This window comes from Xiphophorus maculatus, chromosome 18 (assembly GCF_002775205.1).
Source record: "Xiphophorus maculatus strain JP 163 A chromosome 18, X_maculatus-5.0-male, whole genome shotgun sequence".
Classification (NCBI taxonomy): domain Eukaryota; kingdom Metazoa; phylum Chordata; class Actinopteri; order Cyprinodontiformes; family Poeciliidae; genus Xiphophorus; species Xiphophorus maculatus.
The window spans coordinates 19,800,042-20,088,399 of NC_036460.1; the positions used below are offsets into that span (position 1 = coordinate 19,800,042).

Genomic DNA, 288,358 nt, shown 5'->3' on the forward strand with positions numbered 1-288,358 from the left:
ACAGATGCCTGCCCAAACAGACTTGGATTTTTGCATGGAATTAGTCTTTTTACCTCCAAGCCTGGACTGAATGTAATAGCTGATAAATGAACAGGTACTTACCTTAATGAGACACAGAAAGCTTGCATGTTGATGATAAGTAAACATAGAGTCTCCAGAAGTCACACAGTCTCTCTTGGGAATGGTTTGTCGGTTCTCTTCCTCTTGGGAATGATTATGACAAAAACAGCGAAAACAGTCTCAGGAGTGCAGAGGAGCAAACAAACAGGGAACGTTAGGCATGCCTCAATAGTTGATCAGATTGCACGGCACCATGACTGATCTTGTTGATAGCAGAGTTTCACACATCTCACTTGTTCTCTTTCATTATTTACTTTCCTGACATGCAATTGAGGTGTTTGGTTTTAAAGATCATCTTGACTTCACAGAACATCCTGTTATGTCCTAACTTATTGCCCCAATGTATTGAAGAGGAGAGAGATAATATGTATATCAGTAGACATTATGTATTCTGTGTTTTGCACGGATCTATTTGCTTAAGTCCCTAAATGACAAACGTCATCAAGGACAGAGAAATTTCCACCCAAAAGTCCAAGAAAAACATTCCAAGGCGGTTAAACTTATCAGAACATTTAGCAAATGAGAAACATCATAGTAAACATAATCAAAATGAAATAAAGAACAGCATATTCATTTAGGAATGTAACACAAAACTTATTTAACCAGCATTATGGAATTACCTACAAAGGTCTTTCTAGGGTTAGTTTAGCAAGAAAATCCAGAAACTACCTGGATTTGCTTTGAGGAGTTTTAGCTGAAATCTATGATTACATGTCCCTAGTAATTATGTTTGATCAGATATATTAACATCATCTAGGAGAAATTCTTACACCAAGTCCCAAAAAGGAATGAAATGTTTGATTTTCTTAGAAATGCATATTGTTCCATTTTTAATTTCCCCCTCTAGTACTTCTGTGCTACACTGCCTTCAGCTTTTCCATATAACAGCTAAAGAGTGTTTTTTTTTTTTTTTTGCTCAAATACCCTCACTACTTTACATTTCATAAATGAGACATGCCAACAAAAAGACTAAGATATAAGATATATTTCATGACTGGAATATGTATGTTATTTATGGATAATCAAAAGAGTATTTTAATGAAAAGAATAAAATACTTATTTTGCTATCAGTATTTTAAGGACTGGCACTGTCTATTAAATAACAGATGTGCAAAACCAGTTAATCTCTTAGCATACTAATGTATCATGTTTTATCTAGAATACAGTATATTAAAGCTTACATCAGAGAAAACTGCATATAAAATGGTACAAAATTTTTGCTCAACAATAATGCTTTACACCAGAGTCAGAAACAGAGTCATCTTTCTAAAGTCATATAAAACTGGAAGTCAGCACAGATATTTATAACTAATATTATGACAATTTCAGGGCCATGAAGCAGTAAAAGAAGACAATATCTGGGTTCTTTTTGGGCATCTCCACATACACACACACACACACACACAGGCTTATTTAAAATATAACGAACATCAATTTTGCTGAGCTATCCCATAAAATGTAGCATTTTGAATAATTACAGAGAAAATTAATTTTGCATATCTGTAAAATCAGGCTGGCTATAGATAACCTGAGGCATACATCTGAATAAGTGACCAGTATTACCACAGACTGACTGCATCACATGTAAAACACTTGAGATTAATTGATTTATTGATAGCATGTTGAAACAATGTTGAAACACCTTCAGTTTGTTCCCCTTAGATAAATGTATATGAAATTTGGCTTTACTAATGTCCTGAGTTTTGAACACCAGCAGGTTGTTGTAAATCCGTTTTGGATTCATTTTCATTATTTAAATATGTTTTACTTACATAATCATGAAGTTCACTAGTCAAAAGAAAGCAAGAAAATGTACACAGTTGCATCTAAATTTTGAAAATGAGACATCTTGACATTTCTCGTAGTATTATCATGAAGGTGATTTCCGAGAACGGACTTGTTTTGATCAGAGAGAACCAATGAAGTGATGAAAAATGTGAGACCTTCATGCCTGCTCTGATTAGAGAATACTGTTCACTAAATCTCAGCTTCCCACTGGATGTAACAAAAGATTATAAAAGAAATGTGACTTATAATGAATGGAAGGAATAATAAAATATGGTCTTATTAGATGTTTATTTTCTTCAGTCTAGTATATGACTTGGCTCATCAGAACAGGAAAGGGTAAATAAGCCCATATATTAGCAGTTTCAAATGTCTGTATTATTGAACTGTGCCAAGGTTACAGCTAAGGTAATGAAAAAATAAGCTTTTGATTACTGTGCCCACATAGTTTTACTTGTTCAGAAAGGTGAAACTCTAATGATAAGAAATCAGTATATTTTACGAAATCATTGTTGTTATCCTTATTGGCAATGCTGCTGTTAATACTTTGCTGAACCAGCTTTGCCAGTAAAATAGCATGTAGTTTTCAACTACACAATTTAACAAAGTTGGAAAATTTTGTCGATTTATGCTGCAAAATCAGTAAATAAGCACATAGCTGGTTGAAATATGTTGGTTCGTTTGCAATAAAGTGCAATAAGTCAGTATTTTGACAAAATTTTGTATTTTTTAAACAGATTGGTTTCTGCATGTAAAAATAAAATGTGAGGTAATCTAGTCTGTAGGCTGAGCTGAGATGTGTTGATAAATTAATTAATGTAACATTCCCACAAGATATAAATTAATGTTGTGTAATTTGTTTGGCTTTCTTTAATGTGCTTGTGCGCCCAAGGCCACTGCCATGTTTCTTTGGCAGTGGCCTTGTATAAATATATAGATAAATATTATGTCTTATTCTGGAAATTTGCCACATTTCATCTGTGATTGATAAAGTTTCACTATAAGTTTATGTTCAGGTTGTTGAACAAAAGTAAGAAAGAACATGTTTTGTTTAATCTGTCTCACTGAAATTGAAATACTGCACATTAAGAACCCCAGTTATTGTGTCCTGCAAAGCTAAGTTACTTTCAGCAGCTGCCGACGACAGCCCCTGCAACCTCAACTTAAAAATGACACCCAGGGAGAGCCAAACATGGTAAAGGCAGAATTTCCTCTGCTCCATTCTGTCTGACCAACTCTTCCCCACAGTTTGGGTGGTGGGGGACCTCCTGCATTTTAATCACAGCTCTCTGCTCCGCACCACCTGGTGGGACTTGCTCTGACAGTTTCACTGTGCCATGCTGCGACTCCAAATGTTTTTTCAAATTTTATGTAGTATTCGTCGTTATTCTGTCTCCCGTTTTCAAGGTGTAACAATAGCACTTTGTCACCAGAACAGAAGGGACAGCGAAATTGATATTGTCCTGTTTAGCTGGCATGAACTCTAAATAGTGCCTGTTTTTACCAGCTAGAAAATGCACATCTCTCTCCTTTCCCCATTGTTTATCAAGCATAGGCATAACGTCCTGATGGACTGGTGTGGACATGTCCCCACCAACTCTGGCAGGAAGGGGACAGTCCCCACCAATATTTCCTGCACCTTTTTTTCTTTATGTGGCTTCATCTATGTAACTCGGCATAAATGCCGCAGTACTCTGATGTTGTTTTGTTACTCATTCTGCTGCAAGTTATTACTTAAATTATTATTCTTTGGTGCAAACAGCTGCTAGTTTGTATATTTTTCCAACACACCTAAGAAGCAGTGGAGGTGAATACTTTTAGTGGCTCTGTAAATAGAATTGTTAAAGATCAGGATTTTAAAATAAACAATATGTTTTTGCATATTACCATAGTTGTCTTTTTTTCTGTCTGTTCTAAAAGAAATATTTATTTTAAAGACAGTCAAACACTGAGCAAAAGTCAAAGTGTCAAAGTCAGTAAAGGCAAAAAAAATACATCGTGGATGGCAGAGACACCATGAAACATCATAAATTGATAAAAAAAAACACAAGGATTAATCTTTTTAAGTCTTCAAGCTATGATGTGTTGTCTGTGCGCTGGCCAAGTTTGCCCACTCACCCAAATGACACACAAATTATCTTAGTTTGTGTGTCACATGTAATTCAGACTGCTTCCCTGCAGCGATAGATTTCATAAAAGTTGTAAAACAGAAAAATATCAGCCCTTAAACTACTGGTTGAAAATTTTCCACAAGCATCTTGCGGTCAAAATTATGCCTCGCCACACTAAAGAAACAGTGCTCCTCCTTTTGGTATCAAACTGAGGGAAAGGGAAAATTTACTACAATTGGCCAATGACAGATGAGAGTTAGATTTTCATCTCTCCGGAATTGATTCTTAACATCACCCCTTATTTAGAAACTGGGAATGTCTTCACATATGGAAAATGACTAAGACACGTCCTCTTTGGAAAGGAGCTTTAACAGCAAATGGGATCAGGCAGTGTTGTTTCTGAGGCTTAGCTTGTAAAGATTTACCATTTATCCCTCAGCAGTGCTACATTTGTGTGCTATTTGTTTGTCTTGTTTGTGTTGCGAGCAACATGCAAAAACTACCTGCCCTACTTCAATGAATCTTGCAGAAGAGGAGAAGCAGAGGCAAAGAATAACCTCATAAAACTTTAATATGAGTGTGGCTCATTCGCCTAAAAATTGTGAGGAAAGGCAATGGCCTTTTGAGTTCTGTGTCAGTTAGACACATTTACTTAGCCAATGGGGTAAGGAATGTTAGAAATGCACACATATCTATGTACATCTATTACAGATGTATTAGTGGAAATTAATAAAACCGGGAAAAGTGGAATACAACATGTTCTCCTAAAACAAACAAACAAAAAAATTGTGCAACCCCAGTTCTAATAAAAAATGAAAAGTTGTTAACAGAACATCATATGACGCGTGGATTAAAGTACTTGGGATATTATCCTCCCTTCTATCCTTGATTCTTCTTTCATATTCTCCTTTCTGCACAGTAAAAGGTTCAGACTAACAATAAAAGGGAACTTAATTTCCATATGAATTCAAATCATATCAATTTGCTCTGCAGTAATAAACATCTATTGATCAATTATTGCAAAAAAAAAAAAAAAAAAAATCTCCTGTGAGCACATCGGCTCATAATTTCACCACAATACATTTTACAACAGCTTTGAATATCTTTTTTCTACACAGCAAAAATGAGAAATCCCCTCCGGATGGCATTTATGTGAGATTTACATGAAAAGGAGACATGCCCACTCAATGATACGTGTGAAGAAAATGAAGCGTGAGAAGAAAAGACTATTTTTTCCTTCAATCCAGAAGCTGAGAAAGAAAGACATCCTAATGTGATATGAAAGGATGGGGCACTGCTAAGAAAACAACACTTAGATTTAGTCACTGGAGACTGAGTAAAGCACAAGTCACAGGGAAACATCCACATGAATGATATGAATTCGTTTGACCTGAGACAGTTCGACACGTTAAGCTTCACTGAAAGAAACCGAGAAATAAAAAGCTCTCTGAGTTCTATTTTTTTCTTAGCCTGGCCATTGCCTTCTGACGCAATTCCACTCGTTTCTCAGCTCCCTCTAGTGCTTCGTCTGGGATTTCTACCATTGAACTCAATTTCTTCGATTCAATTTCCACTGGCACGATCAGCGAAGAGAAGGTAAGGTTTTGAAGGATGACCTCAATTTTGGTGCTTTTTTATAAGTTGCAGTAGAGGAGGTGACCAAAGCAAATTTATGAAACAATTGAGATACACCTTCATTTTATTTATTGTTCATTTTATCTGTCAATGCATGGCAAAAACACTTGACCATTTTACTTGCAAACTAATTTAGCCTTTCTTTGCATTGAAATGGTCTTATGTAATGTTCTAATTTTAAAATAAACTGAGTTTGGAGTTTTTGTTAGATGTAAGATGTGATTATCAAAATGTGCAAAAAGAAACACTTGAAATAGATCACTCTGTGTGTAATGATTCTATGGACTGATTTCATTTTTTTAAAGTAAAAATTTAATTTTCTAATTTACTGGGATGCACAAGTATTTTGAACTTTATTTTCATATGGAGGTTTTTCGTTAGTTATTTATTACTTTGTGTTATTTGTCCTTTGAATCTACATCAACGATATCTCCTGTGTTTGATTTTTTTTTTCTTTGAAATTAGCATTTGTTATGTCATCTACACTGTTAAATTAAAAAATATCTTCTATCACGTATCTCGCTGTCTACTCTATGAATGCATTAAAATACTTTTGGATGAATGCTTGCAATGCTGGCTGTAAAAATGGGAGAAACACAAATGTTTGGACAGATTTATAGAACATCCTGCCAAGAACAGGAGAAGGAGCATCCATGGTTAGACACACAGTGTGATGTCCCTGTGCATCCATATATGACTTTTTGCCCATTTTCCAAAGACTATTTTGAATTCAAGGGATTTTTTTTCATCACTTTACACATAGAATTGTATTTATTTTGATTCTGCAGCAATAAATATTTTGCAAATAAGTAAACTCTAAATCTTTCATATGTTTTGAACACCACATGAGTTTTTTGAGTGGGGGTTTATGCTAACTGTTAAATCTCTTGCCACTGCCATTTTTTATGTGGTTTTATTTCAATGAAACTGTAAAATTTGGGCTTGGTCAAACAGATGTTGATCTGATGCCTCTTGTGTGTAATACCAGCTAGTTGGTGGTGTGAAGAAGTTAGAATTTAATTGGTTCCTAGCTTATTGCAGAGTTAATACAGATAAATCAAACAACAGTGCACACAAACACTGAAACATATGGTCAGACCAGAGTTACCAGACAAACTCACACTCACGGTTAACACTGAAGAGTCATCAATTGATTCACATAGTGAGGTTGAAAGCAACAGTGCTAAGCTCCTTCCCATGTTAAGCCTTATATTGTTCAGTAGATAAAACTAGACACCCGCAGTCACAACTTAACATCAACTGCCTTCTAGCCTGTTGCATTTTCAAAGTGGACTACAGAGATCATACTAATGTCTTACTTAATTTAGTTACAAGTCAGTCTTCTGCTAAATTATTATCCAAAATCTACAGAAATCCCTTTTGTTGGCTTGCGTAAGTCCTAGTTATTTGGTTTGTTTGCATAGTTTGGTATTTGTCACAGTTTGATATTTCATAACGTATTTTTAACTTTAGGTGTAGAAGAAGATCTACGGGTGCAGTGGTGGCACAGAGGTAAAGTGTGCGACCCATGTACAGAGGCCTCAGGCCTCTACACATGGCAGTCACAGGTTCCTGTCCCGGCCCATTGACCTTTGCCAATGGGCAAACATTGCCGTATGTCTTCCCCCTCTTTCACAACCCACTTTCCTGTCGACTGACTGTCAAATAAAGGCCACTAGAAAAAAAAAAATCAATTTCAAAAAAAGAAAAAGGCAACATCCAAAAACACTTTCTTTTATTGTTTATTTTATTTATTTCAAGCCATATGAAAAGAATTAAAATGCATGCTGTACCCCTTACTGGGTAAAAAGGGAACTAACAATGGAAATACCTCCCTCTCCATATTCACATGATTACAATTTAATTGTGTGGCTGCCACTGTAATCTCAGATGTGGTCATTCGTGTCTTATATCTACATATGTTACAATATATGCAATATGTTTATGCATAGGTATCACAATACTTTTAAGAAGGTCAAGGTATTTATTGTATCCTATTAGTAGCTTTTTGTGTGGTTACTTTTCATGTCTCTGTATTTTCTACGAAAACGGCGGTTTATAAATTTATTGTTCAGAGCTACGAATGCCACTTCATGTCACTTTGAGAAAATGTCACTAGGGGGCACTTAATGGTGAAAAGGTCAGTGGTTTGAAGAGTGCTGCATTAGGAGAAAGGATTACAATCTAAAAGATTTACTTCTGAGAGGCTTTGTTTAGTTTTAAAGGTTAGTCAATGCTCATAATCAACCGCATTCAGCATTTGAGGTTTTCCCTTTTACTCCACTTTGCTAGATTGAGACACTACACAAAAACAATGGTCTGTCAGATGAACAGATGAACCAGCTGCAGTTTGAAGAGGGATGACATTACGACATACTTCATGCATTGCACCAGTCAATTTAAGTAAGTCACAACCCTGACCCGGAAAGAATGTGGAAAGTGGACATTTCTGGGGAAAAGAGGATGTTTGGTCACCCAACTATATTCATTAACTTGGAATGTTATGGAAATGTTCATAAATTTTAGTAATGCTGTTCACTTCATAAAACATATTGATTACACACAGGTTAATGCTTTCAATTCTTTGATTTAGTTTTTTTTTTATATAATTTTGATGGGTTTTTTGTGTAGAGACAATGAAAACACAATATATACAATTAGAACATTATTTCAGACCAATAAAATAAAACATTTTAATAAAAAAATGTGGACTTATGTTTAATAGCTGCATTGGTAATTGTCATGCAGCTATTAAACATTTATGAACTTATGTTTAATAGTTGCCTTTGGAACATATATTCAAATGTTTTACATATTACTTTATTACCTCGAACTTTATGGATATGTGCCATGCTTTTTATGATTGTTTTTAATGATTAAAATAAATAACCACAAATTATGTATGTATCTATTTTAGGTTTAAGAGCAAAGAAAGAATTGACACAGAAATCTATCACTTAAGAGAGCTGTATAGCCCACTTTTCCCTCTTCATTTTATTCCTAAACCTCTTCCTTCCCATTCTGATATCGTTTTTATTGTATAGTGTATAAATTTTCTCCCAATAAGAGCAAGAACTATGATAAAAGAGAGATGAGCGGGGGAAAAAAGAAAGGTAATGCAGAATAGTACACCTTCAAGCGTATGGTAATAGAGAGTGAGTAGATGTCGAGCAATTTGATTTGAGTAAGTGAGCCGTATTAGAGCACAAGGCATAAAAAGAGTACAGAACTTTTCCTCCTATCACGTCACAGAAGCTGTGACAAACAAAGCTATGAAGGACGGCGGTTCACATACAGCGTAGTGTGGTGCGGCACATTAGAGTCTAGTTTGACAACGCTTTTAAGATGCTAAGATGTAAGCGTTGGAGCCTGGAGCACAATTACAGCTGCAGCTTATCCTGGTTATCCTGTGTGACTTTTACATATAAGGGTTCCCCCTGTATCCCTAAATTTAGCCCTGCATTCCAAGATTAAGCTTTAATGATCTGTATTGAAATTGGGTCACTGCTGAAGCACCAAGGGGAGAGTAAACTGTGCTGCCTATCAAACCACAACACTACTATCATTGAAAAAGCTTAAAATATATTCAGATTATTTTTAAGCATCCTTTCTCTAAATCTGTCGTGTGTGTGTGTGTGTGTGTGTGTGTGTGTGTGTGTGTGTGTGTGTGTGTGCGTGTGTGTGTGTGTGCGTGTGTGTGTGCGTGCGTGTGCGTGTGTGTGTGTGTGTGTGTGTGTGTGTGTGTGTGTGTGGGTGTGTGTGTGTGTGTGTGTGCAACTTATGTACACACATATTTGACAAATTTAATGGGCCTCATTTCTTAAATTAAAACATTAATTACCCATGAATGTTCTTTTTTCTTGTAAAACAACTTAAAACACTGATTTCAAAATGACCCACATCTAGTTGAACATGTTGGCCGAAATATGTTGTGATTTACCTATTAACCTACGCTGTGCTGTGGGAGGGGAGTCACTCAGAAACAACAGTAGAAGATTTCTCATGAATACCTAATAAGGGGTGCCAAACTTTCTAAAATCTATTTCCAGAACCTTGGACAGTAAATGCAATCTTTTCTAAGTCTAGAATATTCCTCCTTACACAAAGGTTCAACAATCAGTCAAAGTCACCTTGCTGCGAGGTCTTCCAGGGATACTGTGAAGTGGAATCCCTTGATATTTGGAACGTTCTCTTTGGTCCCCTTTTCTTAAAAACTCTCAACCTGCCCATTCCACTGGCGTTGTCCCATTCCTCCATGAGAGATTAAAGAGACATGTCACCCATGGCAACCAACAATGCCCTGAGCCTTCAGCATCACAAAACCAAACTTTTCCTCTCCTGGCATCCTGCAACTGGGGAGCTTTTCAACTACAACCACCACCTCTGCCAAGTTAATAGAATTGCATTCCTTTAAGTCCTCAGATTCTTAACCCTCCACAGGGAACATGGTCGCTGCATTATGAACAACCTCAAACCTTTCTTTTGTAAAGGCATTCCTGAAAAGTCTATTTGGAAGCCCCGATAGCTGTAACGCTTCACCTCTCCACCACAAAATGTTATGAGCATCTGCAGCTCTTGCTAGGCAAAAACTTTTACATCTTAGAAATTTCTTTAAGTGTTTAAAAAAAATTTCAGCTATGGCTATAGTAAAAAATTCAGCTATAGTGATGAATGTATCACTATAGCTGAATAGTGATACATTCAGCTATAGTGAGTGTATCACTATTCACTATAGCTGAATAGATATAACATTTGAATTCTGTTCCTGTGTGGAATAAGTAGATTTGCCTGAAGTGTACCCAATAACAGATGTCTGGGCTGTTCCCCCACTTACTCTGCCCATGTGGATTTGCATGTGTGGATGTTTCTGTCTGCGTAAGCACCCAAAAGACGCCTGCTGCTTCTCCATGGCTCCTGGTGGCACTCGGCCTGGCCTCATTGGGTAAGCACTGGATTGCCTGCCTGCATTCCTGTTAAAGCATGTGTGACGAAGAGAAAATTTTAAAGACCACCACCAAGAGATGCTGTGTGCATCTTCCATCCATCTGTTCCTCTCTGCTTATGTCTTTCAATGAGCCTGTTTCCCGCTTTCCTGTTTACCTGCTCTGTCTCCATGTTTGCACATCTCTGAGTTTGTCTGCCAAAGCCTCTGCTGACACATTTTGCACATCCAGTTTATGATTTCAACAATATTCCGGCTTCTTCAACATCTGCTTACTCTGTGGTGTTCATACGGCTTGAGTTTTTTTTTTTAAATCACCAATTTTGTCATGTTACAAACACAAACTTTTGGGTTTTATTTTAGAGCAACACAAGCACATAATTGTGAAGTAGAAGAAAAATAACTGACTTTTAGCTTCTCCAACCCCTCAGAGAGCATGTAGAAAACTGTAACCTGATTTTAATTTTTGTTCTGTTAATAGAATTTAATATTTGACATTGGAAAAGTTTTTAGCTGTTCTTTGTTTCTGTTTAAGCCTACTTAAGTTGAACAGAGAGTTTGGTGCCACGTCCTTCTTTCCCTACTAATTTTAAAGTCTGTGTTTCTTTTGTTTAGCGTTTTGTTGTTTTGACTGCACATTTATTACCAGTGCCTTAACAGCTTAAATTTTGCGTCTAATCTCCCGTCTTCCATCAGTCCATTCATTCTTTATTTTCTGCATACTTTCTTTCTTCTTAATTCTGCCTGCTCAGCTGTTATTTGTGATATGCTTTTTTTGCTCTCTCAGGGTGATTTCTCTCTATATACACTGGCAGAAGCAGGGTGAATGACAAAGCTGAATAGAAGTAGCTTCTAATCAGCTCACATGGGAGGAGAGAATAGTAGGAAGGTAGGAGCTAAGTACAGCAAGCTCTTAATTTGGAAAGTTTCACCTGAAATATGCTGTGAGGAAAGAAATGAGACAGACAGGGAGGGCCAGGGAGAAAAGTTAGACACCAGAGGGTGGGGGCTGGGCTAAGTGGATTAGAATAGAGGACAGAAGTGAAGAGAGGAAGACAGAAACATCAAAGCTGTTGGGTGATAGGAGAGAGAAGGGAAAGAGAGAGACAGAGGGAGGCTAAAAAAGAAATGCGAGTTCTGTTGCTTATCAACATGCTGACAGCTAGCTTAGGGTAGCTGTCTGACAGAACCTACCTGGAGACTTGAACCTAGCATCCACCTGTTCTATGAAGAACTTCAAGTCACAATATGCCCTGCAATCACTTAGTTCCTTAACAAAATCTAAGCTTTTTCCATCACAATCTGACTTTAAAAAACATTCTGCATTTGACGCACAATGTTTCAATGTTCAGTGCCCTTTACAATATCAGAAGAGGTATATGCAGCGGTTCTTATTCCAAGAAATATTTCCAAACATTTTACAAAATAAAGTCCAGGAGGTCATAATTGATAACTCGTGGCTTTCAAGATGCAAAAAGAATGTGTCATTAAAGAAAAAACTGCTCTCCACACGCGCATTGCATCATTTGCACAGAAATGATGCAATAGTGTTGTACTAGGAGTTTAGACTTGGCTCTTAATTACTACAAATAATTGCTTAAGTCAATTTTAATAAAGCTAGCAATTTAGATCAAAATTACCAATAGGGGGCACCACTGGATTATCAGGAAAATAATAGACAAATATATCAGTCTTAGTTATTGTTTATAACTGTCTACCTAAGGCTTAGATTTTGAAATAACAGATGAAAGCATAATAGCACTGATGTTCGAACAGCAAAATACTACACATGTATGGAATAAATACAATTTCTTTCCACTGTAATCAACAAACCCTCTAAACCAGTAACAATCAACTGATGCTACCAGTAGTAAAAATTTTAAAAATCTAAAAATAAAACCAGTAAAATGGTACAATAATGTCACGGTCAAGTATGAAGTACATTTGAAATGCTAAGGCAGCGACTCAAATAAACACAAGAATTGGGGTTGCAGGCTTTGTCGTCGATATCGTCCTCACTAACAATGGTTGCAAGAGGAGATTCTTTTCTGATACAACAATGCTGCGAAGAGAACAAATTTTGTCTTAGTCCTGGGTTGTAAGGTCCCATGATGTTACAGATTCTCCTTCCTGAAACTCCTCTTTCTCCTGAAGCTGAAAGCAGGTTAATTGAAGTGCATTATGGAATCAGGTTGTCAGGTTGTTGTCCAGCTGTAGTTTCTCAATGATTTTCACCAGAACAAATTATCGGCCATTATTTTTTTTCCACAATTTAAAATGAAAAAGCATCACCAAATATATTATGCAGATTGAATGCTTTGCATTGCGTATATAATTAGTTCATATTTACCGTCATCCAAGCTATGTTGACATTGCAGACACTGAAATACAGATAATAGTGAAATAGTTTGTGCAGTCCCTGTCAGTTTCTATCAAATGTGGTCCAAGGAAGAAACATTGGTGAACAGTTTTCAGGGTTATGGACAGTCAAGACTTATGCATGTGGGGTGCAGAGGCAGGTTTGTGTGGTCTGATCCAATAGAAATGTCAGAATACACAGTGGATCACACCTTGTTGCATATAGGGCTGCAAGGCTGCCCTATATGCAACAAGTCTAGACAGGATACCCATGCAGATCCAATTCCACGGCTGAGAGAGCCAAGAATAAACATGTGAACATCAGAAATGGACCATAGAGCAATGAAAAGGTGCGATAGCCTGATTAATATTTTTTTTTACATCACATTGATGATGTGTGTGCATTAATTACCTGGGGAGTGCAAGACACAATTTTACATAAAATTAAGAAGACAATTTGGCAACTGCAGTGAGAGGATACTGTTCTGCTTTGAGTCCTGCCAGCCATGTGGATATTACTAATGTACCACCTACCCAAGTGTTACTGCTCATGGAAGTGGCATTCCCTGATGCTTGTGGACTCCTTCAGAAAAATGAGCCTTAACATAAAGTAAGTAGCCTTTCAGGAATGGTTTGAGAAGTGCAACAACTTTGATATGTTGACTTACACCCCAAATTGAGCCAGTCTCCTTCCAGTCTAGCATCTTCAGGATGTGCTTAACAACAAGTCAGATCTATGGAGGCTCCAAATCACGTAGATATATAGGATCAGCTGCTAAAATGTCAGAGCCAGATACCACAGCACCTCTTCAAAGGGCTTAGTGAAGTCCATGTGTTGAAGGAATCAGGATTAGGGCAGGACTGTTACGCCCCCAAGGTCTAGGGGTTTAGGGGCGGTAACATAAAAATGTGTCCAGAGAAAATAAGTGGAATGCAAAATGATTTATTACAAAAAAGATGGTTTCACAAAACCAAAACACAATACAATTTAACCCAATTAACACAAAACAGGGGTCTAACAAACTGAAGAAGGTTAAGTGCAAAATGTCCAAACAAGTCTAAGGTAAACTTAAATAACCCAAAAGGGAAAGAAAAACAAAAAAGAATACGCAAAGGGAGCACCAAGCCTCCCAAACATGAGCTTCTAGAGCAGACACAAACTGCTTAACTGGACAAGCAGAAACAAAATAGTTCAAAATTGCCCAAAGCAGTTGTAAACACCATAGGTGAGGGACAGCTGAACAAAACCTCTTCCTACAAGCTACCCCCACTGGAGGAATGATTTCAGGTGCATTTTATAGGGAGCAGGTGAGACTCATCAACGTCTGATTGGCATTGCAATTCTCTGCTGGTCCAATGGGGTGGCTGGTCGCCTGCAGCCTCCAGGCAGCCAATCAGGAAGGTGTGTCCTCACAGCTGAACCTGCATAACAAAAAGAAGCCTGCACAGCCTCAAGAGGCCAGAGGCCGTAACAAGGACCAACACAGTATACCAGCAGTGTCATCAGATGGAATAACTTATACGAAGTAAGAAGATATTTTTTTAAGCTTGTAATTTTGATGCATATGTTCCTTTCAGCTATACCAAGGGTTTGGCAAATTTCCCATAAAACCCGCAAAATAAATGTCTGTCTGAAGTGTGGGTGGCCTGCCAAAGTGAGTAGCACTGAGACTATAGCCTGTGGCCTCATTAGCTGTGCAGATATAGACACCCATGACCTTGGGTGGGTGAAGTGAATTTCTAAATCCCTTTTTGGATCCTCAAAGTGTTCTCATCATTAGCAGAACAATTCAGTGTAATGGCTCTCTTTGTCCTTCCTTTCAGGAGAAAAACTGGCCATAGTGAGATTTCCATATGGTAAAATTTCTGTGAAGCATCTCTGACACATGGTGGTTGTTCTAGCAAAGCAAATGATTCATTTTTATTTTGGCGGCTGAAATCATTAGCTCTGTAATTGAAATACATTTTTAAAATCTCCACAGTTGTACATTTTGGAATGAGATACTTACAGTATCAGCCTGGAAATCTTTGCTAAAGATTTGAAGTGATTACTGAAACTGAAGGTGAAAAAGGATGGCTTTTATTTTTCAAAGGCTATTTTCACTCATTGGGTCAGGTGCAAGAGCCAAAAAAAAAATCACTAATGGTCATTCCTTCCACTTTGTCCCATCTTACAACTTCTATTTTGGTAATTAAAACTTGATAACTGATTATGTTCCCTTGTTATGTCATTCAGACATCTTTTTTTGTAATTTAAGCTGCAAGCCATCCCTACAAACATACAAATTTGCGATCAAGAAGCTTTTTCTCACATCTCTTCATTTGGGCAGCTTGCACACCCTCCAGAATGACTTTGTGTGGGCACTCAGTGTTGCCTATGGGAAAACGCTGGCAGCCCCAGTCAGCCATAACTAAATCCACCACAGACACTGGCTCCTGTCTTTGTTTTCTCTTTGTTAACTGTTCTGACAGTTGCAAGCATTTGTGACAGAATGCATTTTAAGACAAAGGAAACGATGCCTAATCAACTTTAATGGCCTGTCTGTGCTCAAGTGACCCATTTCCTCTATGTAGCTCATTTGGAAGGATAGAAAAGTACACTTTTGGAGGCGCATCCTGCCATTAACTGTGTTTCCTCCTGTGCATGAACCCATCTGTGGTAATCACCCAGAACATGCCTACATTTCCTGACTGGATTCCAGTTCACACATACATTCTTTCCGTTATGCATATAGAATGTGACAGGTTTAAAATGTGACTTTTACAGATCCTATTACTGAGTAAAATAGGACTTACATATTGAAGAAGGCTCATTTCTGGAAAATAAATATATGTTTTTAAGTCAGCAGTGTCATAATGCACTTCACTTGTGCCAGTGTCATAACATTACATATAATGCCTTGGAAAAGAATTCATACCCCTTTAAAATTTTAAAGGGGTATGGTTTACAACCACAAAATTCAGTGCATTTTTGATTGTATGAAAAAGACAAGGGTTCAGCATCCTCTATAATTCAGATTCTCTTGCAGCATTTCCTCTATGAAATACAATTTGTCGAGGCCCATAGCACCTTCTTGATATCTCTAAAAGAGATGACTATTCAAGTTTCATAATTATGTTTTGTATAAAATGTGCTCCAGGTACATGTACTCCTCACAGTTGCAAGATGATGTTCAGTAGTCAGTATTTTGAATTCTAGTAATCAATATTCCCAGCACTAAAAGCTCTGAGTTCAGTCATTTGTTTCTTTGTCCACAAAGTGAATCGGAATGCTCAGGTCCACAAGGTTACACTTTATACTTATTTTTTTTCTTATTTCCAAAAGATTTTTTAAAATGCTGTAATTTCCTTCAACTTCACACACACATACACAAATGTGCATATCAGCTATGCTGTTGGTTTTCCACATTTAGTTTGTAACAAAGAATTGTCTTACAGCATATGCAAAATTTTTCAGGGTCAGAAAAATTAAAGATGACAAAATGAAAGAATCTGTTTTTTGAGTGAGCTGAAACAATTTAACTATTCTCCTCTTACCAACGAGTTTTAATCAATCTCACATTTCGATTCTGCTGGTTTGATGAGGATTAGTCTACGTGCAGTTGAGACATTGCCATCCTCTGTCGGTGTGTGTTTAGCTACCAGGAGACTCTTGCTGTCTGATTGCGGTTCAACAGGGAGGCCGAGGCTCAGACCTAATCAAAAAGATCTATCGCAAAAAAAAGCAGTGATTGGCACCGTCTTCAGTCACAAGTGATATTTTTCTGTTATTTCAGGTCTTTCGGTGATTATGAGAAAGGACAGAGACATTTTGGTATTGTGCGATGAAAAGAGATGATTCAGTGTCTGATCTGTCAAAATTAAAAGGCAAACATAAAACTTCAGTTCATGTTTTTTAAGTAACAAGACAGAGCCGTGCAACAATCACCACAAGGACAGACAGCCAGAACAAAACAACAACAAAAAACCATACTGAGACCTTATTTTATATACCAAGTTACATACATTGTGTCTATACATTCTTGAGTTCTCAGCTGTGATTAGTCATTATGACCAAGGGGAAAAATCAAAGTAATATGCTATTCGACTTTTACTTGCATTTAAGTTGAATATAAAAGTATTTCCTTTCAAGGTTGTGAAAGGGAACTGAACCTTTTATTTCTAAAAAGCATGCACACATTTGGTTAGATTTATGGGAAGCAGTTGCTTTATTCCATCACAAAATCCATACATCTATAATTATTTACCAACTGTTTAAGAAGGTGGCCAGAGGCCTTGTCAGAAATCTGATCTAAAGCCAGATTTATGACTCTTTAATCAATGCTTATTGATTCTCAAATAAAGATCCACATTTTACTTTGTGCACCTCACTGCTCACTTTTGTTGTGATCGCTCACAGTCACTGGCCCAAATGATTATCAGAATCATAACAAGTGGAAATGGTGTGTAATATGAAATCTTCAAAAATAAGACATACCAATAAAATAAATTAAGGTGTGAAGTGCATATTTTATTATTATCTTAACAAATAAACAAAAATAAATAGCCACTGTGCACTGGTTAAGGTTGTGGGACTCCATTGAATGTTTATTGTTTGAACCTATTTGAAAAAAACCCGAACCACAATTAGCCTCAAACAATAATGTAACACATAAAAAAACAGGGAAGAAATTCTTAAGTTAAATTTAGGACCTTTTTTAAAATCAACACAATATTTTTTATTACCAACATAACTTTGAGCTGCAAGTGTAGTAGCAACCTCTTGAACTTCAGTTTCAGGTAACTAATTACTACAATGTCAGTGGAGTTTTTTATTCTAGACTACTGGACTCAGTTCTTAATCAAATCCAAATAAGTCAAATTCAAAGTGTCATGGAGTCACTTTTATTAACTTCAAACTTCACGACGTTAACATGGACATCAAAAAATTGAAACAGTAAGGATAACAATTTGAAGAAGTTGCTGTTACTGTCTGAAAAATTTATTTTTTTCTCAGTAACAGAGTTGGGCTCAATAAACCTATGGTCGCTTAGCAATCTTACCTTATATTTGAAATAAAAAAATCCTGAATATTTATTTCCTTTATATTTAGAACCCAACAAGACAGGCTGAGGCAAGTAAAAAGGATTCATCACACCAAAGTGAATTATGGGTGAAGACTCAGCACACTAAGGAGTGTCTTCCTTTGAGAGGGGAGTTTGATCTAAGAGAGAAAACATTGTGGTTAACCAGGGCTTGAAGATGTTGAATAATGTTGCGACTTGTACAAAGAACATTGTCTTACTTGTGTTTCGCTTCAGCAGAGCACCGGGGAGTAGCATGATCCCAGATGTGAAGATGAGCAAGAGCCAGAGGGAGTGAGCTAGTTTCACTCTGACTATTCACATTTTATTTTAAGATTCCTGGGGTGGAGGAGGTTGGTCAGAAAGGTGAGGCTAGAACATGTCAGACATGAGTTTGACCAAGCAGAGGAAATCCTACATAAGTAAAGGTTATCAGAAGAATGGAGGAATTTGTTAAGTGGAGTTCTGATGGAGCCTTTGGGTTTAGGAGGGAAGTATCTTGAGGAGCAACCCATCAGTGCAGATCTACAAAGTAACGGTCATTAACATTTTGTCACCACAACCACAGATGAACAACTTGCACCTGAATGTGATGTGCTGCACCTCTTATGAGAGTTACAAAAAACACTTGCAACCTGAGATCATGACACTGGTTGAATATTTTAAAATGTACTGTATGCAGTAGATAGAAAAAAGTCTTTGTGAAGTCTAGTCTGAGTTTAATTTATGTCAAAACTGAATCCAAGTTTCCTTAGATATAAGATTTTCCAGATCCCAAATATCAACCTCTCTTCTCTGAACCAGGATTTTATGCTATTCAATCTGTTCTGTTAGACTGAAAATTTTCCAACACTTCAGTTTATAAGTCAGAGAAACGTTTATGTTGTCAACATAGCAGCAAGGTGAGATGTAACTACATGATCTCAAAAAAGATACTATAGATAAAGCAAACTAAACATATGTAAAATACAGCCAAGAACAAAACCTTGTTGAACTCTATTCTTAAAAGCATCCAACGATGATGTAAAATAAATACTTCTTAGTGACCAATAATAAAGCATCCCGAGTTGCCCCAGATGCCAGTAGAGTGGTTTGCCCAGGGTGCCAGACTAGAACCGCCTCTGCTCACAAATAGTGCAAATTCTCCTTCAGTTCAACACAAGATGCCATTGAACACTTTGAGAACAGTTGTTTCAGTAGAATGGACTCTGCACAAACCTTTGCGTAGGATGTTAAGGTTATTGAGGAAGTCTAAAATTGTTGCAGCAAATTTTGCTGGATTAAATATTTGGAAGTGAAGCGTGTGTTCCCAACAGATTTGAGGAAGCAAATGAACAAACAAGCAATTGTGATCTGAAAACAAAGAATGCTGTTTATTCTAAAACTGTAGTTATAAGAAATGGCCTCTGGTAAGAAAAAAAGACAAGGGAAAAACATGAAACAAAAAGATGTAAGGAGAAAAGAAAGGAGATGTGGGAACAGCCTCCTACATGAAGCAGTCTAGGTTTTTCTTCCATCTAGGCTCCAGGGAGAAAGTGACGCATGTCTGGTTCTAAGGATATACCTGTTTCCTGGCCCGAGCAAGGCCAACAGCCTTTTAAACAACACAAAATGCTGAACATCTTCACCTTGTATCACCTCTGAATGCTAATTCCAGTCAGCTCAAAACATGTCTTTTTTTTTTCAAAATTAAACCCTGTGACTATGTTCCCAACACAGCATGAATTTACATATAGAGAAAAAAACTATTATCTTTCAAATTCTGTTGATTTATATTTACACATGGTAATCTCATTGCATAAAATGTTATTTTTTTGTTATTATTCTTTTCTGTTTCAAGACTTCCAATTTGGTTATTATTTACCAAAAAGCAGCAACAGCAAATCACCATAACATATCCACTTATCAGATTTGACTGGAACTGTCAAAATGTTTCTTTATCTTTTCAATAATCTGGGTGTTGGAATGTAGCCACGAGGAGCTGTGTAAGAGACAACATAAGACACAATGAGGCTAAATGAAAAGATGAGCCAGATCTTTATGTTCCCTAAAATCTGTGGCCTCTTTTCGATCCTCTGAACTACATTTAGGGTTGCGTAAGACAAGGTTTGAAGTTTATCTTTTCTAAGTGATGAAAAAGCAGACTCTCTTTGCCTTTCTCACTCAAGAGAGAAAGGTGGGGAAAAAAATCTTTGGCCAATTTATATAAAGGCTCCCTGGTCAACCTTTTATAGACACTGCCAGGCCACAAAAACGTTGCCACCTTGATTTAACAAAACAAATAAGTATGAGCTTCCTATTGGTTAATTATTGCATGGGAAATTCACTTTCAACTAGTGGCAAGTTATTTAGCTTCAACTGATGCAATGAATAGCTTCTCATTTCTTAAACAACCATTTTGAAAGGCAACTTCTGTGGTTGTGAAAAAGATGCCAGTTTGTTCAAGAGGTGACATGAAGCATAAAAGAAAAATATGTAATGAGGTTGGGTTTGGGGTTAAGAACTGTCCCACGCATTACTTAAACCTGAAGGCGACTGGAGAACCAGAGTCTTCAATGGAGAAATGTGATCATAAAAACAATCCTAAATCGCTGTGATCACTTAAATATTTGGTGCAATCAAATTGAACAAAAACAATAGTAGAACTTTAATAGTAAAAGTTAGAGCATTTTCACACTCACAATGTGTCCCACATGTCACCCAATTTCTCTGCTCCAAGACTGACAAACTACTGCAGACTCTGGTCACACAACTGTCAGCCATTTGCAATATTAGCAAATTCTGCTCACTGTTTTTTTATTTTTCTTTCATTGCAAAAGAGTCATTTGTTGCACTGTGCAGCCCAGATTTTATTTTACCAGCAATATACTTAGGAGGTTAGAGGAGATCAAAGTGTACGATGAGTTTAAGTTTATCGTTAAAAAATATTGCATTTATGTCAGCAATTTCTGACTGTCTCAAGTTATTTTGCAAACAACTGAGTTCACAGCATTGTCACAAAATAAACATGGCTTTATCCTTTTCTGAGTCTTCTTTCTTAACATTTGTCTTCTTTTAAGTGTTTTTTCTGCAATTTCAGTCTACTCTGTCATTTACAAGTGTGAGCGCTGAGGGGGAAAACTTCAACTGAGCCAGACGGTTCACACTCCAAACCCAGACAGTCACTTTTTCTCTTGTCACACTGGCTGTGTTTCTCCTTCACAAAACTCACAAACTGCATTAGACATCTTCATTGCACCTGCTTCAAAACTGTCAAAAAGGTTTGCAAAAACTCCACACGTTTTCCTTCTGGGAACAGACAAGGTCTGCAAAGTTACATAGGTCAAGTCGTATTGCTTGCAGTACTTACTCAGAATTTAGGAAAAAGTTGTTTTTACAAGTTTGATAACAAAAAGTAGCATTTTTATTGCTTAATTAAACATTTAAAAAACAACAATCATGTATCATCTCAGACAAACACAAATGTCTTCTAAAAAGGGTTTTAAATTTTAACCACAACCTGACAGTGCTTTGCCGAAGCATTTATACGTTTTGAACTTGTTTTTCACTTTTTGTCTCTTTTCCAATAAAAAATCATTATTTTCTAAGGATTTGGGATGAACCAAGATAGCACATGTCTACTGTCGTCTTGACATCTGTCAAGTCAGCAGTCTTCCCCATGATTGTGTAGTCTGCTGACTTAGAGACCGTTTAAAGGCTCACAAAACCTTTGCAGGTGTTCTAAGTTAATTAGCTGATTAAGGCATTACACCATGAGTTTCCTATCTTTTTCATTGTATCCTAATATTCTGACACACTGAATTTTGAGTCATTTATAGTGAAAAACTATAAGAAACAACAGCACAAAAGCCCGTCCCACATTTGCCACATGCATTTTGATGGTTCAAAAGACATCTGAGAAAATATTCCGTGGAAATTTTCTCTCAAGGTGTGTGTAAAACTAACTGCATTTCAGAAAACGAACATGATACCATACGCAAAACACGGTGGTGATAATGTGATGGTCAGGATTGGTTTGCTGCCTCAGCTCCTTGATAAATTACTGAATTGAAGAAACTATCAATTCTGCTCAGTAGCAGAAAATCCCAGAGGGTTATAATCAGTTAAGCTCAAGCAACATGTTAAGCTCAAGCAACATCTCACCATTACAGGAAAATTGTTAATCTGCCCTCACAGATGGCTATGCTAACTCTGCTTTCGGAAAGAAGCTGAAGTGTAGCAGACAGGGCGACAGGGTGAGCAGTCTCTGTAAGCTTGACAGAGCTAAGAACCTCCTCCTGGTTCTGTTGTTTCTGTCTGATAAATTTCTGCAGTTAACTCTGGAAGCACAGAGAGAGCGCAATGGAACTTCATTCTTTTTCTTTCTTTTTTTTTTGACAGATAACCTGTCTCATAGTGACAGTTTCAACAAATACGTAAACATTTTTTAAAATAAAAGCTACATAGTGAAGCTTTAAATTGTGCGGCATTGCATCTGTGTGAGCTTCCCCTTTTGCCTCTACCCCCTCTGCATCAGTCGGTTGTAAGTATCAGCAGTTGAGGTTATCTCAGAGAGATTTACAGAGAGCCAGAGAGAGGGAACCAGACATGGAGCATTTCATGTTACTACAGTAGCTGTAATAAGTCTGCTATGAGAGCCAATGTCTACTTGTATGCATGAGTGTGTGTGTGTGTGTGGGGGGGGGGGGGTGCTGGATGGGCACACTCCCCAAAGTAATAAGCCTGTTGGTGTGTCCAGTTCATTTATATTGCTTCATTCAGAGTGACCTTGAGCGATACAGCCGGCACTCAGATATTCTTCACTCTTTCCCCTCGCTTTCTCCCTCTTCACATACACATACTGAAAAACTATCACACAGATACAAAAAACAAATTACAGAAAATCATACTTTTAGAGTCTAATGTTGAGTAATAATAGGTTTGGTTTGGCTATTAATAACTATAAATAATTTCTTAGGGAAACTATTAATAAAACTAGTAATTTAGAGGTCGGAGCGTCACCTGATGATCAGAAAAATAATAGCCAAATAGTTCAGTCTCACTTCATAGCTATAAAAACCTTCCTGATAAGGCGTGGGTTTTAAACTAACAATAAATGAAATCATAAATCTAGCACTGTAGCAAGACCCTACATATGTAGGGAATAAATACAGACAACATCTTTCCAATATACAAGAGTTAACAAATATAATTCAACCTTACAGTTAAATACTTTAATCAATAAACTCATTAAGAATAATGAAAACTAAGATACTGAGGTAAACAGCAAAAAAAAATACAAAAATAAGAATAGAACCAATAAGATATCTTAGTTCAGTATGGAATGTAAATGTTGAGTAATAAAGTGTATTTAAGACAAATTTGAACATTTAGAAATTTATATTAATGTGCATTAGGATGTTTAGTGGATTCCTCACACAGCAGCATCAGAAACATGCAAAAAAATAAACCATGGATTAACCCATAGAATGATTTATAGCAATGTCAGAGTCCATCCTAGAGACGTTTGTGATATTCATCCTAAAAGACCAAGGTCTGTAGTGAAGAGTTTTGTTGTTGAGCTCAAATTAAATTGGTTCAGTTTAAACTAACTGACAAGTTTGGAATGTGTTCACTATTCACAGAAATACCTATTTGCAGATTTTTATGTTCCAACTTATTCACTTATGTTCAATATACCAAAGAAAATGTGTCTTGAGAAGCTGGAATATCTGACTGCAATTCTACTGGACACGCTATGGGCTAGTGTTTGCAAAGCAGCCAATTCAGAAGTGCCTTTCACTTCCCTTTAAGCTGATTGGTTGTACCCCCAAGAACATAAATAAGGAAATTTGTAGACATTAATTTCTGTGGTAGAACTAAGACAGCTTTTGGTAGGTGAGTTATTAAGATAGGCAGCTATACGTGTTTTAGAAGGTGTCTCAAGTATTTAACTATTTGGGGACAACTGTGGTCCCTAACCACTACATGTACCAGGGAGCCACTGTAGTTGTCATCCAGTTTGCCACCACAAAAGCTTAAGAAAACACTACTGCATTTCTGACTGTCCTATCTATAGGATAAGCTGTGTTGTGTAGCCACCCTAGTTTTGTTCCTCTTAAATCCTAGATTCCAATTATTTTGTAACCCTATGTCTGAAAGGGATTTTTAATGTATACATTTTTGCTCACTACTTTTAGCACAAGCAGCTTTTAGTTCATGAAATTTTACAATCAGCAGTGGCAAAAATTGCTCTTTTCTTTGCCATACATTTGAAATATTTTAGTCTGAATACAGAAAATCCTGGACCACCTCCAGAGCCCTGCTTACTGAACACCTGCCAAACATTAGCAGGCTTAGCTGTCCCTGTGGCCCATCACTGCCCAGCAGTGTGGCATCAAAAGCTTTTCTTTCAACTACTTCAGCACCTTCAAGTGATATGGGACTACTTTATACGTGTGGTAGAACTAGCTGGAATGCAGCTGTCAAAAAAGTTGTCTTGGGAACCAAGCAGTTTAGGACTTGCTCTGGTGCTCCTATGGTCACCTCTTTATGTCATCTTTCTTCTACTCCCTAGTCATATTTCTCCTCATTTACACCCACTCGCTGTCAGTATGTCTTGATCTTTATTTATCTCTTTTTTTCTTCACTCCCAGGAGAAGAACTGTCTCGCTCCTTCTTTGCCTTCATCATGGCATTACTTTCTCTTGTCTAAAATAGCTGCTTTTAGAAACCAACCATGCATCAAAGGAGATGACCAGCTGACAGACAGAGAGGGGGGCAATAAAAGGTGAAGGGCATGACTGACAGGAAATGTAGAAGGATAAATTACCATTGGGAATAAGAAGGATATGGAAAAATACAGATAAGGAAAAGAAAAAAAGTAATGCAGTGAGACACTGGATATTTCATATTGAAGCTGGGCTTCAACAGAAATTACTCAAATATATTTATCAGGACATTCCTTGCAAAAACTTTCTTTAGGTGCAGAAAACCCAATTGTAAGCCACAAAATCATCCGTGACATTTTAAAATCTAGCCTGTTCAGGTTTTTCCACTCATTCAATTATATTCTAATATGACCCTGATGATGTTATGATTCTAATTATATTTTCATAACACATTTCTTAACATTCTAACTGTGCATGTGTTTCAATTCACATAATAAAAAGCTGTCATGAAATGAAAGTTTTAAATTATATTGAGCTTAAAACCTGTCTGGGTGTTATTGCAGAGCATTTAAAGACAACCAGACTTTGGCTAAAAGATAAACAGAAGTGAGAAGAAGAGTGGAATCAGTGTGTTCACTGTGCTCTTTTAGACCAGCTGCAAAAAATGCTAAAATTGCACCATTACTTGTGGGTGTGTAATTACAATACATCAGCATGCATTCTGACAATATAACAATCTGCAGATACCCATTTCTGACTACTTCTCAAAACTGGTATCTTCTGGTATTTCACAGAAATATTTCCAGCAAGAATAAGTAGTGCAAGGACATTATGTGCTTGTGTTAATAATGCTGGTGGGCTATGTAATTTTTGCCTCTCTGTTTTGTAGAACTATAACTATTCATCTTCATAAGATTTGTTGCTCCTTTCCAGACAAAACACCTCTGGCCAACTCTGACTATGAGCCCTGTGGATTGTGGGTTAGGGATCCTGTGGGTAAGGCTAATTGTCTGAGCTTGCTTTAGGTTCTCTCAGCTTTTCTTGAGCTATTTTTTGCAGGGCTTACATATGTTCTCATAAGAAATAAAAGTACAAAAGTGTAGGACCAGGGAATTCTCTGTTCCTCAACTAGGGTTTTGGTTGCATGTGTCAAAGAAAATTTTGTTATTACTGAAACAATCTGCTGAAGAATCGAGGTACTAAAGAAAGGTGAACACAGTGGTAGATGTCTGATGAATAAAACCGAGCATTAGGGATGACAGAGGACAGAGAAATTACCACACCACCAAGCCAAACAGTGCTCTGGTGTTTTATCAGGTGGACAGATGGAGAATAAAATGTTTACAGGTGTTTTCTAAAGATTCACCTGAATGTGAATTGCATATGGATGGAACTTGTCCCCACCCCGCTTGCCTGGTGGCACTGCATCAAGAACCACTGAAGGAAATACTAAAACCTCTGAGGAAAATACTGAGCGCAACTTCCTTCTGCACAAAATGTAAGCAAATATAGAGTGAGATTAGTGCTTGTAGGATTTCTCTTTTGTCTTTAGCCACGAAGAACAAGGGCCACAAGCCATTTCTCCAGCTAGCGCTAGACTCGCATATTTGTTTTGGTTGTATTTACCTGTAATCCCCTGCGCCATAGTCAACTTCCTGCTGACTGACTTTGCTTCGGAGGACAGATCAATCACACAAAACACCCAGAAGAAGTATGCAGGTATGCAGAAGTACATTATTCTGAGTACTGAGATACTAAAAATGTTGTTTGCTTATTTGTTAGAAGAAAACAAAACTTTTTAGGTTGAAGAAAAATTTAGTAAAAACAGTTAATAGCAGCAGTAACTATTAGTGGTTTTGTGCATGTGTGGAGAGAATTCTCACCTGCAGAGGGAGAACATGCAGAAAGACCCAAGGAAGGGACTTCAACTGAGGACTTTCTTGCCATAAGACAACAGTGCTACCGACTTCTAGTGAAGCCATCAGGCAATAGATTTCATGGATGGGTCGCTGATTTTAAGAGGCTGTATTGGCACATTTAGGGATTTGCTGAAAGAATGTCAGCAAATTAGAATGACTCTGTTGTCAGTTCTTCCTGGTTCTTCCTCTCTAATGCCTCTTTCTTAGGGTTTAGATTATCCCGAGTTATCTCTGTAATTATGTTGCATTCAGGGACGTGCGGTGAGGTGCAATGCTGGTGAGGCACTGACTTAATCATAATCAGATATACAAATATAGACCATGTGCATGTTATCGTTAACATAAGGAAATTTCGCGCGTGCGGACAACACTCCATAGCCGCGCTGCCGCGGTAGAATAATTCTGTTAACTCAATCAAACTTGGAAATTTAGGTATTATTAATTTCGTGCTGTGCTTCACAGCAAAGGAAAAACCGTTGAAGTACAACTCAAAACCTCGTCTTTCTCGCTCTCTGCATTGGCCAGGCTACACACAGACCATAATTTGCCATAGCAACTGACAACAATGCCCCTAAAAAAAACACTGAAATATTTCTCACACAAAGAGCAGAACGACTGTAGCTCGCTGTTACTGTCTCTTACTCTGCAGTTGTGGAGTCACAATGTCTGGGATCATGAGCGCCCCCTGCCATGAGGCAAGATAACTGCCTGCCTCACCTCGAATCTGTTCTCTGATCGCTCCTCAGCACACGAAACACGTTACACACACAGTTGATGACAAAAAAAACACTGTACATTATACACATAAGCTAAATTACAAAAATCAGGTCATACATTAAATGGTTTTTAACCATTTTACTGGCGACGTACAGACAGGAGGAACATGCTCTCATTGAATAGCAGTTAGTGAGAGGTTGTGCAATCCGCTTCCAAGCATTTGAAAGGAAAAATGCGAAAATTCAGTAATTTTGAAGAAAAAATAATCAGAATTGGTTAAGCTAAAAAAAAAAATACTTTACAGGACAAACCACAGGGTGAAAATAGCAATATAAATTATTTTATCATATTTTTCCACTATGACAGGTGAGACTCTGCCTCACTTGCATTATGCATATGGTGCTGGAGGACAAACTGACTACTTTACCTCTCTCTCATTTCTTCTTCTACTACTCTCCATATTGCATTATTTGCTGTTATTTCAACTGTTAAATGTATGTTTTCCCTCAGCAAAAAAACAAAAAACTACTTGAGTCACTGGAAAAATCAAGAGCATAAACTACAGTGAAAAGTTCAACTTTTGACATGACTTTCTATGAAAAAACTCCACACAATTATTTGAATTGTTGTGGTGATTGCAGGTGAAGCAGAGCATGCTGCACTCAGATGTGCTGCAGTCAGCCTGGAAGACAGAATGAAATATTCAGCCATGACATTTAAAGTTCAACATTCACAAGATGATTGTTGATGGACTTTTTGAATCCTGGAATAAAGATGAATGGCTTGATATGACCAGAGGTTGACTTTGTGAAAGTCTAGCTTTATGTTTCAACAAAGCCACACAGGATGCATGCGGCATTGGTGCTGAGTAATAAAAGAAGGAGAAAAAACAGTATTGTCTCCCTGCCTAAAATATGTGGAACAAATAAATCAGGGACTGTTGATTAAAACATCTGTATGAAAATACGTTTTGAGGTAAGAAAAAATAAAGAGATGACAATATTGCAGACTTAAATGATTAAAGCTATCAGAGTTTTGTGGAAGTTTGCTTTTTGAGCAAAGGTTTTGAGCAAAGCCGTACTGTTTATAAGACAATTACAATAGTTCTGACCAAATGTATGTGGATTCAATAAAAGTCCCAAGAAAATCTCTAAAAATATATATATTGTTAGGTTTTCTAGCATTTAGCAAATAGAAATACTTTTGGTATTTTTATTAAATTTTTTTATAAAATAATTTTGGTAAGCTGCACAGTGGTGCTGCTGGTAGTACTGTTGCCTTGCAGCAACAATGTCCTCTGTTCAAGTCCTGTGTCTTTCTATATTAAGTTTGCATTTTCTTGTGCATGTGTGCTCTCCAGGTACTCTGGCTTCCTCGAACAGTCCCAAAATATGACTGTTACGGTAACTGATCTGTCTTATGGTCCTTGGGTATATGCATGCATGGTTGTTTGTCCTGTCTGTCCTGTCCACAATGTATCCAGCCTCTCGCCCAAAGACCACTGAAGATAGGCACCAGCCTGTCTCATGACCCTGCGAGGATAAGTGTGTTCAGATAATAGATTGATGAATGTTTGGAAATTATTTTGGTAATTCAAACTGTTTGGTTTGATTTAACTTCAGACACAGAGGGAAGAAATGGTGTATTTCTTTTTATTTGATGTATGTAAATGTCTATGTTTTTCCTTATATAAATTATTATTGGGGCGTGCTGTGGTGGCGCAGCAGGTTAGCACGCCCCACGCTTGGAGGCCTTAGACCCGCGGATGTCGCGGGTTCGACTCCTGGTCCCGACAACCTCTGCAGCATGTCCTCCTTCAAAAAATTGGTAACTGGTGCTGTAACTGCAAAATAATTTCCCTGCTGGGATGAATAAAGTAAAAATTATTATTAATGTTTCTACATGGCTTTGCAGTATTTGGCTGCAAATTACTCTTGATTTTTCTAAGTAAGACCCTTGTAGCACAGAGAAACACAGACAACATGCTGGGGGAAAGCAAAGAATGGCAGATTAAATTACAAAGAAATTGCCTCTTCATAAATTGGAAACAATGACAGTTTTAAACTGGTAGAAATGTTTCTATGAAAGCAAAAAGGAAAAGCAACTAAAGGAGAAGGATGAGAAAAGAACTCAAGGGCTCACATACATTGCTGACTACAGAGGTTAAGATAAGACGGGACACAAGATGAGAAGCATCAAAAGAGGTGCCTGAACTAAAGCAAGGCCCAGTTTAAGGCCTGGAAGATTGTATCTTACCAACCAAATGGAAAACGTAAAAGGGAGGATGCAGCAGAAAAAAAAAATATTGAGAGCACTCACGGGTTTAAAAAATAACTGATAGCAAGCTGAAGAGGCATGAACAGAAATCACAGTTGAGAGTGTAGAATTGGCTGCTGAAACAAAATCCTATTGCAGAAAGTTATGTGCAAGCTTCATAAAACTTCAAGGTTTCCAGATGTACATCATTACATTTGTTACAAAAAGGGATAACATGGATCTGTTTATGAGGAAACTAATTTTGCCAGAGCACTGATGAGTGAGGCTTTGTCCAGATTCATTTTACCACAATGTCTGGAGATCTACAGCCTGCAGCTCCAAGTGGGGGTATGGAGCCAAGTCAATTGACACACCTTCAAAGATCATCCAAATAAAATGTTTCCTGCCAAGAAAAGGAAGTAAGTTCCAACTAATCACCATCCTGCTCATTTGCACTAAGCTGATGAACACTCACTCTGTCTGCATCAAGAAGTGACGACAAACACTCCCCTACAACTTTTTCTTCTGGTACACATAAGCCTCTTGCTTATTAGCGCAAATGATGAATCAGTCAATACATGGCAGTAATTATTCAATTAAATTTGGTATCTATATGTGGGGAGGATGACTTGATGAAGTTTATACATGTATCAGCATGGGAAAAAGAAGATTTAAGTGACTTTAAATATGGGATGGTTGTTTGTGACAGATGGGCTGGTCTGAGATTTCAGTAATTTATGATCTCCTGGGATGCATATACACTTCAACGATGCAAATAGAAAGATCCACGAAATGAGAAAATTTCCAGTGAACAGCAGGTGTGTGGCTGAGAATACACTGATGAGGTCAGGCATTCAGAGTACCACCTCAAGACAGTTTAAACTCAGTCATTCAAATTCCTCCACTGTCAAAAGATTTCAATCAAATCGAGCACCCTGTAGAAAGTGGTGGAACAGGATATTTACTATTTACATTGTGGATCAACAAATTTATAGGAAATGCATGATGCAATAAATGCAAAGGTCCACCAAAATGTTAGAAGATTTCCAGCTCTTTCTTAAATCAGTGATTGCGAAAACGCGTCGGACTGCCTGACGCAACTGATGTAATTTAAAATTGTCCGATGAAAATCTTATGTTGATCTTATGTTGTCATGTTGGCAGACATGCTTCTCCTAACCTTGCAAATATATTCTCATTTTAAAATAATCTTTAAATCCACAGCTCTATACAGTGTGATAAGTGTCACATTTGAGGTGAAAAAAAACTGTCCAATGTTGCATGTGTCCAAGAGACTGCAGTAGTTGTGTCAGCCTTGGAATGGAGATTTTAGGTGACAGATAAGAGCTGAATCGTTAAGGATTTAAATCATTTTCTATGGTACAGATTTCCTCTCTGTATTTCTTTTGGCTGCATGACTTCACGTAATGGAAGCAAAAGGGTCCTACTCAGTACTAGTAAGGTGTAACTAAGTGATTGTGTGGAGTGTACAAGGCTTTTCCGTTGTGCCACAGATTCTCTACAATCAGAGTAGCACCTGTGAAACAATCACTTTTGTCCAGCTTTGACCAGAATTTTAAACAGATGACATTGTACTGCCTGCTGGTTTTTTATTTTCAAATGTTTATTTGCAGAAAAATTGTTGACTACTACTGCATATTGAATTGTCTTGGGGCTGATGAGATGTTATTTATAGAATGTGTAAGATATTTGTGTCACTTTGGGTCACAAGGTAATTCTAATAAAAGCGTGGAAGGAATTTGTAATGTTGGACATCTTTGGCACATCATAAAGTCACAGCCAATCAAAATAAGACAATCAATATTTTACTGTCATATTCTAACATTTATTTTGTTTAACTTTGAAAAATGGTGACGTAGAGAAGCTTGTGTTGTATTCACATTTCACAATCAAGTGGCCAGATACAATAAGGGTGTAGAAAAAGACATCAGGAGCTTCCTACCTTTCATGATGTGATTCAGTTCTTCATCAATAATTGTGCTAGAGAGTTTGCTTCTATGAAATAGAAAAAAATGCTAATTAAAATTATCAAAATGAGCAGCACACATTCTGATAAATTAAAATACTTAATCTTAGGGGCCATAGTCAGAAAGCCCAGGGTGAGCAATTAATAGTTGATGAAGATGGATTCAACACAAAAGTATGACATTAGAATCTAATATTAGCTTTGGAGATTAGATTGAAACTGGCTATATCATTACCTTTTTAGTTGCTCAGCAACACTGACAATAGCACAGTCTACAAAGATTATTTCCTTAGTGGCAAGATGAGCTAACATGCATGGGCACAATACAAAGTGGTTAAGCTATTTAGGTTGAAATCTTCATCAAGTTGAAGGTTCTGAGTCAGTTTAAAGTTTAGGATTTGACTCGGTCCCGTAATACCACTTTTCAGTTGTTGTCTTTTTTTTTGCCTTTCAGAGATTGACTTGCATATGTGCCTTTGAACTTAAAAAGTAATGAGTTATTCACAAAACCAGACCCTTGCTCCCTCATGGTTAACAAAAAAAAAAGCAATTAATCACAGTGAATTAATTGTGATTAAACTCAAACTCGGAGAGTTTGAGGCAAACTCAAACTCTCCGAGTACTAACCCGGCTGTCTTCCAGAAACCATTTGTTTCTTTCTTAATCCTAAAATGAAATCTCATAACACGTTGTGGAATTAGCCTCTGAATAAACTGATGCTTAATGGAGATAAAAAAACAGATCTTGGTAGTTTAAATTTGGGGAAAATTAAGATTATTATAACTAACATGCAATAGATTTTGTCAATGTGTATCAAAAACAAAAATTCAGCACAGGCAAGACAAGATGAGCTGGAGAAAATGCTTGTAAATCACATAAAAATCACACAAAATGTGACTAACAAGAAAAGGACTCAGCAAAATCAAAGGTTGTGGGGATTTTTTTTTTTTTCTGTTTTGTGATATTGCTTAATGCCATTGATTCTTATTCTATCTACTTTCATTGGTTTTGTGACCAGGTCTACAAAGTAACAAACAAGGCAGTTATTTTGTCGACTGCTGTGAGAGTCGGGAACCTGAGGAGAATATGAGGCTTTTATGAAGCAGTCAACATCTTCCACCCTGCAGTCATAAGCGACAACAAACTCCACAGGGATGTTTGCCCTTTCTAAAACTCTTGCGCTTTGTCTCCATGTACCTCTGTTTGTCTTTTCTTACTGATTCCTTTTTTTTTTATCTTCTTTTAGGTCTGTATCTTATTTGTTTTTTGCTGTTTATTTTTCTGTCTAGGTCATAATTCATTTCTGTCTCTGTTTGATTAGTGTAGGCTGTGTCCTCAAACGGGGAATCACTTGACTGTGGCTGTATCAAGCGATATAACTCTAACATGATGACCGGTGGAATTGTCACAAAAATGAGAACAGATTTTTTGAAATCACCACCTGTATACTCACTTTCAAAATCTATAAAGGCTTTAGACACATGGGGACACAATTTCTAGCCTACCCCTTTTTAAGGCAAGAATTGCCTTGGATTTAGCTCCAACCATTTTTCTTACCCCGTAACCCTGACCAGGTTCCTTATTCTTCCCTATTGTCCTGAAAACAAATATCATCACAGTATGACGCTGGAACCACCATTTTTAAAGTGGCTATTCACGGTGAAAGCTGTAATGGATTGTTTTGAAGTCTACTCCAGTGCAAAAAAGAGAATGACAGCCTCATGTTTATGCTGACGATAATGTATTTAAATGAAGACTTGTAAAACTGAGGAACTAGAAAACATCTGACAGAAAACAGCAAAGTAACCACGACAGGAGGACAGGCAGTCGCTATAGGAGACAACAGAGGAATCTGACATGGACAAAATGAAAATGACTGGCTTTTAACTGCTGGAGAGATGACTGTGACATGATGACCAGTGGAAAGCAGAGCTGAGGGAAAGTAGCTAATGAACAGATACATTTAAATGATCTAACAGGACACTTAAAGGATCTAACCAACTCAAAAGCTTGTGACTACCAATAAAATCAAAGAATAAACCAACACATAAAGAACAGAACACAAGAAAGAAATAAGAATTTCAACACAAAAGAAGGAGCTGAGTCCAGCAAAGTGTAAGTGTCAAACAAAATACATGACAGCAACCTAAAATAATTAAAGTACCAAACAAAAAGACCCATGTATCAAGACAATGATTTTAAAAAGGGTACATTTTTGTCAAATTTAACCTAAGCCTTTTTCTCTTTGTTTTGGTCCTTTTGTAGCTAAGGGGTGATTCATTTGTTTGCTTTTTCATCAACAATTTACCATTTTTCCACAGAGACCAGATTTCTGATCAACAGAGTTGTCCTGTCAACAAAATCTACTTTCTGAGCTGTAGATCTCTGAAGCTCTGCTATAGTTACTATAGGCCTTTTGGCTGCTTCTGTGATTAATGCAGGACATCTGTGTTTAGGTAGATTGGAGGCTGCACTATACTAAATTTTCCACTTTCAGATAATGGATTGAACCCAGCTGAAATATTCAGATTAGTGTTTGTAATCTTAAACCACAACTTTATCCCTGACCTACTGCTGTGTCCTTGATCTTCATGATGATGATTGTTCTCTAATGTTCTCTAACAAACATCTGAGGCCTTCACAAAAGAGTGGTGTTTATACTGAGATTAAATTGGTCACAGGTAGGCTCTGTTTCACTAATTAATTTATTTATTAAGACATCTGGTTTCACTGGATTTTATTTAGGGGCAAAAGAGGAAAGGGGGCTGAATACAAGTGCTTGTCACATTCTTCAGATTTTTGTTTATTTAAAAAAAATTAACCACAGGTCACATTGTTCTTCTGTAATTCAGAAGTCTACAACATAAAATCTCAATAAAATACAATAAAGTTTGTGACTATAATTTAATAAAATGTGGGCTCTGAACACATCGAACAACTCTGCATTCATCTGTAAAAGAAGATGTTACTGTTGTTGATTGAGTGCACTAACACTCTCAAAATAATCAATTACTAACATCTTTTATGAAGATCATGAAAGTGGAATTAATTTACTATTAATTCCAGTTTATAGTAAATGCGTGCATTTGGAACAGTGCAATTGGAACAATTTTGCATGTGCAGTCGAGAAAGGGATAAAAGAAAATACTGTGGTGATAAAGGAGCCAAATAAATCAAATACTGCACTCAAACATATTAAATCAGTGGCCATAGGTCATCTTTCTGAGCCTAAATGCAGATGTAGAGATGGATCAGGAAGAAAATTAAATTCATATATTAAAATACAATATGCCTGCCTACTTTCAAGAGCACTGAGCTCTACAATAAAATTGGACATTCATGAGTATTGAGATGACAGGCGTCCACTGTAGTATTCTCACAGCTATTAAATAAAGGGCAAAAGAAAGGAGATGCCATGTAAATAATAAGAAGGTTCTGTCACAACTGGATAAAGAAAAAAACTGTATGGCATTTTGGTTACCAGGGGGTTTACAGTTAGGACTACTCAGACTGCCAAACAAAATTTAATTTAAATCAGATTGCCTTAAGCTACAAGTAATTTCCTCTTTTAATCATTAATGCCAACATGAGCCAGCCAAACAAAATCCAAAAGAACAAAATAATTCCTGAGTTGTTGTCCTCCATCATTAATGGTCCATAATATTTCTGAATTCTTTACCCATCTAGACTTGGGTTCTGATTTGTCAATTTGCCTTTTAGCTACATTTCATTTTGCATTTTTGAAGGATTTGTATTTACTGATGATTTCTTTATGTCGTTATTATTACTCATTTCTATGTTGGTATCCACTGTGTTTTGCAATGCTGGTATGGTCTAAACTAGACATTGTATCTTAATCGATTCCTTCCTGCAACAGCAACACATTCTGTTGAAGAGAAACAAAGGAAATCTCAGTTTTCACCACCTCCTATTTAGTCATTTCTTTGTCAGATCCTTTCACTGCCATGCTTTTTTATTCCATGCTGTTACTTACTTTTTCTTTGTCTCTTCTTTTTTTTTCCCTTCTCTATTCTTTGAGTTGTTGCATTTAATTTATTTATTTATTTTCAATTGTGGGCTGGACAACAAAGTGGTGCAATTAGTAACACTGTTGCCTTTCAGCAAGAAAGCCGTGGGTTTGAATCCTGGCCTTGGGTCTTTCTGCATGGAGTTTGCATGTTCTCTCCAATCACTCTGGCTTCCTCCTGCAGTCCAAAACATGTCAGTTAAGTTAATTAGTCTCTCTAAATTATCCTTTGGTGTGAACATGTGTGCATGGTTGTTTGTCTTGTTTGTCTCTGTGTTGCCCCGGCAACCTGTCCAGGGTGTGCTCCTCACCCAAAGATTTCTGAAAGGCAACATACCCCCCACATGCTCACATAAAATGTTTGCAGCACCACAAACGTAAACCTTTCTCATCATTTATTCACACTGCAACGGCCTGAGTTACTTGATTTCTCTCTAGCTGCATTTTTTCTAGAGTAACACTGCATTCTCCGATCCCCGCATGTGGCTGAGCAATGCCAGTCAGCTGGCTGAATGAAAGCCTAAAACACATTTGCTTTGCTTACAAAAAAAGACACATTGGGTTTGTAGCATATTTTTACCGGTATTCTAGATTGTTTAAGGTTGAATGTCAATTTAAAAATGTTTAAATGTTACTAATACAAATGTGTATCAAATAATGGTATAGATATAATATTTTTACAACTGTAAAAATTAAACTCTTACTTTTTTCCACAGCAACAGGAATAATTCATTTAAAAGCAATTAGAACATATTACGCATTGTTTAAAGCATTTCTGTAAATCTTATGGCACTGGGAAACTGTGATGTTTTTACTCAAGGTTATAATACAATAGTAACCTCATACTGGTCAGTGATGTACTTATTGATTAATCTGTTGCCTTTTTTTCACTTTGCTTCTGGCCAATGATACACTTATTGATTTTTCTGTTGCCTTTTTTTTTCACTTTGCTTGATGTTAAGTTATAGAAGCATCAGATTCAGGAGGAAACACAGACATTACCCACTCTGCAGCTCCATGAGAAGTGTTTTGGAGGAGTCCAAATTGAAGCATCTTAGTTAAATTCAGATCAAATAAAATGTTGGACATTCTCTCGTTCTCTCGTATCCAGAATCTTGTTCACTCATTCAAAACCTATATTTCATGAGGTGAAGTTTGAAATTCAGAAGAGCCACTTAGCTTGTTTCCTCCTTTACCATCACAGAGTAGAGCAATATATCAATCAATGCAAAACCCAAAACTGTCAATCCTTATCTTTCAAACCTGCCCTCACTATTGATTAAGGCATCAAGACACTGAAACTCTTCCATTTACGATTGAGACCAACGCCCAACTCAGAATAAACACTTCGTCTTTTGTCTGTAATACCTTATGCTGAATTACCAACTTACTGTATGGTAGACTTGAGAACTGCCACGATGCTTTCTCTTATGTTGCATGAGTTTTCAGCCTCTGGATTTTCAATTCAAGCTGACATAGCTTCCTCTGGGGACATGGAATAAATATTTTAGCCGACTCTCTCTATTAACAGAAGCAGCTCTGACCTTGGTTGTGTTTGCGCTTTGGGCTGCTCCCCGCAGACATGTGAGATTTCTGTTAAAACAAAAAAAAGTAAAAGGGTCTTGGTTCCTTCCCATAAAAAGTCAGGCAAAAGAGTCCTAGAGAGATATCTAGAAGATCAAATAATGTCAAATTGCAAGGTCAGATTATGTTACAAGACCCTTTTGTTACATACTGTGATGTTTATAATAACCAAACCCAATGCTTCTTTAAATTGTTCTTTAATTTCCTATTAACATCTTTAGAGTATCTGAATATAATGAGTGTAAAATGTACATTTTTTTGTGTATTTACTGAAAGGCAGTATAATGAGAGAATGTTTTTGTACATTTTTAAACATTCTCAATGGTTTTACATTATTTCTAACTGATGTCTTTAGATGTTGCTTCAGTATTTTCACATATTTGTGTCTCCTTGTGATATTTTGTGAAGTGCACAAGTCCCTTGTGCAGCTAAACACCCACACAACATAATATTACCTCCCACCTCACAGTTGGGATGCTGTTCTCAGTATTGTAAGCTTTTTCCCTTCTTTTTTTTGTTCTTCTTCAAACATAATAATGGTCATTAAGGCCAAGCACTTAAAATTAATTTTTGTAAAACCACAGGACATGTTTCAAGAATTTAAACTTTTAGTTCCTGTGTTTATTTGTTAACTGTTTTTAAGTTCTTTTGGGAATAATAGCTTTTTCTTTTCTGAGTGTCATTCCTATTTAGATACACAACTTACATAACTCTGATCATCTTTAGTCTTCAAAAGGTCTTCAGACTTTGCCTTGAGATTGATTAAAACATTTTGTATAAAAGTATATTCATCTCTGCAACCCTTCTTGTTCCTAAAGTTCTTTATTTGGATTCTTTCAACATCCTTTCTTAAGATCAGAGAAGACACAGAACCACTGATTCCACCCAGAGGAGCAATCCCCTAAAACTCACAATCCAAAAGAAAGTTAGGGATTAACTGATATGAGCCTTTAACAGAGGAAAGTTTCTCTAAAAAAAAGCTGTTTTTAGATAAAACAAAGAGTTAAGAGTTGGTAACTTTACATCAGACAATGCTGAACAGCATGTTTTTAATAAATACGTTATAGCTACACTCAGTGTTTTAATGGTGCTTAGTAGTTCTGTGTTTGAGGTAAATCAGTTGCTAATGATATATAGGTAGCACACAATCCTGGAGACATTTTTCTTTTTGAAAGCTAGTAGAATCATGTATGTTCTTTTTCTTTTAATCAATTGACCTGACTATGTACACTGTATGACAGTTCAATAGATTGATAGTAGTAATGTAATGCATACCACATACAGTAACTGGCTCAGGCAGCTGCTGATAAGCAGATTCAGCTGCAAGATATATGATATCTGGAATGGATGAGTTAGGTTTCATAATATATAAAGCTATTATGTACTCATTCATATTTAAGGGTAATCATAAAGTTGAAATTTATTGGTCACAGCAAGAGAAGAGCTGGTTTTACATATGTTTAAATAAACCCCATATATATTATGAAGAGAGCTGAAATATTGTTGTATTTATGTGTGAATTTTATATGCGCTACCTCTGCCCTTGAAAATTCATCATGATATCTGGCTCTCATCTTCCGTTGCAGTTATATAAGGTCATCTAGAGACAGTACATAAAACTGTATGGTTGTGAGCTTGAGCATGTCTGATTGTCTGTCTCACTTATATCTGTGTTAGGTCTGTGAGGGATTGTAGCTTAAGTACGAGCACCAGTGCTTCCTGATGTATAAAATTTTCCTTTAAGAAAAGGGTTTTCATTTTCCCCTAAGACCTGCTCTGCTTTGCACAATCACTATTCGTTTCATAAGTGAAATAAAAATTACAGTTATTGTCACGGGCTGTCTCTTCTCACTGAGGTGAATTATGGACAAAATGAGCTCATGGAGTGTTTGTAAAACTATGCAGCAGCCGGTAAGTTAAGTTTCCAAACTCCTGCTTTCCAACATACTTTCTCCTTACTGAAGAAATTGTGATATCATGTATCATTTCCAGAAGTGAAAAATTTATATAACAATTTTTCCTGGACAATACTTTTGTCTTGGGTGGATATCGTGTTACATTTTGATGCCTGAGTTTGACATTCCAATCATAATGTTGTAACTTTGCTCCAAGCTCAATCTTGTCTTTGGTTTTTTCCCTTTAATGTTTTTTTTATATATTTCTCAACTTTGTTCATAGAAGTGAATTTAACTATCATGAGCCTCAAAACAGCTGAAAGGGGAAGAGTTTTTATACAATTATACACACATTTAGACCTAACAGGTTTTTGTTAACATGTAAATATTAAAGTAAACAAACCTTCCTATGAACACACATTTTATATAGGCACACTCTCTGGAAAACACTAAATGTCCCTTTTTTCATTTAATTATTTTAGTAGAATATACATCATAATAATTTTTTTCTGTTCATAAACATTTCCAGCCTACACAATATTTCGTACCTAAGTTCATTATAGATAAGGTTTTTAATTCCCTCTTTGTTGAAATTAAACATTGCACCATTCATTACTTCTTTTATAAGTACATGTTTTATATACACCCAGCCAACAAAGAGTATAGTAGTTAGAAAAGTGCTTTGTGTGGCATATTATGCATCAGCCAAATATTTTCTGCCAAATATACAAAAAATATGCAAGTAGTAAATGTAATAAATCCGTGAAATATACCCCACTTAACAAACTTAATATCACTGTGCTGACCATTTTACAAACTTGTCTCTGCAGATGCACTGTAATTAAAAAGTTGGGTTTATTTATTTAGGACAATTACCAATTTGTTGGCATACAAATCTAAATGATGGAAGCATAGTTGGCTTACAAGCAAACACAGTTTGGTAAAAAATAAAATAAAATAAAAGAGCTGCAGTGTGAAGATGTCAGCAAAAAGAGCAGAATCTGACAAAATGAAGGTGGTAAATGTGACTGCAGAACACAAGACACCACTGGTCAGCTTGATAGAAGTACACATAAGTGAGAACACCACTCATTAAGGCAGCTCTTTGGCGGGACTGTACTGTGTTGTTTTTTGGCACAAGATATGTTAATTATTGTTGATTTATCAGTTTGAGAATGTACTTTTATCTTAAGTTTCCAGTTTCAGTCCAGTCCCCATGTTCCTCCTTACAAACCAATTATATTTGTTTCATTCTGGATGAAAAATCCATGCTGTGTTCTCACGTATGACCATTTTACAATTAGCTTAAATGTTCCTGTAACATATGATATATGGGTCAAATGTTTTGCTGCACCTTAAAAAAAATAAAGATAAACAAATTCAGTGGAGAATACAAACAGTAGGGATGGAGGTACTCTAAGTTGGCAGTTGGCTCGTTTGATTTTGGCTCTTGTGAAGCTTGTTATATGAAGCAGATTTTTAGGTTTTTAAGTAACATATTTCAACAAAGTGGCACGAGTAATGGCTGCTCAGAACAGGTTGTAGAGGATAAATTACGTTTAAACTTTTCATTGATTTGAGAGAAAAGCCTGCCTTCTATGATCCTCTATTTCCCTCCAGTTCCAGGAGAAGCTCCATTAAGCCAATAATGACACTGAGCTTTTGCTGTGCAATTTATGTTATGTTAAGAAAAATAATAAGTTCAACAAAGCAAGTTGTTTAGAGCGAAGCAGATAATAATTAACTATGTAATTCAATATTTCTGATTTATCAGTCAGATATTAGAATCCGAATATATGTCACAGACAAAAATAAAGAGCTGAGGAGACAGTAACATCACTGTATCTTGTCAATCTGTGTTTTGTCATCATTATCACAAGTACAATATTGTCTGTGCTGTGATTAATTGTACACATCTCAGCAGAAAAGAAACATAGATAAGCACACTCACATCCTGTTATGCAAATGCTCAGAGAAATATTCTGCTATGCAAACCTAAGTCATGTACACACCCCCGTCACACACACACACACACACACCTACAGGTCTTAGAAGGTGAGAAATACTAAAACACACCGCACATATACTGTACTTTATAGTTGTATGCAGCCTCACTTCAGTTCACAGTATTTCTTTATTTTTCACCAAAGCTTTGAGCTCAGTTATATAAACTGTGTAGAAAGGCAATTAAAGTTTAAGTCAGCCAACATGAAACAAACCGGAAAATACGGAGAAGCAAATGTTCTATTAATTGAATAAAGCCTTATAGACCCTGGGGAGTAGTGACTATATAAAAAATGCATTTTTTATTCTAGCTGAAGAAGATTTTTGGTGTAACCTCAATGAGGTGCAGGCAGGTAATTCAACAGTTTTTTGTTGTTTTGTTTTGGGGTTGTTTTTGCCCCACATTCTGCGCTGTGGCTTATGATAAGAAATTGATTTTTTTGTTTTACAAGAATATGCAAAAACAATTTGCAAAAACCTGCAGAGAGATCTCTTTGTAATTTGTCATCCTTTTTCTTGATTGAGTGTTAATATAGTTTACATCTAGTGTTTTGTTGACATGCGAATGCTGGAAAGTATACCCTGGATTTTACCCACCAGAAGTGACTGTGTTGACTTCAGCTGTAACACAATTTTGTAGTAGCCCTCAGAGGGCTTTAAAGCCCTGAAGGATAATTTTTAGAAACAGACCATATTATCTCTGTACAACAAAGCTGGGTACCTTTGTAGCACAATGTGAAAATACAGTGTCTTGAAAAAGTGTTTATTTTTTTCAAAGGACATCCACACACTTCAATGTATTTTATTAGAATGTAAAATATACGTAAATACTTTTGCAATCCAATTTGGAGTACAGCCAACCAAATACAGGACATTTTAAGTCAATCTGAAAAAACAAAAATTAATTTTCCAAAAATCCTATTAAATGTTTAATCTGCAAGATTGATTACATGACTCTCATGAAATTCATCTGTCGGAAGTACACATCTGCACACCAACAAACCCAATCAGTTTATCACAGCAGCAAAATCCATGTGCCTGACTTAATTTATGGGTTTAAATTATTTATCACTCAGATTTTCTTTCTTTCTTATTTCTGTTTTTCACTTAATTCCATCAGCATCAACAGAAATAAAGCTATAAATCTACTGTGACTATTTTATTTTTTGATATTTATGAAAAATAAGTATGTAAACGAAAAGATCATCCTTAATTAATTTTATAACCACTGCTGCCTATTTCAGTGTATCTTAGTAAGCCATCCAAAATTTTGCAATTATGTTTCCAGGCCCTTCACCTCATCTTAATTTAAACAATGTGCCCAGTCAAAAAGTGTGTCCCAGCTTTTTCTTTTCTCTGTGATATAGATGAGCTTTGGGTGCTAGTTTCTGAATGTTGACTTGTCTGATATTAAGCCTTCTCAGAGAGCCACTTGCTGTTTGACCAGCTGGAGTGCTAATCATCCAGTCCTTCAAGACTTTAATCTCTTCTGGTTCAGCCTTTCAAGTTCTCTGAAATGTGATTTGGATTATTTGTTTTTGCTGGTTTTCCTATTTGCTTTGTGTCATTCCATTAGATTTTGATAACAAGGCCATACAAACACCTAAAATCCTCAGACTTGGACCTTATTCTATGGGAGCTACAAGTGGAAGTTACCACTGTGACATAAAATGATGGTGGTGAGACATTGCATATTTAGGAATTGCAAACATCAAATTGTCAACATTCTGGCATTACAATTAAATTGACAGTATGTCACAATGCTATTCATATCCCTCGAAGTTTTTGACATTTGTCAGGTTAAAACCCCAACATTCAGTATGTTTTACTGGGATTTTAAATGAATGTATGATTATGAAGTAGATAGATAAGCTAACCAAGGTTTTTAAATTTAAAAAAATATGGTGGGCATATGTTTTCAGATCCACGAGTCAATATTTATAGGCAAGTTTTTTTTTAATTTTGGCAGAAAATTTCTTTAAAAATTTCTTGTCTCTAACAGCTTTCCACATCTAGAGACAAACATTTTGCCTGTTCTTCTTTGGAACTTGCACAATCTCTGTCAGGTTGGATGGGGAGCATCTGTGTATTTATGGAGTTATATTTAGATCTGAACGTTGCCGCTGCATTCTTAGCAGAGGCACCTTTTCCTATTTTTTCAGATTCAAGTGTGTTGAGCTAGTAAAACATCTAAAACATGGAAAACATTGAGTACTGGAGTTGGCCACTCCTGATCTAAATCCTTCCATGGTAGCTCTGGTTGTCTTTGTAATGTTGTTGTCCAGCTAGAAGGTGATGCTCCATCCCAGTCCCAAGTGTCTTCCAAACTTCGTCAAGTTTTCTTCCAGATTTGGCCACTATTTAGCTTTGCACTTCTCCCAATCAGCCCTAGCATACTCGTCACCCAGCGAGCTTCCTTGTTGAAAAACATGCCCAAAGTATGATATTGCCACCACCAAGTTAGCGTTGCAGTTGTGTTGGTGAATAACAGTGTTTGTCTTTCTACACACATAGTATTCTGCATGTAGGATAAAAAGTATCTTCTTCTGGATCCTTGATGACTTAGGTCATGGTTTTGGTTTGTGGCAAACTTGAATCTTTAATAGTTTATTTTCAACAGCAGTTTTTTCTTGTCCTTCTTCCATAAAAGTCAGTTTTGTGAACTACTGAACAAATAATTTTTCTGTTGTCCCATTTTCCCACCTGAGTCTTGAATCTTGGCAGCTCATCTAAAGTAACAAAGCTCTCTAATTAATGCTCTCCTTTTTTGGCCTGAGAGTTCATGGCCATGTCTTGGTAGGTTTGTAATTGTGCCAACCAAAGAACAGCTGTATTTGTATTGAGATTAAATTACAACCCGAGTGATTTTAATAATACAGTGACATCTGAAGCTCTTGTTTGCAGTGGATTTTATTCATGGGTGTCAGATTCAAAAGGGTTAAATACAAATATATCTCTTTCTGATCAAGTTTTCATTTCTTGCTTTTTCTAAAACCATTTAGTCTTTTCCTTCCACTTCACAAACTTCTTCTACTTTGTGTTGGTCTGTCACATAAAATCCCAATAAAATATATTGAAGTTTGTAGCCAAACTGAAAATGTTTAACAGTTTGTACGGTGTGCTCTCAGCACAGCTGTTTTAAGTTTTAGCTTCTGCTTTTGACTTGGTAGTATTTGAGCTAAAACACAAAAAATACTGTGGCTTATTCATCCATTTTCTAATCATTGCAGTTTTGTTGGGAAGGGGGGGTTGAAGCACATCTCTAGAGGTCTACTGTGATTTATAAACTACGAATACTTGATGTGTGAAAAAACAATTTAGGTGATTGAATCCCTATTCAGGCAAGCAGCTGCTGTAAAATAATTGCAGTATGAAATACCGGCAAAATACAGGCTGTCATGATTGCATTACAAGCTTGCAACTGAGTCTCCAGCATCAGGAGTTATTCCTTTAGTATAGATTGGAGTTTTTATCCAGCTATCAAAGCAGGGGGATTGAGGAAAATGAAGCACAATACTTGTTTGCAAGGACTGACACATGAAAAGAGATCCAAGCAACGTATAATCAAATATTTATTCTTTATGAGCAGCTCACTGGTTGAATCAGTATTCAGCTTAATTTCAATAACACAAGGAAAATCTGCTTAACAGAGGAAACAGCCATTGGCAAGTCAATATTGTTGGAAAAATGTTTTGTTAATACTTTGGCAGATAAACTTTTTTATTCAATCATTCAGTTTTTTTTTTTAACATGATACAACTCCTTTCCTCTGCAGAAACTGGGGTGTTGTGTAGGATGTTGAGGAGCTGATGCAACAAACAGCTTTTGTTTAACAAAAATGACAACATAGAAGTAACAAAGCAGAAACAGAGAGATCCAATTTTTGGAATGTGAAACTAAACTGGAAAGTGACATGAGCAGAAAAGGACAAAGCGACAACAATTTTAAGCACATGTATGCAGTGGCGAAAGAAATGAGCTTTTTAGGAAATAAATGTTGATAAATCATCAGTGGGACAAGTAATGCCACCCTGGTGTTAACACGACCCACTACCACCAGATTACACAGACTATTTTCTCTAGTAACATTTAACAAGATTGGAGCATGTAAAGTGTGGAATATTTTGACTATTATTTCAGGTTCCTTGTTCCCCTCTTTTGGTCTCTTCATCTCATTCCATAGGTTTTCTTTTGGACTTGGTTCTAGGGTGTGGAAGAATGCTAATTTTATTGCTCTGTGTTAATTTAGATATAAAATTGAGTGGTGATTGAGTACATAACATTTTTATTTGAATTAGTGCTTTCCCACATATTTCCCCTTTAAAGGTACCAGTAGTGCCACTACTGTGATTTTACCAAAAACTCCCAAAAAATAAGAATTTCTTAACATTACTTTTACCCACTGAATATATGTACTGAAATTAAAAGTTGGAGTCTATGACTTTGCTATTGTTAGAAACATGAATTAATGTTGGTAGGTTTTGGATATTTTTACTAGAGGGTTCCAATAAATGTGGCCACTAATACATGTAATAACATCCTGAGAACCCAATTAAGGAGGACGACTGATAGTGAGGAACTCAAATCAGTTCTGTCGATAGAGGATGAAGGATCAATTAACTGACAACAGGGAGCAAACAACACAATAGATATGATCAAAACTCAGCACATGAACATAAATTGCAAAATGTGAAAAACAGAGAAGGAAGCAAAGGCCTATAATTCACTCCTACTAAATCCAGAACCCACCACCCTGTAAATCTGGAGGATTTGTAAGTAATTACTCTGGGTGTAGCTGATTTTGGATCAAACATCTTTCAGCAAATACTTAAGACTGTAATCTGTTTCAGAATAATAAGCAACACATCATGTATCTCACAGACAGACTTTTCTATTGTCATTTATGTTTCACAGTGTAGATGTCTGCTAAGGATGTTCATTTGGGTGTAAATGGACATAAAAGATTTCTGTTTCAGAAATTATAATACATAGAAACTAACTCTAGGATCTGTGTTTCTTACTATGAATATCACTTGTTTTCTCTCTCTTAATAATAAGCTCTTTATGATCCTAAAACAAGCTGTTTCCATATCTCCTTTAAAAGACTTCTCTCTGGTAAGCAGCTGATCTGATCTGCCTTTCATTTGCTCTCAAGTGACTCATGTTTGCTTTATTGAACTACTTGACCTAAAATCTCACATTTGAAATGAAAGCTGTTAAGCCAGAAGGGCAGAAAAAGCTCTTTGTGACAGTAATCCAACATTTTCAGATTTGGCATCAACAGCCAATGGCTTTCCTAAAACTATCAACAATGTCTGGCTAGAAAAGTGCTACTGAATTCTTGACTGGATGGACACAACCAGGCAGATTGTGTTTCCTTCTACTTAAAACAAAGAATGTGCAAATTGCTAAATGTTTATCTTCAGGCAAAACATTACTAATTAATAACTGAATGAATTGAACATCAGAGAGGATTCTTAAATCCCAAACTGAAACAGGGTTTTTCTATCTTCTCTGGTAAGGCAGCTCATCTTAAGAACCCTTTCTACAGCAAAACATGCAAATATTCCTTTGTAATGTATTACATGCTTATTATGTTTAACAGACTTTTTGAATGTGCTAATTAGCTTTAAGTTACTTAAGTTACTTAAGATGTAAAGCAAGAATTTTTCTCTGAAGTACGTCCTCATATGGAGCAGCCATTCAAAAGTACAGTTGAAGCCAATTTAAGAAACAGAAAATTACAAAATACACGAGAGGAGAAAAAATATCACATAACAGACTCTTGATGGAATTAGAGTCCATGACCTTTTTATTGTGAAGCAGCAGCACTATCCACTGCTCAGTAGGCGGCTCTCCCATAATAAACTGACCTCAGACCAAGAGTGGTTCAAAGATGTATTGAAATTAGAAAAGGCAGGTTATTGGAAGGGCAAAGCAATAAGTCAAATTGCTTATCATAAGCAATATTTACATATCCATAGATATTTATACTTTAACTAAAACTGTAACAAGACAGCTTGCTGTTGGATCTCAATGCAGCCTTCCAGTGATGGATCCAGCCAGAAGAAAGTACAAGAAGCCACATCTGGGTAGACTCACCACTTGCAGGGATAAATGCAGAGATGAATGGTAGACAGACATGAAGGTCTGGCTTTCTCAGTTCCATGCATTACAAACTGGTGAAAGTATACACTTCTGTGGTCCCTGACAACCTGTAAAGCTAATTCAGGCACTGTTGTATGGTAAATGGTCTGTACTTGTATAGCGCTTTATCAAGACCAGAGGACCCCAAAGCACTTCACACTACATTCAGTCATTCAGAGATTTACACACATATTCACACACTATCCGTTTGGATAGTGATGGATAGGACCTCATACATTTTATTACTGTCTCTCTGTTTTCTACTTCTTTTTTTATTTTATTTTAGTAACAGGTTCAGTCAACAGCTTTTTTCCTTCCCCTTTGAAGCATTATTACAGAAACAGAACAGAAGGGAAACTTATGGATCATAAGTTTATTGTGGCTTGTTCTTGTGACAGCAGGAGGCATTGCTGCTGTTTAAAAGGTGGTATATGACTCTTGGGCATTTTGAGATTGACTACATGTCACAGTGGCTAGACCACAAAACTGTGATTGAAATTAAATGGAACTGGAGGCCAGAGCAGACTGTCGTATCAAATTTAAACACTGGCAGAGGGTTGTTTTGTAGTTTTAAATTATGAAAATATATTGGAACATCGTGTATTTGGAATTATTTTCCCTTTGACCTTGTGTTACCATCAAGGTCACAGAAGCAGGCCTTGTGAGAAGCATACCAAACAAAAAAAATGAAGACTTTTAGTGAGTCTAACAGTGTCTTAAGAATGGAAGATACCAGAAAGACTGGTAGAGAGGAGAGATATCCTCCATAAAAAGGATAGAGCTGTGAAAACAGTAAGTGCTTCTCCTCGGTTCTGTTTGGATTTTTGTCCTTTTCTTCTTCATTTTATCTTGGTTGCTTTACCAGATCAAATTTGATCTATTTCAGGAAGACCCAAGAAGTAAACATTTCCTGGACATATTCTATTTTTTAAGATGGTGAAATTCTTTATAAATGACACCATGACAAGACACAATATTACACAGTACACCACAATAAATTGCTGAATGGCTTAACACCAGATTATATTAAAGATGTGCTATTGCTGTATCAACCCTCCAGACCACTCTGGTCTTCTGGTTCTGGGGTTGCAGAGCAGCAACCTTATTCCAAATTGTATTATATGAACTCGTTGAGCAAAACTCTTCACACAAATACCCTGACAATGTTGAAGCATTTCCATTTTTTTGAATTGCTGAAATGAATAAACTTTTCTGTACTTTAATCTATTGATATTGCAAAAATATCAATAGAGCCCATTTAAAATTTTTAAACATATTAGGCCACCTGTCATAGGAAGAACAGTTTGTGATATTGGGATACAAACTTAATCAACTGGGGCCACATCCTCAAAGATTCTCTTAGTCTAAACATTCCTGCCAAGGAGCCCTAGTGTAAGAGTGATTCATTGAGCTGTGGAGAGCAAATCTATTTTATCAAACACGCTTTATTTTAACTTTTGAAACAATGCAATGTGCATATACAGACTATGGTGTTTCTTGTACCTTCGGATATTGTATAAATAGTCATGGAGGGCCAAAAATGCCTGAGCTATTTTTTGGTCCCAGTCCAGCCCTGCTGAGCAGCCAGTTGTTCTGTTGCACTATTGTCATCACAGACAAAAAGATCTTTTCAGATCAACCCAGGAGTTTGAAATTGTTCTTTTTATGAAAGCCTTAAACAGAAGCTTGAAAGCCTTGGGAAGGACAAAGGGGTTTCAATCCATTTAGACTGCAGTGGAAATTATAAAAGCTATATCAGCACCATCATCTTTTTTAATTTCCAGCTGTAGCAGCATATGCTAAGCTATAACTTAATTACCCATCAAGTTACCCATAAAGTGATTTGAGACCTGCTGTAATGACACAGAAAATTCTCATTTAAGGCTCAATGTATGCCTCTTACTGATAATAACTATGCGTTGCCATGCATCCCTCTGGGTGAGTCACATTTTCTTTTAAAGTTTAGTTTGAATGACTTTATGCCTCTTCTCTCAAAAAGACGGCACCTGTTTGAAGTTTTAAATTTCTTCTAAAGTCCTGAGCAGCAAACATTTTTTGTAATGATAACTGGTGAGGAAAAGGAATATCAACTTTGCTGGGAGCTGCAAAGGGCTTTTTGAGGCTGAAGGACACATGTATATAAAAAAAGGCAACCATCATTACTACAATGCATGAAATTGCTTCTTTGGTTGAGTGAGCTTTTGTCCCAGAAGAGTTTCTTCCTTAAACAAGGAATTAGCCATACGCTACTCATTAAATGGTTACTGTTAATATAATATGAATTTAGGTTTTGCCTTCCAGTTTGAACCAAACTTTGTATTTCTGAAGGTAACAACAATGAAATTGTACACATTTAATATTACTGCTATTTTTAGGATATTCAAAGAGAATTTATTATTTCTTGATTATATTTCAACATGTATTCAGTGTCAATCCTTGAGAAAGTTTTGAGTCTGGTTTTATGTTCATGAAAAAATAATCACAAGCATGTGTCACTAATAGTAACTAAATATGTTTTAAATATTATTGTGAAAGTAATCTGTCTACTATTTGATAAATGATCAAATAAGCTTGATTTTTAATCTTTTTGCACATCATCATGTTGTAACAGAATTGCACCTAGCTACTCTAAAAAAATCCATAAATGTTCCTTTTTATCTCAATAAACCTTGTTGTAATATGTTCATTGTAAAGAAAAATTTTGTAATCATAGGTTTAGTTAACTTAAATAAGATTTTTTTTTTACAAGAATTCCTGACCAGCCTGTAAATAATGCAAACTGGATGATCTGAATTTGCTGACAGTTGAGTTGTTTATGACAATATACGAAGGAAGTCCTTGAAGTTCCAAAAACAATTCAGCTAATATTTGGACGTTTTAATTTTGGAAAAGGAATAATATTTTCTATTATAATAACTATAACTGGGTTATACAAAATGCATTCTAATGTTCGGTTTTTAGTTGTAATCTGTATCAGTTGTAATCTGGCAATCTATAATCCTGACAACAACACACTTAACAGACTTCTACCATCAAAAAGAAGAATAAAAAATGTTCAATAAATGCATTTAATAAAGAACTGTATTCAAAATTATTTAATTGTATTTGAATACATTAATTCATAACTTAAATTTTCCTTTATGTTTGAATAAATATTTTCCCCTTTGTTTAGTTATTTCGTCATTGCTAAATGATCTGCTTGTCATCTTAGTTAATCTGCACAGCAAATCAACTTCACATTAATTATATCTACCACTCTGCAGCTGACTGATTTTAATCAGGCTGACAGATAAAAGGCTGTAATAAACTCAGCATGCAACCATGAAATAGTAATATATTTATGTTTTTAATAAATATATTTCATTAGCAGCATAATTAGATTATTCGACATTTAATAAATTATCTCCGTGTTTGTTTTCAGTTTTTTATAACTAAGGACAAATATAAAAAATTATTATATAATTAGTTTATTGAATAATGGCAATACTGTTCTGTTTTTCGACCGTCTCGAAACGCCACACTTACGTCACCGTGGCAAGGTGCTTCGTCATCACGCAACCCAGGAAGTGCTAAGCCGGATAGCTTAGTTTTGTTTTGACAATGATGGAGGAAGAAGAATTTGAATTTACCGAAGATTTAGAGGCAATTTTGCATCTAACTCCGGAGGTGCAACTAGCCATTGAACAGGTAGCCATTTGGTCCCGTTAATCGAACAGAAAACACTTTATTCCCGCTGTTGATATAATGTAGATTCATCTGTTAGCAGGCTAACGCACCCTTCGGGTTTAGTGTATAGTAGGGTTTTGCTGCCAAAAATAAAATTACATCGAAATATAGCTGGTTAGAATTAACTATTTAGAATTTAAATCTGAAAATGAAAGGCAATGTGCACATGTAGACTTTTAGTTTAGTTAGTTAACTAAATACCGTTTGTCTTTACAAGGTTTTCCCCAGCCAGGACCCTCTGGACAGAGCAGACTTCAATGCTGTGGAGTACATCAACACACTCTTCCCCACCGAACAGGTACTGTCATTTTGTTCCAAGTCGACACTGAAACGAAATGGTACATGAATAATAATCCTTAAGAAATGTAGTCATTGTTTTGATAAATAACAAACATCTTGAAATTTGTAATATGTGGTTAAATATATATATATATTATTTTATATGGCTCGAAATATGGAAATGAAAGCAAAAATTGTCGGCGCAGTAAAAGTTTAGAGGTCACATATGCAAGTGTAACGTGTAAGTAAGACTGAAGCGTGGATTGGTTTATCAGATCACACAAGTGTATCATCTATAAAATGACAATATGGAGTTATTGGCAGCAACAGCTTTGCCAAATTGAACAGTTATTGCTTCTTTAAAGAGAAAACACAGTGAGAGAACATAAAGCCAAAAGTTAGCAAAAAAAACTGCAAAGTTGTATTTGTAAGTCAAGTTATACACATGTAATGTTTATTAACTTAGTTTAAAATAGACAAAACAGTCTGTTTCTTTAGTATTTTTATGTTTTTGTTTATATGTTGTTGACACAGATTGAATAATGTTTGGAGGAGCTTGATGAAACTTTAGAAAAAGACATTGTCAGATGTGGCAAATATGTCCTTAAAACTATAGTAATCCCACTGTTGCACAGATATTAGGAACTAAATAAATAAACAGAGTACCGCCGCTAATGTAAAGTTAACATACATGTGGAATTATAGTGATTCATAAAGCACAAATTGTCGATACCCACTGGGACTGAATCTCTCCTCAGAACTTACAAGTACTCATAAAGGAATTGAATAAATGATCAAAGTGTTTACTTATTTGTATTATCTTGGTATAACACAAATTTATCAATCAGCCTTTCTGTTGTTGATTAAGCAATATAGCTTCTTCTTCTTTTTTTGCCAGATTTGAAGAATTATTAGATAATTGGCCTAATTATGTTTTTATAACATAATTAATGCGCATGTATAGTCCGCCTCCATCAGGGGTCAGTGTAATCCTATATTTCTTTTTTTATTATTACTTTATTTGTATTTACTTTTAAATAAGGTATATTAATTGATGGCACTACAGCAACTACATTAAGTTGATGTGTGTTTAGTTCTATATAAGTGAAAAATATACATTTACATATATCTGAAAAAGTGTTCAAATGATTGCTTTTCCAAATTGTTGAATTTACCTTTCATCTTAGTCGTCTTATGTTTCATGTTTATATACTGTAGCTTAAATATACATTTAGTGTGTGCATTTTAACTGTCCACTTACATATTAAGTGCAGACTACAAAAATTTCTAAAATGTAATGCAAAGTAATTTGCTCATTTTAATATTATTGTAAGAGATTAATCAAAGAAAGCATTTTTTTCAAGATGAAGTAATCATTGAAAATTGATAGTGGAAATACTGAAGAAAAACTTTTCTGCCAATAATAAATAATGAAGTGAAACACGATGCTCTTACAGTGAGTGGGTGATTATTTCATGTTTTTATGACATCCTGTCTTTGTTTATCCCCATTAGTCTTTGGCGAATATCGATGATGTTGTAAATAAAATTCGCCTGAAGATAAGGTAAGTTTTATGTTAACTCTTTAGGAACTATAAATAGCAATATTTTTTTAATCTACTTTCTGTGTACAGTAAAATGGTACTTTCTTGACCATAAAATGTTCGTAGTACAATAAAGCAACAATTAAAGTCTTCAAATGCAGTAAAATCCTTCAGGTATTGGATAAAGTAAAAACGATCATTTACTCATTTATAAGAAAGTATTGTACCTCACTGACCTTCTTTTTAATTTTGTTCGCATGTTTCTACAAGATCATTCCAGAACAGTGGAGTCCTATTGAAATGTTTAAGAAAAATAATCTCTGATTCTTGTTATTGCTTAAATTGTTTCTTCTTGAATTCATCTATGGATATGTATACAGGAGCATCACTGCGATTGAATAGTAAATTGTTATATTTAGTGACATCACTCTTTGTGTGCATCAGATAGAAAGTGTTGCACAGCCCTGGAATTGAACAGGATTTCACTGTTTATTGACAAAATGATTACACAAGTCATATTTTACACTTTCTTTTGTATCCTCAAATTAACAGTGTTGGCATTACTTACACTAACTGGTGTGTCTATTTCCTTTCGAGTAAGTTGGCCTTTACCTTGACTGTGATATTTTCAAACGGCTGCCAACATTTCCTCATCCGTTATGTGCCATAGGCAACAGAATTTGACTCTTAAGTCTAATTCTGCAATACTTAAAGCTTCTTGTTTTCTACTGTTGTCATAGTTGACATGCCTCCATGCTTCTTTTCTAGAAGCTTCTTACACACTTTTTTGATTTTATTTTTACCCACTTCGCTGATACTGGGGAAAAAACTAAGTTATTTCTCCCCAGGAACAACTTCTGCTCTGAGAAGAATTATTGTCAGCGCTACCCGATAGCTTTCATGTATGGTTTGTTCACTGATCTTGAAGAGTTGATTGTTTTAATGTAGATCAGGCAATCTCCAATCTAGTTTATACTCTAATGCATATCTAGTTCATACTTGCAGATTGATTACTCAGTGTCATTTACCTAATTTTTTGCTCTACATTTAACAGGCGTCTTGACGATGATATCAGGACAGTAGTGAGAGGTCAGACCAACGTGGGACAGGATGGCAGACAGGTAAGCTGAACTGTAGGTCCTGCATTGACATTGAAAAAATACAAGATCCATAGCTCATGTTTTATTTTTGTTTGTCACCACAATAAACATTGAATTGTCAGAAAATGGTTCCATGAAGACACTGGTGTCCAGGTAACCAGGTAAACCCCATTGGGCTGTAGATATCATATACATGGACAGAACATCTGCAACACACATGAAAATTGTTACACACATAAAAGCAGGAATCTATGATTATAGAGCAATTATTTTAGATTTATATGAAAAAAAATACCATTTGAATTTCATTTTACACTCTTGGCAAAGACTAGAGATTAATAACATAAACATATATCAGATCCAGGCATTAATTGGCATGTTTCAACTAATATTGTTTCCTTACTGTTAGAATGGTGGCTGTGATGTAACCGAAAGAAGAAGAAAAAAAAGCCACTCCTTTGTTACTTTCTTCTCTCCCATATTGCTTCTATGGAAAAGGACAACATGACTCAGATCCATAATTCCCACAGCTCAGTCTGCCTCTTCATGGAAAGCATGTCTGGGAAATAGATTCTCATGTGTAGATCCTCACATTCTTCACATGTTTGTGTTTATCTCTCTGATTGCCAGGGCATGGTGTTAAAGAGGAGCTCAAGCTGATTTAATCAAGGCTTAGAGGGAAACTAACACCAGCCTCATTATTATCGCATGTTCTGACTGGTTAATGTTAGGTGTACATTGTCTTTGGGGAGCCCAGCACGGTGGCCCGTTTTTCACAGTCAGCTACCGTTTAGCAGCGGAAACCCTCTAAAGTCTCCATCCAGACCAATAACATTAGCCAGTCACATACAATAATCTTAGTTTGTTTTTCCAACCCCACAGAGCCATTTCAACATTTCCAGGAGGAAAAATTCTTTCAGCGGATGGAAACAGGCTCATTTCAAGCAGGGGAGACAGCAGCAGCATAGAACCAACAGCATCAGCAATTTTAGTCATTTCTGCTGTTGACTGAGCTCCATTACTTTGCTGAGTAAAATATTAAGGTTGAAATCTAAGATGGTAACATTTATTTAGAAGAAAGGAAGGAGCAAGTTGGCTGGCGAGAGAAAGTGAATGAAATCTGGAGAGTGTTTTCCCTTTAGGTTTGTTTTTTTTTTTTGCCTTTAGGGAGGCAGACATTAATAAGCTCACTGAGTGAAAAAGCATGGAAATGTCACAGTGATCAGACTTCAGTTGCTGTTCTAGTTCGCATTTATGTTATCCCTGCTGCGTAATGTAATGTTTACATTTGTTTCTCTTAATTACAGTGTGTTTATTTGTATTGTTCTTTACAAAGACATAATGCTCCCCCACTGTTTTAACTGTAATATTTGTAAATAAATAGCGATCAACCAAAAAAAATATATCAAGGTGCTAACATTAATATTACTTGCTAAGTCATATAAGTCATTAACTGATTATTTTACTTGCATTTATTGCATTTTGCTGACACACAAAACAAGAAACACACATTTCTCATGGCGAGACGCAGGAGTCAAGCACCAATTTAATTGTCATTATAATTAAATGTTCTATAATGCCCTTACATATTGAATTATGTTTATCTTTTTTTTGTTGCTGTCAGTGTTTTATTTTGTTCCCCTTTGTTTTTTTGTTTAAAATAAAGTCATTGAGGAAAAGAGAACACAAACATGTGGAGAGTAAACAGAACAGCTGTGTAAATAGTCTTTACCCACTTCAAAACAACAACATGAATAAAAACTTGGAATAGTTATTTATAGTTAACCAAAGTTTTAACACAGATGTTAAACTTCATTCAGCTGAAAGTTTGCAAAACAGCCAAGTAACGTAACAATTAAGAACTTATTAAAAAATGAATTTAGGGGAAGCTAGGTTGGCTAAAAGGTTACCACACTAAATGAAAAATTAGCTATGCAATTAGCGTATTAGCGGTTTGCCCACCACTGATTTTAGGGTACAATTATTTAACCATCTGAGGGTTAAATAATAATATGTATAAAGCACTGAAGTTTCAACCCAGGATGGTTAGGCAATCATTAGGAATGGAAAATTAAATAATGATGAATAACTTAAGGCATGTTTTAACAGCAGGGATGTTTTCCAGGTAAGAAGGTAGTTTTGTGCTTCATTATACCCCATTTGGTTTCCTCTGCATTAGTGTGGCTATAAGCAATAAGGCTCCAGTAAAGATATTGAACTTTTTAATTGATCAGAATAGAGTTTTGTGGATGAAGAGAACTCAGCATTTCAAGTTTTTTGTTTTTTTTTAACTTATTTTTCAACATCATAATTCAGTCTTATCAATTTAAACTCTTCTACAGCTTATATTTTAATGTTAAACTATTAGAGACCTTAAATAATTGAGGTTTACTTACAGACATTTATCCTCCAGTTAAAGTAATAATTTAGAATTTTGAGCCATTTATGTTGTGAGGCATAAATTAAAACCACTACAACCCCTCTGGATCCAAAATATATTTTTAACAGATGAAGCGGTGTTGCTCTGACTGCATGGGTGTTTACCCCTCAGTTGAAAAGGCTTTAAATATTAAAACCTGCAAATATATATATATATATATATATAAAAACAGGAATTCTGTTTTGAAGAAATCCTTTTAAAATGTGTTCCAGTTAAACCTTTTACTGGACTTTGTAGTGATTTCACGTAATTTATACGTTATCAGTGGGACAGATTCAATGTAAGTAAATTTCTTTTCAAGTGAACTGAAACTGTTGGTTGAAATTGATGTCAATCAAATGGCAGTTTAATTTTCGCAATGACTTTTGTCATTACGAAAAGTTGCAATGACGATACCATTTATGATTAACCCCATTTCCTCAAACCTTTGTTTTACCGGTGCATAACATCTCCGCAACGCTTCATGAGCTTCACTGTCTCCGTCAACCGCTAAAGACATGCATCAGGTGTGAGCATTTAGGGCAGTTACGTTCTGTCCAGCTACATAAAAAACCTCAAGCTGGGCAATATGGACAAAAAAAAAAAATCTAACACATTTTTTTTCTGTATTGAGCAGTTTAATATCTGTTTCAGTTTGCAAAGCTAATTAAAATAAGTAATAAAGCATTAACAATTAGTAATGAGATTTTGTTTTTAAGTAGCAAAGTTCTAAATACTGAATTCCCATAAGTATTTGGTAACTTTAATGGATTAACACTTCCTATCTGTCAATATATTGATTTACAAAACCGTTTTCCAGAACTGATTAAAAGTCCAACCTGAAAACAATGCAAATCAAGTTCACACTACAGTTTGCAATCTTCTTACCATCTTGTAAAAATGCTTGAGTAAAGGTGAGCCCACATGCCATCTGTTTGGTCACATGTCTCGTTTGTCTCATTGAATTTCAAGAGTACTATTATTATTTTATCGTTTTATTGCTCAATACTGCAAATTTTATGAATTTCTATTTCTTTTTTATTTTGAGAAACAAATTAATTCTATATATGGTTCATCCGTTGGGTAAAATTTGTTCAATTTATTGTTTCTCCCAGTGTAGCCTTGCGTTATCTAACGTCCTTCACAAAATCAAACTGTAATAAAATACATTTTTTATTCATTTTGTCAGGAAAACAGATGGTCAAAAAAAAAAAAAGCAAAGAAAAATCACACAGTTGTTTTGTTATTCTGACTTGGCCTGCATAGACCATTTTAACTCAGTTATTTTCAGAGTTATCCTCTTGTCCATTGTAATGTTTACACATGTAGGGTGGAGGGTGTTGCTCAGGCAAAGTTCCAGCTGCTAAAATGGCTGTTTGGCTGATCTGATTTACTGCTGTGTTTAGCTTAAAATGCAGAAGTACCTTTTAATGTGCCCTCTCCCTGAGACAACGCCACTGAGGTCTTCCAGCAAGACGAGCATGGTTTATCTTAAGCATGTTCAAATGTTTTTGAAAAAAGAGGCCGTGCTACATCTTATCTAAACTTTACAATACTGCCTGTATGAGCCGTGGAACATGTGCAGCTTGTTGCATGTCAGGGATGCACTGGTCTGTGTGAACACAGATATCATCTCTGGCATGAAAGGCGCCTAATGGGCAGAGATTTTCTGAGCTTTCCTCAGGGCTAAATGGAGGAAAGGTGTGCTAGGAAGCGGGCCAGATTCACTCAGCTGAGTTTGCACCGCTGGACATTTTTGGTCTCTTCTGTATGCCATTTGTTTGCTCAAGATCCCCTCCAGGAAGCCTCTTAAAAGATTCAGTGGCACTTCGACACTCCCAGTACTCAGATCAAACAGCAATCACTTAACCTTTAATGATTTTTATTTTATTTTTTATTTTTTACAATAACAGCCCTAATCAACAGCAGCCATAGTGTGGCGTGAAATGTAAAAAGAGAGAAAATTGTATTAAGTCAGAGGTAGATTTTGCTTCTCTTTTCCCAAAAGCCTAATTACAACCAGACTTGCTGTGCTGCCTTAAAAGACTGATTATTTTGATAGTCATTCTGAACAGAATACAGATTTTCAGCTTAGTGTGAGAGGTCAAACCATGCTTTGTACGACTTAAGAGCAGAAAATTCTGATTTTGACCACAAGTCTCTATGGACACCCGAAAAAGGATAATTAATCAATTCCTGTCACCATACGACATATTTACGTTTGTTTAAGCCTGCTTGCTGTCCATTTGTTTGTCAGAGGTAAATTCCTCGGACAGCTGGTGTTGGCTGTTTCCAGTCCTTCTGTGCGTGTATGTCGAGAGGATCTGAAGAGAGAAAGTTGCCTCTGTGGTGCTGCCACAGCAACGGGGCCAAATTAAGCTTATTACCTTGGTATTACATGTCAGTGCTGAGTCTCTGTTTCAGACCATCAAAGAGCAGCTGGTCGCATCAGATAATGGGAGAAACTTGAAAACATCTTACAGCTGTAGCTGTTTAATGGTATATGAAGTGTAAAAAGCACTAATGATCTCTTTAGCCTTTATAGTGGCAGCCTTTATACTCAGCTTAGCCTTTGCGCTTTGTGTCAACTTAAGACCTATTAATGTTTGATATTTAGTCAGCTTGTTAATTATGTGTGCAAATTGTATGTCGAATGGTGCCCTCATTTTGGAACTTGGTAAGGACATTAGCAGCATAATTTTAGACATCAACTAAGAAACAAATTCTTCTGATGATTTGACTCAAACATCCACAATGAATAATTTACAAATCCTTCTTAAAGTTTACAGTTTTAAGTGTGTCCCATATTTCTTCTTAACATCTACAAGCAGTAACACACATCAAGAGTGAGTTCTGTTTGATGCATATAATTTAATTTTCTAGTTTACCAACAATTTTGAAAATTGCGATTCCCACCCTGGCATTTCTTGTCCATTAATACAATTCTGATCAGTAAAACGTATTTAATCTACGTTGGTATTAGACTAGTAAAATAATCTTAACAAAAAAACAAAACAAAACTGTAATTTCACAATGAACACAATTTTTGGTACAATGAACCAGTTCTATGTTCTGCTCATTGCTTATTGTAAGGAGATGTGGTTACCTGACTCCAGCAGACAATATTTTCCGCCTCAACATCAGTTTATTTTGATTTTAATCAGAATCTGTAATATTTTCCAAAAGGTTAACAGGCCCAAACTGGAATCCAAACCCAAAAGAAATGAAAAGAGTTCAGATGTTATTATACAATTGAATTTATCCTGTATGAAAGTCAGATGGGACAAAATGCCAGCATGTAGGCATGTAATCGGTGTACAAATTAACCTGGATTATTATACCATAATTAAAACACAAGGGTTATAAACAAAAACTGTACAACATTAGGTAATTGCTTCTATTTGAAACAGAAATGGATTTAATGTTTCCACTGTTTTTAGAAGATACTAAGCTGAGTATTTTTAACGTTTGTACACCTGGATACTTTTAACCAGCAGAACTTCAGTCAATGAAAATACTTTAAATTAAAGACACAACAGGCAGATTATACTACTAAAAAGTGTGTAGGCAATTTGTCAGTTTCCTAATTCTGCAACTTTTTTCCATTATCATTAATGTTAATGATAATCCATTTGACTATATCTGCATCTTTGATAAACAACTAAGAGGAAACACAGATGTCTCATGTCAGCAAATTCAGCATGCAACCTGTTTTTTCTTTGTTGTGTTTTTTTTTGTTGTTGTTTTTTGTAGATCCTGCAATTTATTTGCACTTAACTGCTACACAGTTTATACACTCAGTTTAGGTAAAGTACAGGACAAAAAACACGTTGCTTCAAAAGAGTTGGACTTCCATAAATCTTTTAAAGTGGCCACAAGCATTAGACCTCAAGGCTTTCCAAGTTTTTTTTATTGTTGTTATGCCATACTGTTTAATGTGCCTTCAGGCATAAAACTCAATTGTGGGTGGCATAATATATATTTTCAAAGACTTTGCGACATCAAGTGCCTATAATAATTGTTGTGCAGTAACTAATCAATGCAGGCTCTTCTGAATGTGTGTTTAGTGTTGCTGTGTTTGTGTTCTGCAGGCTTTGGAGGAGGCCCAGATAGCCATCCAGCAACTCTTTGGCAAAATCAAAGACATTAAGGACAAGGCAGAGAAGTCGGAACAAATGGTACGCACAGCAAAACACAAAAACATGAATCACTCAGGATGTTTTTTCTGTGGCACATGGGAAATGCAGCTTTTATTTCTTTGAGAATGGAGAACAGTGTTGATAATGTTATTTATAAGTTAAAGTAATGCACCTTCCATCTGTGTTGCTGTTACAAGCATCACTTGGTGTGTGTGCTTTCATCTCAGTAAGATTCATAGAAAGGTCAGTGGGTTGGGTAAGTACTGGAATAATAGCGTTGGAGGTGCTGTAGGTGGAATGGGCATGCAGATCTTTGTACATAGTATGCCTTTTCATTCGATTAGAAGCAAAAGTGCTTTGTTTTGCACTATTTCAACATCGGCACGCCTTGCACAGATGGGTAAAAAGCCTTAAAATGAATTCATTTATTGTTATTCTTGTTTTGCAGTAAGCTATTTTTGCCACAACAAAACAGCCTTTATGTGTATGTGCTTAGCTGGAGTGTGACTTATTAATTATAGGGGTTTTCCATGGTCATTAGCAAAAAGTGTTGGAGGGGTTTACATTTGCTTATTGGACCTTCTTTTCTTTCTAAAATTTGATTCTCTGTCTTGCACTGCGCAGGTCAAGGAGATAACGAGGGACATCAAGCAGTTGGATCATGCCAAGCGTCACCTCACTACTTCAATAACCACCCTCAACCACCTGCACATGTTGGCGGGGGGTGTCGACTCTTTAGAGTGGGTGCACCCTATCTTATTTATCCTAAACTAAGTCCTCTCTTATCCATGTATGGATCTGGAAATGCCAGCTATTAATGTGATGCGAGTTCCTGCATCCAGCAGTCTATCACAAATACTCAGTCTCATAGTTAAATTTTTTAATAGAGACAAAAGTAGTGGAAAGACATTCCATTACGTGATAGAATATGTCATTTAATTTAAAAATAGGAATATCCTGCAGATTTTCCTCTTGTTTCAAGAAAACTGGTACTAAACTGTAAACACTGTTCTTACAAGTGCCTGGAACATCCTTATTTCTTAAATTTAAAGATCTTTCACTGCAGTATTTTTGATGCATTAATAATAAAGATGTAGCGATGGACTATATAAGCAAATGTTTATTAACAAAAATGTTTTTTTGTTCATTTTAGAGCCATGACCAGAAAGCGGCAGTATGGAGAGGTGGCCAACTTGCTGCAGGGAGTGGTTAATGTGCTTGAACACTTCCAAAAATACATGGGCATACCTCAGATCAGGCAGCTTTCAGAGAGGTAACACAGCAATATCCCTCCCCCTTCACACACACGCACACACACCCCTACCACACACACACACACACACACCAATGCACGTATACATATACACTTGGGTATTTGGTGATCAGCATAACTCTGGAGCTCATTTCCAGCAGCCAGAGGGTGACCTCCCTTCCTCTCTCTGCTGAAAATGTTCCTCATCTCTTCTTCTGAACTGTTGAAAAGTGGTTCCTTTGTTTGGGGAGGGGCTCTGTGTATTACATCCTGTTTATGCAGATATACGCACATAGAAACATTGTGCTTCGCATGTAGGAAAACACAGGAAGGAAACTGTCTGAATGGGCCCTCATTATTCCAACATTTTTTTTTATTTTAAGATAGCACAGACACCCATTTCACAGGGTGTGTTTCTGTCTCTGAATAAATAGGATTATTTATGTGAGTGTAAATTGTATGTACTTAAGATCAAATGTCATGCCTGGTGCTTTTCTGTAAGGCTTTTACCCACTTGGGGATGTTTGTTTACTCTGAAGTCACTTGCAACAATACGTTGCTGTCTGGTTTGAACAAACAGTTCTATAAACATGCATAAAACATAAAATGTCTTTGTTATCCTCTTTCCATCCATACCAATATTTTCCAAAGACGGAATCTGTTTTGGTCACATTAACCAGTTTCATAATCATGTTTTTAAAAAAAACCACTTCTGATTTGTATAAACAAATCAGAAGTGGACTCATAAGAAAGACTTTCTGTTCTGTTTTGACTGAGGTGTGGTAGGTAGTCTTCATACCAAATAACAGCTGCAGCTCTGCTGTGGACAACAGGAAACATAAGTAAGGGACAAACATCAAGGCAGGGCTGGCTCAGTCTGACAAACATGGGCTGATCTGGAAGGACTTGAATCCGAATCAGCTTTGTACGCAAAGTTTGTGCACACAGGGAATTGGGCTTTTGTTTCACTTTGCTCTCAGTGAAGGAACTGAAAATATAAATACAATGGAACGAAGGTAAAATAAATGTAAAAGTTTAATTCCCTGTGTGACTAATAAAGAAATACTGTATATGTCAAAATCTAAAACTAATGGGGTTACATATCCAATCCAAAAAAGGCTTTTTCAGGCAGTGATTGACATCTATCTTAAAATGAATGTAAATGATTGATTTAATGAATGGGACATAAATGACATGGGTTTTTTTGGGATACTTTTAAGCCTTGAGTTCTGAGTTAAGCTCTTGCCAATTTGAGCTCCTGCAGCTAAACTTTATCAGCAAGTGTTGGATTGGAGCAGATTACCCAGGAACATTGACACTTTGCCCAAAGTAACCCTGCCTGTGATAATGTATAGCTTTTAGAATCCATTATAAAGTTTAAAGGTGTTGCTCGGGAATAAAACAGTTCTGTTTAACTAATAAGTTATTTATACTTTTTAATCAAATGTATTCTTAAATGTATATAGAATTTGTGACCATGGAAGTTCAATTTTCATTAGTGATAAGGTTTTTTCTTTCATTTTTGGCTTCATGTTTGTGTTGTAAAATAATAAGGTTAAGGTTAGTTTAATGATTTTTAATTGCATTCACCAGACATATTTACCAGATTCGAGATCTATCAGGATTTCTAGAAGGTGTCTTTTCATAATACCTAAATTAAAACTGAGGTGATATTTTCTTATTATAGCTCTTTCTTGTGAAACAGGAGACCTGAAAACCTGAGAGGCAGTGTTGATTTTTTTTCCCAAAATCAATCTCAAGGCAAATTGCTGTTTTCTTATAATTACATTGTACATCAATGTTATTACAGTAAATTAGACATTCTTATATTTTCTGTGTTGTCGTGTTGGTATTTGTTTCAGGATTTGAAATCCATCTTTTTATGTATTTTCTCAAAGTGCCTCGTATGTGATATTTATTACTTTGTTTGTCTTGTTTTATTAAGCAGCTAATTAATTTACATATTTACTTTGTTTTCAGCAACTTATCAAATATGATCTAATGCGTGGTAGTTTGTTTGTAGACAAACATAACAAATAACTTGCAGCCCATTAGGTGTCTAAATGCAATAGATGCTCTTCTCTCTTTCCAGTTTATGCCAAATTTTGCATCGCTAATTCCACTGGTGGGCCTAGATGAAAGGCTGCTACAGATTCATCATTAACTGAACAGAGCTTTAGGGTTGCATTATTTTACTTTTACATTTCTGCTCAGTGTCCTTGTATTTAATGTTTGTACATTAATTAAGCCAAATGATCTTTCATTTGGTTGTTAGCCATAAAAAGTCTCTGCCACAGTAATTAGGAAGTGGAATTAATTGACAGTCACATGCAGCAGAAAAATGCTATTACTCTTCTGAAATGCTGAGCTGAGCTGCTTTGGAGAACAATTAACAGCTCAATCTAATTGTTTTGTTTCTGAAAGAGTGAAGGCAGCACAGAGTGAGCTGGGGACTCAGATTCTGGCAGATTTTGAAGAAGCCTTTCCTGCTCAAGGCTCCAAGGTAAACATGTTATATAAAGGAAAAAAATATATATTTTCATGTTCCTTTTTTCTCCTTATCCTCAAATAAGGAGACTAACTTTGATGTCTAAATGTGTCCACACAGAGACCCGGTGGACCCAGTAATGTCCTCAGAGATGCCTGCCTGGTGGCAAATGTACTCGACCCGCGCATCAAACAGGAGATCATCAAAAAGTTTATCAGGCAGCACCTCTCGGAGTATCTGGTTCTCTTCCAGGAAAATCAAGATGTAAGACTAAAATAAATATTTGTTTAATCTTGCTATACACAATTGGTGCCTGAATAAAAAGCTTAGTTATTGTCCTCTGTTTTTTAGGTCGCCTGGCTGGATAAAATTGATCGCCGCTATGCTTGGATCAAGCGACAGCTGGTAGACTACGAGGAAAAATATGGTCGCATGTTTCCTGAAGAGTGGTGCATGACGGAGCGAATCGCTGTGGAGTTCTGCCACATCACCAAGTAAAAAAACACACAAAAATCACGGGTGTTCAAACAAAGCTTGGGGAATTAATCACATAGTTTATGACTGCTCCAAGTGCTAATCATTTATACAGACAAAGAGGGGAGAAAGTGAAGGGAAACAGTAAAACAACTAATTCACAGACATTGAAGAAATTTGTCATTTCAAATCCTTAGCTTTATGAATTTATCTGAATTGCTGATGAGTTTCTACTCCTGGAAAGAGTACAATCTTATTTCAGCAGTTGAAGTCAATGGCCCACATAAGCACTGACCCAGTGTTGATACTTCTCCATTTTTTCCCTCAACTTTTCAAGCCTCTGCGTGCTTGAAAAGCAGCGGCTTTGGCCTCTGTGTGTTGCTTCTGGCTGTAACCGAAGCCCGCTTTACTTACTCCTTTCACCATAAAACTACTCGGATGAGTCTGTCATTTTGCCACCATTCCTGCTCTCACTAAGTCAAGCTAAATTGTTGTAATGCTACCCCCTCTTGTGCTTTTTGAAAGCGTGCTGACGTTTTGAAACCAGAAGTCTGACATTGCAACACAACAGCTTCTGTGCCCTTTCTGTTCAGTTCTGTGAATTCTTCCTCTATTAACGTCAAGACTCAAAAACAGTTTTTCTCCAATTTCATGTCTGTGCCTCTCACACAGACCATCAAAGTGGGATAAAGGCAACAGTTCTGCCTTTAACAGGTTGTGCAAAAGTGGCTTGAATGAAAGAAAATTGCAAGTATCATCTCCAGAAGGACTAACTAGAGATAGAAGAGTACTCATAGGCATCAACATGGATAGCTGGAGGAAAAAGTTGAATTTAGAACAAAGTGGCATCAATGGTGGTAACATGAAATGAGAAAACAAACTGCAAAGGAAACCATGACTTTGTAAACAGCTGTCATTTTAGTTTAGTTACGTTTTTATATTTCTAAAAAGTATTATACAACCACTGTGAGTGCCTTTGAATTAAAACAATTTGACGCCTGTCAAATATATATACACAAATATATATATACACAGTACACACCCAGAAAGTCACTTTAATCAAAGTTCAAGACATTGAGAGAGTGCAGTCTTACAAATATCTTGGGACAGTTAAAGATGGTAAACTAAACCTTGAAAACAATTTTGACTCAGTGTGCAAAAAGGCCCATCAGTATTGTTTCTAGGAAGACTCTGACATTTTATTATTGACCGAAACATAATGACCATGCTTTACCATGCGATTTTTGAGTCGGTTTTATCCTTTTCCTTGGTGTCATACTTTTATCAAGCAACAATGAGATAAGAGAGTTCTCTTAAGGAGATTATTAAAACTGCAGTATTATGTAAAATTGTCTACTTTGAACTTTACATCATGTTATAATCTTATTCCCTCATCAAAACATACCTGGATTTTCCGCGGCAGCCATTTTGTCTGTTCAAAACGCTTGGATGGAGCCAGCGCCGCTTTCCAGGCGCAGCTTCTCCTCAGAGCTGCAGTTTCCAAACTTCTGAGCTTCTGCCTCACCACTGGAGGCAGCCCTCCTCCAGTGGCAGGAGGGCTGCCACTGGATGGGGGAATGGCTGCCCTCCTCTGCCATTCCCCCATCCAGTTCCTTCAGATTAGCCAGCAGCAATTTGCAAACACCTGGTGGGACTGGTGGAGTATTTGAATGAATGTGCCTGGGCAAGTTGCAAAGAGACACCCTTTTTGAAGCCATCTACAAGTTCCTGTTGTGTGTGTTTGAAAAGGGTGGAACTAGCCAAGGTGATGCGAACACGGGCAAAGGAAATTGAAGTGAAACTGCTTCTGTTCGCTATCCAGAGGACGACAAACTTTGAGGGTTTGCTGGCCAAGCGCTTCACAGGATGCACCTTAACGGATATACCTGGGGTAAGAAAAGTTTCCACAGTTACAAGCTTAATGCAAACATTATTATCTCCTCAGAAAAGGAGTGTCCGAATTAAATCAAAAGTCAAATGCACTATTCACTCACAGTAATGTTACATCAGAAAATAATGCAAACACAACAAACGCCTCTTTTTTTTATTTACTAAATTTCATGTACCTACAGGCGGCAGTAGGAATTGACAGGACTTTGCTAAATTGTTCATACCACTTAAGCTTTTCCATGTTTTGTCACATTATGACCACAGACATCAATGTGTTTTATTTCGATGTTTGTGACAAACCAACAAAAAGAAGTGAGGAGTGGGGAAGTAATGGATAAATAAGGGACAGTTTTCAAAGTATTTAAGGATTTAAACAATGCACCTGGCATTGTATGCCCGCCAGTTAAGGCCTGGGACTTGTCCATACCAACACATGAACATGCTTTGATCTTAACCATTCCACTGCAGCTCCCCATTTCCAAGTTTGCCCTGGAGTTAGTTTCATCCCCATGGGTATCAACTATTGTCTGAACACCTGATGCTGCTGCCATCATCTTTACAAAGTAGGAAACGTGTGTTCAGGTGTTGTGTGGTGTTGATATAGCATTTTATGCAATACGTGTCGGCCAAATAGTTGGTCACATGTTTCCTTTGTATCTATACTATGACTTTCTTCCTCCCATAAAGCCAGATGTGTTGTGTGCAATTAATGGCTCTACTGTCCACAGATTTTGCTATCTGTGCTGAGGATCTTTTCAGCTCCTCCAGAGTTATCTCTCTGATTAATCCCCTTTTGCCCAGCCAAGCAGATTAGAGAAGTCTTGTTAGGGTCCACTTTCAGATGGTAGATTAAACATTGCTCTGTAGCAGGTTCAAAGCTTGAGATAATTTTTTTTAAAACCTAACTCTGCTTTAACTTTCCGGCTAATCTGTCTGCTTTCTTGATATTTATGATGCCGTTTGTTCACTGATATTCCTTACCAAACCCTGAGGCCTTCATTGAAAAGGTATTGTATTCTGAGGTGACTTGTGAAGGCATTTGCTTGCATTAGTTTTCATTTAGAATCAACATTTTAAAAACGCATCCACACCACACTTTTCAGATTGAACGAATCTTTAGGGCAATGTTTGTGTTACTATGTCCTGTAAAATCCCGTATGTTTTTTTTTTCCAATTCATTTTTTTGCACTGGAAAAGTGTTGAAATTAAATAGCTGTTTTCACGTTTTAATTCAGTTCTCATCCTCAACATTTTTGACGCCTGAAGACACATTTTAATCCAGGTCATGTCTTTTGCGTGAAGGAGGAAGTGATGCTTGCAGTGAAAACAGATAATAAGGACATGATTAGTTATAGCCAAGTAGGTCATCCTGACCTTATAGAGTTAAAGCTTCACAGAAGCCTTTTTGTCTGCAGTTCACTTCAGACCCATGCCCAGTAAGCTGTGTGTTTCGGCCAGTAATTTGGTGGAGTTGAATTATATAAATCTATGATTAAAGCACCACAGCAAGTGATCTATAGGAAAGTGCTGAAACCTTGACTAATCCAACTACAATGAAAGCTTGTCTTTACAAACTGTGCATTGGAGATTAGTACAGAGGTTGTATTATATATTTCTACAGCAGCAGAAGAGACCAGATAGCCCACTAGATCAAACTAACCCATTTTTAGAGGATGATCCGGGGGAAGATGTGGGATCAGAAAAGGATGAAGATCTTGCTAAGGTAAGTTGAAGTCGCCTAAAATTTATAGCAACTTCAAAAGAGTCAGATCGCTGATCACTTTTTGTTTTTTTTCAGCCGAGGAAGCCCAAAGCTCCCGACAATCCATTTCATGGCATTATCTCCAAGTGTTTTGAGCCTCATCTCTATGTCTACATTGAGTCCCAAGACAAGTGAGCGACACACTCATAACAGCAGAGAGCACTGAAGTGGGTTAGGGTGCAAACTGCAATTTTGAGAGCAGGTTGTATGTAAAGCTGGCCCATGAATGCTTTTTGGACTTGCTGCTCATCAATCAGTCCCTTCTCCTGTTATTCTGCTTCACCTCCTCCTGCCTCTCCAGCTCTTGTTCCTCTGCATGCTTCTGTCTCCGCTGTGGCAGAAATGTTTCCCATTAGCTGCACAACCACAGAGACTGAAAGAAAGAGAGAGGGAGGGTGAATAAATGCTGTCACAGCAGATATGCCTATTTTCTTTCCCACCTCTTTCTCTCCTTTTTTTTAGATTGCCTTTCTCTGCTCTTCTTTTGTCTGATTCATGTCTCAGTCTTTTTTATTTGCTCATTTAAAAAAAAATTAACTATATTCTTTTGTTGCTTATTTCTGCACCGTTAGTTTTTGAACAACCACCTCTGCAAATTTTAACCACAAAACTTCAGTTCTCTTCCAGTCGGTCCCCCACCTTAATTCTGGCAATATTTTCTGTAACTGGAAAGAGTCGTATGCAAATCTGAGGAGCATAAAATGCTGTTTGTCCCGTCCAAGGGGACAGGATTGACCCATAAGGCAGCTACAGCTACAACCTCATTTCAGTTCAGTCCAAAAAGCAGAGGCCAAATCAGCTTGTACCCAGTGGGACGTTGCTGAGGAGAACAGTGGCCTGCTTGTTTTGTCCTTGGCTTTATTTGCCTGATTCAGGAGAACTGGGCCACAACTGGCAGCACAGAAAATTTGGCACAAGTAACACTTTCTTGTATATTTATCCAGTTGGCTCTCAGCCTCTCTGCTTGTTATTTATTCATAAGGACTCATCATATGTCTTTAATGTTTTTATATAATTAATTCATTTAATTTAAAATGGCCCTAATTCTGCTGCTTAGATATGTGTGTGTGGGTGTGTGTGTCTCTTTAAAACCTGTGTGGCTTTGGCTAACTGTTTCTGTATCTGCAGGAACCTTGGGGAATTGATTGACCGTTTTGTGGCTGATTTCCGAGCACAAGGCCCACCCAAGGCAGGGACCGAGGAGGGTGGCGCAGTGCTGCCCAGCTGTGCCGACCTCTTCGTTTACTACAAGAAGTGTATGGTCCAGTGTTCCCAACTGAGCACAGGCGAACCCATGATCGCCCTCACAACAATCTTCCAGAAGTTCCTCAGAGAATACGCCTGGAAAATCCTTTCTGGCAACCTGCCAAAGTGAGAGCTGTTTATGTTTTCTTGTTTTTGTTCGATAAATTAAAAAATGTCTGGAGAAACTTTAAGAAATCAGCTGACAAACCGAATCAGATTATTTTCAGCTCAACTTTTTCTGACCGGTGAGTGTTCAGGCAAGAACTCAGAAATATAATCACTGTGTGTAAGACGTATTAGCTTAACTAGGGTTTGACCAGCACTGAGTGTTTTACATGGCTTTATTAGAATTTGGGTCCACTCTTTTTTCTTTTTTCTTTTTTTTGGGAGTGGGGGGTTTTCTTCAATTCAGAATGTTGTAATTTAGTCAGATTGGAGGGTTTTCAAACATGAATGGTCTTGAGGTAATGTGGTGGCAGATTACTTACAATGGAACTGAAGTACAGGCTTTGACTGGGAAAAGCCAGAACCTTTGTCTGGCTTCCAATCATTATTCTGCTGCATAACTCAAATACCTCCACCATATTTGACTGTCAGCATGATGTTCATTTTCTCAAATTCTGTTAGTTTTATTCCAGTTGCAGCGGGACAGCCATTTTCCAAAAAGTTCAGCTTTTCTTTCCTTATTCCACAGAATAGTTTTCTTAACTGTGTTGGGGATCATTAAGGTAACTTGTTTCAGATATAAGGTGGTCTTTTGTGTGCTTCTGGTCAGCAGTGGTATTAGCCCTGAAACTATATTTAAATCAGGATATGAGGCGACACATTCACAGTTCCTACTTCACGTTGTGAGAAAGGTTTTATTTAAGTGAAAACTTGATTCTATGGCGTTAATCAAATTGAACCAGAAAATGGGATTAATCAGGTAATTTGTGATTTTACAGGGGCTGTCAGAGGTGGGTAGAGTACAAAACTTGTCCTCAATAGCTGCTTTACTTAAATATATTTTTATTCAAGTAGAAGTAAAAAGTAGTCATTCAAAAATTATTCAAGTAAAAGTATTTGCTGACAAGGCTGCTCAAATAGTAAATAGCTGTCTGATCTTAACCTCTCACCTAATTTGTAAAAAAAAATAAAATTAATCAGAGAGACTTAAAAATATGACAAACTCTGACATTTGAAAGATTACGATAAAAAAAAAAGTATTAGTTTTAAATATTATTATTCAAGTAAAGGTAAATTGTATGGTGCACTAAAAATATTCAGTGTTTTTTTTTCTTCCACAAAGTTACAAAAATAAATTAATTAAATAATTACTAAAAACTTCTCAAAGCGATTATATTTTCTATGTAAGCTAGGCCATTGGTCTCCAACCCTGGTTCTTGAGATCTTCTGTCCTGCAGGTTTTAGCTGCATCCCTGCTCCAACACAGCTGACTCAAATGACTAAGTTATACATAACAACTACCTCTTTATGGGTTTTGGGCAGGTTTTGATGGGTACATTTATAATGACACTTCATTCAATTAGGATAACTCATGGCTGCAATGGCTGCAGCTTTTTTTTAAACTCTTGTTTAGCCTTAACAGTTAACATAATCATAACTATGACACTTCAGTAAACAACTTGTTAAACAAAACACTTCAAATACTGTGAGGATGTTTTTGTAAATGCTGTTTAGAACTGCATTTGTGCCCATACTGTAAACAAACCCAGCTTTGGGAATTTACAATTTTCTAGATGGTAACAAACTCATTTGTTTGAGCCTGCCACGCCTGTGTTTGTTCATTCTTTTTGGTAAATTGCAGGCCTGGTTTGCAGTTATATGTGAAACCACCATGTTCTGTCTTCACTGCGTTTGAGGGATAAGGATGGCATGCCATGTGCGATCTGGAGTTGGTTATGTTGTGGCAAAGCCTAATATGCTACCAGCGAAAACATCTCTGGCTCATTGGCCACATCAGAAATTATCCTAGGCTGTGGTGCATACACACTTGCATACAAACACACACACGGACTGAGATGTTCCTGCACGCTAATTACAGCATTGTGTTTGCAACTAATGCATCCCATATTCTGAGTCATATACAAATACTGTCATGGATGCACTCAGACTCTTTAGAAATCCACACACTTGCAGACACCCATCAAGTGGGGTGTGCTGTGAATTAGTTTTGTGAGGTTTTGAAAGGGGCCCTCAAGAGGAGCTTGAACTATGTTGTGGTTTTACCCACGTCTGTGTTATGACGTTTATTAATATTGTGTCGCCAGTGTGGCCTCTTTGGACCCCGTTTTTTTCTTTTTGCGTCTGTGTATAATTATGTCCATTGTGGCTAAGTTATTAAAAAATGTCATTTTTACCTGTAGTTGAAAAATATTTGTATATATTCCATTGAGAGATTAGAAGAAAGAGAGGCCAATGTAGCCCTAATAGGGGGGGAAAAATCTTTGATTTGGCATTAACTATTAAACATAGTCTCAGTGTTGTAGTACTCAAGGCCGGTCTTGGTCTCGAGACCATTTATTTGATGGTCTCGTCTCGGACTCGACCGCATTTGGTCTCTGTCTTTTCTTGGTCTCGGGCGCTGAGGACTCGGGATTTTATTTCACAACCAGTCAAGACCGCAACTGTGGAAATATCACAAAACTTACAGCATACTGTCCAGTTTAATTGCTGACATGTTTGTTTTCACTGGATGCAAAACGCACCGATTAAAAGCCAACCAATAACGTGACTTACCAATTACGTGTTTCTGTTACTTCCTCCACACCCTCCGCACCTTTCATGCGGCGCTCCAAGACAATTTTGATCATATTTCACATTTTATTGTGTCATGTAGCATGGGGCGCTGGTCTTGGTCTTGACTCGGTCTTGTCTTGGTCTCGGGTTAGGTGGTCTTAACTACAACACTGCATAATCTTGTTGTGGAAATGTTCACAATGGGAAACCATCTTTAAGACTAACAGCACAAAAATTTATTTTTTACAGTACCATTAGACAAAATAATATTGAATTAACTTCCTAAATAGGATGTTGTATTATTCCAAAATTAAGCAAAAATCCCCCCAAAATTACCAACAAAATCTTTATTATGTGATTTTCTTCACAAAACACTGATGCATTCCTGGAGGATTCTCTTTCATTTTGTCAAGATCAGGGTAATCTGGGAAATTATTATGTTTCTAAAAAAAAAAAGTGTTTTCTGAGTGTACTCTCGTTTAGTATTTCTAACTGATTAAAGGTAGTTGCAACAGTCAGTAGTCCAGAGATTGGAGTTGCCGGTTTTTGTTATGATTGCCTCTGATCTGTGATTGTCCAAAGGAAATTGTCACTGGTCAAGATATTGAAACCTATCATTATAGATTTAATTAACAAACCTGAATTGCTTAAAGTAAATCACCTAAAGAAGCAGAACATGGACTTAGTTATAGCTTTGGTTACCTCAGTAAAAATAACAATTATTTAAATGCAAATGCTACTACAAGTAAGGTCAGCCCTAAAACATGTGCAGCTTTCACTGTATTACTTTTATTCAATTGTAGTTTTACAAAATATATGTCATGTTTCATTAGTAAAGAGAACTTGAACGTTGAAATTAGTTTGTATAGTTCATTTATAAAAAATGTACTTCACCTGAAAGAAAAATTACATTTGGCAAAGATTAGAATTTAAAAAAACAAAATTTGTGGTAAAGCCGACCCCCATCTCAGGAAACTGTTTCCTCTCCACGTCGGCCTCAAATTGATAAAGAATCAGCACACATACGCAGTTATTGTTGATTATTACTACTGATCCCCAATATAAGCGAATCCGCAAATAATCTCTCCCGGTGTGCTCCAAATTAGCCACCTCTCCAGATCAACTCCACTGTTCAGTTTGCACAGAAAAAAACGAAACACTGCACTTAACATTTTGGTCAACAATGGATGACAGTTCCACCAGCAGTTACTGTGGGACCCACCTAAAATGATGGGTTAGAAATGTTAGCACAATTTGATGGAGAGCCTAATTATGAAGCTTTTTAAGTGGTTCACACTGAACATTTGTGCCGGTCTGACATCCTAAGTGCTTCACATGCTCCTAACAGAGGTTACCGGGGTTTATCTCTGATGCTATGAGTGTACGCTGAATAAGAATTAAGGTCAAATACAATGTTTATTTTAGTTAAACAAAAAGACTTTGTTGGCTAGAAAGGCTTCAGGTCATTTCAAACTCCTGTTTTATACTGATGTGCTGCCATTTTCTCCCAACCTTCTTTCCCCTTTGTATCTGTAAACAAATCATTTTGCTCCCACATTCTTAATAGTTGTGTATCAATTTGTTTCTCTTGTTACCTCAGCATTTCGATGACTTGTGAAGAATCATACAAACCCTGGTTTACTATTAGACTTATTTTCATGCCAGTCTCGAGATCCATTATAACCTAAACATTCATTATCTATTAGGTGTAGACGTTTTGTGTGACATGCTTAGTTTTTACTTTTTCTACCACTTCATAATTTGTAGAAGGGGATTTTTTGCCTACCAGGCAACTTCTCAGGCTGTACATGCTTTGAGTGACTGTAAGGAAAATAACAAATTTAAGTAAATGAATAATGCTTTCTAAATCCTAATTCCTTTGCTTTATGCTCTTTCTCTTTTTGCTGTTTTTTTCAACATGTCCAGATCCAGCAGTAACAGCGGGGGTCTCACCATCACCAGCCTGCTGAAGGAAAAAGAAGGCTATGAGGCAGCGAAGTTCAATGTAGATGAGCTCTGCCTGATCTGCAGCATCCTTAGTACGGCAGAATACTGTCTGGCTACCACACAACAGGTATGTGCATAAATTATGGCTGGCATTTGCAGGAGAGTTTATGCAAAGTTTCGTTTAATGCTGTACGCAACCACGTTCAAGCCACTATTGTATGCACTCTAGGCGAAGGGTTGTAAAGTGTTGTGCATTACATGTCTTGTGTATATATGTTTCAGCTGGAGGAGAAGCTGAAGGAAAAAGTAGATAAGGTCCTGGTGGAGAGAATAAATCTGACCGGGGAGATGGACACTTTCAGCACGTAAGCATTTTTCAGTCCACACTCAGAACACACTCATCTTCTGTGCAACAACCACATTTTAATGTTTTCTGTGTTTTTTTACAGTGTGATCTCAAACAGTATCCAGCTGCTGGTTCAGGATCTCGATGCTGCCTGCGATCCCGCTCTGAGTGCTATGAGCAAGGTTTATAAAAGCAGTCAAACATTCAGCTCATTTAATAAAATTAAATCAAACAGCTGCCATTCATTAAAAGACAAATAAACATATTTTTGCCTGTAGCTGTAATGTCAATAGATGTTACAACACTGCATTTCTGGTGGTTTTGTGAACTTATCGCTCCCACCCAGAAGCACATTATAATTCTGTCTTTGTCTGCAATGTAATTAGATTAAATGGATTGTCACATCATGTAAGCCGCACGATTAGATGTGTTTGCGACCAGATCTTCTGCTCACTCTCTCTCTCTCTCTCTCTTTCTCTCTCTCGCGATCTGACCCTCAGATGCCATGGCAGAGCGTGGAGCATGTGGGTGACCAGAGTCCTTACGTCACATCAATCATCATGCACATTAAGCAAAACGTGCCCATCATCAGAGACAACCTTGCCTCTACTCGAAAATACTTCACACAGTTTTGCATCAAATTTACAAAGTATTACACACAGATGTACTTTTTTTTTATTCTAAGCAAGGTACTAAAGTTGTTAGAGCTAAATGTTTGTCACCTTTATCTTTCTTTTTTAGCTCTTTCATTCCTAAATTTATTAACCACTTGTTCAGATGTAAGCCTATCAGCATGGTGGGAGCCGAGCAGGTAAGTTTAATGTGCTTCAAGTTCTCTGGAGGTCATTTCCACTGGGTGAGCATTTTACAGTGTGGCATTAAAAGTTTCCTTGGTCATTTTCTCCACCAGCTCCTCCTGGATACACACTCCCTGAAGACAGTTTTGTTGGATCTTCCATCCATAGGCTCCCAGGTGCTCAGAAAGGCGCCTGCCAGTTATACCAAGATTGTAGTGAAAGGCATGACGCGTGCAGAGATGATACTTAAGGTGAGGAGTTGTGTTAAGGTATGGAGGATAATGTGCTAGGCTTCCGTGCAGCAGCTCTATTCAGACGCATTCTCTTTTTCAAGTCGGTGTGTGTGGAAAATTAAATGAGTGCAAGCTTTACTTAATGAATTTTGGAAAAACTCAGCCTCATCTCTTAAAACCACTGAGGATTAAACAGCATAGCTGTCTTGGATAAACTCAGGATTACTTTGCATCTGTTTGACTGGCGGATTCTTAGGAGATCTTAACTTTGACTCTATATGGAAGACTGCCGAACTTAAACACAGTATTACTGATTTGCAGGCCTTATAGCACACTTCACATTTTATGACATTTAACTTGGGTGGCTCAATCTGTGTTGGTCGTTTTTACAACTGGAGCTTCTGGTTGATGCCCTTTAAAGGCTGGGCTCTTCAGATAAACCCTCTTACGTTTGTGACCTGAAAAAGATTTTCTTTATTTCCGTTTAGTAGAGTTGACAGTGAAGAGCTGACATGTCTCGTTAAACATGTCAGCTCTTCACTGTCAAGTCTACTTATGTTAGATTTTTTTGTCTAACATAAGTAGACAAAAATGTCTGTTAGACTTTTGACAAAAATAGACTGGCAAAACTAAGTATAAGAGAGTTGAGGCAGAAGTTCACATCGACCCATCATGTCATTTTAGGTTTTAGTGGTTTATTTCAACCGTTCTTATTTATAGTGTAAAGATTATGTATCACACAACTCCAATGAATTTTAAAGCAAAAGTGTGTTTGAATTTCAAATTATTTCTGGATTTTCTCTGCATAACATTGGGAGCCTGTCAATGTTATGCACAGGCTCCAATACTAAATAAATACCGTACTCCTCCACTAATATTGGATAAATGTTCCTAAGCAGACCGCACCAAAAACACATTTTTATTGAAATCATCAAACTTCAAGTTCTGGCAATATTCTTCAGAAATGGTCAAGCTCAATAAAATTGATTGTTTTTGTATTTTTACCAAACCAACTCCTGAGCATTGTCCAGAAATTTTCAGTAAGGTTGAGTTCAAAGCCATTCCAGACTTAAAGAGTAACTAAATCCCAAATCCATTATAATTTTGTAGTAGACTACTAAGTAGTAGTAGAGTGGAGCTGGGACCATTAAAGCCAGTGGAAAAGGGGCATAAATGTGTCCTTAAGATGCTATCTATATGTTTCTCTGCAAATGCTGACATTTTCTCAGAAATTTGTTGAGTTCTGCAATATTTTGCCTAAAACCATCTCAGTGCTTCCCTCTTTGGGCTGAACAGTGACTACTTTATGCAATGCACCAGCAAAACAGCCTTTCAGCCACGACATAACTTGACATTTGCCGTAGTGATCAGAAGCTTGTAACTGTGACCTTCACTTCTCTAAACATGCTTCTTGTCACTAAGACTGATCCAATCTTTCTTGTCTAACCATGAAACTTTATTTCAGATGACATCTGGATGGTTGCAAATTTCAGTTGAACGGAAAGGTGTCGGCTTTATTTTTTCGCTCTGCATTTTCTTTGTTGTTTATTGTTTTGATCGTTTCACCCTGACAAAAGAGTGATATCAAATAAGTAAAACCCCAATATGGGTGACATTCATGCCCATGTTGACTCTGCTAAACTGAATCATGGCTGCTTTTCCATCGATCGAGGTTCCACCATGCGAAGCAAGAACAGACCAAACAAACAGTTCTCCCATCAGTGTTTGTGGTCGAACCACTGAGCCAGCTTTAAATGTTTGCCTCGAGTTAGTCACTTGAGCAGATTATCCACTGCGAGTTTATTTTTGGCAGAATAACCCTTTAATTGTGTCTTTATCCCCTCTCACAATAGCACTTTATGAGCATGTTTCCACAAAATAGCTTATCTCACATGAGCCGAGAAGAAAACAGGACTGGAGCTGCTCTGGTTTAATGAACAAGCAACAGGCCAAGACCAGGCATATACCTTTAAAACCAGCGTGTGGTTATGCCTGTGGAAAGGTGTGTGTGAGTGTCTGCTCGTGACAACACCTTCCTCCCACACATGCAGTGCACCGCATTGCAAATTGGATGATGTTTCCAGCGTAGAGGGCAATCACAGGACAGACATTTTGCCTTTTCTCAGAATTACCTTATGAGGCTCTAGAGGACACCGGTATGTGGCGGCCACACACAAACCACGCCCTAATTAACCATCTCTAGGGTGTAGAGAAATGCACGTGCTCCCTTGATTTTTACTGGACTCCCAGGAGGGCTTCTTTCCTTCCTCTGGTTGGTCTTTCTTTGTGTTTACAGTGAGCCTGATCTGCTGTGATTTTGCTGCCTTAGCCCTTTTTCACTGTGAGAGCAGGAGATAAGTGAGCCTGTCTTAGATGAAGGCCTTGTGGCACACTCGCTTCGTCTCAGACACTGACACAGACAAGCCCTTCTGTCACCATTTCATATTTGGTTTTGTGTCGCCGTCTGTTCTCTGTGGTCTCTTTAAGCTTTGACATGGTCCTCTGCAGGAATAGCCTAAATATATATAAATTATTTTCCATTCATCTCATCTGATTCAAATATAACATATTTTCCCTTTTCAGGGTTGCATAAATTCATTCAAAGCGGCCCACTCCTTTTTTTTTTTTATTTGATTGCCTGAAGGCCCGATTTAACTAGAATGGATCTATCCAGTTTCTGAAGACGTCAGACGGAGATAAGGCTGCATACAGGCCTTAGATTGATTAAAGTGCATTACTCTGAAAGCAGGGTAGAAAATCTCATTGTGAAGGCTTGACATTATGTACGAGAAGAGATATAAGCAGAAAATCGTTAGTGCCAAGCGTTCTATAGGAGTAAATTTTTGCAACGGCAGATACCAAAAACAACCCTAGCGACTGAAAAGAGCAGAAATACAGCAATACTGCATATGTAATTTGTTGAAAAATTTTTCATGAGCAACAGTATATTGGATTAAAATAGTTTCCAGGTCTGGAAAAAGAAAACTGTAATAAGTGTAATTCCAGAATTTCTCCCTCCTCCATTCCTTGTTTCCTTCTTATTTAGAAATTTCTGCTAATAAGTTGTGGAGAAATTTTGGACTTTTACTCTTAATATTCTGCTAAAAAGGACTGAGGAACTGTGAGCCTTCAAAAGAGTCAAATTTTCACATGAAAAATTAGTGGGTACCTTGAGTATTTTATCAAAGCTAAACCAAGATTAAAGGATGATTTCTCAGTATTGTGGCAGACTCTCCGGAAACACTCAAGCGAAGATTTACTCTGATGATTTTTGGCTTTTGACGGAAAGGAAAGAGAAACGTTTGGCCTGTGGCCAGCATTTCAGCCATTGACTTTGTGTAACATTGATGTTCCTTCCAGGTAATTGCTTCCACCTTGGGCTCAGACTTCTCAAAGACAAACCTATTGTAAGAAGGTCAACACAGGAATTTCTTTGCCTTCACTCAATGATAGTTTCAAATTGCACTTCAGGATGCTGTGGACTTAAATTAAGTCTGGTTTACCCTTACAGTAAAACTACAGTTTAGCGTGAGAGTTGCAGGAGCTTCACAAGTGTTTAATGCTTGTTGTGAGATAGTCACAGCTGCCAGCTCCACGTTTATTTAATTTCAGACCAGCCAGTGCTTTATACTAAAGCAGTATTGTTTTAAGTTGTATTTTATACCCTTGAGAGCATATGTAAATAATCCAGGGAGGTAAATTAGATTTACAAAAGTCTTGATCCCTTTGGTATGATATTCAAATCAGCTTTTCTAAGCATTAGCATTTATTCACCATTGCATAAGTATGATCTGTTTTCATTTGGGAAATATCCATTGCTACATGCTCTGAACTGTACACTTTCTAATCTACTGCTTTGTCTCCTTGCATGATGCAGCAAGACTGCTTGAGCTTCATGGGTTGAAAGCAAAGTTGTAGAAAAGAGAAAGTTTGTCATTAATGTCATGAGAAGCAACTACATACATCCTTGCTGCTTTAGTTGGATTTAAGTAAAATTAAGGAAAAGTAGCAGTCAGGTACTGCAAATCAAATGCAATTGATTTATTGATATCCAGCAATGTTCACTTCGGTTTTCAAAGTTTGTAAGTGTGGAGTATACAGGTTTTTATAAGCACAATGCCAAGAAGGAATAGAAGCAATTGTTTGTGGCCATCACCCTATTAAGGGTCATAAGGACATTTCCATATAATTTGAAGTTCATTTTACAGTGAGAATGATTATTCACTTGTGTAAAATATGTAAGACAATTTTTCCTGGAGTGAACATCTCAGCGAAATCATCACAAGGTTAGATTGTGCAACACTCAGAAATTGAAAAACAAAAAACTTAGATCTCCATCTCAGACTCTGCAGGCTTTTGTTTGCATGTTAAAAGATTCAGAACAGCACAGTAAACAAATATAAGTATTTTTTAAAATACCAAATATTCCACCAAACACCAATGCATAGCCACAGGTCACTAGTCTGGGTGCTGCTGGATTAATAGCAAGTTTTCAATCGACCATGACTTTATGGGTCCTGATCTTTAGTGTCATAGAATAGATGGAACAAACCTTGGATGCGAGTCACCAGAAATGTCTTTGTCTCAAGATTTTGAGAGGCACGATAGGAAAAAAGACTAATGTTTCAGGCCAGTTGAGGCATATGGGTCTATTGAGTAAACTAAACTGACCAATGTCCTTTGGACAGATGAAACTAAAGTTCAGTTGTACAGCCAGAAAACAACTGCTCTGTTTGAAGAACACCAAACACAGCATATTGGCACATACACCTCATACCACTTAGGAAGCATGGTGGAAGCATAGTGGTGGAGAAGAAATGATTTGGGCTTGTGTTGTACTTACTGGGCATTGACATGTGGGATTCATTGAATGCATTTCAAACCCCAATGTATACCAAAGTATGTCAGAGTTAAACATCTGTCCAACATCTAACATTAAGTTACTAACAGGACTGGGGTCGCAAGCACAGCAAAAAATCTCAATCAGAATGATTGACAAAGAGAAGACAAAGCTGTAAAAGATAAAGAATGTCCTGAAAAATGCTACAACAGAATCTGTGTGTAAGTAGGATTCTGATTCTGTGTGGGTTTGCCACTGTTGGATCACGGAAAGATTTGCGAAAGGGTTTACCAGACACATATTTACAGCAACCCTAGGGATCAATGGAGCCTTGACTCCCCACTTGGAAAATGTCACTGAAACAGAGGACCCCAGAAAGATAAAGGTTTGCCATAAATACGAGTCGCAATAATAGAAGAAATAAAATGTAAAAACCTCAGACATGAGCAACAGCAGTAAGCTGTTACTTATTGATTAAGACAAATCGAGTGCAAAGATATGCATTCAACAGCATAAAATGTAGCCTGTCATTAAAGAAGCAAAAGCACTACAGAAAGTTGAGTAAAGATCCTGTCTCCTAATAGTAGCTGTCAGATTCTTTGCTTTGAGCGTTAAAAAATGAATCTGTTTGCGCTCGCTGTGTTGTGAGCCAGAGCTCAGTTATGTTCAAAGAACATAAGACTCTCTCTGTCTGTCTGAGATGGCCTCTCCTGGCCCGCACAATGCCTGTGAGACGTGGCTGTTTTCCACACTCTCTCAGCCCAGCCCACCATAGCTCCAGCTTTCTTCTCTTCTTCTGAAGTTTTCTTTCTGGGGAGCATTTCAAAGGCAGCCCCATCCCCACCCCTGTCCAGGCTGAATTTTTCTCCATTTCTCGCTCTAACGTTTAACGCTCTTTTTTTCATTCCTAACTCTTCCAATTTCTTTCCCTTTTTTATGTTCACGGTCCCCGTCGGCCTTTCTCTTGGCCCGGTTCCAGGACAGTTGCAAAGTAAATCACTCAGTTAGCAGGTCCCATAAGAAAACAGAGAATTCCAGGGAATCCTGAGCCTCTCCTGCCTGCTCTTCCCTCCATTTCTGTCCTGCTGTGATTCCTGTATGCTCCATGTGCAGCTCATAGATTTTAATTTGTGTAAAAGATGCAAACGCTTGCATTCACAAATAGCATGTTGTAGTTGGAATACTGAGGGAAGGATTTTGTGAGCAGGTTGATCTGTAGATGCTGTCAGTCATGCTTCATTCTTAAAAAAAAAACATTATTGTCCTCATTTCGCAAAAAAACAACAGATTTTTGTGTCTTTTTATAACCCATATTAATTTTTATTTTGAAAAGATTTCTTGTGAAACTATTTCCTATCCACTCATGCATGATGCAACTGGTTTGCAAACGGTGAAAATGTAAGCTGTATGAGGAATAAATAAAACCAGAATTCTGACTTCACATGCAGCTTCTTTGACTTTGTTAAATCAAGTGGTCCTGTATGTGGATCATTGAGGCCCCACGTGGAATTGCTCAAAGACCTCTTGTGTGGTCTTATGGTGGTTAATTGGAAAGTAGCAATGAACAAGTAGAAAGGTTAAAAACTACAATAAACTCTAAATGTTTCCACAGGTGGTGATGGCCCCACACGAACCACCAGTGGTGTTCGTTGATAACTACATCAAACTTCTGGCTGATGGGAACCCAGAGACCTTCCAAAAGATTTTGGATATGAAGGCAAGTTGGTTGGTTCTACCCCTGTTTTAAATACATTGTTGTTTGTTGTCCTAGCTTGTGATAATTTGTTCCAATGAACTGAAAGGAGGTCTAAAATGACTAATTGTAATTTAAATCAGCCTTTAGTTGAAAGCAGTCTTTCAGTTTTTGATCAACAATGTAACGTTTCCTTTCACAATTTTGTTTATATATATTGTGGATTTATTTTATTTGAAATAAAAATCTTTTAATAAGTGAGGATTTTAATAAGTGCATTAACAACCCAATCTTATTATTTATTGTTGGACTACATTCTTGGCATTGTTCTGTTGCAGCAACAAGTTGTGTAAGTGCATCTTCCATCGCACATTTTACAGGAGCTTTTGAGATGCTCTATATCCAGCTTTCATAGTGTGATGTGTTCAAGTCCTGTACAATTCTTGAAATTTCACTTGACATAGGTACAACAAGTTGAAAGTAATTGGTTAATTAGTTGGGCCATCTGCTCCGGTGCAGCCTGCAGTCGGCTGCATAACAGTGGAAGCAGTGAATTTCTTATATATTTTTTTACAAGACACTGACATGTATCGTTGGCATTTTATCCCGCTGACCAGCAGTGTGCAGCAGCAGGTGCAAGGGTTACTCTTTGCTCCACACAGATCTGTTCACTCTTTCTGGAGTCTCAATAAAGGGACTTTAAACTATACGAATAGCATGACAGACAGTTTTAGAGGTTATAAAATCTTGCTGTACCTTGATTCACTTAAGAGTTTTTAAGTTCACCTATTTTCCCCTCCATTGCTGTTTAAACCTGTGTACGGTTTTCTTTTTTTTTCTTTTCTTATAAATTAACCCAATCTGGTAGCGTAAGAGAAAGCCATGGAACTGATATTGAATTCTAGACCCACACCCTCAAGCATGTTCTGTAATTGTTTCCTTTTATATTCATTGTGTTTTTGGTGCGGGTTTGTGTGGGTGTGCAGGGTCTGAAGCGCAGTGAACAAAGCAGCATGCTGGAGCTCTTCAGGCAGAGGTTACCCACTCCACCCTCTGGATCTGACAGCGGCCCATCCCTGTCCTTCAGTGCCCCCACCCCAGAGCAAGAGTCGTCTCGTATCCGCAAGCTGGAGAAGCTCATCAAAAAGAGACTGTGAAGAGACTCAGATCTTGATCATAACAAGCGCTGCTGGCGCCTTCAGTTACGCATCTCAGAGACTTCATTAGACTCGATTCAGTTAGAGTGGAGAGCTACAGAAAGAGGAAAAAGTTGGCTAAACTTTCTAAGTGATGGTATCACACAACCCATCCGATGCTTGGTTATGAAGAAACTTCCTCAACGGTTTGTTGCTGTTGCACACGTCCTGTATTTCTGTAAATTTCCACCGTTGTTTCTGTGACACTAACGTCAATGATCTCAGATGGCCTAACGTACTATTGCTGATTAAATTCTGCTCGGAGTGTCTCCTGCTGCTCCTTAATGTACCTAATCATGGATGATTCTAAGATGTTAATTAAATTTACTGTTTCTGAATATTAAGAAGAGGATGGTGTATATTTGTAAGAACTGCTTAAGCATGAAGGAGAGTGGATTGAAATATTATTTGTGTCATCTTTAAAGGGGACTTTTCTCTCGGGTGTTGATGTTGTTGAGGCCTATAATCATCACATACGATCACATGCAATGTCTTGCAAATTTATTTGTAGCCTTTCAACTTATTCATATTCTATCACTCTTCCTGTTTCAAACTCATATATATGTTATTTAGATCAACATAAAGTAGTACATGACTGTGATGTGGAAGGAAAATATTAATGCTTTTCATTAATTGAAAGTCTGAAAATTGTGCTGTGCATTTGTTTGCAGCCTACTCTGATACCCCTGGATAAAATCTATTGCAATCAGTTTCTTAATGGTGTCCAGGTGTGCACGTTTTAATTTATATAAATAGCTTTTGCTGGAAGAATATTGACAGGAAAGGGGACGCAAATGATTGCAAGAATTTTCAGTTTTTTATGTGTGAATAAAACATATTACTTCCACTTCACAATTACGCACTACTTTGTGTTGATTTATGGATTCCCAATAACATACACAGAAGTTAGTGGTCGTAACCTGAAAAATGTCAACATTTGACATGAGTGTGCATATTGCAACGCACATGTAAGTGCAGGTAATTATTTCTTTACTTAACAGTTCAATATTAAGAAATTAGGTTTCATACGTCTGATCAGCTTTCGGATAATGCATCATGTGTAAGAGTCTCTGCAATACAAAAAACTATTCATTTACTGCACCTATTTATTTTAATTCCAGTCTTCCAGGTTCACCATGCTCCTTACCAATCTTGGTTTTGTACACTCCAAAACACCACGATTATTAAAACATTTCCATTGATTCTCCCCACCCCCTGCTTTATGCTCAATCTAAGTGAGTTTGTGTTGTTTTACTTGCACGCTGTGCACAATACCAGGAAAGCATATCAACCTAAGCTTAATAAGGGCCAATTTCAATGTAGGTCTGGAAAAATTCCCAAATCCTGGCCTGGCCTCTTCTTGCCAATTATCTTCCGACCAATCAGCGCTTGTAAAGGCGTTTCCTTTCCTGTCTTTGTGGTTGTGAAAGCCCCCCTTCGAGGGGCCTGAAGTTTGAAGAGCAGCCGCGGGTGGTTGGTCTATCGCAGTCTCTTTGATTCCTGCACAGATGTAAATGAACGGTCCCACTGTAACTTGAAGTGTGGCGTGAGGCTAGGGGAGTCTGGTGAGCTTTACTATTAAAGTGAAGGAAGTTGAAAGGCAATGAAGCTGTTCGGAGATTGAGTCCAACCCCCCCTCAGGTTAATGATATTTCCAGCCTGTAGTGGTGCGTTCAGAACGGGAAGAAGTTTTTGCAGTAACACGAGGGACGCGAAATCTGCAAGAGTTTATCTGTCACAGGCGGCGTCAGCTGGATTTTTGCAACTTAAGACCAGAAATGGTTGGTAGCTTGGACTTGCCAAATGTAATCGACGGAGATCCTCTGGATATGAGCTGCACCAGGACTGATAGAGGACTCGATAGCCCGGACTCTGGTTTACCCCCGAGTCCGAGCCCAAGCGCCTGGCTGCAGCCTGTGGGTGCAGAGAAAGCCGGTGGTGTGAACCTGGTGTCTGAGGAAGAAGGAAGGGCCTCTCTGGTATGTAATATCTTCTGTGCTTTACAATATACCTGATGTTATAAACTCAGTTCAGATGTTTCATGCTCTTTAACTTTATTTTTAATTAATTTTTAATAGTCTAACCTTTAAGTCGGGTCACAAGGCATGTTTTTTTTTTTTTTTCCCCCCATTAAGTATTTTTTTTTATAGATCTTTTAATCAGCACATACTTGTAAACTCCGGTTTACTGATAATATTAGCACCATATTTGACTCGGTGGTGATTTTTGATATGGGCATTATGGCTCAACCCCAGAGCGGCACAATTTTTAGGATGGCAGGAGAACTCCACCAATATAAGTTGTAGCTCTAGGAGTTGCCTATTCTTTTTTGCATGCCAAATTTATGGGCAGGTGACTAGTGTTATAATGAAAGTTGCTAATTAGTTTGTACCCAAAGATTTTGAGCTAAATTAAAAGGGCTGTTTTTTGCACTTTTTAAAAACTCTTTTAGGAGTCAAGACTGCATTTGATTATATCTAATGTAGTCTAAAATACTTGGGCTGGTGAAGTTGAGACTTTATTATTTCACATTCTAGATAAATGCTACCCCACTTCTATTTTGGATGATAAAAGATGCATGCTGCCATTTTTCTCAAATATGCTTCCAACTGCCTTTCCACAAAAAAATATGCAAAACTTTATTGATGCTCATGCCTCAGGTTGATATTTATGCATGTGGTGGATTTCTAAGAATTTTATTTATTTATTTATTTATTTATTTTCAGATCTCAGCTTCAACAAGTGGAACTCTCTCACTACTACAGCCTCTATCATTTGGAGAAGGCATAGCCCTTGATTTGTTACCATCACAAGAACTGAGGTAGGTTGACCTTATCAGAGCAAGACATGATCGCTGTCTAGGGCCTAATGCTGGCCTGTGGAGTGCTCTGAAAAGTACTTAAAATTTTACTGGATAGTTTGGTGAGAAAATGTATTAGTTATAATAAAGGTTAAATGATTCATAAAATAACATTTTCATAAAAAAAATTAGAAACTACAGTTGTTTCATGCTGTTTAAATTTGACTTTGCTCTTAATTTAGCTCTGATTAGCTGCTAGCCTCTGGGGAGAATCTAAATCCATTCATACTTTATATAAACTCTGGATAACTGCTTGTGACCTTTTGGTGAAACACAAATTCACTACGGTTCGGTAGTTGATTGAAATATGATGCTTGTTCACTAACACTTTATCTCATTTCCAGATACACGTCATTTGTGAACTATGACTCAGACCGTCACTTCATCCAAAATGTGGCCCTCCAGCCAAGGGCCCAGGGCCTCCAACACTGCCAGCAGACAATTGTGGCTTTGCCGCACAGTACGTGGCGTCACTACAAGACCCAGCTGAACTTCCAGCCCCGCCATCGACCCAACCGCTACAAGAGCACCACAATCATCTACCCCAAGAAAACTAGCACAGTCTACATAACGGCGCTGAACTATGACTCCCATCGACTGTCCAAGCGCTTCTTGTCCAGCGTGGAGCTGGAGGTGGCTGGGAGCAGGAGGCTGCTTCAGTGAAGGAAGAGGAGATGAGGGGGCATCCTGTCCTGATGTGCCCACTTAAGTTGCACTGAAAGTCAGTTCAAGCTCACTTGGTTTTTTTTGGGGTTTTTTTTTCTTTTTGCTTCTCATCACAAACAGAAATATCTATAGACCTGGTAATCTTTTCTCTGGCCTATTGTTTTGTTTATAGCCCACCTGAGTGGTGGTTTCTGGACTGGAGGTCATCACAGTTAAACCAGCTAGGTCCTCCTCTTTGGGCCTTTTAAAATGCATCACTGAAACCTGAACATCTACCAAATGCTCTTATTGTTGTAGTCTTTTATCAGATGTTTTTGTGCTCCTGCTTGATCAGAGAATGGAGCTTATTTCTGGGTTTAGGTGGATGTGTTTGCTTTGAAGCTTAATGTTGATGCTAGCCACAAACCTGCTGTGGTGTTTGTGTATCTTCCTTGTAGTCGTTATCCAAAACTGTGGAGAGGATGGATCTGCTCTGGTACAGCAAAGATGAGAATTGATTTTTACAAAGTTGACCTTTTATGTATTTATGGCCCGGTAGGTTTATTGAAAGTACTATTAAGTGCTCCTTTATTTGAGAAGATATTTTTTATCTGGGGACAAACTCAACTCATCTTGCACCGAGATGAGTTGTTTCCATTAGCACACCCGCTATCATCTGATCAAGCACTCAGAGTATTTTAATTTCTTTAAAGATTTATTACCTTTTTTTAAAGATGCAACAGGGCTTTTAATTGGCCTATGTGTCAATCTAATTAGTTTTGACATGAGAGGGCTGTTGGAACAGGTTGCCTTGGACTTGATCGGTAATAGATTAGATCCACATTGTGTGTAGGTGAAATCCTTTTCCTAGACTTGCAGGTTCTTAATCTTTTTTATTTGCAGAGTATTTTCAATGTACATGGCGTAGTGCAGCGCTCTTCCATCTCTTTTTATAAACATTAATTTGCTCACCCAATTCGCATGATGTAAATGCTATGAAGATGTATGTTTCCAGTGTATAAATTTAGATTAACCAGGTAGCACAAATGACACCCTATTTAGCTATTCAGTAATGATGGCATAAATCACTGGCTTACTACATTCCTCTATTAATTGTGGTGTGACTTTTTTATTTTTATGTTTTATTTATTGTGAGTGAGTTTTTAAAAACTAATTAACATGCTCTTTCCACTGTTATTCATTTTATTTTGAAATGCCTTCTGTGCCTTATTCATTTCCATCACTTGGTTGATGTCTGAATAAAATAAACACTTCATAAAATAAACAATTTTGTCTTATTTTTAACATCGTGTGATTACTCTTGGATATTAGACATTGTCTGCATATCAGTTTTAACTGATAAACCTTGTTAAACTTTTCTAGTTCAAACTTTGGATGCTACGCTTGCTATGCTACCAAATAAAAAAAGGTTCTTGATGTGATACGTTGAGGGTGAATGCTTTCCGAAAATGCACATACACCATGATTTCAATATTTTTTTCAGCCATAAATCCTGCATAAAATTAAAAAAAAGTTAATTTATGTTTCTCCTTTTTGAGAACGAGTAATTTGCTCTGATGTTTGTTTCTTTGGGTTCAATCTTTTTAGTCTTGTGCTACTGCAGTGCCCTCTTGTGGCTTTAGCGTGAAGGTACAATGTAAGGTAATTTTCCAGCCAGGTCTGTTCTTGTGTTTTTGTCACTTGTATAATGTGTATTTATAAGTGTATATCTATTAATACATTCATGTACCAGAAGTACATCATTACTTTTGTAGGCACTATTACCTCATGATTTTCGGATCATTTCATTTGTCATTATTTAGCACATGCTGAACTATACCGGACTCTGTATAAACGTTTTCAAGCACGTCTTTATTTTGCCTGTTCACTTTCTGTACTTTCCCTTTCAATAGGGAAAAAAGGTTTCGCATAATCCATAACCTCCTGCAATTTAAAAATGTGATCGTCTTTGTATAGAGTGCTGAAATTATATTTATTTAATCAAAGATTAGTTGACTAGACAATTGAAGTTGACATTACATAGTCTACTTTTATGTTTTTAGTTTTCATTTTCCAAACGTTCCAACTTACGGTTTAGTCTTCACGTTTCCTACATTAGCCAACTTTTTGGGGGGGTACATCAGGAATTTTGATTTTTCCCTAGGGACCCTGAAGCCAGCATGACTTCGAAGTAAAACCGGAATAAAAACGTTCATGTTTTTTTTGTTTTTTTTTTTCTACTATAATTTGTTGCTTCGGGAGTCGTTCTAATACCGATAAGAGTAAAAAATAAATAAAAAATTAATTAAAAAAATGAAGAAGCTGACACTGTGCTGTGTGACGTTTCGGTTCAGAGGTCTAAACACACGCCCACGTTTCCTGCCAGCGTGCGCGCGGCTCCTCAGTTGTTTTCACTTTCCACACACACCGGGGGATTTGCTTTCCCACCAATGGACGTCTGAGAGAGGATTTTCGTGCTGAATACCAGCCTTCACTTTATTACGAAAACAATGAGATAGATGTCAGGTTGTCGTGTTAGTTTTTCAGTCAGTGTACTGTTCTTGAAACCCGGATAGTTAGCGTGTGGCTAACAAGTTATACATGAAGAATGAAGACAGGCAGCATCATGGACATGTTTGAACAGGGGAAAGTCCTGAAGATCTGCGCCCCTATGGTTCGATATTCAAAGTAAGATTTTTCTGTAGCTAGCATTGCAATAGATAACTCAGTTTGATCTCCAAAGGTTGTCATTTGTGATGTGTCTGTTGCTGCTGATATGTTTCTCACAGGTTGGCGTTCAGGTCTCTAGTCAGAAAGTACAACTGTGACATCTGCTTTACCCCAATGATAGTTGCAACTGACTTTTTACGATCTGTCAAAGCCAGAGACAGCGAGTTTACCACCAATGAACGTGAGTGCTGTCTCTCCAAATATCACTCATTACCTCTGTAATAACAGTCCCCAAATAATTAAGAGAAATTGATAAGTTGATTGTGTTTGGTGATGTGTTGAGTAGAAATCCTAACTTTTTTTCCCCAGGTGATCGACCCCTCATAGTGCAGTTTGCTGCCCATGATGCTCAGACCCTGGCTGATGCAGCTTGCGTGGTGGCACCTTTCTCAGATGGAGTTGACCTCAACTGTGGCTGTCCGCAGAGGTGCTGCTTATGGGGGCATAAGCCCTAAGCCAGTATATCTTACTTCTGTTTTATTTCTATCATTTTAGGTGATTGATATCTAATGAACACAAATGTTTGCCTGTACTGATTCATATTCTAGGAACAATTATGCACAAATGTGTTCACCTCCATGCCCTCTGAACATATGTCTAAACCTAGCAAATTATTTGATTAGTTTATCTGGTGTGTTTTCAGGTGGGCTATGTCATCTGGTTATGGTGCATGCCTCATTAACAAGCCTGAGCTTGTTAAAGACATGGTGAGACACATCAGAAACCAGGTGGACAATCCAAACTACACAGCATCCATCAAGATCAGGTAAGCCCTGTAGCACTTGGATAATTCATTGGTCATGTATCCTTTACGGGGCCATGTAAAAGTATTCATACCCCTATAGTCACAAACCTTAATTAATTTTCCTGGAATTATATGTGATAAACCAACAGAAAGTAGTGCATCAGTCTAAACCAGAAGAGAAATGATATGTGGTCTTCAAAGTTTTATTTATTTATTTTTACAAATTGCAACTGAAGCGTGTGGCATGCATTTCTAGTCAGTCTCCTTTGTCCTGTTACCTCTGATTCAAATCCAGTGCAACAAATTTTCTATATCACCCACCTAATTAGTAAATAATCTGTCTGTATTTAATTTAATCTCAGGACAAGTCCAACAGTTCTCTAAAGGCCTCAGTTCTATAATAGCATCATGAAGACACACACAAAACAGGTCATGGAGAAAATTGTGGACACATTCATAGCAGAGTTATGTACTAAGACAAAATGAAAAACTTTAAGCTTTATTCAAAAATGGAAAGGAGGAGTAAAGTATAGTCTATCTTATCCAGACATGGCCATTCATCTAAATGGACAGTCCTAAAAAAGAAAGCTCTATCTGTACAAAAGTTGTAAAATTGTTAAAGCCAAAACACAGATCTCCACCTAGCTGATTAGTCACAGAGAAGCATAGCGAGGCCCTCGCAGCAGATGTCTACAGCTAACTCTACATGTTTGATGTTAGCACCTCTGAGATCTAGAATTGTAAGACTGGGATATATATCAAGACAAGGAAAACTCAGTAGCTGCTGGTAGGGGCCCTCCAGACATTTAGGGGCCCCTAAATTGATCTTTTCACAGATTATCTGTTTCATAGCAAACTGTCACGACATGGTGACAGCTTTAACAAATATGAAGAAAAACCCACATATTTTTTATTAAAGTTATATTCTGCAGCTTGAACAAAATGCAACTATATAGCATTCTTTGAGAAGTCTGGATTGCTTCATGTACATTTTACACATTGCCTGTGACTGTTGCTGGTGGGGGAGAGACATTTCAATAAGCTAAAACTAATGATAAAAAAGCAACCTATTTGCATGCAGTATGTGGACTGTTGCATGTAAAATTCACTAGTGAATATTGTGATCGTATCAGAATTGAACCAAAGAAAGCAAGGCAGTTGCAAGCCTTTAAAATTGTGATGCTTTTGATGGGTCAGATAGACTCCAGAAATTGTAACAGCAGCTGCGAAGGGGGGGCCCAATTAAATTTTTTGTCATGGGTCCCAAGATTCCTGTCAGCACCCCTGCAGACACACTTGAACCAGAAGAATAGGCAACCATCTTAATCGTTTCATGTGTAAAATTTGAAGAGACGTTCCTCAAAAGATGTAATTGATGCAAACAGGGTTTTACAAAATGTAGACTCAAGAAGTCAAACTTAACTCTTCAAATATCTATTAGTTAAGAAATTTGTCGACTGCTTCATTTTCCTTTCACCTGTGGTTGTGACATGACAAAATGTGAAAACTTACAAGGGGCATAAAGACTTTTGCCACTTTAATTCTAAGTAGCAGTTTGTTCTACAGTGGTGTTCTAAAGAAACTTCTGCATCCACAGGATCCACAAGGACTTGAGGAGGACGGTGGATCTGTGTCAGAAAGCTGAATCAGCTGGTGTGTCGTGGATTACAGTCCACGGTCGTACAGCAGAGGAACGCCACCAACCAGTTCATTATGACGCCATAAAGACAATCAAGGACAGTGTATCAGTTCCTGTCATTGCCAATGGAGACATAAAGTACCTTCGTGATGTGGAGTCTACTCACCAGCTTACTGGTGTGGATGGTATGTTTGCTTGACCAGCAGTCATACATTCATGAGTGCCAGCATGTTTTCTATAGTTTCTAATGCTTTTCTTGTTTTTGTCACTGTACAGGTGTGATGGCCGCTCGGGGCTTGCTGGCTAACCCCGCCATGTTTGCAGGATATGAGGATACTCCGCTGCAGTGCATATGGGACTGGGTGGACTTTTCCATTGAGCAGGGCACTCCATTCACATGCTTCCATCATCATCTTATCTACATGCTGGAAAGGGTCAGCTCCCAGCCTGAGAGAAAGGTGTTCAATTCCCTGTCCAGTACCTCTTCTGTAATAGAGTACCTCCAGAACACATATGGGACAGTTCAAGATATTGAAACATGAGCATTGATGAATATCATCACTTTACTTTGTATCTTTATTTTTATGGTGAATAAAATTTTAAAGTTTTGTTTTTATTGTCATCTTTATTTAGGCATTTTTGTCATGCTTGTGTAAATGTTATTAATTAATGTTTAAAATAAAATACGCTATTAACAGCTTATACATTATATAAGTATGCAGCCTATATAATGTAATTATACACTGTATAAGCTGGTAAAATAGTTGCGTTTTGTGTTTACAAATATTGACAAGAAAAGAGAAAGTGACCAAATTATCACAGAGGACCTTCATTCAATGACTGTCTAATAAATACTGTGATGTAGATAAAAATATTTATTTATACATATCCACATTATAGATCTACAAGATGGGCCATAAGTCTCCATAGAAAAAATATTTTATATTGGACAACTGTTTTTATTTATATAATGTTCTCTGTATGATTACCATTGGTTTGAATACACATATTAATACGCGGACCACTTCGTGGTTGATCTGCAACATTTCCAGTTTTCTGAAACTTGCAAATAAGTTTTGCCACAGTGTCGTGTGTGATGCTCGTTCCATGTTTTCTGTTAAAGTTTCGTGGAACCATGGTGTCAGGATTTAACAAAAAGGACTATATACTGAAGGGTTTAGATAGCTTTTTAGTAATTTTATATTACCATGCAAACAGAATGTTATTATCGAACATACGTGCTTTAGTATATTTTTAAAAAGTAAATTAAGATCTAATGTAAGATTTGGTTTTATACGATACAGTGTTAATTTTTGCTCTATCACAGTAAAATGAACCTATGTTATTGTATACAAATTAGTTGATTCTAAAGTTTGGTGTCTCTTTTTATTTAAAAAATGCTCCAGTTTCCAAACAATGCTTTTTTTCTAAACAAAAAAAAAAAAGAAAAAAATCAAAACAAAGCAAATATGCCACTCCAAATATGGCGGACGCGCTAACGTGTCGTTTCTGCGAGGCAGGGAAGCCAAAGCGTACTTATCAGTGTGATTGAAACAGGAAGAGGTAAAACAGGAAGACAAACTTTACTCTATGAAGAAACTCCCCCTCAGTTGGCATTTTGACGATTTACTGGTAAGTCTCGTAGTTTTAAAAGCAAAATACAACCTGAATGCTGAATTTACTGCTAATCTTAACTTCTATTCATGGCGTAATTTCCTTGTTAACAGTAGCATTAGCCTAAGCAGTAAGTAGGTTGGATAGATTTGTGAGATACATGAAAACGTGGTTCCACAGCAAAAATTAGCTTGTTTTAAACACTTTGGAATCTGCTCGTATTTCATATGAAACCTTTTTTTTCTCATTTGTATTCGAAAGCAACACCTGCAAGTTAAAGTTCTGTGAATTGTAAACAGAGGATTTAGGTTCTATGTTCTGCAAAACTAGCTAAGAAGCACATTCTTTGTGCTCTAGCTCATGTCTGAGTTAAGAATGTGTTTATACGTGAAGCTGGTTAAACTTGTTTGCCAAGATTTCCTCTTAAGTTTACCTGTGTTTCATTATTTTCAGAATTAAAAGATGACTTTACAGTGGACTGCTGTGGCTCTCTTTCTCTATGCAGAGATTGCCGTCATTCTCATCCTCTGCATACCTTTCATTTCAGCCAGAAGGTAGGAATGGGACTACCTGGATGCGATATTTAATTTTTTATATGGCCCAAGTAGTGACATATTATTTTGAAGCACATATCTAATATTTCAGTTTAATTTTTTGAATAGCGCCAAAGAAATAGTTATGTGCTGATGGAAGTCATGGCTTTCACGCATCTCCATGCAAAACTTCTATTTTTTCAGTATAGAGTAAGACGAGAAATGCAGTGCATTGATATTAAGGACATGTACTTTTAATACTCCTTTCTTGGCCATCCTCAAAATAAGCTGAATTTCAGCTGAGTACTTTCCACCGTCTTAGACTTTTTTTGGTAACTGAGCATAATGTAACATCACTTTAAAAAACTTTGTGACAGATGTTGCAACATACAGGAATAGACTTAAGTTTTTAGACAATGTTTCTTTTTTTCCCTTTGCAGATGGCAGATTATTTTCCAGCTGAGAATTTGGAGCTGGATGGCCAGGTTCTGGAACAAAGTTTTCCTCACCATGATCATAGTCCTTATTGTTCTCTTTCTTGGTAAGAGTAAATGTCTCTGGTCCAGTCCATGCTACCAGCAACATTGGCCTTTATTACCTTCATATTGCACTCATAAACAAACAATCCCATACTCACATGTATTAAAGTATTTTGATGAAACATGGAAATAATCGTGAAATTTGGAAATTTCAGCTACTGTTTATTTTAACAATTTTTCTTGAAATGCATTAACAACACCAAGAAGTCAATGTTTTTCATGTATTTATCTTATTTGTTTTGGATTGTTTTTATCCTTGGGACAGATGTCCGATACAACAGAAATCCTTGGACTTTGATTCCAGAAAACATATTTAAGTTTCTCTCTAAATATCATGTACAGATTCTCAGTTCTTTTTGTTATTCTTTAGATGCCGTACGAGAGGTCAGAAAATACTCAAGTAAAGAAATTGGCACAGACGCTAAAGTGCAACCAAACATGTTTGACCACCTTCACATGAAGCTTTTCCGGGCTCAAAGGAACCTCTACATCTCTGGTTTCGCTGTCTTCCTCTGGCTGTGAGTTTCCAAATTAATTTACTGTAAACCCAATCCTTTGTTTAAAGCTGCAGTATGTAACTTTTATAAAAAAAATTTTTTTTACTTATTTGTTAACACTTTGTTCTGGCCATATAATATGATACTAAATAATCAATGAAAAAAGCAAACGCTCCCGGTCTGAAATAACCAATCAGAGCCGGGAGAAGGGTCTTAGCTCTGTCAATCATACAGTGCTGCCATGCTGTCCTTTCATTCTCTGTTGTTTTCAGGGTTATGAAGCGAGTGATCACTTTAATTAATCAGCTGGCGGACGTGTCGGGGACCACAGCTGCTCTGCAAATGCAGGCTGATGATGCTAATACAGCAGTGGAGAAGTACACAAAGGACAATGAGCAGCTGAAAAGGGTAGGCCTCCCTTATAAAAATAAAGATTTTTATTTCTTATTGTTTGCAATGTTTTTCCTTCTTTGTAGTGCCAATCTTTCTTTCTTTTTTTTTTTGTTCAGTTTGTTCACTCAGTTGTGTTTGAGTTTGATGTCTTTGTTTTTGTTAAAATAAGGTTTTCCTTTTATTTCAGACCCTGATGGAAGGAGTTGGTGATAAGGCAACAGCAGAGGGCATGGAGCTGTTGAGGGCGGAAGTGGGCAAACTGAAAGATGATCTGAAGTCCTCTGATGACGGTTAGTTTTCATATCATTTTCATGTTATTTGCATGTGTAGCAGCTATAAGCTACTTTTAAATGACTTGAATCAACCAGTCTGTTAGGTTGTAAAAAAAATATCTAATATCTTGACCTATTAATAAAATGCATTCAATCTAAGGAGTAAAATACACTTTTCCATTGAGTTTGTAACAATTGAACTTGTAAAGGAGAAGAGTAGATTGTTTTTTTAAAGAAAGATAATATGTTTTGGCTAAGCTAAGAATTCATTGTGGCTAATAAAATTTAACTGCTTAGCACAAATAACCAGGAGAACAAAGTCTAAAGGTTGTTACCGTAGTTTTTATACTCTTGATAAAGTAAGGTTCAGTATTGCCTTTAGAAGCAGGTGAATGCACAGATCTTGTTTTTATGTGTGATTGCATCTTTTGTAGCCTTGAAAAAGTCTCGGGCAGAGGCAGATGGGACTAAGAAGCAGATGGAGGGACTTGCCCGGGAGTATGAGAGACTGCTGAAGGAACATCAGGAGCTTCAGGTAATCCTTAACTTAGAAACAGCAGGACAATGCAAAAGGAGGGTTTACAGTTGTCACCACACAATACACAAATTTCTGCAACACACACTTAATCTAGCAAAAATGTTATCCTGTGAGGCACATCATAGGTTGTATTTCATCGTTAACCTGGTGCCAGTTTGCTATAAGTCATATAGTTTAGGTGTTTCTGGTGTAGATTAAGATAAAACATAAGAGATTTAATTCAAGTGCTTCATATGTTTAACTTTGAAGCTTTAATCTAATCTTATGTGGTATTGTAATGTTATTTTTCTTCTTTTTTTTTCCAGAATCGTCATGATGATGGGAACAAAAAAGACGACTAGCGGTGATGCTTAAACTTTCCCAAATCAGCAAGAAAGCCACTGCAAAATGTCACATCCATTTGATAAAGCAGAAGAGCAGACTTTGGACTGATAGTTGTGATGGTTTAAAATTTGGTGAATATTTTTTTGTAGTTAAATGATGGTCACTTTGTATTTCCACTCGCTGTAGCGTAACTGAAGGGATTTCTGAAATCAATCAGCAAACACTTTATGCAGGATAAGGTGATTATTTGATCACAGAGCATGTCACAAGTTAAATTAAAATCAAAATAGATCTTGTGCAAGCTGTTGATTCTAGTCCTTTAAACAAATTAGAATGATGACTGTGCTGAAAGCTAAAGACATCCAATGCTGCATTCAAAGGTTATAAGAAAATGCTTTTGTTTCAAACACGTTTTTATATTGCGATTGTATAATGCAGCTACCTCTTCTGCACCTCCATGTTAACGTAAAGCATGCACATGCGTCTTCGTAGGTAAAGCTTAAATGTAGGCTTTGGCTTAAATGAATCATCTTTACATTTCCAATGTTCTCTCTCATACAGCCATAATTCTGCCATGTAGTAGAATGTAAAAAAACACCATCCTTCTTAGCTTTCACCTATTATTGATAAATAAAGAGTATGAATGGATATAATTAAAATGTCAAAATAGATTTGTGTTTTTAAATGTGTTGCTTACCCTAATGGGTTCCTAGACTTCTATAGTTGTTGCACTGCATTTCACACTTATGGTTTACAAAACAGGAATGTTTGATTATTTTATTAAGCATCTTTCTGTTATTTTGGTTAACATATGTCACTGTGATTCCTCGTTCTCCATGCTAAAGAAGTTGAAGTAGTGATTCACAGCATGGCTTGCATGACCTATCCACGTTGTTTTCTTTTGAACAAAGACAACAGTTGAAGTGCCTTTTTAGCTGTGCTTTAATAAAAATAAAAAAAAAGGTTTGGTTATCCTGTGCTTTGTTTGGGTTCTTTCATGAATAAACACCACCAAAACCATGATGTGATATTTGATAATAAATGTTTATTTTTGATTGACATTTATGATATTCCTTCACATTTTACAAAAATAATCCAGGAAATTTATTTACAATCTGGTTACGTTAATGCAGCTGAATGCCTTTTATATATTATTGGTGTAATGTTTTTTTTCTTCCTGTGAGCGGCTCTCTCCGCGTCTGCCTTACTGAACCTGAACAACAAAACAAGCGACATGGACAAAAACACACTTTCAATAGAGACAATGGTAAAAACCTCTGAGATGAATCTTTTGAGACATCAATAAAAACCTTTAAATGATAATGAGATTGCGGGAGGCAGATTATGAACCATACTTCCAAATCCTTGAACTCGGTTGCTTTGTAATTTGTAAAAAAAAAATTACACTGTTACATTACAACCATAAAAACAACAAATCCAAACATTTTCCTTGCAAAGCACCACTGTAGCATTTGATTTGGTTATGATAATCACACCAAAGTTCCTCATTGTGCATAAAACACTTGAACACAGATCAAACCTGCCTACGGCCGTTATGATTTTCTCTCTCTCCAAGTGGGGCAAAAAAAATCCAGTTCCCACCGTTTTTCACAATTTAATTCTACAAGACTCCTGTTGCACGATTTATTAATGCGTTTTAATGTTAGTCCAAAACAACTATGACTGAAGAAAGGATGGAAAGACTGTGAGTCAAGAGCCCATTAACACTTAAAGCCAATCTGATGAAATTACACTGCTCTGTTTTAACTAATACTAAGTCTAAGTCTGAACAGTAGAAGCAGTGGCTTAAAATATTTTGATGCAGAGGGATACGACAGTATTTTTTATTACCAGTATTAAAACAGCAGCCTATAGTGAATGCATGTTTGTTAACAACTATACTTAGAAAAGAAATAAATCATTATGTAGAAGAAAGAGCTTCAAATTTGTTTCCATCCTTTGTAAACATATCTGGACTGCATTTGACATTTACGTTGTGATTCATGGGTGCCCACAAAGTGTATATATATGCAACAAAATTAAGAGACCACTGTATTGAACCCCATTGGAAACTTCATGGTTGTTCCACCAAATATGGACTTCTGAACTCTTCCTGAGTTAAAACATGAGTATTGTTGTTTCTAAATGAATATGAACTTGTTTTCTTTGCATTATTTGAGCTTTGAAAGCACTGATTTTGATCATTTCTCATTTTCTGCAAATAAATGCAAAATCTTTGCTTGGAATTTCAGAGACATGTTGTCAGAAGTTCATAGAATAAAAAAAACAATGTTCATTTTACTCAAATATATACCTATAAAAAGTAAAATCAGAGAAATTGATCATTTTAAGTGGTCTCTTAATTTTTTCCAGAACTATATACGTATATACTGTATATAGACATATATAAAATAAGTTTAGGTTACTGTTACACTTTAATCCCTGATTTTTAGTTTCTGACATGTCTTATAGAAGGTTACAATCATAAAGTTTGTATTTCTCAGATTTAGGACTAAAAAATAAACCAGACCTTTCCATTGTACTGGTATTATAGGTTTCATACTTTGAATTTACAAACTTAAGGCATGAAATTTAGGCGTTTTTCTATTATTATTATTTCTAATATAAAATGTTAGGTGCATTTTTGAGTATCATTAAAACATTTAAAATACAGTTTCTAATATTACTTTGAGAGACTCTCTAATTCGCAAAAATGGCTTCTGGCTATTGAGAACAAGCTTAATCTGGGAATGAAACCTGAGAGATCAGAATGATTCAGTGTTTTGGCACAAATTACCTCAATCTCACAGAAAAGTACAAAAAAACTACTAACCAACAGAGCATATTCAACAATCACTATAGATATAAATCATACAGAAATACTCCCTGTAGTTCCACTTCACATACTTTTACTTATCCACGTGCCTCAAAAACACTCAACACAGAGAATAGCAATAACCAACTGGTGCAACACTAATCATTAAAACACAATAATTAACACATTTTTTTCCTGAAAACTAGAAAGAGTTTGAGTGTGGTGTGTTTTCTTAAAAAAAATGTTTTGCAGAATTAGATAGTAGAGCACACTGAGGGGATTGTGCACATTCAAATCATAATCGCTTAAACTTTTTTGAGCAGATCATGTTGAAACATACATTTTAATTTGTAGAGGTTGTGAATTTCAAAGTTTTTTTTTTTTTTAAACTCCATAAGGACACAACACAGAAATACAATCAAATCAAACTTTGCAGGAGGGGGGCATTAAAGGCAAAGTCTATTTTAAACTACATTTAAAAATGTAAACACTTTTCTATGCAATTTTAAAGACCAGCAGCTTAAAAATTTCAATGGATAACTGTTCACATGCGAGTCAAGAGGACAGATGGCACACAGAGGTAACTGTTGAGTGAATGAGGCACATATTGTGTACTTAACATGACATCAACAGCCGCAAACCCTCAAAACGCCTCCCAAGAACCCGTCAAAACCTATAAATAAGAAAAAGAACACTTCTTTCTTTGAAAGCCTGCCGTGCCTCTCATTTCTAAGGCCACTTTACCTCCTTGGAGAACTCTTTCATTTAAAATAACTATCTACAGAGGCAGCTTAATAGATGCTGGTGTATAAAACAAACTGGAGTGTTGTAGCTAGCAGTGGCCATCGCTTCCTAGTCACGTTTCCAATCTGAGCCTTATATCCGGATTGTTTGAGAAGAACAGCAGAATGTACATTCCATGAATTTGTCAGGCGGGTTAAATTTCTGCCAGAGTCTCAACACCACACATTCAACGGTACAATTATAGATTTTATGGTCGACATGAGATAACAGAAATTGTGATTCCCTGCAAATCTTGTACGCATGTATGTATTTATATGTATAGGTATATGTGGTTGTGGGTATTCACGTGTGTGTGCATCACTGGGTACATACTTTGGATGTACTTTCTTATAAGACAGACACTTGGAGTCTTTTCTGTTTCTCAGCAGTCACAGCTGGGTGTGCCTGTCTGTGCTGTTGTCCGTCGTGTGCATGGCTTGATCAGAATTCAAAACCACAAACTCCTCTTTTCTGAGCACCTCCAGTTCGGTCCCGCCGTTCGTTAGGGCCCCGTGTAGGACGCTTTTTCTCTCCTCCTCCTTCAGCTGTCGGCTGAGCAGGATGAAGCCCGGGATGCAGATGATGAAGGAGACAGTCCGTAGGCTCAGAGTCAGGCCCAGGTAAGCTATCCTGAGGGGAATAAAGAAATGAGTGTTTTACTAAAATGGACCAAGGAGAAAGATGCCAGATTGTCATGATATCATGCATGTACATGATGCATCAGCAATATTTTAGAAGTTGTACAAAAAGACTATTTCAGGATGAAAAAAATATGAATGATTTTAAATATGTGGCTAAAACAAGATCTTACTGTGGAACGTGAACTGTGGGTGTAAATTATTTCATTTTAAGCTGAATGAACTGAAATTATTAATTTGTATGAAAAGTGAATGTGCACACCCACTACCTGTAGGCGGAGGTATTGTAGATTCTGCAAGCTCCGATGCCTCCGCATCTTTTCTGACCCCATTTTAGGCATGTGGTGTCTATAATTGCTCCAAAGTAGATGGGTGCTGGGATCCCTGCTGTGGAACCACAAGGCAATAAAAGGGGTTTAGAATGGTGCCCAAGAGAACTGAGGCAGAACTGTTCAGAATGGTTGAAGTTACTCCATAATTCAGACATTTACCTTTTATGGCATTGTAAGAAACAAGAATGAAAACCTCCTTAGGAAGGTAAGTTCACCTTAAAGTGAGTGACTTTACCACTTCTTCAAAGAAAACTTACCAAGTGTACGTGTTGCCAAAGCATGAAAACCAAGTGCCAGAGATTTCAATTGTGGTTTTATGCACCTGTGTAAAGAATAATTAAGTATCTTTTAGATATAGGGAAAAAAAAAACATTTCTAAGCAACAGAATATTTTTATCTTGAGTTCCAATCATTTCCTTTAATATGTTGACTGTACAAATTTGATTCAAACCAACAACCCACCAAGGTGGAGACTGCCCCCAGCAGGCATTAGCATCGCAATAAAAGCAGAAGATTTAAGTGCTTACTTGATGTGTGCTAACAACATACATAGCAGGAAAGAAATCAAGAATAGATGTAGAGAAATTAAAGAGAGTTTCTGCAAAGGATTCCAAGACCAGTTCTAGGCCACATGGAGGTGCTCAAGTCTGTTGAATTTCCTGCTCAATGTTCGTTTCAGTGTCATCCTAGTCAGTTACACTGCTTTTCCATTCTTCAGCCTTTATTTAAACAACAAAAAATTCCCTGTGATCAAAAATCTCTCGAACAAGAGTGTCCTGACAATCATACAGTTAAAATATTTACTTTTTTTTTTTTTAGAGTTGAGGACTGAACAATGTTTGGGTACAACACAACTTCTTCAATACAGTAAAAGAACCAGCTCTCCCATTATGCTTTGTGCATTTTATGACCATTTTCTATATTTTTAATTGCCAAAAGCTACTAATAGTAGCAATGCACTAAAGAAAAGGCATTTATATTTTAGAATTATCTGCAGATTGTATGAATTTATCTCAAACCTGACTGCTTTTCTTCCCCAGTCTTTGTCAATTTACTCTATAGTAGTTCTTCACAATTCAGTTCTCTTAATAATAATGTGCTTTTAAACTTGAAAATACTGTATGTTTCTATAGATATGTTTATGTCATTGTGGTAGTCATGTCAGCTAGAATTTGTCTTTTGTTGATGGTCTTGATGGTTTTGTATAAAAACAAAACATTAAACCTATTTGAATCTTTTCTGAGTGATTAAATACGGCAAATATAAACCTTTTTAAAACCCATATGAAGAAAAAAACACTGTCATTTTATTTTTCAAAAACAAAATGCATAATTTCCCTACAACCTTCATCTTACTGCTCCGATGTTAATAGAATGAAAAATATTGCTAATTAAATTAACTTGATAAAGTAATCCATATATGCGCTGACCATCTGACACATTAATGATAGGGTCTAGGTTGTAACTCACCCCAGTCTTCATAAATTCATAAGTTAAAGAATTAAATTTTAATAATTTATGTCATCCATCAAAATAGGTGAGACTATCCTTTATTTTTATGATTAAATAGTTAAATACAACACTTTGAATAACAATGCAAGCCCAAAGACAAAAGGCATGTTTGAACATTGTCTGTTCTCTCTTAGAGAAGTGATTATCTATGATTTTTATTACAAATAATTCAGATGATAATGATTCCCGTTTTCTTTTACAGAAAATCAGACTTAATAATGTTTACATATTAAATGAAAAGAGTTTTTAGTTGAAGGATTTGTGAGTTTTGACAATAACTTTGAAGACGGTTACTATGTAATGTATGATTGAATGATGTGCAACAAATGTAGACAATAGTGGTGTAATAGAGATTATGTTTAACTTTGGAGACAACAAGTACTGAGGTAGATCTAAAGGAAGTGGCGTTAGAGAGAACTAGCACAGAGAACAGCTAAACAGATGTGAGCCTGGTAACAGAGTTAACCATCGAAACACATCTGTATGTGGTAAAAGAAAAAGTGACTTTTTAAAGGTTGACTAATGTGCAAAATAACACCCCTGGGGCTGTGTACGAATCACTAAATTATATCTGGCTCACAGTCAAGACCAAGCAGTAAAATAGAGGGAGAACGAACATTAATGGGTCAAATCTGTGAATGCTAGTAAACTGCAGGAACACTCAGTCTGACTAATTCATGGGTGGAGCGGTGAGACACGCAGATGTAGGCAGCCAAAAGCCAGTTGAGTCTTCCTCATCCTCGATAAATCAGCAACATAGATTTTTTACAGATTCAGATCAGGATAAAACTTGGCAGCAGTACTAGTAATCGCAGAACCCGCTGGCTGGAGAGATGATTAGATGTTAACCTCTCAAAGTAGGGAGTTAGTTGGGTAGAGGCTTAGCTCTTCCGACAACGAAATCCCAACACTAGACAGAATCACTGTTTCTCTGCAGAGGGCAACCTAGGCTTTGGTCATATTTAATTAACAGAAATATATAAGGTGCATTTATGTTAAATCAAAACTCTCATCCTAACGGAACAGAAAAATATTGCTATCCCAGTTACTAACACTTCAAATATGACTGAATCATTTTTTTATTTATTTATGCTGAAGTCCAGATACTTCAGTGATGTTCATATTTAAAAATAGATTAAATGTGCAAAGAGACAAACAACATGAAGATGTTTTGCAAGTGAATGAAAGAACGATTACGAAAGTCCGTTATGAAGGTTGAATGAATAAAGCAGTTACTGGACACTGTGTACAGACTGGATGATTAAAATAATATTCTATTAGATTTAGATTATGCCACACCAGGCAGAAAGTAGCTCAGTACCTCAGTGGCTGCGGTTTGCTGCTTATTACATAACGTCATGACAAAGGCCAGATCTTCTCTGTTTCTTGGTGTGTATAATAAATAGAATGGAGTAAGACACAAATAACTGAATCACTGTTGCATGTACCGCAAAAAAACAGTGAGCCTTGAAGTGGAAGAATGGCACATTTTCTGTACGATAACTGAAAATGTAACGGTACAGTGTTTTCTGTACTAAAAATATAGAACTATCAGTATATGATGGTTTTTATGGTGTTTTTTTTTGTTTTGTTTTTTTTTTCTGCCAGTTGTTTGTTGATTCTTGCGTTGTGTGTGAATTGTGAGACAGTTATTTTTTGTTTTTGGGCATGTGCACCGACTGATGGCATCCTTTGAATTTCGTTGTCCTTGAGACAATGACAATAAAGATTTATCTTATCTTATCTTTACTTTAATCATATATTAATGTTTTATAACTCCTGGAAAGAAATATGAGATCACTACTCCTCAAAGGTGCTCAGTTAGGAGTTCTCTGATTAATATAGAAAAAAACAAACCACAGATAGGCTGTCGATGTTATAAAAAGCTGTGTGGTAATTTTTTGTTTTTCTTTTTCAAATCAAGTAGGCTACAGGAGAAAAATACGGAACTACTCAGTGCTTAAAGGTACAACAAAGAATCAAACAATTAACCCAGCAAAATTACAAACAGATCTTTTTTTTTGCACCTCCTCTGGCTTTCATGGTAGCTTGGGAACATTCAACATTTGTTGCCAAAATCCATGCCGACTTTCCTACTTCAAAAGCTGCGTTGTGGAGAACTTTTTCTTCTCCTCACTAATAGCACTCTTATTAGTGTGGCCATCTTTTGTGTCAATCAGCTCAATATAATAGCAACTTTAACAGCAAGCAGTACTTTTTACAAGAAATAGATTTGACATGCAGATATCTATCTGCAAAATACAAATTACTCTGATTCCATATTTATCTACTAACATTGTGTGGTTCTTTTTGCTTTCCACAATACGGGGTATTCTAATAACTTCTAATAACATTTTACGCTCACAACCACACATGTACTTGTGTGTGGTGTGTCGGCACAGTAATAAAAATAATAAATAAATAATTTGTATTTTCAGCAGACACTGGGCAACAGGCAGAATACACATACTCTTCCCTAAAGGCAATTTAACAAAATCAGAAAATCTAACAGTCGCGTATTTGGACTATAGGAAGAAGTCAGAGACAGAACCCACACCTGGATGGGAAGAACATGCGAAACCCCATGCAGAAAGGAGTCCAGATCGGATTTAATCCCAGAACATTCTTACTGCAAGTCAACCGTGCAACCAACTATAGCCACCACAATTAGTAAAAGTATGTCTTTTGCCATTGGACTATAAATTTAAAGCTGACCTGATGAGAAACATGTATCCTGGAGTCCCACCAAGCGAGATGATGAAGGAAGTTATGACAGAGAGAGCTAGGAAGTACGGAAACATCCTGTCGCAGTCCTCCTTGTTGAGGCACTGACCTGTTCCAGCCGTAAAGTTACCAGTCACACCGACACAGCTACAGTTAGAGAAGACCTGAAGAGACACACACACAGTCGCACATAAAGCAGGACAAACACATATGTATATACTGTATGTACATACTCTCAACAATACAGGCTAAATAAGAACATAGAGTACAAAGCACAGCTTTCTGTTATGTTCCTTTGAGAACCTATACTTGCAGATAGAGATAAGTAAAATGCACCTAAAGGTGCTTTACGTACAATACCACGTAAGTAGTGGGCAAACGTACTGTGTTTTTCCCCGAGCCTGTAGATGTATTGCAGCCAGCCAGACAAGGAGAGACATATGTGATGCCATTTTGTCCACAGACTGGGTCCCACTCACTCGATGAACAAAAGCAATCCGAGTTGCAGGGCATGAAAAGTGAGTGTTTGTCATAGGATACACTATCCACACTGGAAGACAGAGAACAGAAAGACAATGTTACAAACTAAACAGAAAAATTATTAAACAAGAATTTAACACAGATTTAATACTTGCCAAATCAATGACACCGATGGTACTAATCCATCAATGTCAGAGTTTTTCAGAATTGTGTGTGTTTCTCTGTGCATCTTGCATACATCAGTTGGGCTTAGCTCCAGCTGCTTTTGTTTGAGCTAAACTTTCAAAGCACACTCTGCAGATAAAGCATCAGTTTCACTGTCAGAAGACCCAGTTTACAAAAGCTTTCAAAGGCCAAAGTATTGTGACATTTTTGACCATTTTTTTTAGCTTTTCATTTTGTGTTATAGCACAAACACATTGCATGATGAGCAGCTCAAGAGACCACACCCAGTGGCCACTGCTGAGCCAATGGTTAGATAAAGTTATTGCAATTGTTGTTCCTATTAATTGATGAATTAACTCTATAAAGTATGACCCATTGTATTTTAAATGTAGGTGTTAATGGAACCATTTAACAGAAGTTTAATAATCAATGTGATTGCACATAGTTGTTTTGCCTAAATAAATCCAAGCCACACAAACTAGATTTTGGTAAAACCACAGATTCATATTTCACTTGAATGCTTTACCTACAACTAGGGCTAGAATTATTAGCCTCTGTAATGACACCTCTGTATATTTTTGTTGTTTTGATATAAAGTCCAACACTGATTGATTATTTAAGGCTGGTGTGAAAGTTCATTTCATGCTTAGGTGTGTTTTTAAAGACAAATTAATTGTCAGATTTACCTTGGAAGTAAAGAAAGCAGAGGAGGGCTTTTAATTTTGGCCATATCATTAAAATATATATTTTTAATTTTTTTACAATTCCATACATTAATAATATCCACCGACCAAACTTTGTGGAGATTTTCTCTTCCTTTTGGAGTATCTGTACTCCTTGTAAGTGCTTTATGAATATTTTTATTATTTTTATAATGGTAATTTCCATGGAAATATAGTGTTTTGTGTGAGTTCATCAGGGGAAAGTTTGGGGGCTGGGGGGTTTACTAATAATTCTGACCATTAGTTACTCCTCTTGGGATGTAGAGTATGTGCTGCCACAATTGAGACTTACTTGCTGTATGATACTGTCACTCCGGCTACTTTGGCGTTCTCACAGCTCATTGTGAAAAAGAACATTGACAGGACATATCCAATCAAGGAGGTGCAAAAAGCAAACTTTGCTGCTCCCATGATGTTCAGTTTCAGCCTCTTCATCAGCAGACCACCAGAAAACATCCCCAGTGCCACAGCAGGGATATTGATCACACCTGAAAATAATGATAAATTATTATTTCAATGTGAAATTTCAAAATAAGATTAAATCGTGATTTTTGACAGAAGTAAGCACAAGAACACAATTTATTTTTGAGGCACTTTTAGTAGAAAACTATGACTACCCAAGCAGCCATGAAAAATAACTTGAACTGCTTTTTATTTTATGCTCTGATACCTCCGTTTAACATGAGAGCAAAGAGACTGTCTTTGATCTGCTCACGTCATTAACTATGGTTACTGATTTTTGATTCTCTTTCATATGCATCCAGTTCGGGCAGTGCAGTCATCTCCCTTGATGAGACTAGATGAGCCCAGATATTTTCATTTTATTCTCTGAACTTCATTAAGTATTTCATTTCATGTGCAGAGCAGTTCTCATATTCACAAAGCTGGAACTGTAGTTGTCAGGGCCGCTGGTAGGATGAATTATAATACACAGCTAAGGTCAAAATAATGAATTCCTCTGACAAATTTAGGCTTGAAATCAGTTTCAGTCAACCAAAAACTTCGTTCATATCCTTCTTTGTTCTTTGTTCATATTGAAATTACAGCAATAAAACACTTATAATTAGTGACCAGCTTTTAACATGTTGTTGATGGTGTTGATGGTTGATGGGGAGAAGGTACCAAAAGAATCCAACAGTAATTGAGTGGCGCTTTTAAACAGAGGAATTTGATTATTGATAAGCAAGAGGTGGCAGACTGACAACCAGGTGCAAGTGAGAGAAGAGATCAGACAAGAAGGCTGAGGAAGGGAGAGAGAGAAATGGCATAAAGGAGCATGGAGGAAACACAGCTAGTACAATTCTAGTAGAGTAACTATGGCAACAGAAAACTAAGGAACAACACTAGAAAATCCGGAAAAAAAAAAAACCCCAAAAATGCAAGATCCTGGTGTGGAGGGGGCGTTGCCTTGGAAGAATGGGAAAGTAAAAAATAAGCAAAACCGAGAGTTCTGATAGAGACAGGTTATGATTACATAAAGGAAGTGGTTCTGAGGAACCCAACAAAGTAGGTGGATAGGCTACAAAGAAGCCTGGAGTCTGGAGGATTTCTATGAAGGTGCAGGAACCCGGAGGTCATTGAGGATGCCAGCATCAATGATGTAGAGGTTCTGGAGGCCAGCGGTACAGGAACTTGGAGCCTGGTGGCTGGTATTGCAGAGGGTCTACAGGAATAGGAAATTCGATGGCCGGCAGCAACAATAGTCAGGAGTCTTGAGACAACAGAAAACCTTGGAGCCCACAGATCAGCTGAATCTCTGGAGACTAACAGCTGAAAGACCTTTGAGGTAAACCAGATGACAGCAAAGTCCCCATGAGGATTCCTGGAGATGACAGCTTACTGGGACCCAAGCCAAGGCTCAGGAGCTGGGCAAGACGACCCACAAAGTAGCTCTGGTTCTGGAGAAGATGACCTATGCAGAAGCTCCGGGCATCCATGGAGAAGTTTTGGAGATGAAAATGACCCATGATGGAACTCTGCAGTGTGGTACCCAAGAGGAGGGTTCTGCAGGGACTGCTGGTTTTGCTGCAGCAGGAATAGAAACTGGTGCTGACACAGATGCGAGGCAGATTGGCAGGTGATGTAACCGAAGTGGATTGAAGTATATTTCAGCCAAGTCTATCTGACGGACCAGGTTGCACCTCTCATCCCCAACAGCTCCACAAAGCCCAAGGAGGATTAGTGAGGAGTCCAGTCATTAAGGGCTTAAAGGCAATCAACCGCCACGTTTAAGCGCCTGTCAGCTGAACAGTGCTTGGCCACAGTGTCAGTGTAAAGCCTATCAGTTGTTCCTAAATAATCCATTCCTGCAAAAATTAAATCTGCTGGTTCTTGTTAGCTGGTTTCTTCTGTGAAGATGTTTGGTTGTTGATGGGACTCAAATGTAGACAACAGAGGCGGTGAGTTGATAGCGAGAATGTAATGACAAAACGAAGACTTGCAGGAGAACACAGGGAGGGAGAGCAGGAACAAGCAGGAACCAGAATGCATCGAGTGGGTGAAGCTTTTAAGCACAACTTGATCTTTCCTTCTCAGTTATGTTTACCCAATTATAATCAACTAACAATGTTTTAGTACATACACCATACCCATGAGAAAATTAGCCTTGGAGGCAGACTGCCTGAAATGCTGCTCGATGTACTTGGGCTTGTACGTGACCATGCCAATGAGGGAGTTCAGCTGGATGACGACCACACACAAGTAGATCACATACACGGGGTGTCCAAGAAGAGTTCGCAGGGTTGGAAGAAAGTCTGTGAAGAAGCAGATCTAATAATAAACAGTACAGATACAATAGGCCTTCGCAGCGCTTTGCTGCTCGGGCCTAATTATTGACAAAAGTATATAATAGATAGATAAACAACAACATGGGAAAAACAGCTGATTGGAAAAGTTTAACATTTTCAGATGTTGGTAATAATAGCAAAACAATCTACCCATCATCACCTTTAGCCATTTCTACAAAACTGCTGTGTTCCTCTGCTTGATACTTGTACTTAGGATGGGGAGTGTCCTTGATGAAACTTGCTTCCTCCTGAGTGCCCATCTTTTGGACCCTAGAACCAGCTGTGGGCAGAGATCGGGGCAGAAACCAGAACGGGATGGCAGAGAGCAAAGTTATGACCCCAGCTATGAGGTAGCCCAGCCACCAGGCACCCACCCATCGGGCATCTGCTGGTGTAATGGTGATGGTGTCTATGTTGGAGAAACACAGCGTAAAAAGGCATACAAAGATATTAAATGATTTTAGCTTAACACATTTTAAGAACCTCACTGCGCAGGATTATGAATATTAAACAATAGGGTGTCCTGTGTTTAAAGGTTTAAACAACTTTCTGAAACCTGTTTAACTCTGAACCCCTTTGCACATCTTCACACACACAAAATCAAAACAGTTTTAAATCAAAAACATAATCCAACAACTTGTATAAAAAAACTTTCAGCAAAGACTAGTGGAAGTTTTCCTTTTCTATATGACTATCAGTTTTTGATAGTTTTTTTCATTTGCCCAGTCTTATTTACAATATTCATTTGGGTTTGCAGTAAAGATTCCAAGATTAATCTCTTTGAATGATTCTCTCTCAGTGCAGAATGATCCATTTGAAATTCTTTGAAAATTACCGATCACCCTTTCCCAGATTGACGGACAGCAATAGTTGCTTATCTAAAGTCACTTTTGATGTTTTTTCATAAGTTCTTTTTCGTAGGAGAATGCCAGACCATCTGTTGGTGACTTGAAGCTGAAATTAACATGGGTTTTGTAGCAGGACAATGATCCAAAACATAACAAAAAGCTCACCACTGAATGGCTGAAGAAAAACAAAATGAATCACTTGAATCACATGTGGAAAACTTTCCAGTGTGGCTGAATTACAACAATTCTGCAAAGATGAGAGTTCCAAAATTCCTCCACTGGGCAGGAAAAGACTTAGTGTCAGTTTTCATAAATGCTTGATTGCAGTTGTTGCTGCAAAAGATGGCCCAACCAGTTACTAGGTTTAGGAGGAAATCATCATTTCACAGAGTCATGTTGTTTTTTTCCCCCCTAACAATGAACAGCTATACTAAACAAACATGCAAAAAAAAAAAGAAAATCAGGAAAGGGGCAAACACTTTTTCATACCACTGCATTACTACAGCATATCATTACATATCGACACTGGCAACAGAAACATGTTTTGAAAAATATCTTAATTTTAATACGGAAAAAGTAAAGATCTTTGGAGTCATTATGTATCGTAGTAATTATGTTAGATTTCTGTCTCCAATGCTTAAGTAACCAAAAAATTACTTAAAGAGCTTAAACTCTTTGCAATGAATGCTTTGTAAGCACAAAACTCGTCTCATAATTCTGGATGTTATATTAAATTAAATGATACTGGTCGTCAGAAAAGCTTTTCAAAGCCTTTGCACTTAATACTCATCTTTTCATCTAAGCGTTACGTGAGTGCATATTGACCCTGAAAACTTAACTTCATGTCATTTTCAGTTTTCAGTAAGGGTTGTTTTTCTCAATTCAAATCCCTGTATTTTTTATTTAGCAAAACTTTTCTTCATTCAATAGACTTCCTCACATCTCAGTAAACAAATTATGCTTTGATTTTCAGAACAGTTTCATAAACATAGAGCTTTAGTCTTTTGGTCACATTGTAAACATTTTATTACAGTTTGAAGTGCTGACACTGACTTGACCAGGTTGTCTTTGTTGCTGACCGCACTCCATTCAAGAACCTTTACAGGATTAGGAGGAATCAGAAAATGCTGGGTTTTCTTCTTACCTCTGTTGCACCTGTCTTTCTACCCTCTTCAATCTGCCCCTCCCACTGCACTCTATTTGATTGTTGCCTGTCAGAGAGCTTTGTCCTCCAGGTAGCCTCCTTTATCAGCTGACTGGCATTGATTCTGTACACCTGTTCACAGTTCTGAATTGTGCATACTCCACTTACTGCTGGATTTGTTATCTATATGCATTGGTTTGATGGATGATAAGGTCTTTTTCACCTCACCAGTGATGGCCAACCATAATGATGCAACAAGGTCAGATATGCTAACAGCCGTCCAGCCCTCCATTGCCTAGACCAGTGGTTCTCAAACTTTTTTCAGTGATGTACCCCCTTAAAAATATATTTTTAGTCAAGTACCCCCTGACACGGGCAAAACATTTTTGGAATTAAAAAGGGGTACAGTGCTGTAAAATCACTGTCTGATTTATTAAAGCCAAATAACTTATATCAGTGAACCTGACAAATACATCCATATTGCAAACATTGCATGGTTAAACAAAAAAGAAAAACAGAAGACGGTGACCACCAGGAAGGTATAAAACCAGTCAAACCGTTTTATTTTAAAGGATATTGAAACTAAATACTGAATATAAAATTCAGTGCATGAACACACATTTATATTTTATCGAACTTTTTACAAAATAATTTTTCCCAAGACTTATTATGAGGAGCCTACTGATTTTTTAAAGATATTTTGAAAAGCTTCACGTACCCCCTGCAGTACCTCCACGTACCCCCAGGGGTACACGTACCCCGTTTGAGAACCACTGACCTAAACCCTCTAAGCCTTACAGAGCTACAGGAGTACCAGTCCCTATCTCCAGCAAGTGGCAAGGCACACCAGTATATCATATGATAATACACACACACGCGCCCCCGCCCACGCCTGCGCGCACACACACAAATGTCCACGCCTTTTTACTCAATTTAGGCAGATACATTTCTTTTTTTTACCCCTCCAGGGGGTCTTTTTGTGGGCTCTAGTGTCCCTTATATGACAGTAGGCTGACAGGAAACGGGGAAGGAGAGGGGGGAAGACATGCGGCAAATGTCGTTGGGTCCGGGAGTCGAACCCGCGACGGCGGCGTCGAGGACTCAAGGCCTCCAAATATGGGTCGCACTAACCACTACGCCACCACGGCACACCCCCTGGCAGATACATTTCTTTAACAGTTGTGCTTTTAGATTGTGGAAGTAAGCCAGAAAAAATCATACATGGAGAACATGCAAACTCCATGTTGCAAAAGACACCAGGCTGGGATTCGAATCCAGGACCTTGTTGCTACAAAGCAACAGTGCTAGCATGCAACCCATTCTAACTACATCGGGGAATAATTTCTCAGCATTCATGGCTCCATGTAAACATGTAAATGTGCATTTCTGACTTCCTATTCCATTCTACAAAGTGTTTTTCAATACAAGTTCTACCTTTGGCAAGGTCTTCTACAGACCTTTTAGTAAGAAAAAATACATTTCTGCCTCTCCTAAAAAAGACATGTCAAAGAATATCTTCAGAAAAAGGCCTAGCCTTTAGCAGGCTGCTACAATAGCAACATGACAAACTTGTTCCCAATAAGTGTGAGATGGCTTAACGTCAAATGGGCAAACAGTCTATTTAAAATGGCTTACAACTAAGAACAATTAAGAAGTGTGATTCTTATCATCAAACTGTCCACCCCTACTGCATTAAGCCATATTATTAAATTTATTGATGCTTTCATGAAACCCTCATTGAAGAAAACTGTAAAAACAATGTTAACAATACTGTTGTTCTTTTAGTCTAGTAAATCAATATTGGGAACATTATAAGACAATTTTCATAATAATAAATTATACAATAAATGCCTGTCCCTATTTTCATGTTGAGATGGAATGTTGCTCTGAGAGTTGTTTGTTATAACCTAACTCTGATTTAAACTTTAACCCTGACATGTCTGATTGTTACCAAATGTTTTCTAAAAAAACCTCTGAGACCTTCAAAGAACAGCTCTGTTTATACTCAATAAACTATACAGAGGTAGAATCTGTATTGAGCAAAGGGGCTGAATACAAACAAAGACAACACTTTTTATATTCTTTTGAAAAATAATGAAGAAAGATAAAATCATGTTTCTTCCCTTCTCCCACTCAACAAGGATGTACTTTGTGTTGGTCTATCACATAATGCCTACCTAAAATAAAGTCCTATTTGTGGCTGAAAAGTGAAAAAAGGCAAGGCATCTAAATACTTTTGAATGGTACTGTATCACCTGGTAAAGATTACTACACTCTGGATGATCTGAAAAAGTGCTTATACTCACCCATCTTCACAAACCCAATGTCCACGTAAATCTTGGCACACAGGGAGCCTAGCAGGTATCCAAACACGGGCCCGACAACTGAGATGGTCTGGACACAGCCTAGGTCATTAAAAAAATAGAACAACTCCTCATAACTGCACTGAACAGAGAAAAATGTTTGAACGGAAATGTTGTTTTTACACATATAAGCTTACTGCATATGTACAATAAGGTTAAACCCTTTTGTCCACTCCTAATTTGAGTGGAAAACATCTGCTGACTCAGGATGTTCTTTTTCAGTAATACGCATAATCTCCTGCCGTAGAACAAATGAGAGATTTATCGCTTTGCTCATTTTCTTGGAAATACAACAAAAACAACACTGTTGCACGTGGCAAAGCTTTCTGCAAACATGGTGTTTTTTTGGAGAAAAAGTTGCTGCGCTTCAAAGTGAACATTGTTCACTGTTAAAGCTGCCACACTTTAAGGATTTGTTTTGTTGTTGTTGCTTACCACAGAATAAATATAGATGTATTTAAAGCACTGAAAAAAATGTTTGTCCCAATAAGTATATAATGAAGCTTTTCTTACCAACGTAAAGTGCGGCATTCTCTTCTGTAGCAAAATCATCTATGTAAGAGATCCCCAAGGGCTGAACGGGTGTCTCCCCAATCCCCCGCAAGACATTCCCCAGGAGCACGTATATCCACATTGATAAGTTGGACTCGCCTTCGCAGCCTGGAGTGAGATATATCTAAATTATAATATAGCCTTTGTGTGCTTTGCTTGTGTTTTTTTGTAAACCCACCTGTGGATGGCACTTGAGGTGAAATACCAGGTTGGTCTCCCGCTGAATCTCCCTGACAGGGAGACGAGTTGTGCGTCGAGTTCATCATCCATCTCACTGACGTTTCAAACTCATAGCTGGGCACAAATATATCAAGATAACAAGATATAGGCAGGTCAAGGGCAATGATTAATAGACTGATTAAGATTTAAAATATTTTTTTATTTATTTTATCAGCATGTTTCTTATCATTGAAAATAACATTAACAGTTTTTTTTGAGAGATCCAGCCGGATTCCAGCTTTTAATCCAACAGAGAATCTGTGGAGGGAACTAAAGAGTAGGCTGATGGTAAAACCTCCTAACATCAAAAACCTGGAGTTCATCTTCAAAGATAATTTGTCAACATACCAGAGAAACAAGCATTTATGTTAAGGGTTTGATTGCTGTAATGTCAATAGATATGTGTTCAATAATTATTGAGAAGGCCACTAATAAATTTTAATGCCCTGTTTTTTAACATGATATAAATTAAAACGGATAAATTACTTTTTTGGGAATAATTTTCTGTTTTATATTGTTTTATTTTACGTCTCAGAAACCAACTCCTTGGTTGAATGGAATTAATTCACCAATTTTTGTCAAAGCTTGTTTATTCTAGCCAAGTCCCTGGGGGGACTATATCCAGTGGTTAAATAAAAATAAAAATAAATAGAACAGAATAACTGTGCAATCATCATGTCTCCCACATTATGAACTTCACACACATTGCTGCAAGTTTTTTAATAAAAGTAATCCACAAATTTTGCATGAATAATTAAAAGATGACCTTGTTATTTATTTCAACTTCTGCTAAACATGAATGGCTAAGAAATTTTGATTTTTTCTGGTTTTGTTTGGATATCTTTTTTTTTCCTTCTTGTTTACCATTCATAAAAAAAACAAAAAAAACCTTTTTTTTATTTTTAATTGAAAAAATTTAAATGCAACTATTTTGTGACTTTAGACAAGTTATAATTAATAATAAATAATAATATAACAGAAGTGCTTAAACGTATTATGTACTGCAGCTTTTTAATGGAAATGAAGTACTAACATCCAAGTTATGAGTTACAAAGTATTAATGCCAACAAGAAAGTGCTCCTTTGGTAGTTTTCTGCCAAACTTTAGTATTTGTGTCACGTCAGATTTGCATATTTGTACATTTGCATATTATGCTACACTTGATCAGCTCAGATGCAAAGAGCTGGTGAGATTTACTTGGCTGCCAGCTGATTATCACTCTTTTATAAACTAACAAGCCAGAGGAAATGACAGAAACAACTGTAAAAACAAGAACTTCCCCACCAATAGAATAACAAGGTGAGAAGGTTGTGGATTTCTGCATTCACATCTGACAAAGAATAATAAAAGTTTCTTTACTTACCGTCCAATGATGAAGTGGGGCAGAGCAATGATGAAGGTCCCAAAAGACATCAATAAGCATCCCAAAGATATTATCTTTGGTCTATGAAGCTTCGCCCCGAAGTAACTGACAAAAGCTATCACCAGCAGATTACCTGTGGAGATTAAACCAGTATCACCATTTAAAAATGTTCATGCTGGGTGGCAATAGCACAAATACAGCAAGAGTGAACAGTAAATGGTCACTACAGTAAATGGTCACTGTACGCATACATACAGTGCAGCAGATACAAACATGTTCAAAGAATAGATCGGGCTGCCCTCAGGTAAATTAATATTTTAGCTACATATTTTCAAACCTTCTTTTTGATGTTTGGACATTCCCATGTTTCTACACTGAGACAATCCCACAGAAACTCAGAACACACACATACTGTAGTTGTGCTGTGTTTCATAGTTGCTGTGAGGAATTTACCCCCAACCGGTTCTGTTTTTTGTACCTCCTATATTCTAATTTATCTGGTAAATGTATTGCTTTTGTTTGGAGGAAGTAACTTGCTTTATTTAACATTTTGTTTTAATCATTCTCTTCTCTCTGAGGTCACCTGGTCATGTGTTGCCATGGAAGTGGGCCCATGAGCAGTGCTGATGAGGACCTGGTGTTTTCAATCAGCCTCATTGGGAAAATCCATTGTTTGAGAGGGAGGGGAGATGTGTTTTTGGATTTTGTTTGGGCCCAGACTGTTTTTGTGAGTTGTGAAGTTGTTAGATAGTTGTAATTATGTAAATATTTTCTAGGAATATAGTTTAGCACAAATGTTTTTTCTATATGGAAATGTAATGTTGTCTCCACCCCTTAATTAGTCCTGGTAGGAGCCAATGCTTTAAAAGCCAGGTGGTTTAGATCAGAGAGAGACTCTCCCTCCTGTTGTTTGAATGCATGTTATGCTGTGAACTGGAATGAAATGTTTGAAGAACTGCATAAAGAAAAAAATTCAGAGCGCCACAATTTCTGGATTCTGTCTGATTTTTCATCGCAAACCTACAGTTGCTTTAGCACCTTTGAGTTTTCTTACTTTTTCTGAGAGTATTGCCTCCACCTCTGTCTGACATCCCTTCCTTTTTTCTTGTAAGCAGCAGGTTGTATCTTACTTTGTGTATCAGTTGTGCAGATCATTTGAGCAGATCACCAAAACTCAGGGGATTTGACATAAAATATAATGCTTGTATGTTATCAATAGTTATGATTAAAACAATTTTCAGAACTGAAATAGGCAAATTTTATCAGATTTGTGTCCATCTTCACATTTTTACACAATAGTGTGGTTAACAATTTTTTTTTGTTTGGAAATATTTCAAACTGAAATGACAGATGACTGAGAAGCCAGTACTGAGCCAAGTTGGCATTAAAAACAAAAAGCTCAGAACTGAGGAGTTTCATAGTGGCTCTAAATATTTGTCCTGGAGATAAGAACTGGATTAATGCAAAACAAGAGTGGATTTACTTGCCAAACAGCCATTCATACACATCCCAAAGGCATTAAATTGTGTAATATATATGTAGTAGGTTGGCTGTTAGGCATATTTTTCAAACTGACAGCAACTTTATGTTGATGATTTGGGAAGACGTTCTCGTTCTCACAAGTGATGTCTTAAATCTATAAATAGTTTTAGAAAATCAAAAGCAGACATCAAAGTTTTATCATTTTAAAATTCACTCTGTCTAGGTTTTCTGACATGTAAGCTCCCTGTGGTAAATGATAGAAAGGTAGTGTAGAAAGATAAACTTCCATCACACAATCTAACCCATTTAGACAGCATTATATTCCTACAACATTTCTATCAGTGATGCATGTGTTTAGAAGTTCAGGGCATTAGGAACCTTAAAATCCTGGGGAATATACAATTTGATTTAGGAAAATATTAAGTCAAAAATTACATGTAAAAAGTCACATTTTTTGTTAACTATAAAAAATAAACTTGTTACTTGAGCTCATGTGGCAGATGCAATTAGTGTCACGATTGTAATTTCTCATTACGAATCTTCACTCTGTCTCCAAAAGCATTCCTGGTTTTGGCTCGCTGTTTGATTCACCTCTAGTCTTTCTTAAGATTTTCTTTCCGTTTCTCTTCTGCCTGCCCTGCTCTGCCTCCATGTTGCCATGGCAATAATCCTATGGAAAAAGCTTGTTGCCTAGGCCACATGAGAAGTTGTTTTCACGAGAGACGGAGCGATGGAGGTAAAGGGAATAGAGACATTCAGCTACGAGTTAATCTGATGTGCTATCATCAACCTTTTCTTTTGCAGATGAGCATAGAGGGAAAAAGTACCACTTTCCATGCCTGTAGTGCTACTAGAGCTCTAGATTGTTATGTTAGAGCCATTGATAGATGACTAATCTTCCTTGACCCAGATTTTGACTCCCCACCATAATAAGAATATGATTTCTGAGAAACAAAATAACACAATGGTAAAACCTCTCACAATCATGTTAAAGTGTAAACAGGATAAGTTTGCACAAGACTATATTACAGACTGGATTAACTTTAGCAGTGAACGGGTAAGGAAACAGAAAATGGGCCTTGGGTTCACAAAGTCGTTGCTGTTTCAGTTTACACAAAACTTGATACAAAAGTGCATAACGTTCTAATTAATTTTATTTTCAACAGATGACAAAAATAGGATATGCAGATTCTAAAGGATATAAAGGCATGTCATTTTTTCTTTCCTTTTTAAAATGACAACAAAAATCAAAATATGACAACTTCTCCCATAAGATTGCTCCACTTAATAAAGGGAAAGAAGCAATATGGAGCAATATGTTTGTATAGTAAAAAGTCATTAGACAGACACAATACAATGTTATTCTAGTGATCAAGAATAAATTTTCTAAGACAAATTTAAGTGGTCTACTTTATACCTTCTAAACTATGTTTTGTCATAAGAACATTTTATAATTGTATTTCTCAAGACTCAGTATCTGCCACATTTTTTTCAGTTTGCATGTAAAACAATTGTATTATATTTGTGTCCTAGTACATTTTTCCGTTGAATGCCAATGACATGGCTAATATATCTGGTGGGAAGATTGCTTCGGTTTCATCACAATTGTCTCGGCACTTAGAGTTTGCTGTAGCAAGGCTTGAAATTTCCTGTCTTATTTTGAATGGTTAAAAAAACTAAGTTAGCTTTTACTGCTGTAACTGAGTTACAGCATTGATTTAAATCCAAAGATTAAAAGGCAAATTGTCAAACAAGTATGAACAGGTGGCGGCGTGCTGTGCAGAGCTAGAGCGAGCGCCTCACATAAACAAGCCATAAGTCTTCAACAAGCCATTGGGAGTTCGATTCAGGACCCTGAGGCCTTTGCTTTGTGTCTCCCCCTTCTTTTTCTGTCCATTCCCTGATTAGTAATGCAAATAAATTCACTCCTGTCTCAAAAAACCTTAAAAAAAGATTTGTTGGCGTCAACTTGGATTCTTAGAAAATTTGACACGTGCATACAAATTTAGGACTTAAGTTAATATGAAAATTAGATTTCAATCTGGAGAGACTCAGACGGAGATAAGAAGACAATTAGAAGAGTTTATTGACAAACAGAATTTAAAGTCTTTGGCGCTCGGGCTCCGGCTGGGGATAACGGTTATCGCAGCGTTAGCGATAGGCTTCGGATGAGCATCCCCGATGCTGTTAGGAACGTCATCCCCCAGGGCCCGGCACTGGTGGTGGAGGTTGAAGAAGGGTGCGGGCCTCAGGACCGGGCGAATGGAGGAGAAGGGGTGGTGGTGGGTTGAGCTCGGCTGGAGAGCGAAGGACGCCATGAATGAAGGTCTTTATCAGCTGGGACTTGGTCGATGATTGGACGTGACGTGGCTTGGTCCGGCGTTGATAGGTCGACGATTGTGGGCAGGTCGCTTCAATTAACGGGTCCCAGTGGGGATAAAAGAGTCTTCCAGTTTGAATTTGCGCCTAGGCTTCATTTGGTATAATTCTGTCAAATTAAAACTGAAGTAGTTTCTTAAGAATGACCACATATGTAGTGATGAATGATAGCCACAATTTTTCTTTTGATAGTCACACTGAAAAGTGTGTATTGAATGGTCTGGTCTGGTTCTACACTGTGTTGTGTTTTTATTCTATTTTTGATTTGCATTTCAAACCTTCACTGTCTAACAAAACTCCATCTAGGCACAGGCATTGCATGTCAGTACAAGCTGTACATTTTTAAGTGGTTGGTGTTTGTTTATACTTGACACTTATGCCTATAAAAATAAACTAACAAAGAGCCCTAAAAATGCTGTTATTTCCAACTTTTTTTATATCTTTGCAAAGCTTTCAAACTGGAATTTTTCTTGAGTTTGCCCTCAAAGCTTCAAAACCCGTCATAACCTGGTTCCTTGGGGATCAGTCCAGTTCAAGCTGGATTGTCAGTGCATTACAACAGAGTTTCAAAATCACATCTCTGAGTGGCATTTTCTTGTTGTGAAAGTCATTGAACATTTACCAAAACATAATCCATCTGTGATACGTTCAAACAGGCCAACAATTTAGACAATCTTATCTATTTCCATGTGTTTGTACCTCTATTTTGGCCCTGAATAGATGTGATGTTTATTTGAAAACCCCCCGCTGATGTTCTCACTGCAGTGAAATGATAAATGTGAGAGAAGGTGATTTGCATGTCAAAATCAAAGCTTGTAAATGTCAGCTGATCTGTCCGCGCCAAATAGCATCACTGGGGGGGGGGAAGAGGAGTGTGGACAAGACGTTAAATTAATAACATAAGGGAGTTATGTTGAAAGAATCATCTTACAGATTCTAGGCTATGGCTGGCCACATCTTTGATATCTTTGTTATGTCCTTGTTTGAGACTCTGACTCACCACGCACAAACACACCAGTGTGTCTTTTTCTTGGAAATCTCATTAATCCTTTATCTGCGGTCTACATATCTGAATAACCCATTCATATTTTTAGCAGAAATAACAGCAAGAAAAATAGATTTGGAATATGGTCGTACAAAACCTTAACAACAAAATAACACCAGTGACAGACAAGCCCACTCACCTATCTCAAAGCTCCCATCAATGACTCCTATTAGGTAGCTGGGGATGTCAAAGCGTCTTTCCAGCTGGGTTATTGTGCTCTTCATGTAGCTCCCCGACAGCGCCTTGGCAAAATAGGCGAATGACAATGCTACCAGAAACATCTGGAGAATTGAATGAGAGGAGGAAATAAGAGAAAATATTTACAAGAACAAAAAATGGATTTTGCTATTAGAACAGTGGCAGTTTTGTGGATTGGGCGCAATGCCAATGGCAACAGCTTTGACTAAGTTCATAATCTTTGAACAATTGGAAAAAATGTCCCGTTTTAAGGCACAAATGTCTAGGCTACTTAAGTGTGTTTACAGTTTATTTTCAATATGGTCTTTAAAAGAATATGGCTTTAAATACCCCCAAATGTAAAGTCTATTACCTCTTTTGTTCTGAATTTTTAGGGCAAATAGCTGAAATATTGTGCGCACTAGACACACAGTAATGCAATTCTTTAGATTATGGTTTACTGCTTTGTTTTTGACAATGTTGTCAAGTGAGTTTATTTTGAACTAAGTTTCCAATGATTTTTTTTGCTTTGAAGCTTGATCCTTTAGGTTATTGGTGTTTTTTTTTGTAATAATAGAAAACTAAGGACCTTTTCCAATATTGCGTGGTGTGCTTAATTTGTCTGTGAAGTCAGAACTCTTATCTGGACAGTCACAATCAAGCAGGTTCAAGGTTTGATGAAACTTAGGACTCGGTGGTATTGGCACTTCATCCCTACCTAACCCCATTTTCTTTCTGTTAAGTGTAGCTCATAAACCTGCAAAGTAGACTATTAGTAGATTATTACACAATTTCTGTGATAATCTAGTAAGTAGATTATTACATTGCATATCTGTTTTTTGTTAAAGCAGGTGCAAAATGAGACCAAGTCATGTGCTAATTCCTACCTAACATGTGGTCTGTATGAGTCATCAATCACAGCCAGCCAGCTAATAAAAAAAGGTAAGTGTAAAACAACACCATTGGGAAAAGTAAAAAATGGTAAAGAGTGAACTGTGTCAGCACACAGTGTAAAGCTGCAGTAAGTTTATGTGTTTAGATCAAATGAGTAATCTGGTCCTTGTTTTACTCTTCTTCAGCTTGGACAAAAAGGGGAAAGGGAGGTGAAAGCAGAGGTGGGGTTGTCACAAGCTAGCATGGACTTTATTAAATATGTCTTTGACAGATGAAGCAACACTAAAAATGAACATAGGCCCTGATTATGCAGGTTTGTCACCAGGTTGTACTATTTGAAGGTTTTATGTTTTCTTTTTGAGGCATCCTATGGTATTCAGTCCAACTATTAAATATGTTTACCAAAAAAAACAATTTCCTTTCGCAGAGTGAAAAATTTGATATTCTTTGTTTTGCACATAAAAGCAGGTCTGTTGATTTCTTGAACTATTTTGTATTATTCCACAGACTTTTTAAGTAAAAAATATAGTTACAATGGAAAAAGTGGAATTCAAAAAAATAGACATACAGAGTGGAAATAAAAAAATATGAAAGGATTTCATAGGGAACTATTACAGCATTCCCATTGGTGTGTGTCACTTATGTCATTAGCAGAGCAAATCAACAACAACAAAATAACACAACTAGTTTTAATAGAAAAGTATTGTTCAACATAGTGAGATCCATTCTTCCTTTTTGTTATTCAAGCTTGTCTACATTTGTGTTTTTCAGTCTTTAGTCGTCTAAAGTGAAGAGAAGCCACTGCGAAAAAAACAGTGTTTAACTTCTTAAAATGGAGTTTGGACAAAAGAACAACCTTTATGTTGCCTTTAATCTGTGTCTAATCTCAGCCCATCTGCCTGTGAGCTAGAAAGGAACATTTTTTGGCTTTGGTTGTTTTCCTTACAATGTATTCCACTCAACTTACACCCCAAGAGAAACCCTGCACACGAGAGTCACATCACATGATCAGATAGATACGGTCTGACCATATAGATAGCTGATCTTCTCTTATGAGACAGCATATCATTGTAAAGTACACGTTAAATTCACAAAGTTATTTCCAAAGTCATAAAAACTAACAGCCCAGTCCCTTTCAGCTGCTACTGAACTGGAATCAGCTGACTATGGAATTAGTTGTCTTGTAACCACATTAAACAAATTACAAAGAGGAAAAAAATACCCAGAGTAGAACTTGTTTTCATATATTCAACACTCTTCACATGTAACCTTAGCAGGCTGTGAAAGAAAAAAAATGGTCTTAGCGGCGCACATTCTCATACATAGCTTTCATTTACATGATTAAAGTGGAACAGAGTGCATCAGTGTAAACGGATCACGCTGGCCACCACAATTGGCTCAGGGGCTAAAGTTATTTTACATTGTCATGTGCATTTCCTGGGGAGGCTGAGTTCCTAACAAGCATGCATATACATTCGTTTCCCCTTTTGATGCCAGACATTGCATTTTCTAATGAATCAAAATGGCCTTTGTTACTGTCTTTCCAAACTAATAAACAAGCGAAAGAAACTAATTAACAGGACAAGCCAGAGTAGGTGGTTTGTTTGCGTCAAGACAACCCCACGTTCCATGCATAAGCATTTACCATTACAATAAGTTAGGCTTTTAAGTCAGTTTTTAAGAATATGCTATTTACTTGAGTTAGCTGATGGTTTGCACCACTGTGTGTCTTTGTGCTTCAGCAGACGAGCTGTTGTTGAATTATCCTCTACATCCAGGTCATGGAAAAAACAAGTAAATGCTGTTTAATTTTTTTTTCTTTTTTTAAATACTGTACCTTTTCACTCCATGAACATTTTCAAAGTATCAAACTTTGAAAAAGTGTAATGCATCGATTAAAGCATTAAACTTTGTTACAACCACAAAGTTTAATACATTTTATTGGAATTTGACAACGATCAATGCAATGTAATAAATGATTGTGAAGTGGAATGAAAATTATACGTAGTTTTTCAAGGTTTTACAAATAAATATTAGAGAATTCTGAATTGCAATTTAACTTGGCAACTTAACTCTAAAATCCTAATGTAAAAGTCCATCTGTATGTAATCTTAACTCTTAGCCTAATGTGTTAAGATTTGGCCCCTATAAATCTGGCAGTTGTGAAAGGTTGTAAAAGGAAAGCTGTTGTTGAAAGAAAGGCCCAAAGAAGCCAATTTGCAGTTTGCTAAAAGCTATGTAGGGGACACATGAAACATGTGGTAGAGGTTTGCTCTGATCTCAATGAGAACAAAATGTTAAAAGTTAAAGTTGTATTAACACTTTAGGAAAGCATTTTTGACAATGTGAAACTTATGGTGGGTGTTTTTAAAGACATAAAATCCTAGAACTGCCAGTACTTTCCTATTTGCCGTGCCTTTGAGTAATTTTGTTTTTGACACAGTTTCTTTTAATCTAACTAGATATTACAAAAAACTATTGTTCTGTCTGACTTGAGAATGACTAGAAATGTAAGGAAGAATGGTTGATGGATCAAATTGCACAAGCTACTTCCGCTGAACATGGCCAATTCGTAATTACCACTAATCCTAACATGCATGTTTATGGACCACGTGTGGTAAGTCGAGTGCATGGAGACGGCCAAAATGTTAACATGCAAAGTCCAGAAAGAGAAGGATTTAACCTGGTAACCTTTGGTGACCTGTAACCCGAGATGACAGTGCTCACCCCACCAAACCAATCAGCCTCATCTAGAGTTCAGACCCCGAACCAGTCCAAAGAAAGAAAATGGAACAACACAGAACATCAAAACTAAAAAAACAACAACTCAAAGGATAAAGACGACTGTTTGGAATTCAATTCATTTTATTTGTCAAAGCCATTTGTGTTGGGTGGCTGTACCATCTGGCAGCTCTTTGCAAACACAGTGAAAAACACCAATCATCAAGGATTAAAGATGTGACACAGCAACATCAAGAGCAGATTAGATTATCATTGTAAAACACTTTATGTCCATGTTAGAATCGTAACTCCCAGTAAGAACCGCTCTTGACAAGACTACTGTTAAAACTTTCTAAATCAACCTGATATTATACACAATTTTTGCATACTGAAAAATTGTGAAAGTAAAATTTAAATAAGTCTTGTAAATTTAAAGGAGCCATCTATTCCTAAATCATAATTCCAAATTATCTTTCCAGTTCAAGCACCAGTAGAACTTATTTATTCAGTTCTGTTTCTTTTATTGTGAACCTACAAAGCATTAACAAAAGTTTTAACTAACGATCATAAAGAAGCAAGAAAATTTTCAAACTATACATGATAAACAACCCTATCTAAAAGAGGAAAAAAAAGACTTCTCAGTTTCTGTCTTTTGCAAGAAATGAATGCAAAATGAGGTCACGCTGAGACATTGTGGCACCATAGTTTTTAACCCATTTGGTGGAATTAACAAAAGCGGAGAATAATACTGAGTACCGGATTAGAGTTGTAGCGAGCTGTGCCATATCCCACCCAGTCACTCGGGGAACTAAACAATTCTGAGAAGAAATAACTCTGTCCTGCCTCAACAGTCTGTATTATGATAAGCTGCTTGAACACCATTGTCTCACATCACTTTCATGTCGGGGGGGAAAAAAAGATCTTCCAGAAGGATTGATCTTGTAGAGGGCTTTTGCTAGAACGGTTCATTTTCCCCTATTTATTTACCTTTTGAGAAGAGTGTTTGAAGCTCTTGGTTAGAAAAGACAAAGAGGAATAGTCTGAGGTAGACTGGGAGATTGCCATTATTCTTTACAAAAATTTATAGAGAATAAAAGGCTGATGAGTGCTAGATGAGAATAATGGAGTAAATCTTGCAGAAAAGATACACAGCCAAGAATATGGTTAACATTTAAAACATGTTTGTAGTTAAAAAAAAATATTAAAATGATCAAATTTAATGATTTTTTTAACATGTAATACAGTAACTTTTTATTCAAAACATACCATTACTGCTTAGATCAGAGGTCTGAAACTCCAGTCCTAGAGGGCCACTATCCTCCAACCGTAAATATTGAACTAAATGACTGAAATTTTCTCCTTGGCAAGCCAACATGTTTTGCAAAGGCATGATTATTAACCAGTCATTCAATTTAGTGGAGTTGGAGCGTTGTTGTGTCCAAAGTTGCAGGACAGTGGGACTGGAGAATATACTATTTCTGAATGGTTTTTACTATCGGACACAAAGACGAGATCTCCATTTCAACAGACGAAGGGGCAGATCATTAAGGAGATGTTTGTTTTGCAGCGACAGGGCACCCATGAGTTAGAATAGTTTCAACCATCATAAGCTTCATCTTACTAAGATCAAATTTGTTTGGAAGCCAACTCAAAACTTTGCATTCATTACGCTCACATTTGATCAGGCAGCCCTGAGAAATGTTCGTACTGTAGTAGGGTACAACTATAAGAGGCCAGAGGATTTCCCCTTTGCTGTTTTGAACCACGTGGCTTCACTGCCTCTCTAATAAAAGAAACTATGATGACGTCTAATCCTCATGGTGATTAGTCCAATGCACTCATTTATCCACATTGAAAAAAAACAGTCAAATAAATGTCCCCAAACCAGATTACCTTCGTAGACAAAGATAATGGTCTGTTTTAATGTGCACATGGAACTTATGAGTCATTTTAAGAGAGAGGTTGATGTTAATGCACTATGACTTCAGATATCCACAGAATGAATCCAGTCATTCGCTCAATAAAACCTGTGCAGGATTCTATAAAGTACTCCTACTACGCACTGAAGATGCATTCAGTGTGTTTTCTGAGTTTGTATTTTATTTATTTATTTATTTATTTATTTATTTATTTATTTATTTATTGAGATTCAGATCAGAAAAATTAAATAAAAAGCTCACCAACACCAAAAATTCTTATCTGGGAAGTCAAAGATCTCTGAACCATGCCAAACTCAATTTGCTGCTTCATGCAAATCATGCTTGAAGCTGCAGCAATAAACTTATTTGTTTGCACTTCTGATAGTTTGTACCACGTGTAAGCAAAGCCACGCATAGTACTGAAGAACATACAGTTGGTGAATGGACCTCTGACCCACTCTTTTTGTCAGTTCATGTAAATTCAGTATCAATATGTTCACTTTATTGAAGTGAATTGACAACTTTTGATATGTTGACAAGCATTGGTCAGAGTAAGCCTAGTCCATATTTTATTGCTTTTTTTATGCTTAATAGGTCTATGATAGATTAACAATTTCAAGGAATTGAGCTATTGAGAAATGGTTCTTGTAGAGAACTATTACAAATCCAAATGGCCCATGATCCTTACAACTGCAAATGACACATAAGTTGGGTGTTAATACCGAGCTGTGATCAGGAAATAGCTGGTGTTCACTGCTGTAGAAACCAAAGCTACCAAGGTTAAGTGAATACAAGCACCAGTTTAGCAAAACATGCCATTACTGGTGTGGAGGAAAGACATAAAGTGCAAATAGCAACATGAAGTAAAAGCACTAATTATTCTTTATCAGATGGTTTTGTCAATGCCTCAATGGATTAGATTGAAGTTGAACCAGAATGCATTTGACTTGAGCGCCACATGCAGCAGAGCAGAGTTTTCTTCGGCTTGTTTTTGTCCTTCAGCCTCCAACTGTGTTTTGTTCATAGCCTAAAAATATCTAGTAATAACAAGACCACAATTGTTCCAAAAGATTCTAGGAGCTATTAAAGTGTGAATCATATCTAAGTGCTCCTACATCAAAATGTACACTTAGATAGACGAGTAGATCTTAAATTCAATCACTCCTCTGGATTCTTTCTTCAAGGTATTCTACATGGAAACGTCTCGCCTGCTGTACAGATTTTAGGTGGTTTTTAAGGACTTAACCTGAAAAGGATAATTACTCGTTGTGAACTGGCCAACAAATGTTATTTTGACCTCTGTGATGATGACACACTGCAAACTCTGATGGCAAGTTTTTTTTCATCTGACGTTTTTTTTCATAAGAGTGAGAGGTCAAAAACGTCAGATGAAAAAGCAAAACATTACTGAGTAAAATAGAATTCATGTTTTATAAAGATTGTATCATTGTTAAGAAATTAAATTTTAAATAACAACTGCATCCCACTGATCACCATTTTTTTCCAGAAGAATATTATTGTAAAGTTGCTGTAATTAGGTTATTTACTAAAAATGTAGATGTATAGCTACTAGACAAGCATGTGACTCTATAACACTTAAATCAGCACACCAAACATGCTGGCTAAAGAGCATTAACCCTAGCATTCTGAAAGATAAATTAGCACATGTACCTTCAGACTGGTGCATGGAGAGCCGCTGGGTTTGTTGTTCGTCTCGTCACTTCGTCCGTTCTCCTGAACACAGTCTTCCTCGCTTCTGTCCTCCATTCTCCAGATATGTCTCTGTGTCTCCTTAGCAGAGGTCTCTCGCTCGGTGCAGATTCTTGGTATTGAGGCATGCAACCCTGCAAATGGATAATTCAAGCATGTGACCCACTTCTCACAGCAAAGGAAAAAAATAAATAAATAAATAAAAGGAGGCAGCACAGAGGAAAACTGACACACAAATTGAAAAAACTGCCAGTGTTTTGTCCTGAATATCTTCAGGCTTCAGTCACAAGTAAAAAGTCAGCATTGTATTCAGGCTGAAGGATGTGCTTGTGCTTTCAGAACAAAAGCTTTTTGTTTCAGGTTAACTATTTTAAGCTACAATATCAAACACCGTAAGCTGAACATTCCAGCCAATCAAACTCTGTACCTACTTGTATTGTTCATGGCAGTAACTGAGATCATGAGACCAAATATAATGAATCTTAAACCAGGACTATGAAGTCTGGTAAAACCATAATCTTCAGCCTAAGAGCCTTAGTGCACTGAAACCTAATATAAACAACGTCAGAGGGGATTTCATTTACTTTTGAGATTGACAAGGTAAATATCTGTGACATAGCTGCAAAGTCAACAAAACAGCACAATCAATTGTTTACTGTTGCTATTTCTTCATCCAGGAGGAGTGAATGCTGCAAGTCAATGATTCAATGCAACAGAAAACGTTTTAAGCTAATTTGAATAATAAACTGAATTTAATGCACTGTATGATAACTAGGATTAATTGTAATGTACGTGTGATTGAACTGAAAGGATTTTTCTCTGTGTCTTGAGATGATAATTGTTGTGAATTGGCACTATTTAACAAAAACTGAACTAGATTCAACATGAAATGGTCAAAGTAAAGAAATATACTAGGTTAAAGTGTACTATATGCCCTTTTGGTCCACAAACATAATAACAGAATATTTAGAAGTGTGGGTTTGGCCCAGTTATTTCTGTCAGACTGTCTGAAAACACACAAGCACCAGGGAATTGTGACATGCCAATGCTGTGCTTCAGAGTCATAGGAAAGCATCATTGTGTCACCCTAAATAAAGCTTCACTCACATCAACGTCAATGTCAGCAACATTTAAGTGGATGAAAGCAGGAGAAAAGATGGCAAGAACAAATAGAAATCATCCAGAAACTTTTTCATAGCTAATAGTTGACCTAGATTTTCAGACATTATTCTGAGCACAATGTTAAGCTGAAAAAAATAAGTAGGAAATAAAGCTTAAATAAGTATTGATAGAAACAATAACATTTAAACACAAATAATCTGGTTAAAAGTTAATCCTAACCTCAAGTGTCAAAACTGAAGCAGATTTGTCATTTATTTTCATTTTTCTAGTCTGAAGAAAATGCATTCTGCACAGAAGTTGTTCTGTACAGCATTTCTTGAACATTGCAGTCTTTCCTTTTCTGCGCAGCTCTATTAATGTCTTGCCACAGCATTTCAATCAGGGTTTGGACTTTAAGTGGGTCAGTAGTACCGTGGTTCTTTTCATTTTCAACTTTTCATTTTAGAAGTGACGGTTTTGGTGAGATTATTCTCATTCTGCTAACACAATGTGAATTCTAAGACCAGCATGAGTTAAGCTGGTCTTTATAGGTTAGTTGGTAATAATTAATTAAACTATTGCACCATTGGTGGTGTGACTTTGTACACTTTAAGTTAAATTTAAATAATTTTTTGAAACTGTATTATATTGTATTATGTGTTGATGCTCTAATTTAACAACTGTTTGAACCAAAAACTTTATTTTTTATTTTTTTGTAGATAAGTTGGTGTGTAACAAATAAATTATTTTTGTGCTGAAGGAATTGCAGTATAAGGAAAACCACTCCACCATCCCAGTCCACTCCACATAGACATGGCAGCAATATGTATTATAATTTTACTTTATAATTTTACTGTACTAACAACTCCTGTCTTTTCTTTCAACGCTATTTTATTTTTTTTTACCTCTGTCTCCCACCGTATACAAATTATCTCTTAGCTCTCTCATTTATATTATTTCACGTATTAGCTAAAGTCATATTATGTGAAAAAGTGAGGTTGTCACATTGGTGAGCTAGGATGATGCACCACATTTACAGTTTCTCTCAACTGATTTTCTTCTCTGTCTTATAGTGAACAAACCAATGAGGCTCACTAACTGCAACAGGTTCAGCTGTTCTATTTAAAGCAATACAAAATAGCACAAAATATATGTATTTTCTTGCATTCTGTCAATGATTACATGACTCATTCTTGTTTTGAGCACACATTTAAATGGAAACACAAAGACCCAACTGCACATGCTATTTGAGCCGCCTTAAAGACGCTGACAACATTTTTATTAACACTACATGTTTCTGCTGCAGCTTGTCACTGATTGCTTTTTCTGCTTGTCTTCCGTTCTCAGTACCAATTTGCTGGCTTAAGTCTTTCTCTGTATGTTCCATATCTCCAAACAACGTGCCTTCAGATCTCTGCTCGTTGGAACTGATAACCGCTCTGCTGTAATTTCTCAGAATTCTGCCTTGCGTAGCATCCTAAAGTAACATCCTCATGATTCAGCTGTATTTATAAAGTTACTGCAATTTTAGACAACATAATGCTGGAAACAAACCCATGAACAAATACTTACCAGGTACCATCCCTCTTAAGAACAAAATCGACAGGCACTCTGCAACTGAGGATCTTACTCACACCAGCACTTGCTTTTATTGTCAGGAGGAGTCTAAATCAATACAGACAAGCTTCCCGTAGTCCGCTGAGCCCCGGTGCCAAGGAAAGCACCAACTACTTAATATTAGGATTTTTGGCTGATTTCTGAAAGAGGTTTGAGAAAACTGAGGCTCCTTTCTGCGCTTCCACGAGTTCAATAAATGAATTTCAAACTATGCTTGAAATCATGTATCAGTGTAGAACAATTCAGTGCTGGTCAGACCAGCACTGTCAAGGTATATTTAGTGTCAGAAATATTATCTAGGCAACTCTTAAGAGCAGCTCTCAAGCATTCTTGCATTTTAAGAGCAGCTGTGGTCCCTAAAACCCACAAAAATCCAGGGTCAATTGTACACCTCCTTTAAAAATATTATATAAAATTAGGTGCAACCGGCTTGTTGCACCTAATTCTTTATACATCTGTAATGATGTTAGCATGCCTAATATGCCAACACCACTCATGTCAGCTTTAAACATTATTGTGTTATAGTGAAAGTCTAATCTTTTGAACTCTAGTTGAAAGAAATTACCATAAAAAGAGAATAACTTGATATTTAAAAGTGCTGGTAAAAGAAAACAAACTAAGAGTTGATAGTTTTTTAACAGTGAGCGTTGGAGAGTTGCTTTACCTCATCTAATGTCCTCACTTTGTGTGGAAAGATAACTTTAACCCTTACTGTCCTTGTCACGGTCGCAGTTGTTTTAAACTTTTTTAATTAATTAATTACTCTGTGCGACTTAGGAGAAGTGGCTATTTTTCTTGTAGCAATTTTAGGAGTCAATATATATCAGTCTTTCTTGAGTGGGATGAGCAACTAAGACAAAATATAATTGTAATTTTCCCTTTGGAGGATTCATAAAGTTTTAACTTATCTTACATTAAATAGCCTACGGTTTACATCATATAATCTTGGTTATTTTGATGGTTAAATAAATTTGAACTTTTTAAGTTTTAGTTTAGTTTTGATGATTATAGCCCATATATTACCGAATAAAAACCTAAAAGTCAGAAACTGAAATGAACATAACTTCACCCATGACGCAACTACACAAACAGGGGGAGAACTATTGATTCAACTGACACAAGGAAATTTGATTTTCAGAGTATTCAAGTATCCAAGCTTACTAATAAGAAGTTTAGGTGAAGGATATAAACTGCATGTGACAGAAAACGTGCAGAAATAACCGGGACAGCCACAGAGGTAAAAAAATAAAAAGAAATGTGTGTGAAATTCTCAAGGTTGTTCACTGACTGCTGTGTTCAAACATTGTAAAGGAAGGTTTAGTGGAAGGAGAAAAACGTGCAGTAAGACATGTCATCATTTCTGAAGATGTTGATTTCATTCCCAGCCTAATTTCCATCTGTCCGCATCACCAAAAGTACCATTACCTGATTTAATGACCATTAACTCACTGTGTTTGATTGATCAGCAAACTCATAGATAGATAGATAGATAGATAGATAGATAGATAGATAGATAGATAGATAGATAGATAGATAGATAGATAGATAGATAGATAGATAGATAGATAGATAGATAGCAAATTCATAAGCAATATCTAAGGTCAACATTATTATACAATAACATTTTCGGATCTAAATCTGCAAAACCAAAATCAAGCAGGATTATGGATGCTTTTTGGCTTAAGTTCAGATGTAAGGAGAACACCTTAATCTTACTCTTACTTCACCTTGATCTCTTAACTGTTTTTGTCGAAGTTGTTGTTTGCTGAAGAGCAAGAAATAAGCTGTTAATGAGAGCAACAAGGTCAGACGTGTGAAAAAGCTTCAGGCTAAAAAAAAAAAAAAAAAAAAAAAAAAAAAAAAAACCTGCCTGTTGCCATCTTTAATTAAAGACGCTCCGACTCCCTAATTTTTTCAGCTCCGTTTTCCTTTTAAAGAGCAGGGTGACGATAAACTGGAAAGACAAAATCACTCACCTTCAGTGTCCTTATTTTCGGCTTGATTGAGCGGCACGAATTTTCCAAGCAGCGAACAGTCAAAGAGTCCTCCTCGTCCTCAGCAGCTCAGTCCGCTACAGTCAAACTTCTCATGTGGAAGGACAGCTGCAACAAGCGCCGGTTAGGATCGAAATGTGTGTTCGCACATTTCGTATTTGGCCGAGCCGTCTAATCCGAAAAATAAGAAATGGAACCCCAGCCTTCTGACACACATCCGTAGAACATGCAGGCAGGAGAAATAAGATGCGCGCTTCCAGGTGAGATCCCGCCGCCTCCCTGCAGTCACATTGATTTTGCAGACGGGCAGGCTGGCAGCCAGCAGCCTTCGGTACAACAAGCCTTCCTTGACAGAGAGGCGGGAGTCTTCATCAGAGCGCCTCTCTCCCTCTCTTTCTCTTTCTTTTCTACTTCTTAACCCAATTTTTATGCAGCTTTCCCTCCTCCCATATTTTCCTTCCCTCCTCCACAGTTTTATAGCAGTTCTTGTCAGATAACAATGTATTTATTGTTGCTCTAAAAATGAAAAAAATGTGTCCTTTTTTTTTATTATTTTATTATTTTTCGCTGTAATTGAACAGGGCGTCATGAGACTTAATTGGCAAGGTTTGTTAGCTCGAGCTCTGCCTCCCATGGTTGGAATAATTTAATAGTAAGTAGGCCTTGTGTCTGTGAGTGTGTTGTCATAGAAATATCTTTTTTTAGTAATTATTGGGGTTGCACCAAACTATTGAGATCACACCACCGTCCAGAACTCCCATGCTTGTTAAAGATCTGTTCAAAGTCCTTAAAATACATTCTTGTTATGGAGACATGTAGACCCTGAGAGGGCACCTTTTACTGTAGTTCTGCAATAATTAGCTGTGGTCATTTTTTAAGCCCCTCCCTAACCATCCTCACCTGTACCTTACCGTGAAATACACTTGAGTTCTGACTATTCCTCCTTTCATTATTGTGGTATTTAGCATATATAAACAGTTTTGGTGATTCTAACACCAAAACTAGTGGAGGAGTTTGTTCTGATTTAACTTCAGACAGTCAGATAAACAAAATGTGAATATGTGTTTTTATTCTGTGTCTGGAAACTTCTGGCTTTAACTTTATATTCTCATACATGAAGTGCCTTGCTAAACTGTTCTTTTTGTCACAATGCAGTCACAAATCCTCGATTTAAATTGCTGTGATGTTCTTCATAATATTATAAGAAAAAAAATACAAGTTAATAAAAATGTGATTTTTCTTTTCTAGGACTTTTCTTTTTAATTGTAAACTGTTTTAGTCTCTATTTATACTTCCATCTGTAGTTTCTGAAAGAAGTGGTGCTGTGGGCTGTCAAGATGGTCATTTTATTTTTTGCTCTGGCGTGGCAGCCAACTGAGTAACTCTCACATGTTCTCTAAGCACCTGTATTTTACATCGCATCATATTGCATTAACGCTGCAACTGTGAAACAACAGGCAAGTCAGACACACTGTCAAGTCCTTGATTTGCCGGTCAGTACTGGCCAGATGTTAAAGGTTTTCTTAATTGCTGTGGTGCATTTCTCAGATCAGAATAGAAATTCTCAAAACGACTTGTTCTGCCTTCGAATCACTGTGTCACTTCTGCGAGTCAAACAAGCCGTTTTCATTCATAAGTTACGAATGCTTTGATGCATTCAAGCAAGTGATTATGCACGATTGTCGATCAAAATGCATTATGGGTCTGTGGCATTAAAACAAACTGGGCTTCATACACATTACAGTAATATTTTTTTAGTTGAATTTAAAGCCAAGATGGAAACCATCTTCAACAGTCTTGTTCACGGAAAAGTGATATGTCTGAATATGTGTGCAAGAATTAATATTTTAGAGACCCATATTTATTACGTAAGACAACATAATTTCTGCTCTGTTGAGGAACAGTTGGATATTGGTGTAGGGGGTATGTACAGTTCTAGCTAATTAATAAAAAATCTCATTTTAGTTTTGATTCTATTATGGATAGACGGATGGATGGATATTTTACTGCAATGTGTGCAAAATGGATCTTACCATATATTTTATCCCAGGAAAAGGTCATCACTAGCTAACAACATCTAAAATAAGAGTTAAAAGTAAAGAGCACTTAAAATGTAATTGCTTTAATTTCTAGAATTTGGTTCTAAATAACAGGGCAGCCTGTGCTTGTCAGTGCATGCTCTGTTACGTTACAGACAAGAGTTATGATTAATGGCCAGTGGCTCTCTTATTTCCTTTTGTGCGTGCTATCAGCTGTCCATCTGGTTTGCTTGGCTTTTTCTTTCTTCCAAAGAATGGTTGTCACTTTTGTTTCTTTCAAATAACAAAGAGCAAGTGTAAAAAATGTTTTCATGGCATGTTTCAGAAGCTACCCCTGCATTTTGGTAATTTGGAGCTTTACTCAAATCCAGCTATGCAAATTGAAATTTAACTATAAAAAGTTATATTTCAGGGGGATGAAGGGGTTGTATAAATGGCTTCTCTTTTTTCAAAATAAAACCATCTAGTGCATTTTTATAAAAAAAATAAAAATAAATCAGAGTCTGGCTGCATATTCTTTGATGCTTTGTAGGTCAATACATGCTATGGATCCTGCTAGGATTACAGCCCGCAGATGTTATTTAAACTGGGTTAAGTTACATTCCAAGCACTTTAAATAAACATGAATGCTTAAAAAATAAGTCATTTAGAGGTAATGTCCTATCTGTACACTATATTACTATTACTATATTGTATTTGTCAGCTTGTTTTGGCTGAGGCTTTAATTTTAGGCATGAGTGAGTGTAATCAATCTGAACTGCTCCAGTTTTCATCACTGACGGTGTGTGCACAGTGGTCGCTGTTTTTGTGGTGTTGGATTTAAGTCAAGCTGTGTTCATAATCCACTGGGTTAAGGTCAAGAAGGTTAATTGGGGAAAAAGGAATCCATGAAGGGGAAAAAAGGGAAAGTGGGAAATCGTCCAGAAGACAGGTCTATGATGAAAGTGCAGAAGATACCATACAAGGATTCAAAAAATGGAAGCAGACAGAAAAAAATGCAATCAAAAAAGAAAGAATTGCCTGAGGTGGATTCACATCGTTCCAGAATAATACATTTTACACTCAGATAACTTCTGGCTTGTCCTCAAACCACGTCAATGTTAACATGTCAGAAAAATCAGAGAAAAACCATTTGTTAAAATATGTATCGAGGGCTAACGTGTGCTATATTTTAGTCCATTGCGTGGTTGGATAGAAAAGGATGTCTCATGATATTTAACACTCTCACTGGGTAATTCCAAAAGCTGACACAAAATCGATCAGACAAGGAGGGCTTCAAAGAGAGTGCCGCTTCAATGAAAACAAGATTACCAAAGGGATTACTTTTGATCTTTTCTGGCACCACATACTCCCGGTATGTCAGCTCCTCTATATCTAAGTTACTCAAGGCAAACTACAGTATTCTCATTTCCATGCAGAGTCAGAGTGAAAGTTAAGCAACATTTGGTCTTCATTGCCGCCAACCCTTTGACTTTAGTGAGAACTACACACTTAAGCAACGAGAAGACAGCATCTCAGGAAAAGCTGGACGTGGATTTGAGAAACATAATTAAGGTCTAACAGTAACACACTGCAGGAATGGTTAGTGTTTTTTCTATGGGGAGAGAACACCGTAGGTCTTGCACAGTGTAATCTCCAGTATACTGGGTTGGTTGGAACAGCAAACCTTTTTCATCTACTGCTTCAGAAGACCCCAAAGAGTTGCCAGAGTCGTGTGTGTGAGTCTAAGAAACTTATTCTAAGAGTCTTTTTTCTTCTGGCTGACAGAACTAGAATGTTTTATCATTATTTGTTGGACAAGTTGAAGCTAAGGATGATATTCTATTTGATTCTGTTTTTCCAGACTGGGTTGATTTGTAAATCTCCATGCTATGAAACTATTGCTGTGACATCGTTTATGTTTGAAAGTGAGATTGTTTTGATGGGCCAAATATTTGAGGAATTTTCTCTGAATCTGTACGAAAACCACATCTTGAATTTCATAAGGATAGATGAGCTGGACTTGCTTTCCCAGTCAGTATAACCAGGATGGTGGTGCCTATGAAGTCCTCCCATAGGAGTTATAGAAACACCAAACATCACCAAAAAAGTTGACAAGATGGAGAAGTAAATCTCTATGTTCTGCCAAGCACACATTGGTAGATCAGGCCTACATTAAGTAAGTGACATATCATCAGTGGAATTGTTTTTTTAATCAAATTTGCTTCTCAGAGCCTGCTAGAACGTCCAAAATGGCATCAGATATTTTCTGAACTCTGAATGGATGGTCAAAGCTTATCTATCATCCCAGAGATTTACTAGCATAGCATGTCATGTGCAATCAGCACTACACACAGTAATACTTGTAAATTAGTTTTTTATTTCATGCCCACAATGGATGACTGAGAGGAAGAAATCGGTTTGGTCTCAGGAATCAATCCTTGACCTCTAGGCCATAGAACAGGACTTGTTGATGGAACTGAAACAAAGAGATCAGGTCAGAGGACTGATTTTGTCTTTAAAGAAATTGTCAGTAACTGAGAGAGTATTATATATTTTATTTACACATATGTGGCACAGTTGCAGCTGTACTGAAGAGATTTGAAGAGGTCTTATCTGGCTTTCTTGTTTTAAAAACAATAATTTGCTCGCAGTTCTCCAAATAAGCTCATAGACTTTGATTTTTTTATCCTTCACCGCAATCTTTTTCAAGATACAGTTTGGCCTTATAGACAGCAGCTAAAAGAAATAGGCCACTGTTTCACAATGTATTTATACCACAGGCAAAGCAAAAGTCATGGATTTAAGACTTTCTGAAAACATAGATCAATTTAAGAAGTTAATTGTAAATAAAAGAGTATTTCTGCTACATTAATAATAGTTGTTGGGATTTGTCAGTAATCATGCTCATTGTGATTTTGTATGTATGATTATGTAAATGTACTGAATATCAGGTTTGGATTAAAAAATGCAAAGTGAGACTCTGCTACTGCAGTTAAAAGTTAATTTATTTAAATCTTTGTAATTTATTGGGGCCTCAAAAAATTCCTCGGACACTGTATGTAATATCTGTAATATCTTAAAATCAGTTGCTAACTGTTTCATCCAATCTAACGTTTAACTTCAGAAGATGTGTTATAAAAGGATCCTGTTGAAACAGATGAAGAATCAGCCACACGCAGCATTTATAAATCTTATTATTGAACAATAGTCACAATACAACATCAACAATGCCTTGCTAGTGACAGGTTCTAATAATCCCAATATATTGTATAGTTACTTTGTAATACATTATTGAGAGGCACTTCCAGTAAGTCTGGCAATAGAGGAGCTACAGTATTGTGTCTACATTACAAAACAGTAAAAATAAATATTATTTCTAAAAGTTTTTTTTCCTTTGTCATAATATACTTTTAAATCTGTACAGTATATATTTTTATACAAAGTCAAACAATAGCAAGAAATAAAAAGTTATATTTTCCTTAAATACTGGTGAATCACACAATTTCCCCCATCCTGTAGGTATTGCTACATGAGTCAAGTGCAAGATACTAGAGAGAAAAGATAAAGAACTGAGTCAGTGAAGCGACTGCAATTGCAGAAAAAACCATACCAGCCTTGTCTTATTTTACAGATAAAATAAGATGGTGGAAGAAAATTGTTTTGGTTTTGCTTGAGACAAACGTGGAAAGCCTTAAAACAGTTTCTAGATACATGTACATGTGAAAATGTTATGGCACAGGAGAGAAGACCCCGTTTAACTTAGCAGAAGCAACAAGCTGAAGAAAAATGGAGTGTTTTATTATTATTATCTTTTTTGGTTTACGATGCCTTCAGTCTGTGAGGAGTTGGTGAGTTAAACTGTCGTGCTACCAAAGTCCACTAACATGGGAGTGAAAGAACAAATCAATTAAACATATTAACACTATAAGCAGTGGTCTATTAGATAACTGCTGACAGTTTTTCATTCAGTTTAATCTGCGTTTACATATAACAACAAAATGTGTATATAATGTATACATATCCCAACATCACAAGATTCTACATAACAATGTAAAGAAAAAAAATAAGAAAATTAGTTTAGGGCTCATTTTGTGCAAATCACCAAAAACTGCAAAGCTCAAAAGTATTTCTTTGGTTTGCAGAAGTAAATCTGGTTGCAACAATATTTCAAAGAAAACACTCATACCTTGATCAAAATTAAGAAGTGTGGCTCTGATTAGAGACTCTGTTCTTTTTCTTAAAACAAAAACCCAATTTAAATCAGGTCAATAATTCCATCATGGAGAATTAGGATGACTAACATTGAAAAAAGAAAGACAGACAAGTGAAAAACAGGTAAAATTGCTAAGAAGAGTAGTCATAAATGCCAAAACAAATGAAATAACAATTTTCATGTTTCATAAGGTGGAAAAGTGACCAAATTATGTTGTTGTTTATTGTATTTTAAAGTTTTAAAAAGACAAAAAGAGCTAATAAGCTAAAAAAATGCATTGAGGACAAATCATTATTGAAAAGTTATATTTAAAGGTCCTATATCATCCTATTTAGCATAGTTTTGAAAGTATTGAGTGTAACTGAATCCTTATTTTCATTTCTATTATTTTCCAAAAAAAGACAACTCTTTTTAAAATCCACCCTTTTGACACAAAATATCTTTTAGAAACATGACTTTGTAAACCAAAAGGTCAACTACCAGGTATGAGCAATTATGTGCTGTATGCAAAATCCAAGCTTACTTACCTATTTATTGGAAAAGCAGGTGAAAGTAAGCACAGGTGAATTTCTCCTCATCAACAAAAACAAAAACAACCTCTCTGTTCAAAACACTTTTCACCCAGGATTAAAACGCTGACCGACACAAACACAACGGAGTTTATACAGGTACTATAAATTGCTATAGTGAAGTATTCAGCCATATAATTGTGTTATTTGTGAACTAAAAAAAAAATCTCTGCAGGAGTACTTTGTTGTTTTACTCAGTTTTCACTTTCATTTGGCCTTTGGCAGGACAAAGCATTCACTGATGTCAGCTGATTCAGTTAAATTTAATCAGTCAAACTCTCTAAACTTTCCTGCGGGGTTTTACTCACCATAGCAACAATCTTTTTCTGTATCTGAGCCAAACGAATAACAGGTTTGACTTTTAATCACTAAACTTACAGCCTTTTTACATGAAGGCTGACTTTTAGGCCCAAACAATGTGTTTAGGGAAAGTAACTGTAGACAAACTTAGAGGGGCCTGACAGATAATAGCCTGTCATAGTGATAAAGTAATGTAATTGTGACATTACTTTAGTGAAGTTAAACCTTCAAAGTATTGATAATGTGTAGAAAAGTGAGACTTTCAGATGGTTCCATTGACTTGCACTATGTTTTACACAAACACCACGTAGTTTCGTATTTATTGTGCTTTGGTGACACTATTGTTATCCCGATTCTTCCTTTTGCTGGTCAGATCCAAAGTCAGTACGGACTGAGACAGTCCACCACAATGCTGGTCAGAACCAGAGCAAAAATTACATCTGGCCAAATCATAATAGAATTAAAATTTTTGAAAACACAAATTTTGTCACAAGCAGCTATAGCTATATTTACACCACTGTGGTAAAATTACAGGCAATGAGAGCTTTGAGGGGTGCCGGTTTGCTATGTCTCCAAGCTGCTGCTGTCAGACCACATTTGTACCAGACTTTCTCTACTTCACTGGACAAATTGCCAAATAAATCTATACCTGGAAATCTTTCTGTTTCTACTTTGATATTGGCTGGCCATTGTGTTATGCACATACAGCTGGGTCAGGTGTTCTTAATGTAATGCCATTACTCGCTAGAAACTTCTAGCTTCATTCTTAGTTTTGCAGAAGATGCTGTGCTGCATCAATTTGCCACAGAAGTTGTAACAGAGTGATGTTCAAATGTTCTCTTTTTCAAGTGTTGTTTGCTTTTGCATATTTCTTGATTTTGAACATCAAAATAATATAACTATTTAATAGTTACATTAAGCAAACAACTTTTGATGCAGAAAATACTGCCTGGATGAAGTTATTTTACCAGAATATTGAGCTGCACCAAAATGACGAGCAGTGCTGTGGACTTCACCTATTTTGATCACATGGCTGACCTGCTTAGATGGAGATAAAACAAAATGTTTGGTAAATGTAAGTGCTACTAAGCTAAGTTTTTGTGGTGGATGTCTTAAAAATTGACTTACAAATTTCCCTATTTTACTTACTTACTCTAAAAAATATGTGCATCTAGCAATTTCTCAGAAATTGTAAAATTATACATTATCTGATTATCTTAGTATGCTTAGCTCTCATGCTCTGGGGAAAAAAATGCTGTATGAGACTCAAAAGATATTTTTTCATATATGTACACCGAATTAATCATTTTGCAAATCTGTCTGCTCTATTTAATTTTCTCAAGGCTCATTTGACATTACAGATAAATAACATTTATTTCCTTTAGTTATTTATCAAATGGGTGTTTAACTCTAAATGGTTGTGAAATGATTCAACATGGATTAGACAATTCTCAGACTTATGGAGGTAGATACAAGTAGAGCAGAAAATCAAGTGGCTTCAAACTAGTTTTCTAAAAGAAAAACATGAATCTGCTCTTTAAAATGTCAATGGTTACATACAATATTGAATTTAAAAAGCTAAAATATTGAAATTATTCTTTAAACTTAATTGTTATTGTTCATTAAAAACATACACAAGTCTTGGATTTAAAAAAAAAATTAGAAAGATTTTTGTACACTAAATATAGAATTAAAACTGTTCTTTAACTGAACTTTTACATTGTCAACTGGTTGTATTCTGGAGGTAATTTCTGCCCGTTTATTCTGCTTAATGCCAAGATGGCTCCACTGGGGGGAGCATATCACAACAACCCCCACATCTCCTTAAAAACATTTGCATTGTATTTGCAAATGTTTTTGTAATTGCACTGGCCATCTCTGGCTAGTAAAAGTGGCATGAAAAGTTTAAGTGTAACAAAAAGCATAATAAATCTCCAAGGGGACGAATATCTTTCACAGCACTTAGTAAGTGCAAATCCGGTCTGTTGGTTCCTACTGCTTCTTCAAAACACTGATCCACACGTTTGAATTTCTGAGGACTTGCACAAGCAGAGCTCCAAACATAGGCAGACTTCAATCTATGCATACATATGTGTGACTAAAAAAACACATATCTGGAAAATCTTGCATTTTGATCACAGCTTTGATTGCTTCAAGTCTCTTTGATTGTTGCACTGTACAGTTGGAGAAGAAAGACATGTTTTGTCTCAGAGAGTTTTATACTCCGAGGCTATTCAAATTTAAGCTCAACAATAGAAAAAAATATGAAAAAAATGTCTGAACACTGACTTGGATCTTTGGATGGGAATGAGGTGTAATGTATTGTATATTGTGTGATGAAATGACATTTTTTTCTACAGTTTTGTGATTACTTTCATAGTATTTCAAGTTCAAAAGGTTCCTCTTTTTATGAAACTACAGCTACAAGCATGTTTTTTTTTTTTTTTTGTTTAAGGGCATGCTTATCTGCATGTCAAGGCATTACAAAGATAGAGTCCGAGGAGATTAGTTCAGGGAGGTATTTTGGATCCAAATGAACGAGATTTACATTTTATGCTGTATTTTAGTTTTCTTACTTTGCCAATTATTATTTTTTTGACCTTGACGTCCTCAGATTAACATTACCACATGTTGCTTTTCATGTTGCAGGTCATTGGAATGTCTTGTAGGTCATAATAAAGAAAAAAACATCGATATTTAAGCCTTTTGGATTTACATGCAGACAAAAACAATAAGCAGATGGCGTGATTGTTGTAGACTTCCTAATTTATAGTGTAACAAACAAACTCAAGTACCCCATGTTACTGAGTAAAGCCAATGAGCGGTCAAGGGTATAATGTTGCACATTTTAGCCCTCCTGTGCTATAATGGGCATTCTCATAACAGTGCAGTTGATACAGCTAAATATTTCTACAGCATTACAATAGTATTAGCAAACAGTAAATGAGTAAGAAATTTTGTCACATGAAACAAGCATGTTTAGTAGACTGCATAAGTCTCTTTTTTAAATCGAGAGAGTTTAAAAACATCAGCCTGACTGCTTAAAGGGCATGTATGGTGTATGTCAGGTAGTTAGTACTGATCAATCGTTACCCAGCAACTCACCTGCTATATGAGAGCTACAGGGGCGCCGACCGTCAATTCTTATGTTTATTACCTGTCATCTCGCTCCTCAGGTTATCATACAGTAAAAACCTCCTTGCTGTTTGATTGCTTTAGACATCTAGTACAATCACTCTTACACTCACCAGCAACTTTATCAAGTTCGCTTTGTCAGTGCAGGGTTTGACCTCCACGCATTTTAAATCTGACAGATTAAACATGATATGATGTAATGCTAGCTTCCAAAGTTGCGCCACATCCCTGAATGTCCTCATCCAAAGGCATTCTAATGGATGGAAATCTGGTGACTGAAGAGGCCTCTGAAGTACAGTGAATGCAACGTTATTCCAAGAAACCAATTTTGAATGAATTGAGTTTTGGGACATAGTTTATTATCCTCCTAGAAGTAGCCATGAGAAGATGGGTTCACTGTCGCCATAAAGGGGAGAACTTGTATTCAGTCAATCACTGGTTATAATGTTGGGTTACTTGAACTACTGTGACTTTTTTTTAATCTTCTCAATAAAGTCTACTTACTCTCCTCCAATGCCTGGCATCAACAAGGCGTTTTCGCTGACACAACTACCGCCCCCTTTAGACAATTCTCTGTAAACCTGATAGATGTTTGTGATAATGGCAGTAGATCAGCGGTTTCTAAAATACTCTTACCATCAAGTCTGAAACTAACAACGATGACCTTTTCAATCCCCTTTCCTTTCCCATTCTAACTCCAGTTTGAACTTTAATAGGTTGTTCTCACAGCATTTAGGGCCTAAATATAATTGGCTGATTCATTACAAGCGTTATCAAGGAATTGATGAAGTGCACCTCAAAGTGTCTGAGTGTAATCTGCTTTGACTTCGTCTTGAGTCAGCTGCAACTCTCGCGGAGCTAATACTCTTTCAGCTGTAATTATGATTCTGATGGAAGCTACTTATTGCTGCTATGTGAGTGAAGACGCTAAGCAGCCTCAAACCTCCCTCGATACTTTTCCGATGTCAGTTTAAATAGGCTGTAATGCTTTTTTCTGTTAATAGCTCGGAAACACAGATCATCACATGGTTTTGACTTCTAACCAAACTGGATCCTCTTCAAAGAGCTTCATCTAGAACAATCTTCTGAAATATTAAAGATATTTAAGACCCTGTTGACCCTTCATGGAAAGCTACATGTAATGCTAAGAGGTTCCTCTCCCTTCTCTCATATCGCCCCGGTTTCCTTACTAAGCCTCATTACTTGGGGCTGTCCTTCGTGTTCACGCTGTCCTCCATCATCACCAGTCAGAATTTCTGAGGACATCAAAGGACAGCATGAGCACCACCTGTCAGGCCATATGCTATGATATACTGTAGTTACACTCAAACAACTGCTGGGTTATTCCTTTAACTCAAATGCTGGGTTCATACTTTAGGGAAAGAAGATTAAACAAAAACTGGGTCAAACATTTAGAGTTAAAAAGAAGAATGAATCCTCATAGGTTTGTAATTTTGGACTTTTTTTGTGCAAAATAATTAATTAACGATGTTAATGTCAGTGGGGTTTGCTATGACTTTAATTCACACAAGAACACAAGTTTGTTCATTTAATCTAACAGTAACATTAGCCTTTTGCTCAGTACCCAATAGTTACTTTTACCAGGTACAGCAACCTAATGCTAGATATATTCAACGTTCATGCTTTGATCAAATCAATATTCTATACGGTGTTATATTCTGAGAATGAAATTTAACTGTTCGTAATGTCTCATTAGTTGGTATGTTGCGATCAGTGCCCTAACGTTTTCAATATTTACGAAATTTACTACATCGAAAAAGTAAACGAGATGGTTATAATAAATGGCTATGACATATATAGATACAAATAATACATCTTATTCAAATATTACTTTGTTTACTTGTATTTGCTCTATTATCTCTTCAGCATTAGTGTTAGACATTAGCCACTTTAACTTGTTTCGGGGGTCAAAACATAACTACGTATATATGCTGCGTGAAACCAATGATTCAACCCCACAGTGTTATTTATAAACCAGCAGTTTTTAGAGTGTAAGGTATAATCAGAGGAACCTTTCTCTACAGGACCAGTGTCAACTTTGAACAAAAATGTTAGTGTCTGTGTTATTTAAAGTGCTTACATCTCTTATTCTGTTTTATTTTTTTCCTCTCCATGCTACTATTGAAACTGGCTACATATACATGCTACTTAAATTCCCTTTACCTTTTTTTTTTGAAAACATAAAAAAGGCTATAATGCCCTTGTTTAAAATCTGACATCTAGACATTTTCTTGTTGGTGCGCAGCGCCTAATTGTTGCCGACTGACCTTTCAGGTCTAGAAAGTCTTTATGTAAATATCGGGTAAACTGGCCCTGTGACTCGGCACTAGCCTTGTCCACCACAGCAGTATATTTTATACTTGCAAAGATTTCACCAAACTGCCAACATTACCATTTTTTTTTTACTCCATTTTGGTTACTGCTAGGCTGTACAAATCCAGCCCAACGTTCCTGGGTATTTAAAGGAGATAGAAGCAAACAGATGAAAGAAGAAGCAGAGAGAAATACAAGGACAAGGACACTGGAAGTCCTTTTGTGATTCTAATTCTGCCTTCCTGAGTTGTTCAGCCTGAAAACACGTTGGTGTCTGTGTGGACCGAGTGACCAAAAATTTGCAAAAGTAAAAAATAAACAACAGGGAGAAACCGAATGCTAAAACTTTGTTTCATGAGATTTTCCTTGAGAAAGACTAAAGCTTTTGGAGCAACAAGGTTCTTTTTTAAACTTCTTCTCTGTTTGGAGTGTGGAATGTGAGTGTGATTGTGTGAAACTTGCGTGGTCCTCTGATTTTTACACAATACCACTGGCTCTTTCAGTCTCCTTTACTCCACATGACTGCAGACAGCCTTTTCCCTGACTTTCATCCCATTGTCCTGAAGAAAGGGCTTGCTGCACACCTTCAGCAAGCTGTGTTGGCTACGCAGGGTGTTGATAAAATTGGAGATGCAGGAAGAGCATTCGATGGCCCATTAGTGCACAAGGGACAACCTGGGTGAGGGCAGGGCTCCAGAAAAAGAGCAAGCTTGAAAAGTAAAAAAACAAACTTAAGTCTGTTTTTCGCAATCACCACTCTGTTTCTACTATTTCTTTGTCTTTTGCTGATCTCCTCATCAGATGTACTGACTATGCGTCATCCCAGTCCTCAACCCTGATTTTGTTAGGCACATTTTACCCAAAACATGTTCTACAGTGTTGTGTCAAAGTGATGTGCTGGCTACCATACAAAGTGTTTGGTTAGGAAAAAAAAAAAAAACGTTTTCAAACAATGGTCAAGATTCCTGGTTTAAGAGGAGGTTCAAGTTTATAATCTCACTCTGGAATGTCCTCTTTTTCTCCTGAGGTCTCTGATTGTGGAAGGACTTCCTCTTTCTCCGCTGCTGCTATCTCTTCTGCTTCATCGAGGTCGTCGGCTGACTCCTCCTCTTTGCTCGCCTGCTCCTGCTCTTCCTCCTCCTCGCGGATTGCTGTGATTGAATCTACAGGTTTGTCTAAGCAGTTGGCCTTCTCTTCTTGAGTCTCCTCTGATGCTTCGGCTGCAATGACACGTTTCCACATTTCATGGTTTTCCAGGAGATGTTGTGTGATCTGACAAAAGACCTTCCGTATGCGCAGCTTTTTGGCTTCTTGCCGCTCTGTGGAAACAAAAGGAAAACTTGCCAGCTAAGCGACTGAAGGAAAAAATATGGCTTTCAGTACTTACTCTGTAAAAAGAATGACAACCATTTGCTAACCATTTTCTTTTTCCGTCATATCGATTTATCATGGCGGTGCTAAAATAATGTATTGTAATGATTGTTACTGTTACGAGGATGTATTAGGGCTAGTAAATAGAAAAAAGAAAAGAAAACTGGCCTTGGAAGAGTATATTTTCACAAAAAAAATGTAAAGATTTGAAGATTTAATTCATATTTACATGAAGAAACTTGAATATTCTCTGTCAAAAAGTCTTACATTTGCAGAAAAAAAATCACACCTCCCCATTATCAAAGACACAATTTTACATTAAAACTAGGATCTGTCTGACACTGTGAAGTCAGACATTTGGAAAAAGAATTGAAAAAGAAAAAAACTCAGAGTAACTGAGTAGTATTTATCTTTGTGAGGTAAAAACCTCACAAAGAGGTATGTAGTTCTAGCCATATAAGTTATTGCAAAAAAAAAGAAAAAAAAACCTGCAATGGATGTTTACGTACTTTTGATCATCCCTTTTATCGATTTCTTTTCAGGGCTCTTTCTTTCAAAGTACAGGATTTGGTACCAAGCGAAGAAATTGTATCGTCTTGGTGGAAAGACACAAATGATGTGTTTAGAGATTTATAGTTTTTTTACAATTTGTTTGATATAATGAAGTCCTTTTACAATATTTCTTATGTTTGAAAGATGTTTCAAAGGACCTTGTCATATAATGCATTGAATGTGCGTGAAGAGTCAATATTTTAAGTATTGACCGTTGTTCCCTAAAAAATATAAAATTTAAGCATAAAAATCTTTATGGAACAATAATTGTTTGTGACATACTTTGTCAATTTTCCTTTTATCATAAATATCACCGCTAAATGAGTTCTATTAATTAGGAAGCAGACATACGGGACCCATCGGAACCTGTTGACGCCTCCTCATCCGCCGTGTCCTCCTCTTCTGTATCTTGTTCTTCCTTTTCCACATCTATCTCAACTGCCTCTTCAGACAGGTCCACCCAGCGCCCTGGCATGAGAGCAGCAGAGTCGTAGGAGGAGCACAGTGGTCCCACTATGTGGGAGATGAATGACTGCTGTAGTTTGGCGAGTTGGGGGGCAGACCGGTTCATGAATGGGCTGATAGGAAGGCCTAAAGTTGCTTCTTCATCACCCTGGAAGGATGCAGAGAAAGAAATGTAAAAGGGAGAGAAAATACAAAATATACAAGGACTGGAATAATAAACATGTGCATAATATTTAATAATTGTACTTTGACTGAGCCAACATTTCATTTTGCTCAATTAAATCTTTTGACAGTGATCAAAAATATATCGCACAGCAAAGCCATGATAATCCACAACTTCCAAACTGCAAGACGACTGCATTTCTTTTAGCCACTCTTCAAAAGGAGAGAGACAAGACAACATAATGTCCAAGTAAATCAAGAAAAGGCAAAAAAAGAGAATAACTTATCACCAAAACCTTCCCATACATAGTCAGAATAATAAAAAGTGTAAAACTATCGGATGGGGGGAAAACCAGTCTGGATAAATACCCATTTGACTATAACCCCACATACAGCGTAAGTTAAAAATATATTTATTTCTTCCTAGAGAAAATCTATAAAGAGCAGGACCTTGGGGTCAGCAAGGTCCTGCATCTAGTTTTTTTATAGCAAAAACTAGATGCTATAAACTGTTTGCTTGAGAAGAATACACAAAGTGTGTCGTGCCATGAGACATGTGGAGTTTGGTTAATCTTACAGAAACCTTGACTGTGACCATTTGCTTTGGTCAGATGAGACTAAAAATGTGCATTTTAGTAACAAACTCTCCAAATGGTTCTCAAAGGATCAATAAGTGAAGGATCTCTCTCCAACTGTTAGGTACGGTGGAGGGTCCATGATGCTGTGATCCTGTTTCTCTTCCGACGGTGACTATATGGTGTCATGAACTTTATAAAGTAACAGAACATTTTATTTAACTGGACTGTACCAGTTACTTGGAAATGGGTTTGTTATTGTGTCTTAGAGCACAACAATGATTCAGAATATGTGACCCAATTAAAACAGAATACTTGACAATTAATAGCATAAACTTTTTCCCATGATCACCACAATTCCAAGCCCTGAAATGTATGGTAGAGTCTTTATACGGAAAAATGGCCTTTATCTCTGAATGCTCCAGACTTGTGCAATTTTAGAAGATCCAGTGTTTTCTTACTGGCAAAAGGCATTGTAGAAAATATAAACAGTGGGGATAACAATAGGTGCAGGTGATTAGCTAAAAAAAAAATAATCTTTTGGCTTAAAAACTGATTTCTTTTTTATTTTTTTTGTACATTTTTGGCAGTGGTGCATGTAAAAATGGAGGCTTTGGTTAATAAGACTAAAACTGTATCAAATAAATAACACAACAAGCTGTTCAGCCGACTGTGGGTAAACTCTATCTCTGAAATATTATGAACTCAGCTGTCAAGCACTGAGAGTCCCAGATACACAGCCCCCGGATACAGTCGCTGGAAAATAGGTCAAGTAGACTACAAATAGAAAAAAAAGATGAGTTCAAAGTATAACTAATCTTTAGGTACCATACTAAAAAATAAAACCGTCTCACTGTCGGAGATTTGGTGTAGCCGTGACGACTCCAATCTGCATATTTATTCCCACACGATCAAAACGATTGTAAGCATTAATACTCTGCTTGAAATTTATCTGCCCCCATTTAACAGATTTACTCATCAGAAAACATGATTGCAGTGCGTGAGTCCATCAATTTCTTCTGTTTTTCATGCTTGGCATGATTCCCACTTCTGCATTTTCTCATTTTTCATTCAACCAACTGCATATCTCAGTTGGAGGATTACCTAGAAGTTGCTCCGAAGGTTGAATTCTTGGAACTGCTGCTCCTGTTTTGGTTTTTGTAACGGAAGCCAAGATAACAAAACGGAGAAAAAAAAAAGGATTGTTTTGTTTTGTTCCATCAAATGTTATGACAGTGCAGGATTCTGTTTTGTTGTTTTGTCGGTCTGATGTTACTGCTTTCAAGCTGTACAAAAAGAGGACGGGGGCTGGGGGACAAGGATTCCTATTGCCATGGCAACCAAAAAAATGTATGGCGTCAGTGTGGAGTACTGGTGGATATTGCATACATCGCATCCATGTAGGATCACAGCCTACATCATTTTATTAGGTATTAGTGGTGTTCAACATGTTGAAGTGGCATTACGCAGGGTGTGAAACAAATGTGTGTTTACATCTCTGACAAGCTGAGTGAATGTCTGTGATCTGTCTCAGCCACTGAATGAGAGCTGTCAATGATGGCACATTTAGGTCATCATCCCCCTTATAAAAAAAAACACAAAAAAAAACACAAATGCTCTCCATCTCTCTTTTGATGCCTCCCAAAAGATTTGAGCTGCGGTTTTACGTTTGTCATGTAAAATTCCACTTCACTGTTAGTTAAAGGAATCCTGTTATAGCAAATGCCTTTTACATCTTGACAGTAAAAATATTTTAGAAATGTTTTTTTTACATCTGCGAATAACATAGAGTTATAAAACTGAACATCCCGGAAACTTAGAAACGGCTACTGCTGCTTCGCAACAAGACTATCACTCCAGCTAATCAGATTTTATCTCTAAGGTCCAGGTAGTTCGATGAAGGATTTGTTGCCAAGCATCAGTCTACAATGACAAATTCATGAGCAGAAAGTCTTCTGAAAATCTGATTCCACGTGTGGTAGGTGCACACAAAAGATCCTTAGCGGAGTGTCCTTAAACACAAAGCAACCGTAAATCCCAGTCATATGTTTTCTGTGTCTCTTTGAACCATCATCTCCCTCAGGAGGAAGAGAAATTACCTCTTGAGAGAGAAAGGGAATTCAAAACATCAACCTTGCTTTTCATTTCATCCTTTCCTCTATTATAAATATCAGAAACAGTTCATGGCAACATGGAATCCATGAGAGAGCTCCAACACAAAAACCCACTGCCAACTAAAAGAACACACAAGCCCATCTCTCATTTGGCAAAACGTGCTTTGGTGATCCCCAAGACTTTGCTCAATTTTGTAGAAAATACTGGATTGTAGCTTTAAAATATGCAACCCCTGCATTTCCTATAAAAATATATATTTGTGATTTAATCTCTTTCTACCTATTAGGCTGCAGATATTTTCATAAACTCACTTGTTCATAGAACTCATTGACAATCCCTTCTGTCCACTGCAGATGTAGCTCCTTATTCTTCAAAGGTCCATTGACATCAGCTAGCTTGATGCACATCTGGCACACCAGTAATCGGTCATTCTCATTGGTCCAGTCAATGCCAGATACTCCTTCATCACCCACCTGAGAAGAAAGGTGGGCAAAAGAAAACATGTTGCTTATTGAGCAAGATAATCCATAAAGTTAACCAATCAAGCAAGGTAAGGTAAAAACAAAAAGGTTATTTACCTTTGCATTAAATTCAGCGAGGAAGTCAAAGTGCTTTTTGAGGTCAGTAGCCAGGATTGCTTCAATGACAAGAAAGCGGAATCGCTTGAACTCCACGTGTTCAAGATTCACCAGGAAGTTGAACTCTGGTCGAGACATGAAGAGGTTCCACGCTGCAGCTGCATGATGGTTTTCCAGCACCGACCTGTCGTTGTACAGAAGAGCCTACAGCAAAAGTAGGGAGAAAAACACACAACTTGACACAGTGTTCAATAATTCAAAGGGGTTCATTACATTATTACAATATAATAAGAATGACTTGGGCTTAGCTACTAAAACAGTACAGATTTATTTGATTGGTGAAGTGACTTCACAGAATTGTTCTGCTAGTTGATAGTTTGTATCTACATTCTGTTTGTTATAAAGTAATTATGTAGTTATGTGTGTAATTATGTGTAAAATACCTAAAATAATGGCAACTTTAGATGAAGAACAGATTGCATAAGCTTTTTTAAATAAACGGACGGATGGACTGATGAACGAACACATGAATGGATGAACAGAAGAATTGATGAATGGATAATAGAAACATGAGTGAAGAGACAATTGGAAATTTGTTATAAAAGTATTACTGATTAAACTTTAGCTTTAATAACATAGAGCAACATAATTTTAAAGTTTAATCAGGAATACTTTTATAACAAATTTATGTCAGATCATGATTTCTTGGTTAATGTCAAGTTGTCATAACGAAGACATTTTGAATAATGTTAACTTTGTGTTAAAAGTGTCATGATTTACCGAATGACACTTTATGACAACAGTCATAAATATTCATGAAGATTTACTCATGTTCATGACAGGTGTTATGTCATATTTATGACGATGTCATGACAGTTTTATTCACAACCCATCAAATTAAGTGTTACCACATATTGCAGCTTGAGTTTTATCATACTCTTATTTACGTCCTTATTAGTGCAGTTAATCTTAGACTAATCTGCAACCTACAAAAACCTTTGCCAGTGTTGATCCCTCTCTCTCTCTGCCAGGACAGTACATTCATGTACCTGTGGTGCGCTTGTGGCAACCAGAAAGGCGTTTGTTCTTCCAGGGTGGTCGTAGTCATGCATAGCGGCAGCTACATAGAGGGCCATGAGCTCCAGGGCTGGAATTAGACCAGACAGGGAGCTGTAGCCGTCTTCCAACACAGAGCTCATCTTGGAAACCAGGAAGCCCGGCGCTCTAGACGTAATGTTGTTCACCGAATCTGAACACAGCAAGAGACACAAAATCAACAAAATTCTCTCTCTGCTTTGTTTTACCTGCTTTAATTAATCATCTAGACCAGACAGAAGGTTGTAGCCGTCATCATCTTTAACAATTCTGATGGAATCAAGAGATGCACTTGACAATCATACTGAAACAAAAGAAGAAAAAAAGAAAAATAGTACTAGCATAGTTTGCTTTTACACTCTACCCAATATATGGGTTTGCTGTGGTCGACATTTACATTTCGATTAAAGAATTTAGCCTAAAGTCACTATAGACAGTTAGGAAACTATACTTATTTCTACTTTGTCTCCTTGCAATATCAACATTATTGATTATAATTTATGTCGATGTTTTAACTAAATGTAAACAAGAGGGAAAACTCTAGAAGTTTTTCCATAGGAAATTACTACTTTTAGACACAGCGCACCAGTGTGAATCCCGTTCTCAGTGGGCAGGATGGGCAGGCCCGGCACAGGCTGGGTGGTGAGGTACCACACGGCGTGCAGCACATCAGTCGCATGGATCCGGTTGTGATCTGAAAGGAAAACCAAACCGCTAATTCACACAGAGGTAGGAGGGAACAAATTCCTGCAGTAAAGCAGCCATTTACAATCACATAACTTCAAGGTAACACAATGACTTATGTGACTGCATGAAATTAATGAAGAGGTTATATAATAAAAAAATAATCCAATGCTTATTTAGTTGGATTGTTTATAAATGACAGTAGAAAGTAACTAAAATAAGGCCTAGAGGATTCAAGAACTTAGGGAAATTTGTTCAAAATATAAAAAATATAACACAAACAGAAAGAGTAGGAGCAGAGATTTAAAGACAGTTGTCAGCACATTTAGAATAATCTGGACTGAAACAAAATGATTGATTGATTGAGCTATATTTAATGTATAATCAACATGAGAACAATAAGACAAGCAGGACAAATGTGAATGCAGCGTGTGAAGAAAATTAACCACCAGAATTCACAAAATGAGTTGATTGATTGATTAACTGATTTAAGAGATTTTATTAAATTGCATTAAGTTTCATAGATGTTTTATTTAAATAGCCCAAGAGAGGCATCTCTGCTATTTGAGATTTTAGTGACATACTGTAAATAAAACGTGTCCCTAAGCGAGGACTTTTGATTTTGCATGGATAACACAATCACTTTATTCCAGTAAACTTCTATTTATGCCCCATGTTTAATGGGATACATGTTGATGCCCTGCTTTAAAATGAGTTCACAGACCCTCCAGATGTACTTACAGAAAGCTTTGAGGAAGAAGACATATTCAGAACTAATGTGATTGTGGCGTAGCAAAAATAACTTCATGGATTTCCATCATAGGTTAAAAAACCTTGACTATATCGAGTAAAACCAAAGCCCATGTACAATTTTAATACTGTGCATGTGCAATTGCATTATTATTCACCCCGACTGACCTAATTCAACAGAGGTCCAACCAATTGGTGGTAGTAGTCTCATAATGAGCGCGGTGAGAGCAATAAGGCAGCGATTATTGTATCATTGTATAAAGATGCCTGTGTCTGGAAGTTTCCGTTTACTAAATAATATTATGTTATTATTTTCATGCTGGCTGCCAATACAGCATGAAAACAAAAGAACACTAAGAGGAAATCAAAGAAAAAGTTACAGAAAAGTATAAGTCAGGGGGTGGATACAAACAATCTCCAATGCACTGAACATTCCTTGGGTTTCAATTAAATCCCTCAACAAGAAATGGAAGGAATATTGCCTTGTCCTCACAAACTGAATGATCGTGCAAGAAGGAGACTAGTGAAAGAGGCCACCATGACAGCTCTGACTACACTGTAGGCGTTACAAGCTTCAGCAGCTGAGATGGAGGAGACTGCAGACAACAACTGCAGCCCAGCTTGTCACAATTTAAAGCTTTATGGGAGAGTGGAAATTAGAAAAGCACTGCTGACGAAAACTCATAACAAGGCTCAAATAGACTCCACGGTCAGGTAGAAGAAAGTTCTTCAGTTTTATGAGACCAAAACGCAGCTGAGGACAAACTGTTTCCATCTGCAAGATGTTCTTTTCAGAGAACATTTATTTTCCAGCAAAAAAAAACAAAACAATTTGACGAATCCAACTAAAGTTACACAGAAATTGAGTAAAACTGCAGAGTCCAGATGTGCAAGCCTGATTGAGACCTATCGCTACAGACACCATAATGGAATTGCAGCCAATGGTGCATCTACTAAACACTGAATCAGATTTCAGGTTTTAGCTTGTGAATGTTCTTTGTGAGAAAAACACTTACAAGAATTTTTTGTGGAAAAAGCCACATTTTGTTCATTGATTTCCAAAAGCAGAAATGGGTAAACCATCTAAGGGGTTGTGTAAGTTTTCACAGACACTGTAGCTTGCACATTATTGCAGTCATTTATGGTATTTTATCTTCTACCAAACTAAAGTCAGTGCATTCAACATCTAAATATCTAAACTCCAATTAATACCTGCTCTGTTAACCCCTGCTGTTGGTTTTGTTTTAAATATTTTGATGGTTGTGAGAGTATATATTAACTGCTGAACTTTAAATAAATTATAAAGATCCATCTGTGCTTAACTTCATGTCTGCAAACTATTTGCAGAGTTGCATTAAACACACAGACTGAATAGATCAGGTGAGGGAGTGTTATTACATGAGCAATGCATCCACCTTGTGGCTGCTAAAGGAATTGCTGCACTTGTTTTTCTTTAAAGCTGTATTTGGATATTCTACTCACAAGGTATATCCCGGTAGCCGTTCTCCAAGGCATGGAAGTAGTTCATAAACTCTTTAATGGGAATCTTGAAGGTCTCAAACAGGCCAGTGTCCTCAAAAAGCCGATAGGTCACCTGAGAAACAAGAACATAATCACCATTGAAAATCTGAATAAGTGTTTACAATACTACCCTCAAATAATTTATTAACCTATCTAACACAGAATGTCGACCTGTAAGCCTTTTAACACTATTCACTGAAGTGTTAGGAAAGATATAATAAATTCATGTGCCTTGATGATCTAGTTTATTCAACAATTCATGGCACTTCTGTTGTTTTATTGATCTGCAAAAGAGCTGGAAAGCAGCTTGAGTTCTCAGACAGGTCTGAATAAAAAACAGAGATTATTCCACAGAGAAATCATCTCTGTCAAATAGATATCTACAAATAAAAATGTAAAAATCAATGCAAGCACTAGTATTCAGCTCTCTTCTGTAACTGATACCAGTACAATACAGTACAATTAATTACCTTAATAATTGTCTACCTGTATTTAATTCAGTCTCATTATATAAACAGCTGTTCTGGGAAGGCCTGTTAATGAGCAAACAGCAGGAATAAAGTATATTGGTTCAAGAAGACTTTATTTAAGTGTAAAAGATATTTTTTCCCTTTCCTTTTAAAAAGCTGTTTTCTTAAAATTTTAAAGTGCAAACAGCTGCTGTTACCCACACTGGCAGCTAAATATAAACATCTCACCAGACTGCAAATTTAGTTCAAAGTAAATTCAAATCATGTTATTTAATGTATTGGCAATTTAGAACATTTTAACTGTGATGTACGTAATGCCTCAGCAGAGGCAAGGTCAAAGTTGATGGGAAGATAGGTGAAGCTAAATACAGAGTGATACTGGAAGAAATCCATCTGAGAATCTGTGGCAAGACTTAAAAATGAATGTTTTTAAGTCACACATTGCACTCTCTTACTTGTGTAGATCTCCTACTGACATTGTGACATGTTAAAAAGACAAATTGGGAAAGCCTTCACTACTTGCCCAAAGCTGGGGGAGGAGTATCTTAAAAAATGCTTGGCTATAATTGGAGCGTTGAACACAAATGTGAGCCATACTTTTTACATTTTTATTTCTAAAACTTTCAAAAGTTTCTATCATTTTCCCTCTTGTTAGCAATTGTGTTCCGACTTATATTAGTCCTTACACACCATAAGATCCCAATAGTCCATAAATATTGCAGCTGAAGTGAATGTGGATATTTCTATTACTTTGCAGCCTTTCATTTGGTTACATTTATTCATCCTAAATATTGCCATACATATTGTTTTTACCTGGCTGAGGATGCAGCCTGTTTTGCCATGAGTCTTCTCCACAAGGCTGAAAATGGGGAAGTTCCAATTGTTGAGCTGACTCATCAGGGGTTCCAGACCCGGCATGACTGGACTCTCTGGGGCAGACGCTGACTTGTCCTGACAGGTGAATGTAAAGCCAGACACAGCTGTTACTCTGTTTATCTTCGAGAGGCCTACACCGCCTTGTTATATTGTTAAAGTCAGTAAAATCGTTTACCTCTGGGGATGGTAGGAGTGGGTGAAGAACAATGCACTCCGGCGGACACTCCCTACAGCCTCCCCTTACTTCAGGCGGCTTCTTGCTTCCTTCTCCTTCGTCGTCGTTTTGTGCAAAGTCGCTGCTGTCACTGTGGTTGGTCTCATAAGTGCTGTCATAGGTGCTGTCGTAATCTGAGGAAGCTACAATGCGCTCATCTAGAGAGGGGATCACACAGAATCAGAAATGTCCTGCTCTAAATCTTAGCTACCATTTGTGTTTTGACTGTTTCCATGAGATGTTTCTTGGGCAGCACCTGGATGCGGTATTCTGTCCTGTTTACTGCCTGATTCTACTCCATTGATTAGTCGATTGCTGAACGGCCTGCCGCAGCTAAATATGAAAACACAGAGATATATCTGCTTACATTTTGTATTTAGCTTAGGAGAGCATAACTGCCTGGACTTTACCTGCCGCAGAGTGATGGAGGTCGCCAGTGAATGGTGGTGGAGCTTGGCGCACTCTGGCTGTGAGTTAAGACTGTGTGATGGCTCTTGGGGGCAACAGACACAGGAACCTGCTCTGTCAGTGGCCTGGCCAGCTCAGGAAGCTGAACTGAACACGTTTTTATCGTCGGACTGGAGATGGGCGTTCCCTGGACAGGAGGAGACGGACATGGCGAGCCCAGAGGTGATACGTTGGAGGGAGGGAAACCTGAAAGAAAAAAAAAGATTGTTTCCCAGGTCAAATGGAGTCATTGAAAAGAAGAGCTCAAAGGACCAGAATTGTCCACACACCTGGTCTTCCCAGTGGTTTGCTGTAAAGGTGGTTGGAAGTGCCAGGGGCAGTGTAGGAGGCTGACATGGAGCGGCTCTTTGAGATAGTTATCATCAATGGGTTGTTCCAGGAATCACCGCTTTGATAAGACAATTTAATCAGATCTGGAAGTCAAAGTAATCCTGTCTTGTTCAAAGTGGTGAGGCGATTACCTGTCCACAGTGTGTTTGATGCTGGCTGAGCGATCTCGCCGTACGGGGCCCGGCTCGATGGTGGGCAGCCCCGTGGCTGATGTGGTCGTGGTCCAGGTGGATGAAATTCTTCTCAGCAATCCTGGGGGCAGACTCCTTCTGAGACGCTGTAGGGCAAATAAACAGGTGCAAGTTAACACATCTGCATCACACTCCTGCAACTATTTCACAGGAGTGCAAACTTCTGTTTATTCTATTGGGATTTTAAAGTAGAATTAAAAGCATACAGAGTTAATATATTTTTTAATAAACATTCACTCTGACGAGTTCCCCTGTCCCTCCACCTTGTTAGGGAATGTATGTGGTGAAGTGCAGTGTTAGTCCTTCACCAGGCATACGCTTAGGACCTTATCTGGAACCTGCTTTGGTCAGATAAAACTAACAGTGACAAACACTCCAGCTGTCGAACAACAACTCTGTTAAATATTGTGGAAGGTTTGTAATGCTGTTGGTTTCTTCCAAAGTTCAGGGAACCTTGTTATAGTGCATGGCATCATAAACTCTTTGAGATAGCAGCACATTTTTAATTAAATTCTGGTGGCCCCTGGCAGAAAACTAAAAATGGATTTCAAGATTGTCAACAGGATAATAACTCAAAACATATGGCAACATAAACACAAACAGAAACCAAACTTTGTTCCATGGCTATGCTAGCCCCAAGACTTAGTCCTAAAGAAATCCTCTGACTATGTTAAAGAGAAGATAGTATTAGTGACTACCCAGGACTCTCTATAACCTAGATAGATTGTGCAAAGAGGAATGTTCAACCACCCCTCGCTCTGTATGCTCCCACCTTGTGAAATGTTTAGAAATGGTATAAACCAGGTCAAAGCCCTATCTAAATGTAACACAAACAAAGAGACAGACCACAATGTTCCTGTTTAAGTATACTTTTGTCTCAGGTACGCAAACACAATCCAAGCAGTGGCAGAAGTATGAAGGAACTCCTGCAGTGCAAAGTGCTGTTATGAAAAGTTAATACAAGACTACGCAAGAAGTGAAACAGGATTTTTCCTAGATGGTTACGTGACTGACAAACATTAGAATCCTAGTTGCTCCCTTGTGTCAGCAAAATCAAAAGAATCAAGCTTAGACTTAAATAATGAACAAATAAGCTAAGCCGAATCTACTAAAATTTGTTAAAATAGAACAAATGAAGATTTTGGACTATCAGACTTGTCTCTAGTATTTTAAATGCACTGGGGCAGAATTGTAGACAAAAAAAAACAAAAAACTTTTCCATAGCAGTATATTTTGGTTATGGTGTTAAACCGTGCGATAAACATTATATTCAGCATTCACCAATGCAGAATGCAGCGCTGTCATTTTGTGGATTTTGTGATTTTCGTCAGACCAAAGATATGCACATTTGATGTAGACAGCAGAAGAGGTTCAGATTTAGTGTCTTTTTGTTAAATGCATATTTCTTCACGCGTGTAAGTCTTATTTGCAAAGCTCCAATGTAACACAAAACACTTCTCTCTGTCTTCATGCAGCAGGTTTCATTATGGTTCTTATTTCTAAAAGTGGAACAGGAAGCAAGGCTTAAGGGAGGTGACCCTGAGCTATTCCTATGGTAACACAGCTTTGGGCCTGAACTCATGGAGGATGTCCCATGATGCATTCACTGTGCTAGTCTGTTTTATCAATTTCCCATGGCAAATATCATGGGTCTAGAGTTGTTCTTTTGTTTGTCTCTTTGATCTGATTTGTCAAACAACATACAGAGGGTGAAGATGTGTTTCGTGCTACATCTACTTCTGTTTTATCACCTTTTTATTATTTAAACTGAATTCTACCTCTCAAAATTTGCCCATGAAAATTATTGTTGTGAATTGTTGTCACTATACTAGTAACCTGAACCTTGATTTAAGTCTCTACTACTCACCCACCAACTGGGTGTCTTTTTTTATTTTGCAAATTCTCTGCTGCAAAATACGTCAATCTCAGTCAGACTGGATAGAGAGTCCCTGTGAATATCCATTTTGAAGTCTTGCCACATATTCTACATTAGATTTAGGTCTCGACTTTGACTGGGCCATTTTAACATATAATTATGTTTTAAACCAATCTGTTCCTTTGGAGGCCTGGATGTGTGTTTTGGGCTGTTATCCTGCTGGAAGGTGAACATCAACAACAGTCTTTTAACTTTTTTCACAGCTTCTAACAGGTTTTCCTCCAGAATTGCTTGATATTTGGCTCAATTTCTTCCAAAAATGACCAGAGACCTATTGGTTGCTTCTCTGATTATAGTGCATTATAGTATACAATATAATGTTTTGTAAGGTTTAGTTTATGAAATATCTGAAGATTTAGGTCTTTGTGAAAGCAAAACAGGTCATTCATGGGTTTTTTCTTTCCATTCCTTCTAAGATATAAACAGAAACTTTCCATATGAAGAAAAGAATGAAAACATATATCCAAACTGTTGGGACTATTTTTGAGTTATTTTCACAGGGTAATAAAGTCATCTGACAATTATGATTGTGTCTTTTTCATCTTGGCAGTCTGCATGGTTAATTAAGGGTCGTTATCATATGCAGTCCCATCTCCATCTTGCATAAACAAACATAAATGAACAAGCAGTTCATGTTGATCGATTTTCAACCAGTTTCTCTGCCAAAGAGTGAAGGATGTAAAAACACATTTTCACTGAAGCTCTTTAAATGTGTATATTAGCTGTTTTAAATTGACATTTGTTGTCACTATGACTGTATACAAAACAGACCAGGGTGTATTTGCTAATTTATTGTGATGGAACGCAATATTTATTGTGAGGGAATGCAAAAGAAAAAAAAAACATCTCCATGTCCCCTGGGGGGCTCCGTAGTATTGTGATAGAATGTAAGAAAATAAAATAAAAACTCAAAGTGGTGTGAATGGTTTTGGCAAGCCTCTGTACATTTATATATGTGAAAAGCTCCTCAAAATCATTCATTAGCCTCATGTTACTTTGTTTTTGTGAGAAATATGACCAGATTCTCAAATTCCCCTCTCTGATCATTTAGATTCAGTACATGTACTAAACATTTCAGTGCACTCAAGCAGTTTTAAAGCAGCTACTCACTTTCCAGGTATCCTGTATTACATCACACGCTTTATTTAGTTTTCTTTCTGCCTTGAACACCTGCTTACAGTTTGAAGCACTGGCCTTGTCAAACATTACTAAGCCATCCAGAGGATTTTGGGTCATTAGAACCACATCAACCGTGCAATGAATTGAAGTTTGAGTGTAATTTATGCAGGGATGGGGTTCACCTAAATCAAACCCAAAGTGCCAAAGATTCTATCCTCGGGTTTTATGTCTAGATGCCAGCACCTGAACATGACAGAACACAGACATTGTTTTGTTGTTGTTGTTTTTTGGTTGAGGCATCTCATGTTCGGACAATTACTCTGGTTTTGAATGCTGTGCAAATGGAAGGGTTTTTGCTTTTAATTTTATACTTTTGGAGAGTTGTTATGACCGGTAACTGGCAGTGACATATTGTTTTTACAAATGGGAGAAGCTGATTAGAAACTCAAAAGGTCAAATAATACCTGAACTATGACCCCAAATCCCAGAAGAGTTGAAAAGGAGGCTTCACAGATGCAGAAAGAGACGGAGGAAGTTCAAATAATCTCTTCCACCAGTCATAATGGGCAAAGATCATCTCCCTGACAACATCTCTTTGCCTGGCTTACCAGAGATTTAAGGGGGAGCAATGAAAGCAAATGAGGTGGATTGGGAGTGTTAAATTTAATTGAATTGAATTGTTTAGTTGCAACTTCACAAATTTAGTCTCATCACCAAGGTAAACATGCTAATCAAATCACATAAACTCAAGGCAAGCATGTGGTCTTGCAGATAACATCTCTCACTGTACTTATCTGATACAGTTTGTTATGATATAAACAAAGTCAACTGTGGCTGATGATTTATTACTTAACAACTAGTGGAAAGTCAACAAACAGTAGAAAAGTCTAGAAAAAAATAAATTAGCTGGAACAACAAATGATGTTCCCAAAGTTCAAATAAGAAAATGGACAGAAGCAGGCAAGGGGATGACAGATAAATAAACAAATGGATGAAAATGATGTGTGACAGTTAACTTACTGCTGTCTAGAGTAACAAAATAAAACCACCTGAAACGCAGCTTGTTCAACAGATATGTGCAGTGAGGATTTATTTGAAGGTTTCTCACCATGGTTGCATTCATTCTTGTTTATCCTTTTCTTTATTACCACAACAGGATAATTCTCATCTGATTGCAAATCAGAACTGCATGCTGGCAATTCTGATTTCCAACCAGCTACAAAAATCTTTTTTATAGATATATAGTTTGGCAGGTCACCATAAAACAACATGGGGCACATACTGCTATAACAGATTGAAAATTAAGAGAGGAAAATCAGCTATTTTTACTGAAAATAACAAAAAAATAGTTTTCAAAGTATGATGGCCCCTAAGCCCTTTGCCACCCTCTGGGCAACTACTTCTACCAAGCTTTCACAATAACTAGCAATCAGTGTATCACTGTGGAGGAATTTTGGCCTTATATTCTCTGCAGAATTGCTTTATCTTTGATCATGAAGTGACTGCTTAAGTACATCCCAAAGAATATTAATTGGATATCGGTACTTTAACTTAGACTACTGACAATACACAAACAATGTTTTACACAAATCTCATATTGGTTCCAAAATCAAACAGTTTCAGTTTTTTTTGTTTGTTTGTTTCAGGAAAATCACTAATTTGCAACTCTGAAATCTTACATAGTCAAATATTAACCTTTGGAATGGCCAATCTCTCGGGTCTTTCCGGCCCATCCTCTGAGTCGGAACAGGCGTGGGGTTCTGTGGGGATGCGGGGCCGATGGAGTGGCTGGATGTTGATCTGGGTGCTAAGGAGGTTGCTGACAGCTTTCAGAGAGCTGCAGGTGTTCGGAGGCAGGGAGGGGTCGGCCAGCAGGTCTGAGATCATACCATGGGCTTCTCCCATCACCGCGATGTCCACCACCACGCTGGTGCCCAAGGACTAGAAGGAAGAGAGAAAAACAAGTTGTTTGATGCTTGTTTAGGTTATAAAAGGCAATGAGTTTATCTGCAAACTCTGAATCAGAGTGTCTGTGTGTGTTTGTCTTCAACCAGTCCAACAGGCACAGTTGTATCTTGCTTGTTGTGTCATTATATAGTAGCGGTGGGTTAGTGAAGAACAAATAAAGACAGCATCAACAGATCTCCAGTACCTCCATGAAAATAACTATATGTCCAAACCCTTCAACAGCGTCCCCAGCCTGCAATCGATGTTATAGACTCAGATTCTATCAAAGGTCAGCCATTTGTTGTCTTTTTGGACTATTCCCGCTTTAGTCTGTGCTAATCAGCTATTTTTTTAGTTTTTACGTCCTCACATCATATAATATCTTATAATAATGAAGATAAGTTTCAGCAGAAATTCACTGGTCACAGTACATTGTTTCTGCACATAGTAATGGTAGGGGATTGTTCCTCCTCATGTAGTTGGTCAACAAAAAAAACAAACAATTATATATAAATATAATTATTTTAATTCTTTTCACTTGCAAATATGCTTATCTTTGATTCATTTGTGGAGAGGTGGGAGGACAGACATAAAAAGTGCTACAACAATTCTAAGTAATGTTTGCCAATAAAATTTTCACTTCGCATGAAAGGTAAATTTTCCCCGTTTTATTCTGATTCCACGTCTGCACTTTCACATCAACAGTAGCAAAATCCTGTGATGACATTTGAGCTTTTCAGAGACATCTCTCAGTTTCTTGCTCTTCTGTGGGCTTTAAGACTCTTTCTTGTACAGTAAGATGGTAATTCCTTTGAGATTGCTTTGTATCACTCATCAAACTCATAATCAGCTACATGACATTTACTGCCTCATAAAAAAAGATAAAATATTGTATTTTACCATATAATACAGTAAAATCTGGTAACCATAGTTGCTGGTATTTTACCATAAATTAGAGCTTAGAGATGAACTAATTTATAACTGTGCAGAAGGCAGAGGAGCTCGACTTCTTTGTCTCATGCTAGGTTGTCACGACATAGTGAGAGTTTTAACAAATAAACATATATTTTTTAAATAAAAGTTATATACCCCAGCTTTAACTGTGTCCTGTATGTTTTAGGTGTGTCCCACAGTTGATTCAAACGGCTTAGCGTGTCATGAAGTTCCAAATATTAACCTTTGGCCAATCTCCCGGGTCTTTCCGGCCCATCCTCTGAGTCGGAACAGGCGTGGGGCTCTGTGGGGATGTGTTGAACCAGGGAAACATCTAAAACGGGACGTGAGGCATATTTTAGGCTTCATGTCTTGGCCAGTGGTGTCCAAAGACTCAAGGTGTGGTGTCCAACTCTTAAACTGTCAACTAATAAATTTGTATTTGCTTAAAGGAAAAGGACAAACTAGTGTTTTGCAGAACACACACAGTGTGATGTCGCCTCTGCTCCCCAAAGACTCATTGTAGCATCATGAGCATGAACTCCACTCCTCTGTCTCCCTCTGGTGTTAAAACAGAGTGTGGAAATCAAAGAGGACGTCAAAAGTGAATGTAGAAAATGCCAAAAAGTTGGGCACATCAGAAAATAGAAGTTATCAAGATAACAAAAGCTTTAAATCAGTGTTTCTCAATTCTGGTCCGCTGCCCTGGATATTTTACATGCATCTCTGTTCCTGAATACCTGCTTCAAATAACTGAATGACCTCCTTTAAATGCTAAAGAATCCTTTTAGTCACCCACTTATTCAAGTCAGGCATGTGGCAGAAAGGAAACACCGGAAACATTCAGAGCAGTGGTGCCTGAGGACCAGAAATGAGAAAGAAAGTGAGAAAGACTGCCTTAGATTCATGAGTGATGAATAAATCTGAGGTACATAGTCATAAGCATCAGCTGTTTTTTTCTGAAGGCAAATTTTATTTGTATAATAATGGTGTTGAGTAAGTGCTACACTATAGCTGTAATTACTAATTGTGTACAATCAATAATTAGCAATTGCTAACGTCTTGTCCATCAATCTCAAATGCAAGATGAGGATGTTTTCTAATCGGACTATGTGGATTGTGTTGCAGACATAAAAAATGTTGTTCTTGATTGATGAAATGGGATATGAAATGTCCATTAAGATTCTCTTTAAATTGGAAAATGTTCAAGGTTTCCATCGTCCGAAACAGTGACTGATAGAACTGGTAGCTATACGTATAACTAGCTTAATAAGCACTTTCAATTATTACTCACTTATTACAATTTTTTTTGTATGATGCAATGCTTTCTACATTGATTCACATTAAATTTTTTTCTGCCAACCATTACATGCAAGGAAAATAAAGTAGAAATAGATCAGAATCAGCTGAAGTCAGCACTGGCAGTTCAGAGTCTCACTAAACTGGAGATTAGAAATCAATTACAAAACTTTGATCGGTACACCTCGATAGGAATTGCTTATATTTATTTTTAAAAAACAATAAAAACAAAAGCTTTAATTAATTAATAATGAAAATGTTCACTTATTTATCTAAGCTAAAAGAGGCATCGCGCCAAGCTTATGAAACTCAGAAATCAAAGCCTGTTTTTCCCTCTCCACTTCTGTTCTCTTCCTGTATCTCTCCGCCGCTCTACGCCGGCTTTTGAAGCGAATGCGCTCACATGATCAGTACATCCATAAGCCTCCGATCTCCCATCTGTCTGCCCCCCCCCCGAGGCTGCGAGGCTCAGCAACTGGCAACAGTATCTGCTCTTGTCACTTGCTTTGTATGAGCTCCAAACTTTTACACTGCCTTTGTAATGTCAGTTGTAATTTTTTTTTCCCTCTCAAAGTGCAAGTTGGGTACCTCCTCTCACGTCCCCGTAAAGCATAAAAATTGTGTGAAGAGGATCAAAAGGGAGACACAAAAAGGATTAAAGAACCAGAACCGTCCAAAGTTTATCCAGACAAGACGAGACATAATTCTCCAAGTTACCTTCCACATGCAGGCTGCACTAGCTTTTCAAAACTATAATCTGATGCTGGAACTATGTTGTTTCTTGGAAAAGACAGTGCATGTGTCACCTCAACCCGAACAAAATCCATTAGACCACTCCAGAGCTTTATGACATCCTGCTATTGTGACATTCACCTATTACCTGGCAGTAATGGACTCTGTGCAGCTAATGTCATAGAGGAAGTGGCATACTAGGATGAATTTATGTGTGTCTATAGACACCCGCCCACTCATGCTCAAAGATTTGGGTGTTGCCGCTGTTTTACAACACTTTTCTGGTTTTCGGATGTTACGCTACCCCATTTTTAACATCTAAATCAGCCTGTAGTAGGGGTGTGTCCCTTTTTGTCGGTGCTTTCAGAACAACATGCAGCTGACTGAGAGCTGCCGAGCGCTGCTCTTGTAGTCACAGTGGAGAGACAAGGCAAGGGAGAAGGTTATTGATTCCTCCCAGCATAAAGATCCACAGGATACAGCAGGGGGAGTGATGGTCAATGAGTGAATCAACAGTGGGAGCTGTGTGTGTTTGTATGTTGGCGTGCACGCACAGGCATGAATGTACCAGGGGTGCCTCTTGGGATCAGTCTGTCAGGCTTTCAGGGTAATACAGTGCATGCTGCACACAGAAAGATGGGTCATAATCCCACAACAGAGGCGGTGCACTGTAACAGAAGACAATATCAACCCCTGGCCTCTGATGTTCATAGATAAAGGAAATAAGATTTGTGTATATCAGGCTACTAAGAATAGAACAGCTGATTTGGATCTTTTGCCAAGCTACAGCAACAACATCAAGAGGTACAACAGAGATGATTTACAGTAGAGTCAGTGTTTTCTTGTCAAACTAGTACAGACTGAGAATCTCAAAAGGTAATGAAAAAAGAAGCATCTATTTTGAATAAAAATCTACAATCTACCATCTGTTTTAGATTATATTTAATTTAAAAAAAATGGAACGTTAAAGGTTATTATCAATCTTCTCAATAATCACTGAAAAAATCTGTCAAATCCTTTGCTCAAACCCCTCTTACAATTGCCTCTTTTTACACGTTTCCACTGGTATTTTGATAGATTATTTTTGAAGATGAGCTCCAAGTATTTAAGTTTGGAAAATCTCCTTGCAGTCATCCTCATATCTGGTCTATCCACGGATTCTCTATCGGATTCGAGAAAGGTCTCTGACTGGGCCACTCCAAAAGGTTAAAATGACTTCTAGTTAAAAGAAATACAGTATGTCAGTACAATTTAAATATTACTTTAAACCTAAACATCCCATTGTTCTCTTGACAACAGCCCATAAAGTTTCTGAGGTTCAAGTCAGGGAACCTTCCTGTCCAATGAAGGACAGGAACGCCACAGTCATTGAAGCAGCTTTTAGTACCAATGGCTGTGTGAGCAGGTAGCAAGTCCTGCTGAAAAATACAATCAGCTTCTCCATACAGTTTATCAACAGAGGGACGCATGAAATACGCTAAGATTTTCTGGTAGTTGGGTGCATTGATTGTTGACAGTGGACCAACACCAGCAGATGACATGGCACCCCAAACCATCACTGACTGTGGAAACTTCACACCGGACTGAAAAGCCATGTGGATTCTGTGCCTCCCTACTCTTCCTCCATACCCTGGGACCTTGATTTCCAAATGAAGTGAAGAATTTACTTTATTCTGAGACCAGGACTCTGGACCACTGCACAACAGTCCAGTTCCTTTTCTCCTTAGCTCATGTTAAGATGCCTCTGACATGGCCAAGGACTAGTTTTGACCACAATGAAAGTGTTTGATTTTGAACCAGATGTGCACAACTTCAGTCCAGAGCTAATAGAAACAGGAAAAAATCCCCTTAGTTTAATACCAAGTGTAAGCAGATGCTAACTTTAGTATTGCTAAAAGAAAACAGTTAGTTAGCCATTGCTGCCACTTACAAACTCTGTCTCGTCTGACATTCTATCACTGATTAAATTTTCTAAATTAGATAAATGATTTTAAAGTGGCAGAGATTATTGGTTTTTTTTTTTTCTTTTTAGCAGATTACAAGTCGAGAACGAATTCACATCCTACTTCAAAATAAAACATTAAATACTTAGTTCTTGGTATCACTTTGACAAAAATGTGTTGTTTTAGTTTAGCCCAAGATATTAGCCATCTAAAATGTTTCTTAGACTGACAAAATGCCTTGTATTGGGTGTTTCTGTATTATCCGCCGCCACTGAACTGAACTATTAACTGCAGTGAATCCTGGCTGAGACTCTTAAAAAAATCACAACTTTTGTTCAGGATTAGTATAGTACAATACCCAACAATCTTTAAAAGCCATTCAATGGTGGAGATAAAACAATCGCCTCTCACTGTGATATGAAGCCCTATTTATTGAGTGTAATAATAACCACAATATTGATAATCAACTTTAGTTAACTATACAAAAACCACATTTAGATGTTCTCTTTTTTCAAGAGTGACCTGGCAAGATAACCGCACTGCTTACAAGTGTCAGCATTTACATTAATGCAGTGACATCTATTCATTTAGTTTTAAAAGTATGAAAGCACAAAATAATAAACTCAGAAAATAAAAACATGACTATCAAAAGCAATTGCAATTGCAAATTCAAGTGTATTGGTCCTGAGCTTCTTCTCACACCACTACTGTATGTCTTCAGCTGAAAATTGGGGGTGACATAAATATAAATTTTACGATCTGTACCTGCCCACTAGGCTGGGCCAGGACTTTCTGCAGATGTTTCTGTGCACCTGACTATGTGCAGAGAGTGCAATGCTACTTTTAGACAAATACGTTTGACTACGCTATGACTGTATTTTTGAATACTTTATCGCTTTTTCAGCCAAAAACTGCATTCTTTCCTTCTAAGGCAAACCAATGTATTACTGCGATGCTAAGATGCTAACGAGTTATCTGTGTGCCTGTTAACTTTTAATGTGGTGCTGCCTTTGGAGTGGTACACTTTTCTAATTCAATGCACATTGCAGTTGAAGATTGTAAGTAAATCTATTCTTGGAACGAGTGCTAAGATCTCCACTAGAAGAATGTCTCAATATGTTGTTACTATATATTTATAGTATATAAATATAGAGAGAATTTAGAGAGTAACAAAAAGTTTAAAACTGAAACTTTAACAAGTAAGGCTGGAAGAGAGTCCAGGTTCATCTTGAGTTCAAACAGACTAAGACGGTCAGAAATGTGGGGAAAAAAACAACAAAACGTATTGGTAGAGAACTGCAGCAAATGGTAGTATGCTCGTATGCTAGTGAGTTTAAAGATTGATATATTTAAGATGTTTTTTAGCATTTCACTAAGGGTGAAAATTGCAGAAACATTGCATATGCTTGGTGTTTGACAATTTTAAGTGAACTTGTACCAGAATATAAAATAAAAACATGCAAATAGATGCAAAGAACTTCTTTAGAGAAATTTCCCTATTTCAAGGTGAAACTCGCAGTTCAATTTTAGGGAAAATGTAACTATTAAGGCAATATTTCAGATAAAATTAATCCAGATTCCAAATTAGGAAATAATAGGAGGAAGAAACGTAACCGTATAATGACAAAGACAATCTCTTATTTCTTTCTACAGCTTTTTTTTTTCTTGCATTTTCTACTTCCTCCATCCCAGATTTCCCTCTCGACCCCGGCTCTCTCCAGAGAGGCAGTTAGGAAGTATGTAGGCAGATCAGGCAGAAAGGCAGAAGGGGGGAAGCAGAGAAAGAGAGATAAAGAGAAAAGTAGTGACAGCCATGGCCAGTCAAGTGAAAATGAAGAGCAACTCACTCCAGCTCACCAGCTGAGCTCCTCCACAGTCGAATATTGCAGTCTAGTAGCTGTAAATGTAAAATTGCAGTGGATAGCATTGTTCATTTGTAGAAAGCTTTGGAACTGGAGCAACTCAGGTCCTTGAGACACCTCCTCAATAAATACATCTATTGATTTATTATTAAGAATCCCACAGTATATAGAGACACGGCGCTCTTGAGATTCTTCTGGGTGACAGACTGAAATAATTTATATCCTACATTATGAAATAATTTTTATATTACATTATAAATAAATCTAACTCACAATGAGTAAATCTATTGTAACGTCAATACACATTATTTATTTAAGTCTGAGTAAAGACTAAGACAGTATGCTAACCAATGTGTTGGAAAGAGATAGCATGTGTATTTTGAGGCATAGTTCACTCACACACACCCTCATTAGACAAACTTCTTAACAAATACAAGACCACACACCCAAGAACAATAGTGACACTGATTCCCTCAGCACTGTCATCACTAGTCACAGGCGTAATTGACCTAAAAACTACAAGCTTAATTTAGACTCAGCTTCAAGTCGTCCCATTTAAACCATCTCATCCTCACTAATTAAATGGCTTTCTACACACACTGCTTATACACACACACACACTAAGTGAAACTGATCCCGAAAACAGCTAACAGTGAGGTTGAAAAACTCCCATACTGAACCTGTTTGAAGAGGTGGGCATTGTCCTGATGTCGCCCCAACATACTGGCTGAGTGCCTCCGCTGCATCATTTGTGTTTGAGCTGGCCAGTGGTGAAGCTGAAACCGATTCCTTTAGATTTATACAGGACTAGGCTGCTGGCTGACTCATTAGGCAATGCATAAAAAAACTAAAACCAAAGCTGCAAGCATTTAGCCAAGCACTTCCTTGCCTTCTCCAGCTCTCCTCTGACTTTCTCCTCTTTTCTCCGCTCTGACGCTTCACGAACCTCCCTCCATCCTCTCACCCGCCCCTACCGCGCCCATCTGCCAATTGCAAGGGATCAACAACGAGGAGACCTGCAGCACTTGGAAGTCTCTTGCTCTGAAAACTACCTGGTTGCCAGGATACAACGGGATAAGGACAAAGATCAAAATGTTCATGGACCATAAAATAGTTGTTTGGGGCTCAGTTGACCACTGTTACACTACGCCTGCTACTTGTCGAGTGTTTCCTGCATCGCCGGCTGATGCATGACAACCAAGCAGAGACCGAGATGTGCTATTGGAAAAGTCCTTTCTGCATCAGGAAATTGAAAAAGTCATTGATTCACAAACAGTCCATCTGATTTTTTTATTCCGTTCATTAAAGCTTCAGCTGTGTGATAAGCATTGGAAAAACTTGGTTTATATTAACAAGTTTGATTAATTTTGTTGTTTTTGTTCTGTAATCTGAAAGCTTGATTTAAAATGCCAAATGATTCATCTTAAAAAATAACATCTAGCCCAGGGATCTGCAACCTGTGACTCTGGAGCCACAACTGGTTCTTTGGTCCTTCCATGACGACTCTTAAAAACTTAAACCAAAAGTTTAAAAATCAACTTTTAAAAATAACAAATCATAATAGCTATTTTTTGTTTGTTTGTTTTTGTTTTTTATGGAATAATAATTAATTTCCACAACCGAATGACACTAAAGTACCAGTCATTTTTATTTAGATTTTGTTTTAAGCTTTACTAGGCTGGAAACTATCATCATCCCATATAAGAAAATGTAGCCAACATCTTTTTGAAAAGATACTCATTCATACTCCTGACCAGTATGAATGTCATTTTCATCAGGAGGAATTTGATTATTGATCTTGATAAAATTTAATTATACTTAAGGGCCTGAGTGGATTTTATGTTACAGTTTCAAGTCATGGTGTTCCTGATTTTCCCTTTTTGCTCCACTGAGTTGGGATGGGCTCGTAGTTTTCCAACATTAATGTTTGGCGCATGATCTGCTGAAGGATGTGGATACATTGAAAACCAGATCTTCGTCTTCCTCCAGATTCTGAACCACACTGAGTGTAAAATCAGTTTCGTCATTTTCGCTGTCCCTCGTTCACTACACTCCTCCTCCATCAACCCATCTATTTATAAAACAAGAGCAGCCACTACTGACGAAAACACAGAAAAGGACACATCACCCATAGTACTTGAAGGCTGATCTACATACATTTCTGCTAACTCCTTACCCACTAAAACCCTGATCTGTAAGCTTTCTTTACAAATATTATTGTTTTCAAAGGAAAAAGTGCAATTTAATTTGATACGCTCAATTTAACTTTGAGCACAGACAATTTAACTTTGTCTGTGTTAGACAAATACTTTGAGCTGCGGAAATATTTCTCAAAAAATACAAGAGAGGTAATTTAAACATATAGACAGAGACAGCTGCCGTTTCCTCAAGACTGAATGCATAAGTCAAATTGACACCTACATACAGAACGTCATGCAATGTGACAGTAGTACTGTAAAGTGCACACTCCTGACCTACATTTCATGTTGCTAACAGCTACTGTAGAGACAAACATTTTCCGCAAATCAAACAAAATTAGATAAAAAGCAAAATCAATTGTTTTTAATCCATATTAGAAGGTACAAATACGAAGGATAATAAAATCCAGATCAGAAGGAAAAGTTCAGATTCAAGTGGTTTTCTGGGTGATTATGCTGACAAATCCTTTTTGATTCTCAGGTTATTCCACAGTTGTGAAGCCCCTATGTCTCCCGCCCTGAGGTCTAGTTGCAACAGATGTTGTGCAGATCTGAGAGCACAAACTGGAGGGTGACGAGTGAGGTTGATAACAACCGATGGAGCAAAGAAAACTCAGCGAATCGCATATCTGCAATCAAATTGTCAAATGGGAGCTGAACAAGCAAGGAAACAGAGCTGTCTATATTCGGTTTGTGTTTTATGGTTTGCTGTAGTGTAGGGGTGTCCAAAGTCGGTCCTCGAGGGCCGGCATCCTGCATGTTTTTGTTCTCTCCCTGGTTGTAGTAACAACTTTCTCAGCTTGTCAATGTTCTCCTAAGGTCTCTAATGAGCCATCATTTGATCCAGGTGCATTAAACCAGGGAGAGAACTAAAACACGCAGGATGCAGGCCCTCCAGGACCGACTTTGGACACCCCTGCTAGTGAAAGGAGCTTTTCCACCACCAGTTGATTGGACTCTCACTAGGCAGTCAGGATTAAATGCCTAATGTGGTGCCTTACTAGTGCGGTGACAACGTGACGCACCAGTAAGTCTTGGGCTTGTCGCAAGCGATGAAGTTTTGCTATCCCCGAATCAGCAGACTGTTGTGTGACGCATTTAGTTCCACACAAACTGTACCATTGTCCTGTAGACCTACAATGCAGGTCGGTTGCATGAACCGCTTTTACAATGGAAACAGTCAAAATAGCATACCGGAACATGCCGACCCGTACCGTACCTCTCAGTGGTAACGAGACATAAGTTGGGCTGGTTTTCATGAGAAGAGCTTAAATTGAGAATTAATTGGTGATATAGTTTTGTTCTAAATCAGAAGAGAATTACTTCAGAGTGAAAATTTGTTTCCCAAGTTTCCGAAACGTAGCTCAGTGTTTTATTCACTGATCTATCCATGCTCCTACATTCTACAGGAAATTTCACAGTCTCATTTGTCTCTGGAAAAATGCTGCAGATAAAAACTTGAGGAAGTTAATTTCTTACAATTTCATATCTGTAAATTGGATAAGAATGTGGTTGCCTGAGTGTTTGCCTTGTTATTTAACGACAGTAAGTTAAGAGCTCACATTTATCTGGTTCAGTTTCTAAAATAACACCTACTAACAAGATTCCAGCTGCAGTTTGTTACATAGTGAGCTTCAGTGACTGGGGGATGGCTACTTAGGTTATTGCCTGATTATTTCAGAGCTCTTACAGTTCACCCTTGTACATACCATGTTAGAGTACTGAGAAAGGGTTTGAAACCACATCTAAAAGCAGAAAATAGTCTCCACAATTAGTTCCTCAAGTTTTCCAAAAGTTTTTAAAATTAAACATCAAGGCAGAAAAGTTTAAACAAGAGACCCTCCACCACTGAGCTGGTGGTTGCAGAGGAATCAGTTATGTAGTAATTAGGGAGATATTGACAAGCAGAATGTGTGAGCAGTTTTATTTTGAAGAACCAGGAAGTGACTGTTCAGTCCAGCAGTATGTCATTGCTTTTGTGTTAGTCAAAGTTGGTAGTCTAAGTTAAAACAAAGGGAACGACCCGGCAGTGGCATCGTCATCCAGTGAAGATGACTTTGCATCTTGAATGGCAGATGAGATAATCTTTCTAATTCAGTGGATCTGTGTTTAATGTTAGCGCCCAAGGACTAGAGCAAGGTTGTTTGGAAGAACAAAAAACAGGCACGCTGAATCACAGATTGCTCCATCATAATTTATACTCAATCTCTGATGCTTTTCAGCTATTTTCTATTTGAAATACATAATATTAAACTAACAATGCAGTTCCAGTTCACCATCTCTGCCTCCTTTTACCCTAGGCTTTCATCTCCCCCACGGTCTGTTAAATCCTTTTCTGGGTGATGTGTTGCAGAGTTTAGAATAGGCTTGAAAAATCTGTAAATTCACCTCTGAGTCCCATAACCTTTCACAGTTTCAGTGTTTGCAATTATACCAATACTAGTTTTATTTGACCAGTTTTCGCAAAAAAGATTATCTTCAAAATCAAGAATAGATGCACAGAGTTGTTTTTTTTCTGCTGCAGTGACAACCAGAATTCACAGAACGCTCTGCAGGGGGAGCTGTGTCTGTTGTCATCCAGATACTGTTTACATGTGTTCATAGTGAGGTCTCGGTTTATCTGTCATCTGTATTTCTCATCATAGCATTAGATTTTATGAACTTGTACGGTAATGTATTTATTAAATGTAAGGCTCACACATTTTCAAACAAAAATGTAAATTACATATTATGATAAACAAGCTTAAAACCTTTTGTCAAAAACCTTTGACCAGTTCCGATCATGTTCATGTATAAAGCATTTTGTAACTTTGTTAAGAAACATATTTGTATAACTGTAGTTTATAATAAACAGACAAAAGAAGGTAATTTATTGCAATTGATCAAAGCTGGGAGTACAAACAGTGAAGGAGATGTTAACCCAGTTTTATCAACATCAATCCTTCTTATGTACGTAGTGCTTTTAAACAAATCTGTTGTTCAGCAAAGTGTACAATTGACCAAAACATAAAATAATGCTTTAAATAATGTATAGGGAAAGAATAAAACTGCAATAAAATAGCTTAAAAAGAATAAATAGTAATACCTGCTTTTCCAGATTTTTTACAAAAGAAAATCTGAAGAGTTTGTGAGCACTTCTATTGAGAACCTAAAGTCAATACTTTGTAGAAGTAACTTTCATTGCAGGTGTAGCTTAAAGTCTTCTAGCTTTAAGCTTTGAATATCCAGGGACTTTTTTTTCCCTCATTCCTTGCAAAATACCTCAGTATGTAGCAAGGATTTGATGAGGATGCTCTGCACAGATGAAGAGACTTAATCATTTTAAACTTTAAGAATAACAAATTAAGAAAGATATGAATTATTTTAAAAAATAATTAAGGACAAACATTGCCCAGAATGTAGTGCATATATTTGTCCTTCACAGTTTTCATGTTCATTTGCCATTTGAAAACAATCAGGCAGCTTTTGAAAAACCTCAAAAGACATCCAAAATATTTACTGTTTTGTCCAACCCAGGCTGAAGCGGATTATACCGAAGAACTATAAAACTAGATAATACTGACGTCAGTGATTAAAATGCATTCCAACCTTTTAAAATGTTTTGTAAAATTTACTGAGAGCTATAATTCTGTAATTATCCTGAGCCCTTTCAGCCATTGTGTGCTTTCTGTGACACGCTGCTGTGTGACAAATAGAGACTGCTAGACATTTACAAATGAATGTTTACGTGTCTACTAATGTGCTCCCTTCCACACAAACTCCCACAGCGGCACTGACACATAGGGGTGCACTGAGACACATGCTCTGTGTCACGACTCAAGAGTATGGAGTCCGAAAAAAACAAAACAAAAAAAAAACAGCAAGCCGGACCCAAAATCCCTCCTGCTCAGCATCTGTTCTTGCAGATAAAAGATTAAGTACAGACTAATTATATTCATGTAAATGTAGAACATAAAAACAAAAATATTATTAGACATGATCACACAAACTTGGCTTAAATATGTGATGCAATGGAAACAATAAAAAAAATTAAAAAGCTATTAAATCTCTTCTGTCTTTATGTACAGTTGTGTGAAAAAGCAATGTTTTTGCATTTTCTGTGTTTTATTTCATCAAGCAAATTTTAAAATCACACTAAGAGAACCCAAGTTAACACAAAAACAAAAAATAAGTTATCAATATCAATTTACCCTCTTCTGAAAATACAATTGCCTCCTTTGTTGCATAGTGAAGTAACTGTGATTTACCACATTTATTTCATTTAGTTTTATTAAATCTGTTTACTGCCAGACCTTTAAAATCATTAAATTTCCAACCAGTTTAAAATTTAAGAACAGGTGAGAAACTTTTTGTCTTGAAAGGGTGACAAAGCACTTTTTAAGGCTTTCAGACTTAAGCAAAACATTAAAAGCTATTATCCACAAATGGAGAAAATATGGAATAGTGTTGAAACTTCCTAGGAAATTACCGAGATTACTTCAAGAGTGCATATATAATCCATCCAGGAGGACACACACAAAAATAAACGTTTAAGAATATTGTTCTGGACTTCTTGTTTAATTCTCTGATCGATATACTGAAGTCATGTCTATCAAACTAAGGCAAATAAATATTCCAGATCTCCACTAACAGTGGTCTCAGTGAAGACCACCGGTTTTAGCAGACCAACTGCTGTTTTAGTATGTTTTTTAATGTTTTTAGCACCAACCTAATGTGGTAGAGGGATCACAATTCAGCCACAGGAACTGGGCACCTCAAAATCACAAAGTATTTAAGAAGCAGCTTGGTTTAAGTTTTGCTACGCAACAAGACAATTATACCAAACTAGGACATTTTTATCAAGAAGTCTAAATGAACTGGCCCGAGTTTTTCAATTGCTCATTCAAAGTGCAAACTTCAAACTGATTGTAGTACTTCTATAGGAAAGTCAGAAAGCTGTAACATACTGTATGTCCTCAGATGTTGGAGAATATAAAGCTCCAGACAAATGCTTCCATGGTAACAATAGGTCAAAAGGGGTCACACAAAACAGTATTGTTGCTTATAGTGGTTGAAGTACTTGAATCGTAAATATATTGAATTCTGTTAAAAAATTTACATTTATTTACTTTGCTTGAAAATTTGTGAAAAGTCTTTTAAAAAGTGGCCAACCCCTTAACAGCTTTACTGTTAAGGGGTTGGCCACAGGTAGATCAATGGTAATGTCCCATTGACAATTATCCTTCTTGCATTCAGAATTGCAACCTTTTAAAAATTTATTATGTTTAAAGTGAGTAAATATTCTAAGACAATCAAATCTATTTTATTAATTAAATTATATGTTTATCATAAATCTTTTGAGCCGTTTCTTGTCGTTGCAACTAAATGTTTTAATAGTTCAAGACTTATTAATACAATCTGTTCTTGTGTGAGTGTGTGTGTGCAACATCCTCAATTCATTACATCATACACTATTCAAGAAAAACAGAAGGTATCTGCTGAACAGGCTGGTTCCATTTTCAAGAGAGTTGCCATTCACTCGCTCAATACCTTGCTTTGCCAGAAGAATTTGGAAAGATTTCTGTGCCTGCATGGCTTGCAGGGCGACACTGTGAGTAAAAGTAAGGGCGTGAGCGAGAGAGAGACCGATGGGACTCCTCGATCTGGATAATGATGACTCACCCACCCACACGTGCACACGTGAATTCAGACATCCAGTCATTACAGTCATCAGTCAAAACCTTGTTAGTGCCGCTTACTGATGCTAATTGTTCCCAGTCAGCACATCGGGGGCTTTGTCAATGCGCTGTGAAACCAGACCACACCACCAATTGCTTATTGATCTCATTATAGGCTCACGTCACTCCATCAGTCAAGTGCATGTTTATCTGCGCATTCAATGGACTGAATAAAACACCTGTTCTGTAATGAAGCCAAATGCTACACTCTTAAAAGGGTGAAAGAAAATGAATGGGGAATAAAATCTCTGCATTTAAACAAGACTATGAAGGTAAAACGACATACACATATAATTTTTTTAAATATAGACTCAGCCTCCGCATATACAGTATGTAACAGCTATTGTTACGTATTTATGGCAATGCAATGGAGCCAACATGAGGCAGTACAAGATAAAGTACAAAGCATGTTTACCTAGTCTGATGCATTTTTGTTTACAGCATTTTGTGGAATCTCTCACAACAGGACGTTTTTACTGACAACAAAATTAATCTGTTTTTTTTAAGCATCCAACCAGCCAGCAGTCAGTGAGCGAGACGCGGATACAACCTGGACAGGTCGCCAGTCCATCACAGAGCAACAGAGGTACACAGAACAAACAAGATGCACTCGGTGCTAAGAGCGAGAGACAAATTAACCTGACATGCCCAATTTTGTACAGTGAGAGGAAGCAGGAGACCCTAACAGAAACCGCTGCATGCATGGGGAAAACATTCAAACTCCGCACAGGCCAGAGCAGAGTGCTAACTAGACAACCTCCCCCTCACTCCCTGCCATGCTACGACTCCCTCCCAGTTCGAGCTAGCTTTTTTTTTTTTTGTAAGTCAGAGATGATCTGTTTTATATTATGGCTCACAACATAGTGAGGGTTTTAACAAATATCTAAAAAACATTTTTTTTAAAGTTACATACTGCAGCTTTAAGTTCTTCAAAGCAACAATCTTTATCCTATATTTGGGGTCCATCAGTGACTATATGAAAGTTTTGGGAGTAAAATGGTTTGTAAATTCACAGAACCTTATATATTGAGAAATATTGAGCCTCCTAAAACTTCACACCTGACATCTGACATGCAGCCACATCTCTCGGCTACCTCACTGCGAGCATATGGTCTGCATGCTGACCCGAGCTGACGTAGAGCTGGAAGAGCAACTTCTGGTGTGACTCAGACAAGAGACTTCAGATTCAGCAAACAGATGTAAACAACAATAACAATAAACTAACTTAAGAAGCTAAGACAATATTGTGATGCTCAAAGCAGCAAAATAAACCCGGCAGGATGGTATGTTTGATGCATAAGGGTTCCAGCAAAAAGTCAGATAAAACCAATAAAAAAAAACTCTATCTTCTGTTCACTACAGACAGCAGAGCTTTAAAAGATATTCAGAAGTAGTGCCTGACTGTATTTTTAATTTAAACTGGGACATTTTCAATTTTGCTGCCTGAGGGCAGACACATTCATTCTCTGGATGATTTGCATTCAGAAATATATCTAGCAGTTGTTTAATTGTGTAATTTTTAATTGTGTAATTTTCAAGCTTGATAACTTTCAAGTTATCAAGTTTGAAAGTTGATAACTTTCAAGCTTGAAATGCTTGAAAGTTATCAACTATTATTACACCAGGATTAACACTGAGATATGGAGCAGATAAAAAGTGAGTAGTTAGCACTATTCATTAAAGCTTTTACTTTGTTTTGTACACTATTGATCACTGTGTACAGTTACTCTAAATTACTGTATTGAACCAAATTGTTTCTCTTTATGTATCGATAGGATAAAGTAGGTCAGAGAGCCTCAGGAAACATAATATTCAAAAGCAGAAAGCCTGTTGCATGTCTCCTATTTCTTGATTTTAATTAAGGAGGAAAAAAAGCTAAAATGGTCAGTGAACTTGTTCACTTATTTCATATTTCTACTTCTCTTATTTCCCCAGTGTATCCTTTGTGCAGATAGAAGCCACTAATATAGCCTCCAGCTCCAAGCTGAGCTGCATGATGAAGCCTTTGCATGTTCTGTCAAGTAAATGCATGGAAGCATCTGTCAGCAAGTTCAGATGTGTACATCTAATATCTGTACTTCCTTTATCATGTTTAATGCATGAGCTGTCACATGTGGCTGTGGAGACTGTGTGTAACTTTACAGGCTGATCTTGCATCTTTTTTTAGCTGTTTTTGGTAAGAAATACAGTTTAAATTTAAAGAGAACACATAGATATATAAAAAAAGGACAAACATTTGTTTATTCTTTGGATTAGCCAAAGAGCAAAAATATATCTGTGAATGTACCTTTAGTTATAGTAAGAAAATCACAGCATGCCATAAACTACTTTGACATTTCTGGTCATTTCATTTCATTTTCCCCTACATGTCCTTTTTTAATATGCAGCATGTGACCAGGGGAAGTTCTTCTCCCGGATCTGATAGTCATTTGAAAGTTATCAACTATTATTACACCAGGAGACACTTTTATTCAAAACGATGAATAAACATTCATCGTTTTGAACCCTAGTCTTGACATTCAAGACTAGGGTTTTAAGTCATAGAGCAGGTCGGCTTTTAGCTTCACATGGAAATGCATTTTCATTTTAAGAGGATGTTTTATTATGACATTTGGAGGAAAGGGGGGGCGGGGGGGAGATATTAAAATACCTTAAATTTGGTAACATCAAATTTTAAACTGTGTGATTTGGATCAAAGGTTCTGAGTATCCTTCCACAAGTGTCTCAAAATAGGTTGCTGAAATTTTGGTTCTCTCCTCCTCCATTCCCCTCCAGAGAAAACTGGTTTTTACTTGCAAACTTTCCCCTTTTTCCTCAAATATAACATTGATCATTTTAGCCAGACATGTCAATTACAGTTTCATCAGCACACAGGGCAGGTTAAAAAAATAAGGACTTTATCCCTGAGTGAATTTGCAAACTGTAATCTTCAATTTTTGATATTGCTATTGGGTAATGGCTTCTTCTGGTGGTTGTGGCCTTTCAGCCCGTGTTGTTGCATTGTGGATAATGACACACTTTTACCAGGTTTGGGAAACATCTTCACATTCATTGTTCTGCAATAAAGATTCTCATAAGTTCTGAGCTTTCCCAAACTGTTTAATGGCATTGCAATTTTGTAAAATGTAAATAAACTTGGGTGTTTAAGAAAGAAAGAAAAAGAATCTAAAGCAACTTGTCTTTCATTATCATGACATTATCAAAATAAATTATTTGGTAATCCTAAAAGACTTTAATTAATAGACAGACAGTCAGTGTATCTAACCTGTATCTGGTTTCAACTGAATATGCTAAATATATATATGTCCCTATTTACTGTTCCTGCTCATATGATCTAATTTATGGATCTAAACTTATATTTACATCTACATTTAATTCTTTGATAATTTTTTTGTTTTGTTTTAATACAACAAATAAACAGCATCACAAACAAATTAACCTTCATTTAGTAGAAACACCAGACCCACAGACATGCGCAGCATTTCATTCTCTCCTCCCTCTCTTCCACCTTCTTTTCTTCAAGGCGCCACAGTAAAGTGTTTCTATTCCAGCCGTTTCAGACTCCTGACGCCCATTTGTCCTTCTTGACTCCTTTTACTGTGAAAGGCTGGTGCGTCACAGCTGCCATGACCTGCCTCTTTGTGTCAGATTTCTGCTCTTGCTGACTGACATCCACAACACTGGCCATTAACATTTCCGGCTAAATCTCGTGGGAATCGTGTGAGTGTTTTGATCTGAAGCTCTCTGAATACAAGCTTTGGTGCAAATTTTGTGTCTGTGTGTCGCATAAAAATAGGTGAAAAAACTTTTATTCCACTGGTGAGATTTATCTTCTTATGACCATTCAGTCTTTTATTTTATTTTTATTTGTATTTTTTACTGCAATGAGTCCAGTCCGTAAGTCATATCACCTTCTGTTTTGGTTACTTATTTATTTCAGCATTTTTTTTTTGGAAAACCAACAAAAATTTAAAAACAAAAAGCAGAGATGTAGTGTGTCCTGTCTAAGCAACCAAAAAGCAGAATGATACAAAAGCACCTTTATTCAAGAAAGACCTTCTAACTAAATTGCTTTAATAAAGAATTGGGAAAAAGTATGATGAGAGGTTAGAAAGTCGGAAACACATGGAGAAAAATATGTCCATACAATATTTAGACAGAGGACACATATACTATGTTTGTATGCATCATGGAGACGCTAAAAGGAAAAATGAAAAGCAGAGATGTACATCCACATCACCTTAGATGCACTGATAACACTTATAGGCAATTTTTGATCTCGGATAGTCTAAAATAAAATAACTTAATAAAAAGACAAGAACTTGCTTATAAGTGATTTAACCTTCTTGCTATATTAATTATATATTTAAGGAGCATACGGGACATCACAGACAGTGTTAGAGAGGAGTCACTGTAAAACAGGGCTTTACTGAGTTTATTTTACTATTTATGACAAAAATTCCCATTTTAAAATTGTTCTTATCATTGGGTAATAGAGACAAGTACCATTAGCTTTACCATTAGTAAGCATTAGTCTCCATGTAACTCTTACCTCAATTCTGAGATTAAAATCCTGCTACTTTTTCTAAATTCCTCTTTCATGTTACTCCCTTCAACATTCTTCGCCTTTGGTGATGATCCTCTCTCAGTAAGAGCTTCCACACCAAAGAGTGTTTATGCCATTAGACCAGCATTCACTGAACAGAGAAAGATCAGAGCTTCTGATCATCTGCTCACAGATCAAGGTAAATGTAAAAATTAAAAATGCTTATTATCATTAGCAGCTGATTTCTCAGTGCATCTCTACACATCACAGTGCAAGATTAACTCATTTGCCTATTTTTGTAATGTCAACTAAGCAATATATGCCTCTCCACCCCTTCTCCAGATTTTGGGACCTTGATTTAAAAATGAAACCTAAAATTTCCAATTTCTCATGAAAAGAGGATGGTGGGCCATTGAGCAACAGTTCAGTCCTGTTTCTCTTTAGTCGAGGTTTGACACTTCTGATATTCTCTCTGGTTCAGTAGTGGCCTACCACAAGCAGAGTCACGGCTGGAGCCCATGTCCTGGATACATCCCAGCCCAAACTCAGTAATGGGCTTTACTTCACAATCAGCTGCAGTTATACCTTTCACTTGTGCAACTTTTTGTGCTCCATTGTTTTCTTTTACTCAAATTTCTATTAATATGAAATCAATTCTCTGTGAGCACAGCCAACTTTGTAGCAATGAAGTTATGAAGTCTACCCTCCTTCTGGAGGATGTCAGTGATTGTCAGCTGTCAAGTCAGCAAACAAGACAACACTGTATACAAAGAATAGTGTGACTCTGCCTTGAATAATTTGTTTATTCAGTTATGTTCTTATTCCTCAGGTTTCCACTACAGTGCTCAGTAATGTCAACATCTTGTTTCCTCACTGTAGGCAATATTATTTCTCAAGCAACACTTTTATCACAAACTACAGAAAGCTTAACCATTGCAAAAGCTGAGGAGAAAATGAAAATTGCTAATCTGTAAAAACAAAAAAGAAAAAAAAAGTCTCGCTCTCATGTTTATACACGTCTGAAACGCTGCATGTAGCCATTAAGAATAAGAGGTGAAGTTAAAAACAGGCCAGATATCAACAAAGCTCAAACAAGACTGCCCTCATTTTGGCGATGTTGCTCCGAGTGTGAATTTAGAGAAGGCCTATCAGGACTGAAGCCAGGGCAAAAGCAAGCTCGTCCTCACACACATCAGTAGTGTCTTACATAACACAACGAGTGATGGCAGCTGAGGACACAATAATACTGCCTTTGGCAATTGTCCTGTGAAAGTTGGAAAGGGAAAGGATCGGGTAAGTGGGAGACATAACAGAGAAGGACAAGCCCACTAAAACACTAGTAACACTGAAAAAGAGAGGAGCAGTATGGATGTGGGAGAGAAGAGAGCGGTTTAAGAAGAGATGTTCTTTCAGCAGATGCCCATGTACATTTTTACCAGGAATCAAATATATAAAACAGAATCATACACACCAGATTTACTTAATGATAAACAAGAAAATACTTGCTAGGAATATGTTCCTCAATCATCACTCTCATGCCTTTAAACATAAAACTTTGAAACCATTGAAAATGACATGCATCTCTTTTGTCTCATTTGTTTGTCTGTAGTAATATAACTTCTGAACTAATACAATATCAGGATATGTTTATAAATAAAACAACATTCCTTACCATTCATGGAGATAAAAGAACATAATAAAGGCGATGCAAAAACTTGATATATTAAAGGAAAGATTCCGGTTCGGATGTGCTTAGAAAACAGAAACATTTTTGCCGAAGTGACAGTAAACATCAGAAGCAGAGTACCATTGCCATCTCTTATTTGTAATTTTATGGTCTGCTTCAACATCATTATGATAACTTCAGAACCAGTTTCAAAGGAACAGGTATTCCGGAGTTTCTTCATGAGAGCACTTTAGCTTTCAGTGATGCTCTACTGTCAAAACAAGGTACAGACAGGACAAGACAGCTGCACATTTTTATGTCCAGATGAAACCACAACATAACTTTTATCTCTCTGCACTGACAACCTCTGGCAATTAGCTGTTCCATATACGTCATCTTTGCGTGTCTGCAGCATGTGTGTGAGTGGAGCATCAATGCGTACATTATGAAGAATAATGGAAGGGAAAAACACTCCCAGATGCATGATGCAATTATACCCTTGATTATCTGATTGGGTAATCTGCAGACGTCCAAGACAAACAGGTTGTCGGCAGACTGTTGACCGAGCATAAACCACTGGGAAGGACAGACGTGCACACACAAACACACGCCTGCATCTGAGCGTGTGCTCAAGAGTGCTGAGATAAAGTGAACACCAAGCGGAGACGTAGTGTTGAAGTACTTTTTTATATTACCATATTTTCCGCACTATAAGGTGCACCTAAAAGCCTTCAATTTTCTCAAAAGCCGACAGTGCGCCTTATAATCCGGTGCGCCTTATATATGGACCAATATTGAGCCACAACAGGTCTCGCAACTACGGTAAGCAGCCGTCGACTTCATTTTCCCTCGTAGAGGAAGAAGCGCGTGGTGAATGCCGGGATATATGACTGCGCGAAGCGTGCCATTTCATTTCCATTTGTGTTTGTGTAAAGATCCAAAAATGGCTCCTATTAAGAGACACGCTTACGATGCAGAGTTTAAACTCAAGGCAATCAGTCACGCAGACTGTTTTTTATGTGTTTATTGAATCGAGGAAAGTTCCCCTCCACTATGTGATATAAATGTTGCACTACTGTATATGTTATACCTTGCTGTTGTCAAAAGATAAACTGTCACGAAAATACCACGTCACTGACTTTACCTCGGGGAAAATAATAAAACAGCTGTTTATTAATTTGGGAATGAACGGAGTTGTCAGAATTGCTGGTTTGTAATCTATTAATAAAGTTTGACTGACCTATCTGACTGTTTTGCTGACATTCCCTTTAGCGCAGCTCCATCTAATGGATGCATAACGTAACCCCAGCCTCTACTGTAGCGTCTATTCTATGCTCCTTATAATGCTGTGTGCCTTATATATGAAAAAAGTTTTAAAATAGGCCATTCATTGAAGGTGCGCCTTATAATGTGGTGCGGCTTATAGTGCGGAAAATACGGTAATATGTGTTTCCTGCACAGGCACAGCAGTGAACAGGAAGAACATGCATGCTAGAGGAAAAGAGCTTATGAGGAGGAACTGAGCTCACCCTATCGCAACATGTGCAACAAACTTATACCTATGTGCTGTGTAATGAGAGATTTGAAAAAAAAATCTACACTGGTGATATAAAATACTGAATCATAAAAGTTGGCAGTTTGAAAAGCAGGCACATAAGAATAACCAGGGTTTCCCCCAGTGTTTATGAGCCTGGTGGGCCACCAGGCTAAGTATTGCTTATTTTTTAGTCTTTTTAAAATGTTTACATTTTTAAGGTTTTATAGTTGGTGTTCAAGTATTAATCTTCCAATCTTTCAATGAAACATAATTATCAAGTGATATTTTCAAATTTCCTGTCAACTTTAAAAAAATTTTAACTCAAAAACACGGTAGGCCGCTGGATGAATGACTGCCCCGGCACCCAACCACCAGGCTTAGCAAGTTTTCTGGGGAAAACCTTAGATAACTACTCATGGACATTATTAGCAGTTTAGTTTCTGTTCCTGTCCACAAAAAACACAAAGGTGAAACTTTTTAGAAAAGCAATGTGAATCATATCAGTGTGAATGCAAAATGAAGCTATTTGAAAATCATGATGTTAGTCACATTATCTTGTGCACACAAGCTCGGTTTTCACAACAAAAACAGTGGCAGACCTCCATGACCTGTCTGTGGTGCTGCACCTCTTCACATTATTTAAAGAAAATTCTGTTCATTGTGTAATTTTTATACTGTCGGCAAAGACACACAAAAATAACATGCGCAAAATCATATGTGATATGCCATGAGGAAACCAGAGAAACAACATAAAAACTGAGAAAATAATGATTTTTTGGGGGGCGGGGGGTTTATATGTAACTGTTAAAGTCATGAGGAAATCACCCAGTGTTTGAAATAGCAGTTTTAGAGGATTTTAAATTGTAAACTTTGTGTTTGAATTCAGTTTATTTATAAAGCACATCTGTGTTGTTTTAGGGAGTGGGGAAATTCAAAGCTGATTAACGTACCAGATATTACTGGCTATTCACATGTTTTTGTCATTGGTTTCGGCCAATGAGATGAAAGTTAAAAGAAACCCAAGGCTTCTTAACATCATCATTATGCTAATCTTGAACAACTATGGGTCACTGGAAAAGAACCAGACCCATTTTTGGGTTCAGGCCAAATGCTCACCTATATTTGGCCCAGAGCTGGTGCAGATAACTTATCCAGTCAGAGAAAATGCTATAAGAGAGGAAAAGAGAAATCTCCACATTATCGTGCAGCCATAAAATTCCTCTGGATGGATTATTCAGAAGTAGAAAGAAAGCAGAAAGCCTCTACAGGCAGAGCATTTTCATTCTGCTATTGTGTGCAATTTTTTGCAGATATCCAACAGAAAATGTGTTTGGAAACATTGTCATGTACACACGGACTTAGGATGGACCAAATGGCACCACATCTGCTTTTGAATAAAACTTGTTGGACAACCAGTTGGCTTAAAACTCTCTAAAAGCAACAAATTCAAACCCAATCTAAAATAATTCAAGAACAGATGAAAAACAAAGTCAATCTATAAAATAGTTACTAAGCCTAACAAGCCCACCAGTTTTTATCTAATGGAAATCTGCAGAAATGTGAGACCAGCTATAAATATAAGTTACAATATTGAATAATACAGCAACAAGCTGTTATTTTAGATGTAATAAGAAAAAAAAAATCATATTGAAGAAACTCAGATTGTAATCTATTCTTGAAATTTTAATTCTGTAGTTCAATAGAAATGATATTTCAGCTTTCATAACATCTGAGTGTTATGCCACCTTTGCCTCTGGTGCCAATAGAATTTTTGGGCCCACTGTCTCATCAAAACTACAGCTTGGAGTGAAACACACATTATAACACAGGTGGTAAACCACATTTTCAGTGAGCATCCTAATAAAATAAATAAAGCTGACATTTTAATTGGACTTGTAAAAGTTTGTGGAATGGCACCAAGCCCTGTTTCAAACCCAATGCTGCTTGTGAGGAAGGTAAATTTATTAGGTTTCCCGAAAACCGTTATAGCCTAAAACAACAAGTTTGCCTTCTCAGTAGCAACTAATTACTGTGTTGCTACTGTGAGGAGCAAGAGTGTGAGCACTGACTTTAAATTAAAGGCGTAACACTGAAAAACCCAGATGAATGCCAATCATTCTTGCATAAATAGTTTGAAATTCCTAGCTCTTATCCCTTAACTGGTTTTTAAAATTCTCAGAATACCAACCAATGATTTGTGTGCAAGAGACGGGTAACTAATTATGCAACGTGTACTGGATCAGAACCCTTTCATTTTGTAGAGAAGTGGTCCCAATGAAACTAAAAACATTTAGCTGTTTATAGTTCTCTCCTGCTGACAGGCTGTCAGAGACTGTTTACAGTGGAGAAGCAGACAGACATATGGACAGATCTAAGGTTTGCTCCTTAACATTACCCCCTGTCCAGGCCAACTCCCCTCCCTCTCCAAACCTTTCACCAAGCATATTTTGGAGCTAAAACACACCATTGAATGAAGCAACAAGGCAATCCTTGTCCTAGGCCACCAAACCCCATCTGGACAGCCAGCAGGAAAGCATCTGTATGTACTGTATGTGTTGGTGTGTGTGTGTGTGTGTGTGTGTGTGTGTGTGTGCGTGTGTGTGTGTGTGTGTGTGCGTGTGTGTGTGTGTGTGTGTGTGTGTGTGAATGCGTGAAGACATGTACAGTATGCAGAAGTGGATAGAAAATTATATGCTGCTGCCTTTCAGCTTCAGGCTGTGCAGCATCTCTCATTCCTCAACTTTACGTCAAGACGGACATTCAGCATTCGCATGTGCAATATCTGCCAAGCGCGCCCGGAGAGGTCGAGAGGAACAGCCATGCAAGAGCTCTGAACGCTGCTGTGTTTGGAAGCCAACTGTTGTCCTGTTACCATCAACACTCTGCCTGCGCTTGGCACCGAGCTTTCTTTCACTCTGTTTTTTTCCTCATGCCCCCCAACAAATCTTTCAGCGCTCGTTTAGCACTCCTCTCACTCCTTCTCTTTCACATGGCCCCCTGCTTTAGGTCCCCTCTCAGCTTGTTTCTCCCCCATTCATCCACTCTCTCACTCACATGATACAGTAAATACACAACTAATCATGCTCAAGCTGTTGAGTGTTGCTTGGAGCTGAATTTGCCCCGTCCAAATACCTCTGTTATCTTTGCTTCTTCTTTCTCCATCATGTTTTTTCCTATCATCCTCCCACCCCCAGTTTCTTTGAATAAAATATATCTAAAATATATAAAGGAACACTATACAATATTTAAAGATTCTCTTAATTTCAAACTTTCTTCTGTAACGTATTGCAAAGTATAGGCACCGGCAGCAGCTAAGCTTCAGTATCAGGTTTGGTGGAAAGACTTGCTTTATAATCCTAAATAAAAATGTAGAAATAAATAACAAACATTTAATATTTGTGAAATGCTAAAAGTTTATCACCTTAGCCGGATTATGATACAAGTAGTTATCCTTCATTGTCCCACAGTGGGTAAATTCAAGTGTAACAGACACACACCAAAGGTAGGAGGAAACTTGTATATTCTTCCCTGAAGCTTAGTCAATTTTGACTGGTACACTATAGTAACACACCCATGGGTACACCCCCGCCCACACTCACGCACACGCACGCCTACACCCCCACACGCACACAGTAAAAATGCCACATTTGTATCACTGGAACAACAAACAGACTGGGTATATGCATGTTCTTAGAATCAACTATTCTGTCTTGCATCACAGTCCAAACTTTGGCAATTCTGCTCTGTTGTTATTATTTATGCCTGTATGTACAGTACAGACCAAAAGTTTGGACACACAGTTGTGTCCAAACTTTTGGTCTGTACTGTATGTGAAGATGAAAGTTTTATCCACAGTCATGATGGAAAATGTCATGACATTATGAGAATGTAGTGATGAGAAAACAGGGGGGAAACATGTTTCTATCAAAACTAAAATACTTTAGGATATTTGGTCAGTTTTTTGTAAATTCTGACTGAATAACAAAATTACAAAAGCACATTTTATTTTTATCTGTGTTTTTCTGTGATGAACATGTCAAAGTAAGGTCTAAGATGCTTTTATTTTGTTTATGAAAATAGTTGTTGTTTTTTTCAGTTTGATTGTTCATTACTGCTGTCCTCCACATAAATAGAACATAGAAAAAGTAGAAACATAAAAGAAGATTTGATCTTAGTGAAACACATCAGCTGCTTTCAGCACTAGTGTCATCAATCCAACATCTTGTCCGGATTGGTTTTATACTTTACATTACGCTCTTCAATGTAAAATGAGGCTTGTCATCAATCCCAAAACCCACTGAATTGATGGCAGAAGGCTAATGAAATCATCTAATCTACTTTTCCACATTGTTCAACCACATTAACTACATTGTTTAATTAATTTATTTATTTAATGATGGTCCACCAAAAGCTTCCATCGCGTTTCATTGAGCTTGTTTGGGCTCCCTTTCTGCAGAAAGAATAAGATATATATATTGGAGATGACTGTAGTGCAGAACTCCATGCAGCACAACATTAGCAAAACACACAGTGGCAACAATTGTTTAATATCAAGATAACAATATTATTTGTTATTAAGTCAAATTTTCCTCACTCTCCACATAATTTTTTGCCCTAGGTGTCTTGAAGCCTCTTTGCCCCCCAAAATCTATCCAGTGTTTGGGCATTATTGCCAAATGTATTATTTACATACGGAGAATGAATAAATGACATTTGTGGTATTATGGCACACAAAGTAATGTATTAAACCAGCCATCTGGATTTAAGATATAGCACACATTGTTATTGAAATGACGACTGTCTCTACATACTCTATCTTCTTTCCAGAAGTCTGAGTAGTAGAGCCCTGAAAAGCAAAAGATAACAAAAAATTGCAAAGGTTGATAAGAAAGCCACTAATGAGATTTTTATTGCGCTGTGGCTTTGAGTTCGGATGGATGGATGAATGGATGGATAGATGGACGGACAGATGGAAATATTTTCAAATGTATTTTATTTCTACAAAATTACCCACACTTGGAAAATTCCTTAAATCAAATTCCATACTTTTCCAGGTTGTGTAGGAACTGTGTCATTATTTTTAATAAAGACATTTATCTCTGAAAGTAGGTTATGTGTATAAGACACAGTGAAGTATGATAACCTGGGCATAAACTGTTGGATTGACTATGAATACAATTACATATTTATTACCAAGTGTGAGCATTTATTGTTAAATAATTAAGCCAGATTGGATATTGAAAGACTTGGACATGGCTGTCTTTTAATTGTGCCTAATAATTGAATTTATCAAAACTTTCATATGCTCACTGAATTTGTTTTGCTTGACTTACACCATTAAAAAAAACTTCATCCATACATACATTAAAAACATTTCCAGCTCCATCCATTCGAAACAAAGACCATAATCCGCCATCGTCTTAGAAGAGATATATTAGGCCTAGACACTATTCCGAGTGAGACAGATCAGGCGACTGGAGCAGGTTGTGTGTCTCCCTGGAAAAGTATGTGCGTCAGTGAGAGAATGTGGGCCTTCCCCTTAAATAGATTTCAGAGCACGTGTTTCTCTTTTAAAATCTGCCTCCCGTCTTCTGCTGTTAATTTTTAAACAGACACAGCACCATTTGTTACTTTTAATGGAAACATATGTATGTAATTTTGCATATTAGAAGTTACATTTCTGCTGCGTTTCCAAAAACTGAGCTTGTTATATGTTCTGCTGAGACATTTTCTGAAATAAGAGTGACCTAAAAGACATACACCTCCTCCTAATCTGTTAGAAGCTCCCACACAAAGGCAAACAAACGTATCTTCTCATTTCTGATCACCATTAAAAAGAACAAAAATGTGAATACAATCCTTCAAATTAAAACCTAAAAAGGTGTTTTAAAGCTTGGGTTAAAACTTCTTATTAAGCTCATTAAAGCCTCCACGGTGACGATTGAAATATTATCTTTCATTCAAATGAGAAGAAATACACCAGAAATGCAACAATGAAACTGAGCCTACGCTATTTTGCAGCTTTCAGATCAGCAGAGTGCTTGTCTTGCCTCTGGCTCGGCAGGCTGTACCAGTCTGCTTCATAAATACTGCACAGCCAACGCTTGATGAAAACCCCTCTTCTCTCAGGTACAACTGCACTCTGGAGAGCTTCATTATATACAGTATGGATAAACTGTACCATAACTGTGTGTGTTTGTGTCAGCCAGAGAGCACCAGGAAATCATGTGATTCTCAAAACAATTTGAAATTTTTACTTAAAAAAATACCTTTATGTAAGTTTGTCTATTTCTACATGTTTTGTGACCTTGTGCAATGTACAGACTGCCTGTAGTTTTAGTAATGGCAGCAGAAGAAATGAACAAAGCGTTGGCCACGCTTCCAAATATTGAAGTAACATTAACAGCCGCCTCGTCTGCTTTCGCAGTGGAGGACGGTTGCACCAACTCAAAGCAAAACATTGCGCTAATGTCGGCATCCACAGTCCACATTTCTGAAAAAATATTTTTTAGAAATACTTGTTCTTTTTCATGTGCCTGATCATGTACTCATGCTCAGGGTTTCCTGAAACACTTGAGAACAGAATGGGTATGACAGCAATTTGCACCAGTCTGACGGTTGAATAAACTAAGTAACAGATCAAAAACAATTAATTTCTTTTTTGTTGAATTCAATAAATCTTTGTTGTCGAACTTAATCCATTTTCATTTCAGCAGAAAGAAAGGGTATTTGAGTTAAAATATTCTTTGGCAACGTTTGGCTACCGATTAAATTTTTATTTTAAATTATTGCAGACCTTGCAATTAACTTTTTATATTTAATAATAGTAGAATCCCATCCCTTTATAAATTACAAAGATTATAAACCAAGGACTTCTGTCTGTACAGGAGTGGCACAGCCAGTGTTCACTTTTTTTGGCTTACAGTAACATGGAAAATAAAATGTTCCAGCTCGTCAATCATTATTTCCTCCTCCTCCAAACTTGTGAACTCGTAACAGTCGTTACTCTCTGCCATGATGGCTGTGTTTACTGTACTGTTGTAAACCACACATAATTATGCCAAAAAGACCATGACGTACATTGCAGTGGAAGGGTTTCACACACTGTAAAAAAAGTCAGTAAATTTACGGTAAAAAACTGTAAAAAACCAACAGTTTTTGACCGTCGTATCCAAAAACATTGCATTACCGTAGAAATTACATGGAACTACCGTAAGTCGAAACTGCAAAGAAAGTCAGTGAATTTACGGTAAGAAATGGTAAAAGACCAACAGTTTTTGACCGTCGTACCCAAAAACATTGCATTACCGTAGAAATTACATGGAACTACCGTAAGTCGAAACTGCAAAGAAAGTCAGTAAATTTACGGTAAAAAATTGTAAAATGCCAGCAGTTACTGACCAGAATATTCACAGCATTATACTGCCGTAGAAAATACATGGCATTATCATAACTGAATAAACATATATCCTAAATAATTGTGACAGTCACGAATGTAGAAAATACAGAAATATAGTGTAAAAATATAAGTAATTGTAAAGTTCTTAAAAAATTGTAATATTGCCAGCAGTTAATTACCCTAAACTTAACAGTAGCAATCAGCCAAAATTACAAATTTTGCTGATGTTTAGATCTACAATGTAAAAGCGTAAACAAGACTGCAAAATAATTTTTTACAAAGAACAGAATGCTGGTGTGATATTTTGGTTTCTTTTTTAATAATGTCTTTAATACACCAAACTGAAATCTCAGCAGTAGACCAGGCATCGATCTGGCGATCCACCGATTGCAAAGCAAACTCCTACAGCCAACGCCACCATCATTTATGAGAGCATTTGATCATTAACATTAAGAGAACTGTATGTTAGCCCCTCTTGCTTGAATGAAGCTGAAGTTGGTTTCCAATTGCTGCTTCCAATTTGGGAAATGGCTAAAGGGCAATTCCACCTAATTTTTCACTGCAATCAGCATCTTTAATTTACTCTAGCTAAAAAACTACAACACCTAGACTCTTCAAATCTGGACTAGATTATTCTCAACTCATATCAGAATATTTAAAACCAAGTGTGGGATTTGTAAAACCTTTATCTGATTTGTGAAACTTCAATAAAGAACAATTCTAGTGTTATCCAAAATCATACAAGTTGTAAAGTCACCCATCATTGAAGTTTCACAAATCCCACACTTGGTTTTGAATATTGTGCTATTAGTAGAGAATAGTCTAGAGCAGGGGTCCCCAAACTTTTTCCTGCGAGGGCCACATAGCTGTTCCTTTCTCTGCTCGGGGGCCGGTCTTAGTTTTTGGAGAAAGATACCTTAGAAACTTATTGTCGGCGGGGGGGGGGGGGGGGGGGGGGGGCTGTTCTGTCTTTGAAACTGTCGACGGGGGGGGGGGGGGGGGGGGGGGGTTGCTGACTACGACACATTCGCGGTCGCTTTTAGATAGATTTTTACCCAGAATGGAAATGGAAAAAACCGTGAGTGAAACGGTGACTGGGACTGACTAGTATATATTTGAGGGAAAGTTAGTTTAACATCTGCTCAAGAGCCCCCTGGTGGTTGAAGAGAAATCCACAAACCAGAAAATACAATATATGAAAAAATACACTGAATGCTCTCTGGTATGAGGAGGCGGGCCAGATCCGGCATTGCCAGACCAAATGACGCAGGCCGTAGTTTGGGGACCCCTGGTCTAGAGAGTTTTTCATTTTGTAATTGTGATAAATAGTAGGGTTTACAGTAAATGGAGACTGTTATTTGTCATGTAAACAAATAATTATCTAGTTTGCATTGCTGCTTGATCCTTCAGCATCAGCAGCAAGATTCTTTTAACTCTGTTCCTGTAGTGGTGTCCTGAACTCAACACAGTAAAGTCACTGTGCTAACTAAGGTTGCTAACTAGGGTGCTGAGAGCCCAGTAGGCCTGGTCCTTGTCAAGATGCTGCTACTGTCTTTGAAATCAAATTTCTGCTATTTTTGCACGTTCAGGAGGAGAAGGGCAACACATCACAGGTGAGTCCCTTTCACGGTTTCAACTGAAGTTAGCTAACTTTAACCAACTGACAAAGAAATGTGTAGTTTCTGAGCCATGCTGTTTATGTACATGCACTGCAGCTAGATATTTTTACTATATGGAACATTTAATCTTCACAGATGCAACACTTCCATTAATGTTTCTGTAGGAATGGCTGCATAGATTATATTTCTGGTCTACTTCAGACTACATGTGCTTAAAGTTATTGTTAATGGCAGAAGCAACTTTTTCCAAGTTTGGTTCAATAATTAATTTGAATTACTTTGAGTGTGAAATGTTCATGCATGCAAGTTAAATCTCTGAAGAACATGTTAGCTTTTGTTTCAATACTTTGGTAATACTTAGAAGTATAAAGCTTGGCATCAGAGATATTATTTAATATTTTCCTTTGACCTCTTGACTCTCACACCCAAAATACTTGCACTAAAGTCACTGGGTCCATGACAGTTGAAGGATTTGAAGATAAGAGAATTTAAATATTAATATTTTACAGCTTTTCTCAGTTTGGGTGCATCTCTCAGAACAGAATTGAAATTCTTAAAACTACCTGTTCAATCTTCAAATTACTGTGTCACTTCTGCACATCAAAAAAATTAGTTTTGCAAGTTTTGCTTTTGTACATCATGTAGCTGGTTATGTACACTTCTATGCTTTTATAATTGTAATTTGCTTTTATCGTCTTGATCAAAATATGTTAACCCTCCTGTTGTCCTCGGGTCAAAATGACCCGCCACTGTGTTAAACCCCCCCCCCCCCCCAAACAATCCCCTAAATGTAATTTTTTTAACTTGAGATTTTAAGACTTTTCCTAGATTGGCCCAGACAATAGAAAAAGTTCAGTGTTGCTTTTATTCTCATTTCCATGTAAGCTGTACAAAAAAAGGTACAAAGATGGTCTTCAGGTCAAAATGACCCGTGAGGCAAATGGAGTTGAAATCAAGGTCACAGAGTTATTTACAAACCATAAAATGTTACAAAGTTTTAGTTGTGTCTCAGATCAATCAGTAGCAGAAGTGAGCAGAGAGTGGAAGGCCAATTTTCCGAGCCACAATGCCAGTCAAACTCTTTCACACCTACTCAAGACTGATGCGATTTGATGACCGTGAATCAAGACCAGCAAGACGTATGACAGACAAACTTGCAGCCATAAGAGAGGTATGGGACAAGTGGGTGGAGCGGTTGCCCTACCTCTACAATCCAGAGCCTGATGTAACAGTGGATGAGCAACTGGTTCCATTTAGAGGTAATCTGTTTTCATATTTGTAATAAAAGTGATTTTCACTATTGATTTCTTTGACTGTTTTCTGTGACACTGATACTAATCACTGATGCTAATGTCTTTTGTCCAAAGGTTGTTGTCCTTTCCGGCAGTATATGCCCAGCAAGCCAGCAAAATATGGGATCAAGTCATGGGTGGCTTCTGAATCAAGCTATGCTTGGAAAATGCAAGTCTATACTGGGAAGTCAACCAGTGGATGCCCAGAGAAGAACCAGGGGTTGCGAGTTGTGCTTGATGTGACAGAGGGACTGAGGGGTCACAATGTGACATGTGACAATTTCTTCAACTCTTATGAACTCGGACAGCAGCTCCTGAAGAGGAAGATCACCATGGTTGGTACAGTTCAAAAGAACAAGCCTGAGCTCCCACCTGCACTGCTTGGGTCAAAGGAGAGAGAGGTCTTCTCCTCAAAGTTTGCCTTCACACCCACCACCACTCTAGTTTCCTACCTCCCAAAGAAAAACAAGAATGTAGTTCTTCTGAGCACACTGCACAAAGACGGCGACATTAGTGACCGTGAGGACAGGAAGCCAATCATCATCCTGGAATAAAACCGAAACAAAGGAGGTGTGGACAACCTAGATAAGGTGATTGGAGCATATAGCTGCAGAAGAATGACTGCCCGCTGGCCCCTGGTCATCTTCCACAACATCATTGATGTGTCCTCCTACAATGCCTTTGTGATTTGGATAGAGATCAACCCAACCTGGATGTCTCATAAGCACAACAAGAAGAGGGTGTTCCTGGAGCAGCTAGGAAAGGCACTTGTAACTCCACTCATTGAAAGAAGGAAGCATGTCCCCCACACAGAAGCCTCAGCAGCAGTTGTGAAAGCTATTCAGAGTGCAGCAGCTCCTGATCAACCTGAGGATCCATCTACCACAGCCACTTCCTCAGCTAAGCCAAGTAAGAGGAAGAGATGTCAGTTCTGCCCTCAGACTGTAAAACACATACTGTGTGCTGCAGGTGTAAGAAATATATCTGCAAAGGCTGTGCACTTGCATACTGCCCTACATGTGCCAATTAGTTGAATGGGTTATGTTATTTTTCATATTTTTGTATTGTACATCCTCTTGTTCACTGGAGAAAAGTAAAAGAAAATTAGTCACTGTGATGAATAAAAATGCATTCGAAACTCATTTTGCACATTTTTTTTCTTAAGCTATAGAAATTCAAGTGGAGAGGGAAAAGTCAAGTATTCACACATTTTGTGGTGAGTGACAATATACAAGATAGAATTTGGTGTTTAAAATTCAATTAAGCTGCTTATATTGGGGGTTTATTGAAGACGGGTCATTTTGACCCGGAGGATAAAGGGTGTATACAGAAAATGAGGACAACAGGACAACAACGTGTCTGTGTTGAATTCTCAACTTCCAAAATAGCATCAGTTCATTGTGTAAGTCTTAACATGCATAAGTCTTAAAGTTGTCATAATGTGAATCATATATTAATTAATTTATATTCTATTATTTTCTAAATCTGTCCTGAATTGGTAAATTGCTCCCAAGTGAGTCCTGAGTTTCTCTAACAGGTCAGTGTATGAACCATTAGCTCAACCAACGATCAACCAGTTTTCTGAAACAGATTGGAGGTGCATCTTGTGAACCATCTGTTGGCAACATTATGCTCTATATAGTCAGAACACAACACAATGTTACATGTCTGAGAACTGATGAACAAGTATCTGGGCAGAGTGAACAGCCAGAGAGAAGAAGAGGAGTGAGGCTGAGGAGGAAATAGTTGGGAGGAAAGCAGAAGAAGAGTCAGAAGAGGCTGAGGACATCTGCCAGTTTCCATCAGTCCAACATCAGGACATGGCTGAGACCCACAACATGATGCTGATGGAGGTCCTCCCACCCTACTGTTCATTCCTTAACCCCACTGAGGAAGAAAGATTCCTCAGTGGAGTTAAGGAACAAAGTGACTATGGAAATTAAAATGTAATGTAATTTCTACAGCACTGTACAGTTTTCCTTGAGGAGATTGTCCTGTGGCTCCTTTTCTACTTTTTTTGTTCTCTGCATTTCTGTCTTTTTCTTTCTGAATCACCATGGCATGGTCCATGAATAAATTATAGCAAAAGCGTAAATCAGTGTTTCTCAATCCTGGTCTTCAGCGTCACCCTGTCCTGCAGGTTTAGGTATTTCCCTTCTGCCACACACCTGAATTGTATCTCTGGATGATTAACAAGCTTCTGCAGTACTTGATTGTCATCCAATCATTTGAATCAGCTGTTCTGGAGTAGAGGCACATCTAAAACATGCAGAGCAGGGGGGCGTTGAGGACCAGGGTTGAGAAACACTGGCGTAAATGATCCTTTTGTAGTCTCTTCTCATGACTAATCGATTTGACTGTCTTATCTGTACATAGAGAGACTATAACTTATTATTTTGAGTCACTGATATGTTAACAGACAGGATTTTAAGAGCTGAACTAAGGATTTTGAAAGCAAACAAATGCTATTTTTCCTGTTTCTACAAATTGTTTTGAGAAATGCGCTTACTGTTTTGTAAATGCCAACAATGACTCGAGAAATGCACCAAAAGTGACTGAGAAAAACTAACCTAGCATAAATTGTCTCAGCTGTATCAATTTGTTTGCCTGTATGAAAAGTGTTCACATTTACAGCTTTGTTTCTGCTAGCTTGCAGGAAATGTAACTTACATAAATGGTTGAAGACAACCTATTGGCCTTCATGAGACTCAGATAAATGGTGAGTATCTATTTCATAAATTGCCTAAAACAGTTATATTTGTTTTTATTTGTTTTTTGTTTGTGTATTTTGTCTGGTTGCAGACCAGAGGATCACACCTGTTGACAACAAACAAAGGTTTAACTACTGAATTTTCAGTCAGAAATGATCACACCACCTGGTTGAAGTACCTGTGTCCATATGCAAGTCAACAAAGGTGAAACAAACATTTAAGCGAATAAGATGTTCATGTAGTGCATCTTTCTAACTTTTTCTTTTTGTTTTCCAGCAGAGAGGAAACACCCGATTGACAACATGCGAGTCTCAATTTCAACCTGTGACTGGGAAGACTACAACCATCCTGAGCAACGTCTGATCTCAGCGACTTGTGACTCTCAACCCAGAACAAGAATCCTTTTATCACCATTTTGTCTTCTACAATATGTTATCTCTTATGTGGACACATACTGTTTGTTTTGTTTTTGTTTTCCAGATCTCAGTAATACCGTGAGGAAACTGGACATAAAATAGAATCAGTTCTTTTTTTAACTTGACTTTTTAAATAGAAATTGTTTCTTTAAGTGGATTACTCGTAATCTGTATTTTTGTTTAATTAGAAATTATTTTCTTTATAACTTTCTGTATAGAAATGCTTGACAAGTTACACTTCCTTGGTTGTTGTACTATAATTTGTATGGTAAAATTCTGGTAGGAACAGAGACCAGTAATTTACCATAAGTTTTTTTTGGGGGGGAGGGTTTACAATAAAATGTCAATATATCATACAGTCTGGATGTGTTTTTCACTCATGTAGATATTATGCCTCAGTCAGCATGACCGTATTTACTACGGCAAAACCACATTTTATTTTTTTTAAAATATTTTAGGAAGTACGGTATTTTACCGTATATTAAAAATACGGTAAAATCCTGCATGTACAAAATACGGTGAAAAACTGGCAGCTGTGGTTGCCAGAATTTTACCGTATATTAAAATTACGGTAAAATCCTGCATTTACAAAATACGGTGACAAACTGGCAGCTGTGGTTGCCAGAATTTTACCGTATATTAAAAATACGGTAAAATCCTGCATTTACAAAATACGGTGACAAACTGGCAGCTGTGGTTGCCAGAATTTTACCGTATTTTAAAAATACGGTAAATTCCTGCATTTAGCAAATACGGTAAAAAACTGGCAGCTGTGGTTGCCAGAATTTTACCGTATTTCAAAAATACGGTAAAATCCTGCATTTAGCAAATACGGTAAAAAACTGGCAGCTGTGGTTGCCAGAATTTTACCGTATTTTAGAAATACGGTAAAAAACTGGCAGTTTTGGTTGCCAGACTTTTACCGTATAAAGACGGTAAACTTCTGGCAACTCAGCTGCCAGTTTTTTACCGTAAAATGAGGCCGTTTTTTTTTACAGTGCAGGAGCTCAGCTCTGTGTGTCTTGTGGAGCTTGAAGGGTGTGTGCGAAACTGCACACACAAAACCATGTGACAGTTCGACTTCAGTTTGACCATGCTGAGCACTAATGACAACATTGCTACAAAAAATGGGCAGGTACTGAACAAAAGATTTGTAAAAAAAAAAAAAAAAATGTCCATGGAAAACCTTGAAACCCCTTCAGAAAGTTGGAAGATCAAGATCAACTAATTCAGGTTTAGTTTAAAGGTTACAAGACAAACATTGCTCTTACAAGGAAAACGTCTTTGCTCAGTGCTGTTCTTTGCATGATGTAGATTAATTGTCTTTATTCTATAAATCAAATGTATGTAGGGAATAAGAATTTAAACAGTTTGGACTGTTCACATAATTACTTTCAATATGCTTATGTTTCTGGGAGACAATTTAAATTCCCTGACCAGTCTACAGGTAAAACGTGTAATTTTACAGCCAGGACAGTAAACAGAAGGACATCATCTCCTCTGCAGCTGGTCAGCTGAGAGTTAGCTTTCCTCTCCACCTTCTGAGTTCAATTTGTCATCATTTCTGTTGCAGGCACGATGAGGCAGAATGGGTAATGGAGCCGTTCTAATACTACAGATAGTGCACTAACTCAGTGTTCCCTAGATACCAATTAGCAATGAACAGCCAAGCATCAAGAGTGAAACAACTGATGGGTGGATGTTTGGAGCTTACAGATGAGAGTGAAAGCTGGGACAGTATGTGGACACATGTTTTAAGGTGTGTGTACACTGCTCAGACATTCGGGGCCTCACAGCGATAACCAAATAAATGTATTCTTTTATTCATATTTTATATGCAAACAACAAAAAATTGGACCAAAACATGAATAATCCTATTTCACTATTCTATCTTCCATTTTGATGGCCTCAGAAGATTTGCAACTAAAACAAAAATCCTCCAGAATCGTTGTCTTCCCCATTTACAAGAGCAGCACATACTTTCTATCACCATCTAAGTCACGGTACCACATATTATTTGAGTACTGATGTTGTCATGAAAATTGCTCAATGATTAGACAACACATATGCTGCATATACAGTATGCTCCACTGCTGTAGAGTCTACACAAGGGCTAATCAAAGGTCACAGAGATTAACCAACAACGATAATTAATTTTATGGTAACCTATGCAGACACTTAGTCTGCACTAGTGAAGATTTACTCAACATGCTGAATTTCCGAAGAGACCTCACTTAATGGAAGCCCGCCCTACTTTTTGATTAATTCATCAAATCTTTATTTGGCTGCTTGGGGCACTATAAAGAATTCAGCTTTATTCTCAGATTGCCATAATTTGTATTAAAAAAAACTTTTCCTAAGAAATAAACCCCACAAAAGCCAGTAAACAACTCATACAGGATGATGGATTATTGACACCGTGGAAGATGAAATCAAATCAGACCTAATTTTGGCCATTATTGACAGATATATTTAATTTAAAGCAAGTAGGGTTTTAACTCCATCCAGGTATGTGAAAAAATGACAACAGAGACTATACATAAAATATGTTACTCAAAGATGTTACTCCAACATGGATCTGTTGCATGTTTGTATGCATGGATTCTATCTACCCTGGTTTCCTTCCACCAGCGTTTCCCCCAGTATATTATAGGCCTGGCAGCCCGCCATGCTTTACGAACCCCACTGTTAGACAGAGTTAATGCACATGGCTGCGCAGAGATTTGAGAAACTTGTCCCATAAACTGGACCAACCAAAATAGTTTCTGAGTCCCCTTGTTAAAAACTCAACAGACACGAAATAGAAAAATTACTAAAGCCACATTAGCAGCATTACATTAAATCTCCCGTTTGTTGCGCATCTCTGAGCAGTGCAGCGGATTTAACTCGTGCAGGGCCGGTCCAAGGCTGCATGAGGCCTTGAGGAGAATTTGACTTGGGGGCCCCTCGTGCTGCTGAAAACATCAGCACCTCTAACAGCTTATCTGTTAGATTTAGTGAAATCTGGGAGAAAGGGAGTAGTTTAATTGGCCAACCTAAAAAGCAATAAGTTATAATTGCAGTTTACTAGTTTGTATTTGTGGGCAAACAGAGCTCAAACTCAAAGATTAAACTCACAGCATCAGATTGTTGCTATGGTAACAAAACAATTTAACTATGAATATTGTTTTTTGAACTTTTACAAAGTAAACATCCCAGCTCCTTAAAATCTTATATATAAATGTTTAACAATTTACAATCTTTTAATTTATGTATGCTGAAGCCATTAAATCAAATTTAGCAGCATTGATCATCTCAATAAACAAATGTTACATTTATGTGTCTGTGGTCTGTGTTAAAATATTAGCATTTATGGTCCCTGAAGCCCTGGGGAACTTTATGAAGCTGCTGACTTAATTTGGATTAAGCAAAAGTGCAAATAATTAATATTCATTTTAATTGTGCTTTTTGATTTGTTGTTTTTAAGACTAGTTGTGGATTTAAATATCATTTCACTGGTGATGTCTTCCTGCAACATACAATTATCCAGTAATATTTTTACTTTTCCTGTCAACTTAACATCTTTTAATACAAAAACACGGTGGACCACTGGTGGACCGCCTTGGCACCCCGACCACTGGGCTTAGCAAGTTTTCTGGGGAAAACCCTGCTTCCACTGTTAATTGGTTACTCTAAATTACCCTTGAGCCCATGTGTGTGTTCTTTGTCTCCAGGTTGCCCTGTCTCTCACCCAATCACTGCTGGAGATAGGAACCAACTGTGAAAATAAGGGTGCACAGACAATGGATGAATGGGATCCATCATGCCGCTGTTTATTTAAGTAAAATGGTGATGTGATTTTTTTCAAAGTAGAAAAAGTAGCCCGAATTAAAATTAAATTTACCATAAGAAGAGAAATACAAAGAGACAGATAAATTTGTGGGTGTGATCTAACAATTCTGTGCTGTCAGAGTTTTGTTCATGTATTCGATCAATAAACAAGCAATGCGTTTTAGCTGCTGCTGCTACATATTGGTGCAAACGAGGCCGGCTCATGTAAAGCTTAAATTTTCTTCAAACGTTCGCAAGCAATTGACAAGGAATTGACAGCTCAATGTAAAGCACCAGACACCAGAAAGGTACTTAAATGACGAAAATAAATGTATCCTACTATTTATATTTTGTATTATTTATGTGAGATTATGAGTTAATTTTCTAAGCACTGGGATTTAAAAAAAAAAAAAGACTAAAAGCTAGGGCTGGACAATATGACTGAAAAACGTGTCACGATAAATGCTTTCCATATCAGTTGATATAGATAATTATTGATTAGATTTTGTTTTAAATATCTGAAGTGCAGACGTGATCCCTCCTCTTTTATTCACAATTTTCCCTTGAACTGTTGTACTCATTTTCTTCTTTCACGTCACCCAGATCTTTAGTTTTAAGCAGTTATGGGGTACAGAGGCAAAACATGAAACTGCTCCTACAGTTATGGGGTACATAAAGTACTTAGCTGTACTTTGTGTACCCATTCTGTGAACTGCAGATGGTTGAGATTTCATAGTCAAGCCTATCAATACCCTATATTTCTTGTGACAAATTTCTTCCTTTCCCTCAATCTAAATCCATCAATTCTCAAATCTAATCTGAATATCATCATTCTTAATTTGAATATGCTAATTATGTTTTAATCAAACACATTTTTACTTTAAAACAGATCCCACATTCTTGGATTATCCTGAAAACAAATATCACACAAAGGATTAGATGTGACCTCAGTCCTGCAGTGCATGAACTGATCACATCCACCTTTAACTTTAACTAGGAGGTGTCCAAACACCTTTGAACAAACACAGTTATGATCAAAAACTATGAGTGGCACTCGATTAAATTTTTTTTAACCAAAATTAGACGGATTTTAATTGAAAACCATTTTCAGTTGAAAAACCTTTTTTGCTGCTAAATTATTGAATAGACATAGGAGCTCAACAACAAATGTTTTTATTGTTTTGAATCTGTTATTTAAGTTATTCAAAGTGCTCTTTCAAATGATTCAGGAACATGCATGTACTTTTGAATGATCTAACTTCTTTAGAAAGGTGGACTGTGGACAGAGATATTAGTGTTGGGGATGTCTGTGCTTGCCTCAACATGTTATGCATTGAGATGCTATTATTCAGTGATAGCCCAACTTCTTTTCTCACAACATGCACAAAATGACAGTCTTTTCCAGCTTCTCATCAGATGTTTTCTTTTTAAGCATTAATTAACCCCCAGTGAGCCACGAGGAACTTTTCATCCATCGCTGTTGTTTGTGGATGTCACTTGTGCATCAGTTTTATGAACAGACAAGAAACAATTTCCAGCTCAGAAATTTTGTGCGTTTAAAAAATGCAACTAATTGCATTAAATTTTTTAACACATTAAAATCTATGCTACTTATGGGAAATAGAGACCATCTTTTCAAAATTACAATAAGTGTTTCACTGTGGATAAACAAAAATATACATCTTTGAGGACAATATGTAAGACCAAGACAAACTTCCTCATAGACATTCTCTGCTCTCTGCTACTCTACAGCTGGTTCCCCACAACGGATTCTGTCATGAATGCTCAGGCTAGTCAGCATGGCCACCGATGGCGGGGGATAAATTGTGGTCCTGTAACATTTTGTTGTTTCTCCACCACTAGCTCATTAAACAGCTCATACAAATAAATAAGTCAATAAATGATACCCATAACATCATAGCAGGCATCAAAATTTATTGGGGAACTTCTCGAAACCCTGGTTTATATGTATGTTATTATATTCAATGTAGGAAGATAAATCAGTAATAAAATAAAATAAAAACCATGAGCGATAGGTGCTACACATGTTTCACAAAATTATACTACTTAATAAAACGAGAAACACAGACTAACAGTCCTAAAATTACTATTTAAAATTCAAAACACATTTTTAAGTCAAATGAATTCCCATAAAAACCTTCTAAACGTCTTCATTTAACCCATTTTATTCACCATAAATGTATCGTGATTTGCCCCAAATTTACAGTAAGTCCTGAACGGTTTGCATTTCCACAGCAAATGCTCGCCAAAGGACTAAAGTCTGGTATGACATCACAGTAGAGCAACCAGGATAAGCAGAGTCTTTCAAAATAGTGTCACTTAACATCTCACTCAACACCTTTGCATGTGCACACACATTCATGGGCACTCGCAACCTTGGTAGAAGGAATGCACCCTCCATTTGTTTATCAACAGCACAAACAGAGTGCACAGCAAGAAGTAAAAAAAAAAAAAAACCTCCAAAATTAAATATAAACACCAGTATGTGGATGATTAATTTTAGAGCCCACCAATCAAAAGAATATTAGAACAGTGCACTATAAAAAGGAATTTTGGACCGTTGTAAATTTAATTTCTTACAATGATTACATTGGAATACAGCAAAAAGGTTTATAGATAATGTTCAATAATAACTGCATTCTTACATGAAACACTTGTCACCAGTATTAAATACTGGTGGCAATATTTAATACCAAGTTTAGATTAGCAATAACTCATTGGTTCAGTCAACATACAAGTCGATAAAAGTAAATCTATAAATATCCTCATTTGCATTAAAATAAAATCTCAAACTGACAAAATGTCTCAGATTAAAACTGAGACATTTTAATCTCTGCAACAGCTTCAAACAGCAGCTCTCCAGACACGCAGCCCTATTGTGTGTGGCATAAAGCAAAAACAATATTTCAGAAACACAACATCCTGCTGACAGTCAAGCATGGTGGTGGTAGTGTACTGGGTTGCTTTTATAGTTTAGATCCCATATGACTATTCATAAGTAATTGAACCTTCTTCAGAAACTTCTCTCTAGCAGAAATTCATGAAGACCTTCAGTTCAACCTCACTTGGGTTATGCAGCAGGACAATGTCCCAAAGCACACAACCAAGTCCAACCCTAAAAGGGAGAAGAAATTAAGGCTTTTGCCCAGTCCACGTCTGAGCTGAAAATCAATTGACATAATGTGACGTGACCATAAAGGGGGCATTCATGTTCTAAAACACATGACGAGCAGGAATAAATGGAAACAAATCTGCACAGAAGAGTGCAGTCAAAATTCCTTGACAGTTAACAAAAAAACTTGATGGCAGATGATAGGTTTAAGACGCTATTCACATAGTGCCAAGTTGGTTTGGACAACTTTTCCTTCCACCCTTCCCCCTTAATAAATTACACAGGTGATTTCAAAAATCTGCTTTTTGCATTTACTCCAGTCTGCTTGATGTAACAAAACATGTTTTGACTTGAGACTTTTAATTGTGACAAGAAAGCAAAAGCAAGAAATCTTTAAGAAGGTGACTTTAAAAAACAAAAATCATAATGCCACCCATTACAGTAACTATACTAGCTTTGCCTTTTTCCTGCTACGCCCTCACAGTCAGACAGTCAATGATGCATAATATGTCTATGCATAAAGAGAGGAAAGAACAGGCATGAGGTGCAATATGCATTTTTTTGTTTATTTATAATAATTTAAACAGGATAGAATCATCTTGGTTTTGGTGTACTAGCACTTTGAAATATGAAAATACAAACTTCTAGATTCCTTAAAAACATATTTTTAATTGCACCTATAATTTAACTCTAGCACTTTAAAACTCCTAAAATTCTGTTATTTTTCTTGCTGCACCATACTGAGATTATTAGCGGTCCTAATGGGGCAGCCACTATAAAACTTTCTGCATGTACGTCTGGTCAGCTTACATAATTGCTTTTCAGAAATTAACTTTGTATGTGAACCCCATATGGATTTTGCTCAAATGTGACCTCACAATGGGCTGCTTGGATGGGAGCCACTTGGGTTAACTAAATGCATCCCCTATCACAAGCTAACACATGTATTAAGAAAATCAAATGTCATTAGAGCTCCACTTTTGCATACAGTTATCCTGCATCAGGGGTAGCTCAGTAAAATAGAATATGATGGAAAAGTTAACTTATTTAATATAGAAACTCGTTAAAAATAGAAAGATATACTAGTACACATTTTCATTTATGAATTGAATTAATGAATGAATTGAAGTCCATGGAAATAAAATGTTAGTTTTTCAGAAAATTACAATGCTGAATAGAACCAAACCAAAATAGTTCTTAAACACATGAATGTTATATTCTGGGCTACAAAGTCAATTTTAAGCATACAATCAATAGAAAGTTAAGTGGAAGCGGAAAGTGTGGCAGAAAAACGTTCATGTGCAACAGGAAGACTTGCTGCCTTAACAAGCTGAAGGACACTTTAAAAGCAACCTGGACTTCCTTATTACCCCAGCGGTGCCACTGCCACCACGCCACAAACTACATACAAGCATTTATGCACAATGAGCCCTGAGTAAGTACTGACCACATCAACTATGAGGAATATGGGGAAACTTTACATAAGCTGACATTTCTGTTTTAATCTTTTTTTTTTCTTTTTTATATTCTCATGTTCTAATCTTCTGAGACTAATTTCAGGGTTTTCAATGGCTGTAAGCCAAATCATAAGAAAATAAATAAATAAATAAATATTTGAAATAAGTAATACACATATTGTTTTGGAGTCACTGAATTAAAAAAAAACTGTTGGTTTAAATTCTAATTTACTGGGATGTATCTGTACAGGCAATAAACTCCTCTGTTATGTGGATAATCCCTTATTTTTTTAACACATATCCGGCTGCAACACGTTTGTGAATTCGCAAACATTTTATCGGTTAAGTTCATTCTGTTTTTTTATTTCTATTTTTTCTGAATGTAGTCAGTCTGCGAACCTATAGGCCTACACGGCCTACAGAGCAAACAGCCGTCATCGTCACCATAATGACATTGCTTTGTTTTGCGGGCTGTTATTCCACTTGTCCCGATGCTCAGAAAGCCGTGCAAAGCTGCTGCATGCCATCAGAGAAAGCAAAAAGCCCTCACGGGCTTCTCCATGGCTGATTAAAATAAATAAATAAATCAGAAGCAGCAGCTAGACATCCCGACATGATCTAATACAGATGTCTAAAGTTGGACATGTCTTACCTGGTCCCGCGGAATGCAGGGCAGTGAAGTCCTGCGGTGGGACTTGCTGTTGCTCTGACTGTGAGCCATCATCTCCGAGGCCGCTATGGAGCTGGACCTCCGTCTCCTTTTGAAGACAGGGATGTCCTCCTCCTTCGCCCCGGTCACAGAGCTACAGCACCCCGTCCCGCTGGTCCCTGAGGCCGGCAAAAGCCGGTCAGCATACCTCGCAAGCAAAACCCCCAGCAGCCCCAGCAGGTAGGCCAGGTAGGGTCTCCAACTGGCCCGGACCCTGCTTAGAGAGAGAAGGGACACGGCCCTGATGACGCTAATGAAGACGAGGATGGACACTCCCTGTCCCGGCCGGACGACAAGCAGAGCCCCGCCGCCCAGGCAGCCGAGGACTACCAGGGTTGCGGTCAGGGACGACAACTCCTCCGCGCCGCGCAGCAGCGACTGCGCCGCGGCTTCGCCCAGGTGGCACACCGCTAACAGGAAGAGCGCGCTCCGGATCAGCAGCCCGCAGCGAATCAAGCAGAGCCAGACCCAGAAGAAGGCACTTACGAGTGTAAAAACAGGCAAGACGCAGTGGCACGCAGTGAGAAGCAGCTCCACGGTGCAGCCCGCCGTTGAGTGGAAACGAGAGCCGACGCAGCTACTATTTCCGCTGCTGCTGCTGCTTGCATCCCACTCGACCAATCTGAGCAGCAGAGCGAGGAGAGCGGAGACGGAGGCGACGCAGACAGCAGAGGACACTCTTCTGCAAGTCCATATCGCGGAGAGTCTCAGCCACGACTGGCTCCGCTCGTCCCGGTGCAGCGGAGTGACACATGTCTTCACGTAGCCGCTGCGCTCCAACGCCGCCCGGGGATGTTTGTCATGTGCGCCTCCTGATGAATCTCTGTCGCTGTCTGCCTCCAAGGACATCTTTGTCGCTCAGGCTCGTTTGGATGCCTGTCCGGGGATATGATATATTTACTTTAAGTGTGAGTGTTTCATTCACATGCTCCATGTTCATCTGTGCACAAACTGATCTCTCGTGCTTGGCCGACGTCTAAAACGGTTAAAGTCATGTTTGCACAACTTTTCTTAGTTTTATGGCTTATAGCTTCCATATTACACTCATAGTTGCCCCTGGAAGTCAAGCAGTGAACCAAAAAAAGCAACCCCTGGCGTTTCACACATCTAGGCCACTGCCTCGGCTCCTCCACACAGCAGCCTCTCTCGCTCTCTCCTTCTTTTCTCTCCCCACCCACCAGACATTATCCCCTATTTTGTGCCGCTCCGGTGATTACTCCATCACGTTTCAGCCCTGCTCAGTCTGCAGGCTGCAGTCTGCCCTGGATGTGACTCAGTTCGCAGTGGATGCTTGCCATGTTTACATAAAGATTTCCCGGCTTGTTCTGGAAGATGGAGCGGTCTCATTATGGGCATTAACTATAGTAATCCCGTGATATATTTTAGAAGCATAGCGCAGTTAAAAAGGGAGAAGATACCAAAAGGTTCCTGTTCTCCATCATACTGTTAAACAGGAGGATGCGTCAGTGAAAGGTCAAAGCCCCCCCCCCCACCCGACAAAAAACAACAACTTAAAAACAAACTTACTTATAAAATTTGCTTGATCATCCTAAGAGTCCTACTCCACGTCGCCACACCGGTAAAGATGGTTGAAACAACCTGAATTAAAGATTTCTGAAAAATCTTACCACTGATTTGAATGCAGTCTGTTAGCAAAGCAAAACTCCTGAAATGAGAAAAGGTTATTTTTCTAAAACAAATTCTCAAGACTGCACTGTGACACAATTGGCAGCAGCACTGTTGCCTTGAATTCTGGGGTCTTGATGCAATGAGGCAATATTCTCACCATGCATTCATGGGTTCTTTCCAGGTTTTCTCCCAGTCCAAAACAATTACCGTTAAATTAATTGGTTTTTCGAAATTGCTCGTAGGTGTGAGTGTTTTGCATTGCCTTTGTGTGACCTGGCCTCTGAGTCTCTGTGTGGCCCTCAGATTTACTGGAGACCTTTTCAATTTCGAATGATGGCTGAAACAGTCCATTGCAACCACGTCAGGATAAATGGAGCATCATCACGAAGAGATATTTGCTCAAGCTTAACCTTAATGATGCTAATGAAGACGAGGATGGACACTCCCTGTCCCGGCCAGACGACAAGCAGAGCCCCGCCGCCCAGGCAGCCGAGGACTACCTCTTCTAGGATTTAGGACTGTAGGTTGAGATGGGGATGGTAAAAGGTTTCTGTCTAATGAATCATTTCTGGTTTGGCCAAATAATTTTAAACATTATCCTGCTGAGAGACCAAAATGACTCCCAATTTCATATGACTGATAGAGCCACAAGATCTTCATTTAAAATGTATATTTTATAGCTGCTCAGGATGCCATACACTTTAACAAGGTTCCTAAGGCCTCTGGGGAAGAAACAATCCCACAGCATCACAGATCCTTAGCTGTACTTAACAATAAACATCCTTTGTTATGAAAAGCCTACTCTTGGTCTCATCCAAAATAGAAGTTCAAGAAAAGTTTGCTAAAAAAAAAACACACACACATTTACGAATGTGAAGGTAGGGAAAGGTTTTTTCATGGCATTCCTCCCATGAACTGCTTAACAAACACATAATGTTGGTTTCAAACACAAGCACATAAAGGTTTATTTGCATGTGCTACTGCTGCAGTACTTCCCTCCCTCCATCCACGACAAAAGATTTTAAATTATAGACACAGCAAAAAAGGAAAAGCACAAGCCATCGAAATGAGCTTTTTTATCTAGCAATAAATAATAAAAAATAAAATAATAATAAATATTATATATATATATATATATATAGTGAATTATTTTGGTCTAAAACCTTAAATCACATCATCCTTTTTGTTCTTTGTGACAGATTGAAGAGCAAGTTAGCAGTCTTCCCTCGCTTGGCCTACATTTTATGAGAGGATTTTAAAGAGGCCCACGCAGTCATGTAAAGCCACTCAAGTCTGTCATCTCTTTCAGACCTATTAATAATTCACAAAAAACTAATAAATACCCTGTCTCTAAAAAAAACTGCTGGATTATCTCTTATTTTGAAGGTGAAATGTCATAAACATCTGTTTGACTGGGGAGTACAAATACATCAGAAATATTCAAAACCTCTTATTTGTTGCATTATATATTTAAAAGGGAGTGTAACATAAGGGCAGTGTTTTTATGTACTACATTCAATCTTATGCAACACGAGTCAGAATAATAAGTCAAATGCTATCAGCACATAAATCTATGTACTATTTATTGCTATTTTTAGGGCACTTTAACATGCAGGAGGCCAAAATGTAATCTTTTGGATTTACTTTATCCTGTTTTACAATCTTGTAAACTTCCAACATTTCATTTATGACTATTATTGGGCCTTCACTAAATGTCAAGTGTAACACGGTTGCGTAGCTGTACATAGAAATATGTAATGAAGCAGGTCTGGTGTTAACTTTAATCTATTGTCAGTCACATTTGGTAAAGGTAGCCCTGAGAAGAACATTTTTGAGATAGATTGTCCAGACACGCTCCTCCGGCTATGCACAGGAAGTAGTATAACAGTTTCACAAATCATTTGGAAGTCTCTGCATGAACTCAGTGGTGGTGTATAATTTGTCCAGTTTCTTATACATTCTCACACGTGCATTTGCATGTGGTATATTTGTGTTCTCATTAACTGAAATTGTTTTTTTCTTTTGTTTGTTTGTTGAGCAAAAGACTGAAAGTTCCTGGGAAAAAATATACATTCAAGGGAGTTCCCAAGTTTTCACAATAAAATAGTTATGATTTAGTTTCATTAAAATTGTGTTCACATATTCAGATCAAGGGTTTGATTTTTCATCTGAAGTTCATCCGGAACGTTTGGTTTCACAAATGTATCAAAGTGCCATTTAAATCACACTGGAAAATAAGTTTTAGTTTTAAGTGCAATACCAAAAGAAACAAAGAGTTTGTTTGGGATATTTGTCTTCTTCTGCCAGGATGAAAAACAGAAACATATACATTTACACAAATCTTTCTACGTTCTCAAAATAAATAAAACAAATGCAAGATTTATGAATAGAAGGCTTGGATTGATTAATCCACTGGATATCTTACACTTCACTTATGGCTTCAATAATCCAGAATACACAATGCTCTGTCCTTCCTGTAGCTCAACCTGGGTGTGTGAGTACCTGGGCCCTGCTGGAACCTAATCTGGAATTAATCTCCTCATCACAAGAATAGGATCTAAGACCTGAAGAGATTCTACTTCAATGCCAACAGTCAAGAATAGTGCAAAACCTCATGTCCCAAATATTATGCTCTTTTCACCCACAAAGAACTTTCTTTGTGTCTCTTTCTATGTTCTAGAAGAGCTTTCTATCGTCCTTTGTGTACACAATGAAGAGGTACGCCGATGTACAGCGCCTTCTCCTCCCACTATTCCAAAATCAGCAATACTCCCCTAAATACCTCACTCACCTCCTCAGGAATCCTGGTTTTGTCCACCTGCTCATTTTCACTTACAAGTGTTAAAGAAATCAACCACATAGAACAAAGAGCAAAAACCTTATCAGGCTGTGGAAAATGAGGGGTATTTCTGGGCTCTCAGCACTGCATGCTGCGACCTCACCACCACATCATCAATTAAACCAAGTCAAGTTTATTTGTGTAGCACATTCCAGCAACAAGGCATTCCAAAGTGCTTTATAAGATAAAAACACAATAAAATTACAAACAATAAAAAAGAAACGTTACATTTCAGTGACAGAATATAACTAAGTACGGTAATGAAAAGTTGTAATCCAGACCAGAATTAATCTATCTTTCAATCAAGACTCCTACTCCCATCATACATACCTTTCTTGCCATTTCTTAAACTTCTGTCCTCTCCTCCACAGAAGTCCATCTGAATCTGTGCTCTGGAAAAAGATAAACAATTCACATTATTATTTAATAAATCTTTTCAGCATTCTTTGTTTCTCAGGGCCATCTGGTTTAAGGTCAATAACAGCTTGTAAATATGATGCAAATTATAAGATTGTGCAGTAAAGTTCCTTATTTGTTATCTTTATTGGACTGCTTGTCACAGCAGCAATATGGCAAAAATGGCAACATTGGAGGTATTTAAGATACTAAACTTAGATTAAAAAAAATATTGTTCACAGATATGATGTGTTCTTATCTTTATAAGGGCCAAAAACTATTTTAAGTACCCTAGACATTTTTGATAAATTCTCCATGCAAACAAATAAACTATTCTACCACTAACAGAAGATGTCTGGGACTTTAGGTGTCAGATTTTTTTTTCAGGATGTCATGTTTTGCAAAAACAAGTGAGTCTGGTTTGGTTGTTAATCATAAATAGTTTCTTAGGAAAATTATGAATAAAACTAGCTTCTCAGTTCATGTCTATAGAAACCTGACTAATAAGACTTTTAAAATAGCAGTAAATGAAGGCATAAGTCCAGCACTGGCATTCTTCAAACACCAAGACACTATGGAATAAACACAAACAAATGATCTCCAATATATAAGGGTTTATTTAAAAAAAATAAAACCAACTTTACTGATAGTTTAATTAACAAACTTTCTAAGATAGTAACACTCAGCTTAACTACTAAGCAAAATATGAAATAAAGATGAAACAAACTGTAAAACAGTAAAATATAAAGATTCAACTAGAACGAATAAAATGATGTCATAGTTCAGTATGAATTGTGAATGTTGAGAAACCAGATTGATCTAAGAAGAATTTGGAAATGAGACTAACTTAAATTCTTCTAATTCAGAATGGTTTGTACCAGAATATGTTGTGCATAGCCCCACCAGAAATGCTGTTGTTGTGTGAGGTGGCCATGCTAACTAGCCTGACCATTCATGGCAGCCTCTACAGTTGGGAAGCAGCGAGCAAGGGGGAGGCTGTGAGCAGCACTCACACGAGCTTAATTGTCAACACTAAGACGCTCCTCCTTTCTATGACTGGTTGTTTCTAACTACTGTACCGTCATTCTGTTGAGGAAATTTAATGTAATCATTTAATTAAAAAAGAAAAACAAGTCAAATTTTTACGTTATTACAGCTTCTAAAAAAGCATTAGTTGGTTCTTTGTAATTTTTAGAAACTGCCACATAGTGTTTTACATGACGGCCAAACAGATTAATATTGGTTTAATCCGACAACATCCTCTTCTTCCACCATATATGGACAACATGATTTGAAAGACCAGATTTGTGGAGTCCACAACATACAGTCATTCTCCCAACAGATTCTCCTAACTGAGCTGTGGAGACCGATCCTAGTCAGAAACAACCAACCAGAGCCACGAGGAATGTCTTAGCACTGTCAATCATGCTCGTGTGCATGCTGTTCACACCCTCCCCCTTGCTCTCTGCTGCGTTATAGCTTCTCCCCCAACACCAGAGCCTGAGTGCACAGGCTTGTAAGAATGGCCACCAATAACGACGGATAAATTGCTTTCCTGTAACAGTCGATTGTTTCATCACCATTTGCACAGCTGCAGCAAGTCGGCAATCTTGAGCTTGTACACACTGTAGGAGGGCAGGTTCATTCCATCACAGCTGCTGCCACCTGCAATTAAATGGTTGTTTTAAACTGCAAATAGTGTTAAAACTGATCTGTGAGATGTCTTGCAAAACCATGTGCTGGTAAAATTTACTGAGTGGAACTAACTTGTCAACTGGAAAATGGAAAAAAGCTCTACTATGTCAGGACACAATTGTAAAACCAGCCCCCCCGTGGTGTCATACATATGCACGCACACCCCCACCTACACAAGCACACACACATCCACCTCTGTCAGGCCTCCTCAGTCTTTCAATAACTGTCAAGATATCATGGGCTGGAAGTTGTTTATGAGCCAGAGCAGCATATAATGGACCATGTCATGTTTATTACTCTCCAGCCATCCATAAATCTTATCTAGTGGCCTTTTCTCACCGCTAATGAGTTGGAACATGTAACTAAAATGCCTTTTAGACAAGAGAGGAAAAAATATGTGCTTTAGATACATGTTTAAAATGAGGATTTGCATGTAAGCCTGTGGTGCATTGTTGTAACTTATTGTGGTCTGACTTCACCTGGGTAAAAAGCCAAAGAAAAGGGAATATCAAGTCTTTGGGACTCGTACCTATGCATCATCTAGTCTCAGGCCAGTTTGTTTGCACATAGTGCCTCTGTTCTCATGTGAGCTTTAATGTTTGTTTGTCCAGCTATCTGCATGGTATTATAAATCTTTGAGATAACACAAACTTCTGTTCAATCAGAAAGAAATCTGAATGCCGGAGTATCTGCCTAAGTGTGTCTTAAGATAGCAACCTGGTTGTATTACAAAAGCCTGCAAAATACATCAATATATCACAGTATCCTTCAAAAGTATTCATGAACTTTTTCACACTTTGTCACATTGCAAGGAACACATTATAAACACAGGCTAAAGTGATTGTACTGAGACAAATACGATAGAAGTTGAACCACATACAAGTTAAATTTTTTCCACAAAAGAGGGCTTGGTCATTGTGCAGGAATTTTGGAATCCATCTGTGAGACAACCATGCTATTAACATCTCCACCCCACTCCTTTACCTGTATCCTCTCCTTGTGTGGCTATGATGTTATGTCATCAACCAAACAAAGTGAGGTATAATGGAACTTCTTTGGAATAATTCATTAACACAACAAAACAACAAAATGATACAAATACATTCCTTGCCATTAGCATGAAAATGCAAGTTTCGCATCTCTGTGGGACGTTCGCTTAAGAGGTCATAAACAAAAAAGAAAACAAATTTCAGAGCCAGCCAGTGTGGGCTTAGAAAGGGATGATCTAAACTGTGTGTGCCTTTCTGAACAGCACCACAGGCCTTTTGTTAACCAGAGAAGTATCCCTCCATTGTTCTTTGCTTTTGAAGTTCATGCTAATTGTTTATTTATACCCATGCATATTTAACAATGACCTTTCTGTTTAATTTTCCCAATTCAGCCTGTCTATGAAGACAGCTGAATATAATTGCCACTCCATGTCGACAACAAAGTTGTTTTTTTCTCCTTTACTGAGATTACTTTTTTTGTCATTTAAGACTCTCTGAGCTAGATGTTGCTGAGGCGTCTTTGCTAATTTGTTGGCCCATGTCATCCCGTTTCATTCCAGCCTCTTCATGACTTTTAGACATGAGGCGATTTAATCCTAATGTGTTTACAGTGGTGCAATGGACCTTTCCACAGGGGCCGCTTTTCATTGGTTGATGCCCATTCTACGTGGTCACGTGCTTAGCCGTCTCACAAACACACCGTTAGCTTCCCGTTAGCTAAGTACAGCATAATGGCAGAACTGATACAACTTCTACACCTTGAAGGCTGTCTGCTACACAGTCTTATGTTAGCTAAACAGATCAATATCCAATGTGTCTGTATCTGACATACACTAAATATTTTATTTTAGCAGAAAAGGCTTTGGACTAAACTGTTACTCGTGTTAGCCACGTTAGCTCTAAGTACAGCTAGTCAATCAACCATCGCTGTGTTCAGGGAAGCGCTGATTAATAATCGAGAAATAAATATCAAGCCTGGAAACTTGATATCGTAACGGACTGAATGTTATGTTTTTAACGTAATCTTTGCTCGTCTTGCGGGGAGCAGGCGGTTGCCAAGGTAACAGGTGTGCTTAAACTACAGAGAGAGAGAGAATAAAAAGGTAGGAGTGGTTTTGAGTTGATCACCTGTTCGGGTTATTTTACCTTTGTTTACCTTTGCTGTGGCGCATTACAGCAGCTGTAGTTTCTAAACATTGGACTAATTACCTCGTTCGTTTGTGAGTTTACGTCATTCACAACAAACATCAAATAGAACAAATATAATTCATAAAATTTTAACAAACAAATGGCTTCTACCGCGATAATGATGTGAAATTAAATTAATTATATCCCAGCTTCAGAAGATTTGCCTTTACCTTTACAGAGCTCTTTGGTTCCTCCTATCAGTCTGTAGCTTCTCATATTGACGTCATCAAACCAAATTTCAGATCTACCATAACTGACTGACACCTGCTGGCCTCAGGTTTGCAACCAGCTTGTGACTGAGAAACCAGTAACCTCCTCCCAGATGATGACATGAACTTGTTAGTTCCTCTGTCCATTGTAGTAGCTGATATATTGTGAAAATCTGGTAGAAATGATGCACTAATCCAGTCATGTTCACATAGAAACAACAGGCCGCCAGACTTTGTTTGTGAGACCTGCGGTCACGTGGGTCGGTTGTGGGCGGAGCTTGGTATGGTCCATTGGCCTTGCAGCAAGAAGGTCTTGGTTCAAATCCCAGCCTAAAATCTTTCTGCATGGGGTTTGCATGTTCTCTTTGTGCATGCTTAGACTCTATCTGGATACTCTGGATTCCTCCCACAGTACGAACCCATGACTGAATTGGTCTTTCTAAATTGTTGTTAGTTGGTGTCTTTGGTTGGTTGCCTGTCTTGTATGTCTGTTTTCCTGTCGTGCCATAATAATAGACTAGTTTTGGTTATCAATAACTATAAGTAATTTCATAGGGCAATTATTAATAAAACTAATAACTTAGATCAAAATTACTAAGTTGGGGCAAAACTTGATTATCAAGAAATTAGCCACATATTTCTGTTTCAGTAGCTGTTGATAAATACCTGCCTGATAAAGCTTAGTCTTTAAAACAACAACAGATGAAGGTCCAGCATTGGCACTCCTTGACCAGCATGATTATACGTGTGTGATGTGGAATAAACACAGACAACTTTTCTCCAATTTACAAGAGTTTGTTGACAAAACACACAATGCAAAAGACAGAACTTTAAGTTTTTATTAGAATTTGAAATCAAATCCTTTTTGAAGAGTTGACTGTTATTTTTTTGTATCGATTATCAAATAGATTGATCATTTGGAATGCCAAGAGGTATTCCAAATGATCAAATTATCAAATACTAATATATCAATTATCAGTTAAATGAACACAAATAATCTAGTGCTTTTTGCTGTCTCTTTTAAGTCCAAAGCACAGTACAATATTAGTTGTTTATGCAGCTGACTGCACAAACAGGGAAAGTTATTTTGGGAATGTTAGAGCCTTGAGATACATTTAGCTGGACCGCCATTAACTTTAAGCAAATGGAACATTTCAGGGCAATTTTATGCAACGTAGGGACCAGAAAGCAAAGGAAATGATCCATAAAAGAGACAAGCTCACCTTTCTGGACTATCACTGATAAAAACACCCATTGGGATGAAATTTGAACAGTTGGCTTTAGCAGCAGTATATGCTCTCAGACCTGCTCCGTTTGGAACAGTTCTAAGTATCAGTATCGCAGAAACATCATAAAAATACAGAAGAAAAATATTTAAATGGATTATCCTAAACTGTTTATCTATACCCCAAAATTTTGTAAGACTTATTTTACTTTACCGGGTAAAGTCTTGAGCTATTACTTGAATATTTCCACATAATGTTCTTTCCGCATGATGCCATCTCTAAGTGGACGGCATCATCACTCGATAGTCTCCCTAGGTAGAATACTTTATACAAATTGGCATAATATACTGAACTTAACTGTAGTGATTTATTACTAGGATCAACTTTTAATGTATGTAATTGACTTTGAGTCTGTCTGTTTGATTGGGTAGAATTGATTATATATTTCTTTATCTAAACTGGACCTGCTCATATTATCTTGTTTTGCCTTGAGAGAAATTTTTTTTGAACTGTTTCAATACCAATAAACTGAAACTTGGAAATATTGAGACTAGAATAGCACAAAGAATTAAATTTTTTTAAAATGTCTGTGAAACAGAATGATAAAAAGAGGAAGTGAATAGTAGAAAGGAGCTACAGAGGAAGACAATGAGCTCAGGAATTGAAAAGGGAATAATAGGTTGGGCAGCATGAGGTTTAGTTGTTTATGTAACAGGTATTGATGCTACAGTGGATTTAATACTAACATCTTGCTCAATGTGTAGAACAGAAGCACTTTAGTGAATATTATTAATCTAAAGAAAGACAACAAAAAGCACTAACAAAAAGCAGAAATCCCTTTCATCTGAAAAGTAAAACCATCCACAGCGCAGCAGCACTGACAGAGACTCAACGCTCTGAGGAAGGCAGGGGAAGATACTTGTATCAGCCTATGCTTGACTGCACATGCGTGAAACTGTAACAACGCCACATACCAATGCAACATCAGAGACACACAAATATGGACACAGAGGCAAATACACACTGTCAGGCGAAATAGAGATGTAGCATGAATAATATGAACTGCTGATCTGAGCTGACAATTAGAAGATTTTTCACACTCCCCTTCAGCGAGAGGATCTTGAGGTTACTGTATGTGGCAGGTTCAGCATGTTTGACACATTTATCCCTTCTTGTGCTCCCACTTAATGCCCCTACTGGTTGAACTCTGGACAGGGCAAATCAGCAAGTCAACCATTTTGTTTTTTGCATGAGGATTTTTTCATGTCCTTATGTGGCCTTCCTTTATGATTTGAGCTTTCTTGTCATAACACAGTTAGTCTGGGATGCACAACAACATGCAGCTACAACATGTTGAAGTATTCTGCTTTTGTTGCATGGACTCTTCTAATGTGCCTGAGGGAAAAGGACATTTGACAACCTTAGGATGCACTCCGAACCTGTGATTTGATCTGAAATTTCTTCTTCTAAATTAACATTTAGATAGCAATTTACAAACAAAGAAAATTCTTGAATGAACAGAGTAATTAAATAACTGCACTTTGAAATTGGAGCGATATGGGAAAAGAGGCAGATACAGCACTCTGCAAAACTCTGCACAGATGAGCGGGCATTGACAGTATATGGATATATAGATTAGTCATACTAATACAATCATACATGACTAGAGTCCAAAACATTTGTCATGAAGGGTAACACATGATCCACATGGGACATTTAAGTTTCACAAGCAACTCTGTGATGAAATGAAACATACTCATCTCACTACAACCTCTTCTAATTACCTCATATAGCCAGTGGCAGACAGTGTGCTTACACTGAAATAGAAACCAAGCCTTTGGCAAAATGTATTACTGGACCACTTTACCAACACACAAATGATTTAAAGCAACTTTATCCAAAAAGGGAAATACTGTCACAGAGGACTTTGCACTCTGAGCACAAATAAAATGCCACTCTTTACGACTGTAGTATATTTTCACTTTTTTTTTGTTTTACTTTGAAAATTCATTTCGAAATGTGCAAATCTTTTGTGCTTAGTGTTGCAACTTTATATCCTGTGTCTTTATCTTTTAGCTTGACAGGTTTTCATTTATTCTCCTGTCCAAACCTTGTCCAAGAATGGTCTTACTCAACCACAGTTACTCAACAAGCTTTCCCTACAGCTTGTTACTCTGACCGGCATGTCATTCCCATGCTCCAGAGGAGCAACAGGAATTTCCTGCACCTGCTGCTATAATAGAGCAGCCGGTCTGTGGGCTGAAGTGGGCAGCTCGTTATTGAGTGCTTTGTCATGCTCAGTTATTTTTAATAGTTTAGTCTGCAACAGTACGGCTCTTTGTGTTTATTTGTGTTTGTGTATTTGTTGGCAAAGCCTAACGAAAGTACTCATGTGGTTTGTTTTGTGGCTTTGCGCACAAGCCCCACAGTCCAGATCTAGAAGCAACAGAGTTACTAAGATCTTCCGACATGAAAAACCATAAAAACTATTAGGTAAAGAAACACATTCAGCTTAAGAATCATATTTTTTCTGAACCTAATGGGGTAAAAAATTAGTTGAACATGTTGGCCTAAATAAATTGTATTTAGACCAAATTTTTAAGTTTTTATTAACTTAAAAATTGCTGTTTGCGATACGAAAAAACTCCTAATTTATATAACTTACATGGTTGGGTCGGTTCTGTACAGGAATCTACAGAGTGAACACAGGAAGGCTAATATTACCTAAATTGTTTATTGCATTTGACTGGTGTAAAGTCAGTGATTAAAAAAAGAAAAACGGCTTCATTGCTTCCCACATGAAAAATAAGAGCACAACTTCCGAGGGACCTACATTTGTGCTTGCAACATTTCTCTCCAGATGACTGAGTCATTTGTATGAGCAAAATAAAACATTACCCCTTGAATTTCAATGTGGTCATTATTCATTGCTGTTTTGGCCTGATGGCTAGCACAAGTGGACCTAGCATATGTCATTTACCAAGAATGCATTGCAGTGACAATATTTCATTTAAATGTATAAAAACCAAACAGCCTACAGTATTTTTACTGAATTGTTTTTAAATCTAAAATAAATATTTCTCAAATTAAATCTATTGTTACAACTAATCGTGGATCGCTTTATGTTTTAGTCTGAAAATAGTTGTCCACTCTGATGAGGGTTTTAGTTGTTGATTCAAACCTCTTTTTGATTATATTTTTAAATTTTTACTAATTTTAGGATGGAAGCTCTTTACTTCATGGGTAACACCAACTGAAAGGGTGGGCCAAATGACAAAGACATATAGAGGATGGCCTACCAGCAGTCTTGTCCTCAACCCAATTGAACACTTGTGGGATCAGTTTTATTGTACTGTTCATGGCAAGGTTGCGACACAACCGCTCTGACTCACTTCCGACATCTGCTGGTTGAAGAATGGGATGGCATCCCATAGTAGTGCATGGCCAAACTGGTGACCAGCATGAGAAAGAGGTGCCAGGTTGTTGTGGTTGTGTTCGGTTCTCTAACACACAACTGAGGCCACTGATTGTTCAATAAATTGATTGCTCAATTGTTGATATGTCTCATTTCTTCAAGCTTCAATCATCCAACAATTTCATAAACCACAAACAAGGGCCTGTGGCAGAATAAGTTGTGTATTGGCAGAGAGGATTTAGCAAGTTTTTCACAGGTAAGACACACATGCTCAACTCTGCTGCTAAACTCACAAATGCAGAATAATTTAAGAAAATTCCAACAGTTTATCATTAATTGGCAAAAAGAGATGAACCAAGTACAAGCTTCTTTAGTTTTTGTGTATGTACAAGCTGGTGTTTCCTCACACATGTTAGCCTTCATTTTAATTAAGCCCAACAATTTAATTAATGGGCTCCAAATTTAAATATTTAATTATTTGTTTTTCATAATGTTTTCTTATCATTCACAGATAAATATAAACTATCAAATATATAAATATATATGTATATATTGGGTGTTCTCACATTCTCTGGTGGACACAACAAAGGCCATTGTTCATATCCTCAATTAGGATGATGCAAGTGTTGCATTTATTTGCCTGTATTCCTGAATCCTCTGAATACCGAGAACAAGCAACAGAGGAGACAGTAAATGAGCATCACTGCAGGCCGCTGCTGTGGCGTTGCTTTCGTCACAATAACTAAGTGGGAAAAGAATGTGTCTGCTGAGCTGCTTTCAGGTCATGTGTAAACAGCATGGATAATTAAAGAAACTGCATAGTCACGGCTGATGCTTTATTTCTTTCTCTTTTCTTATGTAAAGTAATGGACAAAGAAAGTGTAGCGCAATTCACCACCTGGTGATCTGACTCTTAAATCTTACCGTGAAGGCGCTTATTCATTTTATCCAAATGCTGCATGTGTGCACCTCCACCATTTGTCTTAAGAACATCTGAGAATCATAAATAGAAAGAGGACAGCCAGACACAGCTGTGAAAGCCCCATCACTCCACTCCTACGCCCCCTTCCTGCCTCTCCCAGCTTTTCAGACGGTCTGCTTCTTATCGCACCAACACCTTCCCAAAGGAGTTCTGGGCTCACAGCAGCTTGGAGGTAGGGGAGAGTTAGAGACGTTAACAAAAGCAGATCATTTTAAAACTATCTCTACCAAAGGGGTGGGGACAATTATAAACATTTTAATTTGTTCACAAAATATGCCTAGAGAAAGTCATTTGGGGGACTATTTTTATTGACTTATACAAGATCTAAGGTTTTCTTTTACAATTGTTAGCTATTTTTGCCATCATGGCATGATAATTACTCTCCAAAAATGTACAGATAATAGAATAATTCCCTGGATTAAATCACCAAATTAAGAATGTCTCTGATCAAGTTAGTGTGCTCCCCAGATTATCTACAAACTCTGCTTCCTCTCACTTAAATTCCCTCTTGAGAGGAACGGCTGGTTCACATCAGTCCATTGTGACATCAAGATTTTCCCACATTTCCCAGGGGGTTTTCTAAAGTAAGGATGAGAATCTACTGCTTGAGTCACAGCTGCCTTCTGCAGCATCTCCAACACTTCCTCAGAGGCATTCCTTCACCACTGGATGTTGCAATATATGTAAAAAAAAAAGATGCATTGTCAGAGTATTCATTCCCTTTCCATTTTTTCAAAAATTGTGCATTAAAACCACAAGGTTTTGAATGATTTATCAAGACTTTATAATTAAAGCAGCACAAAGTGTATAATAATAAACTGCCGCAGCCTGACACAGTTGGAACTGTTTTTATCGTGAAAAAATTGAGGAACATTGCATTGTTCAAATGTCCAAGCTTTTATTTATTTTTTAAATTTTATTTTAAAACTTGTATATCTAATTATTTACATTTATCTTCCCAGCATATTCTAAAATTTTATTTCAGAAATGCATCTTTGCTATAACACATTTATTGTGTTTTTTATACTTTGGTTTTAATAATTTACTTTTTCTTTTCCTGCAAATATAGCTAACATTGAATAACTTTGAATCTGTCTGAACAGATTCAATTGTTTACATATTTTTGTATATAATTTGGATTTATTTGATTTGTAAAATGTCTGCAAATCAATATGTGTTGTGTGATAATATGTGTTATTAATCTGTGCTTATTACATTAGATCCTTTATTGCCATTGTAAAACATACAACAGAATTCAGTGCACTCAAGAGCATTTTATTTAAAACCAAAAGAGATAAATGCAAATGTAAACAAACTGATTTTAATTATTCTGTCTTGCTATTTCCCTCACCATGTTTGCACAGAAATGTTGTCTATGGCTGTGAAATGTCTTTGTTGCGTTTTTCATGCAATTAGCTGAGGCTCATTTTAACTGTCCTTTTTTTTTAGTAATGATACATGAATGAAATGAAAGAACATTAGAGAAGCTGCAGCACTGCCTCTCAATGTTTGCATGATTATATGAATAAAAGAAGGATCTAAACACACAGAAAGATGTCCTTAAGGCCTGAAGCATTTTAAATTTCCATCCATTTTACAACACTTTACATCTGAGCAGAATATTTAATAAAAGTCTCACTAGTGGGTTTCCACCTCTTAGCATCCACTAACTTCACACTCACACTGCAGTGAATGGCAGATGCAGACAGCTTGTGGGCCGGGCTTTTGCATCAGTGACGTCTTGAGTCTTGCTCTGCTCTCTCCGTCTGTCTACTCAATGGAAAGCTCCATCATGCAGCTAGCTCCCACCCCAGGCCAGCATTGATGTCATAGGCGGCCCCATTTTCCTGCCTCCCATTGGCTCATCCACAGTGTTTGACGTTGAATTAACAAATTCACGTCACTGTAGTAAGTGGTCTGATCCCCCACAGCCTCCCACCCCTCTCGCTCTCTCCCTCGCCCTTTCACCTGCACCTCTGAGAATGTCGCTCTGCTTCCTCCCCACTGGAGTGAAAAAGGGAAACAACCAGGGAGCTGGTTGCTGATTGGGTGAAGCGAAACATGTCATTGGTGTGTTCAGCTGTCACAAACCCATGTGTTTCTGTGTGACCGTGCTCAGCGTTTGTTTATATCCCAGTTCTTATCACAAAGGGAAGCCTGCCACGAGAACAGATGGTAATAAGTGCATGCATTATTCCTAACACTCTGAGTGTGTTTACACATGAGGGGATGGGTGCTAAGTCTCTCATATAGGGGCATGAGTCTCAGAATAAAAACTTGCTTAGTTTACATTCCCCTGTGGTAAATTTATTAAAATAATTTTACACCACATAAAATACCAAAGGACTGGTTTGAAAAGATTATGGAAATCTAGATTGATGTTGTAGCACAGATATGACTTCCATCAAGGAGATTTAAAATGGACACATGCCAAGTGGCTTTGTTTAATGCAGCTTAAGTGTTATTTATTCAGGTCATAATATTAAAAGCTAATATGGTCGAATGTTAAGAATGGGGTAGTTGAACAAAGCAACAAATTAAAAAGGAAGAAAAGAACCATTTATCTATATGTTTATTTGACCCCTCTATAAAAGAAAAAACACCAAAAAGCTTTAACATAAATGTATTCATTTCCTCCCTTAACATCCTTCTCACTGTTTGTTGTGAGTGTTTGGGTAAATAGGTCGATTTCAAGTATTTCTCCAACATGCATAAATGACTCAAAGCAGCTATTTGGGAATGTGTTTGAAGTGGGAATGTTTATACAACATGATGTAAAGCTCAAAAAAGTCAATTTTGCACAAAGCCTCACTTTAAAATGTGTTAAGTGAACTGAAACATTTAAGTTTGATAAGCTTAAAAAAGTAATCAATGCAGATGAATACTTTTTTTACAGCAATATGCACAAAGCAAAGCTTGTTTTTACTCTAATTATATTGGTTGAACCATCTATCTCTCATGAATAGAATTGGTTATATTTACAAATTCGTTACTCATGTTACGTCATTTCAAAAATATCTCCTGCCTCAGAAATAAAACAAATACAAGCTAGCTCCAAACAGACTGAACATATTTCTTCATTAACCTTCATCTTCAGGGTGATATACAACGACAAGTCAATGAAGCCGAATGCCTTTAAATGGGACATATCGACAACTCCGTTACCCCAGTACTGCAGTTCATGTTTCTCTTTGTCAGTAATAGATATGTTAGTCAGTGTTTCTGTGTGTGCCACTTAGCTTTATGTTGATAAAATACCACAAGCTGCTTTGTGAAAAAGACCCTTGAACAATGTAGTATGTTATTACATATATATTCAAACTGCATCAAGTATCTGCATGGCTCATTTTAAATTACCTTCCTGGCTCTGTCCCATAAAGTCCATATTCAGGATATGACTAATAGTTGTCCAACTGATAGATTCTCCCTGCTGAGCTGTGGATCTGTGCAGCTCATCTAACGTAACCAAGGGGCTCTTGGCTGCTTCTTGGATTGATGCTCTCCTTTTTCAGTCTGTTACTTCAAGTGGGCAGTCACGTCTTAATGGGTTTGCAGCTCCGTGATACTCTTTCCGTTTTCCAGATAGACTGACCAGTACTCATGTGACAAATTTCAGAATGTTGTTTTATCCTAACTCTGCTTCTCTGCAACTTTATCTATGATCCGTCTGGTCCGTCTCTTCATCTTCATCATGGTATTTGTTCACTAATGATCTACATCTCTGTTTAGCATCAGGCTTTGTTCACTCTTCTTATTCTTCTCATAACCCACATGTCTTTCTTGTCTCCCTTGTTTTAGAGATACAACTGCATATCTGAGTCCTGAAGTGTTATGACATGGTTGCGAAGTGTGTATAAAGCTGCTGTAATAAGATCGCAGCATTGCTGGCTGCACTAGTACTCTTAATCTTATTCAACTCTTTAACAGCTCTGTGACTATGTAGAGAGAAAAGGCACAACAAGAAAGTTTTTTTTTTTTTAAATTACCGTAGCTGTTTTTGAATCTAAAATAAATACTCTTTTGGTCTGGTCACACAGTTCATGTAAAGATTCCTGAAAACCAGAAAGGTGTAAGTTGCAAATGTAATTGTAGAGAAGTACATTTATGTTGTCCACTTCATGTAGTAGTGATGTGGTATTCGTTGTGGGAGAACAACTCAGTTCAGTGACATACAGTTATGGTACTGGAGGTGATTATGTGAGAGACTGGACTCAAAAAAGTGAGTGTTCCTTTTTAACTTGTGCAAAGAACGAGTTTAGTAGAAGACAGAGGAAGAACAGATGCATTTATTTAAATTTCTGTTGACCAGGATCTTCATTTCTTTGATTGTTTTCTACAAACGTCAAAGTTGATTTTACAAACATCCAGTTAAGGTACTCATTAAAAATGTAATCCATTCCACTTAATTTGGCGTCCATGCTAAAGATGTAAAAAGAGTTTCCAAAAATATTAATAATTTCTTGCAGGAGCTTCATCTTGCATCTTGCAGTTCCAGCAGAATTCAGCCAATGCTTATTTTTTATAAGACAACAGCAAAAAGGTTAGATAACTTAGAACAGACTTGAGTTATTTATAGGAAGGTGAACCAACAGAGACAGAGCTATTAAAAAATAAATAAAGAAAGAAAAATATGCATGCTTTCACAGTAACAAAGTTAGACCCAGATAATGGGATCAAAAAAACATTACAAATGTAGCAGAGACTGCTCTGCTGTGTATCATATTTAATAACTCAAAAAAGTACAGGTCATTTAACAATCTGTCAGAGTTCTTTGGTATGGAACTTGAATGTTTTTAACCAGCCCATACAAGATGCATCAAAATGTGAAAGATATTTAAATCTGAACATGGTTAAATTATATGGAGTCTCTGTAATAAGAGTTATAAGATAAAAATAAAGAGAATCTATTCATACCTCTTTTACTTTTAAATATTTTGAGTTTTATCTGACAAACCTGGGCTCTTCAAAGGGTGGGGTATGAATGCACAAATGTTCATGAACCAATAAACATGTGGCAGAGGAAACTGGAATTGAACCCATAACTTTCATACAGCAAGACCACTAATGTTCCCACTGTGCCACAGTAAAAACTGTACTTCAAATATGTACCCTTACCATCAATACTTCAGATATTATGCAAGAATGGGAAAAGATTTCAGCCTGCAGATATGCAGATCGGGTAGAGAGTGACATACTACACTTAAAGAGCACCAAGCAACAAAAATTACAGAGTTGAATATAGTTGTTCTTCATACAAATGAAGGGGTTCATTGGATATTTAACTCATGTTTCCGCTACAGTAATAGTAATGGGCTGGTATCAACTTTAAAAGAAGAACATGATTATGCTTCCCCCCAATGGCAAATGGAGGAACAAGCAAATATTTACACTGAAGATCAGCAACTCTTCTTACTCATCAGTCAAGAGAAGAATTACATCCTTAAGCCCAAAAGCATCATCCTGATAAACACAAAAGATAATCACAAGGATACACATTCAGGGTCCGAGGGATGACTACATATTCTTATTGGTGAAAAATTCTCTCTAAAAACAAACAATTTTTTATACACACACGTGTTGCCTGCATGTTTATCACCAACATAGCTTGTGTCAAACAGTAGTTATTTTGTCTTTATTCTTGGCTCTGTCCAATGAAAAGAAAGAAAAAATTCTACACTTTTTTGATTTATTGTATACATTTTGAAAGCCATTTACATTTCCCATGGAGTTTACAAATTTCCACTACTTTGTGCTGCTCAATCACATAAAATCCCCAAATTACTAATAGTTTGAGGAGTATGAATACTTTTGCTAATATTACTTTACTTGAATTACTGTGAGAGCTTACTAAACCTTTGACATCTGTGGCAGTACTTCTTCTTACCACCAGTTGATGCTACAGGACAAAACAACTAACATGATCTGCGCCCCAACATCACACACCAAAGCATGAGTTCTTAATTAAAAAATGGAAATAATTTGCTCTTTTCTGAAGAACTGAAATCAAATAATAAAATCATATAAAGAGCAACATGCTTTCCTGTCTTGTGAACGCAGATAACTGTGTAATGTCTGCTGCCTAATAATCCCTCAATTTAAAAAAATCACTAAAATTCATGTTGGGCTATCTGGCAATGCTAAGTTAATATTTGTGAGGGTGGCTATAATGTACACCAGACAAACTAAACTTGCTGCTATGACACATAGAGTAAAAAAAATACTTTAATCTGTAAAAGAAAAAAAAAAAAGCTTTCCCCCACTCCCACTGAAATGTATGACCTGAATTAAACTGTTTCTATGGTAACAAGAAGCAAACCTTGTGACTTCACACTGTTAACTTCTCTTCTCTGTATTAGTGCACAGATCAATGAACAGCCTCGTTGCCCCTCACTCTGGTTGTTCAGCAGGCTGCTGCTTGATGTCCAACTCTGTTAAAAGACCCCAGTGTGTTCTAACACAATCACTGTAAACCAGCAGGTAGTTTGGCTTGATGGCTTTAACACCAACTGTAATTACACGGCAATCTTCACCCTGAATGTGTTTAACAAAGCTGAGGCAGGTGGCAGAATTGCAGATCCTAATTGCTCGTTTTGCTCGTTTCTTTCTCCCCCTAGAGTTGCTCAGCACAGCCCACCTGCTCTCACTGCTGCCCGGGGACATTAATGAAGTTACGCCAAACCTCATTCATTCTCTTAAAAGCTCCAGCGGCCACCCTGATGGCAAAGAGCTCTCTGTCTCTTTGCCCTCCCTGTGCTTCTGTAAACGGTCTTGTCATTTCATATCAGCCAGTCTCGCTGCACTGTGGCCCAACTGTGACTGCTGCTCATGGACAAATACCTCTTTCTGGTCATTTGTTTGTGCCTTAATACCACCATCCTTTTAGTCTCAGTCTTTTTCTGACATGTTTCTGTTTCTGTTTATGACATTGAGTCCTCGGCCTCTCTGGGACAGTTTTACTTTCCATCTGCTGTCCTACCCTATTACTGCTGGATCATCTGAATAAGGACTGAAACTTTTTGTTGAGAGAAGTTCTTTGTGCAATGCACTGAGCTCTCACTGTGGAGTAAGTGACAGCCATTAGCAAAGCCACTTCTGCCTCCTCCTATATCATTCTTTAGGAGGTTTGTTGTCTATTTTTTAGTAATTGTTGTATTTGCCAGTTTTTTTTGGCAATGTCCTAATTTTCATAAATTTAATTTACCATGAAAAGACTGTTCAATTAAATTCTTTGCTAAATTGTTTTTTTATTATTTCTTTATAAGACAGGACTACCACTGCATCCATTTACTCCATGTACTTGAACACTGAGCCTGGTTCTGCTGAAGGTCTCTTCCTGTTATAAAGGAGTTGCTCCTCTCTACCGTCAGAGCATGCTTGGTCAGGAGGATGGATTACTGTAATTAACCTTGTGACAGGTTGTCATGAACTGAACAAGACTTCCTTGTATTACATTTGAAATCAGATTGTTGTTTGTCAGTGATTATAGTCAGGATGGACACTGGTTCATTGTATGCTTTGGTAGAATTGCAACAGGATTTAACCTGTTTTTTTCTTGTAAAGAGGCTTGAGAGGGACTTCCGGTTATGGCGTCTCAGTGAAAAGGTGCATGTGCGTATGGCTCGCTGTTAAATCCTTAAATGAATCCGTAATTAAGATCAATATTCACAATTTCGCTCGTTTATGGTAACGGAAAACGTTTAGTGGGGATCATGCCACCGAAAAATGCCAAAGTTGTCCAACAACCAACTAAAGCGACTCCACGAGAAAATGCGGCTAATGTAGCTCATGCTAACGAGACAGCACCGGCTAACTCGACAGAGGCTCAAGAAGCTCCGACCAACCATGATATTCTCAGAGCAATTAACCTGCTGAAGGAAGATATGAACAAACAATCTGCTGATATGATGAAAGCAATGCAGGATATCAAAGGGGATATGCAAGCGCTCACTGAGAGAACTGGGGAAACAGAAGTGCGAATTTCGCAAGTAGAGGACGACGTTACTTCCCTTCAAAGCAGAGTTAAATCACTGGAGAGAACCGTGGAGGTGCTTGGTGATAGAGTTGCGGAGCAAGAAGACAGGAGCAGACGCTCCAACCTGAGACTGGTCGGGCTGCCTGAAAAATCCGAGGGAGCGGATCTGTGTGGCTTTCTGGAGACATGGCTTCGAGAAACACTAGGTGAGGACTTCACCTCCTCCCGGTGCGTGGAGAGAGCTCACAGGATCGGGCCCCTCAGCTCTAAAACTGCGGCTCCAAGAGTTGTTATAATGACGTTTCTGAGTTATAGAGACCGGGATATAACTCTGAAAGCCGCCAGGAAAATGAAGGAAGTGCATTATGAGAATCACCGTGTCACCTTTTTTCCTGACTTTTCGGCCGAGACTCGCAAGCTGCAGAGGCGCTTTGATGGAGTGAAAGCCCGGCTTCGAGCCCTTAAAGTCCGGTATGGTATTTTGTATCCAGCTCATCTGATCATCACACACAATGACAAGCGACGGATCTTCAAGTCAGTGGATGAAGCCGAGAAATACATCGATGGAATAAGCCCACAGGCAGAGAATAACTCCAGGATATAGTGTGTGCCCATTGCTTCCCCTCAACAGTGGATGCAAAAGGAACAAATTGCAGTGGACAATATTGTAAGTTGACAAACGTTTTGTTGATGTATGTGAAAGCATGAACACTGCTATTAATATTTCTTTATTATACCTTTGTATTGTTACCAAATCTAGCCTTAACGATTAATATTTTGGTCAAATTATTCTTTGTTCGGCCAGCCAACCCACATATTACCTTCGTTATGCGTGTGGACTTTTACGTTACCCACTTAGTGGATGCAACGTTTCATATATATAACCCGAGTTCAATGTTCAGAAGGGATTAACACCACATTTCGTTTGGGGAAATGTGTGGTGATTTGGGATGAAGGGCTCACTATGGGTACAGTTTTTTTGTTGACTTTACATGACTTGAATGTGAGAATAAGAAGAGGCCAATGCATTATATTTGTTTACATCTCCAAGTACACGATTTATGTCTGATTGCCCGGTAATCAATATATCTAGTTGGAATGTTAGAGGTTTGAACAAAATGGTCAAACTTAAACAAGTGATGGGCAGGATCAAACAGATGAAAACTACAATATGTTTTTTACAAGAGACACACTTGATTGAAAAGGATGTAAATAAAATTAGATCTAGGTGGCCGGGACAGGTATTCTCCTCTAGTTTTACAACTCACGCCAGAGGAGTAATAATAATGATCCACAAATCAATTCCATTTGAACTCAAAAATAAATACCTTGACCCGGCAGGGAGATTTATCATTCTTAGTGGGACTATAATCTCTACATTGGCCAACTTTGTATGTCTATATGCCCCCAACGAGGATGATCCTACCTTTTACCAAAATCTGTTTTTAACCATGTCAGCTTATAATGGTTCATTTATAATTGGTGGAGATTTCAATTGTGTTTTAAACCCTGCAATAGACCGTTCAAATAGTTCTGTCATATCCCACCAACAAGCCAGGAAAACTGTCAAGAAATATATGAAAGATCTTAATATAGTGGAGGTTTGGAGGCAGCTTCATCCAAATAAGACAGAGTACTCATGCTTTTCAAGCACCTCCAAAACTTATTCACGAATAGATTATTTTCTGGTCTCCTCTGGTTTATTATCTACAGTTCAAAAATGTTGGTATGAAGCTATTCTACTTTCTGATCATGCCCCAGTTATTCTGTCAGTAAAATTACCAAATTATTGCCGGTCTTCAATTCCATTTCGATTTCAAGCTAAATGGTTTAGATCCCAAGAATTTGAGGAATTTCTCGAAGAGAAAATAACTGAGTATTTCAATTTTAATACAACCCAAACCAGTGCATCAATAAAATGGGAAGCCTTTAAAGCCTATATAAGGGGGGAAATAATGAGTTATACTACGTATAAATCAAGACTACATTTGAATAAATTAAAAAACATTGAAAAACAAATCAAAGAATTACAAGAGCAACTGTATCACTCTAATGACGCTGACAAATATAGGAGACTTCTTTTACTAAAATCGGAATATAATGAGCTCACTACCAACAAAATAGCAACTAATCTGCTGTGGTTAAAACAATCATATTATGATCAGGGTGAGAAGGCAGGTAAACTCTTAGCTTGGAGGCTTAAAAAGTTACAGACGAATCGGGCTATAAATTCAATCAAATTAAATAATGGTGAAAATCTGGTAGATCCAAAAAGTATAAACGATGCATTTGCAAAATATTTTGAAAACTTATATACATCCCAATATCTAGACAACACAAATAAACAGAAACAGTTTCTGGACCAACTTCAATTTCCAACTCTGTCAGAAGAGAATAAGAACAATTTGGATGAAAAGCTGAGTATTGAAGAACTTAAAATGGCCTTAAGCCGCATGAATTCGGGTAAGGCACCTGGCCCCGATGGCCTTCCAATTGAACTTTACAAGAAATTTCCAGATGAATTACTGCCCCCTCTACTTGAAGCATTCAATGAATCTTATGAAAAAGGCATCCTGCCTCCATCACTACGTTTAGCAACTATTTCTCTCTTGTTAAAGCCAGGTAAACCCCCAACAGAAATGGGTTCATATAGGCCCATTTCTTTAATGTCCTGTGACACAAAAATTCTATGCAAAGCTTTGGCTCGAAGGATTGAAACTCATATTCCTAATTTAATCTCGAATGACCAAAATGGATTTGTTATTGGGCGCCAAGCCTTTCACAATACCCGTCGATTGCTAAATATATTATATGCAAAACAGTTTGCTATGGACCACGCCTTTCTATCATTAGACGCTGAGAAAGCTTTTGACAGGATCGAATGGAGCTATCTCTTTGATACCCTTAAGAGATTTGGCCTAGGAGAAAAATATTTAAAATGGATTCAATTACTATATACTGAGCCAGTTGCTAAGGTCGCAACAAACGGTCAACTTTCAACATGTATTAGCCTCTGCAGATCGACGCGACAGGGATGCCCTCTGTCCCCCCTCCTTTTCTTATTTGCCATTGAGCCGCTGGCTATGGCAATACGTAAATCCCCTGAAATCACCGGCATTCAAATTGGAGATGTGGAGCACCGGTTGTCTCTTTTTGCAGATGATATTGTTCTGTTTTTAGCTAATCTGAAAGTGTCTATTCAGGCTGTTGATAAAATTCTGAAGGAATTTGGTGAATTCTCAGGTTACAAAGTTAACCAAAAGAAAAGCTCCTTATTACTGCTTAACAGAAATAACCCCCCAATACAAACACAATTTGCTTATAGCTATGAGGGCTTTACCTACCTAGGAATTAAGATTAATCCAGATCTAGAGAAAATAGTATCTATAAACTATGATCCTTTAATGCAGAAAATATTAGATTCCCTAGATAGATGGAATGAGATGCCAATTTCAATGATAGGTCGTAACATAATTAAAATGTCCATTCTCCCGAAGTTCTTATACCTCTTTCAGTCCATCCCCTTACACATTCCAGCTTCCTTCTTTTCTTCGATAGATAAAGCCTTTACCAAATTTATATGGAACAATAAACGCCCCAGATTGCGACTCTCTCTTCTTTATCTGCCCTATGAACGAGGTGGGCTTAGAGTACCAAACATTAAGTTGTACTATCATGCAGCACAGCTTTGTGCTGCTACTTGCTATTTTTCCACTGGTGACATACCCTCTTGGGTACAAATAGAGAACAACTTATTAACATTATCTTTGACATCCTATCTTTACTCAGCAGATCTTAAACATCTATTAAAAAACACCAAAAATCCTTTTCTCCAAAACACAATATCAGTTTGGCACCACTCGCATTCAGTTTTGGATGAGGTGTCCGAGCTCTCATGTCTATCACCTATTTGGGGAAATAATAGATTCAAACCAGGAAGAGCAGACAGAGGATTTAGAATATGGTTGAATAAAGGCGTAAATAAAATAGGGGACCTTTATAGTGAAGGAGTTTTGATGTCTTTTGAACAGCTGGCAAATAAGTACAGTCTGCCTCAAAAACATTTTTTTAAGTATTTACAGATTAGAAGTTTTGTTTTTGCGTCACTGAAATCCACTGCTGAACCTCCACTTTCTACCATAGAATATTTAGCCACTCACCACAATCAGAGTAGGGGTTTACTTTCCAAATTTTATAATATCTTGCTTTTAGCCTTAAAAGAAAATAGTCTCTCATATTTACAAGCATGGAAAAGAGATCTGCAAACTGAAATCTCTGAAGATGAATGGAACAACTCTTGTCTACTGGCACAAACACAAACTATTAACACAAGGTTTAGACTATTACAATACAAGTGGTTGTTTAGGACATATATCACTCCTATAAAACTTCACCATTTCAACTCAAATATTCCTGATGTGTGTGTTAAATGTAATATAGATAAGGGTACTCTTTTTCATTGTATGTGGCAATGTATGGAACTTCAAACTTTCTGGAAGGAGGTTATTGTGTTCACCTCTCGTTTGATTGAACAGGATGTTTCAATGGACAGTAAACTTTGCATACTGCATATTTTTCCAGATGGATTTAAAGTACCTATAAAGAGAAAGAAGCTTGTGAGTTTTTGCCTTTTGCAGGCTAAACATTTGATTGCTCTGAAATGGAGGAACCCAGAAAGACCAAAGATAAGTGAATGGATCAAACTACTGAGCAACAACCTGGCAATGGAAAAACTGACTTGTATAACAAAAGGAAAACTTGAAGACTTCGATGATATTTGGTCCCCCTTCCTATACTTTATCGAACAATGTGACATGTAAACTCAACTTTTCCTTTCTTTTTGTGTAGAGAGTGAGCCCTAGGGTTTTGTGTGTTTTTCTTTATTATTATTTTTGGGGTGGGGGGAGGGACGGCATTGTGTTCATTTTTTTTTTTTTTTTTTTCTTCTCTTTTTCATGTTCTTTTCTTGTATGTTTATAAAGCAGAAAATTCTAATAAAAAAAAAAAAAAAAAAAAAAAGAGGCTTGAGAGAAATAAACTAAATTCGACAGTATTTTTTCAAACCTTAGTCAATTTTTGGTAGTTCCACATTTTAAAGCTGTGCTTCTACTGCTTTACAAATCAGTTTTTATGTCAACAAATATGAACTCAGTGTTATAAACCAATGTGTTTACGGTGTACTTGTACATTATGTTATCCTTATGTTTCTATGGCATTTGAATACACTGGCATTTAATGAAATAACGTTGCCTTAGATAAGCCACTTTGCGTGCATGAACTTTTTGAATATTGTATTTTACTATTCTGTTATAGTAAATTCATCTACACAAAAACACATCCATTACTACCATTGTAGAAATGTAGAAAAAGAAAATCCACAACTTCTTCGCTTCCTGTTTGACCTGTTTTCAAAATGGACTGCGTGTTGCACAAACTGACCTGCTTTTACTGTACTCCGACATAATGCTCCGTCGCTCCAAATGGCCGTGAAATGGCTGTCAGTTTAGTGAGTCCATTAGTTTTTACAATGTATTGGCTCATGCTATGCCTATCTATCTTCCAAATTATGGTGCCTTATCGTGTTGTTTGGAGATGTAGGAGAAAGGATGTCCGGGCCATTTGCCGATGGCACATAGAGCTCTAAGTGAACTATAGCCCCATTTCCAGTTCATTAAGTTGACCTTTGCAGAATTGAATAACCACTGAGTTGATAGAGTTGTTTCAGCCAAGGGAGGAAGGTTTGCCTTAGTGACAGAAATGATCTATGGCTGCAGAGTCTGCTAATTTAACCAAGTGTAATAATATTATACTTAGATTACAACATCTTGCTGGTGCTGTTTTTGTCGCTGCTTTCTAGATAGAATCTTTTCACAAACACCATTTATAGTATCTAGACACCAAATTTGTCTGATTTTTGCTAAAAAATTGTTTCCAATTCTCAATTAAACACTACTTTGGTTTGGCCTGTTATGTAAAATACCAAGTTTGTGATTGTAACGTGACAAAATGTGAAAAAGTTCAGTATGTAAATTGTTGCAAAGTGCTGTAATTTTTCAGGGTTGTTCACTCAGCACTGGCAGAACCAGCCGTCTAATCTTTGCACCAAGCTCACACCCAGACCATTTCTTTTTCCATCTGATCTGTGGCTGCCAGATTAAATGGATAACAGAGCTCTGCAGTAACAAAGCTACAACTGAAGGCTTTTGCCGTAATTTGGTGCAAGTGGGTCTTAGTGACGACTGAATTGTAGAATCCAAAGTATTTTATCCAAAGCTACAATCTAAGAGTATAATTGCTAATTCAGATTATATAAACCTAACATTCACTGCATGTTTTATTTTTGAGAGTTCAGCTTTCTGAAATACCATAAGGCAGATATTTCTTTTTCTGTAGTTTTAAGTTTGTAATTGTTTAACCCAAAAAATTAAAAAAAGAGCAATAATCAGGTTTAAAGATCTACTAATGCCACTTTGTGTTAAAGAATTACTGATGTCACATTTTTAAAAAATATTCAAATCTGCTTTATGTGTAGCAGGCTGTATACACTGTATTCATCTTGTAGAATAATTCTGCAGATAAACTTTTGCAACCAAGTATAAACAGTTCAATTAATGAATTACAGTATATTTTTTATAAAGTAATACATTATGCATATATGTTGAAAAACTAGTTCTTACTATCTTCAACACAAGTAAAACCCATCTCACACTTTTCAGTATGTTCATCTCCACCTTTTCATTGATATCCACTCAGACTCAAGCAGATATTTTAGTGAACCCTAGATTTCTGTGACAATACTGAGTTTCGGGGTTCTGCACTTCTGTGGCACTAAGTTTGCAGAAAACTGGAAATTGCAACGCAGGCAGAAAAAAAATGACAACCATTAACTGACTAATTAAAGCTGTTTATTAAGATATATTAGATGGGGAGATTTGTTATATTCCCCATTTCAATAATTTGTCAGATAGAGACATGAATTGAAAAACTGCACTAGTGAATAATCACTTCTTCATGTCTTAAAATACAGCAAACCAGCACATTATTTTCCACCATGGTGAAGTAGAGCCTTTTGGTTTGCTCAAGTTATCTTTGATAGCAAAATTTGTTTGATGATCACAAACATTTTAGCATTGAAGAAATTATTAATGGGGCAAATACTTTTTCAGAAAACTGCATACATAATAATGTGGATTTCTTGTAACTTTTCCCTCCTTTAATCTGTCTAAAAACTATTAGTTTAGCTATAGGATGCAAAAGAGCAAGAAAAAGTTTTACAGCAATAAAATGCTTATCACAACAGATCTCTGTCTGTCTGTCTGAACAAAGTCGTCACCATAGTGACACGGGTTTCCTGGAGTACACTGAAGTTTTCAAAGACAGCCTTCCAGCTGTGTAGTAGTATGGTTCAGATTACCTCTAGAAATCCACTCCTGTTCTTTTCCCAGGAGTTTCAAATTTTTTAAAAGCGCTCTCAATAGACGAATTCAGTGCATGACTTCAACCAATTTTGCTGGATTGGTTGGAAAAACAAACTATGGTGAAGTTAATTAAAATTCAAGATCATATTCAGTCAAGTAAGAATATGTGTTTCTTTGTGCTGCACCAAAGCAAGTATCCTCACACAGATCAAATTCATTCAACTTTCCTCATCTACATCCTCTCACAGTTTTAGATCAACAGTCATGGTCAGTTTTGAGAAGCTGAGGTCACTTGGTGCTCTTATCAATGGAAATATGCTTTCCTGTATATTGCAGAAACTGGCATGTAACAGAGGCAGCAGTTATAAACGGTGAGTTGTGGTATGCTTGCTTTGAAATTAGAAAAAGAGCAGCCTGCAACCTTATCTGTTCTGCTGCAGTTTTGTCCCTCCAGGAAATGTGTGTATGTGTGTGTTGTACCCTGCATACTTGGTCTCATTAAGTTTTTTAGCTTGTCATGTGTGACAAATTTTGCAAATTGGTAGCAAAATGCTTTATATTACATTAAACCACAGATGAACTACAACCTTTTCATTGCTAGAGACATATATTGATCAAAACCTTATTCTGTAATATCTTTACACTATAATTTGAGCTGTTGTATGGAAATACAAAACTAACATTTGTGTGATGTTCCTGAATACCTGTTTCAGTTGAATAAATTCATTTTGCATCAGATAAATGCCACGTTTGTTCAGAGCATGACCCAGAACAGTTCAATAAAACATTGGGTGACATTTATCACTTTCCTTTCATTATTCATATCTTTAGCCCTGAATGGCTTCCTCTTAAATAAATACGACCACATTCTTATGAAATATCTGAAGCTTGCAAACAACACGACTCTTGAACACCCTGTTGGTAACTGTGCTCACGTACTGTTCTCTTTTGTTCATTTCTGGCCAACACGGCTCTATCACAGACACGGACATGTGTTTTTCCTTCTGTCCTTTTCTGGCACTCACAACAGCTGACCTAGTTTTGACAATGCAAGGATGTATCAATTTTCTACGGTGCCATTTTCTGGATCAGTGTTCTGCAATAGCGCATCGTGTCCATTTAAAAGATACAATGTAGCTCATCACCATCAACATGTGGGGGTGTGCGTGACTGGGTGTTTTACTGAATGTAGTGTAAGGCACGTTGAAGTCTTAAGGACCAGATAAAGGCCACTTATCATTTTTAATCTAAATGGCACAATATAAACATGAGCAAAAACCAAAACATGTTTATTATCTATTCTCTTGAATCATTTCTTCTGTGTTCTACACCATGTTCCAAATTATTATGCAAATTGGATTAAAGTGTCATAAAGATAAAAATTTTGCTGTGCTATTAAATTTATAGATGGTATTGTGTGTCAGGGCTCTTTGAATCACTATAATTAATTTAAGAGCTGGGTTAATTAGTTTGTCTGGTGAGAAAATCTACTTAAGAAGGATGTTCCACATTATTAAGCAGGCCACAGGTTTCAAGACATATGGGAAAGAGAAAGAATCTCTGCTGACGGAAATCATCAGATAATGTAGTGCCGTATGACAAGGTATGAAAACATTAGATATTTAATGAAAACTGAAGCGTTATCGTACTGTGTAGAGATTTGTGGCTGATTCAGAACAAAGATGGGTTTGTACAGATAAAGGCATAATGAGGAAGGTTTCTGTTAGATACATTCATTGGATTAAGAGAGCAGCTGTTAAAATGCCCTTAAAAGCAGCAAACAGTTATTTGAAGCTGCTGGAACCTCAAGGTGGAGGATCCTCCAGAGGCTTGCGGTGCATGAACCTGCTATTGGGCCCCTAACCAGAGCTCACAAGCAGAAACGGTCGCAGTGGGCCCAGCCGTAACCCTGGATGGTCCAGATGGACGCAGTAGTGGATTGGTGGTAGATGGCCACCACATCCCAACACGGCTGTGACGTCAGCAAGGAGGTGGTGGAGTCATTTTTTGGGCTGACATCATGTGGAGAGAATCATTGGTCGGCCCCTTCAGAGTCCCTGAAGGTGTGAAAATGACCTCAGCAAAGTTTATGGACTTTCTGACTGATCACTTTCTTTCATGGTTCAAAAAGAAGAGCCGTAACTTCAGTAGCAAAATCATCTTCATGCATGACAATGCACCATCATCTAATCTTGATATAAACATTGTGCTTTCCAGCACTGATGGTGATAATGGGAGATCAGCTGATTGAACACTTGTTCAAAACAGTTTAAAAAGTCTAAATGGTCATTTTATGGTAACTGCTCACTGGAATACTACATACATGATATTTTTTAGATAATCTGTCTGCATACCTAACAATCTTATACAAACATTTTGTAAAATAGTGTAGAAATGATTAAGATTTGTTGTATACTGTGATGCTGTTGTAATTGTCTAAACAATTACTCAGTGCTGCACCGACTGCTGTCTAGTGTCTAAATTACTGTATGCTAAGTACTACTCAACAGAAATAGAGCTTAAAATTACTTCAAGCTTCCCCTTGAAGTAATTAGTTTAATTATATCTGGAAGGAATGTCCTGTGTTTGAAATAGCAATGTTTCAACATAAAAAAAAAAGAAAAAAGATTTTCAAGTAAACCTTTAAGCAATTCTATTTATTCTCCTCAGTTGAATTTTCATTTCTTTATTGTTCAAATCTTCTGTGTCTGAATCAGCACAATGCTGTAGACCAGCCAATTGTTTGGTCTACAATCAGCTGTGGTTTGAAGTTTTAATTGTTATTTTAGTTCATCACATCATCACTGTGATGGGCTGTGGGACACTACATTGTGTTTAATTCTGTCAAAGGCCATTTTCTAAGTGCATTCATCCTTTAGTGTTGGAACTTCCTTCCTGTCATTCAGTGCTGATCTCAGCAGTGCTATTTCAAGCGCACATCACAGCCCGCCAGAACTGTGTTTTTTTTTTTGTTTTTTTATCGAACTGCTTAGGGACTCTGAAGTGGATAAAACCCGGAAACGGTTGCATTCATTCATCTATATCAAGAAAACAATATGAAGAATATTCAAACTGAAAAAAACTGTTCAGAATGACCTAGTGTATCACACAAAGTGTACCAGAAAGCAATGAAACACCAAATTAAATAAAATAACTTAATGACTTAGTAAAAAACAACATCTGTTGCATGGCTTTATTCAGAGTTTACTGCTGAGACTCATAGGTAAAGGCTGGGTTATGTGCTGCTGTGCTGATGGAAAGCTAAACATGCTTTTATGATTTGCTTTGTCTGCCAACAAGCAGGGATCTGGGCAGCGTGTGAGCAGAAGCAAACAAATTAAATCATAAAAAAAGTTTAGTGTCAGTCTTCAGGAGTGGGTGGTCGCCCCACTATGACGTATTCACAAGTTTAAACAACAAATGTGATATCCTTGGTTTTATTAGTCAAAATTATCTAAGGTTACCTAAGATGCATAGATTTAGTATGACTTAATAAGCAAATTTGTCTTCTTGGTTTAAATTTGAACAGTCTACTAAATTTCTCTGACAAATTAAGTGTCATGTTATGAAATGCTGCCTACTTGCTTGTGCTTCTTCATCCAGAAAACAGTTTAGTTGCAGCTGACTACAATTAACGTTAGTGTGTGCTGACTGAAGCTGGAGGAGGAAGATGTCACCACAAAAGCATCTATGTGAACTCTCTTTAATTAACAGGAAAATAAGGTGACAGAATATCTGTGGGAGTCTGTCTCTCTGTCTTTTTTTCTCTTGGTGAGGCCAATGAGCTGAGCTTTATGCAGTAACCTTAGAGGAAACTCTAGCCTCCTGCTAGAGCTGCTCTGCAATAAATTAGATTTACTTTTCTGTCCTAAGCATCTATTAAGTTCAAGACTAAAAGCTAGTGGTCAAGTACAGATTTAAGCTATTTTTCCTATTTAGAAAACATTACAGAACATTAAGGATGACAAAGGAGTGGGGCAATTTCTGGCTAGGTCTTCTCAGCTGTTGAGCAGTGTCAAAGCACATCAGCCATTGGAAAAAAAGAGCTTATCCTTTTAAGCATTCATTTGTACCTCGAAACCCATTGTCTATGCAGAGAGGCTGGTGCCTGTCTGCAGTGGAGATTGAGTAAATGGCAGGTTGCACTCTGGACAGGTTCCCAGTCCACACAGTGAAACAACTACACACTCCAGTGTGTGTCCAGATCAGCTAACTTAAGAGACATGTTTTCGAATTATGGGGGGAAGACAGAGAGGACCCACACCAACTTCTTGCAGAAAACTTCTCCCAGACCAGGAGTCAAACCCAGGACTGTGCTGCAAGGCTACAGTGCTACCATGTGACTTACTGTGCAGCTGGTGGCACTTTGGTAAACCAATTGTGGCATATCTAATCTTATTTTTCCCTCTTTATTTTATTTAGTTTTTTTCCTGAGATTTTTCAGGTATGTGCTTCACAGACATTATTTATGGCCCTTGAATGTATCTTATTGATTCATCCATCTTCCCATTAACTCTAAGCAGTCCCTGCTGCAGAAAAGCATCCGCAATGCATGAAGATGGCAAAACTGTCTTTTCCTGACGACTTGTTCTGTTCTTGGTGATGTGCAGAGGTTCACATGTATCCAAACTGGGATGAAGATCAGATCCTCCGTGTCTCAGGTCATGGTGAACTGCTCCCTGCGGGTCAGAGGTCAGTCTCTGATGCCTTAGGACTTTGTCTACGTACGGTAATTGAGGTTCCGCTTCTTCCTGTTGTGGTGAGGAAAGCGCTGTGAGAAGAAGCGAAGCTTTCAATTTATTGGTTTGTCCACTGGTGACCACTCACCTATCGACACAAGATATGGATCATAACCAAAAGAACCAGATCCTAGACAAAAGTAGCTGAAATAAAGCTACCAAGACTAGTAAGGATAGACCAACTATTCTTCAAAGTTGACCAAAACTTCAACATGCACCTGGTTGCTCTGTTCTTTGGACTTTGTGCTTGTGTTTCTCCAATCCACATAAAAAATTTGGGGATTTTTCTTGTAAACATTTTGTCTAAACTATGATCTACCAAGTGTGGGTCTTAGAATTAGAATATAATACATTGAATATTTGTGATTTTAAGTTCTCAACATGTGTTTTGAGAACTTAAACTGAGCAATGTGCTACGTTGCTTTTGCAAGGGACTCCCTGTGATCTCCAGGAGATTAAGGAAAACCTCTGACAAAGTTGCTGATCTCACACAGTCTTTATCCAGCTCACTGCTCATGCACTGTTCACTATACATTTTGTACTGGGAAAATGAACACACACAGGCACCACATATTGAAACATGTGTAAACAGTGTGCAGCACCTACAAAGTGAACCCAGTAAACTATGGGGCTTAAAGAAAGCGATCACCTGTCAAAGAGATAAATAAAGAAGCCTTAGCAAAGCACAGCAGCCGACATACACATAGCTCCAGCATAAACATATGGACTTTAATCTTTTTAACTACTGTATGTGCTGCTGTGGAAAAGGATGTGGGAGATATAATGAACACTAACCTTATGTTTACTATTACAAATGACATTTATTGGCCACAACATGTGAAAAAAAACAAAAAAACCCTTTTAAGCTCATTTTGATGAGTTCATTAGACTCATTTAAGCTCACTGTTGAATTGATAACGCCGTAATACACTTTCAGGGGCTGGTTGGAAAGATTTTAGATTATTTTTGGAAGGTCTATCTTCAAATGTCCACATTGGGTTGACATAAGACAAACGACATCCTTGTCAGAGGTTGCACAACTTCATAATATAAATTAGCATTTCACACTCTGGCTGTAATTTGTTTTTGATATCTATGATTTTATTCTTCTTAAAACATTTTTAAAACTCAACTGTAACAGTATTATTGGAAAAGGTTATGCTTTATTCTCCACAATGTTTAGTGGAAAAACAAATTTAAGGTCTGACTCCTACCAATCAGGCATCCATTGCCAAGCATCAATAGGCAAACTTTACAGCTGAATTATTTTGTGAATAATCTCTTTCTTTAACTAATAGCATGCAATATAACTACTAATAAGACAAAGGGAACATATTGAATAATACAACGGGAATAAAACCAGATTAATGAATGAACTATGACAAAATGAAAGTGGAATATTAAACATTTATTTCAAAACTACCTAAAAAAGACAAGGGCGGATCAAGACCTAAGCAAACGGAGAGGTCAGGCCACTGTCCAGACTCAGACCACCACCTTTTAACAATAGGCCATAAAACTCCACCTGCAGAGAGCTAACATTTAGGCTAGACAAAGAAAATGTGGTCTGACGCCTTGTGTTGACTGCAAAGTAGATATGGATTGAGAAATCAAGAAAAAAAAAAAAGCAGGGAAGCTGTCGTCCCAGCTAGCTTCTCAACAGAACCTCCGGTACTTTGGGTTGGAAAAACCAAGGCAAGTGTCCTTCTTGTCGAGGAATGGAGAGGTCACCACCACAGGCCTCTGCAGAACACACACAACAGACACATCAAGAGACTTTCTTGTTTCTGTAGGAACACAGAAACGTAGGGTTTGTAAACTGCTTTCCAGACGTTCACTAGTGAACACTCTGAAGGTTTTGAAATAAATCTTCTTCCTGGCCAGCAGGTTAGGAGAAAAACATTCAGAGCTCTTGTGTCTCATTTGGAGGTTGACTCCTAAGACAAATATTTGGGATTCAGGACTTGCTTTTGGGAATCAGTTCTTATCTGGTCACCTTTAAGCTTTACTGCAGGGGTTGAGGGAGTTTTGGCGGTGATGTCTCCAGCAGAAGGAGTGCTTGGAGATGCAGTTTGGATAATACTTGAACAAAAATGAAACACAACACAGAACAATGGGCACTAAGTTGATAAAAACTGGCAAAAACAAATTCTTATAGAAACAACATAAAGGAAGGCTTATTTAATGTCAAAGCTCTATTCTGTACTGATATTGTGAAAACAGCTATACATTTTAAAAACCTTATGTATTCATTTAGTCATTATTCGGGAATCATTTACGTCAAACTGATCAAAATCATTCATACAAATCATCAGGAAGGAGGATGATTTAGGAACAGTAATTATTTACAATTTAACTACTTTACTTAATATTAGTTGACCTGACCAATCCTCTTCTTTTCACACAGCCTGAGGCTGTCCTTATATAGAGACTGATAGCCTTGAACTCCTAACACAGAAGAAACTGAACCCTCCAAAATTCTTTTACCTTTCTTATAAACTAGGTCATGCAAATAAGACACGCTGACTCCAAGTCTGACTTTAGTTTGGTTTTTGGCCCTCTGTGCTGCCAATGGAGCATTGGCTGATCGACTTTTTATCCTATTATTTAAACCTTTCAACTTAGACTATATCAGTGAATAAGTTCTTAGATGGCAATACATATTTTTCAGAAGTTTCCGAATGTTGCAAACAGTCTTTTTCCACATAAACAGCTTTCTGGTTCAATTATTCATAGATCACTGCAAACAATCATGTGGCTGCATGTCTCTCTGCGTCACAATCTCCCTGACTGAAAGGTCGAGTATTTAAACATTTTTCCTGCACATCACCTCAGGTCATGTAAAAAAAAGCTAAGATTTGCTTTGAACTTCAGACAAATGCCCCTTGTGTGCTCTTGAATGTTGAAAAGAAAACGATGCTTACTCTTCTTATTAGACATTTGACGCTTTCAAAAAGAATATTTTAGCAGCTTATGCATCTAGTAAAGGATTTAAACAGGTCTGAAAAGAATTTAAAAATTCAGTATTTCATTGTGTGGAAAACAGTCTACAAACGAAGGACATTTAAAAGAGCTGCCAGCATGCCAGATATTATTGTTTAAGCAAGTTCAGCCTGAAAGTGGACAAGAAGATGTTAAAAAAAAGTCTACAAAACCCCTTAATGTTATCATGGGACCTACAGCAGGATACTGCTACTGTAGATATGAAGGTTCCTGCCTGTACAAACAGAAAGAGACTGAACAAATTTAACTTTCATGGGAGGGGTGTAAGGAGGAGACATTCGTTCTCTAATAAAACTGTGAAGGTCAGACTACAGTTTGCCACTTTAGTTGACAAAGACCAAATATTTGGAATAATGTCCTTTGAGCAATAAATTTGATATATTTGGACACAATAACAGAGGACATACTTGCATGTAGGCCAAGTACAGCATTTCAGGTAAATAAGCTCATACCATTTGGTTGAGGTGAAGTCTGATTTTATGATGATTTGCTGCCACCGGTCCTGGCAATATCATAAAATCTACCAGGAATTTTACCATGTGTCACAGACCGTCTTCACAAACATTCAAGCTGTAGTAAAATTGTTCCCGGCAATTTGACAATGACCCAAAACGTACCAGCAATTCCATCAAGAACTAATTAAGAAATGGTAAATCAAAGTGGGAGTCATAGCCCAGATCGTAATCTCATTGAGACTTGAAACAGTCTGAATATGGAAGAACCCCCTCAAACATCTCACAGCTGAATGTGAGATCTGGGGCAAAGTTTCCTCGGACTGATGTCAGAGACTCAAGGAAGGCCATAACAAGTGTCTCACTGAAGTATTTAAGGCTAGCTATTACAAGGTAAGGTAACAGCTTTTCTTCAGCAGTAATGCACATTTTTGTTGATGTCTCTTGTTTGATAATTAACACAATCTCAGCTTTTGTTGTTTCAGTAACACCAAACATTAGACATCAAGTTGTGAGAAATTCTTCATAAACAACTAAATATTTAATGGTGTGCCTTAATTTTTTACATATCACTGCAAGCATAGCTGGAAAATATAGTGTGTAATCTTTCTCAGTTGTAATTTAGCCGCTCCTTCAGAAGCCACAGATGTTGGCAAGTTGCCAGGTAAGTTAGTTCAGAAATCTCATGAAGGTTCGATCAACCTGAGCGAACATGTAATACTCATTTACAGGCAGTTCCAGGATTTGCTATAGGAACACAAAGACTTTAAGGTTTAGAAAAAGATGGAAGACTTCATTACCTGGACCAAAACAAACAAATCATGCAGAAGTCAGCTCCAACCACAGAGGAACGTTGCAACGCAGAAAGGAGGAGGGGAAAGTTGAATTCAGGCAACAGGCAACGACTACAGCAGGCAACTGCCTCAGGATTGAGACAGATGTGACTGTATCACATTTTTATTGTATTTCACTGTGTTAGTGGCAGAAGAGATGCTCTGATTAGCATTCAGACCCTGTTATCTAGAGCCATAGCTTTTACATTTTCTCTCAGCAGTTACTCTGAAGGAAAATTAAAATCTCTAAAAAGGGTAAAATGAAGTAAGTCGGATGTGCTTAGTTTATTTTAAACTTGTGAAACACACACACTGCAGAAGCTTGTAGCTGTTTTCATTTGTACCTTGAATCAAAAGTGCTGCAGAATATTCCAGCATGGACAGTTTAAATCCTGACATTTCACTTTGACTGGAGGATGGAAGCACTTCATAAATACTGCAAAGCAGAAATCTAGGATTTTTAACTCTTCAAACCAGGCTGACTTTTAAATGTTTAAACTGGTCTGCATGAAGAACCAAAGAGTTTTGACATGAAGGTTCAGGGTAAATTTAAAAAGTCCATATCAGGATTGTTTTTAGAGTTAAATAGCTACTCCTGTCGATAGGTTTTTAACTCGGCAAGATTCAGTGGGGATTGAATGGTGCTAAATAATGACAAGAGAAAGCTGGTCTGTGTCCTGGAAAGGGTCCTGAAGCTACGTTGGTTTCTCTAGATTTTACGACCTTCAATAAAGAGTTTGCCTTCTAGAAACAGGATCATGGCTTCATAATTCAATAACTTTTCTTGGAAACATCATGCCTTGACTGAGGTCTTTATTGTTCCAAATGGTTAAACCGCAGAAAAAACTCAGATCTTGGGTTTAAATCCTCTCACTAAGCACATGTAGTTATGGCTTGTGGCACGGTCACTAAGACCAGCGACGATTATATGCTCCCCTGCTTAAGAAGACTAGAGCACGTGAAACTGTTACTAATCACCATTTAATCTATTTTCCATGAAGCAACTCATGCACCATTACTCCGAGAAAGGTCACAAAGAAAAAGGAAAGGAAAAAAAAGAGCAGTCGTGCATATCTGCATAACTCGGCATGTTTTTCCTGTTACCGTCGATCGTGCAGCATTTACTTCTCTGTCGTGTTTCCTCTTTTTGTGTCAAATTGCTCTTCCTTTACTCATTTGACTGTCCAGCACCGTGTCACTTTGTTCCTCAATTATTTTTTTCTTTTATTTGAAGTCTCTCTCTTTTGAGAGAGTTATTATTTCTGAGGGGGGAAGGTCTCACATTAGCTTTCTCGTTGATGGGCTTTTAAAATTAGAACAAAGCCTTGGGGGCTGGCTTAGCACGTTGAACCAGGTGTTAAACTAAAATGGCACAAACTACTTCTTAGAAAAGCAGCATGCATATCATAATGAAAGGCAGATAGATAATATATATAAAAATTCCAATATATTTTCTTTAGTTTATCATTTCTGTGTTGTATTTGAAAGATGTCAATGGCTTAAGATCTAAATTGTTCAGTTTCATGACACGGGAAGTCAAAATGGGACAGGAAGGTTACTGCTGAGGATGTGGTCATGGGCTGTGAAAGTCGGTAAAACAGCAGCTTCGCACCTCGATGGGCTGCTTGTGGCTTCTGAAAATGCTCAGAGCTCGATTTTCATTTCTATTTTTGCGAGGATCCCTGATGCTATAAATTTGTGTAATTTATTTATGTTATCGCAAGGATTGTATAAATGTAAAGACACTTGTTTGGATTAGCCCGGCCAATGCTCCCCCACAACAGAGTGCCACACATTACATTTTCATCTGGTGAAGTGGCAAGTTTTGTTTGACGGTGGATGTGAGCCAGTCAGCACAAAGTATTTTACGTCACAGTTGAGGTTCAAGGAGAGGCTAAATACTGCATGGCTATGTAAAGAAATGCCTCTGTTTGAAAGGGATAACCCAAACATGAGTTCTTCAAATGACTACACTTAAAGAGTTTGAGTAGGAGGTGGCTGGGATGTTTCTCTTTATAGAGCCTTTATGATAAGTGATGAAAAAACCTTGTCGTAACCACGGTTAGCCACATGGGTTTGCTTAAATCTGGTAATCTGACGGAAGCAGCAGCACGGTGACTGTTTAGTTTGATGCTTAGAGTTGCAGCTGAGCCATGGTGACTTTGTGCAAAGGAAGAGGAAGAAAAAAAGATGTACAATGGCACAACACGACATCGCTCCAACACAAAAACGAAAAATAGGAAATGTCATTGTTTTCCAAGAAAATATTTACTTTTTGACATGAAATATAAAATATGAACCATAAATCATCTTGCTTCCTTGTATTATAGTGTGATTCTCATTTATTTATTGGTACTATTATTTAGAAAATGAAAAAGTGAACAACTGGAAAGCAAATCTATCAAGGTTATAAATAAAAGAACCTAATCTAACCTAGCCTAACCTAACACACACTAGCAGCATTTAGGTGTTTAAATATTCTGCTATATCTGTTTTACTGTGTTTAGTTGGAACTAAGATTTTTACAGAGTTATCATTGCCAAACAATTGATTTTCTTTTAAGTGTTGAAAACATCTTAGTAATTTTGTTCAATATTTATTCCTTATGGCATTCCACAATATAAAACAATTTTAATGCATTCAAACCTACCGGTGATATCCAAAGTTTGGAGATCATGAAGTGTGCTCTTCCAGGGCAAAAATGTTACACTCTTACAAGATCCATCACAGAATAAATAAATGACAACACCTGTGCTCCACTTGTGACTTCTGTAGGTTTCCTGGCAACAAATGTGCTGCACATGAAAGGTTTTTCCTCTCTGTTCCTGTCTCTAATTTGAAGGAACTAAACAGGGTCAGCTCATTCAGATTTAATGTGTTTTGCTTCGCCTGCATATTTTTTATACTGCATTTTATTGATGTTTAATGTTTTGGAAACTGGATGTTTTAAGTCAAACCAAACTCAGATTCCTTGTTTGTGCACAGAATCATGGCCAATGAAGCTGATTCTGATTATATATGGTTAACAAATTTAGACTGACAAAACCAACAGTTCCATAAAAATATTAACACTTAGGGAAGAGTAAGCAATAGTGAAGTGCTCTATCTGGAGCAAAGAGTAAAATATATAGAAGCTACTGTCATGGAGGAACCCTGCTCCTTAATCCTTCGTACCACAAAACTGAGCTAACTATTCTGTGGCTGTATGTGATGTTAGCTCACACTGCAACATAAGACAATTTGCCTCGACCTCATGTTGATTTCCTTTCAGCCTTTTAAATGTTTTCTTTGAGTGTAGTGTAAAGGGTTTTTTCTTAAATGTGCAACTTGATGTGGAGGTAAATGTTAGCAAAATCTGAGCTAGAAGACTTAATTCATTTACTGTGCCAAATACAACCTCTAGGCTGCTTCTTCATTTTGGCCTAGTAACCTACTTTTTTTCTAACGTGTCAGCAGTGCTGGGGAAAACACTGCACAGCCTGCAAAGCATAGGACCTGATAGCAGTTTAGAGGGATCACCATGTGCACCAATACATACATTCTAATTTTTATGTATTTTTTTTGCAACACTGAATGAAACAGAAGAAACGGTTACTAGGCTGCTCTGAAGGACCATGGATTGTTGTGTTTCTCTAGTCACTCAATGATGTAGAGAGTTCCCAGATGCCAAACAGTTATGACTGCATTTGCTACAATCACAGAGCAGCCAGATTTATATTGATATCAAGTTTGACATTAGTGCACTCTGTTTTCTAATTTGCTGACTCTCGATGGCAGTGTTGCACTGGATTTATTACCCTGATATTAGAGTAGATACAAGCACATCACATGTTTCAGATTTTGATTTGTTTAAAAAAAATTACAATTTCCTCTTCCTTCCTTCCAACATTTTGCTATTTTGTGCTGATTGGTCACATAAAACCTAAATAAAATATACATTGTGGCTCTACCATGACAAAATGGGAAAAAGTTTAGCTTACTTCAAACATCTTTTCATAGCTACCAGTGAAACTAAACATTGTTAGTTTCCTTAGACTTGCTACACACAGGCTGCATTTACCAGAGCTTTCTCTCTGACATAGGTCTTTCATCAAACAAATATTGTTACATGTAAAATTCAAACCTTATCTAATAAAGTCATCTTTTTGTCATTTTTACCTAAAATAAAATGTGATTTGATGACCTCCTTTCCTGCTTTTATCAATGCAAAATAGGTTATTGCTGCCCAGATGGCTCTTTTTGTCCCTTGTGCCTGTCAAAAAAGATTTTTCTTTTCCTCGTGTGACCTTTACAGAGTCACTGGCTCTGAATATCATCAGATATTTTATATTGTTGCCCTGTTTCACAGTTGTTTCCAAGCATGTAGAAAAAGGTTGACATTTCCATAAATAAAACAGATTTGAAGAGAAACACAATGTAAACTCAACCAATTAATATGTGTGTGAGCTTTGAATGATGAAGGAAGTCAGTAACGAGATGCCAACATCAATATTTAATTCACACTTTATGCAGGATAGATAGATAGATAGATAGATAGATAGATAGATAGATAGATAGATAGATAGATAGATAGATAATAGATAGATAGATAGATAGATAGATAGATAGATAGATAGATAGATAGATAGATAGATAGATAGATAGATAGATAGATAGATAGATAGATAGATAGATAGATAGATAGATAGATAGATAGATAGATAGATAGATAGATAGATAGATAGATAGATAGATAGATAGATAGATAGATAGATAGATAGATAGATAGATGAAAAATAACTTAGGCCATTATTTTAGGTAGGAGATTCTATTATGTGGTCACAATAGTCCCTAACTATTGACAAAACTTCTAATTTCCAAGAAATAAACCAGCATGATGTAACTCATACTCAACTCAACCATTACAAAAGTACTTCATACTCCCTGAATGTTTCTGCCTGTTACTGCCAAACCAGTACTTTATTGAGATCTTTTGTAGAATAAAACAAAGTGCTACACGTTTGTAAAATGAAAGAAAAGTGATAAATGTTACTATTAAATGGTTTACATAAATACAATTTTAAACATCTGCTCTGCCTTTATACTCAGAACCTCCTGAGGTCAACAGTTTCAGAAACAACCTTTTGCTTATTTCAGCAAAAATATTTAGATATCACTTCTGCGTAAACCTTCAAACGACCACTCCACCGATATGGTTGAAAGAGCCTTTCCACTGCAGCTCTGGCTGCTTGTAAGCATCGTCCTGCTGAAACATGAACCTCCACCCAAGCATCAAGACTTGTCCAACAAGTCTTCTTGTCACCTCTGACCTGCATCTTTGTTCCTGCTGAAGAAAACATGGTTAGGATATTACCTAATTTTATTCTGCTATTGCCACACCAGGTCTATATGTGTGATGTGCTTTATAAATAAATTTGACTTGACTCAAAAGCACTGTCCTTCTCAGTTAGCATCAAATAATCTCATGTACGTGACTGCAAAAGATTATATGATGAGTCATCACTTTTTCTGAAATGAACAGAGCAAAGTGAGATGTTGAAAGTTTGGATTACTTTTTTAGGATAAAAAACCCCAATTTGAAATAGGATTTTGCGAGATTCTGGGCTTTTTGCTGAAGACCAGGGTTGTGAGAAGTATGACCCGATCATTTTGATAACTTTGAAATGACCTGTTGGTACTGAGTGATACTTCAAACAGGAGGGACAGATCTAAACTGCATATGTTATCTAACTGCTGTTTTAGGTATGTAAATGTAGCTGGATGAAATGCAAATTGACAAGGGGCTTACGTCAGCATCAGTACCAAGAAATACCTCTTATCCAAATAGGAGGTATGCTATAAAACTGCATTTTGCATCCAATTATGCAGTACGGCTTATATATTTTGTCCTTTCCCACACGCATCTCATTTAGAAAACAGAAACTGTTCACCTGCTCAACAGGTCACTTTGCATAGAGCGCATGAAAAGAAGTGACCATAGCCTATGGCTCTGGTTATGACTGTACCCTTGGTGGCTTAAATGCACAAGGTCGCAAGTTCCCAAATTAATTTAGCAGGAATTTAGATCTCACTGATACCGATCAGAAACTGGCTGTACTTATTGTTTTGGGTGTTTTTTTTTCCTAGAAATGTTGAAATGTTAATAAAACTCCTGATTCCTGGAAGTTGCCTGTTTTAATGAGTCAGCTTAAAAACATCATCAGGATGACATGTTCGGTCAGAAGGAGGGGAGTGTGCGAGGCGTTTCCAACACGAGCTGCGCGCTGATCTCAGGCATTAGTTGTGTTTGGGCACCACAGGTTTAAGCATCACTCTCTTGGAGCTGCGTGCTTGAAACTGTGAGCGGATCCGCCTCGTTGATCCCAAGCTGCGTCCGGAGAGGAAAACGTGCTGGAATTAAAGCAGAACCCGCTACGCAAAGACCGCCGTGTGTTTCCGATGGACCGGTCGGTGCGCGCTGGCACAGGAGGGAAGTAAACACCTCCTTTAAAGGACTAAGCAGTTTTGAAACAATTTTTTGGGGAAAAAACTGTAAGAATGACAGCTGCCTTGGATATTAGTCGTGAATGTAAACTTCAGTTTCAGATACAGCCGTCAAAGTGATCGCGTTCTCCTGATTCCACTTTGCAGACCGCGCCAATGCTGGAATGGCTTGTGGCTTTCTGTGTTGTAATCCTGGTGCTTTTCATATGGCCGGGCACCAAATATCTGTTTGGTCCCAACGCCTTCCCTCAGAGGCTGGGCGTTTCACAGCTGGCAGCCGGCAGCGACGGTGCCCGCTTGGTGTGCGCGGAGGGAGCTGACGGCACCGGGAAAAAAACACGCACTGTGTCGCTCATCTGCAAGCCCTCCGCGCTGGCCAAGTACCTCCAGAAGCACTGCAGGACTTTCAGCTGCTACTCTCCGTGCGGCGGATGGACGTGGAGAGCCAGCGCTTTTCTGCAGAGCGCGTACGAGGCGTGCTGGCCGTGCGACAGCTCGGTCCAGTTCGTGCGGGACAACCTACAGCTCAGCGACGACGGGCTGGTATCGCTGGACTGGGCTGTGCCGTCCCACCACAGGAGACGCAGGACTTCCAGTCACTCCACCAGCCCAGTTTTGCTCATCATCCCCAACTCCTTCGGAAAGATCACAAGGAATGTGGTGAAGGTAACTAATTAAGGGCCTGAGTTCTGTTGCACAATTTCCTGCAGAATAAAGACATAAAATAAAAATTTGCAACAAACTGTAAGCAGTAACAGATTTTTCCACCAGAGCTGTGGATGGGCAGCTCCTCCAAAGTTGCCATAGACCGCTTGGCTATACCTCACTGATTAATGCTCTAATGTTTTAGTGATGCAGCAGTTGATCAGAGGTCTGTCAGCTATTGGGATATTATTTGATGACATAAGCCTGTTTTAAACTTCTCCACATGTTTCTCCCTAACCTGTCTGCTGTGCTCCTTGACCTTCATGATGCTGTTTGTTCACTAATGTTCTCTAACAAACCCCTCAGGGTTTCACTGTTATAACAGCTGGATGAATACTGAGATCACAAGACTAGGCAACTGCTGAATACTTGGTTCATCTCAGTGTTATTTAGAGAATGCACACCAACACTTCAGATTTTTTTTTTTTTTTTTTTTTATCTTTTGCAAGGTCCTGAAAATGACGAGCTATTATAATTGGAAACTGCATTTAGCTGCATTTGATTTTAGTGTAGTTTTTGTTTGTCTTTTCCATCAAGTACATTCTTATATAGTTAGATGCATTGCTGTTAAAATACATCACTCTATAAAGCTGAACAGGAACATAAGGGATTTTTTTTGTTTTACTTGAATGATGGAAAAATAAATTGAATACAGGCTCATGCAGTTTGTAAAAGCAATTCCATCTTCTCAAAGCAGAAGGGTTTTAGTAAAGTGACACTGAAAGATGCAAACATCCCAATCTGCCATTTGGGGAAAACAGCAGCTTCCTGGGGCAAAGTCATACTTCTTTGGAGGAAAAGAGCAGATTGGTTAAAAAACAGAGAGCTGATGCACGGCAGTCTTTCTTCAGCTCCTTCCAATAGACTGACAGAGGTAATTGAGTGAGGGATTACAAAGCATCACTTGACTTGTGAAGCCGGGAGCACACCGGCTGGGCCCTTTCATTGTTCAGGGCACCTGGCATCACGCTTCATTGCACTCTCTTAACCTCTGTGTGCAAATCTGTCACAGGCTCCCTGTCAGCTCTATATCATTAAAAAAGCCAGCTCTACGAGCACCGTGTTAAAAAGTAAATATGCTCAATATTAACCTGTAAATCCAAGGAAATTTATGGGTGTGTAATGAAGTGCCTCGTTCAGACAGATGAGCTCATCTTCCTTTTTTTATGCTCTCTTGGTGATGTGGTCATCCGTTCACATTTGAAAGAACTGCACACTAAAGTAAGACTTAAGACTGCCTCTGTCACTGGTGAAATTCACTATGCAGGAAGAGATCACAGTGCGAGAAAGTGAGTAAGTGCGGCAAAGAGATGAAAGCACTTGTGCTGTGTGAGCATACACACTCGTGTCTGTATCTGTGACACAGAGAAGAATCAGAGAGATATGTGGGTTATGGAGCCTGTGATCTTCAGCTCCCTTTTATCACAGAACACAAACATTTTTAAATGGATGACTTGTCTGAACTTCTGTGATTTTATATTTTTGCAAATATGTTGTCTTCTTCTACTTCCATCTTTAGGACCAAAGTGCCATACATATTGAAAAAAGATGCCAGAATAAATATAAAAAAACCCATAAAACAGGGGAAAGAACATACAGTAAAAATTAGCTTCTTAAGGGACATCAGAGGCTGAAGAGATGAGTTTTAATAAGTAAAAAAGAGAGACAATAGTTTAGTCTAAAAGGTTAAATGGAGAAGACAAAGGAATTAACTTGTACAAGCCAAGTGTGCTTTCTACCATCTTGGACTAGAAAATAATATAACTACTTGCAAAAGTGCATTGTGTTAATCAAGACAAGTGTTGAAAAAGGCATGACTTAGAATCTCTAAATGGTTCTGAGAAAGGCCTTGCTTAACTTTAACCATCATTTACCCCACAGATAGTGATGGTTGTCTTGGCCAAGGATCCTACATCTACGGGGACGGTTTCTTCTGTGCCAAAAAACCATAACTTCTGTTTTACTTTTATTACATTTTAGAAAGTTGAAAGAGATCCAGGCCTTTACATCATCGAGATACTGTGATGTAGCACAGAATACAGTTTTCTTTGATAGTGGGACATAAATCCGAGTGTCGTCAGCATAATATTGGAGAGATATGCCACAGAGCCAAGTGGGAGTAAATAAAGAGACAAGAGCTTTGTTAATTCAGTTTGGCATACATCATGTAGTCATTATATCCTTGATGTAGAGATCAGAGGTTAGTCTGAAGCAGAATTAAAACTCAAGGAAAATACATACATTTGAGACAATATTTGCATTTGATCTACCTTTGTAATACAAGTAGCCCAGGTCTGCACTAAAATACAGAGCTAGTCTTGTTTGTATGCTCCAATTACCTATTAGATATATCTAAATATATCCTGGTATAAACCAGCCCCTTGTTCTAATGTTTTCTTCTTACAGAGGGTCTGCATCCTTGGCTATTGAGAAACGATTGCTTGCTGGAGGCATAAACTTTGTTGAAGTTTTATATTTCATCTAACGTGTGGCTTTGCAGTGTTTCCCCTAGGGACTTAGTCTTAATGTGGGGGGCCCACCAAGTCACATCTGCACCTGCAAGTTTTACAAACGTTAACCCACTCTTGCTAACTTACGAACTTTTTCACTAAATCAGTATCTGCATCTTTTTAACGATTGTTCTTTGATCGGCCAAAGAACTGCAATAGGTGCATCTCTACTTTCTTTTAATAACAGCAATCACTCTACCAATCAGTGTAATCAATGTAATGACATACTCCATTTATGTCTCTCTCTTCCTTTCTATATCTCTTTTTCTGTCCGTTTCATCTACAGTATCTTTCGAAGCTAGAGAATTAGTCCAGCAGTTTTTCAAAAATTTCTGTACTGCTAAAGCAGCATGCTTAGCAGCTTGCATCTCAAGTGAGAATAAAACGGCAGAGGTAACCCACACAACAGCAAAACCACAATGTTGCTGAGTCTCTGCAGCACCATCATACCTTTCAAAGCTTATTCCAAAATAAATTGGTGGTGTTCAATTTTCTCTGACAAAATCAACTACAGGAGGGTCTAGTTGCTTTGCTTTTTATATTTATTTTGAGACAACAGAATATTATCCTCATAACCTATGACTATAAAAAAAAAACTATAAAAGAGATTCACTTTAACAGTTTATAATTTTTTATCCTCATTTTGAAAGACATCACACCGAAGGAACTTCAATATATCAAAGGTGTGGAAAGATGTGTAGGAAGGAGCCCAGTTTTTATTATTAAAGAGAAGTATTTTCAATATCCATAAATATTTCTGCAGGCAGACATCCAGCGGTTGTACCCATCTCGCCTTACAACATTAACTCCCCTGCTGACAGAGCGGCTTCATCGAGCACATCATGACCTAGTAAAGGGGAATTTGATGTGCTTTACACATTGTTTGTGGAATTTATTTTTAGGTGTAGTTCTTTTTGTAAAGACACAGAAAATAATAGTTGTATTATGTGGGGATTTTCTTTGCAATGTACCCCTCGACTTCGTCCTTTCTCAGTCTGAGAGGAGAGCAAGCTGCTTTGACTGATTACATTTTTAGTGGGATGCAATTTTAACCGGGCTCCGGTGCAGGTAATGTAGGAACAATTTATTGGTAATGGTCATGACTGTATCACCTCTGGATATAATCATAGAGGAAAAACTAATCTTTTCCAAACCTGATTTATCATCAATAAAACAAGCTGTATGAATCACCTGTATCATTATAGTTACCACAAATTATGTGTATCAAATGCTTAGTCTTGCAAAAAGTATGGCCATCCACCGAACATTCAAGGCACATTTTGTCGCATAGCAACTAAAACCTTCAATGTGTCTTACTGGGATTTTACGGGACAGGTCAACACAAATTAGCACATCTGTGTCAAGTGGAAGGAAATGTAATAAGACATTTTGTTTCTGGCAAAAATGTCAAGGCCCTACTGCCCATCCGGTTGTTTATAGTGCAGGCTTTCCGGTAAGCTTCATTGAGCTGCTGCATTGCATACGTCATGGGCAGACATTAGCGATTGCGTAGTCACGCCTCCAGCAAGCAATCTTTTCTCAGTACCCTGCAGGCTGTATAGTACCTGTAGAGGTGAATCTGTTTTATTGTTTTGCTATCTGATGGTTTGTTGCATTTAAAGGTTTGTTGATGGGATTTGATTTTAGCTCTAAATGTGAAATAACTTGAACTAATCAATAAGAACTGAAGGAAGTATCACTCTTCAGTACAGAAACCCTCTACTACAGTAATACTGTAAGGTCAGAGCGGGGCGTTTTGTCCAGTGTGCAGTCTCTGCTTCAGGAATTTATCACTGAGCTGACATTTAATCAGCCTTGTTAGAAAACTGCTGAAGCAACTTGTTCCTTTTGACTTTTTCTGCAAAGGAACATTTCTTTCATAATCCAGTGTTATTTTCAATATTTTTGTCAAAAAATAAACCTACTGTGCAAAAATATATGTATTAAATCTGTTCATTTCCAATTTAAGATTCATAGAAATCATTAAAAGTGCAATGATGCTTCATGGTCTCTGTGTCTGTGTATGCAGAACAGGAACAATTGTGCCAGGGAAATCTAAATCATGCCTTTAGGTTGTCAGTATTGCTAAAGATCTTAGGAAATTCAAGCTGAAGTGTGCAGATTTAATTCATATGTCTTTTGCTTATGTTATCTATTTGGATAACAATGATTCATTCTGATGGGTAAATGAGTGATGTTCTGGTGTAACAGTTTGTCACTGCACTTTTCTGACTGTCTTGCAGCTTTTAGAGTAAATCTTCTTATCTTGCATAATTTGTTGCTGCTGTAAATGTTAGATCCAGGAATGTTGTTCCTGCTCCTTCATTCAGGTCTACTTTATGTAGAAACTGAGCAAAAAGTAACTTTTTTTGCCCAGTTTATTATCTGATATGCAAATAACAAACTGCATCAAGTTTATGACAAACCTTTAGTGATTGAATTGTTTGCAGGTTGATCTGAATCTGACTGTGGAATTTTATCGGAATGAATTAAACTTATTTGAATTAATTTAGAGCTAATTCTTGATGATTGTATAAAAAATTGACCTGTTTTTCGTGCAAAGTGGTTTGAAAATAAATTTTTTGGCATTTGCTCAGGTCAGTTTAATTGATTAGTTATGTTGTGGGTTTGAATGAAACATAAGCATTAGAAGGAAGAAAAAAATGGTTGCTTATGTCATGCAGTATTTATTACAAGATATAAACACAGGTTATAATTTTTCCTTCCTCTGTTTGATATGAAAAGAGTCTGCAGCCTTATTTGGATTTAATTAGAGCATGCATTGTTTTCTGAAACTGTAAGAAAAACTAAATTTCTTTTTTTCCCCAGAAGTGAGCAAAAGAGAGTAAAACAATACTTTTGCTCAGTTACAAGTTAATGTAATGATTAAAAAAAAAATTAATCTACAAAATTATTTTAGTCAAATATATTTATAGGTATCTTTTATCTTGTTTTTACAAAGAGCTTTCAGTGTAATCTGACCATGTCACAGCAGTGTTTTGAGTTAGTGGGCCCAAAAGAGAGATTGCTTAATTCTCTGACATTTCAAGAAGAGGCTAGGTCACGCTAATTCAATCATTGGTTTACTCATAAAAACAACAAAAGTCAATTGCTTCACATCACTCCAGCCTGTAAGCGTTTCCTTATCAACCACTGCAGCCTAGCATTTTTGAGACATTGAATCATTTATTATCCTGTTTCTGCTCTGTGTCTCTACAGTTGTGTGAATCGGCTCTGTCCCACGGCTACCTCCCTGCAGTCTTCAACCGCCGCAGCCACAATAGCACTCCACTGACCACCCTCAAACTGCAGCAGTTTGGCGACCCTTCGGATCTGCGAGAGGCTGTGCGCTACATTCGCTACCGACAGCCCGCCGGAAGACTGTACGCAGTGAGCGAGAGCTCGGGGTCGGGCCTCCTCCTGTCCTACCTGGGGGAGTGTGGATCCTCCAGTTACGTGACGGCAGCGGTCTGCCTGTCACCTGTGTTTCGCTGCCAGAGCTGGTTTGAGAGTGGGCTATGTTGGCCCCTGCAGTGGGTGCTGGCACTGTATCAGAAGATATGTCTCAGCAGGTAAGGAGGGGGAGATGAACGAGAAGAAATTATAATTAGTGGTTTAATGATATGTCAAGTTCACGACTCAAGGTGATACGCCAAAATGAGGTTTACCAGACAAGACAAAGTTTGAGCAATATCTTGGGGAAAACTTTCAGCTTTTGAAACAAACTTTGAAAAACAAAATCGCAATTTGGCTTTTAAAGGATTTGAAATCGGTAGGTGTGTGACAAAATCTGATGGCACAAGATCTACCAATATTGTAAAATAATGTCTCTGTCTCAAAGAACTAATCAGTTGCTACCAGCATGTTACTGCTGAACTTGCGTGCATAAGAACAAAACAAGCCTCTGTTGAAGTCTCTTGTTAGGGAGCATTTTGGGTGCAGAGTAAAATAATAAAAATGCTTACATCAGCAAACTATTTCATGTATTACAGTGACGAAAGTCTCCCTTTCATCATCTCTGGTTAGATATCTAAAATACTTATTTTACTCAAATCTGAACTAGATAATTGTACATTAACCCCTTAACTGTCACCCTCAAATTGTTAACATGTAAGTCAATGTATCCATGAGAACAACGGGGATAGTTAAGGGGTTAAAAGAGACCTTTTAACAGAGTTTAAAAATAATGAAACCTTTAACATATTAATGAACTACAGTTTTTTAAATGCCTCTTCTGGTCCCCAAACCTTCAAATGATGAGGGGTGTTGATATATTCACAAATTAAATCACACGCTAGTAGCAAGTTAAGGTGTCATTTGACAGATTTCTCTTCTTTAAGAAATATTAAGTAGTTTATTCTTAATCAAGTTCATGACGCAAAGTAATAAACCTTGATAGAAACCAATTTCTATCAGGTTGGATAAAAACTGACTGTCTATAATTGTGGAAATGGAAACAATAAACAGTCAAAGGGAGACAAACACTTGCCCTGTTTGGTTTTTGAGAACTCCATAGCTGCCAGATAACGACTGGCTGAAATGATCTGCAAATAGACCAACTGTGCAAATGTGCGCCTTTTAAAAATAAAGAGGAAACTCAAGCTACTTTAGGTTTGACACCTCTAAGTATTATTGTATCACTGGAATCTGTAATAAAGTCATATTTTTAAAGGACTTTGTGTAAATTTAGTTTTAAACCACCTTACTCTGGAATGATACCCAATGCATTCTTTTAACAATGTTTTCCAGGTTTGTTGGAGTAAAATAAAAACAACTTTTATTTGATTTCTCTCATATCTCACCCCAAGATATTCTATGTCTTCATAGAGATATGAAGAAGCTGTGGTGGCGCAGCGGGTTAGCATGCCCCACGTTTGGAGGCCTTAGACCCGCGGACGTCGCGGGTTCGACTCCCGGTCCCGACGACCTCTGCCACATGTCCTCCTTCAAAAAATGGTGCTGGCTCAGCTGGCTGCCTGCAGACACAGCTCCTGTCGTGTGCTGTAACTGCGAAATAATTTCCCTGCTGGGATGAATAAAGTAAAAATTATTATTAGATATTGATTTGTTTTTTCTTCCGATTAGCAAAAAGGAGCATTTAAAAAATAGATTGTTTAAAATGAGATGAAACGAAAATTTTAGACAGTGCATCTGCAGGTACTCAGAAACCATTTATCGGAGAGGCATGGGCTATTGGAGGGAGCAATTAAGTTACCACAGCAACAGATGGCCTGCTTGATGTCAACTTAGTGATTCTGAGAGACATCGTGACCCAGGTGAAGTTCCTCAAATCAAAGCTATTAGAGAATCTGAGACCTGTGCGGCTCATGAGCATTGATTTACTGTTTTCCACCTAGTGTCTCTCTTTTCATGTCCTGCTTTGTTCATTTGCATCTGTTCTCATATTGCAGGTACAGGACGGCGCTGGGGGACATCATGCACACAGACACTCTTTTTTCTAGCTGTTCCCTGCGTGGGGTGGAGGAAGCCCTCTTCTGTCAGTCTGGCTACATTGGCTCCACATCTGGGACCAGCAGTGGTTGCAGCGCTTCAGGAGCCTGGGATGCTTACTGGGAACGCAACGAACCCTTAAGAGACGTGGATGAAGTGGCTATTCCTGTTCTGAGTGTGTGCGCTAAAGACGACCCTGTGCGAGGAGACGCCCAGTCCTCCCTGCCCCTGGAGCTCTTTGAGACAAACCCACACTTTTTCCTCCTTCTAACAGACCGTGGAGGTCACTGTGGCTTCTCCACCCAGTCAGATAGAAGTGCCGGAAGCGCAGCAGGCTCTGTGGTCGCAACAAGTACAGTGGACAACCATGGCCCCAACTGGAGTCACAAAGTCATACTGGAATTCTTCCGAGCGACCACGGACTTCTTCAATGCAGAGGAGCGAGCGAAGCAGTTCGCTGCGAGGAGGAGAGGGCTGGGAGGAGCTGCAGGGGGGTGGGCCTTTCGTTACCGCAGCGTCAGTACTTGTAAACGAGTGCCAGCATGTTCCCATAATATTCATGCAATTTATAACTGGCAAAGATCGTATACTCGATGAGGTAGAGGGAATTTTTTGAGTTTCATTCTATGTGTTTGTGCTCAGACTTGTATAACTGTTGATGAAAGCTGCAAAATGTCTCCAAGGCTGAGTTAAATTTTTCTCTAAATCAGCATTTCTTTATGTTTTTTGTTAAAAAAAAAAATCAAGTCCCCTATTGCTTGAGTCATCGCAATGGCTTGTATATAATTTGAAAAGTATCGCATCATCATTATTTTATAGTTTTGGGTCAGTGCATATTATGCACAAAACCTTAAACAATTCAGAGGAAGTCAAAAGCTCCTCAGGATGTCAGGTACATGCACTCAGACCTGAACGATGCTTATCTGGGAAGGGTGGGGAAATCAGAACCAGAGTTCAAAACAGAGTTCTCATAATTGGATGCTTTTGTCATATTCAACAGCTGAAATTCTTAAACTTTTGCATTTTTTGTATGTATTATTAAAAATTCCTATTTAATGTCATATTAATATTTTTCACTAAAGTGATTATTCATATTCATATGTTCATGTAGCATGGATTATTTTTGTCAAGTTTTCCTGTTTTGAGTGCAGGTGTTGCAATTTTTTATTTTATGTAAAATACATTCATTGAGTCATGCCTGGGAAAGAAAGAAAACTAAGTAGAATTTCAAAAGAATTAATAATGAATCCTATTTCTAATACTATATACATGGAAGATATATTATTTGTGTGCCATGTTCAGGGAAATGTCATGTCAACAGAGAAACTGTTTCTGTTTATTTCCATTCTCATCACTTAATCATCCATTATTCAAATTCTTCAAAGCCAACTAATATAAATATTGTTTTTTATCCTTAAACTTTATTTGTGTAATTTCTTGTGCACCAACTACTGTACATACATTCTGAAAGACAACAGATATGGTTCTGAGAAAATTAAAAAAAAAGTGATTAGTAGTTGTGAACCAGTGAAAAATCAAAGTGCAGCAAGCGAGATGAAATCTTGACTAAAGCTTTTACATTTTCGTAATCCCTGGACAGGAGGTGAAGACATGATTCGGGTGAGCAGTGAAACACAAAGTTTTTCAGAATCGCCAAAACCAAATATTTATCTGACACAGGAGGAACAGAAGTAGTTTTAAAGAGCATCACACTGAAGCCAAACAGTTTAGACAAAAGGTTAAGAAGTAGGGTGTCCTGACTTGATTAGTTACAATTCAAATTGTTGTTGATGAATAAAAGAGTTAATTCGGAAAGTTTGCTATAAATTAAATCACTTTATTTTACAGATATTAACATAAATAAATAGATTATGTGAACATTTCTTAAAACAACTGAAAGCCTAACATGCCCTGGTGCAACAGAAATGCATTTCTCCTTGCTCTGATTGGTTGTTTCTGATTGGGAGCTGGGAAAAGGTGGAGAAACTATTTATTTTCACAAATTATCTCTAATACTTTACTGTTACTACTCAAGGATATTTTAACAAATATGTTAAGCCATTAACACTGCATTTAAAAAAAAAATAGTTACATATGGCAGCTTTAGTAGAAATAATGTGCGACATGGGCCCATGCCTGAAACTTCACCAGCACCCTGTAATTTACTTGTATAGCTGTTGATGCCTAATTTTCTTATGAGGACCTGGTTTTTGGTCCCCTGGAAGGAAGAGGTCCCCATGACGTGAACGTAAACAGATCAGTGTCCCCGTGACGTGATGAAAGCCAACACACGTACACACAAAAACACAGAAACTGACATAAAAAAACAAGCAATCACAGGATTTTGCATGTTTTATTTGTCTAAAGGAGAATTTACAACCTAATGCAAAGCAGAAACTACCTCTTACCCCAGTTGACTTTTAAAGCATATTATTATGAATACTACAAAAGTAATTCCTTAGAAATGTAGTAAGTAATATTATATAATATTATTAATATGTAGGTGAAAACTTTTTATCAAATTTTTATTAAACTTAAAATCTACATTAATAAAAGGGTTAGGTGAAATTGCTTATTAAATTTGGAAGAACCCACTAAGCAATGATAAAGACCATATCCTCAAATGGCGTTGTTAATCAGCGTAGCAGGAGTGGATAAAGGAGAATTGCAGTCTTGAAACAGAAGAGTCTGTCCTGATGAGGTTACTCAGCCTTGGGGTAATAATATTTTATTGGTTTTCACCTCCGTTAAGCCTCCTTAAATTCTAATAAAGAATGCCAGTAGTGTTGTTGTTTCTGATACAAGGTGTTGAAATGCAGAACCTGTTCAAATAAATCAGGTTTCAAATGCACTATAGAATTTGACAAGCTTAAATGTTTTTGACAGAGTATTTAAAAAGGGTATCATTAACACCTTATGTTAGTCAGTACGGTATGAATGATTGCTCTGAAGATACTACATAAAGAACCTTTTATAACATCTGGTGATTTCCGTCAGGGTGAGTAAAAAGCAGCTACAGGGTGAGTTACAGCAGCACTTTTAGGTTTGCACCCCAAACCTAAATAAAATGGTACGTATATTAAGGTTTTGTTCTAATCCATAAACATCAGGATTCACTGGGTTTTTTCTCTTCTTCTGGTTGTGGCTGCCTTTGTAGTGCGCATATTTAAAATGTGATATTTGGCTGTTGCACAGCAAGTCTCAAGAATCACATTTATTCATGTCAAAGACCAAATATTTGAACGCGAAATCTTCTTTATGACTATCAAGACCTGCTGTTTAAGCTGTCAGACTAGATAGTAAAGTTAGCATGCAGGAGCAAATCAGGCTTATAGGCTACAGAAAAGACAACAAAAACAAAGGAGAAGGATAATGCTCTGAAAGCTAGGAATGCTTTATACTTACTGACATTAAGCCTCATAATTGATGGCCGAAATTATACACAGTCTCCTTTCAATAAACAATTGCTTTCATTAGACTCCAGAAAATTAACCTATTGAGGCAGAATTGCCCTTTCTCATGTCACTTATTCAATTCTGAGCCAATTCCAAACAGTCTGCCTCAGTGAGCAGACACTGATTTAATTAAAATGACTGATACTTAGTTAACAAAGAACCATCGCTTCAATAGCAATAACAACATTTCTAAACTGAGAGAAATGCATAAAAAAGTCACACAATCTGTATCTGAAGACAGAAAAAGAAAGAAACAATAATGTGGCTTCTATTGCTTGTTTCCATCATGTGTCTTTTTTTACAGCACAAAAACACTTGGCCAGCTTTTTTGTTGTTGTTGTTGTTGTTTTTGATCTCTTGAATCACTGCTGGAAGGTAGAAAAATACAAGAGCAGCAGGAGTTATATATGATAAACTCTTAGGTACAGGAGTGGGTAGGTAGTAGCTTTGAGTCTGAAAAGTGATGGCATTTTTCATTAAAAAAAAAAGCAAAACTGCATTGTTTTCCTAAACATAAAATAAATAAAATAAAAAATAAAAAGTTAAACTTTTATCCCAAAACGTTGCAAGGTCTGGAGATTGAACGAAAAGTTAAACACACGTCAAAGAGTGTTCACACATTAGAGTGACTGAAGTAGAAAGATTTACGGGCTGAGAATGAGAAATCAGCCAGGCAGACATGACAACAAAGAAATTCCCATTTCTGTATTGCAACAATCAGTGACAAGAAGTCCTGGGAAGATTAACGTAATCTACATAATATATTTTGTAAAGACTCTTTTGACTGTACAGCGAACAGCATGTCATTGTTACAGATGTAACATGATACTGACAGCTCACAAGATTAGGTACACAAGAATGGAGGAAGATTCATCGTGAGCAATATTTTGGGAAAAACTTTTTTTTTTGTTTCCCACAGAAAAAGGTTATAAAAATGGGTAACAGTGTTTGGAAAAATCTTCTGTGTCTTGTTTGTGTTCTGGTCACCATTTGTTTTTGTTATTTTTCAGGAACCTAAAATTTACGATGCTGACAGACTAACAACTGAATCAATGAAATTAATAAAGGCCCAAACTCTCATACTATCAAAAGTGAGGTTTGACTGGGATCGTGACGTTCCGGTGAAGAGTCATTCCCCTGTGTGCAAGAAGACTCCAAGATTCATACGTGCAAGAATTCATACTTTAAATTGTGAGATCAAAATAGAGCTAAAGCCTGGAGTTGGACTTCTGTTGCAGGAAAATTTGATGTATGTGGCAGCCATGATAATTTAAATTAGTACCATCCAAAGTAGACTCAATATGTGTACATTTAATTATTCTTGATATTTGGAAAGGTTTACATCATTTAGCATAGGTGCCCAAGGTATGATGCTACAGCCCATGTCAAACTTAAAAAAATAAAATAAAATAAAATAAAATTCTCTTTGTAAACAAAATGTTTAATGGATTTGGGCTCTTATTAAAATCACAAGTCCGATTTAAAAGTTGTGGATCATCTTTAAAGCTTTTGCAACTATGCATTGTCAGTCAAAGCATGATGAGTTGTCCTTATTAGCTGTCAACCTTCCTTACATTAAAATAAAAGTCTCAATCACAAAGAATACAGGAGAAATGCTAATCCAATACCTTGATGTCTGGGTTTTACCACATGAAATATCATGCTGTCATGACACAGACTTCAAACTGTTGATAAATATAGCAAATATCTAATATTTAGTTTCTCTACACCTCTCACAGTTATTTAACTCCTAATAATCCTACAAGATTAAAAAAGGCTGAGGCAGAAAATGTTCCTGAACTCACTGAAATGTCAAGTTCATGAAAACAGAAGAGAGAAATCACAAAATACAACTGAGGTGCTATAAAGCATAATTGCTCAAACATAATTTCATGCTGAAAAATGTAGATTATCTATGTATTACCAAATAAATAAATATACATTACATTCATGTAGAAAAATCATATATTTAAACTGTCAGGCCTTTTTTTGAGAACAGCACTTCAGGAAGAGAATTTATTTGGAGCAGTGGCGCCATCTTGTGGGCGTGGTGTTGAAAATAAAGCTTCTCACCACATTTATAGTGTTCAGTCACACGCCCCCACTGCTATTCACTAACAACAAACATTTCCTGCTCTTACTGTCTGAAAATGTTGCCATAGGGTCGACGTTAGACCTGATACTATTCTGTTATTTCTAACTGGTTTGTTCAGTCACATGCCAGTTTCTTTACTTTTAATTGCTTCTAACAGAAACCCAGGTGGCACAATTACTGCCCCTCCCACTGTCAGTATTCTGTACCCCTGCCCTCCTCCACCTTCTCCATTGCCTCTTGCCTCCAAGACAGCAGTTTGTCTTTTCCTATAACATTTGACATTGTTGAAGCAGACAGAGAGAAAGAGAGGAATCTTTTACCAATCCTCACAATGTCTGCACATTCTCTCTGATGTTCTCTTATCTTCAACTCACCATGCAGGGAACTGGGATATGTTCAAGTAATGTGATTTATATTTTAGGTGCTTGTTGAAGCCTTTTATTCCTGTGCCTGTATGTTTTTGGAAAAAACCAACGACTGTCCATGTTAATTTGCTAGTAGGGTTTTTTATTTAAAACTTCCTGGCAGGTAGCTAGGTAGGTAGGTAAGCGGGCAGGCAGAAGTGTTTCAGTGTTGCTGCAATAAAATATTTTTTTAACCTTATATTAACTGAGACTTTAAAGGCAGCAACTCTTATAATCGTACCTTTAAAATAAAATAGTAAATATTAAAAAAGTAAAGCTATAAAAAGGTTTCAATGGAATAAAATAAATATTCAGCTTATGACACTGATCAAATCTTCTGAGGCGCAAAACACTGACACCAACTACCTGGATTCTGTTAGCGAAGATCAGATTCATTACCACAGCATTCGCTGAAGCTTCACATCCTTCATGCTTTAAATAGGCTTGTCTGTGTCCCTGTGACCTGATTTCACGGTGATGAACCATGCCATCTGAGCCATGAACTATCTATATCAGGAACGGGCCACTCCTCCTCCTCTGTGACTAAAGTCACCAGCAGAGGGCAGCATCTCGGGGCTTCAACCTGGAATGTTCCATGCTCCGGCTTCCTCAGGGGTTGCCTCTCCGCTCACACAGACAATGACGCAGCTATCTCTGCTTTTGGCTTGGAAACTGCCTATATATTTAGCACCTTGTTTAAAATTAGAGTCCTGCACATGGGGAATATATTTAGCTGATAGTTTAAATAGATACCTGCTGAGTCACACAGACTGGACACAGCAACTATAGTATATCTGAGGCAGATGTAAAAGGAGAATCCACCTTCTGTAAAAATATAAACAAGTATGGTGAGAATTTATGGGTACTTTATGCCACATACTTCTACAGTGACAGTGAGTTAAAGGCAGCGAACAGGAATCTCTCAGCACATTTTCAGTGCCACACCCTGCTTTAAATGATTGCAACCACAAACACCTTGCAGGTACATGACTGCTTTTAAATTCACTGTGAAAAGTGATGAGGGAAATAAGAACAAAACTGCAGTACATGGAAATATGAATATTTTATACAAACAGAAATGAGTAGGATTTAAACTTAGCTTCTTGGGGTTGTTGTCTGAAGCTGCAACGGTTTATAGTAGCTAATGCATATTTAAAGGCTTCTAATCAAACGGGTGCCATTTTTATACAAATATATTCAGTGTTAACAGTCTGGAGGTCATTAATCACGGTGCTTACTTTTTGTCTACAAATCAATAGATAATTGATGTGGCGATGACAAGAAGCTTCATCAACGTGTCAGTCAGTCCAGAAACGACATTTTTCATAAACCTGAAATATATAATAAAGTCTAGATCAATAACAACCAGAACATTGTTAGCAGAAAAACACAGGAGGAAATTTAAACTAGAAAATCTGACACATATTAAGTATAAATAAAGGTGAGATTATAAATATTCTTTATTTATTCACCGTTTATGTTTTGTCTTTCAGCGTACAGAGACTGGTAACATTTTAGTTTTGATAGATTTGATGACATAAATGTTTGTTTAAACCCCTTCATGCATGACAGCTGTCAAAAAGCATGTTGGATGCAATGATGTCGTACATGTTTAGAAGTTGTCCTTGTCACCTCGGTAACATGAAGCACAGATTTACCCTGATTAAACTGGACAAAGCACATGACCATTTTATGCTGACTGTAATAAAAGGACATTTGAAAGGAAGTAGTCATTTTTCTATGTCACAATTTTTGGAAAATGGGTCTCTGACATTGTGTTTTGCAGAGAAAATTGGTACTTTGCAAAGTTTTTGGCTAATTATTTTCATCTGGACTGTGCTGACATTTTATCCTTCATGCCCAGCGAAGCTGAATGTTAAGTATTTATATTCAAGCAATTTGGTATCAAATCTCTTTAATTTAAAGAAAGTATTCTGATTTAGACGTTTAAAACATCTAATCTTCATTTCAAGAAAATAAAAGTTTTAAATGGTGTGAAGTCTTTTCGCTGTGTTCATCTCTCTTATTTGCTGTAGTTTCCTCCTCAGGTATTTAAAGAATTTCAAAAAGTCTTTCTAAGTCTCTTAAAAAGGAAGCTAACATGCTCAAAGATGTTCTCAGGATACCACACCACATTTTACCTGTCAAACACTCTGTACTGTGACGTGTGTTTACCTGAGACTCAACCAGCAGGTATGTGAAGCTTGCCTGGAGAACAAATTCCTGAACTGTCATGATACATGGGTCACACTGGGTGTGGCCTTTCTCGACCGGTTAGAAACTGATCCGTGTAACGCATACACCTGCTGTTACATGATGTTTTTCTTACTGAGCCATAGAGAAGTCAAACAGGACAATTACAGACAAAACAGACTGCATGGAAAGCAGAGAGGGAAAAGACCATTTGCGTGTTAGCTCAAACTGATGTTTAGAGTCAGTGCATGTTGCATGTGCGTGCATGTCTTTTTCTCTGCATGATAAGAGGTTTGTGTAGGTATCCACCTCACCTTTAGGCTAAATTAGAGTCAGCCAATGTTCAGAACACCTGAAACAATGTGACAGTTTGGCGTTCTCCTGAACTTTTTCTGCACATGGTTGGATAGGAGTGGGAGCTCTAGGCTGTCAGTTGTTAATTTATTTTATGTTAATTTAATTTTAAAAAACACACACACTCATTATAAGGAACTCATTATCATCTGCTGTTTCTAAACATTTAAATGTAAAAATGTGAAACCAGCCATTTATCTATTATAATCACAAAACAATGGCTTGCTTTTAAGTTCAAAAGTAAATTTAAAGTGGGTAATGAAAGTGTGGGAAGACAGGCAGCAAGGGCCAGGACTCGAACCAGTGACATCCGTTCCAAGGTCTAAGTCCTCCATATTTGGATTATGCTTTACCACTGCGCCACCAGAGCACCACTACTCTATCTTTTCTAAAATATCATAAAAATACAGTTTAACTGTATGCATAGGTGACACAGCAAACATTTGGAGGATCAAAATGTGACTTTTTGACCCACCTACAAAGTGCTCTGTCTTGCAGTCACTAGCAATGCACACTATACCTGCTGTAAGACATGGTAGTGGCACCATAATGGTGGGGGGTTATTTCAGCAGGGACAGGGAAGCTGGTTGATGGAAAGAGGGATGGAGCTAAATGCAGGGTAAACATGTAGGAACAATGAGTTGCAATCGCTTAAGATTGGGGCAGGGATTAAGATTTCATGATTATAATGACTCAAAAGATTCAGCAGAACCCAAAATGGAGTTGTTCAGATCAAATAATATTCACACTCTAGGATGTCTCATTCAAAGTGCAGATATAAATCAAAATGGAAGTGAGCAGCGGGACTTGAGCATTTAGCTACAGCTACTGCTGTTGGTTTTGGTGTTCAAGTGACAAGCTGAATCTAACATATCTCTGACTTTCTTTGTATAAAAGTCTAAAACTGCAATGTTCTCTACTTCTACCTGTATCTATTTTTCTTCTTGGTGCTTGATCCATGTATTGTTGTGTAATAAAATGTTCTGTATGACAAAGCAGCAGCTGATGAGATCCTGAGAGCAGCAGGTGGACCAGCAGATCTCACTAGGGGTCTTCTATTCCTTCATCTGTTCTGTACCAGAGCAATACATTATGGCCTCACTGTAGCTCCAGTGGACTTTATTTCAATTTTTATACCTCTTTCCTCCTGGTGCCCACCTAATGAAGACATATAAACAGACATGCCAGACAGTGTGTGTGCAAGGAGAAGGCCTTGGTCAGCCAGTTTGCTCCTGTTCTGCTGTGTTTTACTGTATTACCTTACATAAGCAAATAGACTAAGCAGGAGCTTTCAAAATGTACTTGCGTCAACATACAGCTTGTGCAAACACACACACACACACGCAATGTGTTTAAACATAAACACCCCAACACATTTCTCTCAAGATTCTCAACACATTATCAGTAGAATAGTTTCCTCTTCTGACATTTCTGGTGTCTAAATCTGTCATGTTGGGGTGTACGGTGTGTGTACGGTGTGTGTGTGTGGGGTGTGTGTACGGTGTGTGTACGTGACAGCATGGCTTCAGAGGACGTTTCGTTGCCCTTGGTGCTTTGTCTGGGCTGGATGTGTCTGACAAGAGCCCCAGACTGAAGGGAGTATCTGGAATAGAGGGCAGGGAGTATGGGTGCGTGAGGCAAAAGTGAAACATCAAAGTGAAACAGCAGAAGATAAAGAGTGAGAAGGAGTTAGTCGTAAAGAAGTAGTGAAGAGGAAGCAGGAAACGAAAGTAAAGATTGGGAACAGAAATTTAACTGATCCAAAGGATGTAGAAATGCACCAGAAGAAAGTGGTAGCACTGCTTGTGTAGCAAAGATCTCACTGGAAAAGTACCAGGAAAACATCCTGCTTTTGCTTACAGCATGTAAGTTTGGAAATGAACTTTAACACTTTTTATATTTTAAGTAGTGATCATTTGATCAGGATATTTGTAACCAATCAAAATAATTTAGGGTTAAACATTTGCTGAGACTTCAATAAAATCAACACACTATGACTCCGACTCTTCTGGAAAATTTATAGAAATTTTTGACCATTTTCCCAAAAGAATTAAGCAATGGGGGTGATGAGGCCCTGTTTCTTGTTGACTCTGTTTTCTGTTTCTGCCTATTTGCATCCCATAACTTAGAACTGTCACAGAGGCCAACAGCTTTCAGGAAAAGGAGTTATCATGAGGACCTGATTAGCCAATCAGAAAGAGAATTGGAAAGCATATGGCCATATTGCATGAGTCATTCACATGCATTCAGACAACATTTATTTTGAGCATAACACTTCACAGAGGGACAAAAACAACATTTTAAAGATTCACTGCACAATGTGAAAATAGGTACTTCTGGCTGGATCTAAGAGCTCAACAAGGCTTTTAGAAAGGGCCTTGGAGAAATCAATCAAATGTTTGCTAAAGATCAGATTTGGTGTTCATGAACAAAGTGTCATAATTGCTTTATGTATATGGAATATTCCCTGAAATCGCTGTTCAGATTTTATTACACTTCGCTTCTCTCCAAAATTTTAAATAGTTCATTTTCTACATCTAATTCTCCACTGAAATCCCTTCAATAACAAGCATTCGGATAAATATGTATACACAAATTAACATGGTGGTAAAACAAGGCAGGAAGGTGAAAAAGGCAATGATATGTTAGCGTGTTTCAATCATTTAATGTGAGATTTTGCTTATCTGCTAAAAAAAAAAACAACTAAAAAAACATAATATAGTAATGGATTTCTTCCAGAGGGTCAAACATTTTTGGACAAACCAATGCTACAAATCACTGTTATCTTGGTATTTTTTGAGAATTTATCTTAGCAAAACAAAAGTCCAAACAACTTTGTAAAAGTCAGAATGTTTTTAAAATAATTTTATTTGCTGTAAACATAAAGTGAAGAGTAATAACTATGCTTACAGCTTAAGGACGCTAACAGATGCAGGCCAGCATTTATTTACACAAAACAAGCCCACTTCAGTTTAGACTTGTTAATAACTAAGTATAAATAGAAACAGGAAGAAAACTTCTGCTGAGTCACTGTTACCGAAATAACTGAAAGCATGCCATCCATGTCTCACTGTTCCTGTTCTTCTCACGCTGAACATAAGCAGATGGCCGAGAGACTAAATGAGCAGTAAACTGTTGTATATGTCAAGTTATGGGAACAACTACTCGTTATTCTTTTCCAAGATGAGTAATGTAACAAAGCGCAAAGCCACAACCGACTTGCTCTTTTGTTGCTCAGAACGACAGGAGTTTTACTGAAGATGCTTTCTGAGCTCCAGCAAAACTTTGAACTGATCGGTGGAGGACGATTAGCCAGGATGACTGACAAGCTTCAGATACGCAAGACGTCGTGGTCAAACAAAAGCTCAAACAGAACACCTGTGGTGATTCAATTAGCTTATTGTCATGTCAACTTGGGCTGCTTATTGTTACAGGAAACCAGGAAGAGGCTTATGTCTCTCTAACCCTTTGGTATGATTGTGACTATAGACATTTACAGTAACAGTCTGCTTGTGCAACATAAAGCTCAAACACAATATATTTACAAGATGTGCTTTTGCATACGTTTCAAACACACAAACAGATATTCTAAGTTCTTTTCTTTCCTGAAGTTAGAAATAGATGATGTTGTTTTGTAAAATACTAGTTGGTCATCCTAGCTCAACACCTTTAGAACAGTTCCAGAAAATATAGCAACCTTCAGGTGTTACCAGTTGCTCTGGCTACATAATGTATTACTGACGGTTTGTGAATAAACACGTATATTATAGTAGCAGCAAATGGGCAATGTAAACAAGCTCTCATATTGAGTTTATGCATTTCAAAATTTAGCTCTTTGAAGTTAGATGCTTGAAATCAAAAGCAGCTTAAAAGAATTATTTAAACTTTCTAAAGTGAGGTTCTGTAAAGTTATTAATAGAAATAATTCCCTAAGCTGTAGAAGACGGTAAACATTTCTCAGAGAATTTGTTTAAAAGCGAAGAAATCTTCAGAGGGGTGAAAGGCTAACAGCTAATTGCTCTGGGGTTCCTGTTCTTGATGGTTTTAGCAGTTAACCATCCACAATTTCGCAGGAGACCATTCAGCTGATAATGCCTCTGCCTGATAAAATTCCCAAACACAGAACTAATCTATTTTGATGCTGTTGCAATGGTGACGTTTTGATGCAAAAAAGCTTTGCGACTTACAGCACGTCACTAAATATACTACCAACAGTGAAACTTGGTGGTGGCAGATTCATACAACATGAAGGCTGCTCTTCAGCAGGGACAGGATAATATGGTCGAAGTTGATGTGGAGATGAATGGTGCCCTGCACAGGCAAAATATTTTGAAAGCAACTCCAAGCAACAGCTCTTAATGTCAATATTAGTATGGGTTCTATAGATTTTACGTTGTATTTAGTTCATAAGAAAACTCTTAATCTTCTTTATCTTTACCCTCTGGCCCTTTTTCAAATGTTTATAAAGTAAAGGGGCGCTTTTTTGGTTTGACACTATCTCCAGGGGAAAAATAAATGCTATGTTGTGTATATCCTAATGCTAGTTGTGATCAGTTACATTTTATTTTATAGTCAGGTGTCCAGACCTATATCAAAATTAGTTGTCTACAGTTTTGCATTATCTCAACCACATAGCATCTGCGGTTCTACAATTTTCATCGGTGCCATCATTTGTTGTTCAGCTGAAAATGTAGCAAAAGTAGAGCAATTACAAAAACAAAAAAAACCCAGCTAAAACAGGGTACCAGCTAGACTAGGTGTTAAACTTTCGGACTCTCTAAGGCACAGACGTCAAACTCCAGTCCTCAAGGGCCGCAGTCCTGCAGTTTTTAGATGTGCCACAGGTACAAAACACTGGAATGAAATGGCTTAATTACCTCCTCCTTGTGTAGATCAGTACTCCAGAGTCTTGCTGATGACCTAATTATTCTATTCAGGTGTGATGCAGCAGAGGAACATCTAAAGGTTGTAGGACACCAGCCCTTGAGGACTGGAGTTTGACACCACTGCCAAGGCATATTCACCTCTTTACAAACTCATTGTAATAAGATTTCTGTCTACCAAATGTAAGGGAACTACAAAATTAACATTGGGTGGTTAACTTTGGTACAGCTCTGTTAAATGCTTGAGCATTTTGAAGACAGTATTAAGAGTTTCTTCTGTTGACATTGGATGAACAATATTCTCACAGTACCAAATTCTACAGCACAAAAATATTGATGAGAACCGGTCAGGGGAAAACAAAGAAGTCTATGTAATTAACCAAATCCAAACCATAACCCGGATTGCAGGTCTTAAACTAAAAAACAAACTGCTCTAAATACTGGAATGAACAAAGCATTTTTCCGGAGTTATGTTTTCTATTTATTTTTCTGTTAATAAAATCTACCGCTTAGCCACCAGCAATTCCCCACATGTCTCTCTTTACGAGTGTGCGTGCTTGTCTGAGCATGCCACAGAAATGCCCGATCCACCCAAAGTCTTAGTTTGACTGCCTTCATGAGTCCTTTCCCCGAGGGTGTGAAGGAGGAGGGACTGGGTAGGGCGAGGAGGGAGAATGTGGATCAGCCCAGTTAAAGTCCTTTCACATGTTCCAGTCAGCTGGAATCTCGCCTCCAGTCCAAACCAGAGCGTTACGTAACAGGTTATCGATCCATGACAGTGCACACCGGAAAACGAAGCGCCAGACGGGGGGCCGAGGCTGCTCTCTGCTGCAATACTGTCACATGGTGTCACAGCAGTGACCTCTCAGTGTCTTACTGGAGGTGAAATAATCAGCACAAACCAATTCAATGAGTCCAAGACTAAGTTAAAACGACAGAAGAGACTTTTATGATATTAATATTTAACCTTCTCAAGTGCAAAACTGCAGGCACTGGCACTATGATACTAGAAAACAGAAAGTGCCTGAGAGTAGCTTGTCAGCTTTGATAGCTACCACTTGTCCCAAACACGTCTTCTCTTGGTTACCCAGTCGGAGTGATGTCATCGCTTTCAGCAGCCACCCTTTCACCAAGCTGTCTGCATCTATCAGCGTCAGCACTTCTGTCCTTGTTTTCTCTTTCTGTTTCAAGTAAGAAAGGAGGGTGGGGTTCCCCAGACTGCCATTATTAGCTGTTCCAAGGAAGAGACAAGTAAGGATGTTTGGGAGAGAATAAAGGCTGGTGAGAGGCTGGATCAGACTGTCTGAGGATAATGTGTTCCTTTTCCAGCAGCAAGGTTAATCATATCAGTAAGTAGGCCTTGGCCCTCAGTGTGGCAACCGAGATAAAACATTGTGAAAAAGCTGTTCTCCTTACAGCGCAACTGTGCATTTGTTTGCTATCTGCTGTGTCCCAGAGAGAAATCCCCCCGAAAATGAATAAAAGAATGATATCGCAGTTAAAACATGCAAAGTCATCTTTGACACTCAAACAGAAATAAATACGACTGCAGTTCAGAAGTGAGCGCAGTCATCTTTTAAAAGAAATGAACAGCCCTGTCCCTGTGTTGTTTCCTGGTTACAGTCGAATGAATGAGGCTGACATCAGAGCTGCATCAAACTTATGAAACAGCTGGATGCCGATCTCATGAATCAATGCGGAAACAGCTGATTCCTTTCTTTGGCTTTGGCCGCGGAGACCAGGAAGGGATGACACAAAGAGTTCAGAACACTTCCTGGAACAGGCAAGCTCGGTGTGATGAGATGACAGAGACAGAGGGCAGTGGCTAAAGTCCACTGACTGCAGAAGGGAGTAGTGAAAGCTGGATAAAGGCCAGTCAACTGGGAGCTACAGTACATTCAGTCTGTAACAATAATTACACAGACAGATCTCAGAACACAGGAATATCTTTGAAGAAGTCATATGTTTGAGTTAAATAAATTTAACCTCACAGAGTCATTGCAAAACAGATCATCCATTTCAAAATGGAAAATTTGGAAATTGCACATGAAAATGCTGGTATAAAAAAGTATGCACACTCATGAGTCAAGTATGTGCAGAATGAGTTTCACTTCATGTAATTACATTCAACAATCAACTAATATCTACATTAAGTTCTTATGCACTGCCATTTTTATTATTCAGGTCTTCAAAGTTCACAAAGCTCTTTAACATGTGTTCATTTAAAACTTTAGTAATTAGTTTTGACCTAAAAGCACAAAAAAAGAACATGTCTTATTGTAATAATAATAATTTGTAGAAAAATTTAACCTTTGATTCAAGTACATTTACACACCTAAGAAAGAAGAAATTATGAGTTATTAGCAAAAATATTTTTGGTTTTCACAAAATCACTTATCGGCACCCTTAGCTCACATTCAGCTGATCACATTCAGTTCAATGTCTAGGAATGTTTAATCATTTATACTTCCTGTTTCTCTGTCATGACACAAAGGTCAATTTTCTAAGTAACTCTTCAGAACAGAAAAGATGAGAAAACATGCATTTTAAGTAAGGATTATATGTCTGAATTAGCAGAAGTAGAAAATAGCTTCTGCTGATTCATAAACATAAGTTTTTGAACCTGTTCTTACAAATGCTCAGATAATCTTTTTAGATTGCACCACATCTTTAACTCTTTGAAAAAAACAATAAATTCAAATATTAAGTTAGAGATTTTCAAGGAAGTGAAATCAGACTTGAGATTATGTTTTTCAACCAGATAATGATTAAAAACATGCAGCCAAATCAAAAGGAATAATCTTTATTCATTGAGTATTTCAGTCACCAGACCTAAATCACACAGAAAACCTGCAGAATGAGCTGAAGAAACCACAAGAGACGACTAGACAAAGATTCCTCTCTTGGTATGATCCAACCATGTAAAATGTCATAGGAGAAAAAGTGTTGTCCTGCTGGCAAAAAAGGGGTTTTCTTTTTCTTAGTGTGAGATTTTTTTTCCCCCATAAATAAAACTGCTGCTTTAGTGTGAGGTCATGGTACATAAGTAAAGGGCGAATTTATCTGAAGACTTTTACACATCATTGACTGACTGTTTCAAGTCTGACCAGAACAACACACAGGAGTAAACCTCTTTGGAACCGCGGTGGAACTTTCCATTGCTGTTCACAGAGCTGACTTCTGCAGAGAGAAGATCTGTGCTACTGTACAGGCGCGGAGGTTATTTGTTATGGGGCCTGACTGCACCGTAATGTAGGTCATTCAATCTATAATAGGGATCTGAATGAGCCGACTCGTTATTAGCTGTAGATCTATGCAAGAACGATACAGACGGTCATGAATTGAGAGGATAGATAAGAGGCACAGAAGGAAATGGATTCTTACTGTCAGAAATTAGGTCGTGACTGAAGAGAAAATTGAAATATGACTAAAGGTAATAATTTGATTGACACATAGTTTCAACATGGCAAGCTCTTTCTTAGAGATTTTTCAGTAATATGCCTTTATAACTGGATGAAGATCCCACTGTGGTGTAAATAAAAATCCACCAGAACACCAAGAACAAACAACAAGTCATAAAGTGAACAGACCATGAAGACTTTGGAGCATCAGCAAAGTTTTCTAAGGTCACAGTGGTGTTTTGTGAAAGCAGAGGATTCTGGTTTTATGTGTAGTTTTATGAAAAGTGGTGGCAAGGCAGCTGTTTTTGTTTATGTAAGTTACTAAATCCAACCACTGCTCCAGCCATAAGTGGCATCAACATCTGATTAACATTTCTCCATAAGCAGGAAATGCTGTGCCACACTCAACAATAATTGATTCATTTTCTAGAATAAAAACAGAAGGTTTTTCCCAGGAGGTTCTGCAGAGAAAACCGCTGCCCCTTGTTAATGACTTGATTAGTCATACTGAAACTCTGTGGTCCAATGACACAAAGTCCATTAAATACAGCATTTCAGTTTGAGAACTTTGGCCATCTTACCTACTGAATCTACCAGGACTTCTGCTGTGTATTAGAGGTGGCCGAGACAATGTCAGACCATCTTTAAAACTAACTAACGTTGAAACAGAACTGGACCCCGAAACATTTTAATGATCAAAATCATACAAATACATCCACCAAGGACTGGTTAAGAATTTAAAAATTTAAACAAAACAAAACAAAAAGGATGATATGGTAGTATAATCTTAGTCGCTTTAATGGTGACTGTTTTTCTGTCAGCTACAAGACCTATGAGGCATTAGTCTCTTTTTGAGATTAATGCAGTTTACATCCATTGGGGAAATGATGAGACAATATTTCTTCCCGAGACACAGTTTTTCTTCCCATCTGAGAAACTTAAAAAATGTGGATACATTGTTTTCCTTTTGAAGTATTTTATTAATATTTCATATTGGTATGATTCTGCATTTCTGTACAACAGTGTTCCCTTGAAACAAAAGAATATTTTATTTCGGGGTGAACAAACCCCAATGTTGAAGCTTGTTGATTGATGAGGTATGACTGGGCAACTTCAGCATTCAGCCATAACATCACTGCTTGTCTAAAGGTGTCTGTCTAAACATTATTTAAATGTCTGTGTAGTAGCAGTGCAACAAAGTGACATTTGCCTCAATGACTGGCATTTAGTCAGACAGTGCCCTTTGGGTGAAAAATAAAATTTTATATATATATATATATCACTCCTCTATCTGCGACCTTGTGGAGCAACGCATGCCTTACATTTTTTATCTCTCCAATAGAGGAGGTCATGTCCAGTTGGTCTTATTCTGACACTGCATTTTCCACCTTCCCTTTGAGTGTTGCAAGTTTGTACTCTGCTCCTTTAAAATACTGCAGTGTCATCTCGCATGCATCCAGCTTTTGCTGAGTCATTGGGTTCAGAGTGCTTTTGTAACCTCAATCCAGCAGTGCCTCTCATTGGCCTCGGTTTCCACCCTGCACTCTGAACGGTTAGCTTTGCAAATCGGTTTCTTTTTGCCACGAGTGTTTCTTAAAGAAGCAGAGGCTTTCCCCTATGACTGATGGCAGGAAAGAAGGTCTTTTCAAGCGGTCAGGATCCACGATGTTAAGGGTTTAGCTGTGGAAGAGAAAAGTAAAGTGTGTTGTGCAAGGGGCAAAAAGAAATTAGAAAGTGGATGGGTGGAGAAGACGAACAAAATCAGTGGCTGTGTGTGAGCTACATCGGCTAATCAGTGAGAGATTTCATATGCAGGAAAAAAAATTACCTGTTCTAAAGTGAAGGATTTGCTGTACCATCATATTCATCCATATACTCTTTAAGGAAAGCCTCGACTCATATTTCACAAAACTAGAAATCTCTGTAAAACTGTTATGAGTGGCTGTCATGTCACTGAGTAAAAAAAAAAAAAAAAAGATTTTAAAAATGATCTGATTTTTATAAAACCTCTTAGAGTTTGTTTTTTTCATATAGAGACATGTAAAAAAAATAGCATACTCCAGTGAATATTCAGTTAATTTGTTTAAGGAATGTTAGCAAAGATTGTCTAATATTTTGTGAAATGATGATGATTCATTTAATATTCAGTCTTTTATTATGAAATATTCACATCTTGGTGTCATTTAGGTGGTTTAGCTGCAAATAAACAATGTTTAATGTTTTAAACACAAAAATTAGGTCTCTGGTTGTGAAAACACCCTACACCAAACAGCTGGAGTTTCCTCGTTTAGCTGAAATAACTTAATTTAAATATTTAGTTTTTTTAGGTTTTTTTTTTTTTTGTTTTTCCCATTCCCCATCTTAAGCTGAGAAATGTTTGAGGAATTTTTTGCATGTTCAGCCTGTTTCAAGCCTTTCCAAAGCACATCAAAGAGATCGAGATATGGCCTTTGACTCAGCTGAGGAATTTTCACCTTCTTTTGGCATCTTTCTCTAATACTTTGTAGCATTCATGGTGGATTCCATGATGTTGAGCTGGTCCGGTCCTGCTGCAACAAAGCATCCTCTAAACCAGAGGTGTCAAACTCCAATCCCCAACAGCCAGAGTCCTGCAAACATTACGTTTATCCCTGGTCTAACACACATGAATGAAATGACTAAATTTTTTCATCAATGTGCAGTCCACTTCTACAGAGTCCTGCTAATAATTTAATTTTTTTTTAAATTGTGGGGTAGTTGAAGCCGAGAAACATCTCCACGTTCCAGTACACTTGCCTTTGAGGACTGGGGTTTCACACTTGTGCCCTAAACCCTGACTCTTTCGGTTCAGTGAACCACACAACTGGCATTAGCTTCAGTTCCTGTGTGAGTTTCACATCAACAGTGGCAATCAGTCCTTAGCATGGTGTAGCCATTGGACAACCATTCACTGCCTGAGGATCAACAGTTTCTGGTAGAGTCAAGCCCAACAAACTCCTGGGTGGTTGTAGAGTATATACCTTCCTCATTCCTAGACCTCAGTGCTCTCTGAGCTTCACAGGGTGGATTTCTGGTGTTTTCCATACCACCCTAGTTTCACTCCTCCAAGTCTCACCTCCCTCTGGATCTCCTCCAGATTCTCTGTTTTCCATCAGCCTGCCTGCTCTCCAATACACCACGTTCAGGAAAATATTGGATCTCACAAATAATCCATCCAGCTTTTACGTCCAGTGAATCTGCTCCGACCTCCTCGTTGGAAATTATCTTTTGAATTACAGGACAAATCCCTGTTCTATTCAAAATCTTTTTCCAGACGCTGACACAAACCCAAACTCCTTCATATTTCCATGTTGTAACTAAACCTTCTTACCTTCTTAAAATGCTTCTGTCTTTGATTCCGCATGTTAATCAGGAAATTGCTGAAATCACGAAACAAGAGGCCATTTTAGGTTCTGTTATGACATTTTAAGGTTTTTATGGCTTATTTAGCATCTTACAGTCTACTGTCGGGGTGAACCTGGTTGAGATGTCCTTAATTTCCATAGCAGACTCAATATGGGTCCAGGCAGCTCCTTAAAGAATTACTGTGGTATTTGTTCCCCAGTCAGGAGCAAGCTAAACTTAATGTCTATTAAACTTTGAAAACTTTTATTTTTTTTTACATTGCTGATGTAAATGTGATTACAACAACATTCGAGTCATATGTACCTTATGTGAAATGCCTGTGTGTAATTTTCGTCATCAGAAGTGTGAATGACTGTGTAGGAGTCTTCATCTATTCCTCACCCAAGATTACTTTTGTTTTACATTTTTCCCATTTTTATTTAGATCACGTACAATTTCAGTAAAATCACTGGAATGATTAAATAATCAACATTTTTCAGATATTGGCTCCTTCGTCTCAAAACTAGACTGCTGCCAGAACAAATCTCTGTTGGGATCTTTCAGTGTGAAGTTTGCATGTTCTCCATGGATATCCGAGTTCTCTCTCAGACCTAATCCTTCAGACTGAAACCATGAATGTTATGTAAAGTGGTGACTCTAAACTGCTCTTATTTGTGAGTGTGTATGTGTGTGGAGTAGTGTTGCTTGCCTGTGTTAGCCCTGCAGTATAATTGCAACATGTCTAGGGCGTACCCCGCAATCACTCTGTCCATCCATGTTGTGATCCCAGTTTGGTTGTTGCAGTGTGTGTTGTCTCTCCCTCTTCTTCCTGTCTATCCCACATCTGCAATCTACTACCTTACATGGCTATAATATATAAAGACCAGCACAAATCCCATGCGTTGCCAGAGTGTCCATCTTGGTTGCAGTAATCCTTCTTCTTGTGAAGCTTTCAGTTACAGACTACTCATTTTTTCTTTTCTCTTGTGTCCGAGAATCATTTAATGGTCAAGCTGTAATACTTTTTCTGAAAACTCACCACTGTCTTCAAAAACTCACCACCGCTCCTACACACCAGCTGAACCAGCTGTTACTCAATGCCAACTAGAGATCAGTCAGGTTTACAAACGCAACATATATTCTTTCAGCCTCACCTCACTATGTGATTCAGACACCCTGGAATCAACCGACCTACTCCTGTGTTGGTAACAGTGCATTAAAATAGTAAATAGAGGTCTTCATAATTCAGCTCTGATCAGTTCTCCAGAGATTCCCTAATCCCACTCCTCTCTCCTTCAGAACATTCCTTGAGTTGCATAATAAGATAACCAGCTTTTCTAGGGGATCTTTTACAATGCCCTTGTTTCTTCACCTTACTTGTAAGCTTGTGAGTTCATGCATTTGAGTAACAGATTCAGACTGTAATATCAGAATACACTTATCCATTTCAATGTCAGATTCATTTTGTTCAGGGATCCTATTCCAGTCATCTCTAGGTGAGGCGAGAAACACCCTAAGCTCGTCGCTTGTCGACCAAAGAGCCATACAGAGACAAAGGAAGCAAACATGTGATCTCACCTAGGGGTAGAACACATCATCAACTGAGAAAGGGGAGAAAACTTTGCATTCTACTGAACTATAGAAAACCTCTGACTGCCTCTGACATTTCATTAGAAGCACTTTAAACATAATAAGAACTGTTGTGACAAGCTTTTGTTGACAAGCTCTTTTCTAGAGCTTGTTGTTTGGTCCAGCAGCTCTGGCAATCAGCCTGATTGGGAGCACCTGGGCCAGTCCGCCAAGGATCTTAAACTTGACACTAGACTGCATGCCCCAGACCTCTCTCACACAGAGACCGAGGGAGGCTTGTCTACCCCGATTCCTCCTCTCGTACTGAGACAACTAAAGACACACCTCACAATGGCAATTTAAATCAGTAAACAAAGTCCCTTGAAATTTATGTCTCTGTGTGTTTTTTTTTATCACAACCAATGAGCAAGGTCATGACACTGTATGAAACAAAAAACCCTACTGTGATATAAACAGCAGCGTTGTAAAACAATGGTGTACCTTAAAACAGGGAAGCAACACATCCCTAAAACACACACACATCCCGTTATAATCAATGCATTTTACATTTGCGTGGAAAGTCTGGTATTTTTTTTTTTAGTTCTCATATTTTACATCTCTAAAGGTGCATTGTCTTCCTTGTACAGTGCATAGTTTTGTGAATGAAATCATTTGGAAGAACACAAAACTGTATGCACTGGGAAATGGCTTTGAATCATGATTTTAAAAACATATATTGTTGCTATTTGTATCAGTGCTACCTCTCTAAAGACATTAAGACAATCTACTGTGTAAAAAAGATGGAGGAAAACTGTTCAGAAGTTAGTGCTTGCAGACAAATGTTCTGTCTATTTGCTCCACATTCCTTTGGACTTGGCGTATAAGACTACTATGCAATTTTGGTGTCTACAGATGTCCGCGTACATGTCCACTTGGAGAAGGAGGACGAGGAGTGATTAAGATTGAGTAAACTATCGGGTTGTTTGCACTGTCATTTCATTTCTTGCTGTCACCAAAATCATTTTAAAATAGCTCAAGCATGAAAGATTTTCCCAGGATTTCCATAAATTCTTGTACAAAAACTCAAACACAATTTATGGAAAAGGCTTACAACCACAATATTGTTATCAGATGTCGTGGAAGCAGCCTGGATAACTGAGAACTTAACTAAAACCTTTTTCTGGCAGAGACACTCTTCCATGAACCATAACACTTTAATCCTGCATGACCAAGATGGTCTCAGTAATATCCTCCACAGTCTGTCAGTGAATGAACCCTCTGACTCAGCCTCAGGCTCCCAGTTTCATCTCTGATAGAGGGAAAAAAAGTGCCCCCACCTGTTGAAGCGTGTGACAATGCAATGTGTTCTGCTTTACAGAGCTATTACCTTGCTTGAACAGACTCCAGATTGCTCTTTGCCCGGCAGAGGTGCCAATTGCTTCCTGAAATCTATTTAAGAGCTGTATTTAGGAACTCAAGGGCAAAATCACATCTCAGGGTGACGGAAAGCAAAGAAAGGTTTGACAAAAAGAGGAGTCAGAAAAGAACAGCTGCATGAGTCATTTTAAGGAGATGTCAAATCATGGCATCAATATTCAGCAAATGCTGTGTGGGTATGAGATACATAGGAAGTAGCACCACTATGTTTCCATTCATCCCCCCATTAAAAGAGCAAGAACTACCTGTACAATGTGATCCAGGAGAATGATTTGTTTCAATCAGGCTATAATTGCAGTAAAAAGATGATAATTGTACACTATGTGCACAATTATTAGGCAAGTGCGTATTTTGACCATGTGATCATTTTTGGGGATATTTTCCAGCTCCAATCTTGATAAGCTTAAATGAATTTAAGCATAGCAGGGGATGTGTGGCCCAAGTAGGTTAACATACCATATAAAGGTGTGCATAATTTGGGAAGTGACCAAAACCCTCTCAGAAGGATGCCTCACACACTCTTGAGTATGCTAAGACATCGAGGCTTGATCACAGAACCATCAAAGGTTTTGTTGCAAGTAGTTAACAGGATTGCAAGAAAATGTTGAAAAGGATTTGAGAAGAATCTGGCATGAAGTTACTAGGAACCCATTATTCTCCAGCTTTTAACTGCAAGATAATATTGTAGTAATTCTAGACATTAACTCACAGGAACCACCGTGTCATGAGAAATGCAGGCCAAGACTTCACTGATTTATTTTTAGAGCATGGTGTGGCCTGTTTTAGGCTAGGAAGTGTAAGATATCCTGTGTGCAGTTTGATCGTGAGAAAACACTGAACATCAAGCTTCAAAACATACTAACATCCTAAAGTTTGGACTGTGTGTTTGTCTTGCATCTCCAGTCCACTTCCAGGAATTAAAGCACCTTAACCAAAGACAGCACAGGCTTAAAGGGATTGAGCGGTATCCTTTAAGTGGGGTTGTCTGAGGCCGGTGTAAAACTACTGTGAATAAGAACTTTGAAAACTTTTTATTACACAGAAAAAGACAAGATAAAATCTTAAGTGTGACTGACTGTCAGTTGGATTTTATCAGTTTGATATATTCAGTATATGGTTTCATGTTTTCATCGTAACATTATAGTGATGTAGCTCCAGTGTAACGTCATCAAATGATGTAAAAAGTTGTTTCCAACTTTTCTTTTTTTTTTAAACTCTACACTCAGTAAGTCGTAGAAAACAGCTCTAACAGGGAGGGATTTAATTACCCTTTAAAGAATGTGCTTGATTTATTACCTAAAGTTCATGGACTTTAGAGTATTTGTGGTTCAAAACATCCTGTTTAATCTCTTCTGTAACAGTCTAATAATATAACTCAAATGTTTCAGGAAAGAAGCTGTAAGAAATTAGTTCAGCTCAATTCAAAATGAACTTATCTTACTTCTGACATCTTATTCTCTTACTGTTAAAGTAGCAACATTGCAGAGGCACATCCAGTTCTTGAAAATGAAAGTAAGTATAATTTGAGTTATTCAAAAATGTGTTAACCTATTCCTGGCATTTTTCTTTGAAACTAAATGCATTTACTCTTTAGTGAGATATGATGTACTGTTGTACAATTGTGTATCTCTCTGAAACCATTTTCACATATGCAAAATGCGAGTGTAAACATTGACTCGGGGGTATGGCCAGCAGTAATTTATTTGGATTTATACGTAGTAACAAGAGGCCCTAAGATAGCTCATTCTGAAAGGAAGTGGAAATAGGCTAAACTGAGCAGGTTAAAGTTCATTATTTGAGAATTATTTTGTGCAAAAAATATAATGAACATTTTTTTTTTACAGTTGATAGACCTAGCCTATATTATCCAAGGAAGCGTAATAACCTTTAAGTCACTTACCATCCCAGCAACAAAATATTTTGGTCAAAGAGACAAAATGTATTTTTCAGCATTTTACATATAAGATGTAAAATGCTGAAATCAAACTTGGGCCCGCATAATCACCACTACAGGATCACTTGAAAAAATTTGTATATATTTGCAAGCTTGAGCTTTGGGACAATTCTACTTTTCCAGGGCTACACAATAACATTCCTTTTACTGATAATAAATATGATCGATTAATTTATTGTTTGATTTTTCTCTAAGTTAGTTGACCTATGTGTTCCTATGTGTTCAAAGTGAGTTCAAATCTATACAGTCAAAGACAGAGGGCACAGACATAGTGTACTTCTGGAGGGAACAGTCAGCTCACAGTATGAATCTGGTCTGTACAAGCCAGTTGAGAACAGGAAGGTTTGGTTTCCTGAATGCTGTGTGCTTGCGCACACATTCCTGTCCAATTCCATAGAAGCAACAATCTATACATTTACGCAATAATGAAACTGTGTCACTATGACTAGGCTGTGATTCTGCTGTTCTTTGAAACACAAGTTTTGACAAGTTACTGAATTTTAAGTACTCAATGTTTTAGCTGCAGAAGTTTAAATTGTTTAAATCTAATGTTATAAAAAGATGGTTTGTCAGCATTAAAGATTGTGTACTTCTAAACTTAAGTATCAGTGAAACCCTGCTTTCTGGCTCTGTTGCTACTGTATGCTGAATGTGCAGTGCAACACATCATATAAATCTTTATATCAACTTCAGTTCCCAAGAGAGAGCTACATTCACAGCTGGTGAACAAATGTTTCATTTTTGCTGGGATTTAAAAGAAAAATGCTGCACATTCCAGTCTCTTTTCCAAATGTAGAATTGTGACTTCAACAAGCAAGCCTCCAATTGAGGTTTCCACCCATAAGAAGGAGCAGTCACTTTGTGGTGGTAACGTCCAACTCTAACTCTACTATAGACCACAGAAATGCTGTGTTTGTTTAAAAAGAATGGAAAGTTGAACCCTGAAAAACAACCGAAATGCTTAAGGGGTTTTAGTTATTCACATACCAGAGTTACATATTTGGGGTTTATTTTGCAAAGGAACCCA

General features: G+C 37.4%; 8 protein-coding genes and 1 long non-coding RNA gene across 11 annotated transcripts; 7 read left to right on the top strand and 2 right to left on the bottom strand.

Annotated features, from left to right (window-relative positions):
• Positions 1-50,757: 50,757 nt before the first annotated feature.
• vps53 (VPS53, GARP complex subunit) lies at positions 50,758-83,650 on the top strand. Of its 2 annotated transcripts, none has more exons than XM_023351355.1 (22): positions 50,758-50,885; positions 51,142-51,222; positions 52,718-52,767; positions 53,801-53,867; positions 60,357-60,443; positions 61,029-61,144; positions 61,558-61,677; positions 64,081-64,159; positions 64,265-64,408; positions 64,496-64,638; positions 66,368-66,509; positions 68,130-68,231; positions 68,307-68,401; positions 69,399-69,641; positions 74,181-74,328; positions 74,484-74,566; positions 74,651-74,729; positions 75,048-75,196; positions 75,289-75,358; positions 75,458-75,595; positions 82,030-82,134; positions 83,097-83,650. In XM_023351355.1, exons 1-22 carry the CDS (start codon positions 50,799-50,801, stop codon positions 83,265-83,267), a joined length of 2,499 nt encoding a protein of 832 aa, XP_023207123.1. In that variant the 5' UTR covers positions 50,758-50,798; the 3' UTR covers positions 83,268-83,650. The 2 variants fall into 2 exon arrangements, with proteins under 2 accessions (XP_023207123.1, XP_023207124.1); XM_023351356.1 differs by having other exon boundaries at positions 68,133-68,231.
• A 1,032-nt stretch (positions 83,651-84,682) lies between these two features.
• rflnb (refilin B) lies at positions 84,683-88,092 on the top strand. The gene is made up of 3 exons (XM_005801032.2): positions 84,683-85,285; positions 86,033-86,127; positions 86,511-88,092. The coding sequence occupies exons 1-3, from the start codon at positions 85,085-85,087 to the stop codon at positions 86,827-86,829; spliced, it is 615 nt and encodes a 204-aa protein (XP_005801089.1). The 5' UTR covers positions 84,683-85,084; the 3' UTR covers positions 86,830-88,092.
• Positions 88,093-89,190: 1,098 nt separating this feature from the next.
• Positions 89,191-92,533, top strand: dus4l (dihydrouridine synthase 4 like). Its single transcript, XM_005801057.2, has 6 exons — positions 89,191-89,499; positions 89,601-89,722; positions 89,851-89,968; positions 90,185-90,307; positions 91,884-92,110; positions 92,202-92,533. Exons 1-6 carry the CDS (start codon positions 89,420-89,422, stop codon positions 92,465-92,467), a joined length of 936 nt encoding a protein of 311 aa, XP_005801114.1. The 5' UTR covers positions 89,191-89,419; the 3' UTR covers positions 92,468-92,533.
• Positions 92,534-93,472: 939 nt separating this feature from the next.
• Positions 93,473-97,599, top strand: bcap29 (B cell receptor associated protein 29). The gene is made up of 8 exons (XM_005801035.3): positions 93,473-93,557; positions 93,993-94,093; positions 94,513-94,613; positions 94,982-95,129; positions 95,381-95,516; positions 95,689-95,791; positions 96,208-96,308; positions 96,617-97,599. The coding sequence occupies exons 2-8, from the start codon at positions 94,002-94,004 to the stop codon at positions 96,650-96,652; spliced, it is 717 nt and encodes a 238-aa protein (XP_005801092.1). The 5' UTR covers positions 93,473-93,557; positions 93,993-94,001; the 3' UTR covers positions 96,653-97,599.
• Positions 97,600-98,968: 1,369 nt separating this feature from the next.
• Positions 98,969-133,502, bottom strand: LOC102223634 (solute carrier organic anion transporter family member 1C1-like). Of its 2 annotated transcripts, none has more exons than XM_023351786.1 (15): positions 133,102-133,502; positions 128,369-128,541; positions 121,126-121,267; positions 116,081-116,213; positions 114,677-114,792; positions 114,460-114,606; positions 113,890-113,988; positions 109,752-109,871; positions 109,394-109,558; positions 107,098-107,293; positions 105,823-105,988; positions 105,430-105,602; positions 101,461-101,525; positions 101,141-101,258; positions 98,969-100,863 (listed from the first exon to the last, which is right to left on the bottom strand). In XM_023351786.1, the coding sequence occupies exons 2-15, from the start codon at positions 128,462-128,464 to the stop codon at positions 100,623-100,625; spliced, it is 1,977 nt and encodes a 658-aa protein (XP_023207554.1). In that variant the 5' UTR covers positions 128,465-128,541; positions 133,102-133,502; the 3' UTR covers positions 98,969-100,622. The 2 variants fall into 2 exon arrangements, with proteins under 2 accessions (XP_023207554.1, XP_005801093.1); XM_005801036.2 differs by having other exon boundaries at positions 109,752-110,000.
• Positions 133,503-138,246: 4,744 nt separating this feature from the next.
• Positions 138,247-208,938, bottom strand: LOC102229669 (cGMP-inhibited 3',5'-cyclic phosphodiesterase A-like). Its single transcript, XM_014469516.2, has 15 exons — positions 208,033-208,938; positions 162,859-163,104; positions 158,049-158,194; positions 157,857-157,975; positions 157,530-157,773; positions 157,376-157,452; positions 157,081-157,277; positions 156,843-156,980; positions 155,521-155,632; positions 153,191-153,298; positions 152,559-152,758; positions 151,510-151,713; positions 151,243-151,404; positions 147,966-148,227; positions 138,247-147,010 (listed from the first exon to the last, which is right to left on the bottom strand). Exons 1-15 carry the CDS (start codon positions 208,936-208,938, stop codon positions 146,688-146,690), a joined length of 3,444 nt encoding a protein of 1,147 aa, XP_014325002.2. The 3' UTR covers positions 138,247-146,687.
• LOC111611991 (piggyBac transposable element-derived protein 3-like) lies at positions 195,482-196,967 on the top strand. Its single transcript, XM_023351357.1, has 2 exons — positions 195,482-195,820; positions 195,929-196,967. Exons 1-2 carry the CDS (start codon positions 195,628-195,630, stop codon positions 196,405-196,407), a joined length of 672 nt encoding a protein of 223 aa, XP_023207125.1. The 5' UTR covers positions 195,482-195,627; the 3' UTR covers positions 196,408-196,967.
• LOC111611992 lies at positions 198,423-199,023 on the top strand. Its single transcript, XR_002754345.1, has 3 exons — positions 198,423-198,572; positions 198,656-198,768; positions 198,841-199,023. It is a non-coding gene; the product is annotated as an uncharacterized LOC111611992 (long non-coding RNA).
• A 44,370-nt stretch (positions 208,939-253,308) lies between the features above and the next one.
• On the top strand, positions 253,309-263,699 carry LOC102229928 (protein ABHD15-like). Its single transcript, XM_014469525.2, has 3 exons — positions 253,309-254,223; positions 259,992-260,344; positions 262,184-263,699. Exons 1-3 carry the CDS (start codon positions 253,714-253,716, stop codon positions 262,818-262,820), a joined length of 1,500 nt encoding a protein of 499 aa, XP_014325011.1. The 5' UTR covers positions 253,309-253,713; the 3' UTR covers positions 262,821-263,699.
• Positions 263,700-288,358: the final 24,659 nt, after the last annotated feature.

What these genes read in the sequence shown, in the direction of transcription:
- dus4l (XM_005801057.2), top strand. Translation starts at nt 89,420, where the DNA reads ATGAAGACAGGCAGCATCATGGACATGTTTGAACAGGGGAAAGTCCTG. An exon ending in ACAGCATCCATCAAGATCAG is followed by an intron (nt 90,308 to 91,883) that starts GTAAGCCCTGTA and finishes CTGCATCCACAG; the next exon opens with GATCCACAAGGACTTGAGGA. An exon ending in CCAGCTTACTGGTGTGGATG is followed by an intron (nt 92,111 to 92,201) that starts GTATGTTTGCTT and finishes GTCACTGTACAG; the next exon opens with GTGTGATGGCCGCTCGGGGC.
- LOC102229928 (XM_014469525.2), top strand. Translation starts at nt 253,714, where the DNA reads ATGCTGGAATGGCTTGTGGCTTTCTGTGTTGTAATCCTGGTGCTTTTC. An exon ending in TCACAAGGAATGTGGTGAAG is followed by an intron (nt 254,224 to 259,991) that starts GTAACTAATTAA and finishes GTGTCTCTACAG; the next exon opens with TTGTGTGAATCGGCTCTGTC. An exon ending in CAGAAGATATGTCTCAGCAG is followed by an intron (nt 260,345 to 262,183) that starts GTAAGGAGGGGG and finishes CTCATATTGCAG; the next exon opens with GTACAGGACGGCGCTGGGGG.
- LOC102223634 (XM_005801036.2), bottom strand. Translation starts at nt 128,464, where the DNA reads ATGGAGGACAGAAGCGAGGAAGACTGTGTTCAGGAGAACGGACGAAGT. An exon ending in GAATGCCGCACTTTACGTTG is followed by an intron (nt 113,989 to 114,459) that starts GTAAGAAAAGCT and finishes TTAATGACCTAG; the next exon opens with GCTGTGTCCAGACCATCTCA. An exon ending in TTTTGTAGAAATGGCTAAAG is followed by an intron (nt 109,559 to 109,751) that starts GTGATGATGGGT and finishes GCTTCTTCACAG; the next exon opens with ACTTTCTTCCAACCCTGCGA.
- LOC111611991 (XM_023351357.1), top strand. Translation starts at nt 195,628, where the DNA reads ATGCCAGTCAAACTCTTTCACACCTACTCAAGACTGATGCGATTTGAT. An exon ending in GCAACTGGTTCCATTTAGAG is followed by an intron (nt 195,821 to 195,928) that starts GTAATCTGTTTT and finishes TTTTGTCCAAAG; the next exon opens with GTTGTTGTCCTTTCCGGCAG.
- LOC102229669 (XM_014469516.2), bottom strand. Translation starts at nt 208,938, where the DNA reads ATGTCCTTGGAGGCAGACAGCGACAGAGATTCATCAGGAGGCGCACAT. An exon ending in AGAGATTGGCCATTCCAAAG is followed by an intron (nt 158,195 to 162,858) that starts GTTAATATTTGA and finishes TTTGCCCTACAG; the next exon opens with CGTCTCAGAAGGAGTCTGCC. An exon ending in CACTCCTACCATCCCCAGAG is followed by an intron (nt 156,981 to 157,080) that starts GTAAACGATTTT and finishes TTCACCTGTCAG; the next exon opens with GACAAGTCAGCGTCTGCCCC.
- vps53 (XM_023351355.1), top strand. Translation starts at nt 50,799, where the DNA reads ATGATGGAGGAAGAAGAATTTGAATTTACCGAAGATTTAGAGGCAATT. An exon ending in ATCAGGCAGCTTTCAGAGAG is followed by an intron (nt 61,678 to 64,080) that starts GTAACACAGCAA and finishes TGTTTCTGAAAG; the next exon opens with AGTGAAGGCAGCACAGAGTG. An exon ending in CCTTAACGGATATACCTGGG is followed by an intron (nt 66,510 to 68,129) that starts GTAAGAAAAGTT and finishes ATATTTCTACAG; the next exon opens with CAGCAGAAGAGACCAGATAG.
- bcap29 (XM_005801035.3), top strand. Translation starts at nt 94,002, where the DNA reads ATGACTTTACAGTGGACTGCTGTGGCTCTCTTTCTCTATGCAGAGATT. An exon ending in CCTTATTGTTCTCTTTCTTG is followed by an intron (nt 94,614 to 94,981) that starts GTAAGAGTAAAT and finishes GTTATTCTTTAG; the next exon opens with ATGCCGTACGAGAGGTCAGA. An exon ending in TCTGAAGTCCTCTGATGACG is followed by an intron (nt 95,792 to 96,207) that starts GTTAGTTTTCAT and finishes CATCTTTTGTAG; the next exon opens with CCTTGAAAAAGTCTCGGGCA.
- rflnb (XM_005801032.2), top strand. Translation starts at nt 85,085, where the DNA reads ATGGTTGGTAGCTTGGACTTGCCAAATGTAATCGACGGAGATCCTCTG. An exon ending in AAGAAGGAAGGGCCTCTCTG is followed by an intron (nt 85,286 to 86,032) that starts GTATGTAATATC and finishes ATTTATTTTCAG; the next exon opens with ATCTCAGCTTCAACAAGTGG. An exon ending in TTACCATCACAAGAACTGAG is followed by an intron (nt 86,128 to 86,510) that starts GTAGGTTGACCT and finishes TCTCATTTCCAG; the next exon opens with ATACACGTCATTTGTGAACT.